This window comes from Enoplosus armatus, chromosome 16 (assembly GCF_043641665.1).
Source record: "Enoplosus armatus isolate fEnoArm2 chromosome 16, fEnoArm2.hap1, whole genome shotgun sequence".
NCBI classification, from domain to species: domain Eukaryota; kingdom Metazoa; phylum Chordata; class Actinopteri; order Centrarchiformes; family Enoplosidae; genus Enoplosus; species Enoplosus armatus.
The window spans coordinates 2,896,202-3,184,559 of NC_092195.1; the positions used below are offsets into that span (position 1 = coordinate 2,896,202).

Below are 288,358 nucleotides of genomic sequence, written 5' to 3' on the forward strand. Positions count from 1 at the left end.
CCCGGTCCCGCACCAGGCCGGTAATAACCATGAACTTGCTGAAGCTACTGATCTTGAGCTTTTAATGTAATCAGTCAGGCGTCGCCTAATTACTGCTTGTTTACGACCTGTCTGACGGTCTGCTCGTGTTCCGCGCTCCGTCCGACCTCATGAAAGAGATGCCGCCGTGTTCCCGGATCGCAGCGGTGGCCGCGGCCAGTACAGTGTTTGATAAGAAACAGAAACGCTGGCCAAAACTACAAAAATAATACCTGAGCTGTAATTGCGTGGAATTGTCCTCCAGGCCTCCGTGAACAACCTTGAGTATAAGAGAAATGCACTGTAACTGTGGAGCAGGGCTCTAATGGTGCCGACGGTTCGTCAGTTCACGCCCTCCCGCGCTGACCGAGTAGCAGCAGGCTGCAAGTCCCCGGCCCTCTACTGTTGATCAGCCTTGTTACCAGGAACAGTGTTGGCGTCACTCGAGGCTTGGGACTATTTGCACTCTGTTTGTGTCCTAGTGTCGCATCCAAGCTATATTGTTTTTGCACTGTGCGTCGTCCTTTTAGGACTACAGGAAGATGTTTGCAACAAAGCCTGCTCTCCGAACATTTCTTTAGGATCCGGCCCTGCTGTGGGGTGTGCAAAGTGTTATTTTGTTTGTTCTGTGCGTAGTTAAATGGAAACGGACTGAACGCCTCACTGGAATTGCATTGCTTGTGCACTTACTCTCCCGGTGGTTTCTCAGCCTGATTTCATTCACACTCATTTACTTTCTTTATCGCGACCATCTATTGCTTTATCTCAGTATGATAGGTAGTGTGAGCTACTGGGCTGATTGTTTAAGTCAATATATAGAAAAGAAATATATATATACTTAATGTCAAACTTGGTATGCCTGTATTTTACACTTGTGAAGTAGTGTCATATTTATTAGTTTACAAACTGAAGAGATGGGCCTCCCTGTTTAAGGTGCAAACATGGATTAATTTATGCTCTTGGCTGTAGTTCACATCAACAAAGACTTGTTCAAGACTTGTGCATTTCCAATAATTTAATTTAATAAATGAGGGTATTTGCATACTGACTTTGTAATGTGTTTTAATATCAGATTAAAACTGGAAAAAAAAAAAAACAACAACAAAAAAACAAGTGCCAGTGGTTGTGTCAGTGTTTCACCACCAGAGAGCGCTGTGTGCTCACTCCACTACGGGCTGAAACTGGAGCTGAGGGTTCCAGCTGCATTAATAGATGGTGAAAATAGTCTGCAGCCGTAATCTCTGACTTGCGACGTGTCAGGTTTACTGCAGTGTGCGGTGTAATCTGCACCATCGCCGCCGCTGTCCGTGATGGGCAGGCCTCTCTGGAGGCTGAGCCGTGCTGACGGGGCACCAGGGCTCGCTGGTTATTACGTTTCCCTCTTGCTGTAGCCCCTAATTCTCCCAGACAGGCTGCGTGAGGGGATAGGCATGAGGATTTGCGTTGTACAAGCACAAAAACGGGCACATACGCGAACCAGAGAGGGGGCTGAAACAGAGACCTGGTTGTAGGTGTGGGTGTGGAGGACAAAAGGGGGAAAACGTCCCGACATCCGCAGCTGAATGCGAAGCCGCTGGGGGTCCAGGTGAGGGCTAAGAGGTTGAGAAACTGAACCGCAGGGGTCATTGTGTGGTGTGGGAGGAGAGGCTATTCTGTCTGAGGAAATTACAGAGGTGTGCCGTAGGCTGTGGATTGGGTTTCCTCACACGATGTGCACAAGACAAAAAAAAACAGGTGGCGACAGAAGCATCGGTTACATGTCGGAAATGTCTCAAAAGACTCCCGAGGCTGTTAAAAGAGAGGCCAACGCGGCTGACATTTTGTCGGTACCACTCCGGCTGTAGCAGGTTCAGCTGAGAATAGACACACAAGCGTGACATCTTGTAGTCGGTGTATCTTAAAGGCAGGACAGCTTGGAGCTCCATCTATAGCATCGGAGGAGGGAAACAGGCTCATAAAGAACTCTATCACCACATCCCAGCAGATTGAAACAAAAATGTGCTTGGCAGGCACAGCGTCAAACCATGTGTTAAGTTCAGGGTGGTTTATCATTCATTATCAGTGGAACGACACCCTCAAGTCTGCACATTTATTCCATACATGCCGACTCTCGGATACTTTATAATGATTTATTTCCGACGTTCAAGCGAAGACTGAGAATTAGAGCTTTTGAAATCCAGCACCAATATGTGTTGGTTGATGATTGTAAGGATGGAAGTCTATGAAACTGCATAAACTAGTAAATTAGTCAAGAAAGAAAGAAAGAAAGAAAATGATTCCACAATTTTGATAATTTGTTATTTATTTAAAGCTACATTTATACATTTTTTGTCCACTTGGGGGCAGCAGAACTAGCTGAAAAAAACACGACATATCTTCATACATTTATTAACACGTTAGCAAACAGTTGCTTATTTACCCTGGCCCCATTTTCCCCAACATGCAGCGCTAACACACTGATGTTTAGCAGGCATACCATGCTCACTATCTTACTTTAGCCCTTTAGCATGCTAACATCCGCTAACTGGCACTAAAGTACAGCTGAGGCTGATGGGAACGTCAGAAACATCTTTCTTGGCGAAGCATGTTGGCATACCGGACGCCAGAGGAAAAGTTAAGGTGTCAACACAGGTATTGATTTGACTCGTGTTATGTTACGAACGAGATTGATGAAAGCAGAGTTTGTGGGGCCGAAAACTGAAACAATGAGCCAAAATAAGCTCGAAAGAGACGCCGTGGCTCCGCAGAGCCTTCAGAGGGGAACGGCAGAGTTTGATCATAATTCTCTGCGGGGTTTGCTACGAGTGACATCTCTCACATTACACACAGTCATTTGATCCATAGTTAATACCCCCCCCCCCAAAAAAAAATGATTAATGCAGTTTGAAGTTTCGTGCAAAAACGTCATGTCAAACATTCTCTTGTTCTGGCTTCTCAGATGAGGAGACTCGATGCTTTTCTTTGTTTTATATCCTTGAAATCTCGACTGTTGGCCAGACAAAACAAGCTGTCAGAAGGCATCACCTTGGGCTCTGGGAGCTACAGCTATTTTTTGTTTTTTATTTTCTTACATTTCACAGATGAAACAATCCATTGATTTGTTGAAAAGTAATCTTCAAACAAACAATGATAATTATTAGCTGCCGCGCTCATTTAAACTATCTGAAACAAGGACTGTGGATTGTAACCCAGGCCCCTTTTTTTTTGTGAGCTCTTTAAAAGTCAACTAAGCAGGATTTAAACCTTTCTTATCTGCCTTAAGTGCCAATTACAGAGGAGCCGTGATGGCTGGAGCTGCTGCCAATAGATTTTATAGACCATCTTCACCCCTACTTCCCTGTAGTATACAGTTTACTGATGCAACACTACACAATTTCTGGGTAACAATAAAGAAAAACATGTAGACAGCAGTTCCTCACTGCCTCTTGGGGTTGCCAGATCACAAGGTTGCCAGGTGCAGCTGTAGGGCAGGGTGTCGAGTGAAAAAACACAAACCCCCGCTCGTGGCCCTAAGAGGATAAAATGTTCCTTACACACCGCAGTTCAAAAATATACTGTAGACTCAGCTCGAGCCTTACAAGTAGTGGGTCTAAATGGAAATGTTAAAGGTTAATTCCAGTTAATTCCAATTTAGGATTCTAGGTTTGTAGTTTTGAGCAAAATGGAAAAGGGTCCGTCCTCTGGGGATCATGAATGCGCTCAGTTTGACATTTCGTGGATGTTTTGACCCGATGGTTGTGCTAGAGGGCGTTCACGGCGCCTTGCCCATTATGTTTTTAGATTCCTTGAGAAGAAGTGCAAATTCAGACTTTAGACTAGCCATTCAAAGTCCAAAAAACGTGCGAATGATTTCTCTGGAGACCAGGAATATCCACAGCGAGGTGCCGGCCAGTGCCGGCCTGCATGTTTTCGTAGTTTGCCCCGGCCTCTTGTCTAATCCCCAGCGGATCGTAGATTGGTTTAGTCCATAAAATCTGTCGGGAACACTGATGCAACGTCATCTGCACTTGCCTTGTCAGAGATGTTCAAGTGCACGCTTTTGGTAACGAGGTAATGAGATGTTGACCAAAGTCAAAATATGTATTAACAAAAAAGACATGAAAAACTAATGAAAACAAGTAAGACTTTGAAATCAAATGCTAATATAGATTTGAAAAAGGACCTCCAGTATCAGTCTGACACTACTAAAACTCCTGACACAAGGAGCTGAGCTGTTGGTGAGCTGTTAATCCAAGCTACTGTATCATCCCAAACACTCCACTCAGTCTTGCTTGAAGGGATTTCTGGCTCTGAGGACCGCGGTGTTTACAGTGCAGACAAAGAGGATTGTCGACCTTTCCCTTTCCCTTTTTCTTTTTTTTTCCTTTTTTTTTGGGCAACCGAGGCTGTGAAGAGAACTAATAAAATTCTGGCAGCCCGTGCCGCCATGTGCCACCCCGTCTCCACCCTCTGCCAGCCATGTTGGCGCACGCCAGCGGCAGAAGGCGCGGCCTCCCTTCTCCCGGGCCGTGACGAGCGGACGGAGAGAGAGGGGAGGGGAGGCAACGATGACGGGAGCCAGGCTGATGGACAGAGGCGTTAACCCCATCATCGGGCGGGGAGAGATAGCGCCGTTCTTGTTTACACACACTGAGGCCCGATTGTCACCTTGTCTGTCAGGGAAACATCCTATCTGCCGCCTCTTATCTCGCCGCGAGACAGCCAGCTACTCTGTTGGAGAGACCTGCTGCAGCTCCAAATCGCCATAAATCATTTTCCCTCAGCCATACCATTGTTGCTTTTCACGTTATTTTCCCCTTCGCTCCCCCAGATACTACAAACTCCTCCTCCGTCCTCAAATAACTTCCTCTCATTCGCACTTTCCAAACTCTCCGGTATTGGTTGTCAATGACCCTGTGCCCTGGTACGCCCGTGAGGCACTGAAGTGTATAAATTTCCATAAAAACTACTCCGTGAGATGAAATCTTACCATGACAACAGTGGGGTCATAAGCCTTTTTGTCCTTTGTTCAGAAGTGTGCAGGCAATTCATTAAACAATGCTGTCAGTGTCATCTTTGCTATCCCCCTTCTGCAGATTGGTAATCTTTAAGAAGCATTTAGACAGTTTAAATGTTGCGTCCTTGCACATGAGAGCGTTTAACAGACGTTCAAAAGGACCCTGAACACCACAATTTGAAATATTTGCCTTTGCATTTGTAAGCTTCAACGTGAGCACTTGCAGTGGGGGAGGGGGGGGGGGGCATCAGGCTCCAAAAATACACCAGGCAGGTTAAATTGAGTTAAAATAAAGCTCAGCAGGAAGGAGGCACACCGGAGTAAATGAAGCTCACACCGCACAAGAAGAAGAGTTTAAAGGGCCGGGGGGACATGAAGAGGCAGTGTGGATGTGCTGTTGTGGTGATGGACAGTTATTCTGGATATAGATTTCAAGGACTGAGGGGGCGAGAGCAGCAGAGAGACCGGGGAGAGAGGAGTCCCAGGAGCTGAACATTTTCATAAATTGATGACTGCTATTGTGGGAAGCCTGAGTGGAGAAACAAATTGATGAGAGGAGAAGATGAGGATTTCGGGGGGGGAAAATGTCATTCTCTCGTTAAAAAAACGCAGGAGATAAAATGTTATCAACTGCAGAGTGGGGCTTCCCATTGGAAATTAAATAAGACCAATTTGTGTGTGTGTGTGTGTGTGTGTGTGGCGCGTGTGTCAGACAGATAAGGCGGAGGCAGCGCGTAGAGAGCAGAGGTGGAGACGAGCTGACACCACCGTGCTGCGGCCAGTAGGAGGAGCTGCAGGAGGAAGTTTCTGTTCCCGTGGGCGCGAATGCCCGAGTGTATTTTTGTGGTTTTTCGGTATTTTTGCAATCGCTTCTCAGTCACAAAGAAGCTGCTCGAGCACAGAAGCACAATATAGGTGTGGTCCGTCGCTGGAAGAATATTTGGAAGCGCGGACAAAGTGATGGCCAGGTGGGCAGTACATCCTGCCTAAACCTCGACTACACCTCAGTAAGAGTCCATGTGGGGAAAAGTGGCCCATTGAAACAGCAGCAGAGTAAATACTAGAAGGAGAGATGCGCCATAATGCTAGGTATTTAAACACAAGTGACAATCATAGGCACGGTGGTGCTTTGAGCAATTTTATCAGTATTGATGGTGGTTCTAGATGAAAAGTTAGGGGACAATCAAAGTTAGGATTTAATCCTGAGGGGATTGTAGTTGTTTATGTTTATTGTTGGCATGCCATATTATTTTGTTTCAATGATCCTGCAGTATTATTTTGGACACTGGGTGGCGGCCATTAGATACACTGGGTTGTGTACTTAAGGGCAAAGGTGACAGGAAATGACAGGCACAGGCACAGACCAGATCAACGCACCACCACCTGCAGAAATGGAAAAACCGGTACGTTCAACTTTGTTCAACTACTTCCACAAACAAGCAAACAGAACTGCGGATAACAGCTCAGAAGTCTGCTGTATTGGGTCTGCGCAACATCACTCCACTCCCACCTGTGCAATGCTATTATAGGGGTGATGACTGTAAGGTCAAAGGTTGTGGAGGACTTTTCACACAAAACTACAAATGGCATCGACTTAGTCACCAAAGTCGGAAGTCTTGAAAGCATGAATGTCTGGACAATATTTTGTGGCAACCCATCTAGCATCCAACTTTGACCTGAGTCAGCATTATCACAGGTTGATAAAGACAATTGGCATTAAAAACACTGGATTGTTTCACTGTCGCAATAAGACGCCAACGCTAAACGGGCCACAAAATTTGAAATCGTCTTAAGTTTAAAATTGCAGTTATCTTAACTAAAAACGAACTAAAATCTCTGATCACAAATCTGGAATCCAAAATCCGCTAGCATTTAGGACCAGACTGAGCCAGCGCGTGCCGCTAGCGAGGCTGAAAATACTCAGTAACATGCAGGTACGTGTCCGTGAGGCCGTTAGTAAAAGGTCAGAGACCCACTCCTCTTTCACGTCTCGTCAACTGCTCAAGTAAGACGCAAAGAGCAGCAGCTGTTGCAGATGCAGCCCCACACCTGGGTTTTTTTCTCCTTTTTGTAGAAAAGACAAGAGTTGAGGTTCTCACAGGTGGGATGTTTCTCTACATCATAATTCTCTCTTCATCCATGCTTTCATACCCCCCCCGCCCGCCCCCCCCCGACTTTCTAGCATGCCCACGTCCAGGGTGGATCCGTCAAGCAAGCGTCAACGTCAGTGGCTTGACGGAGGCGAGAGGTGTGAAACGACGGTGCTGCTTCAAGTGGAAAAGATATGATTTACTGCCCGACGCCCCCGACGTGACGTGTGATGCCTGAGCACGATGAGTGCCGATCACAAACGCAATAGCTTTGCTTTGTCATTTCGGTTTAGAAAAGGCATTTAAAAGTTTGTAGTGAACGGTTTTGTTCCTTTTTTTTTCTCCCCTTTTCTTTGTCCAACAATATATAGAACACCTTAAATTATATATATATATATAATCTGAAGTGGTGGCGAGGTTTTCCACTTATTTCTACATGTTGAGCTAAGAGTGATTGCGTAGGTATCATTTTGAATAGTTATTCAGGTCAGTGACTTCCGATGGTGAATACAAAAGAAAAACGAATGCGAATACATTTGTATTATATAAAAAATACCCCCACCACACACGCACACACTGCCACGAGGGGCTGATATTTTTAGTAATGCTATTCGATCAACCTGGCTGGCCACTGTAATGAGGCGAGGGAGATGGATGCTGGTTCCTTTCACAGGTCAGCAGACTGACAAAGCCCAGTGTCCCGGTCTGGAACCAGGGAGCTGTCTGATTGCTGGGGTCTGTCTGGGCCGTGTGTGCCTGCATGGGGGAGTGATCTGTATTCACCTCCACCAGCGCTGTGGCCCTCTTCTGTTTAATATGGGCCTGCTGTAGCCTCCCCGCCATCACCTGGCACTGCAGAGTTCATTCTCACCGTGTGTTTTTATCAGCACCCCTAGGGGCATATGTAATTGCTCGGTGCTGATGAGAACAGCCCCAGCTCAAAGTACCATCTCATACCGCAATTACTCCCATGGAAGTGCAGGCAAAAAAACAGTGAAAATAAAGAAACTACCCAGCGCGGCGTCGCAGGTGAAAGACTACGGCCTTCCCTCCTCCTGCTGAGCCGAGCCGGGGCTGATAAAGGACTAAAAGTCAGCCATCTCCTTGGGGATAAAGAGTTTTTAAGCTGTTAATCCTCCGTCTGTGGATGATTGAGGTGAACATCTGACATTTGAAGCCTTTTATGTTAAAGTTTCCCAAGCTTGTGGCTGTGTGTGTGTGTGTGTGTGTGTGTGTGTGTGGCAGTGTAGCTGTGCCAAGACAATAAAGGTGGTAAACTTTCAGAGGAACTTCCCGTGTCCTGTGTGCGGGGTTGTACGCACGAAAAGGGGGAAATCTGAGTGGTGCTCTCGCCCAGACTATGACAGCCCGCCGCTCCCCCGCTTATGAAAATAAATGCTGACGAGTGTTGAACCGGCTGGGGCGCTTGGGTGTCAGCCAGGGAAGAGAGACGGCTCGGCGGGCTGACAGGCCGACGCGCCTGGTTTGCATTGAGATGCATGACGCAGCCCTTCGCCTCGGCCCCCCCTTATCCAGCCTCTGTGGAGAGGGAGGGGGGGGGGGGGTGAATGGCGGTTGGAGCAGAGCTGAGGCCAGGGCTCACGGCCAAGGCAACATGCCCCCCCCCCCCCCCCCCCCCCCCGCCGTATTCCACTGTGACGAGTGCTGATGCTGCCCTGATGCCACAAGACTTCAGCCTGCCTTTGTTTTGCTCTGTCACTGCACTTTTCTTCTGACATCCACAACTTTTGCTTCGAGGCTGTCTTTGCATGTGTGTAAATGATTATTTATTTATTTATTTATTTATTTATTTATTCCCCCCCCCTCTGTGACTCTCGGTATCTGAACGCTGCTGAATATTCAAGGTGGCCCGCTGCCAGCTGCTTCTGTCCACGCGCCCTTAAAATGTAATAACTTGACCCTTGCTTACATTAGGAGATTTCCGGCGAACAAAACCTATTATACAACCAATTCATAACACGCCAACAACATTTCACGTCAGTGTCGAGGCAGTGATGAATAACCAGTAATGGGAGAATCAAGACTCAAGAGGCCACAGCCACGCTAGCGGCTCTGTGAGGCTGCGCTTAGGCAGAAGAAAATGCTAGAAGAGAGAATTTTAACTTGCAAGAAGCGTAAGAACAGCCTGTTATGTTGAATTAGAGGCCACGTGAATTGTTGGAGCTAGCTAGCTAGCTAGCCTCGCAGCCTACCGCCACGTCACGCGTTTCTTTGCTCTGATTGGTTGTAGCGTCCGGAGGTATTCTGGTCTGCGCCCAGACTAATTTACTAATGTATGTAAATGAGTGAAAAGTGAACAGGACTAAGAGTCTACGCCCGCGCTAGCGCCTCTGAGGCTACACCGAGGCACAGCCGCGCTCTGAGCTCACTGCTGACATTAGCATGCTAACTTGCTCACAGTGACAACGCTAACATGTCCGCCATCCTAGGTCAGCGTGTTACCATGCTAACATTTGATCAGTAAGAGTGAACGCAATGTACAGCTGAGGCTGATGGGAATGTCCGTAGCGTAGCGTAGCATAGTTTGGTCATAAAGCATCGGTGATATTAAAAATTGGACCTGATGATGGCGCTAGATGAAAAGCTAAGGGATCACCAAAGAGATTACAATCCATCCTGTGGACACATGAATGTTTGCACCAAACTGAATCGCAATCCATTCAATGGTTGAAAGTTCTCTCAAAACCGCAAATGTCAACCTCGTGGTGTAAAAATCAGGGGTTCACAAAAGTCTGCAGGATTCAATGCTCAGAGGAACATGAATGCATCAAATAGTTGTGGAAATATACGTGAAATATTTCTAAGTAAACATAAAAAGTAAATTATTATTATTATTCATCCTGTGCAGTCCTTCCAATCCTTGGTAGCCGAGGATAACAATACTACGATTCTAGGACAGCTTTTACTTCAGAAAAACAGTATGTGTATGCAATTTGATATTATTATTATTATTATTATTATCATTTTGCCTGTATATTCACAGGTTTCAGCACACCACAAATATCTGTATTGTGAATAGAGGAGAGTGCCAGTGTTCCAGGCATTCTGAGCCTCAGTTCTGTCAAAACTGTACTGATTGTGTAAAACAAACAAAATAGCACATATTTTTGTACTTCTGTCACTCCTGTACCTCTCTTTCCTGTTCATATTTCCATTTGGGATGAATATGATTTGAGTGTCTTTGCCACCACGGTTGCCATCATGCTGTGGCTGATGAAAGAAAATGACCAAAGAAAAACTTCTATCTCCGCCTATTTAAAACCAAGAGTCCTAAATGCCAGCAGGTAGGCTGCAGTGACGGAGCTCCGCTCTGCCTCTGGTGCGAGACTGTGTGACCTGAATCTGGCTCCCAATGAACACATCGTGTGCCGTAGGAAAGATAACTCTCCGTCTTATAAATTTGTTTAGTCTGCATTATGGCAACTTCATGTGACCTTTTTTTTTTTCTTTTTTTCCCCCTACATTTGCCCTCTCCCCACAGTGGGAGGCATTATTATTGAGCTGCAGGGGCGGAGACCCACTGTCACTACAATTTTAGACGAACCCTGATATATAGTAGAAACTTTTTTTTTATGCAGAATGTTCCATTTCAGAATAATGTGTGCAATAATATTGGATTGTAATTATGGATGTGTTAATGTGCACATCTCGTTAGTGTCAAAGGTGGAGCTTATTTTAATTGCTTTATGTACTGCTGGGTAGCTTGTGCATTTGCCTCCAGGGATGAACAGAGCCTTATTTTATCTGATCATGACCTCTAATACTATGCCACAATTTATTAGTTGATTGTATTTTGTATTATTAATCTGAATAAAAGTACGTTATTTGCCTCTGGATTGTAGTTGGTTGGTTTTACGGTAATTTCTTTACTCTTGAGTTGACTCTGTAGCTCCCTGGACCTTGCCATTAGTTTCTTGTAGCGTTTGCTTATTTAAAGGCCCCGGAACACTTGGTTTCAAATCTGAAGTGTTGCTGTATAACGTATAACAAATATACACGACTTAACAGGCAACAATCAACGTCAAAGAGTAATAACTAAGTAACTTAATACCCTCCTGAAAATTGTTTTTGCTGACCTCCAGTGGTTCAGCTCTCACCTTGCGGCAGTGACATACAGGTGTACTATAGGACGCTGTGACATCACTCTTGAGTGTGGTGCTTATAGGTGCAGCGAAACACACTCGTGACTTTTACGGCTTAAAAACGTTTATTCAAACAGCCATTTGAACCACTTTCACATTTGGAAATTTGTATTCATCCAGAATTACTTTACCACCCTCAATAAAATCTCCACTGAATCTGCTCTTTAATTACTCATCTGTTTGCTTTTTTTCCCCCAGCAGGTACTTCACTTTCTTTTATCTTTAATTTATCCAATTTGACCTATTTGCTTTTAAATCACGTCTGCCTGCAATCAGTGGCGAGCCAGCGTGCCTCGCCTCAAGTGTGAACTTCACTTTTCTAATCTTATTTCACGGGGAAATCTCCAGAGGTTTTCAAACCGAGTCGACGGGGCAAGACACTGCGTCAGGTGAAAGGGACGCTGTGTACAGACTAAAACATAAGGGCTGGACCTAGACCCGGGCTGGACAAACTGGTTTCGCCTGACAGATGTACATTTGCCACATGTGACATATATTAGCCTGATCCTTGCCTGTCCGTTTACCTGCATTCGAAGGTTGCCACTCCCTCCTGACCTGCAGTAACCCATCACCTGACTGCCCCGCCCACCTGCTCCCCTGTTCCCACTCCCCTCATTATGCCTGCTTATAAATACCGGCCCATTCCCATCCGTTCATATGAGGCAGCCCCTTCGTCTGCCTGCTTGTTAGCCGTTTGCATGATCTTCTGCCTGTACCTCGGACTTGTTTGCCTGCCTGGATTCCTGGCCCCTGCCTGCCTTTTGACTCCAAGTAAAGCCTTTTTATTTTTATTTCTTTATCTTCTCTTTTTTATCCCCATCCACTTGGTTTTTGAGTCGTGTTTTTGGGTCCAACTGCCATAATGCTGCCTTATCTAATGAAATCAATTTCAAATAACATATGTAGGCTTATATGGTTTCTGGTTTACTGCCATAACTTTACAGGCCCTTTAAAACAAAATGTATTCTGTAAAAAATTTCCGACATGTCCCCAGCCAGATGTTTCCCCCCCAGTCTGCTTCTCTTCACTGCCACCAGAAGAGTGTACTCTGCTGAGTAGGCCTAATGTCATTAAACTCCATTAAAAGTGATAAGTAGCCGTGTGATACTGCTATGTTAGGACAAACTGCAATCCACATGCTGTTCTGCTTGATATTTATGGGCCGAAGCCAGTGTCTCTGTATCCATTACACGCACACGCACCCCAGCTAAGATGGCCCTTGATGTGGCCAATATTTTCAGGTGAAGTGTTCTTTGAGGACATTGTGCATGGACATTCATCATAAGAGCTGGCTTGTACTTGATGTGGGTATGCATGCCGCAGAGAGCACACTGTTGGAAAGATGCGGCCCAAACAACAGGGTGTATTTAATATGTACAACACTGTCTGAAAATTGGGGGAATAACCAAAAAAAGCACAGGTGGTGCGTCTGCACTACATTTCAGGACTGGCTGAGCAACGAGGACCCAGAGACACTATTTGCATGAGAATATGTCAGTGGTAAACAAACTGGTAATGTCATTTAAATGTATGCCATCACTTAGTGTGTTTGCACGCATGCTAGTTTCTCGGTTATGGTTGGGGTTTTTGAGTGTTTGGTCGTGTTAACGCCTCGTCTCGTCCTGGATAAATACTAATCCCGGTGTTTGCGGCACCTACACATGCCAGCTGGAGGTTTACTGTGGCATGTACGTTTATCCAGGTTTCCTGATCACCTTCTGCCATGTGTGCAGGTGGGTTACGCTGTAAATAGTCAGTACAGCAAAACACACGTTGATGCGCAATGTAGATAACAGGAGGTTAGCGGAGGAGAAGCTAGCTGCTCTTGCACAGTGACAAAACAACAAAAGATACACAAGTCACATATTAAAAGTCTATGTGGAAAAAGTTAAAAGTATAAAGCCAGAGCGTCTGGGGGGGTGTGGTGTGAGAAAGAAGCAGACCTCTGTAGCCCGCTCCTCACCTCTGCAGGAGGCTACATTAACCGCTACTAGCATAACGCGCCCGAATCGCCGACCAAACCCGTCTGCGATCGAGGTGCATTGTGGGTAATGTAGTCGCCAGGTTAGGAGAACAGGTTTGTCTTTTGTTTTTGTATCTGTCATACGACAAATTCTTATATTGTCCATGAGTGTCATCGGTCTGACAAATGGGTAATTTGAAAGTACTCCGAGTTGCTGTGACTAAAGTAACTAGTTACTATGTAGTTTGGGTCTGCTAGTGTCTAATGTTGGTTCCTATCCAAATATCCACTGGTTTTATTATGTTACTCACTAATCCTTCCTATCTAATAAGGCGTGCTGCGTGTAGCGTTTCCCTGTTGCCTCCCCACCTCAGCACCCGTAAGCGTCAGCACACTTATTAGAATCTCTGTCTGTAACACTTGATTACCGCCCTCGTGTTTCTTTCCCTAGCACATCAGTTTTATTTTTCCTTTTCACACTGATTAAATTCCCCCGCATATCTAACCCAGGTTTTATTGGAAAATTAATGTGGGGGGATGAAAACATTGTCCGCAAAATGCTCCATAATTACAGTGAGTGGGCTTCTTTTTTTTTTTGCCACACTAAGTGAGCTACAAAATGCATGTAAGCTCGCTCGCTCGCTCGGGGGAAAATGTACCGTTTGTGTTTTTTAAATTCACGTTTCACTTGATCTGAATAGGACGTGTGAAAGGTCAGCTCAGAAATGTCTGCCGCGTTTGGAGCTCTTTGTGTATAGTTTGAGAAAAACATAAATTGATTGTCATTCCTGGATGCCACATGTGATTTTGGTCTGCTGTGGGTGGAAATGTTCAACATATTTTATGCAGTCTGGCAACTGAGCTGCTCACATATTGTGCTGTTTTAGTATTGAAATAACAAGGCATTCAGCAAAAGCATCAAAATCATTTTGTTAAATCATTACATTCCACTTACCTCCTATTGAATATGAAATGTTTTTATCTTGTTTTTACTGGCAACAACTGAAAACAACCACTTTTAATGTACTTTCACAAATGGCCTTACTTGCTCTTTATTCCCACAACAAACTTCAAACTGGTGACAAGCTCACCGTTACAATCGAAGCTCATCAACCATAAAAAGCTACATATTTTTACTACTACTACTCCTTCAATTCTTAAGTGGAATATTGCTGCACACATAGAATTGGATTATATAACAGGCTTAAAGCTTTATAGCCGGCTCCTACACATTGACTTTTGACTTGTGTCCTGTTGATGTTACAGCCAACTTACCTGGACATTTGGACACAAGGGGCTATGTGGGACGATATTCTGAGCTGCAATGTGAAACTTTTTATCCACGCATGCAATGAATAGAACATTTGATGTCCCTCTGACCCTGTGCTGTGGCGCCCAAACTGGCTTTTCGGTGATATTAAAACTTTTTTGGGGCGTGCTGTGGTATGTCTATGGGCAGTTTTGAAGTCTGTTTTCTGAATTAAGAGAATTACATTTTTAGCCAGTTTTTGACCAGTCGCTAGTGATTGATGAACAAGCTAGCACTAGCGTTAGCAAGCTAGACTGTAGTCCATAGACCGTTGGCCATTAGCTAATACTGTTATCACCAATGTGGGTTGGACTCGATGTTGTTATGAGTTTTAATGAACTGGTTAAAATGGTCAAGTTGTTATGTACCCTTACATTTGTCTTTTGTGTTCTTCGTTGTCGTGAGGCTTTCAAAACCCGGACTAAATAAGGTTATGTTGGCATAAAAGCTCATGAAGGTTTAGGGTTGTCACCAGCCTTTATTCAGCTCCAGTTCGTTTCTCTCACGGTCGTTAGAAATGTCAAATTTAACATTTTCCATTTCTTGAATCACAGAAATAAGGTAGCACTGTGTGGGAGCAGGGCTAGCCATAGTTAGCGACATTAGCCATTGCAGACGTTAGCAGGCAGGCAATTTGACTTTTCAAAGCACGAAAAGCACCGGTATAACTTACAGCACGAACAATGGTCCTGCTGCATTTGAATATCCCAGTGAGCCATCCAAGGCAGCAAGCCTGAATAATAGCAGGGCCCTGCAACAGCCATTATTAATGCTGTTAAGTACACCTGTGCTTAGTCCGCTGTAAAAAATAAAAAAACCTTTTATATCTTAAATGATCTCTTGGCTTCATTAACACAGCCTTCTTTTGTCTTTCTGTTGAGTGTGTGTGTGATGCAAGCCTTGATGAAGGAGCTCTTGCATCATGGGACTCTTTAACTCTGCCTCGTCTATTTCTTTATTATGACGCATGTTCATACATAGTAGCTTAGATAACAAGCACATTGTCTTTGTATGAACAACTTTTACTGTGGTTCTCTGTGCGCACGTTAAGTTGTGCCGACTGTAAATGAGCAGAGCATATTTGTCGCGCTTAAATGTTTCAGATCATCAAACAAATTTTAATATTAGACAAAGATAACCCGAGTAAATACAAAATGCAGTTTTTAAATGATGATTTCATTTATTAAGGGGAAAAAAGCTATCCAAACCTACCTGGTCCTATGTGAAAAAGTAATTGCCCCCCCCCTTGTTACATCATGAATTAACTGTGATTAACCACATTTTTTGGAAAGCTGAGTTCAATTTCACTAGCCACACCCAGGCCTGATTACTGCCAGACCTGTTGAATCAAGGAATCACTCAAATAGAACCTATCTGACAAAATGAAGCAGGCTGAAAGATCTCAAAAAGCAAAACATCATGCCGAGGTCTAAAGAAATTCAAGAACAGATGAGAAACAAAGTCACTGACATCTATCAGTCTAGAAAGGGTTACAAAGCCATTTCTAAGGCTTTGGGACTCCAGCGAACCACGGTGAGAGCCATTATCCACAAATGGAGAAAACTTGGAACAGTGGTGAACCTTCCCAGGGGGGGCCAGCCTACCAAAATTACTCCAAGAGCGCATCGACGACTCATCCAGGAGGTCACAAAAGAACCAAGAACAACATCTGAAGAACTGCAGGCCTCACTTGCCTCAGTTAAGGTCAGTGTCCATGATTCAACAATAAGAAAGAGACTGGGCAAAAATGGCGTCCATGGGAGAGTTCCAAGGCGAAAACCACTGCTGACCAAAAAGAACACAAAGGCTCGTCTCACATTTGCCAAAAAAGCATCTTGATGATCCCAGAGGCTTTTGGGAAAATATTCTGTGGACTGACGAGGCAAAAGTTGAACTTTTTGGAAGGCGTGCGTCCCGTTACATCTGGCGTAAAACTAACACAGCATTTCATAAAAAGAACATCATACCAACAGTCAAACGTGGTGGTGGTAGTGTGATGGTCTGGGGCTGCTTTGCTGCTTCAGGACCTGGACGACTTGCCGTAATTGATGGAACCATGAATTCTGCTCTCTACCAGAAAATCCCGAAGGAGAATGTCCGGCCATCAGTTCGAGACCTCGAGCTCAAGCGCACTTGGGTTATGCAGCAGGACAATGATCCAAAACACACCAGCAAGTCCACCTCTGAATGGCTTAAGAAAAGCCAAAATGAAAGTTTTGGAGTGGCCTAGTCAAAGTCCAGACTTAAATCCAATTGAGATGCTGTAGCACGACCTTAAACAGGCCGTTCATGCTCGAAAACCCTCCAACGTGGCTGAAATAAAACAATTCTGCAAAGAAGAGCGGGCCAAAATTCCTCCACAGCGATGAAAAAGACCCGCCGAGGGTGGCACAGCCAGTTATTAGGTCTAGGGGGCAATTATTTTTTCACATAGGCGCAGGTAGGTTTGGATAGCTTTTTTCCCTTTTTAATAAAATGAAATCCTCATTTAAAAACTGCATTTTGTATTTACTCGGGTTATCTTTGTCTAATATTAAAATTTGTTTGATGATCTGAAACATTTAAGCGTGACAAATATGCAAAAAAAAAAAAAAAAGAAATCAGGAAGGGGGCAAATGCTTTTTCACAGCACTGCATGTGGAGTGACAGCAAAATGGACATTCAGATGAATATTAGATGCTGTTTACCTCATCCTCAGGCTGAATGGTGATTCAAGGACAACTCCAGATGAGTGACAAAGACAGTTTGGAAATGTGAAGCTCAGAACCCCACATAAGAGATTTCACATTACGTATCTCTTATTGTCATCTGTCTCGTCTCTTTCAGACACCGAAGGCCGATGCCCGCTACAGGTGAAGGCCACATGTGAAAAAAGAATCAACACCGCACCCTTGACCAGCACTGGAAGCGCTGCTCAAGCCGGAGACCATGCGCGCCTTTTTGACCAGCCGAGGGGAAAGAAGTTGCAGAATAGAAATGTGGGTGAAGCTGTGACCGTGAAAACTGATGAGCGGTTCGCGCATTTTCAAGAGGAAACCTGAGGTGAGCAACGCTGCAGCTTGACAGTGTTATCCAAGACTCCGACCGACTCAGTTGTCTGTGTGTGCTTGTGATTGGTAAGCGCTGCATAAAAAATTGATGAGCGATGCATTGTTTATTACTGCATGAATCAACATAATCGCCATGTGTGTGTGTCAGTCCAGTGGGTCTACTTTCTTCACTGTAGGTCTCAACTCTCACTGGTGATTGACGGTGTCCAATCTGAAGTTCAACTTGGTGGCTGGATCGCATAGGTAGGCATCTTTTTAAAGCTGCACTCATCAGTACTTTTTCTTTTAACAATGGATCAGCCGACTTTGTGTAATGTTCGCGGGGTTGCTCGTAGCGGACGAAAGCGGAGATAATTATCGTCCAACTCTGCAGTTCCCCTCAGGTCCAAGGAGCGTTTTAGCGTCTTTCAGCTCATTGTTTTGGTTCAATCTCACGGCTCTCATCCACCTTGTTTCCAGCAGCAGCAGCCTTCAGATGATAAAACCCCTGTGCACTGTTCAGCGCCAAACATTGGACTGACAAAGTTAACGACTAGCTGATGAACATAGTGGAGCATTTAGCAGCTAAACAGCCAGATATTTTTCCCAGGATTTGGTGGAGACCAAGTTAAAAGGAGTGCATTCATCAGGTAGCCATATAAACAGCTCCAAATGAATGCTAATGTTGCTCCGTGTCTCTGTTGTTTGCCAACGTATTGACCATAACATCTTTATTAGGTGATAATATATCAGTGTTGTTTTGCTTTGAAAGTGGCCAAAAAAAAAATCTAAAGTAATACTGCGTACACAACACACGTCTCCTTTATCATTATGAAAGTGCAATAATAAATTGTTTGAGTACCCCTTTAATGCCCACTCTGGCCCCCCGGAGGCACCACATATTTAGTCCCAGTTGTGCGTTATAGCTGTGCATTACCTGGATTTATTTTTGTGGCAGGGCTTTATTCAAAATGACCACAATGGCTGAAAATGCCTGAGTCAAATCTATCAATACATACAGTATTTTACATAGTTTCACAGTTCTGGCAGCCTGTTAAACTTGCATGGTGCTGACGTCCCGCTGGGAGAGCAGTGGGCGGTGAAAGGTCAAAATCTCCATCAGCCTGTGAATGTTTTGTCCCATCATCATAAGCAGGGCAGAGATATTCCATGTAGCTGCGATATAAAAACGCTGCTGTTGGAGTGACCACAGTTCATTTTCTAAAAACCCCAGGCATTTGCAATATTTCAACCCACCCACACTACCCCCCTGAAAACAGCCTATAATGGCTGTGAAAAATGGGCACCCAAAAGCAAATAAATGCACGAGAAGGGCTCCGTGCATGTGGAGTTCTCGGTGCCAGTTCAGGTTTGTCAGGACAAAATCTTTGCCGACTCTTCTTAAATAAAAATCTCTGGTGTGTGTGTGTGTGTGTGTGTGGAGGAAAGCACAATCCGGTGTGATTGTTTTAGCTCATGGCGGCTTGAAGCGAGGCCGCCTTAACGTGGAAAACAGGGTTTATACAAGAATACCAGCAGATCCGGTCTATGCATCATCAGCGGCGAGGGAAAACCGAGGCTAGCTGCGCTGCTGCCCTGACATGACTTATGAAGCAGCCTGGACCTTAAGTTGACCTGTGACTTATATCGACTGAGCTGCTTGTATACGGAACATATTGTGGATAATAAAGCCCCTGCTAAAGGCCTGACTCAAGCACTGCATGGCACAGAAAAGAAAAGTGCCTCTGCAGCAGCTCGGCGTCCGCTTGCTCAAAACCTTCCTCTGCAACCCTTCATTTACCTTTCAACTCCTATTAAATCACTCCAAATGTAACACATACACCACAACAGCTGCAGCAGTGGACTTCTGTTAGGTTGACCTCAGCTGTGCGCATTCGAGTGGGAAGACTGCACCGAAACCAGAGCGCAATACTCTCCGCAGTGCACCAATCTGTGATATAGTACTGTGTGTGCTCACTTATCTGGCTTTTTATTACTACTCTAGCTTGGGCTAATATTAAAGTAAAATATTTCATGTAAATTGTCATTATGATTATAGCTGCCTTAAATTCCAAGGAGCTCGGGGGCCGGGGTTGCTAGCCGTTGGTTCGTCACGTCATGCGATTTGAGTACTTATTGTGTTACTCCTTCTGTAATAAGGTGCTGAGGTCACAGGACTAGCTATTAAGGTCTTGTCATTGCCCATCACCCGTTAAAGGGTGACAGCTAAAGGCAGTGGCGTGCTGGAAAAGAACTGCGTCCTGCGACGTGATGTCCGACCACGCTAGAAGGCAGAAGAACCTTTCCACATTCCACGTGCCACATTCGAAGGTGGGGGCAACCTACATGAATCTTAAATATGGGGATTTTGACGCATGCTTTTTGGACAACCTTCAATGGAAGATGTTCATACTGACAGAAGTGCACACCCTGCTTGCTTTCGTACCTTGCTGCTTGATGCTTGTCGCACTGGCGGTATAGGAAGGTTACAGGAATTGGCAAACACAGCCCCACCCTTAATTCCAACAATGGAAAGGTGTGTGTGGAGAGAGGGTTTTAAGACGATTGACCATCCGACAAGCATACTGGCGCCTTAAAGGGAAAGTGCAGTATTTTTAAATGTTGGTGTCTAAGTGAGTAATAGTTACCAAAAGTTTTGGAATCAGTCCAGGTGCAAATCCTTACGGACAACTGCGCCCGTCTAAAGTACGCCCACTTAAAGTGCTTGTTTTTTGCCAGTGACAGGCTCGGATTGTTATTCTAAGTGTCTGACAACACGATGGAAAGGATCCCTGCAGAGAGAGAGAAAGAGACCTTTTTGTTAAAGAGTAAGATCCGTTTTTTTTGTCTGACTCCAGGAGAAGGGTTGAGTTGTCGCAGGAAGACGACGGTGGAAACGTGAGTCAGCATGTCATCTTACCCTTTAACAAAAAGGTCTCTCTCTCTCTCTGCAGGGATCCTTTCCATCGTGTTGTCAGACACTTAGAAGAACAATCTGAGCCTGTCACTGGCAAAAAACAAGCACTTTAAGTGTTTGGTTTTGTTTGACTAGCGCGGTTGCCCGCAGTTGGCTTGAATCAGCGTTCACAGTCTATACGGTATGAGGTTCTCCAGTCTGTAGCGCTCCACAGAAGTTGACAGTGCACCTCTGAGCAACTCCTGCTCTCAGTTGTCTGTCAACCGATGCCATGGGAAACGGCAACTCAGAGGCTTGAGCCTGTTTTAGAAGCTGTTTCCACAAATATTTCCAAGAATGGTTCCATCCTATTCTGAAAAAATGGAAAGCGATGCCAAAATAGATGCCGTATGATGTTCGTTTACAGTTCTTTACACAAAAGGTGTTTCTCATTTCAGTAGTTACAGGCTAGTAGGTAGAATCAAACTGATACAAAACCCTAAAAATAGAGTATTTCAAGCCTGGAAAATAATAATTGATGCTTCCCTGCAGATGTAATTGATTTCTGTGTCTACTGGTGGGTGTTTGCCTGATGATGATCACCAGCTGGAGGCTGGAGTTTACCACCTTTTTCTAGTTTCCTGCTATATTACTGGTGACACGGCTGACATGAAATACAGCAGAATTAATACAGGCAAATTAACTGGTTATATAACATGTAATATAAGCACTTTTATGAGCAAGCTGTTAACGTAAGCGCTGAGGAAGTTATTAGATTTGAAGGGCATGTGGACCACTATATCACTGACACCAATATATCAACCTCTCCCAATAGTTTAGAAATTCACATTGCATTATTACAGCCTGGCAAATGAAGCAAGCTCACAGTATGCCCCCCCCGCTACCATCCTCTGAGAAATAAATATCTCCCAGACACAAGTTAAAAGCCCTGAGGCTACAGAATCAATATTTCATAGGGAGGAGGTGATAAAGGGTCTTGATCCAGCTCTTCCTGTCTTTGAAACAGCCAGTAGTCCAGTATTGAGCACCAGGATGGCTCGATGACATCTGAAGCCACGGCCAAGTGGATCTGGGCCACTGCACAAATTGAACAGGTATAGGAAAGAGTTGGCCACTCCTCGCCCTTTTTTTTTTTTTTTTTTGGGAAATAAAAGCCTGGGTGACCATCACAGGGTGCATGTGGAGCTATTTATCCACCGACTACCAAAATTGTGGCCCTGACACTTTGGAATGAACCTGCCGAGAATGGAAGGCCAGGGGATGAAAGTACCCTGCACAGGCTGGGTCATTACATTGCTGTTCAGCCATTCCAACTGCCGAGGCTCGGGACCAGTTTATTGGAGTCCAAATCAATAGCGAGATCAGGCAGTTCAAGTTCCAGATCTAAAGAGGAGTTGAAACCAAAAATCATGATCCTGTATGTTGCATACTGTCATACACGTGTCGCTACAAACCAGATAATCGCAGCGGTTTGTTTATTCCTGTTTTGTGTAGTTGTGTTACATCTCCATGTTGAGCAGGATTTATGGTCCATGCACGGGGTTAACGGGAGTCCAGGTGTAGATACCGACGGTGTAGGTTTGGATTTATAGTTGAGCTTAATCATATGGCCAACAGTACTGACTAGAACTGGCGTTACATCCATGTAACTTACAATGTCATTTTGCCACGTGTCCTTACTGAATAGGAAGAGGAGGTAGGAGACTACCCTCAGGTCGTTTATGTTGCGTTCCCCTGATGGTGCATCTGTAGCAGGCCATTTAACCACCAAACCCTGCACAGACTTCCTTCAGGGCTCCCCGGAAGTCGTACAGTCCGTCCCTTTTCGACTTGTTAGACCGTTCCTTCCCGAACGGGGCTGGTTTAAGTTTAAATTCATTTTCACTCATAGGGTCATATTTTATTTGATTCCTTCGATTTAGTAAGGAGCTGTACCTAACTGAATAGAAAGATTGTGGATGCATACAAGTGAGAATAATGATGACCTATCATATCATATTTTCTCTGTAATATTTCCTTTTCATCATCCAGCCCCTGATTGATAATAATAGTATAAAAGTATTGAAACATGCATTTGGATCTTTGTGTTTGTCTGGCATGGAGTGCACATTTTATTCTATGAGCCAACGCCATCGCCATCATTGCAGTATCTTTTTAGCTTGATTACCAGCTAGGCAAATTTTGCAGCCGCCCCAGGCCCCCGAAGATTCCAGGTTCTGGCAATTAGTTTGTGACAGTGCGATCGATTGTTGTTTCTGCATATGCACATGTAATGATAAGGGCCTTTTTTTAAAGACGCTCCTGCGTATTTACTCAATCTTGCGGAGCGGCCCTGTCTCAAAATGTTTTTAATACCTTTATCAGTCTACGGGATATTATGTTTACATCACTGGTTCTCAGGCTTTTTGGCTTGTGGACCATAAAAATGAAGCAATAGCTGCTTTTGACCCCTCATGACAGGACTTGTGGGTAAACACGGATTACAACAACAGCCCAGCGTCCCGTGACCCCACTAACATGACGAGAGCCTAAAACGCAACACCTGCATTGTGTTGCTTTATCTTGAGTTAGACTGTAGTTTTAAGGACTTTTCCTTATTTTAATTTATCTTGTGCGTACATGGTGTACTTCACTGATTGATTTTGAGCTGAATGTATACAGAACACACACACACACACACATACACACACTGTGCACAGAGAGGGATGAGGAGGTGAGGGTCAATAAGAGCCCACAGCACATTTTAGCCCAGGGGCACCTCGGTGAGTTAATCTGGCCCAGGTTGTTGGGAGTTCAACTGAAGAGTCTTTTTTTTTTTTTCTTCTTCTCTTCTTCTATTGTTTTGTTTCCTCGTTCAATAGGAGCGCTGGCTGCATGTGGCCATAAGCGTGAACTCGAACCTGAACTCGAGACCGGGTCGAATTGAATCCAAGTCGAGACCAGATCAATAAGCACAAAATCAGGGCTTACGAGTAGCGCGAAATATAGATCAAACGTTTCATTTTTGAACTCGTGTGGAATATTAAGCGAGGTGACACCTGCTGAATGAACGTTAATTAAAGCAAACCCCGTGGGCGAGGTCAGAGGTCAGGGTCAGCTGCGGAACAGCACCGCTGGAGCTGGGGGGGGGTTTCGGCAGCCAACTTTGCTACAGGCGCTTCCATCTGTGGCTTGAAACCAAGCTGTCCAGGTAAAAGTGTCCGTGTCATTTTATCACACCACGCCACCCTGCTGTCACAAACCATCGGGCTCCATCAGCTTCTCCTCTGTCATATTAACACGAAAAAATAAACCGCCGTCAAGGATGGACTGTGGTAGCCGCTGGCAAGGCGTCACACCCCCCCCCAATACCCCAGCATGAGTGAGTCACAATTTAATCAGGAGCGGGTTGGGGGTTCAATCCCCGGCTACCCCTGTCGTGCCGAAGATGCCCTTGAGCAACACACTGAACCCTAAATTGCTCCGGATGGAGAGCGGCGCCTTGCATGGCAGCTCTGTCGCCATCGGTGTGTGACTGTGTGAGTGGCTGTGTGAGCGAATGGGTGAGTGAGACTTTGGCTGTGAGGCGCTTTGGGAACCGAGAAGGTTTGCAAAGCGTCATGCAAGTGAGATCATGCGTGCAAGCAGCAGAAAGGAGTCTGTTCGGAAGCCAGAAATGCACTTAAAGGGAACGTTGAGGAGAAACGTCCCCTCTAATGTGACAGCGCGGTGACCTGCTGTATGTCTCATAATCCATTTAGCCTCTTTGATAATACCACATGCAAGGGGGGGCTGCGGGGAGTGTATGGGTGTGCGATACACCTCCTGGCCACATGGGGGCGCCGCAGACCCGCATTCCCGCGCCCCACTCGCTCACTTGACTGTGCAAAAAAAAAGAAAAAAAAAAAAAAAGAAAAGAGAAAAAAAAAGTAGCGGAGCCGTTACAGGAAAAAGAAGAGAGAGAGGAGTGTGTGTGTGTGGGGGGGGTCCTCTTTTTTTTTTTTTGAACCGCTTTAGCTCGAGATCAGATGCTCCCTGTGCGGGCTGTGGAGGGAGCAGGCGGGCAGCGCTTCTGCAGGTGGTGGTGGTGATGGGGGAGAGGGGGGTGTGGGGGGAGGTGGAGAGATTCAGCGATGAATGAGGCAGAGCGCACAACTTCTCTCCAGTCCTGCTGCCGCCGCCGCTGCTGCTGCTGCTGCCGCCGGAGTTTCTTCCCGTAGGATTTTCTTCTTCTTCTTCTTCTTCTTCTTCTTGCGACAAAAACGAGCTGGACTTTACTTTTCCTACACCACACCCCCCCCCCCACCCCGTGCCAACATGTATTCGGCGGCATTGCTACTGGTGCTGGCCGTCAGGATCTCCGCGGACAGCATGGAGGGACCAACAGGTAACGGGGGGAAAAACTCAAAGAAACGCGCACCTGTGACGGAGAGAGCCGCGGCTGCAAAGTTCATTGTCGGGGTTTAAAGTGGCATGTTGTGCTCTTTTGGGGGTGCTTTCGCGACTTAAAAAAGTTGCCCCAGAGTGTGTGTTCAGCCGTTAAAACCAGACCCCCCTCCCCTCCCTCCTCCTCCCCCCCTCCTGGCTGCAGCCAGTGGCGTGAACTTTCTCCGGAGGGCACGCTGCCTCGGAGGACAACCGGGGCGTCATCTCGTCACACGACTCGCTGGCGTTGGTGCTTTAAGTTAAAAGTTAAAAATGACAGTTATTTGCGCCCTGAACACACTCTCTCTCTCTCTCTCTCTGTCCCTCCACTCTCCCTCTACGTCTCTCTCCCCCTGTCCGGTGCGTTCAGCAAGCACGACGTTTGCTGCCATGTTGCGGTTGCAGCCGCAGCAGTGTGGCGCCAACACCGCTCTCTTCTGCAGTGTGTCGTCCCGGGGACTGTAAACTGCACCCCAGTGATTAAGGCATCCCTCATTTGTTTTTTGTTTTTTTTAAATTAATTGATTAATTAATACATTTTTCTGGCTGATGTATCTGGAATGGGCTGCTAACTTGCCCGCATGTTAATGGCACAAGTATGTTGCTGATGCAGGGCATCATTCGGTTGGCTGGTTCAGAGGCTTTTAGGAGGAAGGCTTGGAGTGAGCAAATCAGCAATGTGTGTGTGTGTGTGTGTGTGTGTGTGTTTTTTTGTTTTGTTTTTTCTCGGTTGCCACAAAGCAATACAGTGGAGATGAATAAGTGATGTCAGTGTTGTGGCCCACATAATAAAAGCACTGGCAGCTGATCCAAATGTTCTGTGTGTGTGTGTGTGTGTGTGTCAGTCAAACTCTGATAGACAGATGTAGGCAGTTTTAAAGGGTCCTCGCGGAGGGAAACTGAGATTTTAAGCCACATCACCGGAAATCTGAGACAAGGAGTCCAGGTCCTTCTCAAGTTGCCTGCGGCGAGTTGAAGCCGGCTTTTAGAAGGTTTTCTCTGAGGCCTCCGGACCTCGCCTTTGTGTGTAAGGTTGCGGGGATGCGGTAGAAAGAAATGCCTCTGGTCGCATGTGTCGTGCCGTGGCTTCGTTATAAATACTCATGGTGCATGGGTGTCAGTTACACGGCTACCAAAAACCAGTTGCTGAACAGACGTGCACTGAGCCCCCCCCCCACTTTCCCTCCCTCCCTCTCCCTGCTCTTCAGGATCAAGTTGGTTCTGTAGGCAAGACTCAATGCAACAAGCCAACTGTCTTATGAGATTACATACAACAACAGAGAAGCTTGTCTCATCACCAGCTGGCATACATTCAGATTGTTTGTTTGTTTGTTTGTTTGGGAATGAATTCTGTTGTCAAGGGCACCGGTTTCCACATGGGAAGCAATGGGTCAGGACAAAGCTTGGTCTCAACTGACGAAGCTTAGCACTTTTGCACGTGGTTTATCCAGGAAGTACAGAAAGTTCGAAGGTCCGCTCAGAGGCGCAAATCTTGTTTACTTATCCTCCCACTTTAAGTCAAACTCTTGCCAGTTGTCGACTATTTCATTTTCACGAAGTTCGTGCAAGGCTGCAACTAGTGATTATTGTCACGATCAATTGATCTGTCGAATACTTCTTCTGTCGATGAATCGATTCATGCGAAAAAAATTATGAAAAACGGTTGCAATTTCCCAAAGCCCAAGGTGATTAAAACTATTACCAAAACAGTTGCAGACTGATCTCCCGCCCTTCGACTAATCAATGATCGACTCATCGTTGCAATTCTGCAACTGGTAGTAAAAACACCCAGGCCTGCCTATGTTTGTCTTCAATATCGGTACCAATACGATATCTTTGGTCCAATCTTTTAGTTTCGTTTGGGGTTACTCATTCTTTTGGGATTGACTCGTTTTTTTTTTTTCATTTTAAAGAAATATGCAACTCATCAGAAATAAAGAGCTTTGCCTAAATAAAATATACCCTAAAGTTAGAAAAGTGCTTGATTTCGAGAATATTTGATAAAAGAATAAGCTAACAAGTCCACAGTGCCTCGCACATCGGCTGCGTTGCGGACGGTTGCATCATTTGATGCACGTCAATTGTTGCGGCGATCCTTGGAGCAAATGTGATAAAATGCTGATTTGCTTTTTGAAAGGTGATCTTTTGGCAAATTGTATGCCTTTTTATTAGACAGATGACAGGGAATACGGACAGAGAGAGACTACTGTAGAATAACATAAAACCAAGGTCTCCCGGCCGGGCGCAAATTGGGGACGTTACAGTTCATGGTCAGCGCCTTAACCCCTTGGCCTTGCCTGGGTCCAGACCTTTGAATTGGTCCACCACTGCTTGTGGTCTGGCATCATGACATGAAACAATGGTTTCGAGTGAAAAGCGATTAATCCAATGAGTGCTGTGGGGGGGGGGCTAACAATTAGCCAATCAGTGCCACAGGCAGGACTAATGCTGTTGTCAAGCGGCTACGTTGGTCTCTAGTGATTGGTTTGAGAAAATCGAATCCCCCTCCCCCACATAAATCTGTAAGAGTGGAGGCAATGTCAGGCTGAAGATGGAAATGGAGTGTCAGGCAACCTTAGGCCAGCAGTGCATCCCAAAATGCCGCTTTTGATGGGTTGACATGCGTGGATGCTATAGAAATAGGACCGTGGTGTATCCTGAGGTGCGTGCTGCATGTAAGAACCTGACCAAGCGTCCGTTGCAAGCTTTCAACAGTACTTTTTTGATAGTCGCTATTCGATGATATGGACACATTTTGGTTGGTACTTAAAAAAGTATTGAGGCTGTGTACACAGCTCTAGGTATAAACCTTCAAAGACCGAGGCTTGCAGTTTGTTGACGTCGTGTGGCAGGACCTAGAGTATGGGTATTGAAGATGAAAGATTTCCCTTTGCTGCCTTTTGGGGCTACCAACAAGTTGTGTCATGCAGCTTTAATGCTGGGGGGAAAAAAGAGAAGATGTGGTGCCACCCTCACTTTGTATTCCGTTGTATTCAGGCAAATGCTCCAGCATCAAAGTGGGGTGTCAGTGTTTGGCTGCACTTGGAGGTCTCTTACCCTTTAGCTCCTTAGTTTCACCTGCAGAATGGGTGATTGTTGAGGTGAGGTGAATCCAGCCGTGTTGTTTAAGTGCACCCGGCCCCTGTTAGTGGGGGCTCAGAGGAGTAAGAGCAAGAAGGTAATTCAGTCGTAGAATGAAACCACGTGAGCGAACCACAACACTGACATGCAACCCCAAACGCTGTGAGATCGGAGGTCAGAGGGAGGTTAACTTGAAAAGACCACACTGAAAGGGGCGCTGACACGAGAAGGTGGGGCTTTCACAGGCCGCTGGGAGGATGTAGAGAGGGTCCTCGGTGTATAGCGGTGTGGATCCGGCTCAGTGTTAATCCAACAGAAAATAGCCCGACGCACACAGCTCTCCTGGGGCAAATGTTGAGGCTGTAAATGGAGAAAATGGGACGTATGCTCGCACAAAAGGCAGTGATGAAATGTGGTTGTACTGGAGGAAATAACAGAAGATTCTTTAATAGAACAATGGTGAATTGTATAATGGCTCCGCGTTCAAGAAAATGAGTAGGCTCTGTAATTAGAGTTCATGATAATGAGACGGCAAATGAACAAGGGATCCACACCCATCCTATAAAGGAATAAAAAAAATCACAGAAATCTCTCAATATAACCCCGTCCACAACGTGTACCAGACAGTTACAAGCCTTCAGAGCCGGGGGACTAAATTTCGGAAGCAACGGACTAAATAACCCGGCTTTAATTGTCTGTTTAGCTGAAGAAAAATGGACGCAGTTAAGCTCGAAATGGATAAAAAGCTCCAAAACTGAATTCCTCATCTTTATGATGCAGCATTAGATGGATTGCATATAACAAGCAGTCGACATGCACCTGTTTTTCTTCAGTTTAAAAGGATGGGTCAAGCATGACGTGCATGGACATATTCAATTAGCCAAAGCATTCGGCCTTTCAGGCTTTCCTCCCCAGTATTCTACCGCTTTGATGACTTTTGGGAAATTCTAATTGCCTCTGCTGTTAGTCGCCAGTCATTCTGCTCATCTCAGAGAGTTTCATTGGCAAAAAGCAAACGTATAAAGGTGTTCGGCAGAATTAGAAGTTTACTTTTAATCATCACAGCTGAAGACTTGGTGGGATTTTGAAGTTCTGAGGCCTGTGAATAGCTGAGAGACTTGGCCAACTTAAATGCCTTCATATATATGCTGCTCCTTCTGCTCCATCTCTCATTCCAAGTCTTGCATCTTCAGTACTCATCAGTTGTCAACAGTATTGGACAACAATGCGCGATGTGTTACATAATTGGGATTCCAATTTGAAATTTGCCGTCACTGTGCGCTCAGTGGACAGATTGGTCCGGGACTTTGCTAGCTTGAGTTGGGGAGTCCGTTAGGCCACGTTCACATCGTATAGTTCAATTTGTAATAATGAGCAGCCAAGTTGGAAAAGCCACCCTCGCTGGCAGTTAACATCGAATGTAATAATAAAATCCAATCCTAACACTCGTGACGGTTTCTGCTAATGTATAAGGAGCTATTTGGTTTGTCTGCATATGGCTTCCGCAAAGTAAGCTAATTTAGGCTATCTGAATGATGTGATACAAGGCTAGCAGCGGGGGTGCTAACGGGAGGTTTTCCCCATGCTTCCAACTACCATCCACCAACAGCGATTGAATGTAGCGTTAGCCTCGACCAAAAGGTGGTGGTTTGCTGGCTTGCTAATGTCAGCCACTGGTAAACCCACATCCAGAGTCAGTTGGCCTTGTTCTTCTCCATAATGTCTGTCGTTGTTCCATTTCCACACATTGAAACAGGAGGTTTCGCACTTGACTCATTCATTCAGGTAATTGTTCAGCAGGGCCTGCGTTGGAAACCAGATGTTGGTCATTCGTGGTGCATTCCCCACCACTATCGCCTCGTGCAGTATGTTTACGGCGTTAATGTACTGCTGCTGCTCGCGCGTGCCTGTCGCCACCAATGCGTTGTTAATGGAGCTGCCAGTGCTGCCAGACTGCCTTGGCCTGTACCCACGAGGCGTCTTTGTGGGGAGAACCGGAGCCGGCTTCTTCTCTCCAGGTGTTTTTCTCTCTCTTTCTTTTTTTTTCCCCCCCATCAACGACAAATCATTATTGAGCAGATGGAGGAGTGCCAGCAGGCGCCGCACTGCCTGTCAAGCTGATCGCTAAACATGTTTAGACGATAAAGCAAATTATTTTTTTTTTCATCACTTTTAGACCTCCTCTGGTGTTGGTGTGCGCGTTGGTATTCAGTGATTGTTTTCAAGCTATATCCTGCCATATTTGTGATTGCCTCCGTGACTCATCTCATTGCTTACACAGCTTTTATTTCAACAAGCTGGATAATGATCTGCCTCATGGCATGCTTCATGAAATCAGTGAAATAGCTGAGGAGAATAAAGTCAGGTGAGTCATGAATGCATCAGCCGCTGGTGGAATTTGGATGTCGGAATCTGCTGTCTGTCGCAGGTATGCAGAGTGCTGCTAATTGTATGATCATGGCGTCTCAGAAGACTGACCCGCCACCAAGACAACAGAAGCCGGGGAGTTTAAAGCATCCAGACGTTTCGGCTACAGATGATCCTCAGGCATCAAATTTTTACAAATGATCCAAGTGCCTGAGATCCCTCTCTGCATTCCTCCAACCCCTCTCTCCCTCAGCAAGAGCTCACCGTCTGCCACAGATCATGTCGCAAATTGTCCACAGAGTGCGAGGATTGTGCTTTTGAAAGCAGCCGCATAGGCAGCTTACCCGATTTGGGGTGAAGTAATTGCACTGACAACAGTATCTGTCTCTGAAAAGTTGACTACAGTTCATGTCAGGGAAATGTCTCTTAATTCCTCTAACAGCCTCAAGAAAGGGAATATCATCAAGCCGGGCGGGAACACTTACCTCGTCAAATCTCTCGGAATGAAACCTCAGAAACAATTTCACCTTAAAACACCTGAACGCCGTCGGGTAACAGTTGGTGGTGATGCGCCTTCATTTTGTTGCTTTGGTGGTGTATATTGAGGTTTCTTAAGTGAGAACACCGGAGCTGTGTCTCAATTATAAAAACAACGCACGCATATTAAATCTGCTCGATTCTTTTTGTGTGCCTTTGATGGACGCTATTGTCCCACAATGAGACAAGGGCAAGGAAGATTTCACTCTCTGTGAATTCATTCAAGTTAATTACGTTTCATTCACAAGTAATTTTGGCCGTGTGGAGTATTGGAAAAGGATAGGAATGTGCAATATTTGTCGTCTTGACCTCTAAACAGTAGAAATTACAAACATGTGGAAACAATGTATTATAAATTATGAAGAAAAATGCCAATACAACATAAGTTTAAGACAAGGGTAGGAAGATAAGTGGCCTAGCAAAGTAAAAAAAAAAAAAAAAAGAGATAAAATAAAGGGATATATGCCGTATACAATTTAGAAATACTATAAATGGAGGGGTTAAGTTCAAAATTTCCAGTTTTGCATAGAATGTTTCTAAACATTTTAAACATTCTGAACTAATCAATATTGAAAATCAGCTATCATATCAGCATTAAGTTTCAAGTGATACCCTACTTAGCCCTATGTAGAAGAAGTAGACAAAGCAGGTTGAGGGAAAGTGGGTAACTGCAAAGTAAATTAGAGCACTTCATCAAAATTTAAGCCCTGGAATGCACTCAACATCACAGATTGATGATAGATAACGGTGTGGAGTGTTTGAGGGCGGATTTTTCCTTTCAAGGATAATTTACCCTGTGGTACTGAAATCATTGCTCTCAGCGCACAGACATGGCCAACTTGTTGGGAACGGCAGGTCAGATTGATGGTGTCGAATCCTGTTGGTCTGTAGCTACGACTGAGGACGAGTTGGACGCAGGGATGAGATATGCAGGAGCATGGCCGTTCGGCAGTGATGGCTGCCTGTCCATTTAGGCCAGTCCTGCTCCCCATCAGATTTGGCTGCTGGTGCCATTACCTCCCGGATTTGTCAGCGGCGCTGACAGCCAGCCATGAATAATCTTTATGAATATTCCTCTGTCGCTTGTGCTGCCCGGGCCGACGGTTATGTGTTTTCACTCTGCGGCTGAACCAATTGTCCAAGCCAATCCCCGGCCATGAAACCTTGTGGTCGGACCTGTCACGACTGATGACAGGTTGATGCGAGTCGTGACGCCGGCAGCGTACAGGGAACTGTCGCTCGGTTATCGCTGCAGCGTGAGATGACCGAGCAGCAGATTCAGCAGACGGGGTCAGAGTTCAGCCACAGGATGATTTTTGTGGCGGCGCTGTCAGCAAATGTCGCTTTAGATTGAGATGACAGTTGGGGCCAAACTGCGGGAATGGCATTCCTCTCGCTTCCTTTCCTCTCTGCAGCTTCTGCAAAATAACTGCATGATGCCAAAAGCTATTTCTTTTCAGCTCTGCTACCTCCTCCTCAACTCTTTATCTCCTGGAGTTTTCCCTCTCGGGCTCACATGCTTAGTCCCCCGTGTCATTAATGTAGAAGGCCACAGTGCTGATAAACTCAAGTTAGATTCACCGCCAAAGTACTAACTACTAACTCGCTCCTTCTTATATCTTACCCTTCATTTTCTTAAAATACAAAAAAAAAGAAAAAAAATCAGTGATATGGAGCAAGACCCGGGGTGTGTAGGTCCCAAGGTAGCTGTAGATATTACACTTTTAAAAGTAGGCGTTTAAAGTTATCAAACCTGTGGGCCTCCGAGTGTCCCTGTGGCGCACAAGAGATATTAAAAGTTGAAGGGAAACTTCGAAGAAAAAAAAAGTCCAATTATTAAATAAATAATATGACATGTCCCTCAACGGAGCGAGCAAGGGCACTGCGGCAGTGGCGGTTCACCCCTGTCAAGGTTAGCGGTGACCCTCCTGTGCACAGCAGGGGAGGTTATGCAGCATGAGCAGCAACACCTGTGCGTCTGCTATCACTGCGGGACATCTTCATCACCGGCTTCCTCCTTCTGTAAGGAAATTTGGATGGATGCCAGGTTTTGTGGCTCAAAGTTTCCCTTTTCCGGAGCATCTTACTTTGTAATTTCCACATGAAGTGTCAGAGCTCCAGATAACGATTCCAGTACCCCAAGTCAGGGTATCTGCCGGTGCCGATGTACTGATCCGGTACCAGTGCTCAATTTTTCCCAAATTTAAAATCTCTACACCTCACCTCGCCTCAGCAGGAAGTCATTGGAATCATTTTAATGTAAGGTAACATGAGGTCGAAAGGTGTTGGCTGGAGAGGGGTTGCACAATCTGTCCTCGAGCCTCTGCTGAAGCAGAAGTTTGCACCAAGCAGTCCCCACTGTGTTTGGGAGAGAACTGTGTCAATTTGCAGCAGGATGTGTGAAAGAAGCTGCCTTTTCCAGGATAAATATGTCTGAAAGTGGAATTAATAAACACTTCCAGCCCAGGCGTTCCTGCTGGGAATCCAACCCTTTAACCCCGGCAGTGTTAATGCCTTGCTCCCCCACCTTGGCCCTCTTGCGTATCAACCCATCTGTCCTTGCTCCGCGTCTTTTTTGGAAATGACTTGCCGTGCACATCTTTGTTAGTTGCATCTCTTTCGTCTTTCTACCTTCCCTCTTGGCTTCTGTGTGGAGGGGGCCGCCTTGGCAGTGATTCAGACTATGGCGGCATTTTGGCAGTCGTAAGACTTCAGTAGCACCTGGGCCTGCATCTGCTGTGTTTGCCTTCCAAACGCCATCTGCATCAGTAGCGAGTACGGGGGTTGTGGCCTCTGAACTCGGACAGATAAACGTAAAGGATTACATTCATGAGCAAGGAGCTGAGGGATCATGCCCTGCATTGGAATGAGCGAGCTGTAGCGTATTTGCATTCACAGAGGAACGCGTTAGCCTAGCCAAGAATGATTGGAGGCATATACCTCTAAAATCCTCTTTCAGTTTCATGTAGGGCCGCCGGTGCCCGGAGCGCGAGGTTGTGGTTTTGTATAAGGTTGCCGTTACAGGAGGCATAGACTCATTGATTCAAATGTAGATGCAGCCTTTCAGGTGGAGGCGAAGAAAAAGAGGCATAGAGTGAAGTGACGGACGTGGGTGAAAAGAGGAGTGTGTGGAGTACAGGAGGGGGTAGGGGGATTATTGATTACATTGGTGGAAGCTGTTGGGAAACAGCACGGAAATCAGCTGGCGGTCAGCTTTCTGTCTGTCTTGCAACTCTGAGCACCACCTCTCTCGTCTTCCCTCTGCCGTCTGATCTAGCAGGCTGGCCCGAGGAGGAAGTGACTCCAGGGGAGGCGTCTCCAGATCGGCCACCGAACATGTGTGTCCCCGTGCCCTCCTGGCCTACACCCCTAATCTCAGCATCAATAGAGTCTGAGCAGATGGCACTGTGGCCGGGGTCACCGAGCCCATACACAATAATAATAGGGCATGAGAGGATGATGAGGCTGGCCCAGACACTGGAGGGATGATGCCGGGATGACCTGAGTAGACACTGAAAACAGATCTACTTTGTTTGCCCTTGCATGAGGCATCGGTTGACATATGTTGTTTGTGAGTTGGTTTCAACACAGACTCCTGCATATTGACCTAGAAAAGTGATGAGAGCAGCAGACGGCTGCATGGTTGATCTCTTTCTTCCACTCTGTGTTTCAAGCGGACACTTCTTGCTGGTGTTAATGTATTATGAAACTAAAGAAAATGTCTCTGGCTCTGGACTTTTGAAGATGGCACCCATATTTTAGGATCGATGTTAGTTTATTATGAATTTGTTCAACGTTCATTTCCCTTACAGTTCATTTTTAGGTTTGATGAGTCCCCAAAACAATTTGGGGTTTAAAGTAGGGTTTAGCCACTGCGGATTCTCGAGGGGAGGTGCAAATATGATGAAAGCACTGATCATTTTAATGCCAAAACTGTTCCCACAACATTGAGTATTGAGTTTTATTCCAGAATGGGAAGAAAAGCCTCTGAAACAGCATTTAGGCCCATCAAAACTCTAAAGCCAGGTGAAAATCACAGGCAGGTTGTCGGGCCATCACTCCCAAAGCTGCCATGGCCTATAGCATGTGTTTCGAGAAAAGGGAAACATCTGCAAACTGATGCCATTTCCAGAGATGGAGACGAGCAACACCTGTAGGAAAAGACAGTTGTTGGTTATAAATGACATTTGTATTATGTAGGTATGTATTTATGTATTTCCTCATACAAATCCTACATATAGGCTTGCTGTAGGTGCCATGGACTGTGTTAACAAAACTTTAGAGTTATTCTCATTGAGTTGGCGAAAGTTCTGAACCATTCAGGTAATGATGTCCCGGAGGCAGTTATTCGGGTCTGTTAATTTATTGTGGTTGCAGGGCTGTGAGGACGGGCAAAGCTAGGTGTTGTCAGCATAATTGTATAAAGAAATATTGTATGGCTATGGATAATGTGGCCTAAAGGGAACATATGAATGTAGAGTAGACTGGGACGGAGTATCAAACCTCGGGGACATGGCAGGAAAAGGCTGCGCTTCGGCGACATTTTCCTGACTCAGCTGCCAGAGGAAGGTCACTTTTCATTTTTTCCGCGTTTAGTTATGGAAATCTGCTACCTGACGCCCCGATTCTCTGCCATTCGTATGACATATCACGTACTTAACAACCAGCTAACTTTAACTTGTCAGTGGTGCGGCGTCTAAGCGCAGGGAGGGGTTGCAGTGGCCCTGGTGTGGTTAGCGGAGGAGAGGAATGCCTATGTAGAACAATGTATGACATGTTTGTCATCGTCTCTCCTAAGGGACGGTCTGCACATAAATTGCTTCTGCCTGAATCCGTGCGGCCACGCCCACGCAGTCCTGTAGCGAGTGCCAGACATCTCTAATTATATGCACACAAAAGTAGGCTATGTATTGTTTTCATATCTCCACATTCACCCCACCCCTCCCTCCACTCTCATCCCCCTACCACTCGCCAACTCTGTCACCCACTTTCTGCCAGGCCTGAAGACCTGTTGTTAATTAAACCTGCCAATCATAGAGAGAGAATGAGGGGAGGGAGCGGAGGTGGGAGGGGGAGAGAGAGGGGGGGGGGTTTCTTCACTTTCCAGAAAGTGATTTACGGCAGTGCTTACTTTATGGTAATAGAGTCCGTCACGTCTTCATTTCAGAGGCTGCAGCCAAGGACAGTAACAGTTGACTTACACAGTGTTTGTGTGTGTGTGTGTGTGTGTGTGTGTGTGTGCCTTGTCTTCAATCTGTATACGCACGAGTGCATTTAGGGAGGGCGGAGCAATAAACAGGGGGGCGCAGATTAGGAATCCTGTCAAAACTGACGGCTCTTTTTTTTTAAAATTCTGTCTTCAGAGAAAGGAAGAGGGGTTGAGTAACACCGACCGCCAGCCTCCGCTTGCCTGGGCGTCCTTGCAGCCTGGGTGACGTCTTTGACCCCATGTGTTGTCCATGTTTAATTAAGAATCCGCTGGAGAGGGATTACAGTACAAGGCAGCGTGAATCTGTGGAGGCAAAGAAGTGAGAGCATAAGTAGAATCACTAATAGAAGGTTTAGTGTGGCTGGTTGGCTGGGCACAGTATGGGCCAGGGGTGAGCCCGGGGGGGGGGGGGGCTCTGAAAACGCCGGCCGCCGTGTGTGAGTGAAGGCTAACGAGTTTGTCATATCCAGGGATTGCCAGCATGTTTTCGGGGATGGTTTACTGTAAATCCTTAGCCAAGCCGGTCTCCTGCCCAATTAAGTTGATTTGTTTGCGCTTAATTGGGCCAGAGGCGCGCTTGAATTGCTCACCTACTGGACTGCTTACTGCGGCACAGATGTAAGAATGCCCCGCAACGAAACGTACCTTTGCAGCCGTGCGAGGACGTGCACACTGACACACAAACAGTGATGGACTGTTAAGGGGGGGGGGGGGGCTAATGCCGTACAACTACAAGTAATTCTACTAATACTACTAATAAGTGCTAATGCTGCTACTGCTATTGCTGATCTTCCTCTAAAGCTACTACTACAAGTGCTACTTCCATTATTCTGAGTAGAACTGATGCCATCACTGCTGTTGCTATTGCTGCTAACACTGCTGCTGATACCACTGCTGCTAGTAATCATTTAAGGATAAGGGCTTCACATAAACAACCTTTTCAGTATTGATAAAGTCTACAATGACTTCATCACGTACGTGTATGTATCTGTCTAACCGCAGTTTGCAGACATAAATGACATGAACAGTATGTGCTGCTGACAGGACCACTAGACCCTTGACTCAGGACTGACCCCTAACATTTGCTAGTGCAAGACAAGACCCCGAGGGCTGGTGGGGATTTTGGAGGCAAGGTTCGCCAGAGGGCACCAGGGCTGTTTTTGCTCAGCCCAAACTCTGACTCGGCGTCTGCTGGGGGGCGGGGAGGCAGAGAAGGAAAGGGACTCAGCGAGCATGTGGGTGTGCAGGTTTTTGACCTAGCCTGGGGCATGAATAAAAATGTCCAGTAATTGCCTGATTCTGTCACTGAGATCATTACCACAGGTGTTTGAGCCCTTGCGGGTGCAGGCGGGGATGTAAGCCTGTAGAGCTTTGACAGAAAAACAACCTTTTTCCCCCAGATTTTTAAAGACTTGGCATGAGGTTATAATGATTAGGTAGGTAGGGGCCCTTTCAATGTCACTAAATCTGACAGTTGGTCTTAATGATGTTGACATTTCAAATATGCTTTGGAAAAAATGTTGTTTGGAGCAATCGCCCTCTCCCTTCATGTTATGAAAAACAGAATCACTGGCATGTGAAATTTGTGTGGTGGTGGAGGAGGAGGAGGAGGAGGGGAAGCGGTTGTAGCAGGAACTGGGAGGAGGGCACAAGTTTTTTTTCTAGTTGATTAGGCAGCTGAAATCATCCTTTGTGAAGGCAGTGCAGGCAAGGGAGGGAGGGAAGCTAAACCTCCCAAAGGAAGGCCTTTTGGGTTCATTGCTGCTGGATTGATGCGGGGGGTGGGGGGGGTGGAGGTGGAGGGGGATTGTTCTGGGCTCGCTTTCAGGGGCGTGGGCCCATTCAGAGGCGAGACTGGAGGCTCCTGGATTTATTCCGGCCCAGTGGGTAGCTGCAGTGGTGCTGGCGGGCCGCGCTGGAGGATTTAAACCCCTATCGCAACGGCAAAGCAGCATGCTACTCGCAAAGAAAACGAGAGCAGGGAAGCAAAACCGTATACTCTCATTATCAGAGTCTGCAGGAGACTGAAGCGAAGGGATGGACGGAGAAAGACTGCCGCGGAAAGAGAAGCAGAATGAGCTGACGGAACAAAGAGTGGAACAGTGGAAAACAAAAAAGTATACGATGGAGGAAGAAATAACAGAGCAGAAAGTTTGGAATGCCCCAATAACGATGTGTCCGTCTTCGGCTGCAGAATGAAGGAAGAGCGAGGAAGAGGCAGGGATTAGGAGGGGAGGAAGATGACAGGGCTGCTTAGTGACTGTGTGAGGGATAGAGAGCCTGTTGTCCACTGTTCACGAACACAGCAGAGACACTGTCTGCAGCTGCACGGTCCCCGTGGCGGAGCTCCGCCAGTGGGACTATGCGTATTAGAACAAACACACACAGACGGAGCTCGCGCTAAAGCGAGGCTCCTCATTAATGTGCGCTACAGCACAAGGCTCGTTTTAGAGGCCATTACGTCCTGGTAAGAGCTGCTCGTTTGTCAAGATAGTGACGGAATCACGTCTGATTTGTCTTCTTTATTGTGGCGCTGCAGTTAATGCAAAGTCAAACCAGTCCACAGATACTTTAAAACTGGGACTACATGATTCCCCATGTGGAAAATATCCATGCTCAGTCCCTTTTTACATGCAGAGAGAAAGAGAGCGCCATCTATTTATTCTCCTGGCTCTCTGCCGTCTCGGCCTTCTTTCAAGACTTCGAAACACCCAAGGGAGGCACTTCAGTTTTTTGTAAACTAGGTGCGGGACACAGGAAGCAGTTTGTGTGCTCACTGTAACTGTGTCTGTCTATATATACAGTAAGAGTTCAGTTAATGATGCCCCTTTCGACTTGGGGATGAGCTCGGCGAGTTTTCTGGGGCACCCTCCCTAAAAGTGTTGCCTTCCAAGCAGCACGGTGTACCAAAAGTCCTTCTTAAACGTGGACCTGATGCGGCTGTGGGGCTCTTTCATGCGGGACCGGCCGAACTGGCCTGTCTTGCTGGCTTGCTCCAGGGTTACCGATGATGAATGGACAAACCCGAGGACTGTGTCCCGGAGTGAAGAGTTGTCCGTGTGACCTTGGAGTAAACGTGACGAAGATTCACAGTTCTGGTCTGATTGATGATCTGTGGACCTGATCTCTCACCTCCAGGCTCCTCGGCCGCAGAGTAGCGCGACTATTAGGCTGATGTATTGGTCTGCTTATACGGACCTTTTATTAAAAATGAAAATATCAGACGGGTGGTGTCGTCCGCCTGCGGTATGCTGGATATGATGCAAATGTATTGTAGCAGTCATCTACTGCGCCTGCTCCCTGAGGGATGTCCTTAATCTGTTTTGAGTTTTGATGCAAGCTTTTTGTAACATGCTGTTCAATTATGCATCAATATGATTTGTTATTATTGTTGTTACCACAGTATCAGATCTTATGAAACCTCAGTCCTTTTCGAATAGGCTCAATTAATTCAAGTAATTAAAGGTATTGATAACTAAACCTAAACCAAAAATGTTGATAGAATATGTACGGAACACATTGGCACGTCTTAATTTTAAACCTTTTTGAAAAGCTACTTTCTCCAAATACCCATTTGGCGTGTCCTGGAACTGATGTGACGGCGAGTCACCACTCTGCTGGCCTCGCTGAACTCTTTTACCCCGCCAGCGATGCCTTTTCATTTCAACCAGCAGAAGCGACAGTCGGCACCAGCTAAAATAGAGAGGTCCGCTGCCTAAATGCTGTCTACATTGTGTTTTGCTAATACATGAGGAAGCGAGATTTGTTAGCGTCAGAGCTTAATGAACCCACTGTAGGTATTCGGCCAAACGGGAACAGGATCCAAAATGGAACTGGCCATGGAACCTGACCCGAACCCTACCCCTAGTTACTATCAGGGTGTCACTGAAGAGGGAGGCTGGGTATGGAACCAGTACTAGAATCAATACTTTTTGTGGTACCGACTGAAGTGTGTGTGTAACACCAGCTTTCCAAATATATAGTCAGATTTGTAATCTCCTTTTACTTCTGTTTCAATAAGATAGCTCCTGATTTAAATCACAATTTTGCTATTCTATTTAGGCAAGGTTCTTGTACTTGTTTCCCAAAGTAAGGTATAAAAAAGTATTGCTTTACTGCCATTCCCCAGCCCTTGTGGAGTTCGTAGAGTTTCACCCTCTCATGATTCGAGCTAGGCCAATATTGTCTCATTGCAGATGAAGACGTCAGTGCTTCAGTGTCTCCATTACAGTTTGTCCACCAGAGGGGAGTGATAAGTATGTATGTTGGTCACAGTTCTTTCAGAAAAAAAATACATAAAAAAAATCAAAGGGGTCCATGTCAAGATTGCTGTGTTTGTGTCAAAGAAAAAACACAAGATCGGATCATCGGCTGATAGATTGTTTTCGGGATTTTTAAACTCATTACCTTTTTCATCCTGGTGCGAATACAATTGAGCAGAAATGGAAACACTAAATGAACAAGGACGCGTATAAATCAATAGGCGTACAGTAGCATACCAGCATTACATATCAGCACATGGCAGATTATTTGAAGAAATACTTCACCGCATTTCCCGAAAAAAAATCCATATCAAATCAAATCCTGCCTCAATTTTGTCTTTGGTGTCGTTCGGTGTGTCCATAGGGATGAATGTTAACTGTCATCACTGACAGACTCTTCACAAACGAGAGTGGTGCATCTGTTGCGAGCGGGAGGCTGTAAATATATCAGTCAGGTTTACGCTGCATTCATGTCAGATTGGATTTACCGTAAATACAGTACGAGCTGCCAAGCGGGATGCTGGCGCTTTTGTGACAATCTATGTTGCCGGAACGCTTCAGATGACAGGGACAAGATCCCAAATATCCCACTCTCCGTTATCACCTGAACTCGTACCAAAAGTTTTGGTCCACTTTTGTGTTTTTTTGTGTTTTTGTTCTACTTCTCTTGGCCACCAATACACTTCCCAGCGCACCGGCACCTCTCCAAAGCTGACTGCAGATCACACTGGAACGGCCGTGATTGCTTCAGCCAGTGACACAAGTGGATCTGATTGCAAAGAACCTCAGCCATGAATAGGGGTGATTATCAAAAATGCATTTAACGTGGGACGCCACGCTATATAATCTATGGCTGTAGTGTTTCACGTTACGTAGTGCTGATTGCCAAGTTCCTAGATTATTGTTAAAATGGATGATAATTGCAGTCCTGCTCTGACAGATCGTAGACTCCACTTTATTGAGTGGTGAGTGGAAAATGAGAAAATTGGTGGTATTTTGTCCCCAACAGCCGCTTTTCTACCCCTGAAAATGTAGAAAGAACCAAAAAATGCACCTGCAATCACTGACGCTTCATTAGCGAACCGACGATCAGTGCTTCTATTAAAGGAGGACGGCGGAAAAGGAGCGGCTGGCCGATAGTTGGCATATCATCCCTCTTGCAAATAAATTACCCACTTTCTCAATGACTCATAAACAATAGACTCTAATTATAATCATTCTCAACGGTTGGGGGGAATGTGTTATATCGCTAAGTAGGCTGCCCGAGCTGCTAGAGATCCCAAGCCTGCAACAGCGCACGCTGCCTGTTGCTTTTGAGGCACCGTGGGTTTATTCTAGTCAATACTCTAAAGTAAAGACAGGTTTATGAGGGTGGTTAGTGCTCCCCGTCTTCCCCTTCCCTCTGATGTTCGAGTAAATTCGACTGAATATCTTTAGAGAAGTGTCTTCTCTGAGGGATGTGCTCCTCCACAGGGGACCGGGTGTATTTGTAGAAGCGATCTGTCTACTTGAGGAATGTGTCTCCTGAGTGTCTTAACTCTCATTTCTTCTCTTACTGCCAAAATGAAAGAAGACACACAGCGCTGTCTGCCCATTATCCTCAGGGCTTAGTCTCTCCTGTCTTCTTAGATGAGACTTAGAGGATGTGTGTGTGTGTGTGTGTGTGTACATGTCTGCATCTGTTTGTCTGCATTCAGTGCATGATTCTGCCACAGAGATGACATTCGCACCTTGTGTGGCTCTCATTGAAACCTACCCCAGATTCAGACATTCAGTGGAAATGTGATCCATTGGGTGACATTGAAAACATTTAACATGTACACTTTAAAAAAAAAATCCCCCATTTCTTTTAAATGAAAGTGTTTTGTCCTGCTGTACGCCATTTTCCTGTAGTGTAAGCATGAAATAGTAATACTGGACGCCTTGTGTTGTAGTTGCTAACAGGACCATTATAGGGAAGTGTAAATGCAGTCATGTAAAACGCCTAAACAGACTTCTGCTTGGCCCAGGCAGCAGTGGCAAAGTGAGAAAAGGGGAGTAATTATATGCACATTAGCTATAGGTACAAGGCAGTTAGAAATACCACACGGTCAATCAACAAAATGATTCAGCTAAAGAGGAAAGCAATCTTTTCCGCTCGTTTTCTGTGCTGTTCTGTTGGCATGCATTTGGAGAGAAGCAGGGTTTGAAATCGCCGGACAAGACAAGGCCACCACAGTGACGCCTACGATCTCTCTGTGATCTCTGCTCGGAGCCTCCAGTTCACTCGTCGTAACGCTGGACTGTGGGAGGTGACGTGAGGTGACAGTGCCGACAACCGAGGCGGCCCAGTAGAGTATGGATTTCTATCATGTTAAGATATATATATATATATATATATATATATATATATATATATATAAAAAGAGCATGAAAAGAATGTTAACGCCCTCTACAGCTATGGCCATGTACTGCCACACAGGAGCACACAGCGGTGAGCCTCTCGTAGCAGAGCCACTAGCTGAGCTACAACACAGGTTGCCCACACAGCAGCGTTCTCAAAGGGCCATAAATGCTCTGCTAGTGGCTGTCAGAGCTCCGGCAGGCTCCCTCTCTTTCCAGCGGACGAGAGGAGAGCCTTGACAGTAGGCAGTCTCCCCTGAGCCCCCTGACCCTCCGCCTCATATGCTACGTAGCCTCACTCCTCTGTTGCATTTTTTTTTTTTTTTTAAATACGCTTGGAGGAAGGGTTGTAAGCCTGAATTTGAGGGTGTAGTCTACCACTTATTTTACCAGTCCAAAAAAAACAGGGGCACAAGGCCACACCGAAAATCGTAATTTTTAAAGTATCATAATATGAAACCTGCATGATTTGAAAGGGTTGTTAATTAACAGCGGTGACTCAACTCAGCCTGTGGCGAGCTTTCGGACTCTCAGGACTCACTTTGGGTCGTGGAACAGTCCCGCCCCTGGTCCCCCCTCCACTGCCCCCAGCAGCTGGCATTTTCAGCTCAACTGATGGATGGCGCAGTGAGCGAGTTTCAGCCGCGAAAGCTAAAGCGCCTTGTTCTCAAGCCAGAAAACGACAGTGACAAAGCAGCATTTTATCGCAGTATTTATCACAGTAGTTAGCATGGTGACATATTACCTCTCAAGCTCACATTTTTCTCTGGTCTCAGCTACATGTAGTCAATGACGTTATTGTTTCTATACGATCTACAGTATATACAACTTCTATCAGCATTGCCTCAGGTCTCACTTTTTGTGCCAATAGAGGTCAATATAGGAGAGACTGCTTAATGCAGCTTCAAAGCCTGATGTATACAGTGGGCTTGGTAAGTTTTGGAAAGCACAAAGTTGGCAGCCCTGCAGTGCCAGTGCCCTGTCTATATGAATAACACATGAAGCCAGAGATGGCTGGTAGCTGCGCTGTTTCCCACGCAAAGCCTTCCGCCGCCGGCTTTCCTCAAGGATCAGCTGCTCATTAAAAGTGTGTTGCTGCTAATTGATCAGCCGAGTTGGGGCCTGGATGACCACCCCCACACCTCAAACGTTGGCCATGTCAGAGAGGAGATTTCTTCTTCTTTTTTTCTCTCTCTCTCTCTCTCTCTCTCTCTCTCGATCTCTTTTGGAAAAAAAACTGGCTGAAGCACCAGCATGATCCAAGCAGCACGAAGCCTTAGAACTACAAACCGTAGAAGCAGACAAACAGGAACAGCTGAAGGCGTCTCTTTCATGCGTGCAGATCCACATTCACATTCACCTCCCCACAGTCGCACATTTATTTTTTTCTCCCTCCCTATGCTTTCTAATGCACACAAAGACAAACACACACATGCTTTTTTTTTTGCTTTTTTTTTTTTTTGTACTTTGCCGCTACCCACCCACCAGCCGGCACCTCTTGCCTGTCCTGGCCATCAGTCAGCCTTCCCGCTGTGCTGCCGATGTGACAGAGGAGCCGTCAGAGCATTTCAGTCAGACGCTCTGATGCTGAGCCAGAGTGACAGAGCGACGGGGGGAAACGTGCCAAACAAACAGCCAGTAATATTGCCCTGTCCTTTCACTTACTGCTCTCTGTCAAACCAGAGTGCTGACAGAGTGGGAAAAAGTACAGACACCCTTAAACATGCATACACCCATACAACATGTACTCGCACACATACGTAAATACCGCAAACACACAGCTGTTTGCATTGTGATTGGATCATTTCAAAGAAGCTTTCATGCTGATGCACATTGAGTGATTTCCAGCAGCTCTTTGCTGAAAAGCTCCGTCAGCCGAACGCAAGGATTCATGAATGCCAAAAACTGCATCCCTCATATTCGGTATGTGACTTTGCCATCGTAACCCCCCTCTGAGCCGCACCGAGTTATTTACACAGCTTCGGGTGAGGATTATGTCCGCGGGCCCTGATTGTTTCCCATGCATGGCTGGCATTAATGTGTCTGGGTAGCTAAACAGGATGGGCGATGCGCAGAGATGCACAGGCTCTTACCTCAATCAGGGCCTGGATGATCCGGGATTACTGGAGATCGCATCCATTCATTCCCCATGGGCTGCAGCTTGGCCTGTCTCCAAGACGCCCGCCTAGTACTACATGCTAATCACTGCTGAGACACAGCATCTGCAAAAGACTGTACGAGGAGATTGTGGGAATGCCTACGAATGTAGAGTAGTCACATATAGTTTCCATTTGGGGTGGTAACATTGAGAAAAGATACGTATGCTCCCATTCGACATTACCTGCCGTTCACGCTGCGGGAAGAATCCAAAAGCCTTGGCCACGTTTAAATGGTAGATTAAAGAATCAACAACACATAAGTGCCTACTTACATTCTAACTTACGGTTTTATAAGTATACACTGCAGGAACTGGGAAAACTTTCCTCACTATGTGCTTCTACGCCATGAGATGTTCCCAGCTTTGACAGTGGCTGATTTTTCTGTTATTTAGGGTACAAAATAATTAAACCATGAAGAGCCATTATTGAATTTAGTGTGGAAAATCAGTCCCTTTCCTTTCTGAAATAGTCATTGTCTCCTGGCTGAGTTCTGTGGAACAGTGACAAAAGAGATTAAGAGGCCCTAATTCTCCTCAGAAATCCACTTCAGCCCTTCTAGAGAATCTAGCCTGAGGGTTGGAGAAAGCTTTATATCCCTATCGCCCGACTGAGCTCCTCTTAGCTTTATGTGTCCCCAGTCTCACTCCTATTCTGCAATGACAGGTGCATCTGATAGTGTTCACCTGGGGCAAATGACTGAGATTACTTCCTGGACGCCAAATCGGAAGACCTTCTGACCTCCAGACGGACTCAACGGATTCTAAGACATCCGATTGCCAATGAAGGATACCATTTCCATACTAATGTGGGATGTAACTGCATAATTCAAGAGACTACACTCCTCTTGGTCCACTGTTAGGTGACCTTTGACCTGGGCACCCAAGCTGATCTAGCCTCCCACACTGTAGCAACATATTTAGGCCCTAAGCACTGACTCAGCACTCGTCATCTCCCAACCCATCTTTTTTGGTTCGTTTGTTTCTGTGAGCGCAAGTATCCTCGGCCTTGATTGCGCTCGAGCACAAACAAAGACGTGTCCAGCAGCCTGACTGCAGGACACAAAGATTCCGCTGGCCCCCGAACGCTGAGATCTGCCTGCTTTCAAAGGTGACACCCATGTTCGTTGAGTCTGCGATGAATTATTCTCCCCTTAATCAGGACAGAAAAGACACTGTCCATCTTCAAACGGGCTGCAGGGCCCGTGTCACCAGCATCAGGAAGTGTCATCAATCACCTTCAGACTTGCAAGTATGAATCGTGTAGGTGGCTTGCACAGTGCACAACTCCATGGATCTCCTTACCTTTTGGGCTTGTGGCCAGATGAAGCAGTTAGCAGGAAGGTAATTTACCCTTTGGCTATGACAGACCTCCACTGGAGGTGAAGCAACTACTGGGCAACCTGCACCTAAATCCATCTCCCTTCATTCCTCCCTTATCGCGGCACCTATGGATCTCAAGCTTGTGACCAAAGAGAGTAATCCCATTTCAAGCACCCCATTTGGTCCAGATGTATGTATGTGTTTCATCTCTCTGAGAGTGAGTGATTCATTTTTTTGTGTTGGGGCGCTCTGTCTGAATAAAGCATTAGCTGGTAGGTTAGCCTAATGCAATGCTCCCTTCTGGAACTTCACTCTGCGATAGCCTAAGGGTGCAAACATAAGTGGATTAGAAAACACACACAGAGAATCCACTGTCTGTTTTATAAAACTTGCACGTCCCGGCATCACCAGCTCACTCTCCCCTCCGTCTCTCTCCTTAATACACACCAAAGCACTTGCAAACAAACACATGCATAAGCATGAAAAGCCCCACATGCTAGAACATTGTTCCGGGGCAATGCGTTGACGGTGGCTTTGCGCCGAGCATCTCAACCTCTTGCTCGAATCTAGCTGTGATGCTAACACGAAGTGAAGTGTTATCCGGCACGGCGCGGTCATGAGGCTTGCCGTCTGCGGGGTGGCACAGCACCAACTGTGGAACCGCGGATAGCGGGTACAACCTCGAGCAAGGCAGCAGGAGAGAGAGCGAGACCCAGAGATAATGATGCAGTGCATGTTGCTTCCACTTTTTTTTATTTATTTTTTGACATCATTATGCTGCCTGCCCCATGGCCTTTTCCACAGGCAGGCCATTAGTGGGACGTGATGGTGTCCAAAGCCTTCTTCAAGTGACAAACATGATTTAATTCCGCTGCGTGTTGTATCTCCATTTGAAGAAAGGATGTGGTCTTGTGCCCGGCACAGGGATACATCATTACCGAGCGAAATGTCCTGTTTCTCCTTCACAGAGTTTCCAGTGAGGGCCCGGGGGTCCTCGTGTTGTCTGCATTAGATAACAGATACAGTTTGCCTTTCACACACACAAAGAAAAACATTCATTACTTCACTATCGACACTGTGTACTGTAAGGCCGGTGTGTGTATTAATGTGAGGGGGTGGGGTGGCTTGTTTTTGTTCAGGCATGGCCTGAGTTGACTTGTCTTCAGACAGCATTAGACAATGTGGGCATGACAGGGGCTTCACTTAATTCATTGACCCCATTCCTTGATCTTGTTTATTTGTGTTCTTCTGGCTGCTTAGCGGGCCCGTCTAATGACAGCAGGCAGCTAGTGCCGCACAGCGGCTCAAACTAATGCCGCTCAGAAGGTGCATGTGCCTGCTTTGAGACGCAGAGAGATGAAGAGAAGGAAGTGTCGGGTTATTCAATTATTTCAAACATCATTTCAGCTCTCCTTCTCATCCTTGGCGGGGGCTACGCACAAAAGCATGGAAGTAATAGACTTTTAAAATAACTCGGTGAATGGCTGATTTAATGCCTGTATTTCGGAGCACTAAATCAATGCTTCGCCCCACCTTCAGGCTCAGCACAGTAGCTCCTATAGGATATCCATAAATTGAGTGGATGGTTGCAAAGAAGTCAAAGCCACCTACTCCCATTAAACCCCATCATGAGGAGGGACAGGTATAGGTCACATTGTCCAAGGGCTGACAGAGATTAATTGAGGCCGGGTGACTTTGTGCACCCGCAGGGCCTCGGGGGGCATCGCCGTCCCTGCCCTGAAATAACCTCGCGGTGCCCAGCCACCTTGCCGACAGTAACAGGTGAATATTTTATGAACCGCAGGGATTTGAAAGAAACCGCTAACGATTTCTTTAGGTAGCAGCTAATGGCCTCAGATGTCAGATGGGAGAAGGATTGGAGTTTACTTTCTCTCAACTCGATTTGAAGATTTGGCAATCTATTCCGCAGACAGAGGCTGTCTCAATTGGTTGGGCAAACTAAGTGTCGTGTTAGCCTGCCCTGGCACTAGCTTGGGAAGGCCAAACGTATGAGAGAGCAACGACAGTAAACTGAGGGGTGGATTCTAAGAAAGGCACACGTGGCTACCCTGGAATGAAATGCAACGACAAACTGTAATGGAGACATTTGTTTTTTTTGAATCCTCAGCTGCCTGGGACGCTGTCTGCTAATGTCAGCCTGTCTTGCTGCGACAAATGCTTGAGTCAAACCGCTTTTTATGTTTGTGGGTACAAAGCATGCAGGACTTTCATAATACGCCTGGTAATTTTCAGTCATCAGCTCGGTTCTGAATAGCTTCCCTCCCCCTACAAGCACAAACACTGCGTGGTTACACTTTTGAAGATCATGTTGTTTTTGACTGCATTTCTTAGAGATCACCTGTCGGATAAAGTAATGATTTCTTCTTCTTCCTAAGATTGTCCCTCTTGGACTGTCTGTAGGTGGCACTTTAAAGGATTATTGTGGTTTATTCCAACTTGGGCGTTGAGTTTTGTAGTTTTGGCTGAGATCTTTGAACCCGGACGGAAAGGTTTTTGGCCTTCTGCACACCGACACACAGACCATAAACGATACCTCAAACTATCACATCCGCACTATGCTGAGGTCAACAACGGCATTTTAAATGCTGTTGTTTTAGTAAAGTAAGAAAGTAAATAAATAGGAAATCAAAATTTTCAAATATTCATTATTTCTGCAAATGTTTGTGCTCACTGATTTTTGAAAACGTGTTGGTCTTGACTGGGGAATTGACTTGGGACTTAACAGTCCTGATGTGGGACTTGACGTGAAACTTGACTTGAGACCTGCTGATCTTGTTGGTCTTGACTTGGCGGTGTTACGACGCTAGATTCAGGACTTGTTGATCTTAACCGGGGGCCTTGCAGGTCTTGACTCGTAACTTGACGCAGGACTTAGTAACGAAAACTTCCGACTTACTTGTGACTTGCAAAACAACGACTTTGTCCCACCTCTTGAGGTCATCAGGCTAAACTATAAAAATAAGACCAGAATTGGGATAAACCAGAATTATCCCTTAATCTCGGTGCGCTTTATCACCGCTCAGGCAAATTACACTGTTCTATTTATTTCAAACAAAGCAAAAACCTCAAATGCATCACTTTCTCTTGAGATTTATTCTCAAGAAATAGGAACCAGATGCCGAGTTTTTAGAGAGCAGCCTTGTTACCTTAATGAACCCACTGTGAGCCATCTAAGCCTCTCCTTGATTTGGCTCACACGGCTTTTATTGAGCTCCATAAATGTTTGGACAGAGGCTGCTCTTTTCCGTTTTTTTTCCGCCTCTGTGCCGTTATTAGTCCAGAAATGAAATGACACAATAACTTGAGCTATGGGTTGTTTGCTTCACTTAGAAGCCCTATTGAGCCTCATCACATCAATAGTTACACAGTCTGAACTCCAGCCTGCCTGTTGTAACATTTGCCATTGCAAAGGGAAACGTATGCATGAGGAAGAAACTGTGGATTATCACTTGTATTTGTGTGTCAGGGTGCGTCTTTGCTGCTGACTTGTTTTCACCTCTCTCTGATGAAGCTTTGGGTGTATGCGCACTCTTGTCTAGGTGAGGAATGCGCGCATACGTGCCACCAAACAGTGTGTGTTCTCACACTCTTGCATGTGTGTGATCCCATCTGTCTCCGTGTTGGAATAAACGCGTGCTTTTTTTCAAATTGCTCTCCATAAACGTCAGAGCAGAGTACATCAAAAGGCCCATAGCCCCCCCCCCCCCCCCCCCCCCCCCCCCCGAGGCCATTTCACCTACCTGGTGAAATTGCGTACCCCCTAAATCTCAGCGCCCGCTGCTCCATTCAGAGTAAATTACCTTTTGTACACAAAGATGTGACACGTCGTTGCATGAAAAACATCTCAGGTTTCATCACTCCTCCCGACATCTCAGGCGCTCGTCCCCGCTTCTCACTTTTCCTGTTTTTTCAGCTCTCATTTCCGATCTGATGAACTGCGGGGTGACGAAACCCGGCAGAGAGGGAGGGTGGCTGTCGTCTAGACGCACTGGTTTGCAGCTGAGATGGGAGAGGGTGGAGTTGGGATAATTCTTGCACAGTGTGGGGGGGGGCTCTGGTAGGTTTGTGGGGGGTAAATGGAGATAATTAGAGACATTTTAGAGTCGCAGAGGGGGGCTGAATCATCGGAGGCCGCTCCTCCTCTCCTCCATCCTTCCATCCCTTGGCACATATGATGAGATGGGGTGTTTGCTGCAGAGAATTACAGTTTAAATGACAGCAATGCAAATGCAAATCACCCTGTGAAGCAAACACCTGCATCTTCGTGTGGCTGCTGCTGTTGTTGCTGTTTTTCTTCCCCCTCTCCACTTCACGTATGACTAATCACCACTTTTGACTGAGAAGAATGCTGCAGTGATGATAAGGAGTTGGCAAGGACGCCTCTCCTCCACTAGGGGCAGTGCGCACTCCGGGGAAATTACAGAGCGAGACCGCTTTTGGAAAGATGAACGCAGGAAGGCGCCGATGCTGCATTCACTTGTAAAAACCGGCGGTGCAAATTACTTTTGAGTACTGTTTTACTTTCTGTTTGTTGTCCCCAACAAGAGTAGTCAGGCGTCAGGGAAGATATATTTCCAATCATTTCCTAATTAAACCAACCTGAGCACTGATTGCTGCGCGTTAAAGCACCGTGTTTAGGGCTCCCATGTGAAACCGATTCATCCAACTGTATTTCTGCTCTTGGCTGCAACTAATGGTTATTTTCATTAGTGATTGAATTTGCCAAAAATGTTCTCGTTTTTTTCCAGTAAAATGTCATTATTTTGCATTACTTTTGCTTGACGATTAATCGATGATCAAAATACTTAGACTGATCAGCTCATTTTTGCAGCTCTAGTTATGGTCCCGGTGGCTGCGCCCTTGCCCTCGCCAGATATATTCTGTTGATGGACTAATCGTTCCGGCGCGACCTAAAACTATGTTAGAAGTTTCAGTTTTATGTGGCAACGTGTGTGTTTCTGTGTGTGCTTTCTGTGCACACGTGACAATCTGCTTCCACTGTCCCAGTGAAAGAGGCATTTACATGCAAATAAGCAACATGGCGCGCCCTCGCTAACCACAGGGGGGTTGCGTTGCATGTGACAGAGCTGCTCTAAAACCCGCACTTGTACTCAGACGCGTCACCTCAGAAGTTCGTGTGGTGTAAATGTTAAGGACTGGGAAACCCGAACTCTACAGATCCCTTCTCTCGCGGCGGCGGCTACAGAGCGCTCCAAACATGCTTAAACACTCCTGTGTTGTTGTTTTAAACGATCAAGCCTTTCCGACAGATATTCCCACATGACTCGAATGCAGCTTAACTGCGTTCCTCTCTTTCTTCTTCACTTCCCCTCTTCTCCCGTGTCTTGTTTCTCTCTTTAGACTTTCTTGACTCTTAAGCTCAGTTGAGTCTTCCTGTCGCAGCTCTCTTGAGCACACACCCAGCCTGTGTGTGTGTGTGTGTGTGTGTGTGTGTGTGTGTGTGTGATGGCCTGAGGTAGTGTTTATCATCAGATGATAAATCCAGTCATCTGTTTGTCCTCCAAGGTGTTTTGCATCGCACAGCCTCACATATTGACACACTTGCATATTGTCAACTTCCTGTACACGAGCGTCCTCCATCTGGGGTTTGGATCATGTGAGCAACCTCATGTACAAATCTGCATTTCCTTAAATTAAACATTAAACCAACGTGATCTCAAGTGAATTTCTGAGACGGTTCGCCCGCATTTGATAGGACGAATGGTGGGGTTTTTGTTTTTTTGATCGGGTGTAAGCGGATGTATAATTACATAATTTCTTAGGAACGTTCCGACAAAAAAAGAATTTGTAATTTCTTAATAATTGTGGGGAAAATGGAGACACTGTTTGCACAGCAGGTCAGATAAATGTAAGATACACTCACAAATATGTATGTATATTCATATAATTTGACTTTTTGTGCGGTTTTAAATTTGAGCCGAGATGATGGGTTGATTAACCAATTAGTCCGTCATCATACATTTAACTCATGAACAACTACTGTGGTAATCAATCAATTGGGTGATTCTTTTTTTCAAGCAACAGTGCCTGCTGGTTCACTGATTAGAGCTTCTCCAACACGAGGTTTCGCTGCCTTTTCTCTCTCTCTCTCTCTCTCTCTCTCTCTTTTATATCATTTTGGATTCCTGAAATCTTTTTGAGGATATTTGAGGATGTTTCCCTGCGCTCTGGGAAATAGTGATGGGCATTTTCTCACAGTCTATATACCAATTAATTCAACAGATGTGTCCAGTCGTTAAGATTTTAGCAGTTCTTTGAAGGAAATGGCTCTGGAGATCAAAACCACTTCTAGACTTTATAATTATCACGATTCATTAATCAGTGAATGAGTCCTTATTATGTACAGCATTGTCTTTATTTCCCTATAATTAGCACCACATTGTACAATTCTTTCAAAGAAACTTCATAAAATGATGGGATCTGTAAAATAAAGGCAAAGATATTTCAATTATTTTTAAGCTAGGTCTGCATATCTTTCACAATCTCACCCTCATAATGTTTTTTTCATAATGGAGTCCTATCTTCTCATATGGTTTGGTCATACCTTTCCCAACTTAACTCGAAATACACTGGGATTCTTGGCTGCATTATGGTTAAATCTCCCCTACGTGCGTCCCATCCTTACTCTGCATCTATTCCGTTTCACTCCACTCTGTTTTGTGCTTTATTCCCCTGGTATGGTGTTACCGCAACAGTTCAATTTCCTCGGGGCGATCATCAATGTTTCATTTGATCTCATCTCATCCTCCTCTCTCTCTTTTTTTCTTCTTCCTCAAAGTATCTGCTGCATGCTTTTACTCTCCAAAGGACTGAGCAGCACTACAATGCTGCTCGCTTCAGAGCCGCCACCCGCTGTGCTCTCAGATCATCACATGATGCTGGGTTTCTGCCTGACAAAGCAAGGGTTTTGGGCTGGAAGACCCAGTGATCCTCAGGGGGAAAGAGTTTCAGAGCTAAATAGAAACAGCAAAGCAAAAACTGCATTTCTGTGTAAGGCTGTAGCGTATCAAAACAATCTATTATGTCAGATAGCATCAGTAACATCAGCAGCAGCCTATTAAGAGTATTTGTATGTCATGAAACATTAAACCTTTACGCACAAAGACCAGTTTGCTTGTCATGTTACTGCTACTGAGCCGGCGAAAGCAGCTGTGTAATGTCTTCTTTGGCTCTGGGGGGGGCTCTGAGAAGAGACTGAGAAAATAACCCTGGTGATGTCACAGTGATGTCATCACGGTGAGCTCAACTTGGGCTTGAGACTTCCCATTCATTACGACAAGGCGGCGTTATAAACTGGGGGTTGGAGAGACACGGCCGTTTACCAGGAGCAGATGGTCCAATGAGAGAAACTGTTGAGTTGCATGATGGGAATTGTAGTATCCAGTGTCTTTGGAGCTTGACACATACTAGAAAATCAAAATCAGTATATCTTGGCCTCTGCTGCACCAGTTCTTGTTTTAATGTGTCTCTTGTGAGACCCGCAACTCCATTGAAGTGCAATACTGAATATACCCCTTTTAAAATACACAAAGGCAGTATATTGTGACAATTGGCAGTAAAATAAAAGATGTGCAAAAAACGTAATACCAATATCAATAATTGAGAGTATAAAAATTTGATTACACAACACAGAGTACAAACAAACATTTTTTTTTTTTTTTTGCTTTTCAGATGAAAAATAAATGTCAGTGCTCTCTGGTGGACAAACTCTGTACTGCAGCGTCGACATCATTTCTAAACCACCCGAAACATACAGCGTCTTTGCCATTTCTGTTTTCAAATTCCTTGTAATGTATCTGACATAATACGTAATGTAGCTGACATATGAACCGATAAGCTAATATTGGCCGATATATTGGCCTTGACCGAATGATCAGGCTAGCTCTAGTCCACAGGGGGCGATAGGCTGTATGTCAATTACATGATTAGCTATTTACTAGATAAGTAAAGTAAAGTAAATGGCAGTCCGCCCTCAAACACTTCCAGTCAAAACAACCACTTCATTTTGGCATGGAGGAGCAGAGAGCAGCAGTCCACAAATCGCATCGTTTGACATTTGATCCTCAAGTGAGAAATGCAACGTTTGGTTGGGGGGGGGGGGGGGGGGCTGATGTTTGCTCTTACACAAAGACTGCTGAGATGAAAGGAACAAGATTGGATTATCATTAGAATACTATTGAAAATATACTTTGCCTTTAATGTGAACTAGTGAACGGATACATGTATTGAAACAATCACCAATATCACGAGAGGGCATCAACTTAAGTTAATGATTCCCAAGGAATGTGTTTTACTGGGAAACGCTCAGTAACGTATGGAAGGTCGAAATCCATTTATGTGTATTTATATTTGTAGCAGGAATTCTCTCTCTCTCTCTCTCTTTCTCTCTGTTGTACTCATTAGATTTGCCATTTCATGTCATTTAATAAGAGCCCAGGGAGAAGAACACCTCATGATTGTTGCAAAACAATTTACAAAAGACAGATTGTCCTGATATGAGAAAGAATATGTAAAGAACAGCCCCCGAGGCTCATGTTTATCTCGCTCTGTGCATTATGTTACCCGCAAAATGAAAGTACAAAGTATTTCCACCTGCACGCTGTCAGATGTGAGAGGTGTGAAGGAAGCCTGATAAAGTAAAACTCTTCCTTGTTCTCCTTTCATGCTCATTTGTACAGACCCCAGCTTTACGAAACCACCTTTTCTTCCCCCAATCCATTTGCTTTTGAATGAAGCCAAGAAAGCGGTCAGTGGCTTCGGTAGAACCAGTGCTGGGGTGGGGGGGGGGGGTGGCTCATTAGCCCCTGGTAGACTTTGTGCTAATGCTCTTTTTCATCGCGCTCCAAGATTATCAGGAGCCACTCTCGCTTGTTTCTTCTCCGTCGTGTCTCGTGTTCACTTCACAAATAGTGCCCTTGCTTCACGGGGTGGGCACAAACACGCGCACGTGCGCACGCTCGGGCTTGACTTTGCTTTTTGCAGTTAGCGCTCTGTCGCAGAGATGAGAGAAGAGGCCCAGGCAGAGGGAGAGCTTGGCTGATAAGGCAGATGAAAGCCTCGGAAGAAAAGACAGAAAGGAAGGAATAAACTGCTCTTGAAGGAAAATGTTAAGATCAGTAATGTGCCGCCGTGTGGTGATTAAGAGGACCCAGGGGTGGACGGAGTGGTGGGAGGCCCCGGGGTTAGTTTTGCGGGAGCCAGGATCAAGGCCCGATTGACAGCTCCCCAATTCCCCTTCACCCAGGCTAATTTCCTCAATGGTTCAGCACTCCTGGCTCCCTCTCCCCTCCCTGTGATACGCTCTTGCAGACACACTCTGCTACACACAGAGCCCATGGTCATTATCCCCCATGAGCGCTCTGCAGGGTTTCAAGGGTCCTTTCTAGCTGTCTCCATGCACCAGTGTCTGAGTGAAGCCATCTGCTCATGGCTCCTCCGACTCTGTAGCTCCCAGCGGGGGGGGGGGGGGGGGACTTCTCTGATGCTGTTCAGCTCTTACTGGTGGCAAGGGAAAAATGGCATGACATCCTGTTGCTGCAACTCATACGTGTTCTTGTGTTTAGATAGACGGGGACAATAGGATGTGACTCAAGTTCATAATATGAACTGACACTGTTGAAGCAAAAGGAATATAGCCTCATCATCTTTCTCAGTTACAGTCATTATGTGTGCCCAAAATGTTATCACAGTAGGAAGTCAAGGCAGGGGCATACTGTGGATCGGGCATACCTCAGATCAGGCATACCTCAGATCGGGCATACCTCAGATCAGGCATACCTTAGATCGGGCATACCTTAGATCCGGCATACCTTAGATCAGGCATGCTGTGGATCGGGTGCCACAAGTGGAGGGGTAACTAGTCCCTGGTCCACATTTGTTTGAAGTCGCGAATCATTGTATCCCAGTATGTCAACATAGTCTTCAATGTATCAAGAATTAAGATCAAGAGTCTTGCGAGGGTCATTTCACCCGAATTGGTAGTTTCTTGCCTCCACCGCAATACGAAGTAGGCAAATTGAATTCTGTTTCTGCTGCTCAAAGCATTGAAACGTTAAATAACAAAAATCAACAGCAAGGTCTTTTTCCAGAAACAATGTCCGGATCAACGAAGACCTCCGTTTTTTAACGTTCTTATTGGGACAATTTCTTTGGTTGGAAGTAGTTTAATAAAAAATTGCCCACGAGGACTAGGTCCACATCTAATTAATGCCCCCAGCATCCCCCCCGGACACTTAATCCGACCCTGGCGTTATCAACTCAGGACGTCCATACAAAAACCCTCTTTGCTCCGTACTTGTAATTACCGCTACAAGGCTAATGTGTTTCTCCCATTCTGTAGCCTGATATAATGTTAACACTGCATGAGGTGGAAGAGCCAGTCTGATCCCCCGTTAAGAGGGCGGATGTTTAATGGGAGGTCACTCTCTGCGCTCTGCCCACTGACACAGGCAACCTGAGCAATGGAAGACATATTTTCTTGCTCTGCCTGCAAAGGGCTCGGTGCTGGCGAGATGCCCACTACCTCACCTTGAAAGGACACAGTGTCTCCAAATACGCGCAGATACACATCAGGGTTAGCTCGGATAAAACCGTGTAGTGCCAGTGTGGGACTATTTTAACAGTTTATTTTGTCTTAATGTAATTTATAATGTTTTACTGGGAATATGCTACCTTTAAAAAAAAAAAAAGTCGTGCTGCCAGCTGCTAACTTCAGCAGGGAGTTTAACTGTCCCTTGATAGTCCAAAAACACCATACTTGTATTGTCCTTCGGAAGCCTGGATATACGCCGTATGGCGCACTTAGAAAACGGATAATTGCTCACGCTCAACCCAAAGGTTATGCGGTTTGACTTGGTGAGCGTGTCCCGATTGAAGATCAGTCTAAGGTTGCACTTGTTTGCCCACCTTGTTACACGGGCGTGTCCTGCGTTAAAAAGGCCAGATGCCAAGTGGTGCTAAATGAAGAACAAACCGATGTGTGTTGCTCTGTGGACCCAGCCCCGATGCTGCTCCTTGTAAAATATTGGCAGCTGTTTGAGAGTGCGAATGTTGAATGAGGATGGGATCCGGGCTGCCAGGAGGGGGAGGGGGAGGGGGGGGGGGGGGGCTCAGTGGTCCAGCGCCAGTGATGGATAGAGAGCTTTAAAATATTATCTGAACAGCGGCGTAAAGTGTCATAATGGATATTACCATGTCATAAACTTTCATTCCTTGCTTAATGCTCCGAAGACACATAAGCTTCTGCGCATGCCTGCACACGGGTGCCGCTTGCACACACACACACACACACACACACACACACACACACACACACACAGGCTCTGGTTAACCTCTGCAGAGTCCCAGTTGCTCTCTAACTCAGCCCAGATGGCCATGTGCGCTGTGGGCACAGGCCTCTATATTGGCCACAATTAATATGCAGCACAAATTCCCAGCCCTTGTAATTCTTTACCGTTGCTCCCCAGTCTTTTAACTCCTCCCCGGTGACTCGACAGGCCCGCATATCAGATCAGGGCTCCTGTATAACCACGGCTCAGCACCTAATTATCAGCTTATACTGCCCCGCGAAGGAGGTTATCGTCCATCGTCAGGGCGGCCGGGGGGTGGGGGGGGGGGGTGGTGGGCAGTGCTGACATTGTCGTTAGCATTGTGGTTTCTGGGGGCCCTTGTGAAGGTGTCAAGGCCGGCCCACTGACCACGCGAGTGCGAGTCGAGCAGGCCCCTGGCTGTGGTAATTACAGGCCCCGCCACAGAGCCTATATCTCGGGCGCACTCGTCTCGCCCCCCCCCCCCTGCTCACAGTTGTTTTTGGTACGATATCTCATCAGCCGCCGTCCACGCCGGGCTCAGTTGCTCCACATTTTGTGCGGCTGTTGCCTGGTGAAGGGCTGTAATCTGTGAAGCGCCAAAAAGGGGCTTACAATGCTGTCTGGGAGGGAACAAGAGAGTTGAAAATATTGAGCAATTCAGCTAAAACGAGTGGCTCTTTTGTGAGATCCCGATAAATCTGCCTCTAATTAACACGTTGGTTAATTTGGAACTTTTACACGTGGCCACGCTGAGTGTTGGCAGGCTTTTTGTGAATCTTGAGTCCTCAATACCCAGAGATACTGCATCATGAGGTCATTAAACTACACAACAACAACAACATAATGGGATGTGTTGCTTTTCATGAAAGGATACCGGAGGGATCGGAAAGCCTTGTGTTTTTCTTTTTCTTCCAAACGTGATGCAAATAATAATTTTTCAATTTCACTTTCTGTGCACTGTGAAGAATTCATTGTGCCTGCATGGGTTTGAATGGGCAAACATCTTGTGTATTGCTCTTGCGTGTGTTTCTTTCTTGTTCTAGCCAAAATCGTGAATTGAAAACAATATTTCCCCTGAGATGTTCACATATTGGATGCAAAATAGCAACACTGGAGCCTGCTTTCTACAAATGTTACGGTGTATTTAACAGTGAAATTAGCCGCGAAGGCTCTGCGTGTGCCCCGGCGTCTCGCACCGTCCTTGGTGGACTGGATGAATCCCGTGAGCCGAATACCTGAAAAGGGTTTTTTTTTATGGCAATCTGCGGAAAAGGTTCAAAATAGATGCATTTCCAAAATCAACATGCGCCACAGCTGTGGAGAGGACGAGGCTCATTTAAAGTCTCATTTGGCAAAGCTAGAATGAAGCCAACTTGCACTAGCTTCTGCTAGATATCTTAGCAACTGTTACAAGATTTGTTTACGAGACAGTGGTGGTAAGATGGGCTGATGGTTGATGGTGCTCTGTGTCAGACACGGCGGAGGGATGTGTGGAGACCAACGCCTGGAAGCCTTTATACTGAGCTGCATGTACGCTGTATCACATTCTGATGAAATATCGTGTTATCTGGCAGTTATTACATCAGTTGCTACAATCCAGTTAGAGTGGATTGGATTTTTCTTTTTTTTCCCAGTTGCAGAAATTGCATTAGGTTGTTCAACCGTCACACCTACGACAGTGGGGTGTTGTGGTTTTACTTTGAGTGGATCCCTGTCCACGTGGATCCCGGCCCTGGCCGTATTTCATTCGGCTAATAGGGGGCTGTTTTCGTTTGGCACACCTCCTCACTCTCATTCAAGTGTTTAAATTTAATTTGAATCTCGAGGAATCATTGACCTCATTCTCAATGATGTCGAGAGCACAATTAAAACAGGATAAATACACACACACACACACACACACACTCACACACACACAAATAATGAAAACCAACAGAACACAGTTAAAAACAGTTGCATTCAAGAGCGGAGGAGTTTGTAGTCACGTTTTGAAATTGACCTATAGGTAGTTTTAATGTGTGTTGTACTGAAAGCAGTTTTGCACGCAGGACTTTGAGCACTAGCCAATCACTTTGGCTAACAAGTCAAATAATGACTTTAGGACCAATTTAATAAGGAAGTGCTATGTGAGGGCAAGTTGCCATTAGGGGCCTTTTATAAAAAAAAAAAATAGGAACCAATGCATGTCACGTCTCCCTCGACTGTGGCCACAGTCTCCTCTGTTCAGCAAAAGTAACGCGAGTGCTTAACCAGACTGAAAGATCCGCATTATGGTCCCGCAGCAGCTTGACTGAGCGACATTTGCTTCTCATTTCGCTCAACAGTCGCAGGTGTTAAGATAGGAAGGAGCACCGAGAGGCCCACCTACCTTTCTGCCTCCTGCTCCCTTCCTCTTCCCTTCCAGAAATGGAGGCCGCTCTTAAGTAACTGCAGACATTATTTCCCCGCGTGCTGGAATTAAGCAGCTCAAAAAAGTCCACTAAAGAGCAATTATGTCTGCATCCCGGACGTTTGGGTAATATTTCTTTGTCATAATAATGGACAGCGCTCTCACAGCTAAGCCTCTTATTACGAGAGCTCATTTAAATGTATATGGTTGCCGACGGAAGTGCCGTTCATAATGTGATGTAAAGCCCCTTGTTAACGAATGCCTGCCCTGCGTTAGCGTGTCTTAACAGTTCTCACATGTTGCAGCTGAACGGTAGGACCTCACGCTGCTTCTAGAAAGACGCCTGGCGCATTCCTCGGCACAAGTGGGGTGACAAAAAAAAAAAAAAAGTAAGAGCAGAAGACAGAGCGGCTTAGAAAAAGGGAGTAAACGATGGCACCGGAAAGGAAAGGATCAAGTGTTCCACAGGGCATCCGAATCAAAGCCCCCTCTTCTCTCCTCTGCAGAGTGCGCAGGGGAGGTGGGAGCTGTAATTAAGTCGAGGCAAAAGACTGTGTGACTCTCTCAGAGGAGCGCTGATCTCTTTCAAAAAAAAAAAAAAAGGGAGGGAGGGGGGGGTGGGTATATCTTTGCTGTGGTTACAGGGCCCTGTTGTGCGGGTTTAGCATATTGTTTGTGCAAACGCGAGTCGGCGCGCGTGCAGATTTTTGGCACGAGTGCCACTGTGGCAGCAGCTGCCTTTGGGCCCGCGCATTTCGCTGCACTTTTTGTCGACAGTGAGTGGCGGCGTTCCTGCATGCGCCGGGTGGTGCTTCCGCTCCGCCTGCAGAGGGGAGGCCGCATTGTTTTGGCCGCGATGCGACAAGGTGCTCCACGCGCAAAATCGACCGAACCCCCGAGCTTCAGTACGGAGCGGGCTGATGTATCGGCTGATATTAGCTCGTCCAAGCTGTACCGCTATCGCCATGACGCTGTCCGATGCGGTTTGTTTTTTTCGACTGTAAAATGCACAGCACACAGTAACGTGCAGCGTCGCGGTCGTAATCGCTTAGTAAGTGCATTTTGAGGGATTCTTGTGAAAACGTTTTTTTAAATGCTACGCACTCGTGTTGCCGCTGAATATTTGCTGACATATCGTTGCCTCAAAAGGTTCAGTATCACTTGGGCTCTAGTGCACATACCAAAAAATATTGACTTATATGTATGTTGTTTAACAAAAGAAGCTTAAGTTGTCAAAGGTTAAACGTTGTCTGAACCCAAGCAACTGAGCCACAACTTAATAGCATAAATAGAATTTCTAATAATTCCTACAATTGTGAACAACTGTGATTTGAATCAGGGGACCAGGGTTAGAATCACCCCAGGAAGTGCTGAAGTTCCACGCCCAGCCCTTTCTGTGCAGTGGTATCATGTTCAATGGTGAAAAGTACTGTACAGATCTGAGGTGCTGGTACGTCTTACTCCACTACATGTGCAGGCGATCAGAGAGCTTAAGTTAGTTTACAGATTAAGGTCTTTCATTCAAGACATATCACGAGTTTGTCAGATATGATTAGTCGACGGTGGAAATGGAAAAATCATATCTTCGATAGTAATGAGCTGAGTATCTCGGACAACGCATCTGAAGACATCACCTCGGACTGTAGGTGCGATGGTCATCTTTCACTGCTTAGTGATGTTTATGGAATAAAATGGAGAACATAATTAGCAGATTGATCCGTTGTGGCAATGAAAACGTCCTTCACTGGTCATCTTAAAGAGCCGTCGAGGTGTAAAATAAAATCGCTATCAGAACAAAAATCACTGGCGCAGGGTCCTCGCAGGAAATTGAGAAGTCTTTGGACCTGCTCCGGGAGATGACTTGCGGGGGGGGGGGCGTGCTGAAGTGTAGTGTCTCGCTGTGGGCCTGCTGGGATGGGGACGTCAGGGAGGCCGTGCCGTCGGAAAAAACCTGTCTCAGTAATGGAGGTCAGGGCCCTGCAGCAGCCTGGAGCACCCAAGGGACGAGCTGCAGCAGCGGTGTTGGGGCCTGCAGAGCCCTGAGGACAGAGGAGGTGGGGGCGGGCGACCCCTGCATCTCATTGCTTGGTATTCTGGGCACGTTCCCGTCCCCTAGTCCATTTTGTGTGTGTGTGTGTGTGTGTGTGTGTGTGTATACAGTATGTAAAGATAAATAATAAAAAACTTCCGAATGGCCCACTGAGCGTGCCGTGCTTGTGGCCGACCACCCGCGGTGAATGCCAGGGCGGAGTGCGTAAAATATTCTGCACCCAACACGAGCCAATAAATAAGCATCACAATCAGCCCCGCTGCAGCCGAGAGTTGTTTCCTCATTTGCGGTTCCACATGAGCGAGTTCAGTCTGCTCGGAGCGATCCCAAGCTTTTCTTCATTTATTTGATTTATTTCTTTATTTCTCCATTCTAGCCATTTGACTGTACGGACATCGACGTCGGGGGGGGGGTGGGGGGTGGCGGCTCGGTCGTCGTGACATCACGCAATCACGCATGTTGTGTAAATCTATGCACGCCATTAACATAACTGCAAATAACATTCGGCAGGCCATCTTTTTTTTCTTTTTCTTTTTTTTCTGTTACGTCTTCACCCCCCCAGAAAATGTAAAGGCCGTTCATTAACATATGGCATCTAATTGGCAGGGGAAAATAAGTAAGCGCGGAGACAGTAATAATTTCCAATATGAATACATCACCACCAAACAGAGACATAAAGCTTTCAACTAATGCATTTAGGTCAGTCCTGAAATGAATATTTCTCTGTTGCAGGAGACAAAAAAGACTTGACATAACCACTTAAAGCAGCTTTCCACATGAAGGGGGAAAGTGTCTCCTCCAGCGCTCTTGATTAAATTTTAAATGCAACAGTAGTTGAGTGTATCTGTCATTTTCCTTCCTTCCTCCATCAGAGAGAGAGAGAGAGAGAGAGAGAGAGAGAGAGGCCCACTGCTGTAATGCAGGTGCCGGGGAGGAACCCCCCCCCCCCCCCACCGTCTTCTTAATTAGCGTGGTTTGAGCCTCATCGGACAAGGTCTGTTTTTATTCATCAGCCCCCATTCATGCTCGCCCCTCTCCTCGTGACATCTCCGACAATAGCATTAACTGGCTAAGCAGCTCCGATAGGTTTGAGCGCGCGGCTCCAGATTGCGGGAGATGGAGCCCTGTAATTGATGTCTCTGTGGAGGGGTGCGGCGAAGGGGTTGGGGGTGGGAGGGGTGGAAAGATGAAATGAGAAATGAAAGGAGAGCGTGCCTGCCCTAATGAAAAGTATCTGCTCTGTCCTGTGACTGTCTTTTTCTACTTAAATAAACTGCTGCCAGAGAATTTAAAGGGTGAGGTGTATCTCTTAGCGAGAACCCCCCCCCCTCGCCCCCCCGCCGGTGTCTATCTGTTTTTCTATCTCGCTGGCTGGTGTATCATGCAGCCATCCCCCCTTTAATCTTGCTGTACACGGACCAGCTCGTCTGTGCTGCAGTGTCGGGTCGGGTTAGACTGATACTTCAGGAGCAAAACTGTGGAAACGCTGGGGTTATCTCAACCCCCCCCCTCCTTTTTCCAAACGGGAAACTGGTTCGATTTGAAGCACATTAGGTAATCAATGAACTTTATCAACCTCAAACAGGAACTCTTCTCCAGTGCTTTGGTGCTGTGTGTATCAGCAACCCCCGTCAGCCCCTGCAGGTAGACCGTGGTGACTTTCAACATGTTGTGGAGATTCACAAGATGTTAAAGAGCCTCGGAAGGTACTGGCCTCGGCCGCACCCGGCTACTGGGATTTTCCCCGAGTGGCAGCTAGGGACTGGAACCGTGGTGGACCAGTAATGAAACAATTTCACACAACAGCCTCTGCCCTGCGGTGCCAATGTTGCCCACCCGCTCCCGACCCAAGCGGGGAAAAAGCGCAGTTAGAGGGAAATTAGATTTTAGATGGATAGGGTTTCACCTCTCGCCGCCCTGTGTCTTCATATTGGGAATCAGAATGTGGCAGGTTTGACCAAGATGGCGCTAGAAAGCGGGGTGTGTGCGTGAGAAGCGTGGGTGCAGCTCTGAGGAGACACAGTTCATCCTTGTTTTAATGGAGACTTATGGCCAGGTTTGTCTCAGGTTGGACAGCCACATCGCCATCACCAGACCAATTACTCTACGTTTACTGTCTTGTAAAGGTCACAAGAGCTCAGCGGTTGAGTCCATCAGTCATAACATGCTTGGACATCTCCAGTCAAATCCCCATATCATGGTAAACGATGACGAACGGCCGCAGCCGCAGCTCCGCCGAGTGCATTTTGATCGATCTCCCCTCCCGCACGCGGTCTGTTTACTCTCGCAGGTTATCTCGGTTGGCAGTCGACAATAAAATCAACCACTGCGTTCTGCCACATGTATAGTGTTTTCATTTGGTCACAGTCGGGTCGGGACCTGTGATTGAGTTTTACTTCCTCTGATGTACTAAGCCAACATCTGGGGCCAGATGCACAAAGCTTTGTAGGTTCTCAAATCAAACGGCGTGCCTGCCGAAAAAAAGTCTGACTTACTTACTGGCTGCTACTTGTAGCACTCGTATTGTCACTAATCCAGCACGTGCACCTACAGGCCGTCATCGGTAACCAATGATTCGGTTGATGTTTGACCTTTGCATTTATTTTGTTTGATTAATGTTGAATTAATATTACATAAAACAAAGTGGTTAAAGGCAACGAAATGACATCGAATGAGTAAGCACACGAGAAAACTGCCAAAATCATCAGCTTTGCTTTGAATTTTGTAAAAAAAAAAAAAAAAAGAAATGTGTATGTTGTGTTAGACTGTGTTTTCAGGAAATCCACGCCTGAACCCCACATCTTCTCAAAGTCCTTGAGTTTTCCCTCTATTGCTAAAAGTAAATTTTTCCATGGACAGCGAGCTTGACAGTCCTTCACATTAAATGCACTGGTCTTGGACACATGTAGCGAAGGATCTCATTATCCACTTTTCTTTTTTTTTTTTTTTATAAAAATCTGTTTATAGCAGTCACGTGGAAATAGTCTTCACAAGCTGCTTGTACAATTTAAGGATGAAACGAAAAGACACAATCTGTTACGTTGGCAAGTGACCGAATTAAACAGCGTCTTATTCCATCGCTCACACACATTGTGCGTGCATGAAGTGTGCGTGAGGTGCACGTACTCCCACAGCACTTTCTGCCTTTAAAAATATTAGTTAAAGGCACGACGTGGAGCTTTTGACCACTAGCAGCGCTATGGAGCAGCGTTTTGGATGAACGAGTCCCTGTTTTGTTTGCACACGCGCGCGACGCAGTCCCCCCCCCCCCCCCCTTCAGTCTGCTTCATGCTATTCGGCTCATCGACAGTTGGCGGCGGTAACGTAGCAATGACGTGCTAACGAGGGGCAGGGAAGAAGAAGACTTCTGAAGGGTAGATGATGTAAAAGATGTCTGAAATATTCCAAACATTCGGCTTATGTTTAACGACGGGGCGCTCAACAGGTTTGTGAGACCTTGCGGGATATACACAGTGCGAGCAACGCCGGGCGTAAACACGACTTTTGTTAGTTTACAAGAAACCCCTGCCCCCGCCACATTAAAGTTGCCCTGTAGGGGGGGGGCCTACAGGGCAACTTTAATGTGGCGTGTTTGTCTTGTGTGTGTGCGCATCATTTTACACATCTGGCCTTTGTGTGTGTGTGTGTTTCAGCTCTCGTCTGAGTAATGACGGTCTCAGTGCAGTTTCAGGTTGGAAAGAATGAAATTCGCTGAATATTTTCATGGCATGAAAGAAGTCCAGTTCGCAGGCGTCCCAATATTGGCTCTCTGGGTCTGAATACTGCATATTGCTTTCGGTACCCTATATTAGCTGAACCCTACAGTCTACCAAGAGTGTTGTTTCTCTTTAATAAAACCAACGTACTCTACTCCTTTCCCTATTCTTCTTCTTCTCCTTCACTTCCTGTCTCGCGCTGCTGTCCCGTCCCCCTCCTCGGCGAGGTGTCTGAAAATGCGGCGGCTGTTATTAATGGTCTGTGAAGAAGCGGTGTACGGATTATTCTTCTGCCGGCTCACTATTGATGAGCTATACAGCTGCGTCTCTCTCTCTACCCCAGCACCCTCCCTTCCTCCCTCCCCCCGTGTAAGTAAACTTGTCAGGCCTGATGCATTGCCTGCACACGCTCAAATGCAAATCACGCAGCAGCGGAGCTTTATCTCAAACCAAACAAGAGAAGCGGCAGAACATCCTGGATCCTCAGTCCCAGCAGAGCCTGCTGTATCCGAGAGGCTCTGATTAAAGGAGTGCCAGCCGAGCTCTGCTGCTGGTTACCCAATGTGAGGTGGTGTGCCTGCGGAATTTGCTTTCACGCAATGGGAAATGAGCTTAACCGATAGAGCTGCCTTATCAGCACAGGGTGAGATTTTTTTTTGGTCAGGTTTCACCCGGTCAAGTTTAAGTCCAATTTTTAGTGACAAGAATGGCGCCTCCGTGTCTGAAGAAGAAAGTCTGCATAAAAAAACAAAAAATAGGAACTCACACGCAGGGCAAGTGGTATTCCTGCACTTAAATTGATCTTTTTCCTTGAGACGTTTAAAAAAAAAGAAAGAAAAAAAAGAGCAGCAAGCAACTTGATCTGCCCAAGGATATCTTTTTAATGGAGATTTCAGTAGCATTTACAGTTCATGTTCTTCAATTGAGCAGCGAAAGGCAATCTCTCAGACTGGCAGCCATCCATACCAGCTGGGATTTATATCCGCGAGAATCAGTCGCCGCTCTGCCCCGCACTGCTGTGTAATCACTGTTATCCCTGTAAGAGTAATTGCAAATGAGTGTCCTTGTTAAATCTGTATATAGATGATTTAAGCCCGTCTGAGAACGGCACTGGATCAGTGTGATCAATAGAAACCCATCGTCATCCCAGACTTCTTTGATTACCTCTTGGTGTTTTAATGCTGTCTAGCTTTTGGAAGGCGACGAAAACAATGTTTTGTTGTCATGTTTCCCCCCCTCGAATCCTCTTGTTACACGCTCGGCGCTATCTGTGATTTGTTTTCATCATCCCCGCCCCTCTTTGGCTTTGCTCTCTCTCTTTCCTTCTTCTGTTTGAGGGCTCTTCACCCAGCCCACGGTTTCTGTCGCGCCCCTCTAATTTATTTCTCCCTCTCCGGGATAAATGCTACGTAAGAGGCTTGTGTTTTCCTCCCTCTCCATCACAACGTGTTTATGATGCGCTTGCTCCTAGTCGGGGTCGTGGTATTCACTGTACAAGCGGGCTAGGCTGGACAGTGGCACCGCGGGTCCATCACAAGCACTTCAGGCCGGCCTGCACCGTCTCCCATTAATCTCCCTCCAGGGCCTCTTCTGGCTGCCTCACAGCCACTTTGTGCAGCAGAGTTATACTCTCCCCGCTACTTCCTGACTTTGATCTTACACAAACACTGCTAATGGGATTCAATTAACTCCTTCTGTGGACAAGGTATTAGACTCCTGACTGGTTTCTAAAGGCCTATCTTAAAAGGTTGGTGCACCCAAATTACAAAAGCAAAACATGTTTTCTCTTTCACATCCAGTGGTATCTAGATGTTTTGGCCTCCACCACAATACAATGGAGGTCAATGGAATTTGTAGGGCTAACTGTTTTGAAAAAAATGACATCTAAATTCAACAGTATTGTCAGGAGTATTGTTTTTACACATTTACCTTCATTGTACTAGAGGTAAATGAAATAAAGTAAATTACAAAAAAGTAATTAAGAAAGACAATTCTTGTAATTTGGTGTACCGACCCTCTAAGGGCAAAACTGGCATTTTAAGCATCTGTTGAAACATATGTTGCTGCTTTTGGCTAAGGCTAATGTAAGGTAAGGTAAAGCCGCTGAAAATGCTGATTATCAGTGTGCTTCAATCATAAAGCTGGTGATACTTTATATTTAAAAAGCACTGTGTGTATCACAGCCTGATATATCTTCTCCCTCTGTGCCATAGAGCTCCATTGTTGAAAAACAATTGAAATCACATCACTGAGCCACACTGTTGCACTGAGGGACATGTTCCGTCATCACCATGAACACACACACACACACACACACACTGTGGATTTATTTTGACCCTGTCCTGCTGCCCCTAACACGTGAATTAATCCGCAGCTGAAAATAGTCCCCAACAAATGCACTCCCGCCTCCTGTTTGACAAAAAGTTTGCTAAAACTACAGTGACCCGCTGTTTTAGGATGTTAGTGGGGGTTTTTTTAATTAAAAATGTACGTCTTCAGTTAGAAAGAATGGGCTTAAGATTTGTTGAGAAAGAGGAAAAATATAGAATAACACCTACTTTGTCATCGAAGTCTGACCATTTGAAAGAAAAAAAAAAGAGCCAGAAGAATGACTAATATTGGGTTTTCCCCCTCAGAATTCTTCATAAGCCTCTGAAACATTATTTAGAGCATCACTGAAAGCCGTTTTATTGAGATTCTCAGCTGCCTCTAGCAGGCTTTGCCGGCTGTGGAGCAAAATCCCCCCACACCACACAGCGGAGTCCTCTGATCATATAAAATTAGTGATAAGAAAATCATTTTATCGCTCGCTTATGTGGAATGTGATGAAACACAGATTTCGGATCGGAGCAGTAAAGGGACTCGGATATGAAGCTCTGGAATTTGATGCGGATAGCGCAGGTTAGCGTCTGGGTTTGACTGGGTTAGAACCGGGGGAAGGTGCAAGTAAGGTGGGACTCTGCCTGCTGAGGGACAGAGAAAGTCTCACTGCAACTTCTCACTAAATCATTTTTCTGTGCCAGGTAGAAAAAAAAAAAAAGAGAGCTGAGAATGTGCTGGAGCCGAGACAGGAGGACAAGCTAAACATAGATAACACATTCCAGGCATGGTGTCTAACGACAAGCTCGGGCCTTGTTTGGCAAATTACGTCTCCTACCTTTCAAAGAGGAGGCTGCCTCGTTCGCGCACATTTATTTACCCCCCCCCCCCCCCCTTCTTTGTTCTCTTCCCGAGGAACTTGTCAGCTGTGACAGTGGCTCACCAAATCTATCTCGAGGGCCCCGCCGTCCACGTCTCCAGGTGTTATTGCTGCTCTGCGCGGCGGCGCATTGCTCGGGGACTGTGCCGCACGGCGCCACGCTATCGCCTCTGATAAGCAATTAGCCTCCTCGACGCCGAAACCCTCTCACGCTCGCGCCGTTGTTATGTGGAAATTTGAGCAATCTTAGTCACGCGTGGGCCGGATTCCCTGTTGCTGTGATGAACACAAATAATTCATCCTCGCAGTCGTTACAGCTTTAGCCTGTGTGACATTGACAGATTCATTATAATTTCATTTGTTTTTTTAAGTAAACATCAAAACAGCAAACGGCATCAGCTAACCACGCACACACTGAATTTGAAGAAATGTACACAACACACACACACACACACACACACGTCAGTTAGAATCCAGCAGAACGCACGTGGCTTTTCTAATTACATGGGCTTGCCCCCCTGCTGCCAGGGAAGCTCATTTGGGCACTGAGAGGAACGTGTGCACTAAAAGCAAAGGAGGCTGGGAAGGATGAGTCTTAATGAGGGGAATCAGTGGAACGTGTCTGATGGTGACATTTCTTCCTGGAACTGGAGGGCTCTCGATGAAAGGCAGGCCTTCGCCGCGGGGCCCGCTCCACCACTCAGCCCCTCTCATCCGCAGATAACCGGGCACGGCGCAGCACAACAAGCAGCCCTCACACAGGAGGCAATTAAAACTCTGATCTGCTTACGCACCGGAAACACTTGGGTGGCTGCAGGCGGAGGGGAAGAGGGCCGGGGTGGGGGGATAGGGGAGGGGGGGGGGGGGGGGGGGCGTTCACTGGTGGTGGGGGTCGGTGATATTTGTTTGTCAGCAGGAACGGCGAAAGCGCTGGTCCAAAATTAGTAGTCTTATTGCGACATACAATATTTCTTCAGACTCCAAACTTATACATTAATAAAGAAAACAGATGGAGCCTCTAAACAAAACACAACAATTGGGCGAGAAGGCCAAATGGGATACTAATAAGCAGAAGCTGGCACTGAGTCAGAGTAGCTCTTTAACACCAGCAGCACTGCTGCCAAGCCTTAATACGATCAGTTAGTGAAGAGGGTCCTGGGAGCGCGGTGGGCTCCGGGCGATTGGAGTTAGACAGGAGTTAGTTTGGAGTTTGACTGGACGTATAGTCTGATTTATTACGACTTGGATTTTACTTTTGTTGCTCCAGCCATCAGGTCTATGGACTGTGATGGTTTTGGGATGTTGGAATGTGGTGACAATGCTTTAAATAGGTCCAAACTGGGCGAGAAGCACGGGCTATCAGACAGGCTGCAACCAATGAAGCCCCAGGAGCTACCACTCTACTTGGAGGTAAAACCGAAAGCGATCCCACCTGCGAGTGTTGCTAGAAATCACTCATACTGTAGCACAGGAAAACTCCCGGTGCGCACAACTAGGGCAAGCAAAGCAGGTCGGGGCTGAACCAGGAAGTCAGGCTGTAGTAAGAGAGTTTGGGCTGCAATTTTACCTTAAGCCGTCGACCTGGAGATTTGCTCAAAAACCTGACAAAAAAGACTTTTTTCTGCTGGGCCCCCTTTGGAAGCCGAAACGTTTCAAGCGACTTGTTCGTATGTTCGATCGATGAGCTTCGCCTGTTTTTCCTTCGGTCCCGGTCTGAACTCCATCTTGAATAGTTTTAAGCGATGTTGTGCTTTCTAAATAGCTCCAGCTAACCTGAATCTTGATATCGCTGAGCGCTCCTGGTCCTTCCTATATCATTCCCAAGTGAAGCAAGACTCGCAGAGGTTTTTCAAAGCTGACACTTTGACTTGCATCAGCAGGAAAATCACAGAGGGAAGTAATTAGCAGGAATGATGCTCTGGTCCAGCAATGATTGCAGTGCAGCAGTCAGGGGTGTCATGGGTTACACCTGTGTTTGACATGTCAGAATATCTGCTGTGTTATAAGTTTCTGGCCCCGCTGTTTGGGAACCACTGTTCCAAGATCTGAGCAATAACTCGTCTTTGTTTTAGTGGTTCGCCAATTTGTCGACCCACAGAAACGTAGCCGACAATTTTGATGATTGGTTCATTACTTTTCAGGCAAACAGTCCCTGGCTCCAGCTTTCTGCTCTCCCCTGTTTGATATCATTGGGAAATAAACAGCTTGTGGTTCGGACTGTTGACGGGGGCTCCGGGAAATTGTGATGGGTACTCTTCACTATTTTCTGACATTTCACGGAGCAATTGATAGATTAATTCATGAATGTGATCAAAATGATAACCATTGAAGGAAATGATCTTTAGCTCCAGCTCTCAAAGGCATATTGTGTCTGAACCAATCAGTGGGAACCCTCGCTCTATGGATGAAGCCATATGGCACACACCCATGCATGGCCGCAAATTGGTCCTACCATGTCCAGGCTATTCGTTTTTAAATGTATATGATTTGTTTTTTAAAGTGCACGTGTTTTCTGACCAATTAAACAAGATCAACAACCCCCCCCCACCACACACACACACACACACACACACACACTTTGACAACGCCAGGCTTTAAAAGCCTGCATTTTGTGTGTGATAATGGCAGAATAGTGAATGGAACCATTAGAGGCCAGACAGGGTTGGGTCAGCTTCACAGGCTAAGAGCCAGGCTGTTGTTGTCCTCCATCAGCTGAAGAACCCCCTTCACCGCTTCGGCACTGCTGCCCATTATTTCTGGCTATCCGGGTGACCTGTGGCTGCTGTGTCATTTTCACAGCACAGGGCTAATTGCGCCAAATGGCGGTAGATTTTGAGGGAATAGATGAGATAGGCAGTCCGTGCTGACCGCCCGGCACCAGCCATTAGCTGTAATTTCGCTTGCAGCTGCAGAGATTCTCCAGCCGTTGACGTATTAACACATTTACAGTGAGCCTGTGGTGCTAGGATGCGTTTTTCTCTTGATAGCATGCAGCTAAGTAAGTTTACTGGTAGCTCGGAGTTTCATGTTATCCCCCCTTTTTCACAACATATCTTTCTCTTTCCTCGCTGCAGCCGGCTGTACCTTCGATGAGGACTCCGACCCTGGCTTGTGCGAGTACCGGCAGGGCCAAGAGGACGACTTTGACTGGCAGCTGATCAGGACCTACAACTGGCCACACCCGACCCCGGATCTTCTACGAGGTAGAATTCAACATTTTGTCACGGTTAAGGCCTCTAATGAGCCAAAACGCAGTCCGAAGACTGAGTCCGAATTCACTGGACAGGGCTCTACGCTAACCTTTTTTTTTTTTTTTCAAGTACAAAGAAGAGAAAGAAATTTAGCAGCACAGTGAAAAATATCCACACTGCACTTTATGTAAACAAGATGTTATTTATAACCATAACTTCAGTAAAATAGGGGGAGGCTGGCAAGAAGGAGCACACAGCCAGCATTCTGGCTCTGGCTAAATCTACGGCTGTAATATTACAACATTAATGTTAATATAATAGTGTAATGTCAGTACAATATCAATATGTGAATTATATAATGTTAGTATGTTCATTATAATTTCATATGATTATGCTATATGCCTATAGCCTCTCACCAGTATGATATTAATTCCAGTTGGACATACAGCAGCTAGTCTCTAATTTGTTAACGCCAAGTACTAACTTAACAACGAAACAATAATCGTAACCGTTCATGCATAACAATGAGTTCAGCATTTTGGAAGTTCGCTGCAGCACGTCAACCCTTTTTTTAATGTCCCGTCCCACCCAGGCTGTGATTGGTCGGTTCAGTGCCACTGACGAGCGCATCGACCTGACCTGACGTTTCAACAAAGAAACAGATACTGTCAGCAAAATAGCCAGCTAGCCAAACCCGCACCTTGCTTACCTTATCCCTGTTGCCTTCCGTCTTGCGACAGTTGAACTGGTGTTGAGGATCTTGAGAAGGAGGGGGGGGGGGGGGGGGTAACGGTAACGGTAGAGCCCTGCTGGAGTCATCAGCGTGATGTAAATGCACAGCACTTATTACTTTACACTTTCCCACAATTGTCGGTTCCTGCGGCTCTCCGAAGCCGCTCATCAGGCAAGCATGCCACCTTTCCGCAGTGATTGGCCAGGTGTGTGGTAGGTATGTTTTTTTTTTGTTTTTGTTTTTTTATTTCCTCACAGAATTGCTTCCAATCAAAGTCTGTGTATACACGGAAGTTCGACACGACACCGAGGAGAGTGCAGCGTTTCCTGCGTCTCCCTCCTCTCTGTCACAGCAGGCCTTTGAGTGCGGCAGCTATTAACTTTTCTTTTTTGCCTTCATGGTCGGAAAGACGTGTCGTGCAAACTTACCTGTGCGTCAGGTAAATGGCACTCACACGAGCACACAAATATAGAGCCCTTCGACTTGTGATTGAGGAGTATGTGCTAATGGAGCTGGAGGTGTCGCCAAGGAAACAGGCGGAAGTAGAGTAACCACCGAGATGTAATTTCCAAGAGAAAGTTTGCTTGTATTTAATTGAAGTCAGCCTGATCGGCCAGACAGTCATCAACCCACGGTCTCAGTTTTGCAGTCAGGTTCCTGCAGCGGGCATTTTGGATTATATATTTTGTAAAGACAAACATGAACCAGAGAAGCTCCGAGTGTTACTATCTAGTCCAGAGATAGAGTTATAAACAATGCTGTTTTTGGTACAAAAACAAAAAAAACATCACAACAACTATAAAGCGGGCTCGCCGCCGCTTTTATGTGCTGTGCTGTTTTCCAGACGGTTCATTATGAGAGCCACTGCCAATGGTCAGAATAAGATAATGACACATTTAATGAAAGCAAATTCACAGCAAACTGAATGGGACTCTGGTCCGTGCAGCATTCTGTCAATTACCAGGGGGGGGGGGCCGCGAGTCCAAACATCAAGTCTGAAATCATTTCATTTAAAATGAGGAGGGTCAACAGGAGAGGAGCTTCAGCACTTTATTATCACTGTGGAAGTTACTTCCGAAAGGTCGATGTTTTTGGCTGCATTCTGGTGACACTGACTGAACCTCTTCAGTGTGGGTAATCTTTAATGGGAGTGTAGTCCTTGGTAATAATTTATACCTCACAGACACGCGCTGTTGTCAGTTGCAGAAGATGTGTTCCCATGTCCACACAATTACCACCTTTGACGTGTTTGATATTAACAGACAGCAAGAAGATAGAGAAGACCGACACCGTCGCACATATCACAGGAGAAGTGATCAGGAGAGGACAGGGTTCTGCGCAGATTTGGATCTGTCCATTAGACCCCGTTCAGATTTAGGAGCTTGATATGTCCAGACTCGACCCAGCTGAGACTGATTGCAGTCCGCCTCCCCCTCACCGAGCATCAGAATGCATCTCAGGTGCATCTCGAGAGGTGCATTTGCGATCGGATTTTGCCTCCCGACTCACTTTTGATTTATAAGCAGTAAACTCTGACTGCTGCCAGACAGAAAAAGGAAAGCACACACACACACACACACACACACACACACACACACACGCATTTGCTTGGCTGTGCAGCCAGAGAAGAGAGTCATGGTGGCTTGTTGGATGTGTTGCCTCAGGGAGGCTGCGAACTTCATCACCTTGTGCAGAGTTGTTTTGGATAAATAAACAGTGTTTTGGGGGGTTTGTCTTTCTGTATGCGCAATACCAAGTGGACTGTGTGGTCCTTCAGTACAGACAGGGATGCATTTTGCATTTGCTATATGCCCTCCAAATGTGTGCCGCGAGCAATGGAGACACAATTGATTCCTGTATTTTGGCTGCTTCCGCACTTTTATTGTGAAAGAATCACCCAAGATGCACTTTGGTTACTGAGAGGATGGAGCCATCCGATATCACCTCTTAAAGCTGCACTAAACAATATTTTCACATTAACAATTGATCTCGAAATGTCTCTGGTAGTGATGATCCCATGAAAAATTTATTATTATTATTATTATTATTATTTTTTACTACTTTATGAGGTGATAATATGTCCGCGTTTGTGTTGACGGGTAGGTCCGCTGCCCCCAAGTGGCCATAAAAATCAATTAACACTGCTTTAGGACTGGTTTAGTTACATAACCCCAATAGATTTCTTTGTTTCTTTCTTTATATTCTTGTGAATGCAGGACTTACACAAGGATGCCGATGTTGCTCTGGGTCTACTCGATGTGTTAATACACACCTGTTCGCCATGACAGCTTTATAAGATGATGATACTTCAGATGAGTTTTCAGCTTGGCTTTTGTCTACTTGGTTTAAAGTCACTGTTAGTTCAGCGAATTACTCAGTTTAGGGCTGCAGGTAAAGGTTATTTTCATTATTCATCAATCAGGTGAACGTTTTGTTTATGAAATGTCAGAATAGGTCTATTCCTTCCAGAGATGTTCAGTGTTGTATCATACATGGCAAAGAAAAGCCCAAAGTCCTCATATTTGAGAGGCTGAAATCAGGGAATGGCTAAAACAATAATTCATTATCAAAACAGCTGCTGATTCGTTTCCTGCCAACCAACTTATCGCTCCACCGTTTGAACTTCATTGTGCCATGCTTCTGAGCTCCTGAAAAGAAACCAGAAACTACATCCACCCCTCCCCACCCCCATTTCCAGCGCCTCTAGTAACTGTAGTGCGTTTAGAAGATGATGCAACACACGCTAAAAACAAGATCACCCCAGTATGATAAAAAAAAATCAAGAGGAAGCTGACGAACAACGATTACACAGGCTCACAGCGGCGTCCTCACTCGCGCGTCTTGGAGAAAGTGTGAACATGCTTTATTTGCACTCTGGTTGAATCTTAATGGATGTTGAAATGGGCTTGCGGCCCGCGTCAGCGTGCTCACCGGGTTCCCTCAGTGATTTATGCCAAACAATCTCATTACCCTGGACGCTGTTCCAATCATCAACCGACTGACAGCTTGTTTTCCGCAGTCACTCCCTTGCTGCTTTCCTATTTAAGTTTGTCATGCATCTACGCAGGTGGCCCGACATCCAAAATCCGCGCTGACATTCTGCATACATGTTCACTTAAAGAGGTCTGTTTTTCTCGGGAAATGAGAGAGGAAGGCGCCCCGAGAGTGAACGGCGCCGGCCGTAGGCCCGGGTCGTGGCAATACGTGGAAGGAGCCGGCAGATGTTCAGGATTCCATAATCCATCCGCTTGTCGCTGAGCGCTTGTTCCGCTAGGCTCGGCTCCCCCGAGGCAGGCCCCGGTATGTTAAGGAACTCCCTGGGACTGGTGGAGTCTAGCACGGGTCATTGCTGATTACACTTCCCGGTGTTCCTCAAGGGGGACGGCAGCGCCGCAAAAGCTGCTTTTCATCTCCTTTTCATCCATTAGAGGAGGTCAATTTCAGCCGGGATGAGCGCATGCCCGGGTGACTTGAACGTTCCCCTCAGATGCTGCTGGATAAGAGATGAAGCTTTGATATATAGCTGTGTGAGATCTCATCATCAGAGGAACCTGTTGTGAGCCCATCAGCGGGTGTCGTACATTAACCATAGGCTGTGCACTAGGGACTAGCAGCAAGTGCGATATTGGCATTATCCTCCTCATATTATTAATTCTAATAATCTTCAACTCAGTTTGGTCTTTGATCTTCCAAATATTAATTCTATGAATCCTGGAAAATGAGGACGCTGTGAATTACAGTTAAAAGTGTTAGGGCTGGGCTGTAGGAACGATATGAACACTGATGGTGACAGAAACCTTTTCAGAATTGTCTTTTTCCAGTTTGAGTTGAATTTTGAGTCAACGGAAACAAAGCTTATTTGTAACCAATCACAGGGCAGCTGCTTTAAGAACGGACAGCCTACTTGTTTGAGTTGGCTAAACACGCCGCATGCTATGGTTTTTTGGTATTGGAATAAACAAAAAAAGAGCTGTTGTGGATAAATATGATGCAACAAGGCACTCGGCGGCGTGGCGACACTTTGGCTTCTTAGCGCAGCTCCGCTAACATAATGTTGAAATTCAACAGGAGACGGATTGCTGATCGTTTTGTTACCGTTAGCGCTGCCGAAAACATTTGCCAACAAAGACGGAATGCCACAAATGAATCCAACACAGCACATGTACACGTACTTTACTTAAGTATCTTCATTTCATGTTATTTTGTACTTCTACTCCATTTATGTCTATGTGCTTTCCATACAGAACAAATGATGACCTTAAAATTAGTTCCAACTCAACTACAACATTGAAAGGCTGCATGATAATACAATATATAATAGTATATCACTCATGGGAGCAATATTTCCACAACATTTTGATAGTAATACTTCAGTACTTACTTTTACTTAAGTTACGTTTTCAATGCAGGGCTTTCACTTGTCATTGAGTATTTTTGCAGTGTGGTATTTCAAGTGATATTATGTACTCGATATGTATATCGATTTGCTGTCAAGTTGTAGGTGAACAAGCTGTGGAAATATGACTTTACCTGTTCGTCTCAAGTGTGAAGGCAGCTTTGTTATGTTTGTATACATGAAGTCTGTCTGTCCAACCCTCTGGTTTATCCTGCAGCTCAGGAAGAATATGCAAGGTCAGAGATTTCCAAGAGAACCTCTGAAGTAACTTGCAAACACACGCTCCACGTCGAGTTTTTCCAAGGGCTTTAAATTCTCTCTGAGACGCTAAAGAGACTGCAATTGAGACAACAACTTAGTTTATTGGGCGGCAGGCAGCTCAATAGTATTGATCTGCGCCCACCAGCCAGTGGAATACCAATGACATGAAACATTGCAGCTAAAAAGGAACATGTTACGCCCTTCAGCGTTGCAGGTTTTATTCTTTTTTTTTTGTTCAGCATTGTTGTCAGCATTGTTATGTGGGATGTGAGATGCCAAGGCTCAGTGTCTGGAGCTATGTGGGGAAAGCAAACATGATTGCTGTGCATACTGGACAGTGTTTCTGCTGTTCTTTTAATAGTAAAATTGAACAGGTCTCTGCTGTGCTGGACCCGACGAATGAGATTCAGAGGTCCTTGAGGGAGATTTTATTGGAGTTGAATTGAATTGAACCCACAGAGGACACCTCAAAAGATGGACTGGAAGTCAATATCACCACAGGGTCCCTCTTTGAGAACTGGGAACATCTAGGAAGGTTTGTCTCGATGTTGATTCTCAAATGTTGTCCTGCGTGAAAATATATATTTTTAAATATTCCTCGATCCCATTTACAGTTGATGGATTTTGTGCACTTTCTGTATAGCGTTTGCATTTTGTTTTATAAATAAGAAGCGGTTATCAGTTAATTTAATCACCGTTTAATTAAGCACACACAGTCAATAGCTGGTCTTTGGTTAATAGCAATATGTATAATTACCTCCTTTTGTTTGGACAATCATTTCCAGCTTGAGAAAATGTAGCCACACCTGTAAATCAAAGTGAAGCACGCCCCGCTGCTGCACATGAACTTCATGAGAGAGGCCAATCTGGGAAATGAGGGTAATTATCACTGCAGTGGAAGAATCCTTTAAAAGGCAGTACGTTAATTGAGTGTTGGTGTTGTTGCAGCTCAATAGTTATATGCTAATCAGCTGTCGAATCAAACATGAAAAAGGGTATGTTTATGTGTTTTCCATATGCAGCTACTTCAAGGTATAGGTGGAGGCCCATATTCTGGTGTTGAGGAGAATAGACCTTTTCACATTTAGAAAAACGCAGCGGCAGCAGCAGCAGCAGCAGCTGCACCATCGTCTATGCAAAGAGATGATGTCTGCTTTTAGATTTCCTCAAACACTCCAGCCCTGCCATTTCAAACAGAGACAGAATGCAAATATCATGTGGCTCGTGTCTCGCGGAAAAAAAAAAAGTCACCATTAATGGCAGCTTTGGTTCCGCATAGATCACCTTTGAGCCATGAATGCTATTGCAGAAGTGCTCCAACATGCACAGAGCTCGGCGAAGTTCAGCAAAGCCGAGCAGACTTCTGAGGCTCTTCTCCCTTCAAACTTCCCTCTTGGGGTTTGAACATGATGCTCATTTGCTGAGCAGAACTTCAAACCGTTTATGGTTTCTTGCCTGCACCCTGTGCCCTCTCGCCTGTGCCCGCTCTGCTGGGGTTTTTTTTTTTTTTTTTTTGCCTGAACACTGCTGGCTTTGATGATCCAGGGCCCAGAGTAGAAAAAAAACTAACTAGAGGAGGCAGAATGGCTCTTTGCATTTAAATGGCACATTAACAGAGTGCAGTTTCTTTTGATCGTGCGACTTGTTTGAATTTGTCTGCACTGGAGAGTCTATTGTTGAGGGGGTACAGTGGGTCTATGTACTGCTGAAGGGCCTATTCATGAATACTGGTACCAATCATGTGGGTATACATTATCTCATCTTAAAAGATGGACGTTAGCATCAGTGAGACAGCACCGCTAAACCTTTTTGGCGGGAGATGGAGCAGGATGGAAAGTGTGTGACTTGGTGTACTTACTGTGTACATAATTGCTTACTTGCCCAGTGTTCGATGAGAAAATGGATACCAAGCTCATGTTGTCATGTCGAAGTCCGCTTCCCCGTCGAATAACCTTCCCCTTCTGTTAGAACTGTGCTTCCTGTAGTGCCACCTCCGCGGTATGGGGTTAGGTGTAGCAGAGATAACTGGTTGGGGTTGGGGTCAGATTAAGCATCTCAGAGGACGACTGCTTGGGGTTCGGGATGAGGCCGGGTACAGGTTACGGTCAGGGGAAACGCACAACAGGTATGTGCTAAGTACAGATCAAAAAAAAAAGCAGGAAACACCTGCTTCCAGCCTATGCTAAGCTAAGCTAATCTAATCACTGCCTGGCTCCAGCTCCATACCAAACGCACAGACATGTGGTGGCTCCCCATCTTACTCTCTGCAAAGACGGCAAATAAGCATGTTTTCCGAGATGCTAACCAAGTCGTTTTCTGAGCAGAGGCCTAACTAAACCAAGACAATAATGAATAACATTTTGTCATTTTCGTTTTGAGAATTGGTGGCCTGCAATTTGAAAATCTAGTCATGAAGATGGAGCTCGGGTAGAGCTAAGGCGGGACCAGCAGCTAGCCATCTTAGAATAAGGGACATTGTAAGACACGTTTGATTTGAGCATTCGGGCGCAGTGGTTAAAAGAATCTGCAGAACCCGTGGTTTATGGACTTTGGCAACAACTCAGGTTGGGTTTTTAACTCAACACAGGCTGTAACATTACACAGTGACTGTAGTGGGATTTTCTTTTCTTATACTTGCTTTTACTGAGTCAATACAAATGTGCTGCTGCTTCTTTGATAGAACATTTCATCGCGCTAATTATGAACTGGGTGGTCGCATTCGATTTTTGGCTGGAATTAATTGGTGTCACAGACGGCTGCAGAATGGACTGGCTGGAATTTTTTCTGCTGTAAAATGTCGCTGACTATTCAGTGTAACAGTAGGAATCTGGACCCAGAAACAGTGACACTTGTTATTGCTATTGCTGGTTCCTTCTGAGTTCACTTTCTTTTATCAGACTGAGGAGAAAGCTAAGGGGAGGACGTAAGCCGCGAGTGTTTGTGTATCTTGGGCGAGGCTGAGCCCACTAAATACCACAAGCAGACCGTAGACAGACTCAAGAAATGAAAACTGGATGGAAAAAATATATACTGGAGAAAGGAGAAAGGGCGATGTGTTTCCAGAGTGATAGGCTGAAGGGGAGAGATTGAGCTTCTTTCTTTTTTTTTTTTTTTTTTTTATCAAAGTAGCTAGAATTTTCCATGTGGAACTTTTACCTTCCTGTTGCTTTTTATCCTCCTGTGGCAACGATAAAGGCTCAGGACAAACAGTGAAATTGCACTTTGCGGTAGAAGAAAACTGATGATAACAAAGCCATCGAAAACTCCTGTCCTCTGTTCCCAAGGCTTGACCCTGAGCACCACACATTGTGTGCATCGTCTGCCATCAAGGAGGAAATGCACCTTTTTTTTTTTTTTTTCATCCTTGTGAATCAGCCACACCAGTGTGATGCTATAGAAATGATGTTGACAGCGCACGTTGATTGGCTTATTATGCAGCTAGACAGAGATGTGATTAGGCGGGCTCCATCTGATTCACCATTGTCTTTGGAGAACTGCTGCTGACCACTGTAATCAGTAGACTCAATAGGCGAGATTTTTCAATGGCGCGTGTCATAATACGGCTACGCTGTTGAAATAGATTAAAATGCAAGTGGAGAAAGTAATCATTTGTGAGCTTTGACAAGGGAATTATCAGCAGCTGAATCTTCTTCCCGAGTGTGCCGTCTTCTCTAAATATATACACCTAATGGGGAAGAACACGCTGTAATGCCGGAATAACAGAGGTTCATTTTATTCTAAATCTGAAATAAATGTGCCATGTCTGACAACTCCTAACTGTGTGCCCCCCCCACACACATACACACACACACACACACACACACTTTTTCATACAACACCATGTCGTGCTCAATCACAGGCATGGGCTGGCATTTTAAATTAAGGTGCCCATTTTGTCCTCACATCTACAGGGGATTCCTCCATCTCAGCAGCAGGCAGGACAATAATGTGACCGTCCCTCTGTAATTAACATGGCTTTAATGACAGGCCTGTGAATAGAGGACGGTGTGAAGCCGGGCACGTCGTTAGAGCGAGACGCGGCAATATTTTCGCCAGTGGCAGGCAGCTTTCACCCGTCTGACTCACCCTGTTACGATGGACCCCGGTGTCACGTCTGTGCCATTTTTGTTGTTGGTGTACATTGGAAAAAATATCAACGTCAATCACGCTTAGCCGACAGTACCGTCAGCGGTTCACAAACAGGTGTCCACGAGCAAAATGGCTGCCAAGCGCGTACGTTGATGCGACCCGAAACCCGTCGTGTCCTCAAAAGAACCCTCGCTCTCGCTTCAGCTTTCTGTGCCTGCAGACGTGGCTCTTGGGCCCTACGTTAACAAGGGGGTCAATCGAAGCGCCCCTCTCTAAGCTCTCTCCACTTTATGAAAGGCGTTCAGAGTGGATTTGCATTATTTATTAGCTTTGCCCGTGCCCTTCAATGTTTGCTTGAGCTTTTAATACCTGGTATTAAGAGCACGTTGCACCGCAAGTGACTCTTCCTACGAACAGGTCCCACTGCTCCAAAACGGCCCCCGCTCCCTGTTACTACTCCCTGTTTTACTTCTCCCTCTGACTACTTCACCTCTCTCCTCGCACGTCAGTTCACCCGCTGCGCACACAACCCCGCCGACACATAACAAATCCACCACGGACTATTTGCGGTTTCCGTCACTGTTTTACAAATGTAAACAGCCTAGAGAGCCACGCATAAAAGACATTTAAAACAGTAGTACAGGATGAGAAAAGTTTAAAATAGATGTGTGTGTGTGTGTGTGTGTGTGTGAATACGAATACACAAACTCGATACCTTGTGTTTGCCGTTGATCTAAATATACGCGGCTTGAGCGGGAACGTAGGAGCAGGGGTTGATTGTAGCCCACTCCACAGCCGTGCTTTCACAGTCTGCATCGCTCCAGGCGTATTCGTGGTCACCCTGTTCTGGAGTGAGGTGTCCTGAGCGGTTTTGGGTGAGGACTGTGAGTGCCTCCCTCTACTTATGTTAAGTGTACAGCACGGTGTTGTGGCTAATGGCTCATATTCCGATTAAGGTCTTACTCAGGTTAAGCTGCTTACTCGCATGCATTTTCATATCCTCACCACAAATACCCCCGGCGTGCCTGAATTGATTAAATAATTCAAACAACACTTTAGATATACGACTTATAAAGACAGCAAAAAAAAAACAAAAAAAAAAACATGATACGGCGTCTAAGTATTTGAGCTCTTATATTTAGGTTTGTAATAACTGGGATTGGGGCAACGCTGAGAGTACATATTTCCATATTTTGAGCTCCTACATTTGACTTTTCTATTTATTAAACGTTATTTTTATTTTCTCATGTACTTCTCGTTGGGAGTTGGCGGGTAGTTATGACCATGAGCTGCTTCGTGAGATGAGGTAATGCTGCCCGTCCATCTCTCTGCCCCACTTTGACCATAATAAGTGGATTTTTTTTTAAATGCTAAATATGACACTTAAATGTCGTTAATAATGATAGAATATGAATATGCATTCAAATACACGTTTTGTTTTGGGTCAAGTTGCACTGAGAAAGGATTGGGTTTGTTTGGGGTCATATTATGGCTGTATTATATCTGATGGCTGTCCTCTACACCTGACCTGACCGCTGTGTCTCCCAATCGTCCCGCACCTCTTCTCCTTCCTCCTGCCTTTGTCTGTCCATTGCTTCTAATACCTCTTTGTCTTATCCTTTTTTTTTTTTTTTACCCCCTTTCTTCATTCCCTTCCGCCCTCGTCTCCCTTCCCTCAGGTGCTGACAGGCTATCTTTAGGAAATATTTCCATATCCCCTCGCTGCCTCACTGTCACTGTAATTGATATATTATATATTATAGGTTCCAGAGCTGGGATGAGTCATTTGCATATAATGGGCTGATAACTGATGTAATAATGAAAGCCTAGAGCCGTGCGCAGGAAGGATGAGGCTTGCGAGACTAATGACCATTTAAATAATGCACAATAAGTGATATTTTCCAGCCAGATCAAAACCTCCGGAGCTCTGTAGTGAGCAAAAGGAGACTACACAGGAAATCTACAGTTTGACTGAACTCCAGAACAAAGTCAAAATCCTTCAAAGAACTTTGTCGACTCCTGAACTCCTTTAACCGGCACCTGCTGAGACCACAGGATCTCTGACCTCTGAACCCGAAAAAAGACCCAACGCAGACATTTTAAAACTGAAAGAGTAACTTTTTATGCCCAAAGGTTTCGGGGGGGGGGGGGGGGGAAATCAGCCACTAGCGGAAATAAACAACTGTGTGAACCTTATGAACCTACACGCGACTGAAGCTGCTGCAAGTAATTTGATGACAGAGGCAACCCCTCGAGTGCTTTACTGGTAGTATCTCTGGCCGACATGAGCGGTCACAGATGTGCCTCTTGAGACTATGTTTGTGTGTTCGCTGCCGGTTTATGTTTTTACTTAACAGCTACAATGAATCGGAACAGGTTTTGAATTCAATAAGTTTGCCAGATCCCGACAAAACCGCGGCGTCTCCCGCTCAGTCGCCCGCTGCTCATATCACACTGGGTGCCTGCGACTGAGATTTAATTAGACAAAACAAATGCGGCGAGCACTTCCACAGTTACTGCATTGAGGTACTATGGCGTTTAAAGCGCTGCGAACGTGGCGTTTCAGCACTGCCGGCGTGATTTTCGGTGACATTGCACATGGGGTAATAAGGGTCTGGAGGGTGGGAGTGTGCGTGATGTCAATGTTGATACTCCCTGTCTGGTAATTAAACCCCCCCCCCCCCCCCCCCTCAACCCTGACTCAGTCCTGCTCAGCTGTTCCCTCCGTGTGAACCAGCCACCTCCGGACCTGTCGGCATGGCTTCATTTCACCTAAGCAGCACATTCCTCTCACGTCACTCAGGTTTTGGGTATTATATCAAGAGAGCGTCCTTAACATGTCTCCAATGTCTGACTGTGAGACTGTGGTCTCTTCCTATATCCCTGTGGGAAGCTTTGCCACTTTCCCTCGCCCTTGTGAGTGTGCAGGGTTGTCCCACCCTCTTCCTCAAACTCCAGCCGTTCTGACGCTGCTGACATCATCCCTTGCCATTTATACCGTCTCCATGGAAACGCTCAGTTGTCTGATCCAACTTTTGTTTTGCCTTGCTCCTCCTTGCTGCCTGTCCTTTCATTCTGGCCCCCGCCCCCCCAGCAGAAAAAATGCCCTGGTTCATGCTGCCGAGGTGAATGCAGAGGCTGAGGAGGCCATCTCAAGGCTCTCAGGCAGACACACCAGGAGAGTGTGAACGCTCCAAACGTTAGCTTTTGTTCAGACTGACAATAGCTCTCTGGCAGAATAATGCAAGGCGCTGCGCGTTGGTCAGGACTGTGAACCTCTGACCCCCCCCCCCTCCACCACCACCAAACTCTGAAATATATAATATATAATACAATATATTGTTTGTTTTTGTTTCTACAGGGCATCTGCAGGTCTTGAAAAGTCTCAAAGTCCTCAAAAAAAAAAGTCCTTAAACGTTTTTTAAAAGTCCTAAATTTCTTTCCCGAAGGTATTGAATATCTTTTTCTCTTACGCACCCGTAATCATCATACCACGATGTGCAAGTGTCGATTTTAGCGAAAACTTCAACTGATTTACATGACTTAATGATTTTTCTTTGGTTTCTTTGGATCCATTTTCTTCCACTGATCCAAGTCCACGTTGTGTTCATTATATGAACATTATTGTGATATAATAATAAAGAATTCTAGGCCATTTCGTCCCTACCGGTTTTCCTTTCATTCTTCAACTTTGTGCTAAGAGAAGGAAGCCACTCGCCTTTGCTACATTATGCGGCAGACAATGTTCCAAACTCAGACTCTTGTGTTTGTATGTGGGAATCTCTAATTGAGGTAAACACTCAACACGTCAGGGGTTTAATTACTGTGGAGCTGTTCATATTGTTGAGCCCCCCCCCCCCTCCTTGCAGCAAACAGAGAGAGAAAAGCACAATTGGTTAGTACACTTTGTCCAGAAATACATCAGGGGCAGACATGAGGTGTTGTGTTATCCCACTCCGAACATGGGGGCTGCAGCTTTTTAACTGGGTTTGACTGTGAGTGTCCGTGAGTTTCTGCGCTGATCGCCTCTGATTCACGCTGCCATTGGCTGATATTTTGAATGTCATCCCATTCGGAATCAGGTGACCGCGAAGTGGTGCCAGCAGCAGCAGCAGCAGCAGCAGCAGCAGCAGCAGCAGCAGCAGGCCCACGTGCCGTTTCGGAAATGGATTACAAAAAGAAAAGGAAGAGCAGTATTGGCAGACACTTAACCAAACTAATGCCTGTAACGTTTTTTTTTTCCCTCCTCACTCCTCCTGTGTGATGAATCCCTCTGTGTGTATTAGTATTTCCCACTACTCCATTCCCTTTCAGCTGGAGTGCTGCGTATCAGTTGCCCCTGTGGTTGCCTGACTGTCCTAATTCTCGTCTCCGTCTGTGGCTTGCGGCTCTCTTTGGCTGCAGGTTGTTGTTGTTGTTGTTGCCTATGCGGCGGCTGTCTCTTCCCTCCGAGCGGCAGATAAAATTCTGGTTGACACTGAGGGATGACACGGGGGGGGTTATCGGGCTCGGAACAGGCAGCCCCGGTGCGCCACTTCCCCACGGTCGGCCTCCCCACATGGGTAATTGGCTTCTTCTTCCCCGTCTTCCTTGCCTGCTGCCCCACTGACGAGTGCTTGTCGCTATCTCTCTTTTCCTTTTCATTCTCACTAGCTCTTTTCTTGGTCACCGCAACGACGGTGAAATTGAAAGTTCGTGGGATTAAAATTGGAAATGGCGCCGCTTAACATCTCCTACACCCCGCATGGTGGTGTGAAAAAGCTGAGGCAACGTGGGAAATAAGGCTGCCAGTGAAGATGATGATGTCAAAAGGAAATATTTCCACTCTCAGCCGCTCGCATCCAAATGCGAAAAGCTCTTTGTGGGGATGGAAAGACATCATTTGGCTTCCTTTTTAAACCTGTTGAAGTACTGCTTAAGTGTTGGCTTTACTCTGCCCGACTGGTGACCTTTTACTTTTCTCTGCTGAGTTTACTGTAAACTGTCAAACGGCGGCCAGCTATTTTATTCACCTCCACTTCTATTTTGACGTTGACACGTCGTTCATCTTGATGAACGCTCTCATGTCGTAAATTTCATATTAATGAACATTTTCACGGCACTAATTCCAACTGTACAACGGAGTCGCGTCATACTTACCGACCGTTTGCTGCAAGTTCCTCTACTCTAACAGCCATATTGTTTTTATTCACTATATTATCTCCTGTCGCCTCCATTTTGCAGCTTTTGGGGCGCTGCTGATAAGCTACCGCTAATGAAACTCGACACTTCCAGCACGTTTAAAAGGCTTTCCCGCAGCTCAAAGGGCATAATCCTTCCGCACCATCCTTTGATGGGTGATTTAAAATGGGTAAACCCAGTTGAAGCGAGCATGTCCGCCCTCCTTGGAAAAACTCCTGGGTTATTTTCGACCCAAACATGGAGAATAACTCACAAATTGAATGATTTACTGCGGAGTGGAAATGTTATTCGCACGAACCAATAACAAGGATAAAACACATGCCGCTAAATGAGGAAAAACTGGCGGAGGGGTGGTGATAAACTGATGGAATCGTCTGAAATAGTTACTCGACATACTTGGTACATACTTTGGTGGGGGCTTGCCCTTCTTTTCGTCATTATTACTCAAGCTTTACTTTTTTTTAAATTAGTGTTAGGAATGGAGTAGTGCGGAGAGGAAAATCATTTCTAAAACAATAAATGTCACGAAGAATAAAGATATTTGTCCTCCGATGGGGGGATTGGAGGTGGGTAAAGGCAGTCGATAATGAAATGGAATAAAATGCCGCGGCTTGCGTTTTGTAGCTGTGGGATAGCTGTTGAGCTGCCGTCAATGAAAGCCTTCACTTCCTGCACAGATGTTCCACGTTGAGAAGCCTTCCAGCGGCTCTACGAACAAACCTCTGCAGGAAGTGTTGAGCTTTACTGATGGTGACTTCACATCGCGTTAACACAAAGGGAAACTCGGAGCATCAGACTGGTGAGTGTGCCCACGGGTGTCATGAATGAATGGCCAATATTTGAATATGGACCTTTAGAGCTTTTGGCATATATCCATGCTGCAGCTAAAATCCTTATTATTACTTCCAGGAACTTCTTTTGGCTTTTTTTCGTCGCGCTTTTATAGACGGACGTCAACAAGCCTTTCCTTATAAATCCAGATCTTGTGACAAGTTGGCAATTACTTCTGGTTTCTGTCTTTGCACTTGTTTGCCTGCTTGTCTTTGATTCACTACATAGTTCCCACACTGCCTGTTAAAGTCAAGCAGCTGAGAGGCTGCCGACCACTCGGAGCGATGCTGGGTGGTGCACCCGTGGGTACACCTCGTGGTTCCTATGCTGCGCTTCAAGAGTGGATGGGGGTTGTCTCGGCTTTCCCCCCGGCGCATCTTTATGCTGAGACGAACTGACATGCTCCTCTGGAGCAGCCGTCGGAGGAAGAGAGAGAGAGAGAGAGAGAAAGCGAGGGGAATCTTCTCTTGGCAGGGCTAATCCAGACTTCAGGATGTGCTGTTCCAGGCTGCTATCTTTAACCGGGGGCTGCAGCTCCCACAGAGAAGAATGCAAGACTTTGATTGGGCCGCCCACACTGGTGCAATGTTTTGGCCAGAGCTGGAGGCCCCGCTTGTATCATAGTTGTTTCTGTGCACTTTTTTACTTCGGGCCAGAGTGAAACAACGAATGGAGGGTTGCGACCTTGAGAATTGCCCTCGGCTTAGATAAGCACAGGCTTTTGCTTTCCTGCATTCACTCTGCTCCACAAGGAGGACAAAAAAACCTCAAAGATGAAAAGAAAAACCCCCCCGGAAAAACAGTGGACTGGCGCACCACTTTGCTATATTGTAGAGATGGTCAAGAAAAATCTTTGAAAGTCCTCACAAAGCCAATTAAATCTGTGTTTTAGTGGCTTAGATGAATATGAGCTGGGCAATTTATTCTGTCAAGTTTTTAATTGGATGTGGAACAATCTTCCTGATTAGACCAAGTTGGAGTTGGTGGATGGGGTGTTCAGTTTGCTCTCCAATATTCTCCAGAGTTGGACGCTAAACCCCCCCTACCATCAGGAAGGAGGGTAAAGACTTGCGATGGCACAGGGAGATAAGGAGAGTTCCCCAAGCGGGCGGATAATTAATTGGACAAGAGAGGGTTGTGTAATCCTGTTTTCCACGGTCCGTAACCACCCTTGTCCTGGGACTGCGGACCCAGCCACTTCAAAGCCCGGGGCGAAGAGAGACCTGACTGAGACTGAGCGAAGTCCACATCTCCACAGCACATCGCCCTCCCTCTCTTTCTCTTTCGAGCTCTCGCTCGATCTCCCTTCCTTTTCTCTGGTTCACGCTAAAATACTGTAAAGATAGAGGAAATGAGAGCGATAAAGTAATTAAAAGTCAGGAAAGTTTCTCTCTGCGCGGCACATCGAATTAGTTTTTTGAGTAATTTTTTTGCCTTCAAGTGATCTTTGAATGCTGCATTAGCCGTATCTCTAAAGGAGCTGTAATGAATTAGTATTAAATTTGTGCAGGTCCTCATTTTCTTTTGTTCCCCCTTTCTTCTAAATGGGGCGAGGGCCCTAAAAGAGCATTAAACTATGAAGGGCAAGGTAAAAAGTTCCACCTGCACCAGCAAGTGTTGTTTTTATTTTCCGAGGGGGGGGGGGGGTTGTTCTCATCTCAAAACATAATGTAAGCCCTCCGCCTGCAGGTACATCACTACAGCTGTGACAACAGAGCTTATGTGTCTCACACCTGTCAGCTAGAAGCACAGATGAGGACGGGGGGGGGGGGGGGGGTTATCATGCCTCAAGAGGGAACATGTCCAAAAAAGAACAACAAAAAAAAGGGAGAGCAGTCTGTTACAGGTACTGTTCAGAGAAGTAATCATCAGGTGTGTGTGTGTGTGTGTGTGTGCAGGATCAGTGTGTCCCATGAAAAAGTTGAATATTGTTCAGATGGTCGTCCTCGTCTCGTATAATAGATGTGAAGCGTTTTAATAATAATAATAATAATAAGTAATAGTGCTGGAATGAAAATGGCACTGGGACATGGCGGCCACTGGTGTCTTCAGCGGAAGATTATTAGCGTCGCTTAGCTTATTCGTACCACACGTCGTCCAAACACGCGTTGATACGCGCTCCAAATGGCCACCCCTTGAAGGCGGGGCCAAATAACCTGCCCTTATGGCGTGGCCCTTGGAGTCCCAAGCACCGAAAGGTTGCCATTGACTGTCCGCTGTTTTATTTTGGCGGTTCTTGTACGCTTGCTTTAGACAACCTTTAAACATTTCAACACTGTGGCTGCTTTTGTTGAATGAAAATGGAAACTGGAAGAAAAAGTAGCGGCACTCGAGCGATACCCGGCCCTAGTTTGTGGTAGATACTGTGGTCAGCTATCAATCTAAAGCCTCTTGAAGATCAAAATCAGCCGGCTTTTGTTTTCCGCCTCAGCTGAGCTGTGGCAGCGGGTTTTCATCTCAACATTCTGAGCTTTGTCACTGATCAGAGTGCAGAACGTGGTCTATAATAATAATAATAATAATAATAATGATGGGTCATAAGACAGGATTTCAAAGCAGAAACAGTGTCAGCGGAGCGAATGCTAATTGGAAGAGTGCTCCGAAGCTGAGGTTGCCGGCCCTTTGACCTTTACCCGGAGTCTGGATCCGCGTGTGCACCCGGCGTGTATATTTACCGCCCCTCCGTCAGCACACACTGTCACGGACGCAAAGGAAGAGAAACAGAATACATGTAAACAGCAGGTGGATGGATAGGTTTCATCCCGAGGAAAAATAAAACAAGACGCAGCTTCCCTGGATTAAGCCGCTGCAAATGTCAAACTAAAACAAACAGACGAATCAATACACAGAGTAAACGCACAGCGGACTTCAAAATGCAAGTCTTTTCCCCCTGTCAGTGTCGGTGCACTGAACGCCGCATAACTGACTTCCTCCAGGAATGTGCTGCTTGAACATTCACTCATAAACTAGAGAAGGAAAATAATACGTTGAGAACTGCACCGGGCGCGCAGGCGGGAGACTTTCCCAACTTGACGATGGCGCAGTAAGCATTAGAAAGTCCACCTGCACGCGTTTACGGGCTTAATGAGTGGATGCGGGATCTTTATTTACATCTCTAAGACGCCTGCTGTGCCTCAGCCTCACACTGTCACTGAACCCTTTTACCAGTTATGCAGACTAATGTCAGACTTGTGGCATTAGGACGTGTCAAATGTTTGCTCCGTTGGCGGCCCTCCCTAGCTGGCTACTGTTTCCCACTGGCTGGCTACTCCACCAACTTGTGGAAAGCCCAGCCAAAATGTAAACCTCGAGGAAACATCTGGGGATTCATACAAAATGTCTTCCACCCAGAAGCGGCGGACTGGCCAACATTGCCACCCGGGGGCCCTTGGGGCCCTTGGGGCCCTTGAGGGTCTGCTGCTTGGGTTGGCGATGCCCTTGTTTGACCTTGGTTTTGGGCAGCAAGGACAGAAATACAAAGACTTCACGGAATGTGCCTCCACGAGTTGGTACGAATATTAAGCACGTACCACTTTTCAGTTGCTGTGTTATGTATTAACCCCCCCCACACACACACACACACACACACACACACACTCGCTCTGCTGTCGAGGAGTTGTGCCTGTTTTTAGACCTTGTCGGGTGTCAACAAAACTCGAGTGGGATGTTATGAGCGAGTGTCTTCTCACCAACAGGATCTCATTATTTTCAAGGTGCCCCGGTTCCTCAGCGAGGGAACAGCGGTGCTTTTTTTTCTCCCCCCCCCCGCTTCGGAGGGGACAAAGGGAAATACCATAGCAAGAGTTTTCCCAGAAACCACCGAAGGCGCGTTCCTTATTTTTTTTTCATGTTCGAGTCGAAGTTAAATAGTGTCCTGTCACGTCAAACTGAGGTGCGTTCAGTTTTCCCATATTTACCCACATAAAGTTCCATTTTCTAACGTTTGTAAAGGACAGATGGAAACTGAAGCTTTTTTCAAAGGGTTCAGGTGCGTCTGGGCGACCCTGAGGTTGACATAAGGTGAAAGAAGAGAGAAGTGAAGTCAGGGGGGAGAAAAGAGGGGGGGGGGGAAACAAAGTGAGATGAGATCATGCGACAGTTTATTATGCAGATGAGGAGAGTCAGCGACTCCTAAACTGTCTGAGCGTTTCCTAATTCATCACTGTCGCTTTCGGTGTGTGTGTGTGTGCGTGTGTGTGTGTGTGTGTGTGTGTGTGTGTGCGTGTGTGTGTGTGTGTTAGTTACGGCACAGCAGAGCGTCTGCGTGGCGGCCACCGGCTCTGATTGATCACCCTGCTGCAAACTACGGGAGCACATTCCGGGGGCCATGCTGCGCCCGCGGGGGGGGGGGGTGGGGGCTCAGAGCCTTGATTAAGGCAGAGACGACCCCGGGAATGAATGGGTTCACCCTCTCACGCGTTGTTCTGTCTCAGATGAATCTGTCCTCCTCGTCCGCCTCATGTCTTTCTTTCTCTTCCCCCACTCCCCCCTCTCCTGTCCAGCCACTTGTTTTGAAAAGTGCCGTACAATTAAAGGTTATATATTATTATATTATTGTCTTATATCCAGTCAGGTCTTCTTCTGTTCTGCGTTCCTTCAAGGGACAGAGTTCCCTTTGTTTGAGGGATTAATGTTTTTTGTTTTTTTTTATTTACTACATCTGCTAGTTGTCATGTACAAATGTTCCCTACGTTGTAGTTTCAAGTTTAACTAAGCATTAGTCTGAGTATCTTGGCTCCTATATAACACCCTCAAACCAGCTGTCTATTTGCTAAAATAGAGCATTCTAGACGGTGGTAGTCGTAGCAGACAATTCAAACTTACTGGCACCAAGTCATGAATAAAAGACATTCAGTCACACTGTGTTCATTCTTTGTCCAGAGACAGAACGGAGAGACCTGGAGGCCAAGCTGACTCAGAAATGTGACCCTTTTCAGCTTCGGTCATCGGCAACAAACAAAAAAAAAAAAAAAAAAACATACTTTGGAAAAGATTTGATGTCTGTTAAACCTTCCAAACCATCAGCGTTTTCAATCGAATCAAGGCCTTAGTTCCGCAGAAAGGCTTTGCAGATCATTTCACCATTCAAAGCACAGTAAAAAGGCAAAAAGGGCAAACACCGAACAGTGGTTAAACAACACATGGGGTTTCGTAATTAGGCCGGGTCGGCTTCTAGTTCGCCGTAGCCCGACTCATCTACTGTTCTGCTCCGAGCCAAGGTATGTTAGACAGCTCATTCTCTGCAAACCCACAGACAAATACAGATGCGAAGAACCTACGGTTCTGTGCAGTGCTGAAATAATCACGGTGGCTATTTCGGCCTAAAGGCTTTTCAGATTTGCCAGACATAAAAAAAAAAAGTTCCACGGTTATTCCAAAAAGAAAAGAAGCGCTCTTCTTGGTTTGGCTGTGTCCCCCTGACAGCGAGCGTCTGAGCATCCCTCAGCGGCAGGTGCCAGACTGCAAGTGGACCGAGCGGCTGACGTTGACCGGGGAGCTTCTTTGTGACAGCTGCTGTAGTAAGCGACGGCGCTACGGGGTCCTCGAATTTGAAATCGGAGCGGTCCCAGGTTCTGAGGGTGGATCCATACTGAATGAGAAGCTGCAGATATTTTGGACTCTGACAGCTGACGGGCGGCACCTGCTGCGACAAAACTGACTGGGGAGTGACCAGAAATACTTTCAAGCCAAGCAGCAGGGAGTTGTCTTGTGTGCGTGTGTCTGTGGGCAACTTAACAGAGCAATCTACTTGATCTTGGTGTGTTGCTTTAGTTTTTTTGTTTTTTTTTACCCCCCCCCCCCCACCCCCCTCCTCCTTTTTTCCCCCTGTTTCCTTTCCCCTCCTTCATTTCCGTCTCTGGTGGGCTGCCGACTCTGGAAGCCGTGGCTGCTGTCTGTGAATTTGTCTTCCATTAGAACAGAGCGCTCCCCGGCAGTGTCACCGGCTCCAGTCATACGGCTGCTATTACATCCCAAAGGCATTACATTATTTATCTTCCCAGCTGACACCTATCACCCGTAGCGACTGCTCCGCAGCCCCGCTGACATCCCCGCTGTCACCCCGCTGCCGCAGCCCATTCGCCCCACGTGAACATCTCCGGATTCCCGGGGTACCCGAACATGCACTTTCCCCAGTTTCACTCAGTGGGAAGAGCCTCCAAACTTCCCCAGCCTTGACCCCCCCCCCCCCTCCCGTACCCTCTGGTAAAACACTGAAAGTCAGAGCTGCTATGTTCAATGTGGGGGAAGTTGATCACAAAGCAGTCCAAGTACTAGAACGAGCACTTAGTTCTGCATAACCAACACAGCCTGACCTTGATCCAATGCACTCACCACAGAACCACACACACACACACACACACACACCTCTCTCTCTCTCTCTGTCACACACACACACACACACACACACACACACACACACACAGGTCAAGGGGCAGCGGTGTATTGTTTCCTATCTCTTGTGGTTTTCCTGCACCGTCTTCCAAACCCTCTCTCCTGTCATGGATTAATTGGATTTTTGACCCAGTTCCAGTTTGCTCCCCTCCTTCTCCTCGCGCTCCGCTCGGGAGCTGTCATGAGATTGTGTACAATGCTTGTGTGTGTGTGTGTGTGTGTGTGTGTGTGTGTGTGTGTGTGTGTGTGTGTGTGTGTGTGTGGGTGCGGGCCATCAGATGTGAGGATTTAGAGTGTCGTTGGCTACCTCGTTTCCAGTCTGTTGGGACCCTTTGTCTCCCTGCCACCCCCCCCCCCACCATTTCACTCCCCCAATAGGAGGGCAACAGCCGGTGCACAAAGCCGGACTCCCTCTTTGAACCCCTCCACACACACACACACACACACACACAAAGATATATCCCCCCCTCCTTCCCCTCTCAATTCCAGCCACTTGCTGCCTTGTCACAACTATAACAGCCACTGCTATTGTTCTCCTGGCATTTTGGGACCGCGCTAGGGGGGCTGTTGCCGTTAAGTTCATCCGTAGTGCACTGCACAGAGAGCCAGTAAAGGAGAAGAGACAAGGAATTACCCTGACTGCATGGCTGAAAAACTCGTGTCCCTCTCTTTTATTTGTTGTTCTACCCCTGTCGCCCTAAATCAAGCCCCCCCCCGCTCCGGGTAATAAAACTGATGAGAAGGCCGTCGCGGGGATGGCTTCCGCTGCTTCCCCGGTGCCTGATCATGCATTATTGAGGAAAGGTTCCTCTCATCTGCCGTCAGTCGTCCGCTCTGAAGCACATGCCGCGATAGAGAGCGCGCGACCTTGCGCCCGGAAAAAACATCTTTGCGGGGATTGAAATAAAAAGAAATAAGAGAAATAAATAATGAATGTGATTGCTGCAACTTTGTGTGGATATTTCCCTGCTGGCTCTCATCAGGATTTCTCATTTCTGTGTTTGCTTGTAATTACAGCCCCGAGGCTGCTGCGGGTGTAGGGTCAGCTCTCTCGCAGCCCCTTTGTGGACATTCGTCTGCTCTCCTGCCATGATTTGTAGTCAGCCGGGCCGGCTCCGCTCCCACCGTTAGCGGATCCGAGGATTAAGAGTTCCGCTCATAAATGTCAAATGATAGATTTGAGAACAGCGTGCATTTTCCCTCCAACTTCAGCCGAGACGCTTATTATGCTGATTTATTGCTATTGATTTCAATTTCCAAGGCTTTATTTGCTGGAAGCTGTACCATTAAAACTGCAGCCACACAGGATATGAATTAAGATCCCGGGGATTACAAACGCCTTTCAATTGTGTCTGGCAGAGCAATGACTTTTGAATGAGCAACACTGTGTGTGTGTGTGTGTGTGTGCATCTGTGCAAGTAAATGAACTCTGAAGTAATGCACTGCTTTTTGTTTGGCCCGTTTGAATCCCGCAGCCGGCCTTATTGGCTGGGTTTTGTGTCTCCTCGCAGCCAATCGGGTTGAAGCGTGGGCGATTTTGAATAACTCACAGCCGCAGCGCTGTGTGCGGCGCGTTAAGCCGTTGGTCCGTTGCTTTGGTCCCAAAAGGGATTTGAAAGGCCCCCTGTCAGTTAACGGTCCGCCTTTCAATGACACATTTAAAATTTAAACCACCCTGCTTTTTCCTTTTTCTTTTTTTTTCTTTTTTATTCAACAGGGTGCCATGTGTTCTGGCTTGAGATTAGGAACACATACAGGTTCATTGTTATTTAGGGGGGCCTCAGTAAATAATGCAGGGCAGCATTAGTGTGCCCCCTGCTGCCAGACCGAAGCCCCCAGCCATGCCTACTCACAGACTGAGGGGCTATTTTTTCGATATTTTTAATCCGAAAATGCATCTTGTCATATTAACCTTTTGTCTCTCGATGATTTGGAATTAAGGCCCCCCCGCAAGGTGGCTTAAACTGATAATGTGGTTCGTACTGACATCTAAAAGGAACTGCCCTGTTTGTCTCGATTGAAGACTTCAATATGAAATAAAATGGTCCAATGTGACATTGTGACATAAAAGCCGGAAAAAAGGGACAAACCATAATGCCGCAATAAAAAGAAAACACCTGCAGGAATTAATGTTAAAAGCAGGATGAAATAATAACCACATTGAGCTGGAGTTTATTGGATTACTTCACAATTTTTGTGTTTATTTTCTGTATTTCTTCATATGACTATTTGCTTCATAATGTCTCATTTATTTATTTCAATTTCGAGCTCTTTGTGTCTCCGTATTGATGCCGATCCGGAGGCTTGTCAAGTGAATGAGATTCTTGCGGAAACACTATATTTTCATGAGGAGGCTTTTGGGAAGTGAAAGGATTTGGCGTTTGGCACGAGCCCACAGCTGTCAGCGGCTTCAATCAGACAATATTTGTATCTGTGCACCAGGCGCACGCCGACCGCTGCTGTCAGACTCGCAGGCGTCGCTGCTGTTGTTTCAGATTCCACGTTCAGCGTTTCGGCTTTCTCCTGCCCACGCTAACCCAGGGCCGACAATATGTTCCTGGGGTCGGGGCTTCGCGGCTGGGCTGAGGAAGGAACAGGTGGAGGGGAGGAAGTGCAGGTCTTTGCAGCTTGAAGGTGATCTGGACCAGATGGTTGCCTCTCTCCTCCAGATGCACTTTACCTTTCCATATCTGCCACTGGCACACAGTGGGACTGTAACAGATAGGGCCTTATCGCAGCCACTCTGTGTGTAGGTGGGAGTGGGACCTGCAGTGGGCCTTGATCCATCCTGGCAGATCCAATACCCCCCCCCATCCCTCCTCCTCCTCCTCTCCCACACAGATGCTGCAGCTCTGCACTGCACCAACTGATGAAAATCTGATCTTAGGCTATTGGCCTCAAACTTCCCACCCACTTCTCACGGCCCCCATCAGGGGAGGGCAAATACAGCCAAGAAACCGGCTTATCTTTAGAGGAGATGGGTTTGGGGAATGGAAGACTTTGTTTGTCTTTGCCAAGCAGCACGGGAGCCAGGGACTCAGGACGGCTCCTCTGCAGGACCCGGTTTTATCGATCAGCCTCTTCCTCCTCTTACCTCAGGTTACTCTACCTGAGCACTTGCTCTCGGGTTGCACTGTGGAACGGGCCTTGCACTTACAGGATGTTGCGAGTCTCCTCTTTCCCCCGCCTCTTTGTACGACCTGATGTCTGAGAGGTTTCAGGGTCCCGACTGTGATGGAGTCTGTTACATTGCGGCCGCTCAAGCGGTTTCTGTTCACAGCACGAGGGGCGCACCCGTTAGGAGTTATCACGTTAAAATGATATCTGTCTGAAATAGGTGCATTCCTTCGTCAGGATGTGGTTTCTCTCACCCTGAAGGAAGCCTCAGTCACATCCATTACTCGTTATCAAAAAGCAGTTATGTGTTTTTTTTCTATTTTTCACTTTTTATTCTCATTAATGGACAGTTTGGTGGTGAGAGAGGTAGCGCGTCGAGCGTATTTACTGTTTCCATCACTGTTGGTGAATCCTAAGCAAAACACCCACTTTTTCAATCTGTGCATTGCAATGTCAAGGAAAAGTCTCACCAACTCATCTCAGCAAAGAATTGTATTTTACATGAGATGGAAAACCATGCCTTCATTTGCACAGATTAAAAACAGAAACATTTTACTTGAATAAATAGGGCAAGTCTAGAGGGGGGAAGCTTTTTGCATATTTCTGTTTTTCTATTTTTGCACAAAAAGTCATCTTATGGAAAATGTCGCGCCTAAACAGTCAAAAGCACACAATACAAACATCATAACAACAGCACAACGTTTACCAGTACTTTTCCTCAAACCATTAATTCCTGATTTATTTGGCCACTAGGGGGCAGCACAACAAGCTCTTAGCACAACAATAACATGTTATCACCTTATGAAGTTGATATGCCGAACACAACCGTCGCCTATTTACACAATGCAGCGGACACAGCTACGTTAGCATTCATTTGGAGTTGGGTTTCAGGCCACCTGTCGAATCGAAGTCCAGTACTTACTCTTCTTTTTAGCTCTGGTTTTGTCCCCACCATCGCCCGAGACAATCGCCTCGGTCCATTTGCAGTGAGACTGAACCGAAAAACAAAGCGATGATGCTAAAAGTCTCTGTAGAACTGAGGGGGAATACAGAGTCGGGCGATGATTCTCGGTGGGTTCATCATTTGATCCATTGTTAATATGAAAATATTCATTAGTGCAGCACATTCGTGTGATGATACCTTTGAACTCTTACTCTGGAAGCGTGGGACTTCTAATGGAATATTTCTACATTGTCATCACTTGAAGTCCAAAATAACGATATCTAGGTTTTGTGCATTTACTTTCTAGATCACTGGTTACCCACCACCTTCGTGTGAGACCCTTCATGGACATATTGGCGAACCCTCGTCACAGGTTGCATAATGTCTTTAACCTGTTAGCAGATCGACCAAAGACTTGTCGAGTCCTCAGACGTAAAACTCTCAAGTGTTGTATAAGAAAAAGGCACAGACATGATAAGAAATAAATAGAACATATTTTGTCCCCCAGAAAAGTTTTCTCTTCATATCTTACTCTTACATAACTGTGTTACTCATCTCATAATCCCTCGGTTTTATCTTGCGACCCCTTGGTCCCCCTAGATGAATGAAAAAAAAAGAACATGTTGTCTTAAACTGTCTGAGAACACTGTTCTGTAAGTGCTGGTATAAGGTCTCTGTAATGGACTACTTTGCCCTTTGTGTTATCATACACTTGCATAGAGTCTGGAAGAGGCATAATGGTTGTGGTCTAAAATTGTGATAGTCTCAAGTTGCAAGAAAAACGATATGATTCTACTTATTCCAGAGACTCCTGCCTTTTCAAGCACCATGTACGCTGAGCGATGTGCTCGAAAACTACTTTATTTCTAATGGCCCCCATGCATCGTTCCCTTCAGGGAGAGCTCCCTGCTACTGCACCTGTTAGTCCAGGATGTCCCCGCACGGGCCCTGATCCTCTACAACAAGCGAGAGCAAAGGAAAAGTATCAGGGCCTGGGAAATGACATGCTCTGTTTACCAAATGACCAGAGAAACCTAGAAGAAATAGGGCAGAGAGAGCGAGGAATACTGGCATGAAGAGCAGAGAGAGCACCAGCTCCCCAAACGGCCTCCGGGATGGCGAGATGAAACAAACAGTAGATCACAGGAGTTAGATGAAGAGGCTGAGGGCGGGTGGTATATATCAAGATGCAGCAAAAGGGAGGAGAGCTGCTAGTAGTATGAGGGAGGATAGTCAGCCCACACGTTGTCGCTGGGCAGCTGCTAATGCACTATTGATTTCTGCCACTGAAAAGATTCCTGCATCCTGAGTCCACTTCCACCCACTCACGCCTGTCAGCTGGCCTGGACTCTGACTTAGGACCAGTGCTGGGTTGAGGTTAGGATCAGGATTAGATTTATTTTTGGGGAACCCTGAATCCATGCTGCGAGCAAGAGCAAAAAGTCCATCTTTTCTTACTAGGCGCCGCTTCTAGGTAGGCTGTGCTGAATCGAATGTCTCGGCTCTCTTTTTCCCCTACCGAAGCAGTTCTATGATTGTGTTTTTTTACGAAACAATAATCGAGGCTGGCAAGTACAAAATGAGCAAAATGTATACGACAGCCATTCATATTTCCTATTCTCTGTACAAATTTTATTTACTTGGAAAATAACGGGCCGAATTTTCTTATTTTATTTGAAAAAGTGGTAAACCTGCTGTATGTCTGTTAAAACACCTGCAACATTTTCTCCACCAAAGGTTGTTTGGCCTCAGTTTTTTTGGGGGGGTTCACACACCCATTCCACGCTGTTGTAATGCCTTTTTTTTTTTAGTGGCCATCAGAAGTAATAGTGTAGACAAATCTAAGCCAAGACTCGACAAATTGTGTTTTCTGTTCTCAGGCTTTAATTGAAGCTGCTTGATGGCAAACCAAAGTTTATGACAACTTGGCTTTTATTTTTCTCAACATCAACAAACATTAGCTGCAGGTATTTCCAAGGAAGTGTTCGAGAGTATTTCTGGCAAATGTCTTGGAAAGCTGTAGGAGGCTCTGCACCTGCTGGAATCTGGCTTCCCCAAACTCTCTACATCAATGATGACGAATGAAACAAGTCCCACAAATTAAATGACGAAATAGGTCCAACAGTAGCTCCAGTATCGCCAATCGTTCATATGATGCAGCATTTGCATAGACAATGAAAGTGCGCTTTGTTGCCACATTTCACTCAGTGTGCGGTTCTAATCAGTGCATCTTGGAGGCGTCAGTGTAGAAACACAGTAATAATGTTGTTGTCAGCGGTCTCCAGGTTGTCTGCTGGGCTCTGGAGTCTCACCTGGGGAATTCATTAGCTGGAGTTGTCAGCTGCAGTCAGACTTGTATTGTTTGCGGGGCGTTTAGGCTCTGTCAGTGTCGCATTCATGACCAGCTGCTGTTGGTTTGCAGATTTCCCATTTGCACGGTGTAAGCATTGTGTCACTGTGTAAATGGCAAAATCTGCATTGCCTTTTTGGCTCCAGTAAACAAGCCCCGGCCCCAGTGTTCCTGCCAGCCGAGCAGATCACACACTACGGCCAGAGAAACAAAGAGGAGCAATAAGCGGGACCAATCTGTGCCCTCCCAATCATCTACGCTCGCCACACTTCACTTCTCTTGTACGTGCAATATCATCTGAGGTCAGTATGGCTCCGGGTTGCAATATCAGACGGAAAAAAAAAAAAAACAGACAGAAAGCGAATGAAGATCTGAAAGACCAAATTCAGAGACCAAATTGAAAATCTTGGATGACCTTCTCCAGATGCCCTGGAGGAGGAGGGTCGAGGAAAATGGTCTCGCTCGCTCTCGCCGATCACGCAATCTCGATCAACATCACCCCGAAACCAGACTGTTAACTGTTATTCACGGCGAGCAGAGGTGGAGGCGGTGGTGGGAGGCAGAGAATGTTAGATAAAAATGTGATTAAAATGCATCAGGTTTTGCCTGGCATTTCCCAAGGAAAGACGGCGTTATCATCGTGTAGAATAGTGCCGCCCGAGTTAAACAAAGCATTATTGATGGCGGAGGAGGAAAGCTAACGAAAAATGACGGCGACAAACATAAAGATAAAAGCCCCACTATCTCCCCCTCTTTTCTTGCTGCACTTCCCCGCCCCTCCTTTCCACTTTGGGCTCCTCTCCGGGTTTTTTTTTTTCTTCCTGTAAGTGTGATAAAAATGGGCCGACCTATGACTCAGGTTCCCACCCCGCATTCTGATATGAAATTCAGGGAGCCGAGGCCGTCCCCTAATCTCTTAATGCATGTTCCCTCGCCCTTGGCAGGGTCACGGGAGAAATAGATGGAGCCTTATCAGCTTTTATGGATTCATGGAGAATTTCTCTGCATTGGGTGTTTATTTATTTCTTTTTTTTTCGTATACCAACCTGTGTGTGAATATATATATATATATATATATATATATATATAGTTTGTGTCTCCGCGCATGTCCTCGAGGATGTTGAGTGAGGTTATCAGAGCCGGTAATATCTTTATGAACTTGATAAAGTTTCTAATGACTGCGTCAATCATGTTGACTTACTCCATCGAGCTAAAATGAAAAGAGACGCTGGGCCTGTTTTGACAAATTTGTGCCCATCTCGTCTCTTACACTCGCGTCCTTGTCGGGGGGAAAAAAGCTACTTCAGGGCTTAAAGCTGCACTAATCCACATGTTTGCATGAACAATGGGTCAAATGACTATGTGCACAACGGTGGTGTACTTAAATTAATCTAATTTCAAACCCACAGAGAATTGTCAGCTCAGCTCTGCGGCTCCCCTCAGCTTTACAGAGACTTTTTTTTTAGCGTCTTTCAGCTCATTGTTTTGGTTTTCCGGCACCTCGGCTTTGCTGTTTTTGATTCGGTCTCTTTGCCTTCATCACGCTCTTCTCCGGGACCACCTCGAGTATTGTTTTTACTGACCAAACTAGTCGCCTGATTGATTGAGAAAATAATCGGCAGATTAAACAAACACTTGTTAGTTGCAGCCCTAGAATGGATTTCTCCAGCTTCTCTGGGCAAACAAAACTTGCTCTTCTCTCTTCCAACCACTAGGTGGCTTCAGCTGAATCAAAAGAAGACTGGAGCTTGCAATAACAAAGACCCTGTCGAGGCTATGTCTATATCTGGTTTACCAAACAGGATGAGCTGCTTAAAGACATTTGAATATAAGGAGAAAACCGGTATCACTGTAGCGGCGGCTATGTCCCTGCACTGTCTCCCCCTCACTCTTCCCAATGCCATCCTGTCATGAGGACAGTTGGAGACTTGCCCTCCAACAACGAGGGGGTCCAGCTCTCATCTCTGAAGAAAAAGCAATTTAGCCACAGAGCCCTACACACCCCCCCCCCCCCCCCCCCCCTCCCGTCCCCCGAGAACTTGCACATCAAAGCAGCAGCGGTGGTGGCGGTGGGGGGAGCGGGGGCTAAGCCAGAGCCTGCCCGGCTTCGCCTGCGAGAAGGTGAGGGAGAGGAAAAATATCAGCGTTGTCCAAGAATACAGCAAGATCTCAAAGGACAGCAGCTGCTTGTTATCACTGGGCATTTCTGGCAGTTTGACGTCTCATCTGTGCTTTCGGGGCCGGGAAGATGGAGCCGAGGGAGGGGACGGACAGTGGTCAGGGAGGCTTTGTGACATGCATTTTAAATCTCTTCATATCCAGGTTGTCCATGGATCTGACCCAGCTTTTGGAACTGTCTCTCTGTCATTTTTTAAATTTCTTTTCTCGATTTCTTTAAACGCCGGGACTGATGAAAGAAATAGTCCCTCTGTAATTCTGGCAGAGCAAACGAGGCACACCAAACCAGACAAATGATGCAACCGTATCACATGTGAGAGACGTGGAAGATGACTTGATAACGCAAACTACGCCTCACATTTGCCTTTGCCTGAATAGATAGTTGCACTCAGTCATTAAAGAGAAAAAAGACTGTCTGCAGTTTGTTGCCGCAATTACTTCCTGGAACATTTCTTACATTTGAAGAAAATGGGTCCACACGTCACCTGTTAAAGAAATATCTTATCAGCTTATCTGTTATTTGGGTGAGAAGGAGCAGGCGGGGGTGGAGGATTAGGGGGTAGAGGAAGTGGAGGCGAAAGAGGAGGTAGAGGAAATGAGGACAAAAAGAAAGTAAGATGATAGAGGAGGAGGACCGATGGGAGAGAGATGAGAGAGGAAGCCCCTCCTCCCTCCCGGGAAGGTCAGCAGGATCTGCGTCTGCTTTTGGGCCTGTGAACTGTGTGTGTGTGTGTGTGTGTGTGTGTGTGTGTGTGAGGGAGGAGAGAGAGTGTGTGTGTGTGTGTGTGCTGATATGTGTCCTGCATGTCAGTGCGCGAGTATTACAGCCATCTCTCTGGTTTAAGCATTCCCTCGGTTGCCATTATGGCCTAATAACCGTGTCAGTATGATTAATGGCAGGAGGCAGGGCCCTGATTGCCCCCCCCCTCGCTCAACTACAGCGCCTAGGCGACTGCACTACCCGCGATCCCGCTGTCTGCGCTCGTCCACCGCGGACATGTCGAGCGGCGGCGCCCACCGCACCGGATGTGAAGGTTATACGTGCAATTAGCATGCGTTGTCTCTCCCGCCGGCGGCATCAAAGAGCCGATCGGATGACGATGATGATGATTGGAAGATTGGAAGTTAGGGAGGGAACCATGTGATCCCCAGGGCCACTTTAACCAGTCCGAGGTAATAAACACAGACAGCTCACTGGCAGTCCTGCTGCCTCCTCGTGTTTCTCTTCACTGTTCAACATTTGTTTGCGTGAAGTTGCAGTGAAAGGGCTTATTACCTGAAGTTGATGTGTATCGCTAAATGGGCGACTCAAAAGGGCGATTACAAAGTGACAACCAGTCAGGGCAGCCGATTTCACTAAAACCCCAAGTTAAAGACGGGTCACATGAATAATCTCTCCTTTCTGGAGCTTTATTCCAACTTTTAGGCTTTTCCAGTAAAATTAAAATGTCATTACATGACATTAAAATTTCTGAAATTTGGGCCAAATAAAATCTGATTCAGTGCGTGTCCATCTTTGTACAGATATAACAGGATGTGACAAGGTTGCATAATTAATCATGAGCAAGTGAAGACGTATAATGGCATTTCATTGCCTGCTTTCCGTCTAAGATGGATAATAAATGAATTGAATCCACTTTTAGCAGCTGCTATGATGATAGAGAGGGGCTTCTAGTTTTCAATACATCAACTTTTGCCACACCAGCCAAGCGTAAAAGCGTTTTTATTTCTGGCGTTGCTGGTCTTGTGTCAAAGTGTGTTCCCCCAAGTGCGGGCCTGTACTGGGTATGATTGGCCTGACATCTCCTTGGGTGACCACATAGTGACCATCTCAAAATGTAAAATGCTGTGTATTCGGATCCCTACGTTAGTTGTGAATGTTTAGTTCATGATTTTTAAAAACAGGTTGGAAGAAAGATTCTTTTTATTTTACTTTGTTGAATTGGATTGTTTTAAAATCCTCAAGGGTTTTATTGTTGGAACTGGTTTTCCAGGATGTAGAAGAATTAGCATTTTACCTTGAAATAAAACGTGTTGTTTTTAATGTTGAATAGGCATCTAGTTAAGGCATACCACCCAAGTTTTCCAGTACGTTTTTCACTTTTAAATTGAGCTTCTTACTGCCGTGAAGGCCAAAGGCAAAGCTCCCCCTTTATTTCCCCTCCCTCTCATTGTGGCACTTTCCTCGTGGCCAGGGGATCTCCGCTGGGCTGCCGGGATGAGAGAGCCAGCGGTGACTCTGTGAACCTCAGTCCAAAATGAAAGCCCAATCAGACACCCGGCGGTGCGGTGCAGCTTTGAACACACTAGATCTGAGGCAGTGCTGCGAAAACCGACGGAAGCCCTGTGAAAGCTGGGGAGCAGGGAGAGGCACGGACCAAATACAGACAAATAGCCAGAGAGGATCACACAGATATTCTGGGTAACAGCACTGAGCCTGTCAACTTTGGCTCTCGGACTCTTTTTCAGGAGTTTAAAAAAAAAAAACAGCCAGACCTTCTTCAGTGGTTGAAAACTAACATGACATATCTATCCTGGGCTGAGGTGTTACGGGTGAAGCCTAGAGAGTCGGATCTTGTTATTTTCTATATTTCAGGTCACTCAGCGCTGTCTGGCGGGTGGAAATGCTGAAATGGCTGCTATTTGTGAAGTGTATGTAGGTGTAGCAGCTGCTGTTCAGAAGAAGGGTCCTTGCTTGGCAAGGTCGTTCTGTTTTATGAGGACTTCACTGTCAAACTGCTCTTTGTCTGTTCTAGTCGCCTCAGAAAGCGGCCTGCGAGAGCCTGCCAGCAATAATTTTAACTGTAAAATGAGCAGTAATTGATACTTGATAAAAGAAAGTACTTCTTGTGCTCTAACGTGTGTCCTTATTTTCGCCTTTCCATTCCAGGGTCCTTCATGATGGTCAATTCCTCGCAGCATTTCGGGGGCCAGCGGGCTCAGCTACTCCTGCTCCCGCTCAGCGAAAATGACACCCACTGCATCCAGTTCAGCTACTTCCTGTACAGCCGCGACGGCCACAGCCCCGGGGACCTGCAGGTCTACATCCGGGTCAACGGAGGCCCCAAGGGCAGCGCTGTGTGGAATATCTCGGGCTCCCAGGGGCGCCAGTGGCACCAGGTGGAGCTCGCTGTCAGCACTTTCTGGCCAAGTGAATACCAGGTGAGAGCCTCTACACAAATAACCCACCGACACCAACACCAAGGTGGAAGGAGATAGGTGTTCATGCATGTGCAGCACAGCTGGGCTTAAAGGCCCTGAAAACCTGTTTTCTCCATCACCTTCTTCCAATGAGCGATGCACACAAAACAATCCTCCAGAGTTAAAACAGTTGTTTTTATTTCACGTGAGAGATTTCTGTATTTGTGTTTCTTGTCTTTTCACTGGTTTAATGTGGGCGGGGCCCAATTGGAAAAATGTGATGTCACACAGAAGCATCCGAGTTTTTAGTGTCAAACTCTTGATGTATAAATCTTAAAAATGTTTTTTCAAACTTTGATTTGAGAATAATAAAACACTGAAGTCACCGTGTTTCCAGGGGCTTTACGATCAGTTGATTTCTGCCATTACACCGCTACCCTCTCCGTAACCAGCACTCTTCTTCTGCCCTCATTCCGGCTGCTGCATTCATGCACCATTTTGTCAGCCACGAAAACCTGGTAGATGATTACAGCACAGAAACCCGCACACTACCCCTACATTTTGTCCAAAAACGGTAAACTGCATCTCTCGAAACAAGTCAAATGCCCCCATTATTTCAGATAGATTTTTATTCCATGGAAGAGGAAGAACATTTGTAGCTCCAAGCCAGTTTGATCTTGCAATGTTGTTCTTCTTCAGCGTAATAAATATGAATTTAACATAAACACAGGGGCATCTAATAATGCAGTGAGGCACTTTTAGTTAAAGGGGCACGTGAAGGTCAGTGTGCTCTTCACGGGGACTACTACTCAGCCTCTTGTTTCCTGTGGCTGGGGAGGGAACTTTCTAACGTGATGTCATCGGGGTGTATTGGGATGAAAGTTTTAACAGAAAGCCTTGGGGGTGTCAGTTTTGAAAAACATAGGCATTAACCAGGCAGGACGGGTCTATGCAAAGACGCTGTAGGGTTGAATTATAGGAAATGTAGAACGTGGTGTTTTTGGAGTTCGACCTATACCGGGGACTAAAAGTCAGGACATCGCAGCCTCTGCTGCATTGATGTTGACCACTCTTATTATTATTTTTTTTTTTCCCGTCTCTTGTGAAAGGACCCTTCAAAAATCCAATACTGCCCTATCAGGAGTGCTGGCATCATTAGCGAACTGATAGCTAAGTAATACGTTGACTGACAGAAAATTGATTGTAATTTTAATAACTTTTCTGTCACTTCAGTCGTTTATCAGGTAAGTTAATCGCACATACTGGTCACACAGGGTGCATACATTTTGTTGACCTTCTTGTGATCTTTTATAGAGCGAATGAAGGTCGTCCAAAAGTGATGATTAATAAATAAACATGTGGATAATTAACGTAATTGCAAGTTGAATCCACCTGTGATGATGATATTGTGATGAAATCCTCACGTCATGTTACTGTTTTGTAGCATGACCAAACGAACGATATGATAATGATGTTAGCTTAGCATCAGCATGTCAGCATTGTCATTTTGAGAACGTTAGCATTTAGCTGTGCCGACGCACAGCCTCACAAAGCCATTAACGGGTCTTGTCCTGTAACCCTGATTTTGCATATATGTGGCATACGTATCACTATTGGAAAATGTTTTTGCAGTATCATGATGGTGTTTTTCGGCCGTATTGCTCAGCACTTTCATTAAAAACTTCAGGTGTCACTTAGCAAAGCACTAAACTGCCAGCTGCTCAGTGCACCTCAGTGGTCACCGAAGGCTGAATCGTGGCTACTGTCAGCTTCAGCAGCTTTATTGTCCTCCACCCTATCATTCAAACCACGTGCAAGAATTAGCAAATTGCAGCTGTGCCATATATCACCGTGGCTCAATAGGTGTATAATTACAGTGGGCGTGTGTTTGCTTTGTATCTTTATTTATTGGTCAATTTACCTGCGTGCTGCAGTGTAATCAATAGCTCCCGGTGTTGCCTGTATTGTCTGTGCTGCATTATTAGAGCTGTTGTGCAGCTTGTAAGATTCTGATGACTGGATGCAGCCCTGCTTCACCTCATTACGGCCGATAATTTATCCCCTAATGCTCTCTTTCTTCCCACCAAAGCCCTCACCCTCCCACCCCCGCCCCACCCCAAAACAGGCGTTAATGAGAAGGCAATGGCTGGCGTAAGGGATTGTGGGAGCGTGGGTCCACCAACCAGTCAATTGACCTCAATTCCATGTGACTGGGTGCGGGGGAGCGCGCCGGGTGTTTGCTTCCACAACCTTGGCGCACTCTGGGCCCCATCTCAATAAATCAAGAGCCAGTTAATGAGATTAGAGGGCTGCACAGATCAATGAGGACAGCCTGCGCTTTACCATCCTCAGCTCTCCTGTACTGAGCAACTCTCGCAAGCAGCCAAACTGATTTAAAGTAATGATTTTCTTGCCTTCTGTGCGGACGTTAGAAGTTTGTCTGCCGCGCACCGTAGCAGAGGAGGAGGCGGAGGCAGGGGGGCGGGCGCTCCCGCGGGGAGGAAGCTGAGGTGTACAATCAGGCCAAGTCGGCCCAGACGGGGAGTTTGCTTTTGCGCCGCAGTGTTTACCATTTTGAATAGGCGTGCATAAGCAATGTAATCTACTACTCTGGTGATGTATGTCCAGGTTGCCTGAGTGACGAGAAGGCGGTGTTCTCTAAAGTCCTCCCGCCAGGCATGTAGACACAGGACAGATTGCTTTATTTGTCCTATAAACCCGGATGATCCGAGCACGTAATGAAGCAGGTAAAGCTGTGCAGATGAGTGAAGAGGCTTAAACATAGGCCTGAAGGAACAAAGTGCGTCTATCTGCTGTGTGAAGAGGGACAGGAGTGAGCCCGGAGTGGTGCTCGGTGCCTCTTTTCAGTGCCCCCCCCCCCCACACACACCCTCTCCTCATCAGCCCCCACCGCCGTGGCTCAAAGCTCAGCGCAGGCCCCACAGGGCTCCACTCATCCATCCAGTCCTATTGATAAAGATCACTGTCCAGCACTCCCAGCCAACAGATCAGCCCCTGCAGGCCGCCGAGGAGCAGCTCCACAGAGGGAGAGGAGGACAAAGTGTGTGTGTGTGTGTGTGTGTGGGCGGCTGCTGCTGGTGGTAGTGGTGGTTGAGATTAAATTTGAAAAAAATAAAAATAAAAATCTAGTAATCAGCGAGCATCAACGCCCCCCTCAGGGAAGACAGACTGCCACAGAGATATGCTGGACTGTAATCAGAGGTGTTGTTGGTCTTTTGCATTGAGGCTCTCGCCGACATGAGATTTCAAAATCCAATGCCAATGTTTCTGGGTCCATTGTTGATGGCGCGTTTTGTGCTATAAATTATATTTCTGTAATTTCTGGTCATCTGTTTTCGTCGTCATCCAATATTTTGGTGGTGGTGTTTAGTGGAAAGGCCTCTCTCTCGTACGGAGACGCGTTTAGAGGCGGTAGAATTCTTCGTTACTGTTGGGACTGCGCGGACGAGCTTGAATTTGGTGAGCAGACTTTTTTCTAATCGGAGATTGGGGGCTGTGGGCTGTCGCGGCCTTGAAGGACAGCAGAGAGACTGGATCGGCCTGCTTCACTCCCTCCCTGTCAGCTTGGTTTAGGGGAGTACAGTATGTGTTAAAGAGGGTTGCTCTTCTGGCTTTTCTCCTTTAGATTTATTTATTTTTTTTACTCCTCCTGGGTTCTTCTTTACTCCCTCACGGCTTTGTCCTCCTTATCTCACCATCTTAATTCCCAGTGCATCTCACTATTTAGTCCCCTTCTCTCTTATCTTTCCGCCCTCTCTCTCTTTTTTGCTTACCTATTTCATTGCTCTTTTCTCCTAACCCAGCACCTTATTTCACCCAGGCAGCGAAGCAGTGTAGCAAAAATAAGGTTGGGTAAAGTAATACCTTTCACTCTTCGTAAGGGAACCAGTCCAAAAAAAGCAGTCCAGACCACCAGTGAGGGTTGAGGCTACAGAGGTCAGGTCCTCTGTTGTTGTCCCGGAAATCTTGCTGACTTTAAAGTTGCAATTCTTAAGATTTTCACCAAATCAAACCCCCTTTTTTTTTTTACACTATTCAAGTTGAGCATTGTGTTCTTCAATAGCCATTCGCTTCGTTTACATTCACTAATGACCTCTCTATTGAGTAGTTTTTATTTGTTGTGGCGGAGTCCGCCATTCCTAACCTGACGCACCATATTCATGTGATTCAAGATATTTAAAAAAGTACCCTTATGTCAATCTTGAGAAAATGAGACATGAGTGCATTGGATTGAATGGGTAGGGATGAGGGGAGGATGGAAGAGAGGATGAAGGGATGTGGGAGGGGACGAGCAGGTGGTGGGGGGGGGGGGTGGTAGGGATGAGAGGGAACGGGTTATTAGAGGTGTGGCTGAGGCGTGGCCCTGCTGCCGAAACCTTAAGTAGCTTCATTTAAAAGTGTTACATTTTTACATTTAGTAAATTAACTTTTTTTTTTAGATAGATAAATAGAAGGTCAGGAGTTTTTCTTCGGTGGGGGGGGGTAACATTTTTAAAGGTCTAGTTGGGCCTTTTATCATTTTTTTTGGCGGCAGTGCTGAGCATGAACTTTAACACTCACACACCTGCAGGTTGAAATAGCCCAAAAAACAATATGGTGGACACCGCCTCTGAAATGTCCCCTGTTCGCCCACCGGCCTGCTGTTGCATTGGTGGCCACACACACTCTGTGGAACCGCTTCTTCTCTCCCCCCCCCCCCCCCCCCCCCCCCCTCAGCCTGCCGGGAGGCCGAAGACGGCAGGCGCGATGGAAACGTCATACATCCCAATGTTTTACCGCCGCGCTGCCAATACGGATCGATAGCGTCGGGGGCCCCACTCCCGCCGAGGAGATCGATTAACAGAACGTTGTTCCAGGTTTTTGTGCACCGCGTTCCTCCGAGGCGGCGGCTTGTGCGTCGTTAAGTGAATCAAAGTCCCCGCGAAGATTGATGGCGTCAGCTGAGCGCTTTATCATTCGCGCGCACACACACACACGCACACACACACACACACACACGCACATAATTAACCGAGTTAAATATGAATTACTGTGCAAATCTTGTTTTTAATGGCAGCCCTTCCCCTGTTATGTATTCACCGCGAGGCCTCCTGGGACGCAGTATGGATTCACTTCCTAAACCAAACCTCGGTTCGCGCCTCACACAGATTGTGCCTCTGCAGTGTTGCACGGCCTCCATTATTTTTTTATATTATTTATTTATTTATTCCCCCCCCCCCCCCCCCCCCCCCAACAACAAAAGCCCGAGAGAGAGGCTGCGAGAATGACATCACCTTGAGCTGGATAGTCTCAATTGAACGAATCCATCTCTTGTATTGTTTGCAGAAATAGATTTTCCACCGCGCCTACTCCTGTAAGTATTGGGGGGGGGGGAAAGGGTGAAACTTTGCCATCAAATATTAAAGGCGCTATCAGGCCCCAGTCATGACAAGTAATGTCAGTGCGGCTTAAGCTCCCGCCCTCCTCTTTCTACCTCCTCCTCCTCCTCCTCCTATACAACATGTTCCTCCGCTTCCTCCTCCAGCACTGTTTTTTTTCCCTCTCCACGCATCTTTTTATTTCTCCTTCCTATGGTGACCCTGACAGCTCAGCACACTGCAGCGTAAAGACAACACCTGCAAACAGACAAAACACTTGACACATGACTACACTTCTGTGGGCATGAGCTGTTGGTTTTTTATTTCTTTCAGTGTGTGTGTGTGTGTGTGTGTGTGTGTGTGTGTGTGTGTGCGTATGTTTCCTTATTCACCTCTATGATGCATGTGTGCAACATGTATGCTGGAACATATGAGGGAAACGGGCTGCAAACACTGAAAATAACCAAAATATAACCCAGTCAGGCCTCGTAGGTGGTCAGGCGGAGGTCTTTTAGCTGTACCCAGAATGAGGTCCAGGTTCCGGTGAGGGTGCCTTCAGTTGCTGCGGCTCTCATGTATGGTTAATTACTGTGTGTGTGTGTGTGTGTGTGTGTGCACTCGCATTGGCTTGTACAGTTGGTTACACGTGTGGCTATGTGATAGGGTTAGGGGTTTCTATTTGATTGTGTCGCTGTGTGGCACGTTCAAGTATTGATGTTGCTCCCGTGTTTGTGTCTGTGTTTTGTCCAAAGCACACTGCGCTTGCTTGTGATGAAATGTGCCACGTAAATAGAATTGCCATTGCCAAATACGTAAACAAGGCTGCACAATTAGACAACACAACCAAACACACACACACACACACACATCCAAATACAGACAACACAACCAAATACTGGAAAAATCATTTCAGAATTGAAGCGCGTTTCAACATTCTCATTGCGTGATTCCGAAATAATAATTGCAGACAATTTGGACATCGAGCGCAAGCGTCTCAGTTGCGGCGATGCAATGGGGATTCCACTGCGGCCACTTGTGTCGTAGCTTGCGTTCGCGTGCGCGCGGCTATTGGACGCCAAGGTTATTCCTCGTTGCCGTGGCCCAGTCATACTCAGAAACACTTTTCTGTAAGTGAGGGCAGACGCGGAGGAGCTTAATGATGGCTCGAAGCGCGCAGCGGAGTGAATCGATGGTGGCGGGTGCGTTGACGCGTGATGAATTGAAGAGTTAATCGGTCAGACGTCTCTAATGGCCCGACATAGGAATGAAAAATAAAAATAAATTAGTGGGAAGAAAGCCTTAGTCGGTATCCATCTGCCAAGGCCTTTTGTGGTATTGATTGGCCCCGGGCACTTAAAGCCTGATGTATTGTCAACATCGCAATCTATTGCCCGTCTGAGTGCACGGTCACAGTCTGACTTCCACTGGGCTTTGGCATAGATAACTAGAGGTAGTAAGACTGGCTGAAAACACTTTGGCTGCCACACACACACACACACACACACACACACACACACACACGTAGTATATAGTTGCAACTTTCATCTTGCCGGCTGTTAATGCACTCGTCCAGAGTTTGTCGTGCTGCAGTAAAAAGTGAATAGTTGCTTGTAGAGGGAATGATTTGGCCTCTGCTGACTGTAATTACTGCTCAGAAACCCAGAATGACTTTGTTGCACTCTGGGAGGCCTCCCGGTTCACTTTGAGGCTCTGCATGCGCCCCGGCTCATTTGGATGAGTGAGTGAATATTTAGGCTGTGTTTAAGGACTCCTGCGGCTGCCGTACGGATTGATAAAAGGGGACAGCGGAGGCGGAGAGAGGGATTTGTGCATGTGGCTTGATAAGGTGAATTCTCCAATCTCCAAAAAGCAATCTGGAGGTGTGTGTGACAAAATATACTCTACTTTTTTTTTTTTTTTTTCTCGAGCTTTCAACCACGTCTTTGTCAGCGATAAACCTTTGAGTTGAGATTTATTTTGTCGCGCCAAGTGTTCCTCGAGGTCAAGAATGGTCTTGCGTGGGTCAAACCCGGAGGTAGTTGGTTAAGCAGGTTTCAACGTCAGTGCAGGCTCCCAAACTCGGTCCAGCACGGCAGGTTGTCCACGATTAGACCAAAATAAGAGAAAGAAGCGATTTGATCGTAATCAAAGTTATGAGCCCTGAAGCTAATACTGTGGAAAAGGCCTTGGCTGTGTCTGAAATACTACTACTCACGATGCAGTCCACTGTGCATCATTTTGTAGAGTCAAAAAGTCTAATAAGAGTTTGTAAAGTATTGCAGTAAGCCCAATATAGCACTCGAATTACCCCTGAAGGCATCGTAACAAGTAGTGTACAGTCAATACTCCCTGGGAGCTAACTAACGCCACGCAAAATGCAAATTTAGGCGTCTGCCGAACAAACGAGATGAGTTTTAATTTTGCCATCTGGCACACTCTGTAGTCTTCTACATACAGTTCCCTATACAGTATGCGTCGTGAATGGCTCTCAGATGTTTGTTGTGTTCTGTTGAGAAATGGTTCCATCTGTGGCTTTGATCATACATTTCGTTCCCCCGCCGGAAAACCGATTTTTAATACATAATCTTGTATGTTTATGTGTTAGGTCATACAGAAGGTTAGAATGAGTGTGCTTAGGCATTAGGCGAGAGATGGTTGAGATGAGCCAAATTCATTGAAACAGCCCAACATCACAAATTCGCCTCAAGGGGCTTTGCAATCTCTGCAGCATATTCGGAGAAGGAAGAGCTCTTAAAGGGGGAAAGAAGTGGAAGAGGCATCAGGATAAGTTTGGGGTTTAGTCGAGTTAAGGTCTGGTTAATGATCGGGGCAGGCCGGCGGCTGAGATTTGCATTTCAGAATCAGAATCAGAATCAGAATCAGAAATACTTTATTGATCCCCGGGGGGAACAGCACCGGTGCTCCCATTCGAGAGGAGCATGTACAAAATATAGAAAATAAGAAATAGAAAATAAAAATATACACATTTACAATATTTAAGTGAAAAATAAAAGTAAAAAATATATACAATAGCAATGTGTATATATATATATATATATATATATATACAGTGCTTAACAAATGTATTAGACCCCCACCCAGTGTAAGGTGTTTGCCCCCGCTGCCCTAAATGAACAGTATTGCTGATGACCAAAATATGTGATGTGTCTGTAATGGTTAATCCACCAGTATGTGCAAGCCGAGCTCTTTAATCCAAATGATCTCTTTAATGCTGAAATATAATTATTGTTGTTATCCATGAATTCTCAAATTTACTGTTTTACAAAAAAGCAGAATAAAATTGTAAAGCACATTATTATTTTTTGATTGAGATGCCAAATCACAGTTATTTACTTGCATTCCTGAACAGAAACATTTGTTTTGTGGTTACAAAAAATGCAAGCTGTTATCAGAGCCAAAGGAGGTCGTACAGAATATTAAGATGTTTTGGTTAATATATGTGAATAAGGACTATTTAGTTGTTCCAGTTTGTTATTTGCCTAATAAATAACAATACACTTTTTAGTTTGAAACAAGTTTTTGACAGATTTCTAAAATATTTGTGTTTTCTCATTTCAGACAGGTGGTCTAATAAATGTGTTAAGCACTGTATGTATTGCACTATTGTGTCTGACTATATATGTATTGCACTGACATTTAAGAGTAAGTAATAGTGAAGTAGCATGTGTAGAAGCAGGTCCAGATTTCCTCCAGATATCTGTTTATTCTGAGTGTCAGTGACACTCAGAGGGAGGACAAGCGACATGTTTTATTGACAGAAAACTGGACTGCAAATGTGTCTCCGATCTACGCTGGGAATGAGGGTCTAAGCGCACAATATATCTAGCAATCCAAGCTGTTTATGAACATTAAGAAACCACTGCTGCCATCACCACGCGACACCTGAAACCCCCTGCCATGTGGTGTCGGTGCGGAAGTTGGTGTTTGTGCCCCCTCTATGATAGCTTTCCCCTCTATGATCCATGTCTTTTTAGTATAAAATAGTGGCTCTAGAGAGCATGCGCTTGTGTTTTTGATTCTGAGGGGGCTTATACCAAATGTCCCTGGTGTTTGGTGTTTTTAATGTTCTGCTAATAAATTCTGTTATAGCTGTGATTAAAATACTTCGTTTGATAAGATGCCACAAAACAAAACTGGACCAGAGATGCACGAAACATGCCTGATTACCATTTTAAAGGCAATATCAAGCCTCTCCCAAATGTACCGCGCAACCAATGAAAAACATGCGCGTGTCTGTTCTCGACAGGCCTTTGGACCCCATCCCGCTAATTTCCTACTTTGTCAGTCTACTTGCCACTCAAGATGTAATGGTCTGTAGTCATTTAATTTATCCATTGTCTCCACAGGTCATCTTCGAAGCGACCATTTCCGAGGAGCGACAGGGCTACATCGCCTTGGACGACATTGTGCTGCTCAATTACCCCTGTTGTAAGTACCCGTTCTGCACTGCTCTTAGCCTCGCTGCTGACCTTTGCCGAGCCCGGGGAGAGTGTCCGGCTGAGCAAACGAACGGCGGAAACTGTTGAGCTCCGAGACGCTCGACAGTTTCCCAGAGGGGAACTGAAGACTCTGAGGCAATCCCGCTGATACAGTACCTGGTACCTGTCCCGAGTGTCACAGCCAAAATAACACCGCGGGAAGAGTCTTCTGTCCTGGCAGAACGCCTGACATTTTCCTCTGATCACTGTGCTCCCAGCCAGGTGCTTTTAAAGCTAATGTGATGTTACAGGCAGGAGAAGGACAGCTCGTGGTTGTACTTTGATCCTTTCTGGGATTTTCTTTTTTTTTTTTACTCCTTTGTCATCACTGGGATATCAGGGGCTTGGAGCTGTACGAGTGCTGGTAATGTCACATTATGTTCTGTTCTGTTCCGTTACATTATGCCCCCCCGCTGTCCTTTGGTACACAGGCTCTGTGTAGATGTCGTACCCATCACAAGAGAGCCCTTTTTCTTTCACTGCGGTGCTGTTTCCAAGGTAATCAGCTCTATTGGACGCCAGAGACAAAAGCTAAATCTGATCTGATTGGTCCGCCTAGAAGTAGTCGTCATTGGACTGACCCATGCTGATAACGTGGTGCCAGGGCAGAAAATGATGTTTCAGTTGAAAATGCGGTCATTATTGGCTTTTTATTAAATAATAAGTTCATCCATCTAACAGTTATCAGTTTGACCAATTATTGTGATATAATGCAGTAGTGTTAGATTACATAATTGCTGTATAATTGGTCAGTTCTACACTGGGTGTTGATTGAATGTCATTAACCTAAATCGAGCGTAATCCAGGGTTGTAATTAGATTCCACACATACATAGATGATTATGTTTTTGTTATTATTATTATTATTAGTTGATGTGATGTTTGCGTGCTGAGTTGAAATGGTTTCAGTGAGGGTTGTATGGCGTCATGGTGGTCTAATTTCAGTTTCAGAGGAAATGAAGTGGAAAGCCGAAATCTTGCCATGTTGTGAATTACAGCTGCAGTATTTTTATATTACACAACAGTCGATGAGATGACTGGGTACATTTGAAAGATGTCTGGAAATCTGGAGAAAATAGTTGAGCGTTTAGCAGCAAGAGACCAAGATATTCTTCTCAGGAGTCGATGGAGACCGAAATGACGTATAAAGTATTAGACTTAAGTTAATCACATTGCTGGACGCTTGACTCCAAATGAATGCTGACGTTGTTCCAGCTCTGCTGTAATAAAAAGGCATTTGTTTGCTTACACAGTGGCCCATAACAACTTTTCCAAATGTCATAATGCTGTGTTATTCATGCAGCTTTAAACATGGCTGTCATATGTCATCCAACAACACTGACAGCGGTACTGCTGTTGTTCAGAAACCTCGTATTTCTGTCCAACCTTGCAGCTTAAATCCACACCGGCCTTCTGCGAGTACGCTAATATTGTTTTTTTTAGCTGCAGAAATGTGGGGAAATGTTAATGAATGATAATGTAGGGTATTTATGAGCTCATGAAATTCAGATATCCTTTTCTGGCTCTGCTGAACCCCCCCCCCCCCAAAAAAAAAAAAATCAGGCAGGCTGCACGTTATAAATCATTGAATCCTCACAGGGGAAACAGACAGAGGAACTGAAACAACCCTCTCTAAAACCAGCGAGGATCTATTATTTCTTTATTTATTTCTCTAGCCCAAGCTCATCTCAAGGTTTGCCCTCTGTCACCCTGTAATCAGCGTAGCAGGAATGTGTTTCCATGGTGATTTTGGATGGGGCTGTTGCTTTTGGGTAGGTAGCGTTGCCAGGGCCCCTTGGTATGTGACTCAGAGTTTAGCCTTGGTGCAGATGGCGGCGTTTGGACCCTCACCATGCCTATTAGCTCACATTAGGGAGCAGCGTCGCTTTATATATGTGTACCATAAATACACGGCACATAAATCACAACTGATGTGTACTCAAGCACGCATATACACACGCTCAGCGGCTCATGCACAAACAAATGCCAAGTACAAAGAAATGTGCGCCGTCGCGTATCCTTTTTTGTACCAGCTGGCGTGGCTGCCGGAGCAGTCACCCTTAAAAACACACACGGTCACACAGAGATGTGAGTAAACATTAGTACGCTGGCATATATTTCCCCGCGGGCAGCAGGAATAATGGCGTGCCCCCTTAGGACAGATTCAAGTCAAAGGCAACCGCTTCTCAGTTTGCATTGCCGCTCATTTGACGTTCATGTTGTTTTCCTCTTGAGTCCGTGTCTTTATTCGAAACACGTGTTTCAGTCAGGACCAATCCCTCCTGCATCGAGAGTGAGAGGCGGCATTAGTAATTTAGAGACCTAACGTCTCAGACAGTCGGAATGCATCAAATTACCTTGCCTCTATTTATGTTTGGCCGTATTAATTAAGGCTAAACAGGTCACACATCCACACTACCGAGCTTTTTAGATTTGAAATAGAATTTTTCTCAGTAACTATTAATGCAGCTGCCTCATCCTCAAATGGCTTCTCCTATAATTGGGAGATGGCTTGAAAGTTAATGCTCGTTTCCTCCAGACAAAACACCTTGACTGGCACGAACAGAAAAAAAAAAACGTCTACAGGGTGTGAATAATCTGCTAGTTTTCGCTCTTCACTGCGTCTTTACTTTTGGTCTGCAGAGTTTGTAATGCACACAAGGTTTATACATGTGAAATGAGTAAGGTGTTGTTAGAGGTACGCTCCTGAGGGAATGTGCTGCTGCAGAGCCCCTCTCACTCCGCTTATTGGATGGATAGAGGATGGAAAAGGACAGGCGGAGAGGATAGAGAGAGAGAGGAGAAAAAAAAGAAAAGAAAAAAAAAAGAACCAATAGGTAAGATGTGAGATGCAATTTCTATCATCCCATCCTCAGCCAGATGTTGCTGTTGGTTACTGTGGAAACCGAGCATGAAAGTGTGTGTTGTGTGAACAGCGCCGGCCTCTGCATCAGAATTTAATTTTGTCCATCACATTGGTGTCCAGTAGAAACAATTTGCCCAGAACATGTGCTGTGTACACTGCAGCAGGATTTGGTCCGTCTCTTCCGTGATGGAGGTTATTATTTTCTCATTATATTGTTATCTCTTCTTTCATGGCCTCAGAAGTCTTTCCAGTGTGATGTGGGGGGGGGGGGGGGGGTTTGACTGACCATGGAAAATAAAACCAGAGTGTTGTCAGCTCACTAATACGGTAGAATCAGAGTCAGAATCAGAAATACTTTAATGATCCCGGGGGGGGGGGTGTTGTACAGTACTGATGCTCCCATTCAAGAGTAGAAAGCAGCATAAATTAGAAATAAAAGTATGTACAAAATATAAAAAATAAGAAATAGAAATAAAAATGTACACATTTACAATAATGTGTATATAATTATGTGTATAAAGACATTATTGTGCATAATAACACATAATAATGTGTATGTGTATGTTTTTCAGATGAATTCATTATATAGGGTGGCCATGTTCTCATTGTTTAAATGCTGGTCAGGAGATTCAGGTTCAAGGGGATACAAAGTAAAACATGCAGTGAAATAAAGGCGGGGGGGGGGGGTGCTAAGACAGTTAATGTTCAAGAAAATAACATAAGATAACATAGGATTACATAAAATAAATTAGGTCAAAACTATATGTACATAAGATCTTAACAGTTACCAGATTCTACCAGTATTTACAGCTATAGTGACAGAAGCAAACAGTGTGTGGAGTGTTGCAAAGTGTGTGTGTTGAGGATCCAGGTGGACTAGGATAGAAACTGCTCCATGTGACTGCAGAGGCGTCGGCCTGACCTCAGCACTCTAAACCGTCCATTGTCGTGGTGTGAAGTGACTCTCATGATGTTTTGGGTTCTCCTCACCCTCCTGGTGTAGGTGTCCTGCAGGGTGGTGGTGCGTTCGCCTGAGCGTACCCCTCTCTGCAGGGCGCAGGTGGTGATGCTGCCTGTCAGGACGCTATTTGAAGCTGGAGACCCTCTTCACACGTTCTCCGTTGATCTTTAGCTGGGCGTGTTTGCCCACCACCATTTCCTTCGTCTTTCTGGCGTTCAGGGTCAAGTTGGTGGACTGGCACCACTGTGCCAGGTCGTCTACCTGGTTCAGGTAGGCCTGTTCGTTGTTGTTATGTGATCAGGCCTACCACCACTGTGTCGTCCGTGAATTTGATTATTGAGGTGGAGCTATGCAGGCGTTGGTATGGATGTTATACAGCAGGGGGCTCAGGACACAGCCTTGAAGAGCACCTGTGCTGAGGGTTTGCGAGCCGGAGGTGAGTCCGCCCACCCTAACCACCTGACGCCGGCTGGCGAGGAAGATGAGGACCTCGTTGCACAGTATGATGTTCAGTCCACATTGTTCCCCCTTCCCCCATCCAGGTGGCTCAAGGAGGTCAGAGATGGCATCATCACTGCACCTGTTGGCTCTGTAGGCAAACTGGAAGGGGTCGAATGAGCTGGGCAAGGATGAGCAGATGAAGTCCTTCACCAGCCTCTCGAAGCACTTCATCACCGCTGATGTCAGGGCCACCGGGGGATAGTCATTTAGGCACGATGGGCCGCTGTTCTTCGGCACAGGGATGATGATGAACTGCTCGAAGCATGAGGGGATGATGGCTTGAGCCAAGGATGTGATGTGGGGGAAAAAAATGCTTACGAACACAGGGGCTAGCAGGTTAGCGCAGGATTTCAGGACCCAGCCAGAGATGCCTTATTTCTGCAGCACAGGCCTATTCATGGCACGCTTCTAAATGACTGAGGGTGGAAAGGTAAGTCAGCTAGCTATCCACTATTTGATATTCATTATGAAGCTAACTTTCTTGGTTTTTAGCTACATTTGTTGAAAAATATCAGCCAGTTGAGAAAAGGAGGTACTTTCAACAAACACTTTCACATTATGTGGGAAGCATTATCACAAAATGTACATTTTGTGCTTCCTCATAGCAAACGTTAGTTGGTGCGTGTATGCTAGTTAGCGTTAGCATGAAATGACGTTAGCTGGTAACTAAATATCTGTTAGAAAATAGAAAAAAGACTAATTAGTGGACAGCAGTATTGCTGTACTCTTTGTTTAGAGCTTCAGTTGTAGTTTTGCAGTTCTGCTCATATATGGTTATCGTAAATATGTAAATAGAGTTAATGTGAGGTTATGCTATTGTACAGGGCTAATGCTGGTACCGGCATTTTTTTCTGCCTGCCAAAAATGCAACTAATTGTGGTGAGGAAACAGGGACTGTGTGCAGTTTTTTGGCATGAAATGTCAAATTTAGTTATATTATATATTAGCACAAAATATAATTACTGTCAGCTGTGGTCCAAAAGTAACAGCATTATATTCTCAGTTAAAACTTTTGTCTCGATGAACATGTGAAGAGAATGAGAGTACCATTTTAGTGACGTGGGCGTTGCTGATGATCTACTATGTGCCAACTTTTCACTTAATGCAAATGTTGGAGGGTTAGATATGATGTGATTTAATATCCCAAAGGTAATTGTTACATAGAGTGAAGACCACAATACATTTCGGGTTAAAGTAATGAATTTTGGAGCTTGACATATAGCCAAGCAAGGCATTATTGAAATTGCTAAGTCCCACTTCAAAAATAGGTGCCCAGTAATGAGGGGGGAAACAAGGCGGCACTTTCTCCACAGGAAATACATTTTGACATGTCACGCTAGAGGAAGCACTGGTGTGAATAATGAAATGAATGATGGCTTAACTCCATTTAGCTGCTTCAGTTTCAGGGTCCTGGCATTGTGCATGCTTGCTCGCTGTCACACTGTCATGGCAGAGTCGTCGTTAATGTTATTAGCAGTTTTTTATTACTTTGGGAAGTCAAAATGTCTGCTTTTAAAAGGGTCTGTTGTTATCCATATGAGCTGCTTTTACTAAAAAAAAAAAAACGTTTGTTATGATATCACATTATTTGCCACCCACAGATGTTTTTGAGGACTTTATGGGGAGCTGGATCCAAAAGCTGTCAAGTTATTATCATTGGTGTTGCTGCTTGTCAGAGGCAGTGAAATGTTGTTTGTCTGCATTGCAGTAGCACAAATCATAATGTCAGAGTGATGTATTAATGATAAATACACATGCTATATATATATATATATGTGTATATGTATATATATATATTGCATCTCGCTCTGCTATTTGCTTCTTGATCAGAGCTGAAAATAACAACATGTCAATGAAAATTATCCCCTGCTACTTTGATTGGCAACAAAGCAACTAAACCAGAAACCAGAATCAATGGAACTGAGAGGAGAGAAACAGACTCCAAGACAAGAGAAGAAACAAATGGTACTTCCTGCATGTGAGATTTTGAAAAAGGAGCGCAGGAGCGGGTCCCAGTTTTGTTTATATCTCATGTTCTGCGAGCATGGGCCTGAACTTGTGCCACCTGCTTCTTCCTGTTCCGTGCCATTCCCCCCTTCATAAGTTGGTGGTGGTAATTCTCCAATAAATGTAGCAATGTGCCAGCAAAAGGCAGGGAAGAAGAAGAAGACTGCTGGCTAGCAAACATGGACGTAAACAACGCAGGCTTTATACCATTCAAAAGATGATTTTTGTTGATTTTTTTTGTGAGGAAGGAAACACGTTCAACCTGTTTGTTAGACCTTGTGGGAGGGAAAAAAAAAAAACCCCAATGTGTTTTGGTGAGAAAAAACAAATTTAAATGTGTTTGCTTACAAGAAAACTCCACAGGACACCTTAAGGAAATGACCTGAAAATATGGTTCACTCCAGTAAATGGCAACAATGTGGATGTATTATGACTCTGTGGGCTAACAGTTGGAGTTGCACACATTACAGTAAACAAATGCAATTCTGCTTTTGTGTACTGGCAAACAGTGGTGACTGATAGTGGGCCATATCATTTGATAAACACAATACACATGCATTTCAACAGCCACGTTCTTAGTGCGTGTCTTTACCTCAGACAGCAGTGTTCAGTGGAGTCATTTGGTAGAATTTTCCCCCGTTTTGCATCTCAGCTTTAGCTATTTCAGATTTTATTGAAATGTATTATAGATTAATAACAAACAGTGCTCTTTAGCTGCCACACAAACTGAACAACTGTTCCACAAGCACGACTCAGACTCTAGGTTCCTGTTAATTGCCAGGAGAGTACAGTATGTGATGCTGCCGAAAAATAATGTCTCTCTCTGTGATCGTAAGGCAACTGTGCCTCTGTCAAACTGAATGGAGGATGCGTGTATGCCTGGGCGGCTGTAAGCTTCAGAAAATGTGTGTCTTAATAAGTTATTTAGTCTCATACGCGGCGCTATGATCTGTGTTTTCTTAATACAAGTGGAAACTTCTGCTAACGGGGCTGTGATGATTCAACTTGGTTCCATAAATGACTTAAGTTGATATTTTGAAATTGATAAAGTAAGGCAAGTATGTATGTATGTGTATATATATATATATACACATATATTGTGTGTTCATATGTTCATTATACATGAATGTGTGTTATATGCATGCAGTCATGTTTGTGAGGCTGTATCTTACCCCCTGGGTGTGTAGTTATTGTAACAGCTCTGAATAAATTACCATTCACATCTGTGTGTTTAATATATTTAGACAGTGAAGCTCAGCTCCAGATGTGCCGCTTTCATCACCGTGTGTGTGTGTGTGTGTGTGTGTGTGTGTGTGTGTGTGTGTGTGTGTGTGCGTGTGTGTGTGTGTGTGTCTCGTGTGTCCTCCTTTCACAGACAAGGTGCCTCATTTCTCTCGGCTGGGTGACGTAGAGGTGAATGCTGGGCAGAATGCCTCGTTCCAGTGCGTCGCCACAGGCAAAGTTTCTGAGACTGAGCCCTTCCTCCTGGAGGTGAGAACAAGTTGTGTTTTTTTTTTGTTTTTTTTATTATCTGTGCTCAAACAGTCAAGCCGACATCTCGACACCTGGTTGAGAGGCTGGGATTGGAGATTGTGGGAAGAAGGAGCAACACAAAGGATTAAGACAAAAGACGTCTTACATGTTTGGCATTTAGCCGACCGTCTTACCCAGAACAGCTCGCAGTACTTAACGTTTGCATGCACGACTGCTGGCCATGCTCTCATTAAAATCTTCTTCGGGCTGCTGTTTACAGGGGTCTAAACCAGTTGAGAGAATATTCCTGTCTGCAGATAACATGTTCCATCATCCATACAGTCTGATAAAAGCCAAAGCTAAAAAGGTTCCAGTAGATATTGCATAAGTAAGTACTTTTTTTGCTGCACTGCTTTTGGACAAAAATATGTCTGTAATGCCAAGCACACTTTAAATGAGTGCATACATAATCTGTTTCAGGAAATTAGGTAGTTAAGTGTGTCCTTACCTTTTCCAATGTCCACATGTTTGCGTCCTCCATGCATAGACTGTATATAAGAAGTGAATGGAGCCATGTGAGTTTGGCATTTTGGCTGACACCATCTTGTTTTTTTGGACTGCACCTGGCTCCTGGCTACGCCGCACGAAGTCGCTGCTAACACAAGTTAGCTTGTAAATGTACTACAACTTACACTATCCTGATTGGTGGTAGCGACTTGTCAATCGCAAAGTAGCCACGCCCTAAACTGGCTTCATCGTTTATTTTACTTTAAATGTGACCATAATTTTAAAAAGAAAATGAACATCATGCTGTATTGAAGACCTGAAACATAAACTCATGAGGAAAATGTTTACTGAGGTAATAAATCAAGTGAGAAGTAGGGTCATTTTCTCATAGACTTCTATACAATCGAACTTCTTTTTGCAACCAGTGGAGTCACCCCCAGCTGGCCATTAGCGCTTGGTTCCACGTCATGCTCAGTGATGCTTGGTTGCTGCTGAGATTGAATTTGAGCTCCTCGGCCTCAGAATGGCATATTCAGCTGAGTGAAATTCTGGCCAGTTGGCTGCCACTCCAGGGGGTGTCTCTTTTGAGGGACAGTCGAGGAAGAAGGTGTGACCTTTGGAAGACTGAAGGTCGGTCAAACTCATGCCTCCTCCTCAAACTGGACGCCCAAAGAGGCCTCCTGACGCCCTCCCTCCCGACTAAAAACATCAAGATCAATCGCTATTTTTTTTTAATCTGTCCCTGCGTGTCCCCCAACACTAAATCTCTGTTAATAATTGCCTGATTACAAGCTGGAGTTACCTCCTCTCACCTTGTGATGTACTGTATAGTGGTGGCTAAAGGAAACGGGAGCCAATATCTTAACCGTCAGCAGTAATAATAATGTAATTTGATAATGTTGAATAATGCAGTAAGTTTTTTGATTCGGAGTTTGTCTTGGAGTGGTTGCGTTGTTGCGGGGAAATGAGTCATTTGAGGGTTTGGAAGATTATTAAGTTTGCGCCTCTGCTTTTGTAGCTTTTTGATTGTCATGGCATTTAGTTTACTAAAGCCCCTAAAGTCATTTCTCTCATGCACCGACTGAAAATAGTTCCAATTTTCTTAGTTTGAATATGAGCTAATATTAGTCTTCAAAAATCCATCCCTGAATGCCTCCACTCTTCCTCTGGCCTTGAAGCCTGCACATCTAAGTGCTTTTGAAATGATGGCAGCAGGGAGAAGGCGCTTTGCAAATGAGATCTCAGTATACTTGGTGATCCATCCCTTGTGTTTCCGCCTGATTTTATTTCACCCCCCCCCCCCCCTTCTCTCTCGTCTCTGAATTGAAGCCTTTGAAGATCATCGGCATGTGAAAGAGCCATTTTTTGACGAGAATTTGTTGACAGAGCTACACACACACACACAAACACGCTCGCGCACAGGAAGATGCAAACAAACAATACGAGGCTTGTCTTTCATAATTTGACAGTGTGCTGCAGTGAACCCCTCTCCCTAAGTCGCTTCAGCTCCTCCCTACTTTTCTCATTAAGAAAAAAAAACAAAACAACACCCTGTAACTGCTGAAAATAGAGATATATCACAAACCATTACTGCCTTCTGTTCCTCCATTTGTTGTTCGGGGGGCCGTTTGATCATCAACACCGAGCCTGCTAATTGCTGCTTTCACTTTGATCTCCCTGGCACCGCGGAGGTCCTCTCTGGACCAGTCTGGAGCCGCTCTCCTCCACTCTTTCTTCTATTTAGGTAGTCCAAACAAATTGTTAGCATAATGTTTCTTCGTCAATTAGCATCATATTTCCTCCGCTGTCCTCTGGCCCCCGATTGCAGACGGCTGTCTCAGAAGCTCTCCGCGTCTTTAACATCAACGTGTTCTGAGTCCAAAACCGGGGCCCGCTGCCAGGAATGGCGTCAGACTTGACAAATGGGAGCATTTATTTGCTTTAAAAAGCCTGCAGCCCGGACTTTAAAGTTGGATACAGTTTTTAGGTGACTGATGTTCAAAATTCTGAAATGCGCATGCGGCACTCTGAAGAGTCGCTTCAAACCGAGAGTTGAAAATAAAACAAGTAGCAGACAAATTTAAAAAGTCCTTGGAGCTTGTATAAAAGAAGAGACAGATTATACTGATATCAGAGCTGAAGTTCAAATGAGTTATAATCTGTAGCTTTCGGCAGCATTGCCCAGCCACTGTACATCTAATTCCGTACCCCCCCCCCCCCCCCCCCCCCCCATCCTCCTAAACCAATTCAAACATGCGGTTGTCAAGCTCACTTACTTGTGAAAAGCGTCAGCAGGCCACAGTTTACATAACAATCTGCTTATTCTGCGAGAGCGCTGCATGTATTGCAGCTCGCACCTGGAACAGCTCAGTGCAGGGGTGTCGTCCTCTGATTTGTGCCCTGAGCGCCGACACATTAGCATGGCGTGAGATGAGGGGATGTCAGTTCGAGCCCCAGTGCTGGAAACAACAACCCGGGAGGCCCGTGTCACCAGCCTCGCGGGCGACAGCGCTGTTGTTACCGCTGACATTTATCACGTATTTATTATCTCACCCTCCCATGAAGCTAATTCCAACCCTCCTTTGTCTTCCTGTCTGCCTCTCAGCCTGTCGCCCATTTTTAATCACATGAATAGACTTCAGGTAAACATGTGTGCCTGTGCTGCTGCGCCCGTGGCTGATTTCTCTCTCCGTGTGGTCTTTGTCTGGCTGTCAGCGGAGAAACGGCATGGTGCTGGACACTCCCTTGCTGTCTCGGCTGAGCCATAAACGGCTGATGGCGACTTTCCAGGTGGAGGCGCAGCGTGGGGAGCAGGACCTCTACCGCTGCGTCACCCTGTCCCCCAGGGGTGGCACCGTCTCCAACTTCGGAGAACTCATTGTCAGAGGTAAGCCAGATTTAGGATGTGATTGTGACTAATTTAACCAGCATTAACTGGAGTTACTCCAGTGGCTTCACACACCCTCCAGTTTTGAACAAAACCAGCCGACTCTCTAGTACCTAGCCATCCCAGCTAAGAAGACACATGTAAATAAGACATATGGTGGAGGCTAGCTCTCTGCTAAACACACAAAACACTATCTAAACTCTATCAACCCTCTATCCAACCACAACAGTAACAAACTGGAATTAGTAACTGTAATATAATCACTGAATATTGAATTGTAATCCCTCACAATCATTACTGAAAAAAGTAATCGCATTATGTTACTCAGTAATGCGTGAACACTGAGTTTAACACACATTCAGCACAGAGCTGGAGTCAGGATGCGGTTAGCCTAGCTTAGCGTTAAGACTGGAGGCAGAAACGGCTAGCCTGGCTCCATCCAAAGTGAAAATGTGCCTGCCAACACCTCTGCCTCTCAAGAGGGTGCATGTCATTTGTTCAACCCATACATAAATGAAAAGGTAATGATGACATTTTGCGGTTTCAGGCGGAGTTACACGAGTCTTGTTTTTGATGAACAACAGCCAGGGCAGTACAGTTGCCAGGTTCGGTACCATCATGGCCAGGCCAGCTGGGGACGCTGCACAGAAGTGCTGGGCATGTGGATCAACAGTTTCATGAAATATGTCCATGCGTAACTCCCCCGAAAACCACAAATTGTCATTTTTGTACTTCTCTTTCTGTACATGTGAAACACGTAAGAAGCGACTTGTTAATCGGTCAACTTTAGAGGTGTCGGTAGGTGTATTTTTGAAATTTGGACAGAGCTAGCTCTTTTTCCCTACTTTCAGTCCCCATGCTAAGCTAGGCTAACCATATCCTGGTTCCAGCTCAATACTTGCAGTAACATACGGGCATTAGATTGATGTTGATCTTCCCACCTCACTCTCAGAAGGAAGACACACACATACACACAATATACACACATTTCAAAAAGTGCTGAACTACTCCTTTAAGTAAACCAGCAAGCATTCACAATGCCTCATATTTTAACGAGTATTGCCGTTAAACGATCTGTAGGCAGGTGGAGTCGCTGTGTGTTGTATCAGTCAACAGCCCCCCCTTCGTCCGCACACACACATTTCCTCACACACGTCATGTGATGAATTAATGTGGTGTTCGCTGGGTTGATAAGGGTCATATTATCCATCAAGGCTGGCTTTTTTTTATGTGCCGAGAGGACAGAATTAGTTATACAATTATTCATGCAAATACGCTCTTATTCAGCATCATTAGAGTGAAAATGAAGAATTTACAGCGTTCAAGAGCCTCTCTCACCCCCTCTCGCTGTCTCTCTCTCTCATAGTCCTGGTGTGATTAAAAGATTTTTATGACTCAATGCTCTAGCAGAGCAGAAATAATGTTATTGAAACTGTAAAACAAAAAAAAAGAGAAAATCAATGACAGAAATCCTTGACTTCTTCTTTGCTAGCATGACTTGGCTCTGTCTTTCATTGGATAATTTCATCTACATTTTTCAGCAGTTTCTAAGAAATATCAAACATAAACAACACAGAAAAGTGTATTCTAATTGGATCACATATTCAGATATACAGAATAATGACAAGACATTCTTTCTTGCAGTGCCCCCGACACCGATTGCCCCTCCCCAGCTCCTGCGGGCAGGCCCCACCTATCTGATCATCCAGCTCAACACCAACTCCATTGTCGGGGATGGGCCGGTCATTCGGCGGGAAATCCAGTACCGGGCCAGCCAGTCCATGTGGACAGAAACTCATGGCGTGGGCTCACTTACCTATAAGGTTTGGCATCTGGAGCCAGACACGGAGTACCGCATCAGTGTCCTGCTCACCCGGCCCGGAGAGGGGGGCACCGGAGCGCCTGGACCCCCTCTGATCAGCAGGACAAAGTGTGCAGGTGAGTCAGATCAAGCATTGAATCGTCCTCCAAAATTCTACATAGCATCCACGGCAATGAAGCAAATTAGAGTTCTAGTCACAAACGCGGAGGTACTCTGGCACCAGGAATAATCTCATTGGTTGGGATAAACCTGAGTGGGCGGGGCTTACGTAGCAAGAGAGGCTAACAGTAAGAAGCCTGCAGTTATATTTTTAGCCATACTAAGCTGCACCTCTGCACTGAGGTTTACATCAATCACTGAGGGCATTTCTGCCTCTAGACAGCCCTGCCACCAAGAAATACCGGGAACACCTCATTAGAGCTGAAGCTAATGATCACTTTCACAAATGATTGATCTGTTGATTATGTTTTTCGATTAATCAATTCTCTGTTTAGCCTATAAAATGTCAGAAAGTAGAGAAAAATCGGCATTGCAAGTTCTCAAAGGCCAAGGTGACATCTTTAAACTGCTTGTTTTCGTCCAAAACCCAATTCAAAGAAATTCAATTTACAATAATATGAAACAGAGAAAAGCAACAAATCCTCACATTAGAGAAGCTGGAAAGCCTTTTTGGATTTTTTGCTTAATAAATGATGTAAACCTTTGAACCCAATCAACACATTTTGCATCAGAACTCTTTTTCTCATAACTCAGTCCAAACTAAGCATACAGACATCACTCAGACACCACTCGAATCAGAATATAAAGACGTAAAGGCTAAACAAACAGGGCAAAAGGTGGAGCCCACACCACTTACTGTCTCCATGGCAACATTTGCATCACTCAGAGCAACTGTAGTGTTGGGAATTAGATCATGTTTATCCCAAATAAGAACAGGAAAAAACAATAGTGGAGACAAAGTCCATGCGTTTTAGCTTTATTTTTGGCCAGCAGCATGGCTCTAGGGATGGAAATGTTGGTCGGTCTTTGGTCCAAACTGAAATTTTGAATCCTACTCACTTTGATCCTTTGACTCTTCCTCTAGCGCCACCAGCAGCTCCAAGTTTTCACTTGTTTTGTGAAATATCTCAACATCTACTAGATGAATTGGCACAGGCATTAATGGTCCCCAGAGGATGAATCCTAATGACTTCGGTCACCCACCCAGCATGCAGTTAACTTGTGGTTTTGCCATAACATTTGGTTCTGACATTCATGTCCTCGTGTCTATATATTTCTGTTCATGACTAAATACCTGCAAAAGGAATGATGTTCTCATCAGCCTCAGCTGTACGTTATGTTCACACACTAAACTGAGATGGTGGTCATGGTAAACACACTTGGCATGTTGCAATACAAACAATACAACTTTTTTATGATATACAAGTAATAAAACTCCAGAGGATGTGTCTTAGCCCTAAATAGAAAGTGTAATTGGATGTGTGACTTTTGACGCGTTGCCATGGCGCCACTAGTGCACACTGCAAACTGAGGACTCAAAGCATCAACACAAAACAACAAACAGAAGACCATCTGGTTACCCCTGCAGTTCATAGATAGAGAAAACACAGTTTCCAGAGTCTGTTCCTGCTCTGATGCTCTGAGATTCACCCGAGTTCTGAGCTGCAGCTGGGAGCTGCATCAAACAGTTTTGACGCATCACTTAACAACTGGGAGTTTGCCTGCAGCCACTGAGAACAAAAGGTGTGTTTGTTGTCACTGCAGCATGGAAGGTGTCTGATGCTTTTTATTTATCCTGAGAATCAAGGAATGCTTTGGTCTGCAGTCAATTACGTGCAGGATTGTGTGAAAACCAACGGATAATGTGCGAACATTCATAGTGGAAGCACCGTACCCGTGGATTAATGACTGGTCTGAGCTCGGCTGGAGAAGAAAGTTTAGTTCAAGAGCTTGCGTAGTATTAAGGCTCTCATGTCATGCGAGCCAGGGACAGGGTCTTCTCGCCACCTCTCATCTGTGTTTTAGCTGAAGTGCTGCTCATCTGGGTGAAAAAGGCACCCCACCGCTCTGTCAAGTAGACGGCATGACGCCTCTGTCACCTGCCACACTCTTTGATCCACTCTCGTCAGTGTCTTCCACTCGCCCACCTCCTGTCAGCTCCCATTGCTCAGATCTGAAGCTTTATCCCCGGGGAGAAAGCAGCAGACAGCAGAGGCCCTGTGACACAAAACTCTGGATGAATTTGTCTTCCTAATGTGTCACAGGGAGCCGTTTCTTTTAGCACAGTGCCTCCTCTTTTTGGACAGTCGTTGAGTGTGACATTTCATACTTGCTGGTGCAGAGCATTGCAATCCCATGGGGCCATTGTCGAGGGTGGCCAGCCGCACACAGGCCCAGTTCAGATGCTAAACGCCCAGTGTTCATGCTTTTTGTGTGGGCTGCAAATAAGCCACCTTGGCATGAGGGATGTGGATGTGCCATTCAAGCACCTTTCTTGATGAAACTATATGCAGAAGTTTTATAAGTAACAATAGCATAGTTTGGCATATTAAAACCATGCCTGAACGCTGTGGGGAGAAGGACTCCCCTTCCAGTCTGGTTCAGCACATTCGACACATTCAGTAAATGTTATGTTTGAGGTGTTTCCACAGACAGACCCGACTTCAGTTGGACGATGTCGACATACAGTTTGGCGCTAATCGTTGTCCGTTTTCGCTGTTGCTAACCAGGAAACCGTAATGTACCCTTACAGTGGATCTTAATGTCAGGGGGGGATCCTCCGGCTCTGGTCTGTCATTTGCGTTGGCCTTTCGGAGGCAGCGACACTACATCTGATTGACTAGCCTGGCTAACCAGCCGAAGCCGATTAGCATGCCACAGCTGGTAGAACAACAACTGGTGCACCGCCGAAACTATGCACTCTAGAATTTATGTTCTGCACGTGCGAGTGGTCAAGATAAATAAACAATTTTGACAAAAGGATTGGTGACTCGAGACCGTGGACATTTGTATCGGTTCCAGAACCGTTACTTGGTTTGCGTTCATCAAACTTGAATTTGAACTTTTACCATCAATTAACTGTAAAATCACTGCAGGCTGCATCTAAACTTTTATTTGTCTTGTTAAGACATTCAAGTGTGCGTTTGGCTTCATTTAGGTCAGTATTAACGACCACCTCCACCTGCTCCGCCCTGAACTGCTCTACCCACCGCTCGCTTTCTACTAAATGATGGTAAAACTGAACTAATGACATGCTGGCTGGTACCTACACCGACCTATAACAAGAATGTTGCACTTTTTTACTACTCCAAAAGTATAATCTTCCCTGTAGGTTAAAGACTCTGTCCTGCTTGTTCTTGTTGACATGTCCAGGATAGATCCATGTCCAAATAGCAATAAACACACACAGCTATTGAAAGTTCTATTGTTTGTGCTAGGCCAACCTCTGCTCGAACTAGAATGCCCAGGTATCTGATTAAACTGTCATGAAGTTGCAGAACATGAACATAATTTAAATATTGGAGGTTTTTCAAGGTACTGATACCTGCAGAAACCCTTTCAAAATATGCATGTCAGTAGTCCAAACCCCATGTGGTTTCAGTGGTAAGTATCAGGGTGTGCACTGATAGTCCATCATAATTCCAACATAGCTCCTGGCAGGAGGGACAGGCCTCAGTGGCAGCTCACTGAGGCAGCTGTTAAGGATGAGGAGGATGAGATGAAATGTGCAGACCCATAGGGACTCTGCCTCATTCATCTTTTTCTCTCCCTTCCCCTGCTCAACTCTTGTGCGGCCTCCCCACTCCTCCCTCCCTCTGCCTCTGGCTAATCCCTCTGATTAGGCTAATCAAGCTGAATGTCAGTTTGGGGCAGGACTGGTGGAGGACTGGCGGGTGGAGAGGACAGGACAGAGCCTGCTGTGGTGGTGCTGCTGTAATGATGAGTAATGGTGTCTTGTGCAAGAACGTTCAGTCAGTGGGCCTCTGGTGGCAGACCTGGTTTTAGCAGGATTGGGCTGCTATACGGAGCTGGTACCGTTAATAAAATCTGACATCAATGCATAGAATTTTTTTCAAAGTTACATTTTTACTGTGATTGATTGATACTATTCCATTGGTTTGGGTTTGTATCAGGGTCGGCTGCGACCCAAATCCGCCAAACTTCAGTTTCACCCCTTTGGGAAAGAGCAAACGTCTTTCAATTCGGCAAGGACTCTAAGGACATTTCCTTCTCTGTCTCGTCTTTGTCCCCTCGGAACCGATGTCTCCTCAGTGACATTGCTTCGCTTGTTTACGCGGCAGCTTCTGATCTATGTTTAGTGAAGCGGCGGGGCTATTGCTTCCCCCCAGTCCCTCCCAGCAGTCCTGCGCTGCCATGTCCGTGCCATGCTGAAGGCGTTGCCCTCCTCTAGGGTTTATCTGATGTCTTGGCAGTACACTTGAAGATCCGGGCCAGGCTGCACGACCGAAATAACGCCCCGTGTGCTTGTTACTGGACATTTTGCATGACAGGGACACGCAGATCTGCAGCCACAGCTTTCACACATGACAGCAGTAATTAGGCTTCAGCCATTCACGTGATGATTCCCTGCCAAGGCCGTGCACTAGTCTCCCACTGAACCTCATTGATGTGAGCAGAGATGGGAATGTGGAATGTTGTATGCTACATCTTCAGGCGGTTTTATGTTTTTTTTCATTGATTCACCCCTCCGTAACCTCGGAGTGCAACTCTGTAAAGTCAGCTGCGACTGTTGCTGCCTCCTTTCCCCCCCATCAGTGTTCCTCTTTTAAGCTGTAAGGTTTTTAGGTAAAAATACACATGTCTTGTCAGCATAAATCACAAAATTGTGCTGCAAAAGAGAGCAGCATCTCACCGCCTCTAACTAGAAAATAAACTGATCATGGTTTTCCATCCACCCACCCGTCCACTTTCTGTTGTATCAACGTCCAGTGGCAGCAAAGTAGCCAGACATCCAATTCGGAGTGAAGGGACATTGCTTCTACTCCATAATCCTTCTGGATATGTGGAAATCCTCATGCTCAGCCTGCCCCTCAGGATGACAGTGAGGCACCCTGAAAAGGATACTAGTTCCGACCGCTTGTATCTGTGAACCTCGTTCTTTTCGTCAAAGCTCATGTCTGTAGGAGAGAGGCCAACGGGCGACGCTAGCATATATGCAGACACCGCCCCAATCCGCCGATCGATCTCGTGCTCCATCTTCCTTAACTTGTCGACATCACCCCAAGACACCCCACCTCCATCTGCCACCACATGGCAGATGAAATTAGCGGACTAGCTGGTGAACGTACTGAAGCGTTTAAGCCGTTGAGTCTTTTCAAAGGCATTGGTGGAGACCAAAACAGAGATACAAGGCGAAAAGAATATTGGGCTTATTTTGGTCAGGTGGCCAGAAACACAACTCCAAATGTAGGCTAATGCTAATGAATGCAACGTTACCCATTGTAACATGACAATGTGTTTGCAGCTCGGTCTAAAAATCATTAATATTTTGTGTCATAATGCTTTTTCTGATCTTTTAATCACATCTCAAAGTCTTCATTAACGAATGGAATATGTATAATCTGGTATAACTTAGTAATGAGTATCAAATAGAGCTTTAGAAAATACATTTTGTTCAGTTTTACTCCCAGTGTTGCTTAAACTATCTTCACAATGTTCAAAATGAAAGAAAATTCCTAATTAAATGTAAAAGATAAACTTATAATACACATCAGCAGATATATGTCAATTCTAAAAAAATCTTTATTTCTTGACCTGCAACCTCATAGATTCACAGATTGACACTTCTTTACTTGAAGACCTGAGAAACAAAATGCTTCTTCCTCAGTGTTTGAAAGGTTTTCTTTTCTTATCCCTGGCTGGTGAATATGAGCCCACTGTTTGCACTTTTATTGATATTCATTTCTGCTTCCTGTCCCTCTCAGAGCCCATGCGTGCCTTGCGGGGTCTGACGGCTACGGAGATCCAGCCCCGGCAGCTGGCCCTCCAGTGGGAGCCGCTGGGCTACAACCTCACCCGCTGTCACACCTACTCCTTGTCCCTGTGCTACCGCTACTCCATGCCAACAGGGGGCAGCGGAGGGAACAACGCCACCGTCAGAGAGTGCCTGTCCGTGGAGCGCAACACGTCGCACTTCACCCTGAGGGACCTGCCACCCTTCCGCTCGGTCCACGTCCGACTGGCGCTGGCCAACCCCGAAGGCAAGAAGGAGGGCAGAGAGGTCACCTTCCAGACTGAGGAAGACAGTGAGTGGCTGGTTTAACTTTCATTTTACCCAGTGAACAGATGAAAAAGATGAAATAAAGCGTGCACGTTTTTACCTCTGTGCGACTGCAGCATCGTTATGGAGAACAGGGATGTTTTTCTTTTTTTTTATGCGTGCACTGGAGCTCTTTAATGCCAGCTCTGGCTTCAGAACTTCTTGAAGTTTCCTGTGCATGCTCCTTCATGCTCAGATAATTATTGTGCACTGCTTACACAAATCCGTGCCTTTAGTCATCCACTGAAGAAAAGAAAAAAAAAAAAACGCACAAATATTGACTCACAAAATAAGCTGGATCAGCGTAACTAAATGGAAGATCAGCCTTTTAAATGGAGACCAGTGGAACATTAATCAGCCCGGGCCATGGCCGGTGGCAAAATGGTAAAATGATTTTGCTTATCTTTGTATTAATGTTTTTCCTGTGTACATCAGCAGATTAGGCACATTCTAATGCAAATTCCCATAGAGTGGAAGTACAGAAGGTCAAACACTTATTGTTATGTTGAATAAGCAAGACTTTTCAATGTAATTGAATGCCACTCGGGGATATTCTTGACCCAGCGGAGAGAGTGAGATGGAGTGACGGCTATGATATGAAATTGGCAGCATTTTTTATATTATTTTCATTCAAGTATCTGCTAAAAAAAAAAAGAAAAAAAAAAGCAATATTGGTGAACGTTCAATTTGACAGCAATACTTGAAAATACCAAACAGTGGAGGAGATATGGAAAAACAGCCAGCGCTTAATTATCTACACCTACACATTGCTGTCATGTAGGCAGGAGGAAAAGAATTTACATAAACGGAATAACATACAGATTGTAGCATGGTGTTGTAATTTTATTCATTAGATTTGACTGGTTGGGAAGTGACAAGTTAAAACACACGTGTCAAAAAAACAAAAAACAAGCCGTGATTGTTTTTCCCCCCCCCTCTGTTTTGCTTGATATTTTGAATGTCAGCCCCCGTGGAAAGTTTTGCTTTTGAGCCACTGAATGCCAGTCTGACAGTCTGACAGTCCCCAATCCCCCTGTCACAAGGAGAGCCGCCATCGCCCTCACAACCGCAGTAATTGAGCCGCAGCCGGTGACAGTTCCTCCTGCCTGTTTCCTATTGGGCTCCACAATCAAACACCGGCGGAGCGCTTTGCTTACGCTGTGACTCTGCCGCTCAGAGGAAGGCAGGATTCTCCGCTTGTGTGCTCTGCCGACCTCGGCTTCAGCTTCTGAGGCAAACAGACAGCGAGAGTGGCGTGCAGCAACAGCTGAAACACAAACATAGAGTCTTTTTTTTTTTTTTTTTTTTTTTTTACTTGAGTAGACGTTCGAATTGCATAATTTAGCTTCCTCACCAGAAAATCATCATCATTGTGCAAAGGAGACAGTAACGTCTTATTCTGCTCGGGCTTTCTCTCCCCGAATGTTCGGACAATTCGCAATGGGAACAGGTTCACTTTGGAGGCCTTTTCAGGTGAGCGGCTGTGTTTTAATCTACGCTCTCTCATGATCTGCCTGAACTTCCGTCACTTACCATGGAAACAGGGAACACTGTCGCTGCTACTTCAAAGCCTATTTGATTAACTTTTTTTTTTACTCCCTGCACAAAACTACCAGACTTGGTAACATATTATTTAAGATTACTCTCTCAGCTTTAGAGCTCTCTTTGTTCTCAGTTTGGCACATGTGAATGCTGAAAGGCTATTATCACCGCGTGTTTTACCGCAGAGCCAACCATCCACTGTGAATGATTGTTCATTCTCCAAACTTAGTAAACTGTCCAGTACTTCAGGCGCCCACAAGAAGTAGGTGTACTGCTTTAAGGAGATGCATCTCATTAAGCCAAAATAGGCAGAGAAGTACTCAGGCAGTTCACAGGTTGGATTACTTTGCTGTTTTTCCGTCACTGAGGTGCTAAAGAAGAAAAATCGACTGTCATCCTCCAAGACACGGTGCTCTGTTATCAGACAGTAGAAGCCAGAGTCTCAATTCATCCTGAGGGCTGGGAGCAAGCCAGTCCACACTTTTCCTTTCATCACCTCGCTTCTGCTGTGTCTCTCTCTGTTCCCCCATTTTTTCCTCCTCCTCCGTCCACTCCCGGGGCCCTGTGCCTGTTCGCTCTGTCAAAGGTGTTTTTTTTTTTACCCCCCCTGGTATGCCCGCGCGAGAGTCCATTAACTCGAGACCCGAGCCGAGTGTTTGTTTCAGAGAAGGTTGTTGTTGTTTTTTCTCTCCTGCTGCAGTTCCTGGCGGCATCGCTCCGGAGTCCCTGACCTTCACCCCGCTCGACGACATGATCTTCCTCAAGTGGGAGGAGCCCGTGGAGCCCAACGGTCTGATCACGCAGTACGAGGTAGGATAGTCATGCCAAAGAAAAAAAAGAAAAGGAAATCCACAATCCAAACGATACGGCTGCCTCCACATCACACACTAATCCTCTTCAGGTGTAGGATGTTATTTTCCCCTTGCCAATATCTATTTTATTCATCCTCCTTCAGTGTAATGACTCAAATCAAGGAACAGTCTCCTCTGCTCACTTTAAAGACTGTACTGCTCCCCCTCTCTGATTTCCCCCAGGCTTGTTTTTTCTGTTTCTTGCCCAAATGCCGGTAGCACACATGAGCCTGAGCCACTAGAGTGGGGAGGACCCACTTTTCACAGTTCACGGGATTTACTGTACACGTTCATATGGTAATGAGGCTGAGGCGCAGACTTCAGGCTGTAATTACATGGGGGACAACCACTCTAATTACTTATTTGCCTAAGAGATGCCTCCACAAGGGGGCAACTTTAAATGTTTCTAATTAATTATTGATGGCCCCATATCAACCCGTAGACCTTTGTAGTATGGGCTATGGAGCTATGCAAGTAGATGTGAAGATCGACCCACTGTGGCTGAACACATGGTCGCCTGATGGGGGGAGAAACTAGTTTCCATTCACAAGCAGAAGCTTGGAAAGTCAGGAACTAGCAGGGAATTGGGTGGTGATGTAACCTCGCTCCGCATACAGATGAGGTGCCCTTGCCTCTAACCTCCAAACTGCTCTGGATGTACAACACTGGATTTCTGAGGCCAATACCATTATCAGTGTTTGAGTGCGAAAAACTCTGATGACCAAAAACATCAGCCAATGTCTGTTTGTTACCTGGTGGGGTTTGATCCTCACACAACCTTGACAACCATGCATCGCTTGTAAAAGGAAAGTTGCTTATTTGTGTAATTGGAGTGCAAAGAAAACACAACAGTACCTCCTTACCTGTTCCATTGTGTGACATGGCCTGCTTGAGAAAAATGCATAAAACCTCCAGTATTAACTTTTACATCCTCGCCAGCCATCTTTTGCCGCGTGGGTATTGTTGTCGCAGGAATACCGAATACCCTGAAAAAACTAGCCTGCATGCTAGCACCTGCCGCCACTGTATGGCCTGTCACCCAGTCAGTAAAGCTGAGCAGCAGCTTGACACGGACGTTCTCCTATATATATATATAGCTATAAACTCAGCACTTCAGTTTCATGCTCTGTATTGTTAAACTGCATTGTCCCTATCAAATAGAATTCAAATATCAGTATGAAATATCAATATTCAAAATTTAAAACAGTATACATTAGAAGAGAAAAAAACCACGTCCATGCTTCCGTACATCTGCCTCAGCATCATATACCCCACTACGATATACTGTATATATATGTGTATAAGCTAAAATCAGTCGATAATATTGACCATGCTGATATGTCGGTCTGGCTGTAATGTACAAAATGAACAGTCAGATACTAAACAAGGCAAATCATCTTGTCCTCCATAAATCATGTCCCGTAGTCTCTCTCTGGATTAATAACAAATATGTCACACTGTTCTGACCTGTTATTTTATTGCCACCCACGGATCGCCTCCTTTAAGGTCACAATGCTAAGTGGCCACCCTAAAAGTAAAGTGTTAACATTAAAACGGCTGAGAAGAATGAGCCCGTTCACAAGCAGCCTGGCTGATTTCCTCAGTTTTTATGAATCTTGATTTACAGGCTTAGACACATCCATCAAATTGCAACAAAAAGCAATAACATCATGCTGGCCTTCATTAATACTTGTCATCTTCAGTACTTAGCTATTTGCTCTCTGGCTTTGCTTTATCAACCAATCCAGAAAACTGCGTAAAAAAAAAATCAGGCCAGCAGTGCTGTAGGACGAGGATATGACACGGGATGGGATTATCAGTGGCTAACTGCGGCATAAGATTTATTAGATCTGCGCTGTGAGGCGGCTGCTTTTTGCAGGAGTCCTGAGATTAATTGAGAGGCATTTCTCATGAGAGAGCCTTTAAATAAAATGCCACCTAAATTCAATCTTTCAGGTAGTGTGAATAATAAGCCACAGGCTGCGTGAAGCATATTACAGATATTCTACAGGCTTATACAGTAAGATTTCTTCTGACCTAAGAGTGGTATAAATTGGGGGAACACTTACCATGACCTAATTTGAACTCAGGCTAAGGTGAAAACCAAAAATCTAACTTTGTCGTTTTTAAAAGTTTGGTCATTTCCGTAAACCCAAGAGCTCGTAATGGGACGAGCCACGGGGATGGCAATGTTGGTGTGTCGGTCAGTCCGCCACTTTAGTCCAGAACGAAATATCTCAACAACCATTGGATGGCTTGCCATGAAATGTGATGCAGAGACTCATGTTGCCCTCAGGATGAATTATAATAACTTTGTTGATTCCCCTCAATATTCATCTAGGTCATAATTCATATATGCCCAGCACTTCAGTTTATGGACTAATGACCGCAATGACATTCCCATCAGCCTCAGCTGTACTTTGTGTTTAGTGCTAATGAGCAAACGTTAGCATACTAACATGTTCAACTGAGATGGTGAACATGGTGAACATCAGCATGTTAGCGTTGTCACTTTGCGCATGTTAGCATGCAGACATTAGCATTTAGCACAAAGCATCATTGTGCATCAAGTAAAACCTCACAGAGCTGCTAGCAGGGCTGTAAACTCTTGTTGTAACCCAGTGGCATCTTTTCCCTGTTTCCAGATCAGCTACCAGAGTATCGAGTCGTCCGACCCAGGCATTAACGTGCCAGGTCCTCGCCGTACAGTGTCCAAGCTGAGGAACGAGACCTACCACATGTTCTCCGGCCTGCATCCTGGAACCACCTACCTGGTGTCTGTCCGGGCCCGAACCACCAAGGGGTTTGGCCAGACGGCGCTCACCGAGATCACCACCAACATCTCTGGTGAGGCTTTGTGCGGACTGCCCTACCTTTTGTGGTTGGTTCAGTTGTAGTATTGTGGTGTTATATGTGTGCGTGTTTGTGTGTTTCTGACTTAGGCCACCGTTGGGGACACATTTCAGACTAAAGACCAGTTAATTGGGGATGGCTTGTCCAATTGGGGGCAAGAGCCGTGTCCCCAATTGGGAAAAAGCTGATTTTTGGGTCAGTGGTTAAGGTTAGGGTTAGGTATGGGTTAGGGATAGGTTGAGGTTAGGGTAAGGGTTAACGTTCGTCTTAGGCAAGTAGTGGTTATAGTTATGGCTAGGGAAAGTCTCTAGGAAATGAATGTGAGTCTATGTACTGTCCCCAAACGTTACCTAAGTCAACGTGTGTGTGTGTGTGTGTGTGTGTGTGTGTGTGTGTGTGTGTGTGTGAGATTGGGTCAGAGTATGGTATGGTAAAATCCAATAATGACACAATGCACTCACATGCTGGCGATAATGCAGAGCTCAGTCATCGTGACAATGCCACTTAAAAGACAAAAAAAAAAAAACTAATTTGTTCCCAACAAAAAGTGTGTTTTTACTCAAAGCATCTGCAGACGACAGCAAAGAAGACTTTAAGTAATGACTTGTAATTGCCCTCTTTTGAGGAGCTTTTCATTCAATTACGCATATACTTTTAAATTGTACAAATTATCTTCATTTTCCCTCAGCCAAACTACTTCCAGACGTGCGCTGCCTTCGTTTGATGGAAGAACAGCAGACCTGAATTATAGTGAGCCACAAATGTTCAGCTTGAATGGCTCGGGTGAAAACTGCTTTGTTCAGCCAACAACACCTCAAACAGAGTCTGTGTTTATCATTCAAAGGCGACGCGGTAGCTGAGAAATTAGAGAAGCGGCGTGTCTGCGGGGGGAAAAAAAAGGATGCTGGTATGGATCTCGAGTCTGTGTCTGTGGGGAATGTGAAACACTCTCTTCTACAAATGGGTATCTGCGAGCTGTTTCACTAATTGTGTTTACTCAGATGAAACATCACATGCTATTGTGATGTTTTCACATAAATATATACTGGGAGGAAGAAGAGTGTGTGGATGATTTGGCTTCTCCCAGGAATCCATACAGAAACAGGTAAACAGGTAGACTTCTTTTTATATTTATTTTTTATATTTATATAGATTATATTTTTTATTTTCCATTTCTTATTTTTTTTTTACATCTTATTTTTGTACATACTCTTATTTCTAAATTTTTGCTACTTTCTACTCTTGAATGGGAGCACCGGCACTGTATCCCCCGGGGATCAATAAAGTGTTTCTGATTCTGATTCTGATTCAACTGGATTCAGCTTCCTCCTTTTGACTTATTTCTGGAGATACATCCGTATAAACCTCTTGATGCTGCCTGAGCAAGAGTGCCAAGCTTAAAACGTTGCAACCTGAGTTTGCTGCTCTTCCGAGCCGTTTCTGTGTTGTTAAAATGCCTAAAACAACCGCTGTTTGCGTTAATCTGTCAAGAATCTCGAGTAGCCATGTGAATTTTCAGCCTCGTGTCTCAGAAGCTAAGGCTGAAGTAGCGAGCCATTCTTCTTTTAATCATGAACCAACGCAAATATTGTTTTCGCGAGAAAGCTCTTCAAATGACTGATTCGTGTGCACAAATGAACAGAAAACAGAATTAAACAATGTTGTTGACATTTTAGCATTTTTTTTTTCACCAGCGTTTGCTTTACTTTTTGCAGACTGTCAGGTGGATGTTTGACTGTCAAACAATATTGTCTTTTCCCCAATTACGACCCTAAGTACATCCACGGATCTCTGTTCCAAAGTCAGAGCAAAAGTGCTTTGCAGTAAATCAAAGCTAACACTTTGGGCTCAACCCAGAGTGTCAGCTTCCCTGTTTTGTTAACTTTGCAAAACTGCAATGCAGTCTGGTGTTGCATGCGGTGCAGTGGTGATGCTACATTGGAGCAAAGTGGTTAAAGTTGTCAGACCACAGACAATGTAATCTAAATGAGCCGCTTCAGTTTTGGCCAGAGACGTGTGGATATACAGATTTAGCCTGATTGCCCATTGTCTTTGGCAGCCCTTAAAGATCTGATAAAATGTCAACTATTGTAAGTCAAGTTCTGTTAATTAGTGAACGAAATGTATTCATTTGAGTGCCGAAATTGTTTTGATTTTAAGAGCATGATTTATTCATTTTGTAGGGAGCCCTCAAAAGGCCATGGAGGGAATCTGCGTCATTGCAGCTGGATAGATAACTAGCAGAATGGCTGACTGAGACGGGCTGTAGCTGTGGGATGGCAGAGCTGAGGCTGTTGTTGCTGTGATTGGAGCTGCTGCGACGTCTGTTCTTTGGTTGTTGATGATTGTGGCTGCGACACATTAGTTTAGAATGGGTGTGACGCTACCGACTGTAGCCATACGGTAGCTGCAGTGTGTCTGTGGATCAGGGGGAAATGCAAAAGAATAATGCGGCTGAACGCAAAAACTTAAAGCAAAACGTATATATATATAACCCTTTCTTACACCCTCAGCTGCTGTTGTTGTAGGGTATTAAAGCATGACCACCTCCAGCAGCTAGCGTAGAGCTGCACAGGTGCAACAGAAGTGGCATAATACTGCTGATGCAAAACATGGAGCTCAGTTGACTTTTGCTGGACAAGCAAAGGTTAATATTTGAAAACGACCAATAAAAATTCTAAAAAAAAAAAAAATATTGCTGTGCCTCACTGAACACCATGAATTTTGCCAGACAGATTTTTTTTATTTTTGACATTGATTTTGTATCCGATCGACCTCCTGCTTTCTCTTATCTGTCCTCTGCAACGGGAGTTTTAAAGAGAGCTACATTAAAAAGCTTATTATTACTATTATTAATTCAACCTACAGCATGCGCCTTCAGAAAAGCCCAGTGGGAAGCCAGCTCCTACACCGGTCTTGGTAGCAAGCATGAAAGTGTAATGTTGCACTATTACTCTTTTCATAATTCATGCCGGATTTAACCACCTAACATGCACCGGCTCAAACACTCCCCAACTCCCACCATGCATAATGCAGACCTCAGCTTTTGTGAGTGTGTGTGTGTGTGTGTGTGTGTTTTTCGGATGACAGGTTACACAAGCAGATTTCTACAACGAGCATTAATGCGCTGCCTCAGAAGCAGGAACATTTCCACTTCCATTCTGGAGCTTTTTTCCCTTTTTTTTTTTTTTGTTTCAGCTTATCTGTTGTACCAGGGTAGCCATTTGCTTCACTACATACTCCAGTTAATTCACTCCCTGTAGTAAACAGAGATGGGAACACTCAACCTCATTGTCCCCCGAGCGTTTGCTGAGGTTATGCAGCTTTGAGATCTGTCCTAATTATATTCTAAGGGCCTCTTGTTTTCTCTGTAGTTGGCTGCTGTTTCTAGTCATCATCAGTCAATGGCACTGTGTGGGAGGCCTCCACACACTACAGCACGCAGGGGACGTGATGAATAAAGATAGCACGCTCTGTCTTTTCATGCCGGGGAGGAAAAAAATGACTAAAAGAAATCCAACAGTAGTGCAGCTACATGTCTCTTTAAACTCTCATATCTAAACAAAACATATTTGATCTTTCTCAGGAAATGCCAAAAAGAAATGAGTTCTGGTTTTCTTCAACTTTCTTAACAGTTCTGTGTGGTTCTCCTGCTTCATTTCTTCCCTCAGCCCCGGTGTTTGACTATGAAGACATCCCCTCTCCTCTGAGTGAGTCTGAGAACACCATCACTGTGCTGCTGCGCCCTGCGCTGGCGAGAGGGGCTCCTGTCAGGTACAACTAATACGCCACTCACTCCTACGCCAGCATTCATTCAGTGCTCTTCCGCACTGTGATATTTATAGCGGCAGTCAAAAAGAGCCCCGGAAAATAGTTTCTCAGGGCTTGTGGCAACCATTTTAAGTACAACATGTAAAGAACCAGAGAGGTTTTCTTCAGAATTATTCAAACGCTTTTGCCAGGGCTCTGTTCCTCAGTCTGGTCTGGATCACATCAGGATGCAAAAAATCACTCTCTCCATCCTGAAACCTCCTCATGTCAAGATGAGGGACAGCACATGTCAACCAATCACGCTGGGTGCTTTGACCGGCTGGCGCTGTAACGAGCGACGCACTCCCAATTTCAGTCAGCAATCAGGGTCGAGAAAAATAGAAGCACCGGGCTGAAAAAAAAGCCTTGTGATCCTTCATGGGAGGGTCGAGCATAACAATGCAAATAGAGCTATATATTGTGTGGCGTGTGAGGAGAGGCTCCGTCGGGGGAGACAAAACAGGATCTACTCCTTAAAGGCGGCCACGAGTCTTGAGGGCCTGTGGAGAGCTGTTGACATTGACAGACAAACACAGTTGCAGTTTTGTTTTTAATACATATTTAGCATATTTATATTTATTTTGGAGCTTTGATTTATCATGTTTGGTGCCACAGTAGTACATTACAGAACATGAAAATGAACACACCCATTTAAATTGTCTAGGGGGCTTTAGTTTAAAAAAGGCACATTTAGATTTCCATCTAGACACACAGTGTAGCGTATATTTATATGACTGTACTGGCTGACGACAGTAGTTTTGCTTCAGTGTTACTTTGTACTGTTTTGTACTAAGCTCCACCCTGTCCTCCCTCAGTGCCTACCAGGTGGTGGTGGTGGAGGAGGATGGTTCCCGCCAGGTGAGGAGGAGGGAGTTGGGCACCGTCGACTGTTTCCCCACGCCAAACTCCCACAATGAGGCGCAGGCCAAGGGGACCCCTCATTACTACACCGCCGAGCTGGCCCCCAGCAGTCTGCCCGAGGCCACACCCTTCACCGTGGGCGACAACCACACCTACAACGGCTACTGGAACAGCCCTTTAGACCCCACCAAGAACTACCTCATCTACTTCCAGGCCACCAGCAACTTCAGAGGGGTAAGACGTGTTAGGAATGCCCGGCGAGGCCTTTGTTTTCTGGTGCTCAGACACGCCGCTTTCATGTTTTAGCAACCTCGATAGTCAATTTAGATTTGTGTCGAGCGAGTCAGGAGGCAGCATGCTGGAGGCGCTACGAGAGAGAGAGGAAGCAGCCCTCTGCGTAAACCAGGCTTTATTTATGACTAAATGGGCCGACGTGTGTAATGCATTTTCAGAATGGCTTTGGGTCGATTGGTTCCCTCCGGTAAATCTTTGACTTTTTAATGTTGCATCATTTCTCAAGGAATTACAAATGTGCGAATCTTAACACCTTTCAGGAGATAATTCCACGCAGAATACAACATGGAGGCCAGCGTCCAGTTGTCAGATCCCCTCAGAATCCTTTTCAATTGAAAGAGTGACTGAAGCATGAATAAGGGACGTGCTGGCCGGCGTGCACGGAAGCAGCGGAAGTAAACGTCGTTTAAGTCATTAGGCCCATACGGAGCTTACGCGCACCTGCCTGGCTGCAGCTTCTCGTCTCGATGCCGGTGTCTGACTCCTCAGAGGAGGCGGCCAGTCAAAGACCCAATCAAAAGCTCTGTCGGCCCAGCAGCTCTGAGACAGACAGAGAACAAACTCAATATTATAATTCATGTCGATGATTTTTCTGCCAACATTTTCATCACCAATCTACTGTCCAAATCATAGTTGTGTTTCAGGAGAGGTGGGCTGCTCGGGGAGAATGAAAGAGAAAATTATTTTGACAATTACCCCGGATAAATTAAGTGTACGGGCTTACTGTGGACCATGAGCTGCCATTGGATTGAAACGGTAATTGCTTTGGCAGACCGGCCTTCAGTGGGGCTTGAAAGGTGCACGATTGTTGCTGCCAGTTTCTTTGGAAGCACACAAGCAAGGAAACAAACACACACATTTCCAAGTATTTACTGCTATCTATTACACAAAAAAAAAAACACGCAGATATTTTCCCTTTCAACCCTCTGTTGCGTTTATCATCACTCATCATCTCGGGTTACCTGTCACTCATCCCAGTCTGTCACTCACTGGATACACTGGGCAGGGTTGGGTTCTCGTCTGTTTTTGATCCAGCTCCAGATCGAATCTTTTATCTGTCCTTGTCCTCTTTTATCAGCAAAGAGTTATGTACAAAAATAAACCACCACCAAATGTAGCTGCTGGCAGTTTATATCAGCCATAGCTAATTAGCATTAATTCACTGTGTATTGTTAGCAAGCCAGTGATTCCTCCAAGTCGCTTCAGTTTGGGTGGTCGAAGTCTCCCAGTTAAAGGTGCGCTGGTCAATATTTTTGCATCAACAATGGACAAAATGACCACGTGTAGTGCGGAAGGTGTCGCTCGCAGGATCGTCACCCGACTCTGCGGTTCCACAAAGCGTTCTAGCATCTTTAAGATCCCTGTGTTTTCAGCTTGTTCCACTGCCCCCAAGTGGCCACAAGACCAACGAATGCCGCTTTAAACTACCCTCACGCATGTCATATTGATATTTTAAGCTAATCAACAATGGAAGAACAAGGAGGCTGTTATTTCAATGTGGTTGATACTTTTAATCAACGGTGGCTCTCACTCGTTCTTTGGACGCAGACCATTAAATTAGCCAAATAAAATGACAACGATGGCCCCGCCAATCGCCCATATATATATATATTTGTCCAATGGCCCAGTCCTATTTAAGATTGTGGAAATGTATTTGGCTACCTCTCAAATCTGTAGTGTTTATGTGCTCTCAGACAGCAAAACGTGATTACATCTCAACTGAATCTGTGAGTGTTTTTTTTGTCATTTCTAACTTTATTTACTTACAACCGTTGAACCCCAGTGTTCAAGGGATTAGAGAGGTTTGAGATTTAATAAGCAGATCCGACACTGAAATCAAATTTTTGGAGGAAGTCTACCCCAAAGGATGGGTGATCTTCAATATATACAGTATATATACAGTATATCCCTCTCCTTAACAAGATTGGAGGCACATTGAATTGCTGTTTTGACAAGCACTGGTGTTTCTGTTGCAGAAGGCCAGAAGCCCACCTTGACAGAGGACAGGGTGACACATGGCATACTACCTGCCGCTGCTTTAATAACCCCTGGGTGGGAGTAAATATGACTTATCTGTCACTGCTAGAGATGAGAGGAGATGAGAAGCCACTTGAAACAGATTTCCAATTAAAAAAGGTAATTTGGCAAACGTTTTAGGTGAAAGGGTTTTGACTCCAATCTCAGAGCACAGATTAGCATAATTGGCCATACAGGCTGATTTAACTTCCTTAAATCTTAATTTGGTAACATGCCCCTCTATCTCCGGGATAGAGGCGGAGCCAATCACTGGGCCGGGGTGACGGACCTCACATGGTGAACGGGAGCAGAGGTCTCTCGTATCACAAGGAGATGTCATCCGCTTGGAAATTTCAATTATTTCCTCCACACAGCAAAGGTCTGGATGACTTTGACACACACGGGGCCGCCTGTTTTAGACAAGGTTGGGGATTTTGACAGACTGACTCATAATTAACATGGTGTGGGTTTTTTTCCCCCCCTGCAGATCACTGTGTCTTCATGGTACCAAGCCAAAAGGATTAACTCAGCCTTTTCTTTTACTCACAGGAGACCAGAATAAACTGCATTCGGATTGCTCGCAAAGGTAACACTTACTTTCCTTTCCAACTTTGTCCCGTCATATGAATTAGTTTCAGTTTACCTTGAACATTGCTATCATGAAGGCTATCTTCTGGCCTCTCAGTGTGCCTTTACATTTGTACCTAATTGGATTGCTTTACACAGAGAGGCGGTTTACACAGCACAAGACAAGGTGATGGTGCTCGTCTTTTAGTGCAGGCGGAGCCTCAGCTTTATGGCAATTGCAAGTATGAGCGGAGGTTAAAGTTATAGGGAGCCAAACCGGAACGTCCAGGTTCTGAAAACCTAAATAACTAAAGATTCAGCCCTGAAACAGAGCTTTACTCAAGTTATTGAAGCCCTCCACCACTGCTGGTTAAACTTTACCAACTCAACAGAATGGGGCGCGTAGAGTGGCCACGGCTAGTTCAGACATGGCTGCGATAACAGCACATTGCAGGTGTTTCTGCCAGGAGAGATCACAGCTAAAAATGTGGGGGAAGTAGGAGAGCGCTGGTAGATATCATGGATATAGAAGAAACCACATTACGTTGACCCGCGCACAACATCACTGGAGATGTAGTTTATTTTGTATGCTAGCAAATGATTCTTTATTTGACTTTGTTAAGATCAAAACGTTTTGAACTTAGCGGATACCGATATATCTTGGAATATGGATTGTAATCCCAGGAACAAGCTTCCTGTTCAGAGAGTTCGATGAAAGTGATGGATGAGTTACAGAGGCTAGCTAGCCCGGAGGTGACCTAAGAAGGAAGACTTTCAATTTGTCAGACCCCATATCTGATACTATTATGCGCGGCATTTAGTGTCGAAAAATCCCTGGAAAACTCCAAGGCGCTCTCTTTTTAAACAATTAAAAATGCCTTTATTGTCGTGTCATGGTCACGTTAAACCTCCAAACAAACACACGGAACAAACGGTCCTCTTATAGTGATACTCCACCAGTAGGAATCTTCCACTTGGACATGATGTTGTGACCTGGGGAGGGAGTAGACCTATGAAAACTCCAGCAGATGGCATTGTTTGGCCCACAATGTAGTGTTATTTCGTGTGTATTTGCATTCTTGCTTTTCTTTCCCACGCAGCATTTACGGTGCACGCGCATACTGTAGGTGTAATGTGTGTTGTTGTGTTAAGGACTTCATTATTCGTGTGCTGGATAACATTGTTGAGCCCACGGTTTGTTTGCGAGCGATGCAAACTGGTCCCGGGTGTATTATAGGAACTGGATACCAGAATTCCAAGACAGTGCTCCAGTCGCTTGAATGAAAATTGCCGGTTGAGCTGCATGAGCCTGGAACAAATCAGCGAGGCTGAGTGGCAGCGCCGCCGCACCCTGCTCTCTTAATGCGTCCCTGAAACTGATACTCAAGGCGCGTTCGCTGCCCCCCAGGTGTCGCCCAAACCAACCCGGGATTATAACTTTAAAGGTTGATAAATATTAATATTTCACTCATCAGCCTCATTGTGGAGATATGGGATCGCAGAGTTCTTCGTGACAGCTTTAAAACTGGGGTCCTGGGGCAACTACATTTGCAATCTGACAGCTTTTTAACGAGTCCCTTTTATCTGAACCACTTACTCTGAGGTGGAAGTGTATTTGAACTTTACAGTTGTCATCTCAACTCAGTTGGAATTGCAAGACTTGTGTCATATTTTGCAGAGCTACTTTGTGGTTACAGTGCGTTCTGTTTGTATTTGCTGTAGGTGATGCGCACCTGCAGGGCTGCGGGGACGTGGATCGGAAGGTTAGAATGGATCATGGTGATTATAGCTGCTAGTAAAGATCAGGTTATATTGGAGACTTGTTTATGGTCTGTCTGCTCATGTGGTTGCCCCCGTGGACTCCATTGTAAAACTGTGTCTCAGCAATTAAGCTGCTGAATAAAACGTTAGCACTATCTGTTGGTATGAAAATAAGGAGCTGGGATTCTGAAAATGATACCACAATAGCAGTAGCACCGGGGGGGGGGGGACAGGGGTTGTCGTTTCCTGGCTAACATAATGTTGAATAAGTGAAATTGCGATTCTCGAGGTTGATCATGAACAACGTGGGATCTTTTTTTGCGGTTCCAGTGGTTTCGACTATGTGGTGCATTGTGCGTGTCAGAGACTCCGCCAGATATCCTGGATCAGGCCGCCTTTAGGGGATGTGACACGGACTTGTTTTGGGGTGCTGCAGGAAGGAAGCCCCGCGCCCGTGTCCCCTCGACGGAGACGCCGGGGGGGGGGGAAAGGTGAAAGCAAACACGCATCCGTGTTCCCACTCTGCTCCTCTTGAATCACTGACACTGACATTTTGGCAAACCCCTCTTGGGCTCTGATGGCTTTGAAATCCAGATATTTTTTTCTTTTGTTCTCCCTGAGAGAGGAAGCGACCAGGAGTGTTTGCTTGAGAGACAGAACACAGATAGAAGGCTCTCAGTTCAAACAACAGGGGAGAGGGAGCCAGACAGAGGGTGAAATGGAGTTGCCCCCCCCCCCCCCACCCCCCCCACACACTTCCTCTCCACTGAATTATGTCTGAAGTTTGTTGTACTCTTGAGAAAGGTGGCAGTTAAATTGGATTCCTCTCCCTGAACGCTTTCTTATCTGAAGTGCGATGACATCAGAGAACCCTGCCTCACTCTTGTCTGCCGGTGTGTCGCATAAGTGGAAGAAGTGGGTTGCAGGCAAACGTATAGCGGGTTTTTTTGTACTGTAGGCATACTGGCTGTGGCAGGCAGGCCCAGAGGATATGCTGATGTCACTCCATTTCCCTCGGAGGTGGCACGGAGGGTCCTGTTTCGACCGATGCTGGCTGCTTTTCATTTCCTCTCACCAACCTTCCCACACACAGATGCTGCCAGCTGTGTTCACCGGAGCGCCTGGCCAAGCCACCGCAGTGGTGGGCGAGAGTTGTTTTCTCTCTCTCTCTCTCTCTCTGTGTCTCTCTCTTCGCCGCCCTGGCCCCTCTCTTTGTTTTTTTGTTTTCCGTGTCGTCAGAAGGAATATGGCCAACATTAGCTGACACTAAAGAACAGTGGGAACATGTTCATTACAAATCGAATCGCCTTGAAATATTCACCATTCTGCTACAAGAGGAGGCTTTTCATTCACGTCAGCCAGCAGAAAAGCATCAAATTCACATTTAGCCTTTGCAGCATTTGAACATTTTCGCTTAAAATCGCCGTGACAGCTGAATGGAATGGCATCATACTGTAGATTCTCAAATACTTTATTTATACTTCATTTACCTCGAGTGTAGCACAACAAGGCCTTTATTCGGAACCGGTTTAGATTAGATAACTGGGTTTCAATTACTTAAATGTGATCAGTATATTTGATCAATTTTCCTTTTGATGCTGTTTGCTCCTCCATATTTACCTGTTGTCTTGATGAATTCAGAAATAATGTACATTTCCACAGCACTGATTTGGAACATACTTGCCATGCCACACTCACCGTTCTGCTACCTACTGCTTTTTATTCACTAATTGATTGCAGTTGGCTCTGTTAAGGTACTGCTAGTCTGACTCACCGGATGTAGGCTGCTGGGATAAGTCTGGCGACTATTTCAGTCGCCATTCTCCTTCCCTTCCGCTATCTGCACGTTACTGTTTTCAAAGTCCGTGGTTTTAACGGGCCCAGTGAGCTCCTCCAGAACTAAAGTATAGGTAGGCTTCACCTCCAGGACGCTGAGGATCAAGTTATGTTCGTCTTTTTTAACAGTAAAAGTTTACATGCGTTGTTTACTATTTTATGTGGCTTTGTCTTTAGCAGGGATTTAAACATTTTAATGCCGGGGCTCCCCCCACGACACTATTTTGCAACGGCACCGTCGCTGCATTCCTGGGCTTAGTGCCGCCAAGGACGATTGTGATTGGTTTAAAGAAAAACAAACAAGCCGGAGCGTTTCCCCCCCCCCCCTCAATCCCAGAACGACGATGGGTTGAGCCAGACCTGTCTCCAAAGTGTGGAGACGGGTCTGGCTGTGCTGGACTAAGGTACTGCCAATGAAACATTCAAAGCTTTCCAGCAGCTCAGAGGGCCTTTCCTGGTAGGCTTTTAATGTGAAACATTTGTAGGAAATGTTGGGGGTCATTGATATCAGCCAACACTGATCGAAAAAACTGCAAAGTAAGATGCAGTAAATTGCTGATAAATTAGCAGACACTTGGCATTAGTGCTATGGAAATGTACATTATGCTAAATTTACCTTTATCAGACGTTGTATAACAGGTCATTCCAACGCTGTCAATGAGGACAGACCTTTATTTGTGCATGCGGGACACACGTTTGAATGCCAGCTTTTATTTTAGAATTCCCAGTACATGTATGTGTATGTCTTCTTTCCTTAGTGACAAGAACAATATGAAGTGTCTCGGCTGATAAATCGCAGGCCAGCGCAAGGACATGACGAACAAAATGTTGAATTTTGTGCCTTAATACGGATCAAAACGATGGCAAAGTAGAGGCGATTGGAATTAAAAAGAGAAAGTCAGCGCAGCAGAGTGCTGAGCGTGACATCACAAAATACCACAGTGCGCCCTGCCTGATAAATTGCAGACAAGGAAATGGCAAATTTGTTTCCCCTCTCCTATGCCTGTGGATTTCCCTGCATGGCCACCGCTGGATATTTTTTTCTTCTTCTCGGTGCAATGAAATATACCGTGATAGCCAATTTCTAAATATGGCTCTAAAAGCAGAATGACTCAGACCCAGAATGATTTGTGTGATTATGGCAAGTCTGTCAGGCTGTATTGTCTGCCAGGAGCTATAGTCACCACCAATCCACAGCTTATCAAGCCAAACTCAGCATTCTGCCTCACTGTATTTATTTATTTTTTTTCTCTCTCCCTCTCTCTTTTCAGTCACAGACAAAAGGCAATAACTCCCCCGTGAGGCTTCACTGCTTTGTTAAAATACAGAGATGTTGTCCAATATAGTTGTCCTGCCAAACTCGCAGAGACAGGCCTGAGACCCCTAAATGATTCCATCTTCCCGCGCATTGTTTTATTCCCCCGCCTTATTTGTTTTCTCATCAGCGAGACGGCTGGTTAATGAAGAGCTCGCCGCCAGAAGTGTAATAACGTGCCGTCAATTCGCTCGTACTTAACAGCAATCGTTCACCTTTTGGATAAAACACAACAGGGAGCCCAGATGATTCACAGAGAGGGAGATTTCATGCTCTTGGCTAGCTGAGACAGAAAATGCACTGCGACTGTGACGTATGGGTAGGAGGGGAAATAGCTGCCTGAACAAGAGCGTGCATCAGTGGGGCGAGATAACCAGAGCGTCGTCTCACCCAAGCCAAACATGTTTAGCTCCCCTTTTGTGGACGCTCACGTCGCTGATATCGCCGCGCTGAAATGGTGTTCAAGCCCTCTCTGATACTGTCTTCTGAGCTCTTTATTGCATTGCAGCCTCTGGCGATCATTTTCAGCGCCGCTTTTGCATGCTAATACGCTGGCTCGCCGACTACTTCAGCCGGAGACGCTCTGCTGTTAAAAGCTCCCGGCTGGATCCGCGGTGACCTCTCACACGCCTCCCTCCCTCCCTCCCCGGCTTGTTGGAATCAGCCCGGTGGATGTAACACCGCAGAGTGAGGATCCTTATCCTGCCGGTGCCCTACAAGAACCGTGCCAGGATTACTGTAGGAGGCTCCATCAGGGTCTGCAACAGCGGCAACCTGTTTGTATCCATAACTGATGGCGCATATATGTATATAAATTAGACTTGAAAGTGAGCTGCAGTCTTGCAGAAGCGTTGTGGTGATATGTACTATGAAGATATGATCACCGGGCTGTTGAATGATGATGATGATAATCTGGACTAGGCCCTATGGTGGTGCCCTCAAAGAAATCCCACCATGGAACATATTTACTCGCTTCCCTTTAGCGGCATCTTGCCATGCAGATGCTACTAAAGGGCTCCAGAAAGGGTGGTATAGGTTTTCATGGGAGGGGTGTGTGATTGCAACACGAATAGCACCCAGAATATTTACACCACATAGGCCCACGTGTGAGAATGGTGAGCAAGCAGCTCCGTTATTCAAAAGAGTAGAGCAGAGACATTAGCCAACACAATACACAACTATGAAACCGCCAAAGGATTGTTAGCTGCAGCTCTAAATGGTTCACAATGAAATGAATGAGCAGATTTGAGTAGATGAACACTGCAGTGCCATCACAATATCGTAATTTTCCTTGTAAAGAGTATTAAGGTTTTTTCAAGAAGTCATTTGTTTCGATATTACCTTTATGGATATATGCATTTATGTGCATAGCTAGACCGAAACCTCCTCTTAGGGTGAGTGAGGTTTGGACGGACTCACCTTTTAGGCTCCGTCTGCGGTGAAAGAACAGCACACTTTTCTTGTTTTGTGCCATAAATCAGTCAAGATTTCCCGACAAAGCAGCCCTGCAGTATCGGGACCAGCAGAGGCTGCCAGTTCTCTTGGCAATACGTGTGTTTGTTTATGGTAATTATGCTAAAATGAATGTGACAAAGATTTATTGGCATCAAACTGCTACATGTAGCATCTTGGGTTTTTTTTTTTGCAATTAGAACTGAATCACCGTTCACAGTGGCTGTCTCTGTAAGATGCAGATGAGTCTTTCTTCCTCCTCCTCCTCCTCCTCCTCCTCCTCCTCCTCCTCCTCCTCTCCCCCCTCACCTCTCTGTCACACTGTGCAGCTGCCTGTAAGGACTCCAAGCGGGCTCTGGAGGTGTCCCAGCACGCCGAAGACATGGGGCTGATCCTTGGGGCCTGCGCCGGCGGCCTGGTGGTCCTCATTCTGCTTCTCGGGGCCATCGTCGTCATCGTCAAGAAGGGGTGAGCGGCCGTGAAAACGCTGGTGTGTCTGCCGGCCAGCCGATGTGATCCGGGTTAGACCTTTTCAGAGTCAAACATTTACAGTCTCACTGTTCCCGACTGTGTAGCCTATCCAAAGGAGTGAATTTATCTCCATCCCACTTGGCTGCTGCGGTCTATCGAGGAAAGCATTTGGCAATGAGAGTGAATTACAACCAGAGTTAGTGGAATGGTAGAGCATTAATCCTAAACTCTCCCACTGCTGCCTCAGCCAAGCCTTTGTGTTTCATCTCATCTTTTAATTTCAAGGTCTGCGTGTTGGCTGAGCACATTCAAACGCAGCCCGCTCGCACTGGAAGCACTGGCCGCTTTCCACCTGCAAATTACCTCTGTCGTCAAGCGCACCTGCAGTGTATTCTTCCTCCGCTCACCGGGCAACGGTGGAACACTCATCTGAGTGTGAAATATTTCATCAAGGGGCATGTTATTCCATTGCCCACTCAATTACATGAGGCGAGCAGCTGTGAGGTGCCAGTGGATGGGCTAGTAATTGGTTAGGAGGGTTGTTTTGGCTTCTTTTTTTTTTTTTTTTTTTTTTTTGAGAGGGAACTTCTCCACCCCCCGAGGAATTTTCTCACAGAGAATAGAGGAGGGGAAGAATGAATGGGATGTCTGGAAGAAGGCAGTGACTGATAAGATTCAGTGGGCCAGTCTCCCAGGCACAATATGAGCCAGACAGCCACACTGGGGGCAGGGGGGGTGGGGGGTGGGCGGTGGGCGCCACAGGAGCAGACGCATTTTATATTTAGCCACAAGATACTGTCACTCTGCATGCACAAAGTTAGACCGTGTGTGTAAATATGGGAGGGATTCCTTAAACTAAGCACAAGTCAGATGCCTCCTGCCCTTTAAGGCAAAAGCTAAACAATGGCTGCTGCGTAGTCGTCCCTAAGACTTCCCCACTTTCTAAATGAATTAACATTTACATATTGTACTATATGTCATACAACCATTGTCTTTTATTGTGTGATTTCATTTTTGTCCACGTGCTGAAAAAACAAAAACAATTTCTAATATTTTTCTTTCTAATATACTGGGTCTTACTGTCATGGTCGGTGGACACCGTCAGCGCCGGGTCCAGGACTTCATCGCTCTGTCCCTGACAAGCTCTGAAATGCTATATTTTATAAATGTGTTAGAAGGCTGTCAATAAACCAAACCACACTAAAGGTATAAATACCACCTTAAGCCACCTTAAGGCTCTTCAGTCATTGCCACACAATTTCATGTGTGATCTGTGCCATGAAGGAACCATGAAACCCCGCACAACGTCGATCGCTTGTCGTTTTATTTACCGCCCGGTGAAACTCACGGACTTCATGGTGAATTCAATTGATGAAATAAAGTTTTACTGATGAAGGTCTGAGGACCCAAATTAGTACATTATAAATAAATAAATCAGGTGATTTAAAAAGGGATCGTGTGCCGGACTTTGTGGCTCTTTCACCGTCAAGAGTTTTTGATCCAACACCCCTGTTGGGATCTATGCTTGAAAATTCCAGATTCTTTTACATGATACAAATACATGTGCAATCCAATATGAACCTGAACATTTGAATTCCAAAGTCAGGAAGATACCACATGTAGAAATGCAACAATACATTTCAAAAATCCAAAGCAGGCCTACATTTGGGATAGATTTATGGAGACAGACATTTCCACCCCTCCACCTGCTGTACCAAATTGGAATCCCCTCATTTTGGGGTTGTCAGCTCTATAAATATGCTTGTCATGAGCCCTGAAGGGATTCTCTGTTCAAATAAAACAAATATTATTCCTTGAAATACTTAGAAGCTTGTTTTAGCCATTTCGGAGAGGTTTCATACAAAAAAGGATGCCCAGATACACTGCTCACTAATTGTCTTGTAAAGCCTTAGCGCTTATCAACCTGAAATGTCACATTTTCGTTCCAATTTCACATTTTGGTCGGTCAAAAATGAATTTTTTTTTACTTTTGTCCTACATTTTCATTCATTGATTCATTGAATAATTTAAGTTTGTACATTTAATGGCACAAGTGTATCCTTCAGTTGAAGCCACTAGCCGTGGTCCTGCGATGTTGGCATGAGGAGGGATTAAGTGTTAAATAGAGGGATGTAAAATCAGGAGGACAATGACAATAACATCCTCAATACAGCAGCATAGATACAGCGAGACGATGTAAAAAAAAAAAAAGGAAAAGCTTTCGTTGGTCCAGCAGGCCCTTTCTTCATCCGTTATGCTTCGATCCTGCTTCACGATTGCTTGCTTGGAACATTCCAACGCACTGAGCATCTTCATTTATCTTTCTGATGCCCATCTTGATAAACCATAGTCACTCTCCTTCTTTTTTTTCTTTTTTTTTCCTTCTCCTCACTCTCTGTCTCTCTCCTTTCCTCCTCCGTCATGCTAATCAGAAGGGACTTCTATTCTTACCCTTACTACCCGTAAGTTACTCCTTTCTCCATCTTCCAACCTGACACCCTGACGCCATCTTCCCCTTGCTTGCCCTTCGTTTGCCCCAGGATTACTAGAGTGGAAATCTCCACCCCATCCTCCAGTGTAGACACCACCCCCCTCCCACCACCCCCCACTTCCCTTCCTCCTCCTCCTTCACCTCCACCACAACCCCACCGCCACCCCCAACACTCTCTTGCTATCACCAAATCGCACTTTCCCCCTCGTCCAGTTTCAATCTCGCAGCCCTTGTATTTCCCCCTCAGTCCAATTTCTCATCTCCTCCGCCGCCCTCCCTTCCTTTCTTCCTTATCTCTTTGCCTGTCTTTCTCTCATTCTGCCCCTTCTCTGCTGTCCTCTGTCTATTATTACCCCCCCCCCCCCCCCCCCCCTCCCCTCCCTACCCTCTTTACAGTAGGAAGAAGGTGGCCATAAACAAGGCGGCCATGTCCTACAGGCAGGAGAAGAGTCGGAAGCTGAGCTCTTTGGACTGCAGCATGACAGAGCAGAGCACACTCCAGCAGGATGAGAGGATGGCCCACTCCTTCATGGACGCCCACGGCTGCAACGCTCGAAGTAAGACAGCGAGCAACATATGGGTACTCCTCAGAGAGTGTCTAGAGAGATGAAGCCCCCCCCCCCCCCCCCTTCCCTGACCTTCAGCCATGTTTACCTCCAAGCATGTATCCAATCAGCTCTGCCAGACCGTAAGGTGCTCTCGATAGAGAAATCTCCTGCAAGTCTCTTGTCTGTTTGAATATTCTGCAGTGCCAGTCACGTCCCGGCAGAAACGCTGACTTTTTTTTTTTTTATTTCCTTGAGCTGCCCCCCAGACTTTTCAGCCGAGTTTACATTAATAAAGAAGACCAGGGTCCGTGTCGCGGAGTACATAGTGTCAGCGGTGTGCCTTGAACTGTATGTGTTCATGTTCCCAGATGAGCAGCGTAGCTCCGTCAACGAGTCCAGCAGCTTATTGGGAGGCTCGCCCCACCGTCACTGTCGGAGGAAGAGCTCGCCCTATCACACGGGTCAGCTGCACCCTGCTGTAAGGGTGGCTGACCTCCTCCAGCACATCAACCAGATGAAGACAGCTGAGGGATACGGCTTCAAACAAGAGTATGAGGTAAGAAAGATATACTTGAGTGTTGTGCTTAGGTGAACTTTTGGTCTCGGGATGTTGATGATGAACTGGAACGGCGCCTGCAAGCCAGACCCTAACACCCAGGCATCAGTGTTGGGTTTGCTCTCGCGTGGCTGAATGGGAGCTAATCCCTGCAGCCAGGTTCCAACATCTGGCCGAGAGCCTGAAACCAGAAGAGCGGGGCCGTGTCAAACCACCGTGGAGTCTTTTTGCTTTTCCCAGCTGCACATTGTGATCTTTTATCTCTCTATTATCTTGTTTCATCTTTTTACATTTACCCTGCGCTGTTCGGCTCTCTGTTACAGCCCCACTTCTGCAAGAGCCATCATGTTTGTGGTAGTGGTCCTTGTTGTGATGTGTGACCACACATCTGCTTGACCAGTCACCATTGATGGCACTGTTGGAAACCCTAAAAAGTACATTGGCGATACTTGCGTTGCGTTGTGTGTTTTTACAGTCAGACACATGACAGCTTAGGGGCTCAAACCTGTGAGATTTGTATTGACAGGACGTTTTCTCTAACGCCTAGACCACCCTTTCTCCAGCTGGGAAAGAAAAAGGAGTGAAAACAATACTACAGATGGCATCGCTTGGAATTTCCTTTTTTTAGGTGCAGTTAATGTACAGTTAGCGTGCTGTGTGTTACTGCAGACAACTACTGTCTCCTTTGAAAAGGCTCAAATGAAGTGTTTCACATTCATGAGCAAGCAGTTAAAATGCTGTTTTACTTCATCTGCATCACAGAGGTAATGCAGATATACAGAACTTTCTGGTGCTCTGTGGGCTAATTGTGCTTTTCCAAGCTACTTTCATTTGACTTTAATATGAAGGCCCCCACATCAAGCAGTGGTAAGTCTTTTTTTTTGCACATCCACCTGCAGGAAGCCAGATGCACTTTTTCGATTCATTAAGATCCCTGAGGGTCCAACAAATTTCCCCCCTCCAAAATCAATATATGGGTCGCTTTTTCACTCCTCAGTCTGGCTCCCAATCGCCTGGAGAAATAAACAAGATGAAGGGGATCAGCGTGCACACTGCTGTCAGACTTCATAACCCTTATTTCCCACAGGGTCGTGCCGCTGCCATTGATCAGACATGTTGCAAGGCATTGTGGGGGGTTGTGAATGAGTCAGGCCCTCGGTGTGGATGCGTTGTGCTCGGAAGCCAACATCTGGAACCAGAGCAGGCGAATAAACACAGCGACAGGCATCACCCTCCATGACTTATGTGGCCCTCGAAGAGTAAAGCTATCTCATTAGGTTTTCACCTGGAACTGTGGCGCCTCCTCAACACTACAGCACAGTGATATGATGTAGGGCCCAAATGATATTGGATTTTTAAGATTTTTAAGGCCAGTAGCAATATTGAATTTGATCGTTTCAAAAATCTGACATCTTATTTCTGCCAATATCTGTTTTTCAACATAGATTTGAATGAGAAACCCTTAAATTTGGTCATTTAAGCTGCGCTAATCAATCATTTTTGGATTATCAGTTGATCAAATGAGTATGTTTTTAGTAGTGAGAGACCCAAAGAAAACAATCCCCATATATATATATATATATATATATATATATATATATATATATATATGTGATGTAGGCTGAAATCAGTTCTAGTATGATGTTTTTCCCCCCAGCATTTTGTCAAAATCATCAGTGGTGATCAGCTGTGAGAATTTATACATGATGGACAAGTAAACTAACCCATAAATAGCCCCTGTGGATTGTGGTTTTTAGAATCTGTTTGGAACAAAGCTTAAACAGTTTTGGTTACCTCACATGCAAGATTTCTGTATTTTCTCACTGGTTCTAAGTGGGGGCGGGGCTCGGTTGGAAAAGGATGATGTCGCAGGCTTCCGTGCACCAATGAGGATTTGGCCATATTTCATAATTTCAGTCAAAATTGATGACACTTGTGGGATTGTTTGTTGCCAGGCCACAGTCATTCAAGTCTGGTATCATCACACCTGAACGCTCCCGAAATATTGCATATTTATTCATGCATATTCAATTTGACTGAGAAATCACTTGAAATATTGAACATGTTTAATGTGGCTGATGAGCTCATAGAGAAGAAAGAAATAAAGTAAAGCTCTGCGAAGGTGAACAGAATGTTGTTGAGGCTCCAAAAACACAAAAACACAGGGCGCTGGACAAAGGCAGGTCTGTTAGGCAGGATCAGCTCAGGCATTACCTGCACAGGATCCAGTAGCAGATGTAATCCCCTGATCAGCTTGCTTTGGGCGGCTCGGCCAAGGTCTCAGGTGGTCCCAATTTGCCCCCCCACCCACCTTGCCCAGGGGGGATTGGTCGGCTGCAGATGAGAGACGGTGTGCCTCAGTACGAGAGCCTGGATATAATTACCGATACAGCAAGGAGATCAGACTGGGACTTCAAATTCAACAGAATATGACACGACTCAAGCCAGGCCCATCCATGCTTATATTTGTTTGCCCCCCCCCCTTCACTTGTAGTATTGATTTAGATTCAGTGACTCGTCCCACCGCGCCAGCAGATTTAATAGGTGGGTGTCATAAACAGCTGTCACAAATTTAGCAGTTTAACACTGAGGTATTATAGAGCAAAGGCTTCTTCAAGCAGCAAGCTCCACACTGTGTCTGGAATGAGAATGACTGCAGTGGGCCCCCGCCCCCCCCCAACCCTCCTTCCCAAGGCCGCAGCCATCTCTCAGTGTGGCGTGTCATCTCGCAGCCTCCGTCTCTCCCCGCTATGTTGTGGCAGATGTCTGTTGATGACTTGGCAAAATGCTATAATCGCGAAGTTACTCAGATAACCTTAGGGTAGCGCTTGCATTAGCAAAGTCATTTTCTGTGGTGAGTCGAGATGTATCAAAGACACATTGGCCCCTGTTTTTGCAATATCTTTTTTTTTTTTAAGCCTAACTTGTGATCTCTAACTTTACTTTGCAGAGTTTCTTTGATGGCTGGGACGTCACGAAAAAGAAGGACAAGACCAAAGGAAGGCACGATAGCTTGCTTAGCCGTAAGTACTTTGTAGTTATTACTTGGCTCTGTTTCAGTCTCTGTCTTACTGTGGGTTACAGCACACCTTAACATTCATAGCTCTTCATACACACACTGTAAAGTAGATTAGCATTCAACGATGCCACGGCCGTGTCCTACAAGTCTGCCAAAGCTGCCCAATCATTATTTTTACTCCCAGCTGAATGGTTGTTAATTCTTTCTTAAAAAAAACAACAACTCTTGTTGTAATGTAAGTAAGGTTAGGTTAATTTAAAATGTTGGTGTCGATTTCCAAATCTGAAATTGTTGGCTTGATGTTACAGTGTGTACAGGCTAAACAGGGGTTTTGTAAAACGATGATGTGAGCCAGCCCAGTGAGGGTCTGGGGGAGGGGTTAAGGGGAGTAAAGTTAAAAAGAACTTTGTGTCTCTGTCATCATTCATTTTAAGTGCCTATATATTCATGAACCTGGACTTACTTTTGTCAGGCGACGTTGTGATTATAAAACAATGCCTGCTGGTTAACATGTAGTGTTTATGAACCGCGATCGAATCACTAGTTCATACCCATTCAGTATGGTGACCACAGAGAACAGGGGAGGACTGAACGGAGGTGTAGCGCCCCGTCAGTAACCGGCTGTGTGCCGGCAAAGTTAGGAAGACAGCTTTCCTCCCTCGAACTTTTTCTGCCATTTAAAAAGTCGACACAGCCGATCATCCGGCCCAGCTGTTGTCATTAAACTGTATTTAAGGTGATTTTCGTCAGACAACGTTCCCAACCATGAAATCCCGATTTGGTCAGCTGGCTGTCGGTCTCCGCTCCTCACCAGATGTTGGCTGTGATGAGCAGCTTTTGTTTGCCAACTGAAAAGATGACAAAGAAGAAGAAGAAGAAGATTCAGTTGTTTTTGTGTTGCTCTGGCGTTTCACCGTGGACAGCGGCCTCTACAAAAACGACCTGGAAATGCCAGTTATTTTCACGCCATTTTAAGATTTAGACTGGCCCTTAAAGGGTCATTCCGTATTATTAACACTTGGGCCCTAATGTCATGTCAGCTTTGGCAATCATTTCTATTGGTTGAAATTGTCCTCACCAGTATTTGCTGAGATGTGGGAACACTGTGACATTGTCTAGCCAGATTAGCTAAACCCCTTTATTTGGAGGTAAATCCTACTCATGCCGGTAGGATGCACCGACACAATAACACAGGCGGGTACTCATTAAGCCGAATTGGTGCGTTGATGAAGAATGATGTGTACAACTTCTACAAGTTTCTACGCCAATCTCTCGGTGCTCAGTATTGCCGATTCGGCGGGACTCGGGATTGGGTGGACCGGTGCATCTCTATTTGTAATAATCTGTGTGATTATCTGACTTCGTTTTTACCAATCACATTGCATTCCCCCGATCTCAGCAGAAATGATGGTCAGAACTGTTCTAGTGAACCTGAATCATCCTTTAAATTGATGTGGAAATTAGAAAAGAGTCATCAGCGGGGCATCCGCTTACCTAGCTGCAACGTCCCTGGTTCGATTGCGGTCATGGACCTTTGTTGCATGGCACATCGCTCTCATCCACATCCAAACCTCCATTTCATTTGGATTTGCTGAGATGGACGACCGGAGATCTGCTTTGTTTTAATAAAAGGCAACAACTAAATCCTTTTTTGTGCATTTCAGATGATCGCCATCGAGTCAAGCTCCACTCTCTGCTTGCGGACCCCAGCTCCGATTATGTCAACGCCAACTACATAGACGTAAGTCACCTTCAGCCTTGTTTTCCCTCCTCCCTCGCCTCCTACTCCTTCATCTCTGTCTTTGCTGATCCCGCAGCTCTGCCTTAACAGCTCGTACCAGTCGTCTTTCATTGCTGCGGTTGACCCAGTGCTTAACCGGCAGACACCTTCTCACCCTGTCTGATGTTGTGTGAGCTGGTTTAGTGACTACACCCACAACATAGCGTTATATCTGTGCGCGCTAGGACATGCTGGCTTTGAGGCGAGATTTTATCCAAGCAACTCCAGAGATCCTACAAGAAGCCCGTAAGCTCGGAGCACTGGACCTCATGACTCACCCAAATGCTTTCGTAAGGCGACATTGCACCGCAATTGGACCCAATATAACGCGGCTGATCCTTTCATCTACTTTCAGATATTTTCATCTCACATACAGTTCAGCTCGAGTGAGTAACTCGGGGAGCCTCTCCAGTCCCCGGCGGGAGTACCCGCTCCTGCCAGATCCTATCTCGGCAGCTTTGCGTTAGATGGACCAACGCTGTCTGAAGGACAGTGGCTTTTTGCTTCAGCACAGGCCAGGATGCGAGCCCCGCTGCTCACTCATGATGGGAGGGTAACTGGAGGGCGACCGCGAAAAGCTCTCGACAGTCTTGCCTCTGTTTTTGGCCCCTCCTACTGACGCACTCGTTGCAGGGTTTAATGTGGTCTCTGTATTACGCACTTTGTTTCTGCTTTTGTTTGCGAAACAAAAGGCAGTGTAAAGTGGACAGAAGGGGGCCAGATCACGAGTGGATGCCTGACTCAGCGTGTGTGGGTGGCGCTGGTTAAAGCGGAACGTCAAAGCTCACAGTGCTTTGTGCGGCCGCATTATCCCCTTTAGTGCTCCGAGAGGGCTCCATTAGGAAGAAGGATCCAAGGACCTTTGTGTCATTAGCTGTGCCGTCTACAGCGCCGCCCGCATGTCATGCCAAGACCCCTGGCTCCCAACACTGCAGCGAAGTGATTCCAGATGATTCATGGGAGACGCCAAGGTTGGATAAATGGAACATTGCCTTTTTTAAAGGTTAAACTGAAAAGTTCCGCCGCCTTCTCATCTCATTCACATGCTGGTTTACATCATGTTTTCTTTGGCATGGGTTACGTGACACTGTTGTGTCAAACCTTTAGATGCTCCTTTTGTTTGCCGTGTGTTGCTGACAGATGCGACACAAAAGAGACACCATCCACAGTCTGTTTTCGAGCAATCGAAAAGCTTAATGTCTTTGATTGACGGACAAATTCTGCTTTGGCTTGTGTGGTTGTCTGTCTTTGTGTATCATCTGGTTAAGGCAAGTTCAAGTATCCTTGAACAAGAATTTGGTTTCATACAACTTTCAACTACTTCTTATTTGAGTAGTTTTGGCCGTCCTTCCCATATGTAATAATAACACTTACTCACCAAGTACATTTCTGAGATCAGAGACAGATTTTAAACACACTGCCAGGTTAGCCAAACGTATTTGACCGAGAGAGCAAAGGTGAACAGCAAACCTTGACCTTGTGCGCTCACGTTATTTTTTTACATGGAGGGCTTATTGTCAAACTTTAAGGCGTGCTCATTTTTGGTTTTACATCCAAGTAAAGTGGTCTAGATAATCTGGATAAACTGCTGGCTCGTTTACAGCCTGTCTTATCGTCTTTTTAGCAATGTAGACGTAGAAATGACCAACCACGAAAATAAGACCCGAGTTGTGTGAAACCGGAATCTTTCTTTAAGTAAGTTAGTTTCCTTAGTTACCACAGATTACATTCAATACCAACGTTTGTTTGTGCTCAATGCCAACATTTTAAAAATGTTTCGGCTGCTAAAATCGATGGCAACTATGGTATGGTTGAGGTTGGGGAAAGATCGTTGGTGTGGTTAATAAAAAGGCATTTTTATTGAACGTGAACTCGGCCACCATCCCGACCGACACCCTCACTTTCCGCCTCGCTCCACCAAATGCGCGCTACCTGACGTACATTTGCGAGATGCGGAGTCATCGTCATCAAATACGGACGCAAATTCCAAAGGATACTGGGGCTGGTCACCTGCTGCCGAACACCCTGCAACTTTTGAAAGACCTCTGAAAATGTTCACCTTGAGCAATTCATGGAATGTATTAAATGACTGTTATTTCCTGAGGCATTGTCCCTATCATGCCCTTTTATTGCAGAACTTACTAAAGTGTCATCTGTGCTATTAACACCAAGGACAACTCTGTGTAATCATTGGCCTCGTATCAAAACCTGCCACAGCACTCTTTTCTCCCTCCCTGCCTCTTTACTTTGAATGATCTAAATAAAGATGGAGCGCGCTAATGGTGAGCGGGTTAAGAGGAAATGAGTACGAGAAGAAAGACTGTGGTTGCTATAAAACACAAGCCGGCCTTTTGGAATTTGGAGTATTGTTCTCTCCACAGGTCCTCAAGGCAAGCTGCTCTCTAACCATTTCATCACCCTCTTTTCCTGGTCTTAATCACAATAACTAGCTCTTGTTTCCTCCCCTACTTTCCTTCTTTCTCTCTCTCTCTGTTTTCCGCCCCCCCCCCCCCCCCCCCCACCTTCCTCGTTTTCAACCTTTTGGCATCTCTTAGATTCGGATAAACAGGGAAGTAAGTACCTTGCTTCTCTTCTCTTTCCATCTCCTCCTCCTTTTCACGCCCCCCCCCCCCCCCCCCCTCCCCAGTGTCCATGCCAGCCCTCCGTGGCTCCCCTCCAACAGCAGATCTTCCTTTCCTTTTCCGCTCTGTGCTGCTGAGCCTGTCCACCTTCAGCCATCACTTTTTTTCCCCTGAGTTCATTTTTTTTCTTCTTCTTCCCCAAACGGAGTGCAGCAGTCTCTCTGTCCTCTTTCATCCGTAGTCAGATGCTCACCTGGAGTTCTTGCTCGACATCAGGCTGTCCTATGAAAGGCCTGATAGTATGCCACAGAGGAGAGTAGACCTGGTTCAGTATAGACCTGGGTATAGAGCGGTGCAAAGAAGTACAGGAATTATTTTCGACACCTACAAGAGTTTAGGCTAATATCAGATCCAGATCCATGTGTATATAAGATTAGATGGTGCGACACAGTTAATACGCCGCTCTCTGTTCCCTCGACGGTCAGCGCTGTTAAGGTGGTTTGCAGTTGACAGCACAAAGTCTCGTATCAAAATCCACCGAACTTTGCCTCCATGAGCGAATCCGCTAATTGTTGGGGTTCCATTGAAATGAACTGCGATTTGGTCCAAAGTGTTGCTGTCGTAAATACTGGCGGATACAGGTCCCAAAGGTAAAAGTAGAAATCGGTTCTAACTGGCCACAAAATGAGTCATACACGCTGGTCACTGCTTTTATGATTTAAAGTAAGTCTCAATCAAGGAAACCCTGTCTCTGCTGGCATTTATTAGTGCTATATTAGTGCTTAACACTATCCTGACCTGAGCCTGTGAGGAGGACTTACAGTAGGAGTGCCAGCAGATGTGAACATACTAAAAGTCTTCATTTGAAAGAACAAAACGCTCCGTCAAAGATATCGAGTGGATGAAAAACATTTTTTTTGTGACCGCTTTTGCTTGGGATGTACAGTAATTGCTACACCCACACAAATAACCCCACAGGCAGCAAGCTACAACAGCGGTAATTTGGGTCCCTTGAAATCTAAAATACGGTGGTGGGTAGTTTTTTTTTTGTTTTGTTTTGTTTCTTTAAAAAACACATGGACTACCATTTGTGCATTTTGAAAGTGATGTCAGATTTGTCAAAATGCTGAATATTTTTTGCCTTAACTCGTGCTTAAGAAGCTCTTTGTACACCCACAAGTGGTGATAGTCTTTCTCCTATTTCCCTTTTCAAATGCAGGCTGTAAGCCGTTTGAGTTTGTTGATCCCACAGTTTGACTAGGAAAAACACGACAGGTCGCTAGGTGTCGCAGAACCCGATGGCCTCATCAGAGGAAGCCTCAGAACTCCCTTTAAATACTCTCGGGAGGCGGAGGAGGGTGTCTGAGGTTCAGCAGGATCCCTACCGGTCGTTCTGAGATGCATGATACATTTGAGCACTGATCGTGGTGTGTCAACAAAAAAAACAAAAAAAAAACACATTGAAAGTTGTTTTTCTCTCTTTTTGATGGGATTGATGAGCTTTCCACCTCTCAAACGACTCTGCATGTTTTTATTTATTTATTTATTTATTATTTCTTTCCAATCCATTGTGAGTTCACATTGCTTGATGTTTTTCTGCTTGCCTGCTGTTGGAAAATGTGGTTGCCAAGGTGACAGACAGGAAACTGGCCGGCCCCAGAGAAACTCGGCAGCGGACGCTCATGGGGAATGAGGGTCGCCACACTCTTTCACAGGGATGGCCATCCATCTCAACTTCCCTCTGTGGCATGACAGTTATGGAATGTAATATGTGTGTCTGCCTGGCTGAGTAGTGCGTACATGTATTTCGGTGCGTGTGTGTGTATGTGGGGGGGGGGGGGGGGGGGGGGGTGTTTGTGTGTCTGTACAGTATTTGTACAAATGTTTACCGTACGCAGCACTTGGAATCAGTTTACCCATGAGCAGTAAGCGGGGGGACGCACTTATCTTAATTCTCGGGATCTGTCATGCTTGGCTGCTTTGCATTCAGCACACAGGGTCAGCCTGGTGGAGGGCTGGAGGGCCGGCAGCCCTCCACACTGTATCATAATTGCACTAATGCCAAGCCGAGCAGAAAGGAGACAGCCCGATCAGTCACTGTCACTCAGGTAGAATTACTCCCCGAGCTGAAGATCCCTCACTCGTCAATCTACCTTTGATCAGCGGCCCGGGCTGCATGCAAAGCATCGGGCCGCACGCCGGGCCGCCTTTGAAATGCAGCTCCCCCACTCTGCATGTAATGACCTGGCTCAGAGACAGGCCGGGGGAAAAACTTGAATTAATGCCACTCCTCTGCGCAGTATGATTCAAGTGCGGTCCCTCGCCCAAACTGGGAGTCTAAACATAAAACAAGTTCAAAACGCTCAAGATTTCTTTTTGCCGGTCAAACATGTATTTTAGGCACGTCGTATCGGCGTACATTAATTTTTTCTCGGCCGCTGAAAGATCTCCCGTCAAAAGCAGAGCAGGATTTTAGCAGAGCGCTGACATCAAAAAAAAAAACCTAGCTCTGAGATGAATAAGAGATGACTCGATGCTGAAAATGGAGAAAGAGAATGGATGGGAGGGGTGAAATGAGAGTTAGAGGTCCCTGAGTCTCACTTCATCATGTGCTCTGGTAATTATTAACTCTCTCCCATCTCTTTTTCCTCCCTTTTTCCCCGCTACATCTGTCTGTCACACAGGGTTACCAGCGATCAAACCACTTCATCGCCACTCAAGGTGAGTGCAAAGCGCCGAGCAACAGTGTTTGACTGCTAATAATCGCGTTTGTTTGTGGCGTCCTTTGCGCAGCAGCCCAGCTGACAATGTTGAAGTGGCTTTAATGAATTATTAATTTGCAACCGACAAGGAAGCCTGTGTTGCCTCATGCTCACATCTGGATTTCCACCATAAAGCGTCACTTTCCGAACGTCTGTGAGAAACACTCCCCTAACAATTTGACTGTAACCGTCAGTCACTCCGCACTGTAACACTACTGACTGTCGCTCTCTCTGAAGCTCCGCTTTTGTGTCTCTCCTCCCCGCCATCTGCATGTGTGGTGCACCATCCCTCTGATGTCGGTTTGATGCACTATATAGGCTGCATTCCCCTAGTGGCACACACACACACACACACACACACACACACATACACACACACAGAAAGAGAGACAGAAAGAAGGAGAGAAAGAGAGCAAGACATTCTCTTTATTCTCTGCCGGCTCTGATCCTATTTATTCAGTGAATATGTTTTTTCGCTTCGTAATCCCCCTCTGATTTCTCTCCATCTTTCACTTTGGTCTCACTTCTATCGCCTCACAAAAGTAACCTCCCAAAATGTCTCTCTCTCCCTCTCATATTTTCCTCACGAAGCCTCTCTGCATACAAGGGGAGGCAGACAAAGGTGGAAGGAGTGCCGCAGCGTGCCATTCCAAAAGTTAACAAACAAAATCTTAAAATTGCTTTGATTCATAAAGTGTAATGCTGCTAATTATTTTAATTAAAACTGCCAGAATACTGCTTAAAAATGCCTGAAAGTTTGATTTTGTTATAAAATAGAATACATACATTACCATGCACAACCTGCAGGAGCATATAGGTACAGCATATAGTTTATAGAGGAATATATAGTGGACAGTAGAATTATATGAACACACAAAATTGGAAAATAGCATCACATGTTGTGCATAATATTTCCATAGTTCTCCAGGCCTGTCAACAGTGGATACTGCTGTTAGCTATGCTACTCTGTACAGTTGAAAATGAAAGATGTGACACACTCGCCACAGTGACTGCAAGCTGTCACAGAAACGGCATATTACTATGTTGTACATGAATACAATGTTTCCACGCGTGCTGCTAAAAAGTCTGCGGTGAGTTTCAGCAGTCTGTCAGCAGCAGCAGCAGCAGCAGCAGCTTCAGTGCTGTGTCTGGGTCAGGATGCATTCAGGTACAGTGCTGAGTGTGGGTGACCCCTGTTTTAACAGCACTCAGAGCCCAACACGCAAAGGCCGCGGCTGTGTGCGTGCAAAACGGAAGAAAGCGGACGTGAAGCACAGAAATACCCATTGGGACACGTCAGAAGCATAGTGTGACCTACACTCAGAATCCCGCACCTGAACGCATCCTGTGTAGACTGAGCTCTCTGAAGCATGATGTGTACATTCTGATGTCCATCCTTAGGGTAGATCAAAATGGCCCCCTAGTGGCTCAGTCTCACACCAATAGCTGCTTGAATCGCTTATATTGTGTGGAAGCGTTTTGCTGCCATAGAGCTCCGTTTGGACCCTGAATCGATGTGTTGCACATCATTTATGTATTTCTCCTCTGGTAGTTGGTTAGTTAGCAGACTTGGTCACTAACAGACAACAAACAAAAGGATTCGTGATGTGAGGTAATTTACTGAATTTACAATTTAATGAGGGATTCTGTCTTTACTGATTATGGGCTGATGTCGATATTTTGGTGGAGAATGATGCGCTCGTGAGCTTGGGAACTCGATAACCTTCAGTTTCTGGTCCCAAGACGAAAAAAGTCTAAGCTCCAGCCGGACATGACGGACTCTGGACAGGAGACCCAGGCTGTGCAACAGAAACCAAAGTACAGTCTGTTATAGCTGCCAAAGTAATTGCAAGTCATCAGTGTCTCCACGCACACTGGCTTACACACACCGCATCATTAAAGCTGCCCCTTGCCCCTCCCGACATGCTCTGCATGCCGATGTGCTCGTGGGGAGCCCTGGGTGGTCAGGCTGTCGTGGCAGGTAGAGGTTGATTTGTTGCATCTTATACGAGCCTTAAGGCAGCTGTGCATGTGCAGCAGGCAGCAGGTGCTCCGGGCTAACTCTCTATTATGTCCAGAGATGGAGGGAGAGGCGGTTGAGTGGGGGAGGGGGCGGGGCGACGTACAGGGAGGAGAAATGCCAAGCGCACTCTGAAAGCCCAGAGGCCAAAGCGGCGGCATGTTGCACTATGCATACAGATGCACCCAGCCTCCGGGATCACACATCATCTGTCTCTGAACTCGCTGCCCCGTCCCTCTGGCGATGCATTCGTGGGCTTCTCCTGCTGCTGCTGCTGCTGCTGCTGCTGTTGCTGCTGAAAAATTTACATCGCATATCAGCAACACACATAGAAACCAGTGCAGCGATTGCCAACAGGGGAGGGAGCTGTAGGAGGGGAAACGGTGGTTAAAGCAGCCGCCCCCACTTGTGCGTATTAAATCGTACACAGGCCAGCGTCGGCTCACCTCGGGGTCAGCTCCAGTAAAGACCAGTATCCTGCTGTTATGAGAGGGGAAGCCGTTGTCAGGCTCCGCACATGCCTTGGTTTTTTTTAACAGGCAGGCAGGGTTGTTCCTCCTCCTCCTCCTCCTCCTCCTCCTCCTCCTCCTCCTATTGTATTTCTCAGCCTTCAGAAGTCCTTGCATGTTTGCCCTGGGGCGTGTAGTCAAATGCACGCCTATTGATTCCTCTTGTTAAGACGACTGTGGAAGAAGAAGCTGTGAAAACAAGCCCGACTGTATACCTCGTTGTATTTGTTCATCTGTGGAGACAAAAAATACCTCGACAGGCCTCTGTGTGGCTTCCTGTACCCTTTGTGACTTCATTCAGGGATAATGCTTCCCATCTCCGTCACATTCTGAAACATTTGTCCGTGGCTTTGTCATCCCCAGAATGGATTACAGTAATGCCCCTTTGGCTAGCCTCCCTGTGAAAGCCATTCAGCAGTTTCAGCTTTTTCCAATTATATCTTCAGTAGGACCCAACGATTCAAGCGTATCACTCTGATTCTCAAACAACTGAGTTGACTCTGAAGGATGAGGCTGGTGTTACTCTCTGTATTGACTGTCAAAACAATCCTTTGAAAGGTACTTGGTAAAACACTTGAATTTGTTCATCGCCCAGGCTTCAATTGAAGTGATGGGAGATGGAGTAAGTATCAGTTAGATGGTAGTGTAATTGCCCTGCACTCAGTCCGACAAAGGGTGTTTTGAGGACAGTTTTAATGTGCATCAACATGAATAGAACACGGACAGAATAATGGACACAAAGCGTCCTTGTTTCTATTGGTCGATCGCGTGAATGTGTGCGGGTCAAAGTTGACGAAATGTGAACTGGCATCAATACAGGACGCCCGCGCTTGAATTTGTCCGTCGCGTGGGCTCCAGTTGAAGTGAATGGGAGACGGAGTGAAATATTTGTTGCGCTTATTGCACATTTTAGTCCTGGCTGTCAGCGCTTTGCAAAGTTTTCTGTCCCGTCCGTGGCAACCAGCGCCAAGCCCATTTGGCCTTACAACATCTTTAAAAATGGCTCTCAAGTGTGAAAGATATTCCTTGTAGTTTTCAGCGAACGTTACTCAGACTGGAGGAAAAAGTGCGTTTGTTGGGGACTATTGGCAGCTGCAGATTAAAGCACTTTTGGTGCTCTAGTGTTCCAGAACTAGGAAAGAAAACCTCATTCGAAATCCCTTCGACATTTGTAGCTATGCTAACTATAAATCCAGCCTTGGAACAGTGTGTCATGTTGCTCGCATCGTATGTTTCGAGAAGGACGGTGTTAATAACAGAATACCACCGGCCTTATGACTCAAGAATCTACTGCTGGTCTGTAAAGCTTTTAATGGTCTGGCACCATATTTATATATAACCCTCATGAAGAAAAGCTAGTGCGTGGATGTTGGATTATTTTGTTACGCATGCTGAAGTCCAAAGGTCAAGGATGAGCTTCAGTGCTGAAAGATTTACTGTAAAGTTTCCACTTCTTATCACTCTGTGCAGCACTTTGACTTGCTTCTGCATGAGATTGTGCTTGACACATAAACCTGAAATAAGTATACTATGAAATACAAACAAACAAACAAACAAAAAAAAAATATATATATATACACATAATAAAGAGTAAAAAGACATACTACTCTGCCGGCACACAAACATATGAGAGATGATAAGGTGCAACCTTCTCTTACAAAAAGCCACCTAGGTCAGTTACAGGAGACAAGAAAATATTCCTATTAAACAAACTGAGGGGGAAGGAATGAATAGACGTCTTGTTCTCTCAGAGGGGGTGCAGTGTGTTTGTGCAGGGGAGGCAGCGTGAAGGAGGACCTTGTGATATTATCAACGCCACGCTGTAATGAAATCAATGAAAGTGTCATCTTTTTCAGGGGGCTGCGATTTGTGTCAGCCACTGGTGCACGGGAAAGGCAGTGCAGGAGCTTGTTTGCACAAAGGCTGAGGATTTGTGGGTGTATTGAAATGACATTTCTCTGTAGTATTAGGAGAACACAGAGCGGGCAATAGTTCATGAATGACACATTGTTACTCTATTCCCTGGCATGGATTACACAGCGCCTCTACGTTGATGGTTATTGCTGCTATTTTCTATGACTTATGGCTCATCTCTCCGCCCTCCTCATCCTCTCTTTCTCTTTCTCTTCCTCCACCTTCTCCCCCCTCCCTTTTTTTTTCTCTCTCTCTCCCACTCCTCCACCTATACCTCTACTGTATATCTCCTCCTCCGCAGGCCCCAAGCAGGAGATGATCTATGACTTCTGGCGGATGGTTTGGCAGGAGAACTGCTTCAGTATTGTCATGATCACCAAGCTGGTGGAAGTGGGCAGGGTAGGTTCCCCTTCCCTTTTGTCCTGTGACCTCTCCAGCCGCCTGTGAAGATGGATGGAGGGAATGTATTTCTGGAGCTCCCTTTATCATCCACTATATATCAGAAGAGCGGCTGCGCTCTTTGTTGTGGGAGGAAATGGCTGCCGCTGTCTGATCATGAGTGATCACCTTTTGCTTTGGTGTCTGTGCTCCAAGGTCAAAACTTTGATGTATATGAAGGCCCGTGGAGGAACATGGTGGCCTCTGTTCCACGCACTATTCCTGCCTCTGTTGAATACAGTCGGCTACTTTCATAATATTCAAAATGATTATATATGAGGTTTGAACGTAGCGTTGTGATCAGTCTGTCTGGAAAAATGTCGATAAAACGTCCTCAATTGCGCAAACATGTTTTTACGCCTACGTGAGGTTGTTTTTGCCCTTGTGGAAAAATGGGACACGGAGCCGCCTTTACGAAGTTCTGACGTCGCAAACATTTACCCCACGTGACTGATCAGCTGTTTCCGCTGTCTGCACCAAACATGGCCAATACTAGTGACCGAACAATTTAAGCTTGCCCAATAGAATTTATCCCGTAGATGGGTTAAATGACCAAGGCGATTTTGTTTCCGGGTTTGCAACCTCTGCTTCTTCTACTCTGTTTACTTGTCGGATTACAGCCATGCGTAAATTGTAGCCTATACCAGCAACTTCTGACGAAACTAACTTGTTTATTGGCTCCAAACTAGTTGATTGACCTAACTTGCAATTTCTTTATTTGCAGCATTTCAAAAGTTTGCTTGACAGTTGAATGGAAACATGACAACAGTCAGCCAGAAAAACGTTATTAGTATTGAGCACAAAAAAGCTGACTGTTTACATGACAAATTTTACACGTCAAACTGAGTTAACTCGTCAGATTAGTTGTATAACGTCTTCTGTGGCTCTGGATAGGGCTGTACCAGCTATTTGTAAACTGCAAAGTTTGTGCGTAAAGTCCCTGCTAAGCTCTCAGTAACTGCTAGCTAGTTTCAGAGTAGTGATTTACTAAATCAAGTTGCACCATTAAAACCTAAAGAATGTCTAAACAAGATTTTAGTGATGCGTAAATTGTTTGCTAGGAAACAGCAGTCAATCATGTGAACAGGAAGTCACAGTAGCAGCACAAGCTGTTGCATAAAATAACAGTTTTAGGGGCCCAAGCGATATCTTAAACATAGCTGCCAATACTTTGTAAATGTTGGTATGACTGTTTCGTTTATACAAAGTTCAGTTCAGCTGAATTAAACTGGCCCCTCCCGTCACAAAATTTGGTACCACCACCTGGTACGACCCATAGACTGTATATAAAGATGGCCGACGCATCTCCACGTCCTCCCACTGTGCAAAAATGAAGCTAAACTCTCCCGGATACGGCCGCTGCCATCTTGTGCTGGTGACGTCATTTGGAGCCAGTGGTGATTGAGTGTGTGTTGCGAGCATGCCACAGTCAATCAACAGCTGTCAATCATGACGTCTCACCCCGTTTTTATAGCATCAAATAACTAATTAAAACCAAACAGATCAGAAAAACGAACACTTGAACAAACATCAGCGTGATAAGAACTACCTGTAATGACAGAAACCTTTTTTTAGTTTGGCCCATGTCCCATCCGCTAACATGGTGGGGGCGTGGCTTATGACCTATACTGCAGCCAGCCACCAGGGGGCAATCGAGATGCTTTGGCTTCACTTTCAGGGCCATGTCGTCCATCTTTATATACTGTCTGTATGGTACGACCAGCCCCAGGGGGCCAAAAGATAGTTAAAGTTGAACTTTAATGCAATATCACTGGACTTCTGCAGCCAAAAGCTTTAGTTTTACAGCTGTTGCCATTACAAAAACATCCAATACACAAAAATGCTAATGGAGTGACAATCTCATTCAGTGTAACTGACATAACAGACAAACAAAGCAGCCAAATCAGTGTCAGCCAGGGTCATGAAGGATGTAGGAAATGTTCAAACAGTTCAATAAAGAATAAGGGGCCAAAAAAATGAAGAGTGCCCTTTTAGCCTTTCATCCATCCACATAGGCTGCTATAGTCCTCCCCAGGCTTTGAAGGTGAGAGAAATATAGCGTTTTTTTGGATCTGAAAATGAGTACACAGCCCGGAGCGGTAGAAAATGTTGACACCACGCAGCCAGCAGTAGAAGGAAATGTTGACGCCATAAAAAACACTGCATCAACGGAAAAATAAAACAGCAATTCACTTAAAAGCTTAACAGCGGATGTTTTGGGGGCTGTCTGGTTGGGCACAGGGAGAGGGAAAAATACACCATCACCGACAGCGAGTTCTGTTTCAGCGAGTGGGAAATGCCCCCAGAAATTGTATCAAAACGTGCCTTATCTAACCTTGGCGTCAACACTATTTATGCCTCAAATCTGATGGAGGACACGATCGGAGCAACTGCAGCAAAGTCCAAAATATTTAGCAAAGGTCACAACAGGATTAGAGCATTGCAATTTGTCCGCTTGTTGAAATCTCAGGGCCCGATGGTGTGGATGTTTGTTGTCTTGTGTCGAGATGAATCAGCTGTACGTGTGTGTGTGTGTGTGTGTGTGTGTGTGTGTGTGAACCTCTCTGAACTTTCGCTGTTTGTTGTTTGTCCAGATGAAGTGCTGTAAGTATTGGCCTGATGACACTGAGCTCTACGGTGACATTAAGATAACACTACTGAAGACCGAAACACTGGCAGAGTACACCGTGCGCACCTTCGCCATGGAGAGGGTGAGTCATACTCTCGCATTATTCCTGTCTCAACTCTCTGTGCCACGTATAGCCGGCGTTTCGTCTCTCATTCAGACTCAGGCTTGTGTAGTTGGTTTCTATTTGCGAGCCCCTCTAAACATCTCCGCCCTCATAATAACAGCGTCTCATTAAATCTGCCGGATTCTGCCCCCCAGAGAGGCTACCCTGCCAAACATGAGGTGTGCCAGTTCCACTTCACCTCCTGGCCTGAGCATGGGGTGCCGTACCACGCCACCGGCCTGCTGGCTTTCCTGCGCCGGGTCAAGGCCTCGACACCTCCCGACGGTGGGCCTGTGGTGGTCCACTGCAGGTAACGCATCACCCTCCAACCTAACTCTGACCTACACACCTAACAGGTGTCGGTGTTTGAAATAAATCTCCTGCTTTTTAATATCATATTTCTTAGATGTTCAACACATTCCAACACACTTGCTCATAAGGTACATTTCCATCCACCTGCCCACATGTGCATTGTAGGTTTAACGTAAAGAAGGAACCTGAGTTGAAACGGCAGAAAATACAGAAAATCATGAAATATGGTGAACTCATTTTGCCTGGCTGAGGTGGAAAATGTGTCATATCAAAAAAAAGAAAATGGAAACCGAGTTTTCTGTCACATCTTAACATCTGTGTGTAATTTCAGCATGAATGAATGAACTAAAGCACTATTGCATCCATCTGCCGATTGTAAACCGCTCAGGCGGCGATCTTATAATGAGCTACCTCTGCTGGCTTATATTCATGCAAACCATTTGGTAACCATGGTGACGCATGTACGCGTCGGCATGTGACTGCTGGGGTTTTCCCAGATCAGTCAGGCAGTCAAATGCAGTTAAAACTGCCTTGTGTTGTGCTTGTATCCTTCTGCAGTTCATTAAGTCCGTTAAAAAGAGCGTGTCTCTCAGTAATCTTTTTTCGCCCTGTCTCACTTTGTAATTATCCATAACATTCGGCCGATTTCCAGTCTAATAAGACGGATGATGCTCATGTTAAAGTGGGGCGTGACCTGCTGTCTGTCACCATAATTTGGATTCTCCACGTGGGTCCATGTAGCGCTGATGATGCCGGACAGTTCAAAATTGTCATATCAGTAAGTTACCTGTCCGTGTGTATAACGTCATGCATACTGCTCAGTTCGGGACTAAAAAGGCAACAGGTTCACTTTTTTCTTTTCTCACCTTTGGTCCGGACCGAAGGAACCAGACCACAGGTGTAAAAGTTCCCCCAATTCAATCATAATGCAAAAAAAAAAAACCAAGAGAAAACACAAATGATTTATGTGAGAAGCAGCAGTGACATGCTGAAGAAACTGGACCACGGTGAGTTTACCAACTGATCGACTCATTCAGACCAGAGCAAACGAGCTGTGGGTTTGAAAACGCCCTGGGGGCCCTCCTCTTTCGGTGCCGTTGTTTAGTCTGACAGCTTTCACAACAGCCTAGGTGCAGTGTGAAAGCACCCTTAGTCACATTCGAATTTTTTGGGACATTTTCTTAAAACACGCCCAGCATCTCATAGAAACACAGCGTGGGATAAGAAATGTGTTTGTTGTGCACTGTTCTTCCTATGCGTGGCTGGATTATAGATTTCTTGCAGCTCGTGAGTCACCCACTTAATTAGTTTTTTTGTACATTCTACCTTTCATAGGCGTTTTACATTGTGCATGATGTGCCCCTACAATAAGTGAACCCAATAAATGAATATAGCGCTGTCGAAAAAACATTACAAGTCAGGCAAGCATGAGCAATGTCAACATGGGCAAATATCACTAAGATGCTGAGATCCATTTCTTGTGAGAGCTCTCTGACTATGGCTTCTAAGTCTGATTAAGCACCAGTCCTTTTTGCAGCTTTATCATAAATAATGTGCTTGTTTAACAACATTGATGCCCTGCAGGGGGATTTTTATGTTCAGTGGAAATTCTATGAAGACCGATGTGTTCTCGAGGCGTAAAACATCCCGGTGCAGACAGTAGCCGAGCCTCACCTGGAGAGGGCAGAGGCTTTCAAGAGCACTCACGCATGCCTTTATCACGGAGTTCGACAAGGCATAGGCCGATACATAGGGCGCTTTTAAATGTCTTAGCACTCTCTAACTAAAAGGTTTTTCACTTTCAAACTCCAACCTCGATTTATTTTTTGATGCTGGAACGTAATGGTCACTGTATTCCCTTTCTTCCTCCCCAGAACAAAGCCTCTTATTTTACTTGACTTTTGGGCCGAGTATCTCGATCATTACCAAAGGCTCCCCGCCGAGGCTTTTCTTTCATTCCACCGGTGTATTCAGGCTTGTCGATCCTTCTCCTTTCTCCTCTGCACCAGCATGGGGGCGGGCAGGACCGGCTGCTACATCGTGCTGGATGTCATGCTGGATATGGCCGAGTGCGAAGGAGTGGTGGACATCTACAACTGTGTCAAGACCCTCTGCTCGCGACGCATCAACATGATCCAGACTGAAGTGAGTGGGAGGGCCTGACACTGTTAGCCAGGAGCTCACGGGTGCGACCTTCACAATGCGAAGCGTGCTGTTGGCCCAGACACTTTCCATCACTCTGAAACAACCATGGGCAGGGGTGGAGGAAGTGTCCAGACAAGTAGCAATATCATGATATGAAAATACTCCACTGCAAGTTAAACTTCTACATTCAAAATCCAATACAAACTACAAATACTAACAGCAAAAGTACTTAAAGCTTACTTAGTGAGGTGTATACATTATTTCCTCCAGCAATGTCGTGGAATAAAAGTGTAAAGTAGCACACAGGGAAATGCTACATTTTCACCGTTACGTTTTCAAGGTTAGGAATCTGCTTGAATTCGAATACACTCCTTGAAAAATGCTCGTTTTTCAACGTAATCTGGTGTTTCAGGGACACAGTCACTCATGTAAACCTAAAAAATCGTTTCAATATTTGCAATGAAAAACAATCCCGTCGTCATATGTGTTTGTTTGCCTCGTGGCGCCTCAGCTAGCATGAAATAATCATGATCAAAACATTCAATCAAAGTTAATACGGACAGCTGGCAAAATAAACAAAGTGATGATATACTTTGATCGCTGCGGGTATAAAGGAATCCTGCAAACTTAATTTCTGGACAAGGGCTTGAATTTTACTCTTAAAAAGATGCACGAACCCTGAGCATAAAATACCAGGATATTAGCATACTAGCATGGAAATACTTAAAATTGTGCAGTGTAACTGAAGGTACGTAGTTACTTGCTCGTTGTTACATTGCTTGCATTTAGTTTAATCGTTATTCTGCACTCGTTTAAAAATGTTAGTCACGTTAAAACATTCACTTTTAAAGAATAAGTCATGTTGGAGCGGGACAACACAGTCAAGTTGATACTTATTAAGACAAGTATCAACGTGTCATATGCTAAGAAACTCGCTTTAATCGAGTAAATAGACACACAATTGCTGTTATGTGTTATTCTATTTAAAGTGTATTTGGGGTGAACTCCCAATCTTCAAATAAACAGACAGAAATGCATTAATTACTCAAGTTAATCAAACTATTAAAAATTTTTAAAATGTTCTCTTATTAACAAGTCTGGAATCGGAGAGACGGTGCGGTAAATACCACAACAATGGTATTTATCTCCCTTTTAATTTCATCTTTTCACCTTTCAGCTGGAGCTGGTGTACCAGTTGAATGCACATTTCTGCAATTACAGAACACATTAAATGATAAATAAGTTGGAAGAGGGACAGTTTTATCCTGTAATTTTGAATGTATCCACGCCTCTTTGATCTTTTGTTTGGTTGGATGTCAAAACAAATTTCCTAGTTCCCTCGTTAATTGCACAGCTCATGACGGTATTCAAATGTTGTGTGTGGGCAGTGTTTTCCTCCTCTGATGTGTGATTTCTGCACTTTTTACCCCATTTCGAGACAATTTTCTGGATGAAAACAATGCCTAAGAGTGGGCATGGCAATGCGAAGAATGTTTGACAGTTGTGACTATTAGTCAACATTCAACGGCAGTAATTAAATTCTGCATTGTTCCCTCAAGTGGGTAATTAACAGTCAGGAGGCTCATAAGTGCAGCGAGGCTTTTGTGTGACTTTGTACATTTGCTGTCTGTCTTTCAGGAGCAGTACGTGTTCATCCACGATGCCATCCTGGAGGCGTGTCTGTGCGGAGAGACCGCCATCCCTGTCAATGAGTTTGCTCTCACCTATAAGGAGATGCTGAAGGTGGACTCTCAGAGCAACACCTCGCAGCTCAGAGAGGAGTTCCAGGTAATGCACACAACAACACGCCACTTGTTTTGTAAGTTCGTATCAGCGTCTACACGCTGGGTTTTTTTTTGTTTTGTTTTGGATGTATAGCGGCTGTAAGGTGTTAGCAGGAGTCGCACTGTAGATTGCCTGTGGCGTAGGTTTTGCTTCATCGTTCAGCATCAGACGTATCGTGCATGATCCGGCTGCATCGTGCTTTCCATCCTCAACAATCTCCACGTGCAGTCACGCTTTTGAGGAGGTGCACACCGGCTAGCAGTCGTAGCCTACAGCATAGCTATGGCTGACGATGCAGATGATATTTGACATTTGAACAGCTCAGACGTGTGTGCTTTTACTACTGTAGGCTGTGAAACTGGACCCTCAAAAGTCAAACGACAAATAATGAAACGTCCTAGACCTCACTCTAAGTCTGTCATTGTATCCTGCGCAAGCCTTGCCACCTCTTGACTGTCTATTTCGCTACAGCTCTTTCACTGCTCTGACACAACTGTGATTCAGTCTATAACCTCTTTGTGAGAGTTTCAACGTTTGCCCTCCTAAAGACACTGTGTCTAGTGCTGCGTGAGAAAAATCCTCCATCCTCGCCTTAAAAAAAAAAAAAAAAAAAGGCTAGTTAGCTAAGAACATGTATTTGTCTTTCACGTAATGCTGTTCCCTTGATCAATTAATGCCAGTCATAATGATGTTATTGACTGGTGACCTTTGGCCAGATAATTAGAATGTTTTTCTTCTCGTGTGAGTCATCCTACAGGACAGCCTCTCATAATTGCGACTTGTGGCCCAGACGCTATATCGCAGTTACGGGCTGCAATGTTCTATTAATTTTGTCTAAACCAATAGGGAGTCTTTCACAATATGAAGCAAGTTAGATAATCAGTTCATTTCTATTTCCATTGCTTGGTAATATGCTTATTCATAATGTATGAGATTGTGCTAAATGTGTTTTTATCCATTCAGCCTTGTGGGGGTTTGGACTGATAATTAATGTGTTTTAAAGTTTCCCGGAGATGATTGGAGATAGTTGTGCTTGTCAAGTATTGACAGTCGGGCTGTTTGAGTGGGGAATATTTTCATTGCCTCTGTCCATCTCTCTTTGATCCCATTTCTGTTCCGCTGCGTCTGCCTCCTCTTATCACAATCTTCATTCTCAGTCTTTCACTTTATCTCTGCATCTCAAATGTGAACACATTCTCAAAGCACACATGGCAACCTTTTAATTATCTTCCCCGCGCACACTTCCTTCTCCTCCTCCTCCTCCTTCCTCCTCCCTCAGACCCTGAACTCGGTGACTCCTCACCTGGACGTGGAGGAGTGCAGCATTTCTCTGATGCCGCGGAACCGCGAGAAGAACCGCAGCATGGACGTCCTGCCGCCGGACCGCTCCCTGGCCTTCCTCGTCACCACCGAGGGCGAGAGCAGCAACTACATCAATGCGGCACTCGCCGACAGCTTCCTGCGGCCCGCCGCCTTCGTGGTGACGCCGCACCCGCTGCCCGGCACCACCACGGACTTCTGGAGGCTTGTGTACGACTACGGCTGCACCTCGGTGGTGATGCTCAACCAGCTCAACCAGTCCAACTCCGCCTGGGTAAGAGGAGAGGAGGCTAATAAACCAGCTGGAGATTATATTGTCTACACACATCTTGGAAGTGGAAGTCATTTTATTGCTAATCTCATTAGGTTGAGCTCTAACGTCTAACTTATCAGCTTGCCACTTGTAATTTAGCCGCGGGTGACTTTAAAACCCTCTGTGTGACAGCATCTGCATCACAGCAGGATTTTGATTAGTGCCATTCAGTGCATTTACACACACTCTAATAATACACATATTACCACAGTACAATATTATGGCAAAGTTTCCTAACAATTTCTGGCCTGTGACCCCATTTTTTGGGGGCACAAAATTCTCAAGACCCAGTGGAGAGCTGTCATATTATAAATGATGCATTTCAAGTTGATTCCATTTATTCTTTCTCTTTCTCATGTATTCAGCGCACTGAAGTTTTAACTTCTACCTCCAGAGCAGCGTTTCCTCCCGAGAAATATACAGTACATGTATTACCTAAAGAAGATACGGGGAGTGCAGAGTGTCAGGGCCAGGCAGTGAGTTGAAGACCAGAGCAAAAGCTGTCAGTCCTGTCCCCCTTAGCCGGCAGACTCTCCTACAAAGAGCGATTCCTCCTCGAAGATGCAGACTTACACAGCAGACCTTCCTGTGCAAAGGCAAAACAAGACTCAAAACACCTCCACCTCCGCCTGGCGGTCTTACTGAGCTTTAGTTTTCTCACTCCAATGAGTACGGAATAAAACATTCATTTCAGTGTCAATAAATATTAATTAAGGTTCTGCGCTAACATAAGACGGCCATATTCACAAAGGATCACCAGCACGTCTGGCCTTTAACTGGAGCTCTGCCGCCGCAAAAACCTTCAACCCTGCTCCGTCTTAATTTGCACGGGCACGCTGTCACGGCATTAGCGCGCTCTTATCGCTTCGCCCCATGTTTGCTCATGCGTGGGTTTGTTCTGCCGTCTCCCTATCGCCGCTCTGTCACCGTGTCATGTTGGATTCCCGCTCGACATTTCCACCGCGCCTGTCAGCTGCAGCCTGTCCTTCTTCCTCTGTCGCTCTCCTCTTCCTCTTCTTCTCCTTCCTTGTCTCTCACTGCCAGTGGATTAACAGGCCCTGCTGGAGTTGGAGCTGCCTGTCTCCTGTCTGAATGTATAAATATTTATCTCCCCTCCTGCCCAATGTCACCTGTAAATACCCTCCTGTCACCGTGAAATGCCATTATCACTTCCTACTCCAGGGGTCCCCTCAACCCCAAAGTCACCGCGGAACACGTCAGCGTGTCAACACCGCTCCCCTGTGTTTTTTTTTTTTACCCCCCCCCCCCCCCTTCTATTGGCCGGGGGGTATGTGTCTTTGAAGCAGCAGTGATGGGAGACCTTGGCTTTTCTTTTCTTTTTTTTTCGCGTGCGCCAACCTCTCGGTTACATTCCTGTTTATCTCTTCCAGGCATAGCCAAGGTCTCCCAACTCCATTAATTTATAATGTGCTAATGGTAATGATTTAGACTCATGAATAATCCATGCTAGGTGACCGCGGTTTATGTGAAGGATTGTGGGGGGGGGGGGTTGTTTTTTTTTTGCTCATTTAATTTGTGGTAGCTATTTGTAGATAATCATTGTCATTTAGGCTAATTGTCTCCGCTGTCAATACTCAGGTGTCTTGTTAGCGGGCTCCACCGTCACTGGCTGCTGACATAATGATTGGCCCTGCCTCAAGCAAGTGTGGGCTAATGACCTGTTCCCTCCCTCTCCACTCCTCTCCTCAGCCTTGTCTGCAGTATTGGCCCGAGCCGGGGTTGCAGCAGTTCGGGCCGATGACGGTGGAGCTTCTGTCCAGGACTGCCGACGATGACGTTATCATCCGCCTCTTCCGGGTTCAGAACATCACTCGGGTAGGTGGTGGTAGTCCCGTGGTCCTATTTGTGAAGACGATGTAGAGGCCCGATTAGAGATATTTTAATTAGATCTGGTAAGATCAGGAGCCACATCTGGTCAAAATACATGCAAATAGATACTTTTTTACAATCCAAAAAACGAAATCCAAACACCCCCACCCAACACTTAGAGGCTCTTAATGACAGCAGTGCACGGTCTGAGGCGGCACTTGCGTCAAGTTTTCTTAGTTTCCCTCATGAAACCTATTTATTTTCTCCACATTGTCTACCCTTTTTAAGGCCGTGCCATTTAATGAAAGGATGTAATTGCCATCTTCAGGGTAAAGAAACAAACATAAAGATCTAAGTGTAAACGCTCAGTCACGATACAATAAGGTGCCTTGATGTGTCAGTTTGACAGCGTTAATGGCAAAATTGCTGTTTGAATTTTCTCGTCAAACGACATGTTAATGTTGGCTTTGGACAAAAACACTCGCTGGAGTTCCTGCCTCCGCAGAGAACCGCTCCAGCTCCAGCGCTGCTGTGGGAGGCTTTTCCTGGCGCTGCATCAATTCATTTATTTTTAAGAGGGTTAATGAAGCCTGATACTAATATAATGATTCTGAATGGTGACCCAGGTCCCTGCTGGCGTTTGTTGTTCCCAGCGGTCGGAGTGATTTGCAGCATAATAACCTGCTCTCTGTATCAACAGCGTTAGCTACATATAGTCCCAAGACCTGTTTAATAAGCAGATGTGGTCCTGTTTGAGCAATTATGTGATAATGAAACAAACAAATACTGTTATAAAAGGCCTTGTTTTTTTGTTTTTTTTACTGCAGCTACTGAAAGAACTTTCTTGATTTTGACCATGTCCAAAATTACTTTTGTGTTACTGAATGTGTTTCTGGTTTGTGAGTCTGTCGTCCGCGTTATTTAGCTTAGCCCCAGCTCCCACTTCCAGCAGCCTTCAGTAACCTCAGTAGCCTCAGTTAGTGCTCGGTAGTCCCCTCTAGATGCCACCCACTCCCCTACCCAGCCCCTCAAACATCTTGACACCATGTCAGAAACCGTTCCCACATGGCCTCTCTTGCAGGACCCGGAGGAGACAGACGTCGCAGAGCAAGACACTGATAGCCTCTGTCCCAAGAAGGTACTCCATTGTCCAGTAGACGCAGCAAAGCAAATAAACTGTGATAACATTGAAGAGATGATTGACAGGTTCCGCCTCACACCAGCGGTATTGTTAGCGCTCCAAAGTAAAGGTACCCTGTGGAGTTTTTGACCCCGAGTAGCGCAGGGAGGAAGTGCTCTGGAGCCGTGTTTTTATGGGTGGGTCCCTGTTTAGTTTGTATCTTGTGCGCATGCACCAGGACACACATGTGCGCTGCCCAGGAAAGTAGTAATATGCCACCTAAGGTAGGGATTACAGGCAATAGTGGCTGGCTGTCTTTGGCCTTATTCAGACTCCATCCCCATCCCCAGACTGCAGAAAAAGACACTTTAGAGAAACAGGCATGTCTCAACAGTTTCCTGGGACATTTTTGAATCATGCGTATGGGTTAACCGCTCAGAAAGCTCAGAAATGTCAAAGTGTAATTTGGACAAAGAGGACAAAGCCTTGCCGAGCTGTGGCAAGCAGCACGGCCGACTCCGACAGGCTGACGTACTTGTCGATGAAGAAAACACGGCACAAAATATTTGCCTTTAAAGCTGCTCTAATCGACATGTGAATATTAACGATGGACCAAGCGAGCAGGTGGAATATGAACGAGGTTGGTCGTAGTTACTCATCGAGCTTGTTTCCGGCCGCAGCAGACGGCTGTGTTCAGCAAGATGCTGTGATACAGCCACTGCACGCTACCTGCCCCGAACAACACAGTGTGTACACTCACAGCGGAGCATTTAGCGTGGCTGAGAAAAAAATAAATAAATACGGGAAAATGGTTCTCAAAATCACCTGAAACGAATGACATGAAGAAGAACAATGAAGAGAAGTGACCAAAAATGTAACTAGAAGATTTTAAGATGATGTTTAAAATGTATTTGTGATGTATTTTAAAAGATCACGGGAGATGATGCTGTGAAGACTGAAACATAGAAAGGATGTTCTTGCTGCGAGAGGCGTTTCTGCTTTGGCTTCACCTCGCTGACACTGAAAAGCCTAAAATCGCAGCGCTGCTACTATCGGTTTCGTTGACATGGTGGTCTCTGTTTATGCTCATTTCAACAATTTCTCCCTTTTAATGTGGCGAGTTACAGCACGCTGCTACACACTGCAACTTGTGTGGAGCATTAAACAGTGGCTTTAATGGCCTATTTGATGGGTTATGTTGAAACAAAATAAATCTCTTCTCACTGTCCCCCCCCCCCCCCCCCCTCCATGACCCGATGCCCTCTGCAGCTTCAGGAAGGCCAGCTGGTGGTGCGCCACTTCCAGTTCCTGCGCTGGTCCCCGTACCGCGACGTGCCCGACTCCAAGAAAGCCTTCCTCAGCCTCCTGGCTCAGGTTCACAACTGGCAGATGGAGTGCGGCGAGGGGCGCACCATCGTCCACTGCCTGTGAGTCCGCTCGCACACACCTGCACCAGACGCATGTGTGTTTGCACCGTTTTTACCTGCCACATCAGCCTGTTTAGACTCAAGCTGCCGTCTATGTTCAAGTGATGTATCCAACTGTTATGATTTCGATGTCTCCTCGTGAATTTTATTCACGTCTGAGCACAGCTTTCGGCCTGTCCATTGAAGGCCGGACTTTTGAATGTATGTGTACTAATAAGATGCCACGCTGCCTTCACATTATTCACCTCACTCCCTCACTTGCCACGGTCACACTCAAGAAAGTTTATATACTTTTCCCGAGTTATTAAATCTCATTAACTCTGAGTTACAGAGGAAAAATGAGTCATTAAGTGTTTGCATCTTTACATTACCTGCTCGAGTGGAGGTGCCTGCCTTACATCAGATCTGCCCCCCCCCCATTTCCATGCCAGGGCCCCTTTTGATCTTGGAGGTCAGGCTGTGCGTTAAGACATCTCATATCGGATTAAGTCCCCGCTCCCGTATTTTAATGAGAACTTTACTCAGATATTCATCTTGAAAGTCTGCCAGTTGGCCTTTTTCTGACAGCGTGCTTGATCTGTGCTCAGTCAAACTGTGACATTTCACTCTGTAGCTCCCCCTCCGAGAGGCTGTCTGAGCTGCTGTACCACATCTTTATTAGGTCACTCCTGTCTTTGTGCTTCAATTCTGTGTGTTTGTCTCTGTTTCGGTCTTCCCGGAGCAGGAACGGCGGCGGTCGAAGCGGTACTTTCTGTGCCAGCACCATGATCCTGGAAATGATTCGTCACCACAGCATGGTGGACGTCTTCTTTGCTGCCAAAACGCTTCGCAACTCCAAGCCAAACATGGTGGAGACGATGGTGAGCGGGCAGGGCCCTTTTTATCTCTCTTCACTGCAACATGTTGCATGATCCCATGCTGCTGCCTCAGACAGGGGATGTCAGGGAGGTGGAAGGAAATCGAATGAGCCACTTTCCAGAAATAAATCAAAACTTGTTTCACTTATTGAAGATATAATTCAATTTTAGATTTAAATTTCATATTGCATGCAAAGTCAAAGGAAAACAGCAAGTGGGTGCAAATTGATACAAATGCTCTGTAGGTAGCGCGAATCGAGACGAACACGTGTTGAAAATGTGTCCACCTGAGCGATAAATTTGCAACGGTGGGGCTCACTGATGTGTTTTTAATCGATTTTTGGACAACAGTGGAGCTCCATGGCACAGAGGAATGAGATACATCAGACTTTGGATGCACGTGCAGTACTTGTTACAGGGTATCTGCCGTTCTTGAAAAGTCTTGAAAAGCTTTGGATTCAGTTCCCCTCAACAAAAAAGGCCTCGGAAGTCTTGAATTGAATTCGCAAAAGTCTTAAATATCTTCTCTTGTCTGTCGCAGGCGGTAATGTTACTCGGCAGATGTCACTGATGAAGTGTCGAGCAAAATCAAAGAAAAGCAAGGAATGAATGCTTTTTAGTTGGTTCCATCCATTTTCTGCCCCTTATCTGAGTCCAGGTCATATTAATTTAATGAATCCTGTCATTGAGAAGTATTGTTGTAAGTTGCATAATAATGAATGATTCTCGGCCTGAATGGGTCCCTTCTGGTTTTCCATCATACTTTCATACTTCGGCTGCAACAACAGATGGTTTCTGACAGCATAGGAACATCCAAGGACTGCTGATGTGGAAACTGATCTTGGGTCAATATCTTCTGCTTGTTCTAGGAGCAGTACCGGTTCTGCTATGACCTGGCCCAGGAGTACCTGGACTGCTTGGAAGTCAGATAGCACCAATCCCCCACTCCTCGTCCCTCCGCAAGGAGACAGTCTGCATCCTGCCTCCTTAGTCCATGTATACAGCTCTGGTTGTCTTCTTCGCCATGCCCGGATGAAACGCTGTCTGCCATAAAGACTGACTGAGAAAGCTCGCTGGACAACTTGTAACATACTACTTGACACCCTTTTTTTTGCTTTTCCTCTGCGCTCTGAATCCAACCTGTACTCAACCTGTGCCACTTTACATCTGCCAAACAAAACCAGAGGGCACTTAACAGGAGGGGAGTTCATTTTGTATACGACCACTGTCAAGGCAGCCGGACTACCTGTTCCTCTGCGACAGGATTCAAAGAGCTCAGCTGTGTCCTGCCTTACTATGAACAAACACTGAAAGGGAACTACAGTTGATGCCAACCACTGGGTGATATTTTGTGTTTGTTTGTAACACTGTAAATGGTGCAATCTGCTGTTGGTGAACATCCCATGTCGTACTGTACTATATTTGAACTTTACCGCGGGTGAGGCTGACGGTTGAAGGTGAAGGGTGAAGTCGGTCGCGTCCGATGGACATATCTGTACAGTAGAGTTGTCTTGGACCTAATTTCTCTTTATTTATTTTTCCGTGTATATAGATGTTTTTTTCTCCCCCCCGCCCCCGCCCCCCCTCCCATTTCCCTAGGGTGTTTCTAGATGTTCTCAACGTCTTATCAATGTGCCAATCCATTCTCTCTGTGTCAGTGAACGGGGACCACGTCAGCATCTGCATGCCCAGTCTTAAGTGTTCCATTGCAGTGTGTGGCCCCAAGTCTGCTTTAGGGCGGATTCTGCGACGCGAATCCCCTCCGCTAGTCCCCGAGAGAGCTCCGTAAGAATAACCACGTGTTGCTGTGAGAATGCGGCGAAACATCTGTCGCTTTCTAAATTTGTATTTATTCAATGTGTTTTATTTTCTAAATAGTGTATAAAACAGGAAAAGAAATAAAATATGTTGTTGCTTAACAGCTGCGCTTTTTTGAGAATTTTTTTTTTTTTTTTTACACTTCACAGACAGGGTTGGGCCAGAGGGATGGTGCCCCCCTCCCCTACCCCCCCCCCATCCTACCAGAGTAGAAGGTGATAGGTAATTGGCTTGTTGTACCCCACTGTTTTGAAGCCTCGAGTTTGGCATTTTGGCCGTCGCCATCTTGTTTTTTTGGAATCCGAAGTGACCATGTTTGGACAAGAGGGTGGAGCCGAGGATCTGAGAACCAGAAGACACTATACACGCACACCTGTACCAGCAACCTGACTGCACCTGGCTGTAAATTTAGCTTGTAAATGTACTTACCAGAAAGAATTAACAGCTGACTCCTCAGAGTGTGTTTTAGTACAACGGAACGCCTCTATCCTGGTTGACAGATTGCCGTAGTAGCAACCTGTCAATCACAATGTAGCCCCCTCCCTAATGCCCACCCTGCTTTATCGTCTATTTGACTCTAAATGGGACCATAAACTCATGAGGAAAATGTTCACTGAGGTAATAAATCAAGTGAGAAGTAGGGTCATTTTCTCATAGACTTCTACACAATCAGATTTATTTCTGCAAACCAGTGGAGTCACCCCCCCCTGCGGGCCATTAGAAAGAATGCAGGTTTAAGGCACTTTCGCATTGGCTTCACTCTTCAGACCCGGAGGTTGGTGCTTGGTACAGGCCCAGGGCCCCTGGACCAGAACCTCTGTTAACAAAGGCCATAAAGAGACTAAAAACAACCACAAAGAGACACAAAATGAATAAAAACAGACGCGAAGCGAGGTGTCTGGCTCCCTTTGTAGGACTGACCTTTTATCCGTCTGTGTCCTGGAGCCCTTTGTCTCATGGCTGTAGGCTATTTGGAGTTACAAATAGCAGCTATTAGTTCACATCAGAATATTTCAAGTTCAACACTGAATAAATAATGGAACTATTAATAATGTACAGTTTATTAGAGTCAAGAACCCAAGCTTTGGAATGGAGGCTTGACACACTAACTCATTTTTACAGATGTTAGAACTGTTTCTAAACCCGCCCCCATGTGTGGCCCGCGCAGCGCTCCGCAAAAGGTACTTTCAAGCACTCATGAGTTTGTGACGGGGGAGTTGTCGATCCCCCTCCATCACCAACCAGCAGCACATCGCTGCTTTAAGAATCCCACAGTTCATTCGCCTGACCTGTGTTTTAATTTACGCTTATCATTTAATTAGCAACTTTAATGGACTTTTTGTTTTATCATGACCACCAAACAGAGCCTCTAGGATTCAGCCACCTCTTTAATTTGGGAGCCTTGATGATCCATTGATCGATTGGGCCCCCCCGATGCACTTAATCTGCACGTGGCGCTTCACAAACCTGTGTGTCTCATCTAGTTACTGTGTTTTATGAGTGGCTGATAAGCTCTGGTGACTCTCTGCTTGACCCCTTTCTGCACTCTGCGTCTCTTATCAATATACTGTACTCCCTCTGCTGCCGGTGCACTTTTTAAATGGGAGACCGGACACTGACAGATGATTCTCTTAACATATGCGAGAGGAGAGTTGCGTAGGCAGCAGAACAAATGAACTCCAGAAATAGTCGAACAACATGATGAAGGTCAAAGGTCGCGCTAAGGCTGTATTGTTTGGCTGTCAAGTGTTGTCTCCCAGGCTCAATTACACACTCTGTCTTTGTATTTCTGAGGCAATAGATCTCCGTTTACTGCATTTAAGAGATGATGAAAAGCTGCATAATGCGTGTTGGATAAAAAAAAACCTCACACAATTGCTATTATGCGCGTTGCACAAAAGGAGACGGGGACGGCACTCTCCTCAAAGCGTCTGTTTATGCCAGATTACACAATCCTGGAGCCGTGTGTGTGTGTGTGTGTGTATTTTTTTTTTTCTTTCTTCACATGTTGCTGGAAACAAAACACAGGTCTTCAGATTTGCCGCCGCCACCGCCTCTTTTATTTGGCTGATCTGAATGCTTAAAGAGTATACAGTGCGAATGTCATTGTCGCAGCGGCGGCGTTTGTAATTACTGTAGGAGCCATTGTTTCACATTGAAAGGCTGCGTTCAAGCGCCGGAGACTTTCTAGAAGACTGACACGTGGCGGAGGACAGAAAGAGGGGCTTGTGGGTGTCTGGGGACGCTTAACTTGATGATTTCATTAATCACAGGACGTTTCCAGCACACACTCGCAGGGAAACTGTATTCATTCCAGGCAATCCACAGAAACATAGAGATTACCTAATTAGTGTATTAAGGTGGTAATAAAGCTCGGTAATCTTAAAAGTGGTGGCGGCGCTTCAATCCCAGACTACCTGCAGTCACTACAGCCCTGCACATGAATAGTTCATTATTGGCTCTTTTGTTTCATTTTTCATTGTCACACCCTCCTACTAGGAGAGCAATCACAACAGACTTATGCATGCCTTTTGATTGTTCAAATTCTCACTCATAAGTTATTAATACCCACATAAAAGAGGAGGCACGCTGAGCTGTTTGAGCAGACAATGAGCCAACGGCAAACAACGCCGGGCTGGTTTCCATGACGGACCTGCTGGCAGCGGTTACAGTTTCTCTTAAGTCGAGTCCAGCCGGCTTATCGCTGTCGTGTTAAGTCCGCAGCTTTTTAAAGGTCCCATATTATGCTCATTTCCAGAGCAGCTTTGCATGATCCACAGTTGAAAAAAGTCCTTATTTATCTTCTCCTGGCCCTTTCTGCAGCCCCTCAGTTCACCGCCTGTCTGAAACGAGCCGTTTTAGACAAACTGAACAACCTCCAAACACTTGAAGAGCAGTTCCTGAGCAGAGCGCTCCAATAACTCACACAGACTGAGCGGGTGGGTGAGCGTCCCTGTACTTGGTGGGTGGTGCTGTGCCTGGAGCAGATGACCTGCTGGGGGGCGTGGCTGAGGGCGGTGACTGTATAGTTGTGACATCACAACCTTACGGAAGTCCTGACGGCTCGTTTTTAAAGGCACAGTTTCTGAAGACGGGCTGTGTTTCATTTCTCTGCGTTTTGATCCTTTCACAGTATTTATACAGCACCTAGACCTGCTTTATAATCAAACAAGACGTGGAGATCTCACTGTCTACTATGTAGGACCTTTAATTTCGGGCCCAACTACACAAACACAGATTCATGTCTTCCCCCTGCTGGCTTTGTGTTAAGGCTCCGGCCCTGCAGTGGGGCAGCCACATGAATCAATTAAAATCTCCTTCATTCTGACACGAATTCGCAGTGGGAGGTGGACCGCTGCCCGGCCCGGTGAGTGGAGATGCATCTGTGCGTCTCCCCCGACTGATGGCAGATTCAATTTGAGCTCACTTTATCTCCGCGCGGATTCATCTTTTCTCTGACATGACTTTACATTGCATTAAATTAGATTGCCCTTAACGGTTATGCGGACTGGAAACTTCTCTCATCTCTTTTACACGGTCAAACCGAATAACATCGCGCAAGGTCTGCAAAGCCTATCTGAAGATGGTAGGGCTGCAGACGATAAAAGCTGCCTGTTTTTTCTCTTTTAAGAAGATGTCTCGTTCAGCGTGGCAATCATCATTGATTATGTCAGGCCCAGCTGATAGAACGTTCTCGAAAGGCGGCAGTTAATGGCAAATATGTCGTTTGGTAAGAAGGCAGCACATCAGTCGGAGGGTCGCCCCCTGGGCAGTGCTGAAAAACGTGGGACAGGAAGAGACTGATGAGACTGTTCTCCCACCCACAGCACAATCTACTGAGGTGGGCGGGGGGGCGCGAGGCGACGGCCGAGGGCGAGTCAATAATGACCCTGTTTTATCCCACTGGCTTGCAGTTCACCGGGCCCGCGTCTCCATCTCCCACCTCTCCGTGTGACAATAAGCTCGGGGGGAGGCCGTGGGTAGTCCCGAGGTGGCGTGACCTGCATGGACCTGACCGATATGAGTGATGCTGTGCACAATCACTGACACACACACACACACACACACCCTCACTTTTGATAAATTCACAGCTGGTGGGACTCTGTGAGTTTACTCTTTTGAAAATGCAACGAAAGGGGGTTTAAAGAAATAGTTTTGTTTAATTTATATACATACAGCACTTAAAATGACATAAAAGTCGTAAAGTGTTTTACTGGATAGTAGATAGTATAGACAGGAGGGCAGACATGCCACAAAGGTTCCCAGCCAGAAGTGAATCATGGACACTGCCCCCTAACCATTCAACTACCTAAAGAAATACATTTTTGCAGGTAGTTTGGCATGGTGGTCAGTATACACTGAGATTATACAGAATAACTGTTTCGCATGGAGTTCTCTCATGGAAATTCCTCTGGAACTCAACAATTGCACCAAACTGAACTCTGCCTATAATTTGTACCAAATGACATTGTTCCTTCCTGAAACTTTTGTCCCTCTCCCGTTTTATTGTTTCTGGTTTCTTTTTTTTCTGACAGAGGTCTGTTCTGATCTGAACATTGTCCCTTTTACTGGCCAGCCACCACAGTCCAGATGAGCTTAGTTAGATAAAAATGTTACTACACTCATGTGAGTCGCAGCAGCGAGTGCTTTGCAAACTCGATTTGCCCTCCGTCCTTCCTGGTTGGGCTGTATGCAGCCTGAAAGGAATACCTGCAGACACTACTCAGGGCAAAAAACTAACACTCCCCCCAAAAAAACAAAAAACGTCAGACAGAAAGAAAAAAGAAAATTTGTTATTTCTGGTGAATGCCCTCTAAAAAGACACTGGAATAAACATCAGTCAAAGATAAGTCAGGGCAGAGCTCTTTGTAGTAAAGATGCAAATACAACGTTATTATAGTATTATATGAATCTACAGTATACTATGGAAGCTTCTCTCATTTATCCATCACAAAGTAGGAGACGAATTAAATGGTTTGAACTAGGATATAGAACAGAATATAGAATAGAAAATACTTTTTTGTCAGGCAGAGATTTGTCTTGCTGAAATGCATATACTGTATATATATACTGTCCCAATTGTCTGCAGTAGCCTATCAAATTCTCCTTATAATCTGGGATCCTCCAGGAATGTGGAATTTAGACTGTTACCCCAATAATCGACCTTTCTCACAGTAGACGTTTTAACTTGTCATAGCAGGATGACACTAACGATCCCTCCATTCCATTAGCTGGTCGGTGGGAGCGAGAGCTGATGCTGGAGTACAGCCACTATTAATTAGCGTCGGGGCCGCCTCCCCGAAACAGCCAGTCGAAGTAGACTTTACCTATTTATTTCTGACTTTTTTTTAGCTCAAGAAAGTGAACATAACGGTGCCATTTGATGTGTACAATACAAATAATGGCAAGTGGATAAGTGTGTTTGGCGCCAAGTGTTTTGATTGGCGGCTGAGTGCAGCTGCGTCTGGGAAAGAAAAAGTGCGGCCGACGGAGAGAGAGCGACGTTTGGCTGTGGCTAATAGTTTAGCTTTAGCTCATGTGCTAAGTACGGACGTTTCCACCGTCAAAGTGAGGAGTGGCTGCGGTGTGACTTAAGTTGACTCATTTATTCCTTTAAAAAAAACGAGCGAGGGCGGAAGAAGGACGGGACCGGACATCGTCAAAGGCCGGCGGATGGGCGTTCTTCAGGGCGGGTGAGTCGACATTTCTTTACAGTCATTATCGACTGGCTGTTAGCTGTTAGCGAAGTTAAATGAACTTGCTGACAAGTTGTTGCTGCTTGGACCAAAGTTGTCATTCAACGTTATTATTATTATTATTATTATTATAATTTAGACCCTGTGTTTTCTTTTTGTGGAACATAAGCCATCACTGTGCTGGTGTGAACGTTGCTGCTGGGGTGTCACTTCATTACTGGGAGGAATTACGAGATTAATGACGAGAGGAAAATGGTTGCCCATTAATGTAGTTAGGGTAAAGTATCTTTAGCATTTATATGTTGTTGGTTGGCGGGTCTGGCCTTCAGAAGAAAAACACCTTTTATGACAGTATAAGTGGCATCATAGTGTAAACACACTTTGACATTATTCTTATTACCTTATTTTAGTTATTTGTTTCTTATCATTTTTAGCCCCTGTCCTTACCAGTTAAGCTCCCCCATAGACTGGGCTGGATGAACTGGAGAGTGAGCTGCTGGGCTCCTCCCTCCATCTTTTCTGGTACAATAATACCTGGCCCACAACAGGGTCTCAAGATCAGGCATTTAAGCAGGACTCACCTCATGGCCCTTGTCATGTCAGTTAATAGTATGCTTTAATGTTGCGTACACTCAAACTAAATGTTGTATTCATTCAGCACAAACCAGTTGGCTCACACAGTAAGCCTGGGGCTTTCAAGGCAACCTGAGTTTCTGGTCCCCCTGGGCTGTTGCCTGCTCTGCCCAGTTGGTAATCGTGCCTTGCCCCATAGCCCCCCCCCCCACAATTGCTTGCTGATCTACTTCCTGTGTCTGCTGTAAGAGCGGATTATTTGATGCTCCTGTTAGCCTCTTTTGTTTGAATGAAGCGTTTGCACAGTTTTCACAGCATGTGCATCTATTATAATGCCATTACCTGATCCTTGATGCATCCATGAAACCGTACCAAACACCTTAATCTACATTTACATTTAGTGTAAATTGTAATTAGTCAATTTTTTAAAAAACAACTTCTTTGAGCATTTATGTTTTTTGTGCATCTTGGATATCTTTTTAATTGTAGTCATACGATTTTATTTTACTAAAACGCCCATTTTTGCCAAAAATCTGTTAAATTGTCCTTGCATTTGAAAAGTAATAATAATATGCAATGTGCAACATTTTGACATGTCACAGTAGGAAAAGCACAGGTGTAAATAATAATACCAGTGACGGCTCAACCGGAGTCTAATTTGGGAGAAACCCTGGAAAACAGCGTCATTTAGAGTGGTGCCATATTACTGCACTTGTCGTGTAGTGTTAATGTATATTGCTTTTTGTCTTTCACTATGAAACACGGATCCCTCACAATGACATGTTGTCAGTTGTACACAGAGCAATACCGAATAACAGCATCAGAATCAGAAACTGTTTATTGCCAAGTACATATACACATACATTACAAGGAATTTGCTGTGGTCTGATGGTGCTATTGTTTTGACAACAAACGTGTAAAAATATAAAGGTAAAAAAAAAAAAAAAGATAAGATAAATAGCAAACAGTGCCAAATAAAGTGTCCAGTAAGCATGGCAGGTTGTAGGCTTTTAGGGTCTTGTCTCAAAATTACCCAGCAACAAAACTATCAGTGATGGAAACAGAGAGGGGTGACTGCAGCAAGGCTAAAACTACTTCTGAACCAGACGCTGGTACAACCACCTCTGCTGCCATCCAGTGTGACTGTTCGGCTATGATCTATGACCAGGACGCACACCTTTTACTTCTCTGTGTGGAAAAGTGTTTTCACGTCACAGATGATGAACAACAACGTGAGTGTTACTCATGTGGCCTGTTGTAGGAGTTAAGTCTGGGGTGGTGGTGTGCTGGACTCTACTGTAAGTGAGTGGAGGAGTGATTCATATATTTCTCGCAATTGCAGCAATGGTGTATTGAAGGAAAAATAGTATCGTAATATGTGGTATAATACAATGTGATAATGTTAATTCATATCCTGATCCGGTGTGTTTCCTTGAGGCCTCACAAACACACGTTGAATGCATTTTCTTCCTCAAAAAGCATTTGCAAAGGGCCACTTTAGAGATTTTCCCTGCCTTTTGCTGGCTCGATTTGCTTTGTTTCTTGGCGTGGGGGTACATGTAGGGTTGGGTAGTTATCTCCAACAACAACTTATCCGACTAGCTAATTAACTACCTGAAGATGTTGATGAAGTTGGCAATGCCTCACTTGAATTTTTGTCGTCCACGGGTTGTACTTCTTCAACGCTGCCTGCAGGCGTGTTAACTTTAGCTGTGGCTGCTGCACAGTTCGCTCTTCAGCTTTTAGGCATATTTTATGTTTGACCGACGTGTTACTCTGGCCAGCTGTGCATTTCGCAATACACATATTGCAGCGAGTGTTGTCTGCGTCAAGTTTTGAAAACTGCAACCACACTTGCGGCCGCTTTCCCTGACCCACTGTGACTTGAACAAGCTGCAGGGGTGACCTAGTCTCGCGCTCTCTCTCTGTGCTCTCAGGTACTCGGGTATTTAGCACCAATTGATTTAGCTTGAATTGGTACCCGGTGTTACCGGCGCAATTCGGTCGGTACCCTTAAAAGTACAGAGTTCGGTACCCAACCCTAGGTACATGTTTTATTTAAACGTCCTACATCCTACTATTTGAAATACTCATTATAGTTTAAGGCATCGAAAGCCCCAAATTAAACCCCTTAAAAATTACTTAATGAAAAAAACATTGACAAACAAGTTAAATACATGTGGCTTTCCCTTAAATGATGAAATAGATTATAAATGTGGCTCATATTCATATGTAAAATATAAGTCTAAATTCAGATGGGTATCGTTCACCTCTGGAGACGGTCCATCCATTGTTTGTGTGAGCAGCTAGCGGTGGATGGCCACAGCCAGAAAATAAAGACAGAAGTCAGAGAGGACGTCTGGATGGCATGCAGAGCAAAAAGAGATAATCTACAGAGGAAGCAGCGACTCAGTTCCTCTCTAACTCTCTGCCCCGTTCTTTCACTTACTTTTGCTTGGTGGCAGATGAAAGGCCTCTGCGCCTCTCTCGCGCTCTTTTGATTCCTCTGTGTCATTCAAATGGAAAGGAAAGAGAGTCTGCAAAGCACCCAGTTTGTGTGCACACAGTGAATACTAATACCACATCACTATTCATTAAACATATTGGGCTCCAGCCGTACCTTGCTTTATACTACTGAATCGCCAAGTTAGCCGTGTACAGCAGGGGCAGTGTCACTGTGCGTAATAGGAAAGCTGGACTAGCATATCACTGGCAATACTGGAGAGTGATTCCAGTCAATACCTGCTACATACCATTACACCTCTGAATTGATTATTGAACTGGAGCTATTTCATGGACTTCACACAATGAAGCAGTGTCATGTTTGAACATGACGGACAGTCCCAACAGCTGACGAGTTCTCCAGAGCTAATGGCCCCAGAAATGAGGACCATAGTTCTCTCCTATGTCTCTGCTGGGCAAAAGTCACAGACCAATCCACTACACAGATGGAAAATCAATAGCCAATCATCTAGCAAAGACATGAATTAGTGTACTTACGTAGTAAACCCCCAGGACAAATGTTTCCTTTCAGATGAAGTTTCCAAAAATATAGAGATGTTTTTATTATCATCTACATTAAGGGTCGACCATGTGTGTGTGTGTGTGTGTGTGTTGTCTTACCCAATTTCAAAGAAATTGCAGTGCCCACGAGATGGACCTGAGGGAATGGCAGTGAATAACAGCAAGGCAGTGTGAGCACACAGGACTGCGATCAATGGTTTCTCTTACTTTTATGCTCCTTACCGCTGTAGGCCTCACTTTGAAACGTTGGAGTTGGGTTAGCATGGAGATAAAAGGAGGTTAGAAGGAAGAACTATTATTACTCTCTCCCAGCATGTTAACACACTGCACCTGTCTGTCTGTATCATGCGGAACAAGTGTTATATAGGATTATTATTATCCATCTATTGTGCCAATTAGAAAGAGGAAAAATCTTGTGAGCTTACTGGCTGTAGAAGCTGTAGAAACTCAGAATTAGGTATCCAGGGCTACTTGGCAAACAAAAACAGAACCTGATGGCTACTTAGATTAAAAGAATGATGGTGTTATGTTGTTTTTTTTTACTATTATAAATACATTCCGTGAATGAAATATTTTTCTGTGTTGCCAAAGCATCTTACAGGATGACTGAAGTTTGTTAGTGTTACATAAAGCGTTTATATGACTGTACTCTGATCAGTCATCTGGATGGTTAAGGTTTAGTGAGGTTTAGGTCATGGTAAGTTTGCGTTTGAGAGACAGACGTCTAGTTCATTTCAGTAAGTTTGAAGAAATGGCCAATGCTGTTGTTTTAATGGCGAGGTCAGTCTTGAATGAATGACACTGGCCATGTTTATTGAATTGAAGGCGTATGCTACCCAGTGCAACAGTACGAGTATATTCTGTGTTTTTGTGGTTTCTGTATAACATTGGCAGTAGCAGGATAAATCCCTCATTGATTTTGTGCTATCCTTATCTTTTTAATAAAGCAAGGCTGCATTCAGAAACCACAACCTGCATTACCTGATGTAAGGAGGCTCAAAGCATTTCCCTTTCCCTGCAGGGGAACAGATAGATAGATAAGACAGACAGCGAGTCAGAGAGATAGAGAGATGGAGATGAAGAGGTTTACTCATCAGGAGGCTTGTGAATCTTCACCTTGAACACTGAACATGAGTTGATCCTGGGATGCCATTGGCGGTCTGTTTTAGCCAGTGTTCTCAGCAATCTTCTCCAGCGCTGCACGTCTGAGTGCTTTAATTTGCCTGGATGAGCTTTCGGTGTGGAACCACTAATGAAAGTGCCTTCAGGATGCAGAGACAGAGCTCTGGGGGATCAGTCCCGCTATATGTGTTAAGAGATCTGTAAGGTTAACATTGCATTCAGTAATTAAAGTACATTTGGGAGGAAAATCAAAGCCAACATGTTCATTTCAAACTAATTTCCAGTAGAGCTTGGTTTTCTTATTGGGATCAAAGCCCCCGTCGCTGTGCCTCAGCTATCGCACCGCAGCAACCAGTTAGTAAAATGTTGATGCGCACAAGTGAGTGAGTGAAACCATGCATGTCTGTCACTCTAATGATAGCAGAGCACACCGAGCATACAGCTCCGGGACATAAACCAGCACGGCATGATAAAAGATGGCTGTTAGAGTCGCAGCATATTGGTTGATGAATAATGCTCCAGTATTTTTTTTTAACCCCACTCTGAAGTTTTTCCACTGGTGTTTGCTATAAATCCTACATAAACTGCATCATTATTTGGTTACCCTCAGCTGTTGATGCATTTGAAGCGGAGTGGGCTTTTGAGTTTGTCGCTTGGCTCGGATGCCGTCATCATAACCTAAGTAAAAGTTCCCTTCTCGTCACTTTGAAAGATTCAATGCCGATTCTCCAAAAATAAATGCGTGGCATCAGAAAGCACTTGCCAACTCCTGCGACTCCCCAAGACCCATCAGACTATAAAGCACACTAATGTGCCAGGGCATAGGGTCTTTGTCCTGCACTCCTAATCATGCACTACACTGCTTCATTAAAACCAAACTTAATGAGTCATACACTGCAGACTTGCCCTCAGCAACACCAATTAGTTTCTGTTTTGGCTAGTTACAGTCTTCCTGAAGGGCCCGAGGCTGTTAGCAAAGATCTGAGGTTTAGTCACACAATAGAGCATTAAACAGAAGTTAAACAGAGGGACAAGTGTAACACTGTTCCCTATTCTTCTAATCTTAATACAGAAGGTATTGTTTCTTCTCTTACCGTAAGCATCTTCAAGGATCAGACACCTAAGCCCCCGTCACACCCAGAATTAACATAGCCTACATTTTAGATCTGGATTATTGTTAACACATTCATCGCTAGTCCACCTGATCTCACAAGGCATATGTGATAATAAGAAAATGAATCATTTATTGTTTTTTTAATCTAACATCGAAAAGGAGCAGGCTGTGTGAACTCAATCAGTGCAGTTATGACAATAAACTGATACCATAACCAATCATAATTATTGTACCATGCACCCTAAAACTTACTATATATGTTTTTTTTTTCCCTGTTTGAAGTTTCACTTGGATGCAAGTGGCAGCAAAAGCTACTGTATGTTCATGCCACACAGTGCAGCCTTGAGCTACAGTGGCTAATGCGTGTAGCATGCCTGTGTGCTCTCAAACAGCTTGAAAAAAAGTAAACAGCTTCCAGAAATGATGCCAGCATGCCTGTAGTATCCTGTTGGCATGCGGCAGAATGTGTCTTATTTTTATTTATTAATGCGTAGTTTAGTTGTGTCTTCCTAAATTACAAAAAGTTGTTTTCAAGTATGAATGACCCTAGCCAACTTTCCACAAAGCTTTCTTACAAAATACACTGCAAATTATTATTCTGTTCATGTAAGACAATACTTCATGGACTGTTGTTTTTGCAAATAAACAACAGTCCATGTCTGCAGACATTCCTTTTAAAATGAATCCTGCTGGACTGCAGGACATTTTACCGCTGCCACATACATTACATGAGATGATCCAAATACAAACATTTAAAGGAAATAAAACATCAGTGCACAAAGGATCTTGTCTTACCATGTCCTTGCTAATGCTGGCCAGACTATTACTAGTCAGATTTTATCCCAGAATTTAGTTGTCGATTCACATGCAGTTTGAGGGGGTCACAATACCCGACTACCTGCCTGAACAATCAGCGATCTGGCATCTGGACGATGGGATGGATTTCTGGCGGGTCAGAACTTTTGGTAGGTTCTTGCAGTTTATGCAGTTAGAGCAGTTCCACGGTCTGATTTCCCACATGGTCGCTGTCAAAAGATCTGTTATGAACTGTCCTGAGCTTTTAAAATATTATTGGAGTATTGGTGGTAATTCACCACCAATGTTAATCCAGCCAACTTCCCTTTTTTCTTTATTTATTGCAGTTGATGATTATTTAATGTTTACTTAGTGGACTGTCAAACAAATTGGTTTCTGAGTGCATTTTTGGTTTGATGAATAATTCTAACAGACAGCTGAGATAGTTCATCAGCACTGCAAGCTGCAACACTTGATCAGGTCTAAGTAGTGGAGAGAGCAGTGCAAACCGTCATCTCCAGTGGATTATTTTGATTTGTTTTTGAGCTGCTTGGTTTCTTATTAACCTTCCATCAAAAGTTTAATATTGTGGGGTTTTTTTCTTTTAAAAATGCTGTCTTGTGTAAGGCTCTGTTCCCGTAGCAGCCCACTGATTGTGAGTAGGTCTGAGTGACTTAGGAGGCCTCTGGAGCTAGGTCTAGTGCTAAAATGCTTCTGAAATTACTCTCGTAAAAACGTAAGACTCGAAGTTAGGATGGACACAGTCCTATTTTTTTTGTAGTTTCACCTAACTTAGCCAGTTAGAGCTACTTTTAGCTTTAGGATGTTTCCAAATCCTGCAGGCTGTTGCACAAGCCATGTGTGAGAGTGGGGGATTTAGGCTGTAACTAGTAGTTAAATGTACAGTTAAGATAACTTACAATTCACATCAGCTTTAACAGAAACTTTCAACAATTTAGGTTTTGACTTTGCCAGAATCGTGGGCTTCCATAGACTTTGTATTGACTGTGTTTATAATTTAGGACCATACGGATGAGTGCTACATGTACAACAGAAGCGTTGATAAATGATTGTTGAATTATTAATGAGATGGTGATGTGTCAGCTTCTCTTCCATTTTACCTCGTGGTAACGGCAATCTCTGTGATGATGACAGTTGAGTAAAGTAAGTTGAGATGGTGCAACTGAACAAAGTGCAGAGTTTAGTCTGAAAGTAACTAGTTACAACGTAGCAGTTAGTGTTGACTTCACACTCCCATAGAAGATCAAATGTCCATTGAGCCGGTGCAACAGGCTGCAGATCCCCCGCGGAGACACTATAGATTTTGGGGCAATAGTTGCTGGTTATCTGTGTTGATGTGACATGTAGACTACAGGCACACTGTCAATGTATGTGCTAGAAATATTGCATTTACAATTTGCTGGAACTGTATCTCTGGCCAAAGATCAAGTGGTTTGGATCTCATTTTGAAAACAAACAAACAGGCCTCATTTCACTGTTAAGCTTTGTTACTTTCCACTTCTTTCCATTGAACTTCTGGCCTTCTGCTCACAAACCCAACGGGATATCTCCTCTTGATCGTAAAGCTAAGTGTCCATGCAGAGCAGCAGCTCTCTCAGCTAACTAGTTTTCAGTCCTAGTTGGGGCCATTGAGCAGTCCTCCTGTCCTGTGATCTACCTAGCCAGAGAAGCCGACCTCTCTTTAATGTGGTGTACAGTGAAAAGAAGTCAAGGAGGATAGAAGCCCTGGCTTCAGTGACTGTCAAATGAAAATCTCTCTCTACGCAGCCTTTTGACATCTCACAATGGTGCTATAGGCAACTCTCCAGCCTCATTCTGTCAAACAGCGTTTGGCAATTTGGTCACATTGAATTGATGGAGGAGTTAAGTGAATATTTTTTCACTGAAACACCAGCGGCTCATCTCATTGTGTTGAGATATGATATGGTCGAGTGTGAGGAAAGCAGAGCTCATATCATACTGTGTTATATACACTGAGAAGCATAGATGATAGATAAATGTTGTATCTGTTTCTGTGGAAACCAACGTTGAGGTAGAAGTGTGCAATATTAAGTAGCCCACTGTTACAGACTTCTCTCAGGTTTTCCATCTGTGGCCAGGTGGAATGAGCCAGCGGACATCCAACCCAAACAAACCAGCTTCAGAACCAGACATCACCACTGGGCAGTGAACCGAGCTGAACTCTTTAATATTTATCAGATCGTCGGACCCATATCTGCAGACATCCCTCCACTCTGCATCGCTGTATCAAAGCGCTGACTCTCGGCTGGAGCAGCCGGTAGTCATCTGGCAAGACTGGGTTTGAGTTAGTACATGAAAGCTCGCCTTGAGGCACGATTTCAGACTCATCTGTTGTACCGATTCTGCCGGGCTCATGTTTGTCTGAGCCCGCAGTGACAGCGAGGCATCTCTGCGGAAATACTGGGCTGCAGCGAGCGCTCTGAGAGGGAGCCAGTGGTGCCTCTGCCTTTTTGACTCCCGAGAGTGAAGCCCGGGCCGACTGCCAGCATATCAAGGGAGGGTGTAAAATTGCTCTGAAACATTAGGACTGAGAGTGACCAAGGAGTGAATTAGGCCATGGTGAATCATTTTATGCCACCCCCAGTCCTACCCACTCATCTGTCCCTTATCATTTCATTCTGCTGAGGGTGTCTTGTGTTCTTCTGAGGAGTTAAAAAAAAAAAACTCCCTGGGGCCTATCAACATGTATTTCATGTGCTTCCATCAGCACTCTTTTTAACTTGTAGGCTCAATGTGAATGGTTTTGATAATGTGACATTGAGGCCAAAAAAGACTAAATATGACAGCAAACGCCGACTATGCATTTGGCTTTTGTTCCTGGTTTTGTGTGTCTGTGTGCACATTCTGCAAGTCAGGTGAACAGTCAATATTGCTGTAATATTTGCTCTTAATCTGCTGCCTTGTAGTAGAGCATTGTATCACACCAAGGTTATCAGTCATTTACAGTAATAATGTGACATTTGCATATAAATATATTGCTGTTTCCTCTTTATCTCCAACTGATACATGGCAACAGTGCCAGCCCAACAAACTATAGTCAGAGCTTATTCTTCTTTCCTGAGCTAAACCTCTGCTACACAGGACATGAGGTCTAATGTTGTAAATAGAAGAAGACCTACTGCAGGTAGTTAGCAAGACCATCCTACCTAAAGATATCTATGGGAGTTTACAAATCCAGCTGTATTTGTGAGATAAAGCACATATAATATGACAAGAAATCAAAGCAACAATTATTAACACACCTGAGGTGACACAAGGCAATACAATATTACAAGTACTCGTACTCTAGTTTTTTCCCATTATCACACAAACCTGTGTGTGAGCCTTTGTGGCATAATTTCATATTAAACATTTTTATAGATAATTGATGACTCCTGCTCTGCTGGAAGGAAACTACTTGTTCCGTGTGTGTTTTGCATGTCTCCTTTTGTGACGAAGGTCTGTTTGACCAAAAGCGAAGACAATAAATTGGGCATGTACAATGGAGACAAGTGTGATTTTTATTATTTACTTATTCACATGAATAGACAAACATATAAAACAATGTTAAGTTGAATGGCAAACATCTGCAAGAAGAAACTGCCAAAATTGCTGCCAATACTAATAGAAAAATGGGGATTGTAACTGATTTGCAACTTCGCGGGTACAAATACAGTAATCTTACCAACAAAATCTGTCCACGTTTGCTCATAACACGTGATACATAGTCATGAATTTTGTGCTGCAACAACACGATAGTAACATTGAAATGAATTGATTTTTGCCATTTTCAATGCTGGTATGACAGGGCCAGGGGTGTTGTTTCAGCAAAAGGTTATCAATGTGACATGTTGTCAAGGACCTATGCTATTTTAACTGTTTTAACAGACAATATAGCTCTCTCTCACACATTGACAACACCTAGTGTTTGCATGTAACGCGCGACTTAGGCTGCAGTGAGAACGCCTTTCATTGTATCTATTTTGGCAACATATTTTAGCACCATGGACAGAGTGTGCCATCATTAGTCATTTTGCAAGGGGTGTTCAAAACACAGCAAAACAAAAAGGCAAATTTGCCACAAAATAGGTGAATTTATTTTCAGAGTACTAAGACTGATTTCAGTCTTAAACAACATGTTTGAATTTGTTACCGGATAAAATGCTTCCATAACACACTGTCGACAATCATGGAGCAGCGAACAAAGTTCACTTTCTGACACTCTTATTCACTGATGGGCATATGGACCTATCAGAGGTCTATTTTCTTCTCATAGACAAATATGCCTGAATGAGTGCATAGTAGATTGTAATAATACATGCATACAATGATCTTACAGTGCAATACTTTCATTTTCAATAAGTGCTGCCTAAAGCCCAAGTTGCCTCTCAAAAAGGCACCGCGACCACCCAGGTTAACAGGTCTGACAGCGCACAATGAAAACAGGCAGTCCGTGCTAAGCTTCAGGATCAACAAACTATTAAGAATCATCCTCTGGGAACCATGAGCAGCCACGCTAGATTTGACTGGAAATCTGTCTAGTTTCAGATGTCTTGCTCTGGATCAAAGTGTTGGACTGATGGACAAACCAGCTGATCGACAGACAGACTGACATCACCTTGGCCTGGCGGCTGCAGTTTCCTGTTCCTATCCATGTCCTTTATAATCCATGTTAGCCCCTTGTACCCGAGGCAGACTGATTTCCAGAGTCTCAGTTTGTGCATATTTACATTTATATTTCCTCATCAGTTGCTTTTTGTGTCTCGCAAACTATAAATGGAAGGAAGCTAGAACCAGTGTTGGCTGTGTTTACTGAGGTGGTGTGAGGAGATGCTGGAATGAAACTCTAAAACTTTCTGAAGTGTGACGACTGGCCTCAGACACTGCTCAGTGACACAGAAGATGAGCCACCAGTCAGACATGTCGCGGTGGTAGCCAACTGTTGTAAGTGAGATTTCTTGAAATGGAAAGTGCTCTGTTGCTGCTAAAAAGAGGTCAATTGGAAGGGAATCATTTAGCAGCATTGACCTCTTCTAACAGAGGTGGGGTAAATTGCTCCAGTTTAATACTTCATGACACAGTGGACAAAGACAGAAAACTATTGGATACTAATCTTGAGAAAAGCCGCTTGTTGAAACACGTTAGGGAATTTTGTGCTTAAGGATTTGACAGCAAAATCTAAAAGGAACAATTACGTGTCTTTAATGAAACATCTCTACAGTGGGCTATCAAGTCATGGTCACGTCCCTTCTGCCCTGTCATAACTGTTATCCTCCCCTCTCTTCAGATCGTTAGCCAGCGCTCCCTTTTCTCTGCAGGACCCTCTCGACAATCTAATGTAATGACTTACATCTCCCGGTTGGCAGGGGAAAGATTAACATAAACATTTTGAGCCTGACACACCGAGGTCTTTCTTTCAATTGACCCCCTGCCTTCACAGACATGCATTATCAGTCAAATCACAGAGCCTACACTGTTCACACCAATAAGCATTTCTTTCCCAAATGCAGCCACTTGCTTCAAAACACTGCACATGCTCCAATCTTCTTTGTGACAAATCTTAAAGCGCTGCATTTGGATTGCAGAAATGTGCTCCGCATTGTGAAGGTGAGACAGGAGGTAATATGTCAAGTGATTTACATACAATTCCCTTCACGAGTCAAGAAGTGCCACGAGTGCCCCGCATCGCCGATTTCCCCTGCTGACTGGAGGAATTAAGGATTCAGACAATGTTCAGCAACGAGAGTAAGAAAGAAAACTCATAAAAGAAGTGATGGGGAAATAATTTAGAGGGTCAGATAGTGTTTCGCTTTCTCAGGCAGTGACTTTCGGGCTGAAATGGCCACACAACCTATATAGATTAACAAGATTTTAAGGGCCCTATTGAAACTATCTAAAGTGCATGGCGCAAGTGCATTTAGGGCGTATCCTGCTCCCCCTTAGTTAACCGGCGCATAATCTGGGCGCAGTGTAAGGCGCAAAGCGATTGTATGTCTCTTATCCGATATTTAACTGAGGAGAGTGCGTCTCTGTGAGTGTAACAAGCGTTGGTTAAATTGTGCCGGGCTGTCCGGAGCTCGGGTCTCGGTCTTAATTATTCAAACAGTAAAACATGTCTTGTTCGTAGCTGTAGAGATCATAGAAATGACGTGATGTAAGAATTTGAACATCAGAGCCTCTGAGTGACTGATATCGGCAGATTGGTTTATGCTCTCTCCCTCCTGCCTGTCAGCGCATGGAGTGCTGCCTTTTTGCTGGACTGTTACAGTGTGTAACCTTGTCTAACCTCCATGTCTCCTCTATCTCACGTCAGTAGACTTTATTTTGGTCTCAGCCTTCATCCCCTCAATGCGCTTATCCGTACCTCATTTTAAGACCAACACGATGTGCTTCTTACACAACGTGGGTGCTGGGCGTGAAAATGACAACTGCGTCGGTTTCGAAACTAGCAATGACACTTGCGCTGTGCTGCGCTGTGCACTGGGTGTAAGATAGAGCCCTTATTTCACCAGCTGGTTCCTAACTTTGAAAACCAAAACAATGAGCTGAAAGTGAGCTGAGAGGAGCTGCAGACTGGTGATACGTCTCTGGTTTTGACACTATGAGCGACGTCTTTCATCTACAAGTCGTCATGTGATCCATAGGTGATATAAAAATACTGATTATAGCAGCTTTAAAGTCAAACTGAAATTTGCGTTCTCACTTTCTGTGTAAGGAAATATAACCTACAATGATACTGCAATTATTATGCATATTTTTCCATTTTTTTCAAAGGGACAAAAAACAGTTTTGCCCACAGTTGTGGAAATATTGGCTATTAAAGTTTGTTTTGTCCCAGGCAAGCATCTTTTCCACTCCAGGCAGAAGAAGACATCTGACATGACCTTTTGATGTTTTACTTTTCCTCTTAGGTTTGCATAGGGTAACAGCTAACCGCATTGGCCCTCTAGCTGCTGAGGGCCCGTTGGACTGAAGTGATATTACTCGCACAGACAATAACACCAGTGCCTGCCACTGCAGAAAAATGAATAAAACTTAAATGTCGTTGTTTTAGCAATTACAATTTTGACCAAATAAGTACACAAGTCAAAACAAAAAGGGATATATATATACAGATTTCTTAGCAAAAAAGTATTTTATTTTCATTTCAGTTTTTTTAAGTCAAACACAGTATCTCTTGAACAGCAGTCAGCAGTGGTGGGACTCACCGACCTTACAGTTTTACTTGCTGTTATCCTTTTGGTATCTGATTTTTTTACTTTAGTTAAATAGGACCTATTATACTTTTTTCTTACTTTCTGTCATACACATAGTGTTACAATGTTGGATATTCATATTAAATGTTGCTAAAGAAATACATCTCCTTTTTAATGCCTTTTTTAGCTTTTTGTACTATAAACCTTCTGAAATCATATTTACTCATATTTGCAGTCTGGTAGTGACTTTGATTTTGCTCTGAACATTATTTGCATTATTTTATAATATACCAGATCATTGAATTTCCTAACATGAGAATGTATAAATAGTGGGTTTGTGAGATCATGACAGCCAACCTTATTAATAATACGTATGGCTCGCTTTTGTTGTAGTTGTTTCAAAAGTCGAAGTAAGATATGTAAGGAAGTATAAGTGTGCAATACATTATGTGCAAGGCCGTATAATTGAATATATCCCTAGATTTACACTTAATGTTCCATGTTCATTTACGATCAATCACTACCAATCGGAATTTAATCTCTTTCAATTTCAACATCACAGATGGAAACTAAATGATAAAGCTAGACACATTATTGAAGGAACAACAACATTTTACATTTAATACATTTTTGTATTAACCCGTTGACAGCAGCTTAATGAGCTCCTCGACTTTGGCTCGGGCTCCTCTTGAACGGGGTTCCTTTGCCTCTGCGCTGAGGTTGGAAGCGACATCCGGCTGCCGTGGCAGTTATCACTTGTCTGTCTGTTCCCTCGTTGTTGAACAGGTCGTTGACCTGTGTGACACCGTCATTTATTTCCGCACATTAGGGAAGCCGAAACATTAAAAGGTGAAGTGTTTGAGTGACAAACAGCTACTTGATGATCAAAACCAAACCTCAGCCTGAAAACAGCAGATTGTCAGAGGAGAAACCTACCTCCTTCTGCCAGCACCTCGTCTATGCCTCCACTTCTTTTTTTTTTTCTTCTGTCCTCTCTGTGTCCTCCTCTTGACTTGGACAGTGCCGTGCTCCGGGTGTCTGCGTGCAATAAAGCTTGTTTGAATCTCTTACATTTTAACAGTAAGGTAACCCTACCAGCTCCAAATATGTAGGTGTGTGCGTTGCCATTAGAGCACCTACCTGTATTTGTGTGCACGGCATCTTTTTCTCCCTCTCCCAGTCCTTCCTCTTCCTCTGTCTGTCTTGCAGTGGGCGAAAGTTCGACCCTCTGAGAGTCAGAGACGCAGAGCACACCCCTTTGTCGGCCTCCGGGTTGAGCCTTCTCCTCTTCCTCTCTGGGTGCAGAAGAGAAATGTTTTGAATGTTTAAAATCTCTGAAATCTTAAATCCTCAGTGGGAATCTGCAACAGGGAATGGATGTAGCACCCACCTGCTGCCTTGCACTGCAGCAACAGCGTCCAACTTCCTTTTGTTGGGACGCTGCCTTTGGGCCTCCGGTGGATTCACAGCTGACTCACCATCAACGGCCCTGGGGCGTTTGAAGAGGGGGTGCGTTTAGGAGCGAGAGTTTCTCCATGACGACGCCGTCTGCGTCTGTTTGCCAGTCGAGGCACCGTTTTTGTCCTCTGATGGTCTACATGCAAACATTTACAGAACAAAGCTCAAAGGAGTTAAATGTACATTTCCTTGTTTTTTCTCCTCTGTATAAAGTAGCTGGAGTTACTGTACAGTGTAGGAAATCAAGTTTGAAATGTTTAATATTTCATACATTACTGGTGCACAGGCAGTGGTAAGAACATATCATCAGCAGGTTGTAAAGCAAAAAAAAAAGAATTTGAATGAAAATACACTTTATATAATACGTTGACATGAGCAACATAAGCTTTAGCCTGCTCACCTTCAGTTTATCATTTCCTAGCTGAAGTAAAGGATGCTTATATATGCCTAACCTGTATACCTACGATTTAAGTTACCATACCGACATAAAGAAAGAAAAATAATCATTCACACTAATAACCCTCAAAAATACCTTTGTATACCATTCTTTTAAAGAGTACCTATTATGTTTTTCCTTACTTTCTGTCACATACATAGTGTTACAATGTTAGATATTCATATTGAACGTTGCCAAAGTTGCCAAATAATGAGGAAAACGTATGTAAAAGTAATCCCTGTGAGCCAAAAACTCAGTCTTCAGACTGCTCAGAACTCTCTCTTTCCTTTTCCAAGTCTACTTGCGTTTCTGTCTGACATAAGACAGAACAGATGGTCATCTGCTCAGGGCACAGCAGCACCCACGAGGCACCCACAAAAGTGGAGGGACGCACCTGCTCAGTCTGTCTTGAGTTATTGGGCTGCTCTGCTCAGGACTGCTCTTTACTGTTCAGTATGTCTCACAGAAAGTGCTTTTTCTGTTGTGATGGAAAGTAGGTAGGTAGGAGGTCATTTCTTGATGGACAGATGGCTTTACTTGTCGCTGAAGTCATCGTTAACTACTGCTAACTGTAGCTGCCATTTGCTAGTTAGCTATGCAGCTAGCAGTCCTCTTAGCCATAGATATATGTCTATATCTATGCTCTCATGCTCTCAGCTGACTCTAACCATCTGACTGACGGTGTAAACACCAACACTCCCCTGGTGCTCGGAGCAAGCTGAGCTAACGGCAGCTACAGTTAGCAGCAGTTAGCAGTTACTTTATAAAGTTTTCTGACCATCAGGAAAATTACAGAGAGTTGAAGCAGAGCAGCCGGAGGACATCAGAGGGAAAACCAGAAAACATTTTCTCCATAAAATGATCGAGTTTCACCAAAATCAGTGAATAAAGTTGTGTGTTTTTTGTACAGTAATCAGTGAGGCCCAGTCCCCAGAAACACTTCAACCTACCTATCTCCAACCTACTTCTTGTCTCATTTGTGGTCTGATAAACAGTAAGTTCCTCACATGCAGTGCCCCATATCTCTATTTTCCAAGCTAAGTTACTGTTGCTGTCATACAGTCGAGCACAGCGGCTCGAGTATGACGCGGTGCCGCTGTGTTCAGGGCTCAGAGGTGTCTCCCTGCCCCTTGCGGGCTGCAGCGAGCCGGCCAATCAGAAGAAAGTGGACTTTTAGGGAGGCGAGCCTTGAAGAGACAGGAACTCAAATGGCTTGTGTCAGACAGAGGGTGAACTGAGGGGCTGCATGAAGGGCCAGAATAAGACGAATAAGGTCTTCTTCGAACTGTGAATCATGCAAAGCTACTCTAGTGGTGTCCCAGAATGAAGACATAGAGCTGGAAATGAGCATAATAGGTCCTCTTTAAAAGCTTTCAGTTTCCACTTGCTGCCATGTGGAGCAGACACCTATTCCATTGCAAGAGACAAAAACATAAACCACCTAGGTCAACGTGATGGTATCCAAGGAGATGCCGTATGCTTGCCAGCAATACCAACACAGCTGCTTTAGGGTGAAATTGGCCAATTTGCCTCCATTTCAGCAACAGTTTGCTGTTGTACCACACCTCCTAAAGTGCTGCCATTGCTTGAAAACTGCCTCTCAGCTTCTATATTTTGTTCATGCTGGGGATGATGAGATGCTGTCCAAATTCTGCCTAAACTGTCCTGCCACAATAATTCTAGACTGACTTGTTTCTATTTTATGGCCCCTATAGAAAATACAATTGGTTAGGCAACATGGAACTCTTGAAACTCTTCTCTAAGGAAGAAACTGACACCTATAGAAATAGAAGTTTTTGTACCTATGTAGAAGATAACCAGTCTTGCCTAAGCTACTCATTTTCGAAGAGGAAAGACACAAAAGCTCCTCCTTTTGGCATTTGACAATTTACAGTATATCATCACAGTTTATTACAGTTCTTGCCTTGAGTTTGTTCACTTGCTGTATCTTTGGCACCCATGTAATGCAGCCCTAAAGGGAAATTAATCACTATCTATAGTCTGACAGGAGAAACGGGCGCAGTCAGACTATCAGACATACTGTAAACAAACCGCATGTTGGTCAAATCTATATCGAAGAGAAAACGAAGGCGAATGGTAAAATTATCACCCAAACTGTCCATTGTAGACATCTATCACAGTTGGGAGACTTGCAAGGGACCACTACAGCCTGCAAGGAGAGGGTCATATGGAGACAGCCAAAGATGTCAGTAGACTTTCGCAGCCTTGCTTGTCTACATAAAAGGGTAATCTGTGCTTGTAAAACTGTTAAACACAGTAAAACTTGTTAATCAACCTGCCATGGCTCTTTCGTAGTTTCACCTTTTATTCTTTTCTATGTATTGAAAACATAAAAATACAAAATCCATGTTGAACATTCATGCAAACAGGTTTTATATTACAGTTTTATTGATGTGGGTCTTCCACCAGCTCCACTCAGGGTGTCTGTCTCAATCAATTACAATGAGGGCACCCCTCAAAGCCACTGAAGTAACAAGACAACAGACGTCCTTTTCATAATCAGTTCCTTCTGAAATGTATCCACAGTAAATCAAAAGCCCTGCGTGCAATGTGTGCGTAAAAAAGAGCCTGAGTGGAAACACTGAAAATTGTAAAAATGCTTATAATACCACAAAAGGTTTTTACGCTTGACTGATGTGGAAAGGTCAGTGTATCAATAATATCAAAATGTGATAAAGTGCAATATATAATTTCATAGTATATAATATATATATATATTTTTTCCACATAGTTTTCCACTGTTGGAATGTTTGACTGGCGCTCTTTTAATTCCGGTTGCGCCCTCTTCTTTGTATCTATGCCCGAAGTAGATGGAACGCCCCTCCCTGAGGACCAGAGAGACCAACAGTGAACACTTTTAAAAGCAGATTTCAAAACCTTACTTTTCACTGCAGTCTATGGCTAGGTTCTTAGTGTGTGTGTGTGTGTGTGTGTGTGTGTGTGTTTCTATATTTTGCAGTGATTCTTTGTATAATTGCACAAACACCTGTTGACATGCATATTTATATTCTGCACTTGCATGTCTATGATTGTATCGTCCTAATGTAACGTGCATTGTGTTGCCCTGTGTATGAAATGTAACAGCTGCGGATAGAAACGCGCTTTCATTCACATTTTTTTTCGCCAATTTTCTAAAAATGATGTTCAGATGTCCACTAAATATGTGTGGAAACCTATTGTCAAAGCCACCATGCACGCTGCCAATAGTTCTTGCCCCATCTGACTTTGTTGTTGCAGTGGGCTGGGTGTCATTTACGGGCGCACTGCTTCTGTCCTCTGCTGTCTGTGTTGGAGCTTCACACACACTTCCATTTGCATCAAAACAGTGCGGGACATCAGCTACTCTGCTAAACTATCATTTGCTGCCAGTCTGCTGCTAGCTACCGTTAATTAAATAGCTATTATGTGGTGATATTTACAAGGAGGGTGATTGCGGTAGTGAGTGAGGAGTCTGATGGAGGTTTAAGTTGATTAAAATGATTAAGTATCTAATTTTATTTCATGTTTGACCGTCCCCTTGGCCGGTGAGTGAAAAGTACATTTTGGACACTGCTCGGTGTTCTCATGACTAAGAATAAAGTCTTTCAGGCTCTCTTAAGTTGACACCGTTGTCTCATGTGGACAACTTGGGGTAGCAAAATATTATTTCCGGCCATAAAACCCCTTAAAAATCTCTTCTCGTTTTTGCAACAGCAGATACTTATTGTCATGGCAACCAGGGGAATGTAGGCAATCAGCTACTCATATTGTCAAACTGGTCAACAAAATAGTAATCGCATCAGAGAAGTGAAATAATCTCAGCCATCAGGCAGCTGTGGGGCGAACGGCTCTGCAGGTATGGACCATTTGACGGATCCCACACCCGACATGATGAGGAAACGGAGTGAAATGGCAAAAGGATCAACCAATAACTCCAAACGGGGCACGTGCGGTGCCTCCTCATTTTCCTTAGATCTCCACAGACTGCGGCTGCAAATGGGACATTATATCATCATATCATCCTAAGTGAGATTGATTTGGCAAGAGAACTAATAGCACATTGCAGCACTTGAGCTGTAGGTATGTTATTGTCTGCCATCACAGCATATTCAGAAAAGATGACAGACTATTTTGCTGGTAATTTAAGAGTCTGTCATTGGCCTTTGTACTTTATTCTTTAGAAAAGCGATTTCAGAGCGGAGCCCCAGCTATAGGGAACATTAAAGGTCAGGAGCATTTTTAAAAATCGGAGTTACATGCGAGTGGCCACAAAGGTGCAAGGTGAACTCTTTGAGGCAAAGAAAAGTCTAGTCAAAAAACCAGCAGGCAAAAACTAGAAATGATACACTTTATCACAGAGCTGCAGCAAGGCAGCGTTACATGCACTCTTTAGATGATGTGTGACGCTGCCTGTGAGGGCCTCTGAGGTTTCTTTTGGCTCTGCTGGGCTGCGATGGGGAGTGTGATGTGGCACCGCACTATCTCTATTGACAGCACATTTATCACACTTTGTCTCTGATAGCATTCATTTGCATGGGCCCATCTCCAGTCATGTTGCTGGAGGTTGGTGTGACAGTATGTTCATTTTTGTCCTAAAGCCACGCAAATATACAAACATTTGTTCAATGCCAAACAGGGAGGCTGTGTGCTATTATACACCGCTGAAAAAATGCCATCCCTTTATTGCATATTCTCTCGTTTATTCTGGGCAAATGTTTACCATGCACTGTCACATCAGCCTCATATCATGCCTCACAGCACATGACAGAACAACACTTGACTACTTTGGTTTTGCTAATGGAATCATAATTTGTATAAAACAATTTTTTTTTTTAAATCATCTTTATTAAAATAAGTCATTGATGCAAACAAATGTTATTGTTCAGTGGAAATATGGTTGCCCAAGGGTGAAAACATAATAAATACACATGAGAAAATAAATATTATAGAAATGAAACAATCAATAAATACAGAAAAAACACATGTAGTTATTTAGAATGTAGTTTCATGTATTTATATTCATTTAAAATATACATATATTCATGTCTTGTTAGAATTAAATGAAATAAAATGTTTGTCTGGTCGACCAAATGATCTATTAATCGAGACATTCATATGTGATGCATCACATATGTGTCGTGACTTGGCTCAGTAGCTGCACGTTGGACAGAAGGTCAGAATAAGCAGTCTGTCACGTAGACAACACGATGACAAAACAAAAAAAGTTGCAATTACGCGTACATGCATGTGTGTGTGTGTGTGTGTGTGTGTGTGTGTACTATCCAGTGTACCATAGATCCATAGATGCCATAGTGAGTGCTCGCATGGCTACAGCTAACCATTCCTTCCTTTCTAGCTGTCCCGGTGGGCTAGCGCCACTCTGTCACAATATTTCGGTCACCATTGCAGCCATTTCCTTCAATAAAAGGTTGATGATGACGGAAAAAAATGTATGTCAAAGTCTTTGCTGAACGTTGGCCTTGATTGCGCGTTCTTGTGCGTGTGCATAAGATACAAACGAAACGGGGGCCCACTCCTGTGTTGAGTGTACAGTGCTCGTGGTCAAAAAGCACAAGGCGCCTCTAACCTTTTTTTATTCCTGATGGAGTCAGCTACAACACTAGTTATTATTTGACTATGAAAAGTCATCTCGTAGAGCTTTCATCTTGTGACTTTTGGGCCAAAACATGAGTATGTACAAGAAGTGTTCTCCCTTCGGCTTACTGAAAAGCCTTTGAAACACAATTTAAACTGTTTGTTGAATGTGGTCACGAGTCACGATTACACACTCACTCAAACAAACGCATAAACAAAGCAAATTCAAAGCAAAAGAGGGACGAGACAAAAGTGTGAAAAGATGCAAGTGTTGAATGATTAAAGCATTGTTGTCTCTTTGTACCTCGTGAGATGAAGTTCTTGATTAGACCGTCCTCTGGATTCTGTCTCCATTATTACAATAGAAAAGCTAAACCAGAGTATGCAATCTATAGACATTTCAATCTGTCTTTTCTGTCACAGCTGCACTGGAATAATAAAAGCAAACAAAGGCACAGAAATACATGCTGAAGGGACCATGAACTCAGTACAGAGGAGTGGCTGTACATGATACCGTGATATCTTTTCTTATTAAGGGAGTTTTTCCTCGCCACTGTCACCACGTGCTTGCTCATGGTGGGAATTGCTGGGTCTCTGTAAATGTTATAATGAGTGCAGCCTAGACCTGCTCTATCTGATAAGTGCCTTGAGATAACTTGAGGTGGATGGGTGGAACTATGTCCCACAGGTGGTGATCATGATCAGGCAATTATCAATGCAGAGTAACTTCTCACTATATGTAAATTAAAAGGACTGTGCATGAAATTCTGGTTTGTTCCCAAATAAACATTCACATTTAGCTGGGTTAAGACGGCAAAATAATTAGTTTTATGTCAGTTGGTCATTCGGTGCACCACTAAAAAAACTAAAGGCGTGGGAGAAGAAGAAGAACATCAAGGCCAGTTAGATGATTTCCTAAAGAGAGTGGAGAATGTTTGCCTGATGTGATCATCCATCTAGAAAGAGAAGAAAATGTTCTCTAACTCCGACTTTTCTTAACTTAGCCAATTACGGACAGCCGTGTTGTTGTTTACATTTTCAGACAGAATTGTCATTTTAGCCGCAATCACAGCACTTTAACTGTGGAAACTCCATTATGTCTATTTCAAAATGAGGCGTGCCTATGCTCCAACTCACTATTGTGTGCAGTGTTCTCCAAGCAGGACATCCGCCACAAACAGAAACACTCTTGAATAATTGGTCAAAGTGGGCGCTCCCGTGGACCATGAAACAAATACTGTTTCCTTCGCCCTAACATTCACTTGAGATTACTAAGGCCTCTGCAAATGGCTGACATCCCTATCTTGCTCTTTTCATTCGCTGTGTGACCACTTTACCGATAGGGGCTCTGAAAGCACCCACCGACAGCTCTGTGATGTTAGTGATAGCGCTGCGTGTATGTTTTCTGTCTACTTCTTTCAATAGATAATTGTGCTCGACTCCAATTATTGATAAAGAAAGCAGCGAAAAGGCCTGAAATGCTGCAGCTGAATGTAAAGCTAGCACTGTATGCTGGAGAATGGAAATATCCCACCAAAGGGAAATATCGTTTTAAGTGCTGCTAGGCTGGGAGTCCAAGTGCAAACGCCCTCAGAATGCGAGAGTGCGTGTGTGCGTGTGTGTGTGCGTGTGTGTGTGTGTGTGTATTTGTATGTATGCTCGTCTGCAGAATCCACAGGGAGTCTTTACTCATCTAATCACTTCACTCCCCTGAGTTGGCGTGCTAATTAGGTCTAAAATATACATCATAGTTTCCCTCGTCTCTTTAATTAAAAGTTGATGGTAGTTATTCAGCCATCAAGTGATATGCTTGGAAAAGTGTCCAAAAAGTGTGGATTAAGTGCCAGTTTCAGGACAGAAAAACACCCAATTTTATGTGGAGATGGGATGCTATATGCTCCTTTTATGTTCTCAGAAAACGTGCATCATTGCCTTTTTAACCGAGCATGTGAATAAAAAGGAATAGCTATAAAACTCAAAATGATGAAATCATTCACAGAAGAAAAGAGATCTGGCATCGGCCGCGGGGTAATTATTTCAGGCACTGAGTGCCGGAGTACATTTTTAGCATTCTGCTTTGCATTCAAATAAGCATTTGCAAGGTGCAGAGGTTTTCCCTGTATGACTTTCACTAAAGCAGGTAATGAGAAGGATGTGAAGGGGAGCTCAGGAATATGTTGAGCTGAGCATGCGACCACTCATGATGCGATAAATGAAAAGGTGGGTGAACCGAATTCATCATCATCCTCTTCTTAAGGTTAAGATAATTTTTCAGGTGTCACACCTATAAAGTAATGAGCATAAAAATCATAACTTTTAAAGCGCCTATGTGTGGAATTGTCTCATGATTTGAGTCTTTCAATTATTCTGATGGCTTAGTTACACTCCTGAAGATTTTCATATATCTCCCCCATTTTTGATACTATTTATGGCTGGCTTGGTTTCAGCAGTGGCCTCTCAGTGTGTTTGCATCCTCAAATTGGCCCCTTTTCATTGCGGAGTCCGCCTTTCCCTCGAGTGAGATTCAGATTACGTACCAACACAAGGAAGTTCCCAGGCAGTTACACATGCATGTACTAGACGTCATGTGGAAGACAAAAGCAGGTGCACGTGCACATGTCAGCAACTGTGGAAGACAGCTGGTGTCAGGCACTTGGAAGAGGAAGCATAGTTACAGTTGACTGTTTAACAAAACAATGTGACATGATGAATCCTGTCAGCCCACAGTTTGTTCGGCTCTGCTGTGATACCGCGGTTTCTCTTTTTCTTTTGCATTTCTGCCTAGTTGCTGCCCCCAGTGGTCGATACATGTGTCAGATTTGAGCTATTAATAGTCTGTGTTATTAAGACACCACCAGTCACCACAAATGTTGACAAATCAACCAGGAAGGATTGTTTTTGTTTTTTGTTTTTTTGGCCACTTGGGAGCAGCGCAACAAGCTATAGACACAATGTCTGACATGTTGTGAAGTTGTGGTGGTGATCGTGTTAGCAAACAACTGCAGCAGTGATAGTAATTGCCTTTGCGGGGCTCCTCTATTATGCATTTCTTGAATCCATAATAAAATGTAAATGCTGATTGTTTAACGCTGCGATACAAAAATAATCTCCAGTTATTTAGCATTCCAGCATGTGCACCATCTGCTCCATGGTGTTTAGCTTAATATTTCCCAGAAACAGCAGTCAAACCACTTACTTGAAACAGATGTATGTGCGTCGACATTTCAGATGTGCTGCTGTAAACACTGCCGCACGAAATCAAGTCATCATCATATCAAACGTCACGTGTATGTGGTTTTAATGGTTTGCTTTGTGTCAAACTCGAATCTCAGTCCAATAATGTGGACAGTTATTGTTCCAGGCCTCCAAACCTCCTCCTATTCTTCATGCCCTACCGGGTGACTGATGTGAGGTGACAGGTCAAATATGAAGGTACTAGAGAGGTTGCTGACGGCACATCACATCTGACCACACCAGAATGGGTCACTGTGGGTACACAAACATAAAGAGGGTCATGTTGATGTGACAAACCTGGGTCATAGAGCAACAATCTCAACGTGTGTCACGGCTGAACTCAACTAAGAACTTTCATTTTTCAGCATGAGACTAGTGACTCTGGTGACCTTCCATTTATTCCCATTCTGGTCAGAACTTAAAAAAAATGGCCCGCGGCAGATTTCATTTTCTTTTTCTTTTTCTTTTTTTTTTACATTTTAGGAAGCTGTGAGAAAAAAAAGGGGGGGGGGGGGTACATCACAAACAAACACAGGTGTTAGCTCAGGCTGCGAGGTCAAATAAAGACAGTCCACGGGGCGCTGGCAGTGACAGTAGCTCGGAGGGGGAAAGGAGGCTCTCTCTGTGCTTGGTATGCCCAAATTCCATCAGAGCCTCGCCTGTTTCACATTAACACCCCCAGAGACCCTCTCAGGTTCACACTGTGCAGCCTCAAACACTTGACCCAGTCTTGATTGATGGGGCAACATCGCACAGGGCAACCAATCACTTTACACTTCGTCAGATGCATGCACAGGACGTATGGGATTACAGTAGGACGCCCAAATCCTGCCTACACCCGGTGTTGTGTGCAGTTTGGGCCCAGGACGGTGATCAATTCATTACCAGCATCATTTATCACAGCAGGGACAGTTCCAATCAACTTTAAATCACTTAGTGGTACTTGACGCATTTGTCCCTCATGAATCTGTGGAGCCCTGTATGCAGGCAATTTAAAATCTCATTTTCTGCACGCTATTAGTTGACAACTTTTTCACTCATTTATCCAGCGCATGTTTTTCTAATCAGTCCGCGGTTTGTGCAAATGTTGGGATTGCCGTTACAGCAGCTCATATGAACAATGCACAAAATAATCTCGTCCACTGGGCTAACAAATTAAGTGGCACTGATTGCTTGCATGCAGCCATCATTTTCTGTGATATGCCTCGCAGATATGATTATAGAAAACAGTTCTGGACTGAATATAATGCTCTGACTTCAGGCAAAACGTTCAATGTGCGCAGCGTGGGTGGAATCAATAAGTCCGTCATGCACAGGCATGATCTACAACAGGGTGATCCTGCAGTAACCAAATAATAATTAGTCATTTTAACATCATGGATTGGAAGGATTGTAATTATATATGTGCATCACATGTTGGTGCAGGAAATCATAGATGAGAAGAGTGACGACTGCAGCGCACACTGACTCCAAAGCAGACATTTATGAAAATAAACTTTCCTGGTCAGAATGTTTAAAGCAGCAATCTTTTGTGTTTTTGGCCCCCTGGGGGCGACAGAGCTGAAAAGCTGAAAACACAACATTTAACATATTACCCCGAAGCCGAAACATGCAGTCGACTACTTTCACATCCAGCAGACACATATATAAACCTAGTAGTATGTAATGAAATTCAGTTGGTAGAGTACATATAATGCATCCAGTATATATCAAGAAGGCCTACCAAATATACAGTTGTCGTGTACATGAAAGGAAAAAACATTAAGGGCCCCCTTTTTGTGGCAGCACAACCACCAGAGCAAGCAGTGCTGCTACAGTTTGGTGTTTTCCCTGACCTTAAAGATTCTCGGCTGTGGGATATTTTGGTGCACAGGTAGGAGGAGAGGAACAAACAGGTGGGAGGTTCATTCGAGTGAGGCAGTGCAAAGCAAGTTGTTGGTATTTTGGGGGAAATTTGGTCTCAGACTTTGCACCGAGAATAGACGTCTTAGAACCACAATCTGTTTCGGGTGCATTGTGGACGCCCTGCCACTTTTGCAATTTCATCAAGCAAAACAAACACTATGGGGCAAATGCACAGCAATAACACAATATGCATGAAATGTAAATAAAGTAATTAAACACTGCCCAACCAGTAGATGAATTTAAATCAGCATTAAAAAAAAACTGTAGTCAAAGCAGAAACATTAATAAAGCGGCCTTCTTTACAAATGAATGATTGAATGATTCTTACAGTATCCGTTATCCACAGCTGCTTTATACTGTATGGAGAACTTCTCCTTCAGCTCATTAAATCCCTGCAGCAATAAACGTGCGTACATTTGATTTCAAATATTGCAAAGCTATCAACAAGGAGCAATAGTTAATAGTTTTTATTGTTGAATAAAAATGAATTGTCATTTCTTTTGAGATGTTTATTGCCGTGGTTGATGAGAGAATGAACATGTCACTACAGACACAATCAGCTTGTTGTTATGTACACTCGGTGGCCATTTTATTAGGTACAACTGTTCAAGGTAATGCAGTCCAATGCAACTGTTGTGCCATAAAGTCGACTTTTATGATGCCTGTAATGCTCAGTGTTTGATGACACTGTCATTGAGGTTTTAGTAACATAGTTAGTGATGGTGCTGTCCTGGACCGCATTATATTCAGAGGCGTTACTAATATTAAGCTCCCGTCGTGTATGTAAATAGGGAATACAATAGATTTGAATCAGAATCAGGCTTATTGCCAAGTAGGTTTACACATACAAGGAATTTGCTTTGGTCTTTTGGTGCATAGCAAGAAACATGGTCAATAACAGGACCGCTAGCTGCATGGCTAACTGTGCTAACTAGCAAACGGCTACAGTTAGGGCAGTCCTTCAATGTGGCCCAGGACACATTTGCGTACACACTGCTAAAAGAATGTGGCCATATGTGGCCCCGACCACCTAAGAATGTGGTCTGAGTGGTCGGATTTCAATGCGTCCTCAATGCATCTTGGGTGCATTCACACCTGTACTTAGAGCTGTCCTCTTGTGATTGGATCACCCAGGACGCATGTTGATGCCAGGCCCTTTGACTCTCTAAACCTGGTGATGGGTTTTTGCTGTGAACCATGATTTGTCATTGTTATAACTCACCCTGGTGTATGTTGAAACACAGCAGTCCTCACAGAAGCTGATGTAGAACGTCACAGAACTCAGTCCTGAAAACATCCAAGCACGCAGGTCCACCATAGCTTCGGTGGTCCACTGCTTTTGATGTCCTCACAACACGTTTACAGAGCTTTAATTTCTGCCTGTATGCAGGACTCAGGTGGACCATGACGTGGTCAGAGTGTCCCAGTGCAGCACGGGGGGACGGCTTGATAGGCACTGTTGATTGTTGTGTAATGGTGATACTGAATGTTCTCCTCTCTGGCCGGGCATTTAATTAACTGTCTGTGTTTGGGGAGTTCACGGCTGAGATTTCTTTTGTTGAAGTCACCGAGGACAATGAGTAAGGAGTCCGGGTTTGTCCCCTCCGCACTGTATCTGGTCACTCAGTGAATATACTGTATATGTTTGTGTGCTCAAACATTCAGTTTGAAGTTGAAACAACTAGTGTTTGCAAGCTGTGGCAAAGTTGTACTGCAGGTGAATCCTCCCTCATAAGAAGCTGAAAGAGGATTTTAGGCAGAGCAGCAAGATTTTTATGGGATAGAAAAAGACATCCATTTCCAATAGAAATGTATTATCATCACTGTGTGGAAAAACTTAATAGTTTTCTGCCTCCAGGCCTCCCCTGATAATTAACTGAACGAAACAATCTATAAAGGGAAAATCTCCTTTGATTGAACTTCACCATTATGCACGCCTCGATGGGGGACTGCGAGAAAGCATTGCTTCATTTAAAGAGTTCACAAGCCATAAAGTTTGAGAAGCATTGCCTTATGCCACTCCAATCACTTCACAATAAAACTCATCCAGGGCTGTAGTACTTGCTTTCAGAGCGTTTTTTTGTGACGTCTTCGCCTCCTCTCATGTCATGTGTTTTAAGATGGGCATTAAAGCAGAGAGAGGAGCAGGTGTCAGGTGTGTGAAGTGCAATACACTGATTTGAGGGTGGAGATGCTGTAATCAGTTGGAAAGCGACAGATTCTCCTTTTAATCTAGCAGAGTGGTTTTCAGCTGTTTGTCAAAGAGATGCTGAGGAGCCTCCGATGAACCTTGCAACAGAGTTTTAGACAGACTGCCAGATATTCACCAGAAAAGCTTACTGACACCACAGAAACACTAGCTAACAAGTCCAAACACTTTCACAGTGACACGAGAGACTAGGCGTACACCCACTGAGTGCTATGAAATATTATTAAAATGATATGAGAACTGATATTATACATTATACTAGATGTATACCTCGTTTTGTTTTGATTACACTAAAGAAATAAGAATTTTAGGGCTATTATAAAATCAACTCAACTTCAAAGAATTCACCGGTAGAAAACCAGACCAATTTACTACTGTTACACAGTGTTAACAGCTACATGACTTAAGATGACAGCCGAAGGTATCAGATATCATTCACAGGCTGACAGGACAAGCTGTTGCTCAGCCCTGAATGTGTGGAGATCCTGATGCCTGATACCTGATGATATGACTGGTCAAACCTGTTTACTGTCTTCAAGCATTAGCTGCTGGTCAGTACTCCGTGTGTAGTCAATTGGTTGAAATGCTAATGCTAGTGTTGTTCTGAGTGCAACAAACAAACAGGGCATTGAACAGGTCAGAACAGTAGCCAAAACCACCTAGCTGGCTGCATTCAGTGATTTTCTCCTTCCACGCCAATCAGCAGTAAAATAAACCCATATGTTGCCAACACATCAGTATAAATAGTTGTATTGTCTTCAGTTTTTATTAATTCAATTCAGAAATGTGACCAAATACTCTTTATGAAAGAATGGCGACCCCAAAAATGTCGGTTAATGATACGTGGTTCCGTGTTGTAAAATCACATTTGTACCATAGTGAGAAATGCCTGTTTGATGTGATCCCAGCAAGCAATAACTGTAGATCTGCAAGAAAACACTCAAGTCCGACCCAAAGGAGCGAGGCTGCTGCAGCTGAGGCACATGATGTGAAGGTCATGCTTATGAGAAAGCTTAATGAGAGAATATACATCCAATGTAATCATGTCCCGCGGGGCTGTCCACAGAGGGAAGCTCTGCATTGTTGTGATTGCACTGCTGCTAAGTATCGATTTACCATGTCATTATATGTTCGTAGAAACGTTCCTAGAAGGATTCAGCTTTTGCAGCAAGTTCTTCCAAATGTAATAAAGCATGTTTTGTCCGTTGGTATGTGTTTTTTTAAGCTGCAGTATGTTGACTGTTCAGGGCCACCGTACACGATGCTGTGGGATTATTGGAGCTGCAGAGTGTTCATAATGTCGGCTGAATCTCAAAGAGAAAATTGACCGTTTCAGTTGTGCTCAGTAGTTTCCTGTATAATGAGTAGTTAATTGATTTTTGCCATCACTGACGGGTAGAGTTGTACACCTTACCTTACCTTTATACCTTGTATACCCATCCATACTGTATATATCCATGCTTGTAATGTGTAATAGTATGACTACACAGGAACTGCTTACTGGATCGACACAATCAGTTAATCATTTCATTCCCATTTTCACAATGCCAAATGTCATTCACAGTTTCCAGCCTCTCAAATGTGAAGATTTGCCGTTTTTTTCTTTGCCATACATGAGAGTAAATTGATAATACGTTTCTTGTTTTTGACTGCTGATCAGACAAACTAAGCAATTTAAAGATGTCAACCTGGGCTCGGGGAAATTATAAAGAGCATTTCTCACAGCAGACTAATTGATATTAAAAATGATTCCCTGAGGATGAATAAAATCTCATAATAAAATAAGAAGATAAGAAAAACTAGCACTGCTCTGTGGTGTTTTTCTGCCAAGGACACAACCTTTTTTCTTCCATTGGGGGGAGTTTTTGAGACCAAAATATAGGACATACATTTCACAATGAGAATTCAGATACTCAATTAAAATGGTGCAAGGTAAATACAGTAGCAAATAACGAGTGCTTTTGGACATGCCATTTTAAGTTTTTCCCAAGAGACACTGTTTTTCACACTTACAGTAGCACATCTAAGGAGGTAAAACAACAACAGCAGCATGTTATGTCTTTCCTCAATGGCATTGTGGGAACAAAATCCAGTTGTTGCTCATCCTCCTCTTCATGTCAGCATGTAAAAACAGTGGAAAATGTTTCAAATGCCTCAGTGCTTAACGCTCAACAGTGCGGTCACAAGTGTGGTTTGACAAAATATCTACGTGCAGTAATTCATTTATGCTCCAGACTTCATCCAGTGTTCTGTGTGTTTTTGCCGAGCAGATATCAGCAGTGTTACACGTGTCTATGGTGGTACTTCATCTTTAAGTAGCTCATCTTTCTTATTCATTGAGGCTTTGTGTATTCTTTGACAGTGTCTCCCATACATTTGCATTATGTCTCCAACCCTGGGCTGCTTTTCCTTTGTTCTCCCCTGGCAAATGGAGTATATTCAAATTGGACAAATAAAAGGTAGTTGCTGTACAAAATCTGCTTATTGTTTATGCAGAGTTTAAACTTGGCCTCTTTTACAGTTGTGACTCTTTTACAACTGAGGCCACATCTATCTTGCTATCATAGTTGGCCTTTTATGCTAGTTGTAAAGCAAACATTATTAGCTACATGCTAGCATCAAAAGCATAGGCAGCACAGGGCCTACTTGTGGACTTCATTTTTTATTGGTGAGAAACAACACAGCTCATGTAGGAAATGCCCACAAAAAGTATTTTCTTTTAATGAAATATTCCCTTTCTCTCTGGCTGCCGTCTGGCTAACATTGCTAACATCACAGCCAGGATGGAGCATCTCTGGAGGAGCTGACCGCTCCCTGCTGCAGATAATACTCTGTAGGTTCATCAAGCTTACACACATTGTTTACACATTGTTTACACATTGCCATTTCATTCATTGTTGAAAAAATTTGTTAGAGCCACCAAGTAAATACATTGCCCATGATGAGAGCACCGTGACCTCGCCCAGCTGATTCCTGTCCACAGAAGGTTTTTCATGGCAATTGGTGGCGCCAGCAGAATAATAATAATAATAGAATCGGACTGGATTTTATACGTCGAACATCTGGTAATCTGTTGGCGGGTGTACGGTCTAGCGCTGCCTATGACCTTTTACTTTTTATAGAAAATGTATCACTTTTTAGAACCTTTCCTGTTCTGTATATAATGCAGTTTCATGTGTAATACCAATTGAAAAAGCCAGCAATATCAGAATCAGAATCGGAGATACTTGATTGATCCCCGGGGGGAAATTACACAATAGACCACAGCTGATCCACAGGAAGACCGTAAAAGGTCATACCAGTGTTTTTGCATGCTTTAGTCGCATCGATATATGTAGCATTTTGAGAATAAATAGTCATCTGACACCAGAAAAGACGAAAGCAAACAAAATGGCATAACCACATGAATCCATGTTTTTAATTCAGTAAAATAATGCTAGGCTATATGCTATACTAAGTAGAGAACTAGGGATGCTAATGTAGATTTTTTTTTCTGGCCGACAGCCCGACAAGATTAAAATGTATATTTAGAATGGACCAATGTCTCTGACCCATTAATAAATCACCAATAGGCCTACAACAAATGTTTTTTTACATTTAGGGGGGACTGTCGCTCATACAGGTGTCCACCTGTGCCTCTGGGTCATTAGCTTGACGAGGGCTGCCGTAGTCGTCTCTCAAGAGCAACATCGTGGCTATTAGTAATATTTTTTTTAACTGTTTAACTGATAGTCGGTTAACGGTTAAACGGTTAATTATAAACATCCCTATAGAGAACATATCACGAACTCCAAAAAAAGTCCCTGATAACGGCTGTAATGTGTCACACACGGATGAAGCAGGGCTGTTACTGATCCATAGACATCCAGTAATTGAGCTAATGTCACCCCACCAGTCAGCATACTTTCACAATGCACGCAGAGGCACAGAATAGACTTTGATGATTGTGTCTGACTGTGTGGTAAGACCCCCCGAAAACGTACCTGTCCCTATAATTACAGTCCTGTTCCAAACCATAAGAAATAATGACACATCAGACAGTCTGCCGTCGCTCAATAGATCCACAGACTTCCATTAAATGTGCCTCTGTCTGTCCACTGAAGCTTTACAGCTCCTCGAAGCGTATTTAAATTCAGAGCAGCCCGTACAGCTAGCCTGATGTGATGGCTGGGTAAACAGAGCGACAATAAACAATTACTGTTTATTAACTTTATTGAAGGTGTCCTGGACGGCAGCTGAGAGGACAGTGAGGAGATGGGCACTGTTTGCAGACTGCTGTTATTTGAACGGTGGCACGACAGATACAGAGAAACCTGTCATCTTTAGACGCGGCTCTGTTTTTTTTCCCCCCTTTCACACTTTAAACTACAATTATAAGAAAAGTGGGATTTTGTTTTGGGCAAATTTCGGCACCGTGCATTTATGCTTGTCTGAGGTCTGTCTCTTGTCTGCAGGTTTGTGCAAGGACATGAAAGAATGTCCCTTGAGAGAAAGCAACAAAAATTGCATGTCATTGAAAAATGGGGATCGCGCAACAAAACAATGGATGAATGAAACGGAGAGCTCTCATGTCTCAAATGTCAGACCAAAGACATTTCTTTGACATTTATTCAAACTCCAAATCCACTTGCTTTCATGGGATTTCAATGGAATGGAAGTGCTCTCGCTTTTTTCATACCATTATAACATTTGTATATCTCCTTTTTAACTAACCTAAACACCCATGGAGTTTCCTCAGATCAAGCTGTTAAATGCTATAGATTAAATTAAGATCACACTCTGCCAAGAACACAGAGGGAAAAAAAACATGAAGAAAAATCTATTTTCCATGAGCTTTTTTATGGCTGCTGCACAATGTCAGTAAGAGCTCTGAAATAATTTTCCACATGCACGCCCAACACGCACACACACGCGCACATCTCGTATATGAAGCACAGATGATAACAATACAACCCCACATTTCCTGACAGCCGTAGCAAATATATCAATTTTCCACTTGGCTTTTTTTCTGGGGCATTTTCATGAATTAATTTTAGAACTCCAGGCATTAACAGGACAATACACACTGTATACATTCTCCTACAAAGGGCTTGTTTGATCCTTATCTCCATCTTCATAGCTTGTTTATAGACTTATACTCTGTCTGTTTTCGTGTTCATAATTGCAGGGCTTCATTAACGTTTACAGCTCGGGAGGACGGCGTTTGATGGATGTCTCCTCTGTTAATTGACGCGATGGGATTTAGCGCGAGAGGGAATCTGCCCCCCGGGCTCCACAGGTCAAAAATTGAACTTCCTTTTCAGGCTGGAAACCTAATTGCTCTTGCAAATGATCTTTGGACTTCTTATACCCTCAGACGTTAAATAAATTGGATGCAGCGCAACGAGCGTGGTTAACCCGCTTTAAATAACACTTCAAAAGAGTGAATGTAAGCTTTACGAAGGATGATGTCCTCGTGGAGTCGACGGAGGGAGGTGATTCGGCCAGGAGAGGACTCCAGCTGCGGCTGAACCAAGTGGCTGTTATTGCTCAGTGATTTGCTTGTCATTCCTCTGTTACAATGACCTTAATGCCAAGAGCATACTTAATATTCATTCCTTACTTTGTTATACAGATTCTGTATATAGTAGGCGTATCTGTATTTCACGGTTACACGCTCTACGACCACAGCTCAGATATATGACCTTCATAAATATTCATCGTTCTTTACAAGGCACAAAATAGAGACTTAGTAGAATATTCAGTTATAGACTAAATCAGAAAAAGCATAGAGAGAAAATTTTTTTTTAACTCTAACACCCATACATACTGATCAAAGAACACCCAGCGGCACAACAATCAATATTTTATCTCCTGAATTGCTGTTTGATCAGACACCCTCTTTAAAGCAACTACAAGAAGTTTTTAACTGGTTATGAAACTGTCTCAATTTAATACTGATAACTCTGTATGACGTACATAACCAAACGAGACCATCAGCGAGTCGATTGGCTATTTCTATAAAGGAATTCTTTATTAATATAATATAACAATTTATGGGCACGCAGACTGGAGGAGCCTATCTTTACATTTTCCCAGGCAAAGTGTTGCAGTGAGTAGTACGTTAGTCAGTCAAAAGGAAGCAGGAGGAGGTTTCTCTTTCGAGAATTAATATTCATAGGATTTGTTGATAATCGGAGAACTACAGAATAACACAAGCCTTGTCCTTCAACAAATGGCAAGAGAAAATGCTGCATAGATGGGTGAATTCAACAACAGGTGTTTTATAATTGGCTCAAATACATGGGAATGTAGTGAAGAAAAATTGATTGGGGTCAGAGGTAAGAAAAGTCATTTATTTTACCTGGTTTACAGTGGGGCAAAAAAGTATTTATTCAGCCACCAATTGTGCAAGTTCTCCCACTTAAAAAGATGAGAGAGGCCTGTAATTTTCATCATAGGTACACTTCAACTATGAGAGACAGAATGGGGGGAAAGAATCCAGGAAATCACATTGTAGGATTTTTAATGAATTAATTGGTAAATTCCTCGGTAAAATAAGTATTTGGTCACCTACAAACAAGCAAGATTTCTGGCTCTCACAGACCTGTAACTTCTTCTTTAAGAGGCTCCTCTGTCCTCCACTCGTTACCTGTATTAATGGCACCTGTTTGAACTCTTTATCAGTATAAAAGACACCTGTCCACAACCTCAAACAGTCAGACTCCAAACTCCACTATGGCCAAGACCAAAGAGCTGTCAAAGGACACCAGAAACAAAATTGTAGACCTGCACCAGGCTGGGAAGACTGAATCTGCAATAGGTAAGCAGCTTGGTGTGAAGAAATCAACTATGGGAGCAATTATTAGAAAATGGAAGACATACAAGACCACTGATAATCTCCCTCGATCTGGGGCTCCACGCAAGATCTCACACCGTGGGGTCAAAATGATCACGAGAACGGTGAGCAAAAATCCCAGAACCACACGGGGGGACCTAGTGAATGACCTGCAGAGAGCTGGGACCAAAGTAACAAAGGCTACCATCAGTAACACACTACGCCGCCAGGGACTCAAATCCTGCAGTGCCAGACGTGTCCCCCTGCTTAAGCCAGTACATGTCCAGGCCCGTCTGAAGTTTGCTAGAGAGCATTTGGATGATCCAGAAGAGGATTGGGAGAATGTCATATGGTCAGATGAAACCAAAATAGAACTTTTTGGTAAAAACTCAACTTGTCGTGTTTGGAGGAGAAAGAATGCTGAGTTGCATCCAAAGAACACCATACCTACTGTGAAGCATGGGGGTGGAAACATCATGCTTTGGGGCTGTTTTTCTGCAAAGGGACCAGGACGACTGATCCGTGTAAAGGAAAGAATGAATGGGGCCATGTATCGTGAGATTTTGAGTGAAAACCTCCTTCCATCAGCAAGGGCATTGAAGATGAAACGTGGCTGGGTCTTTCAGCATGACAATGATCCCAAACACACCGCCCGGGCAACGAAGGAGTGGCTTCGTAAGAAGCATTTCAAGGTCCTGGAGTGGCCTAGCCAGTCTCCAGATCTCAACCCCATAGAAAATCTTTGGAGGGAGTTGAAAGTCCGTGTTGCCCAGCGACAGCCCCAAAACATCACTGCTCTAGAGGGGGTCTGCGTGGAGGAATGGGCCAAAATACCAGCAACAGTGTGTGAAAACCTTGTGAAGACTTACAGAAAACGTTTGACCTGTCATTGCCAACAAAGGGTATATAACAAAGTATTGAGATGAACTTTTGTTATTGACCAAATACTTATTTTCCACCATAATTTGCAAATAAATTCTTTAAAAATCAGACAATGTGGTTTTCTGGATTTTTTTTCTCATTTGGTCTCATAGTTGAGGTATACCTATGATGAAAATTGGAGACCTCTCTCATCTTTTAAGTGGGAGAACTTGCACAATTGGTGGCTGACTAAATACTTTTTTGCCCCACTGTATATACTGGCTGAGAGGATGTTATGCTATATTAGGAGTTATGAGAGGCCAGCGCAATTTCATATAATGCAGCTGACGTCTAAACTTTTGTTCTCAGGGTGACACTAGTTGAAAGTTAAATCTGCAGCAAATGTCAGATTTATGTCCAATTCCAATATCCAAGCCAGGAATATATGGTCAATTTTTGTTTTTTGACAAGATTTGTCACCAAAAACACTGAACTCATTTTCTGAGAACAATTAAAGCCACAGATCATTTCATGGCTATTGGTTTCATTGACCAGTAGCTGTCAAGACATATTGTTTTGGATCATACTGGATGGACAGCCCAACCAACCGATTATAGCGTCATACCTAAATGAGCATGAATGTAAATCATCAGTCATCGAAAACCGAGCATTGCTCTCTGCCACAGTGCCTTTATTGATACTACCACTGGGGGGGCCCCAACGTAGGATATTTTTGAATTCTGCACATTGTTTTCCCCATATATCTCAGATTTTAATCCTAACCCTAACCCATCCACCCTCCCAACCCCTCCCTTAGACTTTTAGTGGTGGTGTAAAGCATCAAACTCCTTTCACCTCTGCTACTGAATGTAAGCGTGCTGTTTTTCCGTCAGATCAGACAACGCTTCTACGTGTTGTTCCAGATGGCACGGACGAGCAGTGTATTTTGTCGTTTAATTTGGAGTACAAGCGAAGTGATGAATTCACTTTCATCCTTTATCCACTGATCGTTATGTGTTTGGTCTCCTTCTCTTAAAATAGACAAACAGCAGCTACACCAAGAGTTCATTAAGTCGTGTTAATTGTAGTGGATTTATCACGTTTTCAGCTGACAGTTTGGTATCTTATCAAATGATAATAGAGTGTGGTACTTTATGTGTCGCTGCAAGCCTCGACATTCCTGGCTTGCTTTTGTAAAAGAGTCTAATTTCCTTGGCTCTGCAGTATCTCACGACTCCAGAGTGGCTCCAACACAACTTCTTAGTGCAATTAACAGCTGATAACAGATAATTAAAGTTGTTTGTGTGAAACGTCGCGGCAAATTTGCCTGGGCTGTGGAGGAATATCCATGTGTCTATATTTATCTGCAAGCAAACAGTGGATGATTCCATCATTTGTTAGACGCAAAACAAATTCACATTTGTAGATAAAAATTTGTTTGGCCCTTTGTTTCCTGACGCACACAATATTACAGCAGCTCTTTCCAGTAATGCGCTGATATTTTGTTGTTTTTACTTTGGAATACTTTAGTGAGAGACAAAGAGATAACTGAATGTCTAATTGAAGATAAGCAGGTTAATGCTGAAGTCCATTAGTAGCGGCAGACAAACAAAGAAATAAAACCACAGTGGCTCCAAATTCACAGGGTTCTCATTGTTAAACCTGGATCTGAAGGCTTGATGTGATGCACCGTTTGTTCTCACTTTTGTTCATGTTGAATGTTTAATGTGGGAACACTTCAGGGACAGAGGTCGGATGAGTAAGTGCTACAAAGCTGACATCACAGGTGACAGTATATTTCTGGATGCACACAGGGCTCGTACAGTAATTTACATTCGAATCAACACAGCAGCTCGTGAGAAATGTGTTTTGCTTTGCAGCAGATTCATAATCCTTCTGTGCACCAACAATTCCCCAACTTCCCCCGTCAGAGCCAAGAAAGAGCTGGAAAAAAAGCAGAGGCACTTCCTCTCCTTTGAAAGGCAGAATAACCACCCTCTGCCTCCCTCACTTGCCTCAGCTAAGCACACATCCGAGCATGCGTTAGATCCCATCTGTTCATTTACGCGCACGATAGTCATGCTATATAATTCATACAGGTCTTGTCCCTGTAAACTGTCCCATTATTGGTCCCTTTATTTTAGTTTTGCTCAGATTGTGTAATGAAGCAGCAAAGGTTTCCATTACGATTCAGTTGACATGCCTGCAGGCTGACTGTCTCTGGATACTCTCTCTCTCTTGAACGCTTAGACTCTTAGCAAATTGTGTTTTTCTTTCAAGAGAAATGATGTATCGATCCGCAACAAATACTGCAGAATTCAAGGCTAACGAAAATGTAAACTGGTGCAGTGACAATGGCCAGTTCCTCCAATCTTAGGGTGCATGATGTCCGTGTGAATGACCGCCTGTGTTGTTGAACTCGATAAACACACCCTTTGAGAAAGCAGTTTTCAAAAGACTGGAATGAATTAACATGTGGTGTGCGGCTCTGGCTAATGCTCATGTTGAATAACATATGCCGTCTAAAAGCCCTAAAGTGTTCAATATGAAATAAATAGACATTATGAAGTAATCATGAATAAATTATGTAAAATATAAATGTCATTTTAAGCCTCCCCCCCACCCTTAAAAATGTGAATTCATTTGACTTAACTGAACTGAAGTTGAATAATCAGTCGCGCTGCCGCCATATGTTACAGATTTACATTTTGTCAGTTTGAACAGTCAGTTCTTCGTTCGTCACAAAGAACTTCCAGCTGTGGCTGCTGCATCAGAGCAGCATGCGAGGCGGCCCCAGTGGTCCATCTGTCCCCTCAGATCCTGGTGAACTTCCAGAGCATCATTACCAACTGCTTCTCAGGGTGGTGCGCCAACCGCAGAGGGCGGTGACAACTGCCCGACGCACCACCGGTTCCCCACTCCACTCTGTGTGTCTGCAGAGGGGGTGCAGCGTCGTCAGGGACACCTCTCACCCTGGCCACAGACTGTTTGCCCTCCTCCCCTCTGGGAGGCGCTACAGGACTCTTCGTTCTGGGGTCAGCAGGCTCAGGAACAGCATCTTCACTGTCACCTTGCTGAACTCTACTCCGTGCAACGACAACAATCTCAAACAATGCATGCTGGGAAGCTTATATACAGATCATGTTTCTTCAGACACTTGATTTGTCGTTCAGCTGATCATTTCAAGTCAAGACACTTCAAGTCAGAAGAACACATGTTTATAAGTTCTGTGGTGGTCTGAAGCAAAAAAGAAGAAGTTTTAGGTTGTATTAAAGGCACACTATGCAGGATTTGTCGGGTGCTGTTTGTAAACACACCATTCAGAGTTGGGCCCTCCTACCCGGCTCAACGAGCAAGAGAGGGCGCAGTGTTTGCGAGAAAGAAGCGAATCAGAGAAATAGAAACTATCTGATTGTTTCACGGCGGTTACAAAGCACAAACAAACTCTGCGACACCTCCGCTCAGCCCGGCGGGAAGGTGCCGCATTGCTGGATTTTGTGTGAATGCAGCCGAAGCGCACGCTTCATCCCGTCGGCTGTGGCCTCTCTGCTCTGTGTGAGCGTGGCCTGCAGCTCTTTACACATCCATGACACAGACAGAGAGGCGGAGGCAGCCATGTGACATGGTCGCTACATTTTTGTAGAGTCCCGCCCTCACACCCTGAGCGCCGCCACACACCCACTGCCCAAAGGTTGATGCCCAGAAACGGCCCGAACACAGCAAAGTAATAAGAAAATCCAGGCAGGGGTCAGGGTCTCTGCCGATACAGACACCAAGACGCATTCTTATTTTCATAGTAGTTTATTGGACCTTATTTTTCTTGCAATGTTTTTTAATTCATAATGGCATTTTTCCAGCGACACTTTACTTTCATGTCACCTTTCATTTTACTGTGTAGTTTTTCATACTGTCACTTTTCACGACAGTGGAGTTGTCGGCAGTCACCGCCCCCTCACCTTCATTCACTTATTTATTTAATATTGAACACTTTGGGACTCTATAGTTTGGCTAGCTGCTTGCTGGAATAATCAAATTGACAAAGCCTTCATTGTGTTTTGTTCATGCTACAGATCCAGCATAGGCAAGGCAACTTTGTTTCTGTAGCATTTTAAACATGGGGTAAATCAATCAGAATCAGAATCAGAAATACTTTATTGATCCCCGGGGGGAAATTCAAAGGGTTTCGCCTACTGTTTTTTGCTAACTAAGCAAAACAGACAGCCCACTATCCAAGTGTGTAATAGACCCGCCGATCCACGAGAGGATAGCGTGTCAGTGTCACGTTTTGCCTCTCCAAGATGTGAAAAGTACATTCACCTCGGTGTGTGTGTGTGTCTGTGTGTGTGTGGGGGGGGGGGGGGGCGATAATGCCAGGATTCCAGCAGGGGCCGATAATGCCAGGATTCTCACACAGGAGTCACACACAGGGTTTGATTCCTGTGTGAAACCAAAAGTCATCATTGACTAATTTTATCAACGTACTCAAGTTACGTCACGTATGTAACTTAACTTGTGTAACTAACGCACTTATTTTAACCCAAACCTTGATATTTTCCTTTATGTGCCTAAACCTAAGCAAGTCATTTTGCAAGCTTTATTTTGAAAATCTAACCGGACGTTATTGCTAATTTGACCACAGAATGAGAATGTGTTCACACTGACACGTTGGCCTGATATCGGGCCAAAGTGGAAGAGACTAGGAAATAAAATGGTAAGAAGGCTGACACAATAGATACAGATCTAGAAATAACTAAATAACCAAAACATTTCCCCCTTGGAAAATGTTGGAGGGAACAAACAAGATTGTGTTGAACAATTAACATTCTTGTTCCTCTTTATTTGTTTGAGGTGCGCATGCAGGTGTCAGACATGTCAACTAAATGTAGCTCGGGATCAAGGCTTTGTGGGAGAATAAAGAAGTAGGTTTCTTTAGTGCAATTCTGCACTAAAACGTTTTCTTCCATGTCCCTTCTGTGGCTCTGTAGAAGTTTAGGGGGTCACCAAAATGATCAGGAACCATCCTCTGAGGACCATGAATACACATCAGAATTAGTTCCGTTTGATGTCTAATGCAGGCTTGGGATTGGTAGAAAAGTTTGCTCGTTCATAGTAACATCACAGACTATTGATATCTCAAAATATTACTGGAGGCGATGAGTGGCGGCTCATGAAAATGTGTAAACAGCTCATTTAAAATCGCCATACTCTTTGAAAGGGCTAGGTGAGGCCTGTAACGATATACTCTCCTGCTTCCAAAGAGAAATGGGATCTTTGAAATGATATCCTTTTGCACGCCCGCAACACATCAGCAGACGGAGGAGGGCGAGAGAGGCTCGGAGCACCTCAGAGAGAGAGAGAGAGAGAGAGAGAGAGAGAGACGGACGGACAGACGGGGAGAGTGCTGTCACCACCATTATAGTGAGACCGACCAAACCTGCCTTCCCTGCAGTGCGGCAGTGAAGGGTGCAGTCACCGACATGCTCTCGCAACCCCACCCCCCCCAACCAAAAGCTCCCACAGGCCGTATCCTAATACTATGTTGTGCCTTTTATCCCCCCCCCCCCCAACACTCTCCCATTCCCATTCTGTTGACTGCGACCTCCTCCCTCTTCCGCCTGCTTCTTACTGTGAAATAGAGCCTTTCTCAATCACACAGCGCTGTTGGCCTGCTCTTTATTTCACTCATCTTTTTTTTTTGTTCCCTCTCTTTCTCTCTGGCTGGGAGCTTATCTGAGAGGCTCAGCTGCTGGTTGACTGTCCACAGAGAACCCCAGGGCCACAACAGAAAAAAAGAAAAAAAAGAAAAAGAAACTGGCAAATATAGCTACTCTTTGGCGTGGCTTTATTTATGTTAAGTACTGAGACACTTCAACTATTTACCGTAACCTCAACTTGAAATGTGGAAAACGATAAGCCCCCCCCAGCTGAAATTGAGTCAACGGAGAGGGGTGATTTTTAATTTTTTTTTATTTTATCTGTGCTGTCCAATGAAAACCACATATCTCCTTAACGTCTCAAAAAAGCCTTGTTTTTAAGCGTGTGCAGACAGTTTTTGAGACCTTTTAAAAGGTTTTATTAACCTAATATGTAGGAGGGGTTTCTCAACTCTTAAACTAGCATCCAAACCTAACAAATGACCAAATATGAGATGCATGTTTTTCACTGGACAGTGATGAACGACGCCAGAAATACCAGAAACGTACTCACGAACATAAGGAGCTTGCATGGCTACGGGATCAACAACAGCTGCGAACATGTTTCTGTCATTAACCTCACTGTGCCCGCACTCACGACAGCCTGACGTAATCCTTCCTTCTCTGCTGCTTGTATTATTTCGCCGTGCAGGAATAATAATAAAACAGGAATACAAATATCAATATCCTGAAACTTGAATGAGACTTCGCCAGAAGTAAAAAGCTAACGTTAGGCTATAAACAAACTACACAACGGTTGCATTACTTCAACGTCACCACCACTAAGCTGAACTTTTAAGAGAATTTTGATATAGTTATATAGACAGATAGATATAGAGGATAAACACAACGAGGCTGTAAAGGTGGACTAGTGAGTAGATGACTTTCTGTGTTGGGCGTGAGCATTTCTACTTGAATGGGTGTAAATGGAGTCAGTCATTCATACCTTCTTCTCAATCCACCTCCATGTATAGGCAAGGTTTCCCCACTAACAAAGAACTGAAAAGGTCAACACACTCTCACCACACTGTTGCAATACCTGAGAAGCATCACAGATGGCATTTTTTTTCCTTCAGAATCCTTTTACACATCTGCACCGTTTCTCAATACCACAATTACATTTTCAGTATTGAAAACACATTTGCAGCTCTAATGAGGAAGATGTATTTTATATACTGTAGACGTCCTCCCTAATAGCTTTGACCTTGCGAACTCATTTATCTTTAATACAACACTCGATGACGCTCAACACAATTTATTGTCGAAGATCCACGCTGAAGGAGAGAAGAACACAGGCACAATGCCCTTAGATGATTTCCTCCTCCTGAGCCACCTTCCATGTGAATCAATCTCATTGAGGGCCCCTTCGATGCCCGTGGGGGAACGGTGGTGGTGGTAGCGGGGGGGGGGGGGGGTGGCTGACATCAATACTGCTTCATTCCCTGGCGTCCAGTGTGTCAGCAGGAACAAATACTTTTTTTCCAGGAGGTGATCCAGCCAACGTGTCTGCCTCTGTTTGGTGTTTGGTGGAGGCGTGCTCCTCCATGCAGTCTACTTAATGTAGTGATATGGTTATTAAAACGTGGTTGTGCTTTGGGGTTCAGTGTCTTGCTCAAGGAGACTCGGAACATGTAGGCAGGAACTGAACCAGCAATCTCCTTACTAACCTGCAGCTGCAAACACAGAACTGAACATACCATATTCAAGCATTACTGTCCCCTTAAGGCTGCATTATTTCTTTATTTTTGACCCCTTTATTATGCACAGTCATTTGTCTATATTGCACAAAGTCATTTGATCCATTGTTCATTTAAAACTATTGATTAGAGCAGCTTCACAGGAGTAACACAAGTCACATGAAAGTACTGAATGAAAGACAAAAGACAAAATAAACAGCAAACGGCAGTCACCGCTCCTGATATCTGCCAATTAAACTCGTATTTAAGCATTAATATCCCCTTAATGGAAGAATAGCTTTCAAAACCTCTATGCAGACTGACATCAAATGAAGGTATGTTTTGAGAACATAACGTCTTGTGGATTAATTATAGACCCTTTGAATGCCAAGAAAGAAGGTGTTGGTTTTTCCATTCACTCGGAGCCAGCGTGTAGTGGCATTTAATGCTCAACTGTAGCGGTTGACACACCCACACACACTTTACCAACCCAGTTCATATCTAAATAATTGTTATAAAAATAATATTTATGTTACTGTAATTATGTTTCACGTGTCACTGCTTTTGCTTGGTCGCTGTCTTCTCTATTTCTGTTGTGACATTTTTCATATTACTTTTCACTAATCATAATGGTAAAACACGTTTTTTTTACCCCCATAAAGTGTATTTTCTTCTATTTGCGTGGATTTTATTCTTGTGTCTCGTGAGGGAAAAGAAAGTGCTTTTTCTTTTTTTCTCTTTCAAGCACAAAAACACCCCCAAACTTGTGGAGTGCACCCCTCTGATGTTGATGCACTCTGCATCTCTTTCATCTGCATGCTGTTTGAGAGCATCTGCAATAGCATCTCCTTCCTCTCTTTTTTTTTTTATCCCATTCTTCACCTTGGAGTGCGAAATGAGATCGATATAGGTGAAATCTTTATGTAAAAAAAAAAAGAAAAAAGCAATCGGAGTGCTTTCAAATGCAAAGTTTTTCTTGCTTTTCGGGACAGTATATGTCCACATGCTGATAAAAAAACGGAGATCTGGCTGAATTTGGGATTTGCAGTCTGTTATGAGCCGGCATTGACTCGGGCGTTTAGTATTCCACAGGGTCCTCCCGTTCGACTCCTGTTTGTCGTCCAGGCTTCGTCACGGCCTCTCAGGGACGACCAACAGCACTTTGAGGTTCACGTCTGCTGCGCGTCGCCATGAAGCAGAATCAGTCAGTCATTTAGTGTAACTCCTCTTATCGCTCCTCGCAATTCATTTGCCGTCACTATTTCGGAATGACTTATTCTACGGCTCTGTGATTTTAAAACCCACTTGTGAAGCTGTGGGCGTCCCGTGAATACAGAGCATACACTTTTCATACTTTTCATGAAGTAAACTGATGAGGTGAATCCAGGTGGAAACCAGATTCCCCTCCACTAAAATTAAGCTGAGCACAAAGGAGGAGGAAGAAAGAGAAGTAGATGACGTGGCGTTGAGATGTGGATTATGCTTTTGTAAATTCAGCGCGTATTTATGGTTTTTATAGGGACAGAAATCAGCACGGTCGCGCGCACACACACACACTGCTGCCGGGCCCTGAGGAGAGTGTGACACGGCATGGGAGGATCCACAGGTACACATTAAAATTAGATCTCTGTGACGGCCTCTCCTGTGTGGAGCAGGTGGTGCTGCGAGTGTCGCCACATCAAATGAGGAAAACAAAAAAACAGGAGTTCACGAAATCGCTTGCTGACCTCAGTGGCATTCACTAGGCGCTTCCAATAAAAAAACAAAAACAGAACACACTCTCCCTTTTTCTGTTCCAGCCTCATTGCTGTAATGGACTTTAATTAAATGGAGGAAGTGAAGTGCAGTAGTAGATGCAATTGTTTATTCTACATCCTATTTGGTAAAGATGAAGGCCATGCAGGGATAACAGTCTGGGCCCTCCCTCTTGGTATTAAGAGTTTAATTTCAAAATAGTCCCCTTTTACGAAAGTTGCGAGTCAGCTAATGAAGAAAAAAGAAGGCACAAATCACAAAACAGCAAATAACGAGTGAGGCCTCAGCTTGTAGCTTTGTATTCCCCTCAGAGGCGGACCATTAGACGGGAAGCAGTGGGTATTGACTGTTGTGCCTGAAGCTGGATAGAAAGGGCTTTTTAAAAGCTCACTGATTTCATTTAAAGAATAAAAAAAAAGAAAAGAAGAAGAAACGCAAAACACATACTTGTTTGTGCTGCATTTTATTATCCGCATAATGCCAGATGAATACAAACAAACAACCACCCCTCACAGCCATGTATCATTTAATCCAGGGGATCGCCCGATGATGGTGTCGGTAAATGAGACTAATTCCAACAGGCGGCGCGAAGAAGGAGATGAAGGAAAGGGCCTAATACCAATCTGAAGGAATGTTACGAGCTGATGTTGCAACAAAGTTGGACTTGCACAAAAGTAAACTAAACTGATGCGTGGCGCAAGAGAGAAACACTCTCGTGGTAATGAATAAAGGCCCAGGCAATAAGCATTAAAGAGAAAGACTTAGTGCAGCCATGGGAATCATTTTGTCTTGGTATTTACTTTTATGCCTTCAGAAGCGCCTCCTCTAAGCTCCACTTGCATCCATCTCTTCCAATTAGTCTAAGTCCTGCCGAAATATGACTTTCTGCAGCCTCCCCTCTGTAGCGGTGGTTGATGTCGGGACTCGGTTTAAGCACGGAGATTTTAATGAGTTAGTTTGTCATTAAATTAGCCGACCGAAATGCATTCATCCGTGTCATTTGCCATTCGCTGCATGGCTGGGATTCTGGCAGCGAGTGTCCACAGGTCGATAGGGAATGGTTGCGCAGAGACTTTGTGAATGGAGGGTATTTGAATGACTCGTTCACAGCCGTATACCTTTGCTGTGTTATTATAGATCATATGTTGCCTTCTGTGAAGCGCTTTGTAATCAGTGGTTTTGATCGGCGTTGAATAGATTAGCATTCTTATCTTGATCTCGACCTTTTGATTTTGGTCTTTGGAGTTCAGTAAGATAATAATTAAATGTCACAACTGCTGATGATGATTGTGCTCATTGCGACACAGCCTACCGATGAGCTACAACACAATCAGTTCATTGTTTTGTTTTTTTCAGTTATACCCCCCACAGCAATTCAAAGGCTCAGTCATATGACTAAAAGACTGGATCTTTATGTGCGCAAAAGCTACAATAATTCTCTTAAAACCCATTTTGTTGAGGTGTCTTAAACGCTGCAATATCCTGGAAATCTGATCTCCCTTCCCTGTCTGTGAACGGGAAGATGTAAATCTTTACAAACGACTCAAAAATATATAGTTTGACTTCCTAAAAAGCCATTTTCGTGAAACAGCTGGACACTGTAGTTTTTAACAAACAGGAGGAAATAGAGCATTTGTTGGGGACTAACTAAATCCGCATGGTGCACTTGTGAATATATCTAGCAGCAGGACGTGTGTGTGTGTGTGTGTGTGTGTGTGTGTGTGTGTGTGTGTGTGTGTGTGTGTGTGTGTGTATGTGTGGGACTAAATAAACCACAGTGTGTGTGTGTTCATGGTAATGAAGGAACATGTCACCCAGTGCAACAGTGTGGCTCATTGATGTGGTTTTTTTTGGACAACAATGGAGCTCTATGGCACAGAGGAAGAAGATATCTCTTTGGATACACACAGTTGTTAGTAGGATACGTTCACTGTTGGTTTGGGTGTTTTCATTAAAAAATTAATCAAAAATCATAGAATATTGGTTATCCTTTAAAGGTCCCATATTATGTTCATTTCAGCTCTGTATGTTTATTCTGGGACTCCACCAGAGCAGCTTTGCATGATCCACAGTCGGAAGAAGTCCTTATTTATCTTCTCCTGGCCCTTTCTGCAGCCCCTCAGCTCACCGTCTGTCTGAAACAAGCCGTTTTAGACAAACTGAACAACCTGCAAACACTTGAAGAGTAGTTCCTGAGCAGAGCGCTCCAATAACTCACACAGACTGAGCGGGTGGATGAGCGTCCCTGTACTTGGTGGGTGGTGCTGTGCCTGGAGCAGATGACCTGCTGGGGGCATGGCTGAGGTGACTGTATAGTTGTGACATCACAGCCTTACGGGAGTCCCAACGGCTCGTTTGTAAAGGCACAGTGTCTGAAAATGGGCTGTGTGCGTTTCTCCATGGACCGAGCGCTTTGATGCTTTCACAGTATTTATACAGCACCCAGACCTGCTTTATAATCAAACAAGACATGGAGATCTCACTGTCTACAACATGGGACCTTTAACATGCAGTACTAAGAGCTAGTTAATTTGTTGTACCTGCTATTTCTCAAAAAATAATAATAAAAAAATTTGACCTGCACTTGAATGTCAAGTAGAGATTCATGTTAATTTTGTGCAGAAATGAAGCAAATAAGGTACAGTATAGCTATTTTAGGTTCATGGGAATCTGTCATCCACACAAACGACTTGGCACAGCGAGCTCAGGTTTGTCAGTTCGGTTTAACTCAGCTCGAGTCAGATTTATCCACGCCGAAGAATGTTTTACAGTTATCCAATTGTTGACGGAACCATAGCAGTACCTGACACACAAACCAAAAAACACCCCACAGAATTGCACAGTGTGTTTATACATTTAATTGTTTATAATTTATTTGTTGGAAATGATTTATCTGTACATGATGGTCTAAATGTTGCTTTAAAGCCCTTTCTACACAAGCAGATATGTAGTTCTGGGGGGAAATACTCAATCCCTTTTTGCTGTAATGTATTTAGTTTTTTTTGCCTCTGCAAATGTCAAGATATTTAGTGGCATTAGCATGTAGCATGTGTGTAATCATAGAATATGAATGAAAAGCCTGCATCTGATAGTTCTCCTTGTTAAAGCATCCCACCAAACCCTGTGAAAAATGTCCTGTATTTTTTGATTGTTCAGTTACATTGTGAAGTTTATGGGTGCATATAAATATATAAAGCTTAAATCATCACTTCACTGTGTGAGCTGCCCACAGAGAATCATTAACATACCAGGTTATGTATATACTTCCTCCGACAGCAGCAGCAGCAGCAGCAGTCTGTCATAAAACAGCAGTCGGTGAGACGTCCCCGGCCAGTAAATGATTCTGGGAAGATGGCCTCAGAAAACAACACCAATAAGGAACAGGAATCGTATGAGTGTGCTGTGGACCATTTCAAACGAGATCAGCTTCTGTGAGTGAGAGATGTTTTTAACACAGACGTTACTCTGCTGCCACAGCTGGAGGAAACCGTAAAATGGTCCGGCTGCTTTGAAGGAAGAAAAGCTGAATTAGGGAGAATGTGCGTGGTGGCTTTGTTGTCGCCGGTGTGCCGTCCAGTCTGGTGGCAATGTGCCGTTCGGTCTCAAAGATAGAAAGAGACACTGGAGTGTAATCTGTGCTGGCTCACAGCCCGCAGCTGCTCCTAAGAATGGGATGCTGATAGTGTGGCTTCAGTGTTAATATTAGCCTCATTTTATAGTAATGCCCAAAAATATCTTTAACACGATATCTCATCAGCTTTCATAGTGATTACACATATTTCATATAATGGATCTCATTACAAGTTGGAGGCTCGAACAGTGTTTTCAGGCAGTAGGAGGTATTAACACCTCAGCCTGGTGAGGATGGGAGGACTGTTTTTTTTCTGTTATTTCTCTTCAGGAGTTCAGGAAATGTAATTTTCTCCAGCATAATTTCTTGTAGAAGTTCGAGCCCGTCGGCGCGGATTCACGCTGTTGTTGCACCAACTTATTATTTCCCTTCTTTTCGAGCGTTTTTTTTTTTACGTGGTTGCGGCGGCCCTCTGGCTCTGTCACGCCCTGAGGTGCAGCTTGTGTCGTGTGCCTCCCCCTTCAGCCCCTGGTAGGAGGAGTTTGTGTTGCAGAGCATCCAGAATGCATTTAGGATCGGCCGTCCCCCTTTCTTCCTCTCTGTCACTCCATCGCTGGCTCTCCCCCCGTACCACACTAACACTACTCATCTGCCGATTGACCATTTCATACATTTAGTTGATATATTCTGTTGCTGTCTCTGTAAATAATGTTTAAAAAAAAAAAGTGAAGTTGGTCATGACACATAACATTTGATGAAAGGAAAGGAGAGGACACGGTATTGGCCCAGTGCACCAGATAGTGGTGCCTAAAGTAAAAGTCAAACATTTCAAGCTTCAAAAGACAATAATTCCCACACCACAAAGGGGATTATCAGGCAGGGGTATTAATGCCGTACTGCTGCAGCTGCAGTCAGGACATATTGTGGACTAGACCATCAGCACACTCAGCCAGTCAGCCAGTTTCCATAATGTGCCAGGGGGCCACACGAGTGCACCTGGAAGAATTTGTTTGACCTTATTTGAAAGAAAAGTCACAAAAACTTACAATCTCTCCACACCAAACAGTCCAAGCTAACTCTATCTCAATATTTCACATTTAATTAATTCATTCAATTATGTTTTCTCAACATTTTGTCTCCGTACGTTATGGGCTTAATATAGTTTCAAAGCTTTACACTGCAAGATATGTAATTATGTCAGAGACTACCATACCATAATCCCTTTTATTTTGACATTTAGTGTCTTGCCTAAAAGCCTTCACATTTTAAAGCTGCACTCATCAATAATTCTACATTCATAATGAATCAAATGAATATCTGTAATGTTAAAAGTCACTTGCAGTGAGAAACACATTTACCATCCAACTCTGCAGTTCCTCTCCTCCGTGCACCATTTTAGCAGCTTTCAGCTCATTGCGTTGGCTTTACGACCCACAACTTCACCGTTCCGGCTCACTCTCAGCGGGCAGCTACGCCACCTGACCGGCAGGCAACGGCAGACAGGTCATCAGGTCATCAGGTCACCAGATTCATGACTCCAAATGCTAAATGAATGCTAAAGCTGAAATCAAATATTGCTCAGTGTCTGCAGTATGTGTAGAGAGGCAACTGTTTGCTAACATGTTAGCCATAACAAAGTTATAACATGTCGGTGTTGTGTTTGCTGCCCCTGAGATGCAATAATAAGTTAATGATGATTTAAGATATGTCGTCTAAAACATATTGGAATCACGCATTAAAAAAAATCCAACATGTGAAAGATTCCCAGAAATATTACAAAGGACATAATGTCCTCGAAGTCCTTGATGGTAGCTACGGCCCAACTTCCAAATGACCAAAAATGTTAATGAAAATTTTAATTAGCCAATTAATAGGAAGACCATTAAGTATGAATAATTTGGTGTGGCAGATTTTGAACTATTGAACTATTCTCAGGAGCACTTGAACGCTGAGACCCTTGTATTCTGTATTTATGATATACATATTTGTAATGTGACAGGCTAATGAAAGGTTATCGAGGAAAAGCTATTTTAATTAAGGCAGGATGAAGTTTGGGCTTTCAGTTCTTCTCAGACCTTGACTCGCAGTAGACCACCTTTTTCCTGGGTGGTTGAAGTCGGAGGAACTGTACTTCCCACGTGTTTCATTTAAATGGAAACTGTTGCCATAATCCTGTCATGGTTGGGAAGCATTCCTCTCACTTTTTAGGCACTGAGCACCTTATTTGCATTTTAAGATAGTGCTCTCATTGCAGGAACATTTCAGGGACCAGGCTGTGCACAAAGAGTGCATGTGTGCAGAGTGAGTCACAATCAGTGGATGAAAATCAGAGGGCAGTTCCCGAACCTCGGGGTTATTGGTGTGACGTCCGACCTCATTTCCAGTACTGTGAGCATGTGCATTTGTACCCAGGCCTGCACAATATGTGTAATGAGTGGACATTGTAGGGGAGCTCCAGATTGGACATCTGAACATTTTCTCTGGCGGGATGTAGATTGTGCTTTACAGTATGGCCACCGCCAGTCCAAATCACCTCCGCTGTCACTTGAAGACCTCTAATCAGTGAGGGCAGAGCCCGTCCAGGAAAGGAAAGTTCAATGGCCCGTGCTCAAGGAAAAGAAAATGTACAAACCAGACTTTTTACGCTTAATTGCAGAACTACAATTATAACCCTTTGTTCTGTGTGCTCTCCCATAGAGACTTTAAACGCAGCCGCCTTGTTCAAATTCTGGGCTGCCTTTATTAATGCCTGGCCATCTCTGCAAGGATGAGACCTATTGCAAAAGCACTGCATTAAATACATCACTGCAACTGTAATTGGTTGTATAGCTTGATGATTTTAGTAGCATAACTTGCACTTGCAAAGTCCTTATACCTAAATGAATGACCCAGTTACTGAATCTTCAGTCAAATTAGATCTATAAGGCCTCATTTAAAAGTTTGTTCCGACCTTCATAAGTTAACCTGCGTGATTGTTACTTCTTGCTAAGCCTGGCCGTGCACTCTGCAAAACAAATTGATTTGACAGTTTCATACTGCATGAAAAGCAGTATGCTGTGTGTGCTGCATACTGCATTTGTTGGTAGCATGTAGTAGAGGTGTCCTTGTGAGGTATGAATGTTGCACTTATTTTGCTTTTGTGATCCAACTATGAATTGTTGATCCTTGACTCGCTGAAATATAGTTTAAAACAGTAGGACAGGAAGGGACTAACAGAAGCCAGAATTGACCGTAGGGAGGAGCTGAGCGTCTGATCAGAACGTGTTGATATTTGTGTTTTTTATTATGTGTATATAACATCCAACAACAAGGTCGAGGTAAAAGCCTTGCTGTATATTAAACCAAGTGCAGCCATATGCATAAACCCGTGTGCTCTCACTGCAGCTCTGTAAGTGAGAGACAATTTCGGGTGAGTCAGAAGAGGCACTTCACATTCATCTATGTGAATGCTATCAAATGGAGTACCCAAGCTCATTTACTGCAAACCATGTTTGTTCTAGCGCTGTTCCCTTGGAAATAAAAGTTTGTGTTATTTTTAAAGTTCAACTATGAATCTTCGCATCTTGGCCGCACTTTTTTTAAGCGATTCCCATGGATTTTAAGACACCACGCTGGAAAAAATGTATTTGTGTGCTGATTTCATGTGCTATAATAATAAACTATAGATATCTCCCTTATATACCTCCGCAGAGACATCCGATCAAAGGCCGGACCCTCTGAGGGTTAAAAGACCACATTGGCACTGCAGCTCAGAGTGTCTCAGGCCATTTTTAACCTTTTTAAGCCGGCCTTTTTTGTAAGGTATATAAAGTCAGGGTTTGCAGTAACTAAAGAAAACTGGTGAGGAAACCACACAGGATTTTTTTCAGCAACAGAACCTTTGCTCAGAAAATAAGTGCTTCAAGCTGCTCTGCCTTCTTGAGCTATATTTTTCACACAATCAGGTGAAAAACATGTTTCATGTTTGTTTTAGAGGGACAGCAGGGTATTTAGAACCTTCAAGATCAAATCCAAGAAAAGGGATCTAATGTAGTGAGAGCCCCATCTGTGCTACATTGTTACGTGTGCCATCACTATGTTGGCAAGACAAGAAGACACTGGAAATATGCTTTTTGATGAGAGCAGTACAGGGACCTTAGATTTCTGACATTCCTATCCTGGTGATGGCACGGTGATCACTGTGGTGGCTGTGTGTGCAGATGCGGTGGCCAGTAGCTCCTTCAAACTTTGCTTGCAGTGAGGTGTACTTGAGAAATCAGCATCATTTTTTTTTTATCATTTTTAATATTTATACTCACAAAATTCAAGTAGAGCAGTTTCTCTTCCCAAAAATAAAAGCCCATTGGCATTGCTTCTTAGTAGTAGCATTATAACATTCAAAACAATGTTTAGAACCTTGATTTATACATTTCCTTGCCATAAAGCCCCCTCAATTTCAGCCAATCTTATTTTCACGGCTTTCTTCACAAGGTGTTCTTTACACATAGGGGAGAAAAAAAGTTGGGGACAAGCTTGGCAGGGTGAAGTACGTAGAAGTTAAAAGATTATATCACTTTTTTCCTGATATAGTAGCTTGTCCAGATAAGAATTCCTCTCATTCTTGTTATTTTCAGTTTTTTTTTTTTTATGCCAAATGAACTGTTTTCCCCCCCAATATCTTGTCTGAGAGGTGCCTTTGAGCATAGTGTGCATTTAGTTTTTTACAGTTCCACCTTTTGCTACCATAACAGGTGTGCCAGCCACCAGCTGATAGCTGCAGCAGGAACACAGGAGAAGTTTCAAACAAACAAAAAAAGATCATAGTGCTTTAGAAACCGTTTATTAAGTATGTATATACTGATTAGAAATGCTAGCAGAGGTTAACGTAAAGTGGTGCAGCAAAACACCCACAGCTGATGGCACGCATCAACGCTGGAGAAATAGGACAGTGGCGAATCCTGGCACCCCAGCACTCACGCCTGGACTGGCGCATGAACACCATCAGCTCGCGGCTGTGCTGTGTTATGGATGGTTATTCGCTAGGAAAGCACCTTAGGGAGAACTTTTAACAGTGCTTTAAGCATCTGATGAAGATTTGGAGATGGTGTTCTTTGTGGATTTACAGCACAGATAAAGTTTGAAAGTTAAAATACTTGCGGTAGTGTTATTGATAGTAATTCTACAGCAGAATACTTAACTTCAGAAGCTGTTTGTGAAATGTTGGGGGAGATTATCACTGATGTATTTAACGCTGGCGACGTTTTGGAGAGCCATCGTGCTTTTGGTCTTTTGATCAGCACAGACTTCGTTTCCTTGGATGTGACTGTTCCAAGGTCGTTATTATTCAAACACGTATGTGGCATGCCTCTTAACATCATGGTCTCATTGGTCTCATCGTTTGCTGACGGTCATCTCAACATGCTATCAGTCCAATTGATGATATTTTCACTTGGCTAGGAACTTAGCAAACCTTTTTGGCATTGCAACATAGCTGCATGTAGCTGAAGGAAGTGGGCTCAGTCTGGTATCTCTTTGGCATCTGACACTTTCTTTATCCTCAGCTGACGCGGTGATAGCCGGCTATCAGCCTATCATTATGATGTTGTAGCCGAGATTAGACTATCACTGTCTCTGATACATACCCCCATGCCGCCATTCTCCATATACTCCAACGCCGAGAAGGGTCTCCTATCACAAAGGGAATCACTGAACCAGGAGTAAGGCTTTAACAATGGAGAATGCAGGATTCATGTCCAGCTTCCTCCCCGGTTTCACTGTTCTGTTTTACTACCGCAGGCTAATGTCTTGACCTTCTTTAATTACACCAATTACTCGGCCATCAAGCTTTACTTTCAGCCCCAAAACAACCACCTCCATCCTTCACTTTATAATTACCAAGAAACAGCTCCAGACAGAAACACAATGCCTCAGCCGTCTGAAAAGCACTCAGCTCAATCGACAACAGCTGTGGTCAAACTTCTTTCACAGTTTAACACACAAAAAAATCTGGGAATATCACAAGGACTACTTGTCATTCTTACTTTAAATGTTTACATCAGTTATTGCTTCAACAACAGGGCTGTCAGTTAAGTGGCGCTGGATGTGTACACCGACATTTTGTGTTGCTCTACTCAAAAGTGGTCCCCAATCCTCATTTTGATGTTGGCACTATATAAGGAATAAAGGCAAACCATGAAAAATAAAATGAATAATAGTTAATAAAGAGAACTAAACTGTCATATAGCCTTCGTTTCAGGGAAAACTACAAACCAAGCACACTGCTGAGTATATCACCTTGTGTTAATTCATGCACAAAGAGACAGCACACAAAACGTGCAGTGTTTCCGTCACTGGAAGAAAGGAAAGCAGACAACGTAGGCAGTTATCAATAGGTTTTAACACAAAACTGATTGTAAAAATAACAACAGCAGCAAAACACGATATTACTAAACAGGAATCGTACAACCATTATGTATCTATTTGGGCCAGAAAGGCAGTTTATCTAAAATGCATTTTTAACCACACAGTGCTCACTTTTGTCCAGACTAAAACATCTCACCAACTATTGGATGGATTGCCGTGCAGTTTGGTACAGACATTCGTGGTCTCCAGAGTCCTAGTGACGGCGCTGATCCTCCATTTTCAGCTCAAACGTATCACTTATTCAGTGGAATGTGTCCACAACAGATGGATTTGCACAAATTCACTCGGATGAATTGTCATGACTTTGGTTATCCACTGGCTTTTCATCAAATGCCATCATCATCATCATCATCATGTCAAAAATGTATCCAATACTTTGGTTTATGACCAAATACCTGCAAATCTGATGACATTCTCATGAGCCTACCGTGTGTTTAGTGCTAATTAGCAAATGTCAGCATGCACTAAACGGTAACCATGGTAAACATTACACCTGCTTAACATCAGCATGTGCAAACTGTTTGTCTTGTTTATAAAAAGTGAGTACAGTACTTCCTAAAGAGTTCTCCAACACACGTTCTTTGACACTATGAAAAGATCTACCTTATTTAGGCAGTATGTTTCTCAGTGTAAGGAAGCGCTGGGGTAAAGACGTGCACAGAACCCCTGAGCAAGTTCCCCCTCTACCACAGTCGAGACGGCTCTCAGGGTCAATCCAGCTACTTTGTTTGTCCAACATAATGGTCCCAAAGTAACGCTCAGTATGATGTTAATATTAGCAATTATTTTCATATACAGTGATCATTTCAAGGAGTTAAAGAGATCTTTATCAACTCTGCAAAACTGCACTGAACGTCTATGTTGAACCCTTCACCACACAGGATATTTGACCGATGGAAGTTATTGAAATGCTGGAACTTTCACATGTTTTAATGATCGCATGCCCTTGATTGTATAATTGCTATCCAGCACACGCACACGCCCACGCCCACCCGCTCATTCCCCCTTTTGACTCTGGTCTAGACCTGCTGATGCTGATCGTGGAACACAACCCTGAATCGACTCGCGAGTATCAATAATCCAAACTGAGCCACTGCTGAGACGCCCTATTGCGCCGTGCTAATAGCTTCAGGGTTTCGGTGCAGTGTCACGAAACAATCAATTAGTTATTTAACTTTCTTTGATAAGATGAAAATGAGGGAGGGGAGGGGGAGGCAAGCAAACGATCTCAGTAATGTCTTTGAACATTCTCACGGGCGTATTTTTGATTCTCCTTCTGTCTGAATTTCTTCAGTTCCACCTGGTTCCTCTGAAGAATCCTTTTATTCTCCAAGGTTTTGAATAAGAATAAGAAAATGAATTTGGTTGGTCAAAGATGCAGCTGTTCTGCCTTTGTTCTTTGTGTCCTACTTTTTTACGCAAGAACATGTCTGTCAAAATATCACCTGGAGTGACTTTGAGATAAGACACTTTTATTTTCTTTTTCAAAAGTGATTAGATGTGCTGACACAAGTTTGCATATCTCATCTGCTGCTTATTGGTCAAAGCTGAGGCTATTACTTAAATTGATTGATGTCATAAACTCTAAGAGGAGCAATCTATCACTCGCAGGAGTTTTCAAAGTATTATTAATTGCAAATAACGAAGTCCGAAAGATTATTTGACAACTTGGCTGGCTGATAAATTAAAAATATGATATGATTTGGTGTAGACGTACAACTCTCATGACAGGCTCTATAAAATTTGACTGAGATTGGAAAATCGCTGTCACAGACTGAATGTAATGTTTTCGAAGCATGAAGCTCTTAAAGCATTCACTTACATTCACAAAGGGCTCCAGGTCTCCTACAGTATTTCAGTGTGTTTCCTGTCATGGGTAATTAAGTCTGTCACCTAATCAGCTCTGCCACATTGATCGCTGCACTATTTTAACAAAGTACAGGTTCCCCACCTTGCCTTTTAAAGCACACACTCATTTAGACTCATGTGCCCTTTAAGTTATTTGCTTCCCCCGGGGACTGACTGTTAACAGCTGGAGAGAAAAAACACACTATGTTCATAAAGTAATATTACCACTCGTAAAAATCTGTTTGCATCTATAATGGGAATCTCTAACTAATGCTTCTAAATGTCCTTGGTGTGTGTGGTCTGTGAGCCAGACTGACTTTAATGTTTGCTGGAGCTGGACTTGTAGGTGATTCAAGAAAAGATTTGGCCTGAGACTTAAAGCCTGGGATTGAATAACAGGATCAACATATTCTTGACTGTTGACCTGAATGAAATCCCATGCGCCTCCCACCTTTTATGTTCTTAAGAAGTTCCTCTATCTTGCCTTTCAGGACTCACAAAGACAGCAGGTTGCCTTTTGGACTACTCCATGTCCACAGCTTGGTTGCCAGGTACCCCCATCCACAGGTAGGCCAGTGCATGTTCCCTTTAACAGTATGGTGGCAAATGATTTGTGACTGACATACTGGATGCCCCGCACAAAGTGACATTCGCTTCACCAGGTCGCCAGTCAGTCAAAGGGCTGACACATAGACAGTGGCTGTATTCTGACTCGTCTACTACATACTACCGAAAAATGCAGCATGCAGTACTGCTTTTCATAGTAGTATCCAGTTTTAAACTGTCCAATTGATTTATTGACATACTAACAATATCTAACAATATAATAATTTTAAGAATAAGAATAAGAATGCTATACTAGCATACTGTATTTCCAATACAGCCACTGCCAACCTACTCACATTCATACCTATGTGCATTTTAAAGCTGCCAATTTACCTAAGCTGTATGTTTTTGAACCGCTTTGTTAAATACAAAGTTACTCATGAGGGAAAAGCTATCATGAGCTTGCTAACGATCAGTTGAGTTGGTGTTATTGTACATTCATCTGAACGAACCACTTCTTGGTGGTGAACAAACCAGTCGTTAGTCACTAAAGAAGGGTCTAAAAGTGTTATTGTTACAATTTGTGTTCTTCAAAATTGTGACACCAAGATATTTATTGTCACTGAAAATTTATATCGGTTCCTGAAAATCCCGTATTGGTCGACCCCTAATGCGCAACATTCGTGCAGATGAATTTGCGCTCTTCTAGCCGATCCTCTGACAGAGGCATTTCCGTTGGAATGAATTGATTTAGCTGCATAACGCTGGTGTTTTAAATCCTGGTGTGACCACGCTGTTAGTCTTGGGCTGTTTGTTGTTGTTGTTGTTGGGCTAACATCGGGCCTGTTTTTAGGGCGTGAAGCTAGCTGAGGGGGTTTCATGAAGACGGCGCAGGAAAGCAAGGCTTGTTGTGTAAAGTTTGTTTTTAAATGAGTCTAACAAACTTCAAGTAGTGAAATCTGGTTTATTTCATGACTTTGGCTTTGACACCGACCCAAGACATGAAGCACCGATCACGTTCATTCACAGTACTGTGAACTTTCTTTGTATCGTTAACATGCTGAATATGAATGCACAAAATGTATAAGGCGCAACATGACATTAAACTTTAAGATAGAAACCCAGTCATTAATCATCACCCAATCTTTTCCCTTTTGTTGACTTGGTTTGTACAAGTGACATAACAGCATATGGTGAAAATACTTTCTGAATAACTTCAGATTGGCTGTGTCCGTCTAGTATTTCTGGTTTCTGGGTGTCTGCTGCTCTAATTTTATTTAGGTGACATTTACAGGGACAAATGGTGAAAATGTTTGTACCTATGAGGCTACAGTCAAGGGTCAAAGTTGTTTATTGGCTTTATTTTAATTGTGATGCATTTAAAAGCAGATATGTTGACTGGAACACTGTGCAGTGATGAAAAATATATGAGCCTAGATTTTAAATGCAGCCCATGTCAAAATCAATTTGACATCTACTGCAAATTGACTCATGTTCACAGTGCAGCAGTACAGAGGGAGACACTGTTTCAGTCTGACAGACTGGTTGTAATACTGGTTATCCTGAGCAGAACCAGGTTAGTCTGGAGGGATATGTTTGCTCACATTTTTCAATTGCAATATACAGTATTATGCCACAATACAATGTTACACACATCACATGTTTAGTGATGTAAATACTGTATGTCTCTCTCCTGAACCACGTTAAGCACTTGGAAGAAGCAGGCCACCACCTGTGGCTCAGCAGCTACTTCTACTTCCTGTTAGTTGGCCTGAAAACAATGTGAACATATGTCATAATACCTCCTCTATGGCCACAGGTGGAGTTTTCTAACAAGCTTCCTTGCCACTCCAGTAGTTACTGAAAACATGTGGAGAAGATTGGAGTCATCGTAACAGGCTGACAACGCGCAGACAAATGTTTTGTGCATAGTCCTTTGTTTGCAGTCTGGAAACTGTACGCCATCATTCATCGGACAAAATTAAAATCAAACACTTTGAATTTTCGGCTCTCGGTTCGTCCAGTGTGTGAATAAGTACAAGGCAGCCGATTCTGTCTGTGTGTTCCTCTTTCTTATTTGTTCTGGGATGAAGGAGGGGAGAGAGATTGTTGTGGGCACTTATTATAGTTATCTGAGGTGAACAAATCTTTAATATAGCCTTGTTATGCTGACATACATAACAACTTGATTTGATCGTACACATATGAAGAATACAAGCTCACTCATTTCTCCCCAAATGTCTTCGAAGTGCTCTCGAGGACACAGTACTCCTGGAGAAAACGCAGTGTTCACTGACCTCCGTCACTTTTCTGCATCCTTACCTGACTGTGGTTCCTGATGAATACATGTTCACACTGGTGTCAGAAAGACCTTCGCATTGGCACCTTGAAAACTCAAGAGCTGCTGTCTGCTGGGTCGCCTTGGGCCGGTGCAACAATGTAGAAGTTACTGTAGAATTAATGTTGTCCATTTCTGAAGAAAAGTGAAAGTTTGACCCAACACCTTTTTATTAAGCTGGGTAATAACATGGAGGAAAAACGACCTCTTTCAGCAGCAACGCACACCTCTCCCTTTGTGTCACACTGTGGTATGTGACTTGTACTTGCACATGGTTACCTTCAACTTTACTGTGTAGAACATGTCACTGAGGTTCGTTATAAACATACAGTAGTCATACTGCTTTGTCAGAATAATAGGAAAACATTCTAACAGTAATAATCCAGCACCATGATTTATCATTTTGTGACACACACACACACACACACATATATATATATATATATATATAAATTCCATTAAAGAAACATGCGCATCACTGAAAAGTATGAGGATGAGGATTTTAGAAACATGGGAGCACTTCTATGCCCTCTCACCACCCCATTTACTAACAAGAACCTCTACATATCTAATGCATAATAAAGTACCTGAACCTGTTTCTAGAAATGTACTGAATTCTACACATATGGCAACAGTTTCTTCTGACTGAAATACAACATTCAAACAAAATTGAACTCAACATTTCCTGCTGCTGGCAGCAAAAAAAAAAAAAAGGCATGTGACTGAAACGCACCTCGTTACTGAGTAGCGTTGCAGACAAAAAACATCAGATGTTTAGATGATGATAGATTGTGGAGCACTGAATGTAGCGTCCAACTCCTAATATTTGCAAAACGCTAGTTACTTTTGTGCAACATTTGGTTGGAAAGTTGCCTATAAAGCAGAGTGATTTCAGTGATCCCTGGACTTTTCATCTTTTGGTAATCACTTTTCATGCAATGCCATCGTCAGATCAAATTCAAATTTGTCCAGTAATTTGGTTTATAACCAAATACCTGAAAAATTGATGAGTTTCCCATCAGCCTCAGCGGTACTTTGTTCTAATTAGCAAATATTGGCATGCTAACATGCTAAACTAAGATAGTGAATATGGTAAACATTAGCATCGTATTTGTGTGCCTGTTAGCATGCTGATGTTAGCATTAAGCTCAAAGCACCCTCGTGCTTACTTACGGCCTCACAGAGATGCTTGCCCGGCTGTAGTCTTGTTTTGCTTTGTCTTGTTTTTTGACTGATGAAGACTCAATAAAGACATTATGGCATGACAGGTAGTCCAACGAGTAGTGATGGCAATCCAGAGAGTGGAATCTCTGAAGGAATGCTCGGCCTACATTACACTGGATAAAGAACACCAGTCTTTCAACTTTTATTTTGTAAATTTCATTCTCATTTGGTCTCCAGTGATATCTACTCTGTACTGAGCACTTTGGACGACCAACACACATTTGCTTGTTAAACCACCTCTTTGTTTCAGACAACAAAGAGCTGGAGGAATTTCCATTAGAAAACACGGTATAATAATAAGACAGTACAGGGCCGAAGGCAGCACTGATTGGCTCTGTGCATGAATCAGGATTCCTCTCAAGCTCCCAGAAACATCCCCTGTTCTTCATTTTTCTACATTCACCTCTATCTCACTGACACTTTGATGCCGTTCATTAAAAGAAACGTAAACTTGGTTTCTTGGAGACAAGGACAACGAAATTGTGAAATAACTCCTTGATATTGATGCACAAAACCTAGATATTGTATGAAATCGCACTTCAAAACTCAGGCTGCTGTCGTCTCATCTAAAGGGATTTCCTCTCCGTGACTTTGCAAAGTAAAATTTCCACCTTGTTATTAGTGCAATTAACATATTTCATGTAAATATGAAATTTACATTTTGCAGTCCATGCCCTAATGAACACTTAACTCAGTGTACTGTTGATGTATGATACAGTATATACTGCTCTCTCTGATTGTCCCCCTCCTGTAATTTGAAAAAGAAAAAAGAAAAACACATCCTTGTTTTAGTATTCAGCTGTGACATAAGGTTCCGGTTACATATTGATCTCATAGTTTAACTGTGCGCAAATTCAGTAGCTGAAAACCAGTATTATCACTCACCTCATGCATAATTTAAGGATGAAAGCAGGCCAGGTTATTACCAGGAGAAACAAAGACGTCTGGGACTCTGTATGATGCAATGACATGATTTCAGCTCCCGTATTTATTGTTACTGGCTTTTTCCATCATCGTCACCGGAGATATATTAAAATTGCTGGTGTACAACAGAATCTCATTATCACATTCACGCAAGCTCTAAACAAATTAGAATGTGATTCCTTTTCATCTCGACACAAACTCATTTTCATACTATAAACAAGAGAAATTGCAATCTTGGGGAAATAAATTGACTTTCGACACTCCTATTCAGAGGGGGTGAAATGTGGGCGATGAGCCACAAAGTGATTCACAGACGAGACAAACCGCTTTTCACGATCAATTGCTGAGGAAAGCCAGCTGCTACTGTTGAAACAGGGAAAGAAAAGCGACGATAAAAACCTCTGTTGATCAACTGAAATATCCTTTAGAGAGCAAGTTCACACATACCCACGCCTCCTTGACTTTGACTGAGTTTCATTCGTCTTTCTGAGCACTGGATGCGCTGCATCTATATATCCTTGGTGTGTCTCTACTTCAGCTACTTCGGGGTAATCATATTCCCAGATGACACCGATCACTGCCATTTTATCAAATCTAAGAAAGTTCGCTAACACAAAGTCACTTTTGTTGCTATAAATTACACAGAGTCCCTGTTTGTTTTACAATAGGCAGTATTGTCATTGTGTTGTTCCTCTCTCAAGGAATTCAAAGCACTTTTGAGGCAGGAATAAGGAGTCTCTGATGGACTGACTGACATCCACTTTGATAGATTCATTTCGCATCAATAGGTTAGATGTCAGTGAACAGTTACGGATCTCCTGCTGCCTTCAAAACACAGAAAGATAACATTTGAAACCAATTTCCTGCTTGGCTATCAGGAAAAGGAAAACGTTTGCATTTTACAGATGTATTATGTTAACTTATTTTCTCATTTGAAGTTCTGTTTAAACTCAGAAGTGCGTGACTTTACATTATCTACCATACCTTATTTCTGAATGTACGCTTACTAGCTTTTGTCACGTCATGTGGTCTTCACCGGCAACTGATTGAAGTTGGGTTTTTATGATTTACATTCTGAAAATTGCTGTGTAGACACACAATCACACAATCGGGGAAAATAGCTAACAACCCAAACGATGTTTTATTACTTCGATTAAGTCTCCTTCCTTATTTTCCTTCTTCATATTACCTGCGGCTGGCTCACACATGGTCTGAAGTATGGATGAGGTGCACACGTATCATTTGCATATTCTTCTTTTATAAATATAATGTTACGTGTAGGAAATGTATGCATAGTTTGTGTGTGTATGCGTCTTTTATACATCTGACCTTTGACCCCTTCCCACTTGATACTGTGACTGACTTTGGTCTGGTGTTCACAGGCAGCTGGGGCCAGATGTGCAAACCTGCGTGTACTCACAAAGACAGAAATGTGCACGCGCATTCTTTTCATCAGACTTACGAAGCCGCATATACGCCTGGTTCTGTTGCGTCAATCTCAGTCATCGTGGACCCAGGGCACACTTGTTGTAGACTCCCACAGTATGACATAAGTAAACGTGGAAACTGGTTCTCCAACAGCACCACTACTTCATCACATGTACCTGTAAACCGCCAGCGCGGTGATATCTCAGTCAATATTATTAAATGTCAGAAGGATGGTCGATGATTCATTTATAGAGGTCATATTGAAACAGACTTCATCCCTCATAATTAAAGATGAAGTTTAGAAATGCGCCTTTGATTGACATTTTACAGATTCGAGGTTCATTTATCATTATGCAATATGGGGTTTTACAACGAGATGCAAGCTGTAGTCCCTTCATGCTACACACAAAACTACAAATATTATAATATACTATTATTTATGGTGGAGTGCAGAGTCTCACAGCCTGAGGAAAGAAGCTGCTCTGTAGTCTGGTGGTCGGGCAGCAGACACTTCTTTATTGCTCTCCAGACGGCAGCAGGGTGAACAGGCCGCACACATCCCATGCTAGTTTGTAATGTTTCCAGTCAGGATGCTCTCTATAGCTCCTCTGTAAAGATGAAGAAGGACTTGGCAGAAGTACAGATGTTTCTGAGCTGTCTTTACCAGCATGGAGATGTGTGATGACCATGACAGCTTCTCTTGAGGTTGAGCAGTAGAGATTGTTGATGTCCTCCTGATGTGAAGTCACGCGGTCGATGACGGTGCTGCTGTCCGCAAACTTCACAACAGAGTTCTCGTCGTGGGGTTGCAGTTGTGGGTGTACAGTGTGAACAGGGAGGGGCTGAGTATACAGCCCTAGGGGGGCTCCGGTGTCGAGCACTAGAGTGGATGAGGTGTGACCGCCAATCTGAACTGCCTGGGGTCTGTTTGCAACTGGATATTGGGACTTCCTTCACAGAGTGTAGTACTCACGCCAAGAGTGCCAAGTTTGCAAACAGCATTCTGATGTAGGTGTTTCATAATATCATACTGCCATATAGCCTGCAAAAACTACGACCTAAATAAACAATGTTTTACTGAAGGGTCACGTCTGTCACCTTATATTTAATCTCCTCCGTATCATATCACCCGCAGCTATCTCGGTAGTGTTACCGATGTCCGTGTGGGGAAATGGCGTATGCATGTTTTTTTTGTGTGTACGTATTGTTTGTCCATCTGGCCCCTGATGTTGTCTGTTACAGGTCTAAAAATGTATTATGGCAACTTTCCATACTTTGGCCTCGTGATGGCAACTTGGCTCCGTGACAACCACAAGATGCAGTTCAAAGCTCCGGATTCTTTTATCTGATTTCTGACATGACCATTTGAAAACACTACCAACATACCTCTACTGTAAAGTCTGTTCATGCGTCATCCATACATCATGAATTTATCTAACTCTTTACTCCATTCTTCACTTTTCACTTTTGTCTCGAAAATAAACGGTGAAGGACATTTCTTTTCTGTGAGACTCTTTCATTTCAATAGCACTTTAGGGTTGCATGGACCTAATTGGTGTAAAACTGAGAAGCACTAAGTGTACCTTTTTTAAAGCATTCCTTTTTCTTTAGTATCTTCTCAACACATGATATCTGTCCAATGGTACAAGTATAATATTATGGGGAATGTCTAGATAGGATAATGCATCTTATTGTGCAGGAGTTTTTCAGTGGCACAGACAGGTCCTTGACTTCCGACAGAAGTAAACAAAACTGGCTTCTCATTTCAGGCCGATGATCATATTATGTCGGTTGAAATGGCCACCACTGTTGCCAGCTAGTGAAATTAGTTAATTTTGAACGCTAACTCTGTGAGTTGGCTGAAAATTTCCAGCTGACTTTTAAATGTTAAAACAACAACAGTAGGTGTGTTGGCCCCTTTTGGGGCCTTTTCTAATGTGACCCCTCACACTAATATACTTAGCTAGGCTATGACTGTAGGTCCTTAGCTCGTTAGCCCAGCATGCTAACGTTTGCAGCTTGCACACTGTTCATTCCAAAAAAGACACCAACCTCCAAACTCTTTAGATAACTCCCAACATGTGGAGAAATTCAAAGCTTGACAGGCCAGCCGTGCCTAGCTACGATTGCTAGCTGTGAGGGAGGGGTTTAGTAAACAGTCAGTTGCACCTGTTTACGCAGCATTTTCGTTACCGGGTACTTTACGAAGGACCTCGAGCTCTTTATAAAAGACAGACTTTCTCTTCGGCATGACAGCTAACTTAACTGTTAGCATACTGACTGAAGTTCTGTCATAACCGATGACCCTTGCCTATGACTCATTGCCTAGCAGCAGCCTTGACAACGACACTTTGATTGATTGACACACATACAGACACATCAGTGTTGAATTCTGACGCGTGGTGCATTGTTTATGTGTTTTAACAAGTGGAACAGAACATGATAAACGTTTATGTAAGCGCTGAAAACAAGTATAATGTAATTATTATTTTAGTTGTGGTGAAAACCGGGACATTTTAGTGTTTTACAGATATCTGTCAGGACACGCGACGGCCAGCTTGAACCCGGGACAATCCCGGACAAATCGGGACGCCTGGTCACCATATTCAAACTTGTAGCCCTAAAACTGATGACAGTAATATCTAAATGCCAACAGGACTTTGAATCATTGATCTGATTGTCGCAGTTTTTAGGTAAGATAACTTCCTGGGGGGAAAACAATATGTGTCTGTTCAACAATGGTTGAATTAGTAATAGATAATAAGGTAGTTTTGATTTCTGCCTTATAGTATCTGTACATTTGCTGAACCAACAAGGCAAGGATGATTAGCTGAATGCCATATGGTAATTATGGCACCTGAAAAACCTCACTGAAGGCTGTCAGTATGGAAATCCATGTCTGGGTTGTTTCACACCTGTCTTTTTTGTTAGATGAAGGTGTTTTAAGTTGAATCCCATAAGCTGCACATGGTTAACTGCATCATTAGTGTGCCTACTGGAATTGTTGTTCTTAACTGAATACATTCCGTCTATTCTTTCAGCAGTGAGCAGTGAGAGAATATATTGACGCCCTCTTTGTTACTGCAAAAACACTGCCAATCATTCTGAGTAAAGATGAGTCATAATTAGATGTAGACAGTACATTGCTTTGTAGATGCATTAGAAAATGCAAAAAGTTGTTCCAAGCATTAAAATGAGTTGGGCACACAGCTTCCAGATAATGATTTCAAACGTTTTTCTTTTTCTTTCTCTCCTTTGAGGCACAAACCTCCATCCTTGTTGACTCTCATCTATATAAATTGATTCCTGTCACATGGTATGAGTTATCTGGTGATTTGAAGGTCACCGGATTTCAGACAGATTCTTGCATGTCTCTTTTCCCTCATATTTTTTTTTTATGAGCTGTGGGGCGATATTGATTTGTTCCTAGTCAATTAATCATGACAAGAATGCTGTGCTCAGAAAGTGCGTCTCTAAAATGCGACCTCACAGGAGGAAGGGAAAGAGCAGAACTGTACTACACACCAACACAGTTTTAGAGGTGGATTATACCTCACAGGGGTTTAAAATAAAATGAAGAAAGTTTATCTTAACATATAGTTTCTGGCAGTAAGGAAAAAAGCGATTCTTTAAAAAGCTGCGGTGGATTCAAAGCAAGTCAAAGCTGAAATCCTGAAGAGATCAAAACCAGTAGTCTGTGTGTATAATAAGCGTAGTTTCGCCATGGTCAAATCTCCCTGCAGAAAGTTCTTTTTAAGGCTGGCCTCATACTTGAATTGAATAATTGAAAGAAGAAGAACATGGTTTGCATTCCTCGCCTCTTATTTTTCTCCTTTTTGCAGTGTAGTTTTAGATTGTACTAGCTCATCTTTGTCCGTTCACTGACCAAAGTAGGAAATACATAATTACACACAATTAGGTGGATGAGCTGGAATAGAGGGTGCATGGTGCCCAGTCATCCAGTGGGCATTTTATTTATGTATTTAAAGAAACAGTATTCTGTGAAGCAGCTCCTGATTTTAGATCTGGTTGAAACACCTCATCAATTCATTCATCCATCTTTCATCTTTTCGTTCACTTGTGCTTTAATGGACTTTCTCTCATGTGAATATGCTACGGGTCACTATCTCTGTTATTTGCTTTTTCTACTTGAGTTTTCTTGAGACCACAGCCTCATAAACCGAGATAACAAATCAGCGGCTTGTGTGGCATGTGTTTTCCGAATGAGTGGAAGGTCTTAAAAGCCCGGTGGTGGACAGATGCATCATGGTCAGAGTATAGCATGCAGGCAGAAATTGCAGCTGTTACTTGTTTAAATTGTGCTCTAAATTTCTGCTCTTGTCTTATGTTCTTTTTTTTAACAAAAAACAGTCCCATGGAGCTCTACAAAGTACACGCATAAAGATCCTGTACACACCTAGTAATAACATCTGTGTTTGGACATGTTAATACGATGTTTAAATGTCTGGAAAACGCATAGCAATCGGAATGCTATGACATTGGCCAGACCACATGTGGAGGTGGTCATTGTCCCTAAAAAAATCAGTCAGTGCGGGTTTAAGAAATTTGCCCAACAAGTTGAAAGGTCACCTAACTTCACCTCCTTCTGCAGTCCCAAGCTGCCCATCAAAATGCTACCGATGACCCCTTCCTCAGCAGGAAAAAGAAGCAGAGCCGTAGCTGATACCTGCTACCCTTTATTTAAAAGCTGTACACCTCGCTGCGTGGAACTCACTGGGATCATTTGTATGTAAGGTAGGATTTCTGTGGTCTGACCCGTCCTGACTGAATCAACGTGACTGATAGCTGAATCTCCGAATGTTTATAATGACAAGAAACACAGTATGTAATGTGGACCAGTCATGTCATGGCTGATACCTGATTTGCTTAGTAAGGTCGGTATGAGCGCTGACACTGATGCGATTTATCGGATCCTGAACCTGAATGTGCTGCATTTGTAGAGGCAGCCGGCAGTTAGCCAGCTATGCCTACCTATTTTGCATGCATGTCGGCAAATTCCAGATAATGACAACCCTATTAATACTGTGCGTGAATACAAAGGCCTCTGATCAGATATCACTATCCAGATAGACAGCTATCCAGATACCAGGTTTAAATGGAGTCTAAACGTCCATTTAGTGCAATCATGTTTGCGTCTGAACAATTATGAAGATTAGGCAAACTAAGATGATAAGGATTCAAAAGCAACAGCTTTATTTGAGACATACTTTTACATATTGTTCTTTGTAGTGTTGTGCTAGTGTGTGGTGTTTACATGGATGTTGAAAAGGAGATGGAAAAGAAGATTTGAAAATGCTAGACCTCTGTCTTGAAAGTAGAAAAACAATCCGCTGAGTGTTTTTCCTGGTTCTTTTTCTGCTTTTAGTATGTGTTGTTTGTGTTTTTGCCAAACAGAATATCTACCATGAAGGCCCTCTGTTATTATACTTTCTTCTCTCTCTCTGAAGAATGTATTTTGATTTCATGTTGCTTGAAATATCAGTCTTACGTTGGTGGTGGTGTTGGCGAGCCTCAAGCCGCTGATTCTGTTCACCTGATTCTTGTAAGGCATGCAGGAACAAACAGTGTAGAATGCAGACCAGCTGGCGACTGCTGTGCACCAATGATGGACTGTGCATTTAGTAATAAACCAAGGTGTTTCTGCCCAGTCTACGTCTGGGTCTGTTAGGAACTCTGAAAAAGGTTATTTTTTTTGTCCATGTGTGTAGCTGACTTTTCCATTGGCAGTGCAGCTGCGGGAGAATGTTCTGGACATTCACTGTGCAGACGCTTTGATCGAATGTACCAGCAAGCTATGTAAGCTGTCTGATGAAATCATACACTTAAAGATAGTTGCACTTCTGGCCAAGACAGCGGAGCTGTACAACACGACGAAGCTGGTGTTAGATGCCAGAGGCTAATTGGGAACACGTTGGTTGAACATGTTGGGCACAGATGCCCAAAAAGTCAAAAAAAGGTTTTTATCCAAACCAAACACAGCCACTCATTTCATGCTTCTTTTTCCGTTCACCTCTGGGTGAAGGTGTGATAATTAGTATAGGTACTGCATTTAGTGAGATGACCCTGGACGTGTTATCTCAGCTTCTGGCGCAGGTATATTTTGCATTTCAGTTGGATGAAAGCACCCCCTTCCCCAATCCCATCCAATCCTTCACAATTGTTTACACTTTGCTTTGTGAATGAGGAGAACTTTGTGGAGGAAGTGCTGTTTTGCAAAACACTCAGAGGTAGAGCCAGGGGAAGACGCATGTATTGAATTTTTAGATTAGTACCTTGAATTGAATGGGACAGAGCGGCCCTCGTGTTGTGTGGGTGTACAGTATGCACTGATGGAACCGTTGCCATGACCGGCGAACGCAGCAGACTGACAGAAAGCCCTTGGAGCAGTTGCCTCGCTATTTGTGGCAAAACAAATTGATGTTGAATTTGATCAGCAGCATGTTGTAACAAACTTTGTAAAACTCATTTGCCCCTGACTTGTTGTTCCAGATCAGTTTTAAAAGCTTGCACCTTCGCCATCATGTCTCCTGGCTTGTGAGGGGGTTGAGCGGAACAGATGCAAACCTGCCACGGGCAGTGCAAATTAAAGTGAAGCTGTGTCCACAGAAATATTTTTAATTTTAGATAAATGTTCCAACTCCATGCGTTATTATGCCGATTCATGAATGTATGGAGACAATAAAAAAGGAGAGGATTCCAGATAAAGGAATAACTGAAAGAACTGGAGCATGTGATACCTTTTTGCACGCACACACAGTTGTGCATACATTGCTAGTTAGCTACAGCTAACATCTGTACAGTTGTTTCTGGTTTCGGAGTCAAAAACCAACTATCAACATTTGTGTGCAAATAAAATGTTGCGAAATTTTGCTGTGTGTTCAATCTGAAAACACTGTAAGAGTTGAGTCAAAAGGCTCATTCGTAAACAGTATATATATCTCCACCATGGTGGAGACCAAAGCAGATATTAAAGCTGCACTAATCCATATTTTTAGATTAACAATAGGTAAAATTGTAAAAACAAACAACTGTGTGTAATGAAAGTTGACACTTCACCAACTCTTTTATTCTCCTCAGCTCTGCAAAGCCCCGTGTTTTGGTTTTACGGTGGACAACTGAGTGGACCATGGCGTTAAGGTGATACTGCCTATCAAGCCAGTGGGGCCAGCCACGGCTGTTTAGCCTGAGCAGACATAATGTGGATATGAGGCCGGGTCAAGCTGCAGAGTATCTACTCTTTGCTTGGGTGAGAGTGGGAGTTAAAATCAGCTTAAAAGCCAGTTAGGTCAGGACTATACTGGGTTCACCTGTCTTGGGGCCCAGTAGATGTATGACGCCACAGCCTGATACACACTGCAGAGCCTAACAGCGAATCAAAACGTCATTTAACATGAATACTGGGCTTCCAGAATGCTCATCAAAGTCTTGGTGCATTTTACTGCGTAGTGATAACTGTCTTTGTAGTTCTTCCTTGTGGAACTAGCAGCCACTGTATACATTCAAAGTTAAACCAAAAACAGCATCTCAGACTTTTGAATAAGCCCCCTCCACCCCATTCATCATCACAAAACACACAGGGACAGGGGCAACATGTTGAGGTAGTGAAGCACATCCTATGGAGAAGCTCAAGCTCTTTTTAAAGAGAGATGTGGCCATGACCAGTAGCAGCGAAAGAAAACAGAAGAAAAGGTTATGTTTACCTGAAACAACCTGTGTCTGCCTGAAGCTGTGCCTGTTACTCTGTCACTCTCACTTGAGTGTGTTTATTTACACAGAGGACATATACAGGACATCTCTCATGGCCCCAATCTGCATGAAGGTGTGATTGCATTAAAAAGACATTATAAATGTTTTTTTTTAAAAGCTGAAACAAATGGCTAAAGACATGTTGTTGCCCATCACAGCAAAGATGATGGATCATCTGGATTCTTTCTTCTTATTTTCACCTCATAGTTGTGGATATTGAGCGAAATAACTGGATGAAATGTCAGTGACCAACTAGGAAACTTGAACTTAACTGTACAGCCTGATCAACATTTTCCTAATGGCATTATGCAATATGGCAATTTTACTGTTTCACCACACCACACGCGTGATGTGAGGTAAATATTAGACTTACTGACGAATGCTAGTCTAATAGTCACTCTCTGTTAGCTCTGTTTTGGTCTCCACCTACTCCATCTGGCTCTTTAGCTGCTTAGGACTCCACACTACACTACAGTGGGTTTATCAGAGCTTTTCCATTGAAAACAGCTGCCTGCTGCAGCTGGAAACTGCTGTGTTGGTGAGAGTGATGTTCTCGGCCAGAGAACAAAAACAATGACCCAAAAGAGGCTAAAAAGCTCCATAGAACTAAGGGGAAGCGCAGAGTCTGGCGGTCATTTTCAGTGGGCTCGTCAGCACAGTCACGCAGCTTTAATGTACATTTATAGACGATGACAGCTATACACATAAACAGAAAAAAAAGTGTTTTATGTCCATATACCATATATTTTGCTTCCTGCAAAACTGTACATTGTAATGCTTAGCTCAGTGGCAGAAATGTATGCAGTGCAGCAACGTCTAACGCCTGTCTATCATTGTTACTATTACATTTCCAGTCTGTGTATGCAGATTTACTGTAGGTGGTTCAAGTCAGCTTTTCTAGCTAGTTAGGAATTGCTAATAAAATAAACACTATCTTTACCATAAAATATTACAATTCTGTTATAGTCTGGTTTGAACATTGACCTCAGCTCCCACATGGGAAACATAATGAACGACCCATCCCAATGTCATGTTCTGCTTAAATACCTTCATTCAACTGTCAATACAAAATTACAAAAGCAAAATGCTCACTTAGCGCTACTTCATTACAACTGTTACCCATAAAACCATGCAAATGCAAAGTGGTATTTTGCAAAGTACCTTGCAATTTGTGCTGCTGAAAAAGACGGCATTGATACGGTGCATGTTAAGGGTCCAGGATGAATCCCCTAATAACTGCTAGGCCTGAAAACCGAAAGGTCAACCTGATGAATCAGAACTTAAGTGACAGACATGGAGAGCAGGAGGAAATCCCCCAGGAAGATTGAGTGCCGTGATCACCTTTTCATTTGCCTGCATTATAGGAAAATAAGCCACTGCAGATCCACGAGCAGATGAGGGATTATCGTCCATGTGATAAAGAGGCCAGGATGGTCTGAGGGACCTTGAACGCTGGACGTTCTTTTAAAGGTGACGAATAATTTCAGTGTTATCCCGAGCAGGTCACTCCTCCTGTGCTGTGAGACAGATTGATTAGTATGCCTTGTCTGAGTTTTCTGAAGTGGAAATGGAGAGAGGGGAAAATACTCTCCAACGACTGCACCACTGTAACAACAGTCATCACCGCAGGCGTACGACCTTCTTTTGTGTTGTGTCTCCTTTTGGATTAATCTCACCTGGGACTGCATGGTTCATAAACAAACACAAAACAATTTCCTGACTAAATTACCAGCAAGAGTCGCCAAGGAGATGGAGGGGAAGCGTGAGTATCCGAGGGTGCCCTCAATTCATAACTCCACTCCCAGTCTGAAGTTTGAGTCGTCTAATTTCCATGTTGTGAGCGACTCAGTCAATATGAAATGGCATCTGATCACGATCAATGAGCAGAGTAACCTTGAAGAACAGCAAAGAGGACGGGAGGCTGTAGTCACTTTTTCATGTCATGTTTTAGCAAACCATATCCAAGGAGACATAGGGACTCTGCTCATATGGCTCATGAAAGAAGAGCAATTTTCTTAACAAATTACCAGTTTGCAGAGATGCATCCAAATGATGCGGCCTGAGAAAGACAATGTCAGATGAAGACAGATGAAGATGAAGTGAAGCAAAGTCCTAATTGCTATGACCTCATCTCATCCCAGGTAGCCATGTAAGACAGTTGGTTTGAAGTGCCAGAGCACTGGATGGCGTTCTGACACCGGAGGACCGAATATGAGCCATAAATGGCTGCCAAATGTAGCTGGGTTTTGGGGGTGCAGACTGGGTCTGATTTGGACTGCATATGAGCTCCAGTTAGAAGCACCTGGGCTAGATTTGAGCTGCTGTAGGCCCACGATTCTGGCAGGTCGTTCATCAGGACCTGGCATGAGCCAGGTGACCGGGCTTGCCAAAGTTAGGCTGTTGTTAGGCAGAGCTTTTTTTTGGAATTGAGGGGCTCACACATTTGAACTTGACTGGCAGCACGAGTGAAGCTTTCTCCTAATAATTCATTGACTCTATCAGAGTCAGGAACAGAATCAGCTTGGCCAAGCGTATGTGCACATACAAGGAGGTTGACTTTATGTTGCTCTCAATGTGCTAACACACACAACAATTCCACACAGCTGAACCAAAATGGGAAAAAGTAAACATAGAACTGTTATGTAAAGTACATACAAGTAGGTGAAACCAAGAAAATATGAGCCTCAGTATGAGTTTGAATAGTCCAAACTATATTTCCAACTTTCATACACAGTTATTTATTTTATTGAATCTCCAGCAAATAGAAGGTTAAAAGACTCCCCTGATTGGTGTGAGGGCTGTTACCTTTTCATTGTTATTTCACCGTTTTTTTGGCGTCTATCTACTTCTGTACTGTTGGAACTTAACGGGCCACAACTCTTCAATGCTAAACTGGATTGCAACCAAATTTGGGAATGTTGTGCATACAGCCACAAGTGTGTAACATTTCATACAATTCTACCCATCTCTACAAAATTTTTTTGACTGTAGTAAAAATGCAATTTGGTGAACAAGTTCTCCATGACATATTTAAGCATGACACCAATAGCCCCACATTGTGGCCATTAGTGAAACACCACCATACGTATTGACTGCCATGTCTCTTTGATGTAATATTCCATGGTAACCAAATTCAGCAAAGTTGTACAGATAGGGATGCTGAACAAGTCTGTAGCATTTGATACAATGTCACCTGTAGGTGGCGCTAAAACATTTGAAAAATAGCTGCAGCAGTAGCTAACAGCTCCCACGCATTTTCTTCAGGTAATGCATGTTCTAGTTAAACATCGCACACCCATAACACTGTCAGATCGATGCAGCAGAACCAGAAATATCGGCTTTTTTTTTTTATCCACTCATTCTTCCTCCTTGTCAAAACCTGGTGCCTGCCTTACCCACAATGCAACTTGATTGCTGGCAGTTCGGTAGGAGACCCTGGTGTGTCAGAGAGATTTGGGGAGCTCACTTCTTTCTCCACACCCCCAGATGCTTTTCATTTTCAAACTTGTCGAGGGTTGTCTTTATGGCAGAGTTGTATAGCTTCATGAAGCCAAACCAGCTTAAATCTCAGATGACGTTAATCGCCTCAGAGCGGAGGTGAACAATATTTTCTAAATCTGTCTCTCTACATGTGACATGAAGGTGAGCTCGAATGAACAAAAAGGTCTTTGAGGTTCAGGAAGCAGTATATAAAACACATACAATCAAACACAACAGTGAGGAATCGAGCTGTGTTGTTCTCAATCCGCTATATGTCGTGTAATGTTGCATATCAAAACTTTAGTATTAATCGAAAAACATGCACATTTGATAGTTTAGACTTATTGTATACTTTCCATAGGATGTTGTCTGTCTCAGTGCTGTAAGACTTCTTCCATTATGCTGCTGTTCACACATATCATGCTTCTCAGTCTTTTATCTCCACTTAATGCGTTCTGGTATCTGAGTTAATTTCCCGATGGGATCATTTAAGTTTCATATTATCTTTCATCTACGTCTTATCTTAATAGGTCTTGCCTTTTCCTTATTGCAATACCCAGAAATCCGTTCCCTGTAATGTCAGTCGCCTGAGCAGCACGTGTGGGAGCGTAATTCAGGCGCTCAAAGACGAGCAAATCACACTCCAGCTGACAAAAGGATTTATACACCTGATGGTGATCAAAGTGTGTACATTTATTGATGAAGATGTAAAATGGCGAGGCGGCAAAGAAAAAGAAGACCCGTTCTTGTCAGTTTGCCTTTACTTCATATTGATTACAGCACACTAGAAGCAAGAGTTTGATCTATTTTTAGACACTAGCTTTGCATTTTTGGAGAGCTCAGTGCATCATAAACCGTCTGAGTTGCATGGAAAATTGAGTTAAAATCAAAAATCCCATTGAAGGAGACTTACTGTAAGTTCTCCTGTGGTGAAAGTAAAACTGTAAATATATATATATATATATATAAAAAAGGACCTGTTTGTTGTGTAGACTGTGCCCTGCTTGCTATTCGGAGTGCCACTGTATTAAGGCACCTTTCCCAAGCAGTGTCACATTACTGATATGACAGGAGAAGGAAGGAGGAGTGTGTTTAACATATCTAACGGCCCAACGTGGGGACGTCATTTCACACACCTGTGTAGGTGAATTTCGCAGCGTCATGAGTGACGCTTCACTGGTTGAAAGGCGCATGGAGGACTCTGATGGAGGATGCTGAATATCGTTTCCTCTCCTCCTTCACTGTCACCTCCCCGGGAAGCAATTTGGAAGATGCGGAGGAGGATTTGGAGGATTTCAGCTGCAATTAAGATTTTTATTAAAGGACAAGGCTACAGATTTTACACATCAAGGTCAATTCACTTATCAAGGTGTTGTACTACTCGCCTACTATCAAAACAGTAGTAATAGTGTCTTCTGCGGTAGTTGCCATCAAGCGACGCCTTCAAGTGACATCACCAGGGTAATTTGACTGGAGACTACAACTTTTTAGCCCTGCTGCTGCCATGGCTTTGAGGATATTAAGTTTGTGTCTCATGACGTCTGTTTTTAATTTATTTAACACACTCTGGGCTTCCTTCCCTACAGTGTGTCTATTGTACCTCCATAGTGCTGCCTGTCTCCTCCTGACAGTGTCCTTCCGAGATGCACATCATCAACCAGTTGTGACTGATTTCCATGTTTACAAACTGGTACGATCAAGGTGAAATAGTACCTTTCCTCGACAGATGAATGAGGCAGCCTTGCCAACCCCCCCCCCCCCCCCCCTCCCAAACAAACAGAACGAGGCTGCTGCAGCTTTTTCATTTGCTTTCTGAAACAAATTGCACCCAAGATGAAACATAAAATACTCCATTCCGGCATTTGTTAATTCTCACCCTTGAACTGACAAACTGAATTGCCTGCATGTCAGATGTGCAACGAGGCAAATCAAGCAGATTCATTTTTTATGGCCGAGCCCTCTCGGTCAGTAGTTATCAGCAGGGAAAGCAGCTGTAGCCCTTCATTCAAATGCAGCTTTGAAATTATTTTTAAAGACAAATTCAAGGGCCTCATTGCATTGTAGTGGGAAGGAGGGGGGTGACATTTGAAGAAATGACTGTGGTGCCTCGGATAGATGAGGTCATGACTGGCGTGAACAGTTTTTTCCCGTCGTTATTCATTGATTTTTATCATGTTGGAAAGGAAATTGCTTTGCAGGAAAAGACACCCGTGAATGACAAGTATGTATCTGTTTGTGTGCTGTACACGAATCAACATCACTTCAGAGCCAATTAGTCATGACATTAACTCATCCTGCAGCCAGCATCGACCACGCGGGCAGGAGAGCTCTGTCGGTGGTTCCATGGCTTCAGCGTATTGTCTTTGTGTGGGAGACCTGATAACAGCAGCAGGGCCAGTGGAAAAATCTCTTTGCGTTGCCTCGGTGACACTGTCACAAAGTGTTTCATAATTTCTGGCTGTGCTCCGATTGTCGAATGTCCCCAAATGGGATTTGCAAATCCACCGTAAGTGAGATTCAAAAGGGAAAGAGATGCAAGAGAAAGTTGTGTTTTGAACCATGTTTGCAAAAATAATTATCCTCAGCCTGTGATGTGGGTAATTATGCAGGTAGGCTGACATTATTCAAATGAAAAGCAGTTTAGCAAAATAGTTTTGTTTATCTCTTTGTGTGTGTGTGTGTGTGTGTGTGGTACGCTCTAGCAAGGGAGTAAAACTAAGCAAAGAGGAAGGAGGAACAGCCACAGCTATGTGTGAAATAAGGGCACTTGAGAATAATGTGCTTTAAATGAGTTTGAGGAAAAGACGCTGTAGTCTCTTGGTGTGAGGTGAAAAGCAAGTTCTAATAACAATGTCCTAGATATTATGCCTGAGTAGATTTTTAGTAATATTGTTTTTAAAAAGAATCATTGTTCTTCTCATGAGCAGTTCTTACTTTAACTGAGACCCAGTTTTCTGTCTGTAGCCTGATGAAGGACTTTAAATGTGCTGAATGACACAAAGTGCTGCTACTGCCACTAAGCTTCAGCTAAAGTCATAATCCTTAACGCCGCTGTCGTCAATATTTTTATAATGTGTGAAATGATGCTGTATGGGGTCGCTCGTAGTGATGAACCTAAAGAGAAGTGATGACCCGCATCTGCGGCTCCCCTCAGTCCTCATTGTTTGTCTGTCCGTTAGTGATGTTTTCCGAGACGAGGCTCTAAAATCTCACTGTGCACGACCTGCTCAGCACCAAACAGCAGCCACACACAGTTAGCAATTAGCTGGTGAGCGTAGTGGAGCATTTAGCAGCTAAAGAGCCAGATATTCATAGGAGAGGGAATATTGGACTTACAATTGCCAGGTGGCCAAAAACACGACTCCAAATGAATGATAATGTTGCTGCGTAACTGGTAAATGTGTAAATAAACAGCTGTTTGCTAACAACAAGGATGAAAAGAGTGCTAGAATATTATACTCAAGTAAAATACATTTTATTCAAGTAAAAATGCACTTAGATAAACCAACAATAAGTTCCATTTCTATAGATGGCACTTTGCAGCCTGTGCATACAACTGATCACTTTACAGGTGTGTAGTTGAGATCAAAATTAAGGCCGAGTTCAAAGATGGGTGTGGTCCAAGCAAGGGCGCCGGAAGTAGGGAAAGGGGCCATTGAGACCCCACTTTAGGCCCCTGTCCTTTTAAGACACAGAACCATGAGAAAATGCAACAAGTTACAAACTTTTCAAGGTTTAAAAACGTCCTTCAAAGCACAGAGTTCTTTTTGAAATGAATCAAGTATCGACCTCTGGGGGCGGCTAGAACTGACTGAACTGTTACTGTCGAAAATGTAACAGAAGAGGAGCTACTGTTGTATCTTTTTACATCTGGTCATGTTGTTATAATAAGGAACGCTAAAGAAGACGTTTACACTGAGTCATGATCCAGTGTTGTCTTCTGCATCACATCCTTTCCTGTGAATTCCTTGTGCACATGCTCCCTCAGTAATGATGAAAACTACTTCAATTACAGAATAGCGTGATAGAAAGAATTTTCATAGTGGTTGCTAAGGGCAGCTCAATGTTTTCATGTTTTACATGAAAAAACCTGCAGACTTTCTGTAAGTTAGACTCACAACAGCCCGTACAGACGGGTCGAACTTCTGTCTCTGGCACAAGAAGATGACATTCGTAACCCCTCCTCCAAAGCTCTGATTGGCTCAGTCGATATTTTGATAACTGATTAATCGCCATGTTTCACACACTAAATACCAAACATGGCTTTTTTTTTGTGAGAATTTGCTGCTCTTTTATTTGATAGCAAACTGTATATGTTTGGGTTTCTGACGAAGCCAGCAATCTCAAGAGGTCACCTTCTGCTTTGGGAAATTGTGATCAGCATTTTTCAATATTTTGTTTTTGACATTTTCCCCCAAAAGATTAATAGAGAAACCGATCAGAAGATAAAGACCTAATTACAGGCGTATTACAGAATGCTTAATCTAAAGGATTATACCTTTTTAGAGGCAAAAAAAACCCCTCCTCTTTTAATTAAAACGGCAGCATGTCGATCCAGGACATCTTGTTATCCTGCTAGGATGAAACGTCAGTCTTTCCTTGGCAGCATTACCACGTGTTGAGGGCCCCTGACTGCAGGTGTGGACATTAAATGAACAGAAATTAATTATTTCCCTGCATAAGGAGAGAGCTCTCCGTTGCATATGAAGAGGGAAAAGTCCAGAGGGAACTGTTATTGATCACGCCAAGATCAGATAAACTCTGAGGCTGAAGGTTGGGGAAAACCTAAAGTAAGCACTTATAGACAACACCTCAGGGGCGAGTTTGTTTCGTTTTTATAATGGGGTTAATGTTGCAAGGTGAAAAGGGCCTTTTTTTGATCTACTCCAATGTTCACACAGGTTTGCCAGTTGCGTCAGGAATGGCAGAGCACACCAGCGAGTGGTTAAAGTTTACTCAAGGACACAAGGAGCCGGGGATATCTCCATCTCATGTTAAATGACGAGGACCACATGAACAAAACTCAAATACGGGATTGTAACTTTATCTGTCTTCCAGCATCTGTTGATGAGAGAAAACTATCATCTACCGGTCACTTCTTTTTGCTTGGTGCATTTATTTGAAATGTGCAGATGTTAATCATTTCACGCGGATCCCCAGAGAGTTCAGTAAATGAGCTGGAATTAAATGTTTGAAAAGAGAAATTAGAAGTGTGATCTAAGCGTACTGTACAACCTTAATTAATGTGTAATCCTGTAATCCTGCCTTTAATTTCTCTCCTATAATTTTCAATTAGTTCTCTGCTCTCTCCTCCTCCCAGGCAGCTGAATACATTACACGTTCGGGTCGGGGTAAGGCGAAATCATTTAGGTGAGATTACACCTGCGCTAGTGTTCCTAAATTGTCCCTTTCACCTTCTTGACGGAGGCAGTTCATGCAGTTATTACAGGCAGAATCCAAGGTGTGAAGTCACATCTGTCTACGGCTGTAAGGATATACAGAGCCTATTCATTTCTCTTTCATATCTTATTGAATCAAAGTAGATTCCAAAAAGATTAACGTCAACATGAAACAGATCTCTATAAAGCAACTTATTTACAACTACAAAATACATGTCCATATAAGTATTCACCGCCTTCATCATCACTGGTGTTAGAAGTCGCATCAGTAGTTAAATGGTGTAGTCAAGGGGTTTCAGTTGATACAGAATCAATAGTTCTGTATCTGGAAGGTCCAACTGTTGGTGAGTCAGCATCATGGCAAAACCCACCATGAAGACAAAGGAACTCTCCAAACAACTCGGAGGACAGCACAAGTCAGGCGGGGGCGGACGCAAGTCGGTGAAAATTCCTTGGAGTCCGGTTTAATAAATCATGAAGAAATGGAAAGAGTATGGCGCAGATGCATCTGCCTACAGCAGGCCGTCCTCAAAAACTGAGCGAGAGAATTCGATGAAGGAGACGAGTGAGAGAAGCCACCAACAGACCAGCGACAAACTCTGAAGGAGTTTCAAGCTTCAGAGGGTGAGTTGCTTCACAGACGCAGCTTTATGGGAGAGTGGCAAAGGAAGAAGATCTTTTTGGGGCATTTTTTTTCCTGTATTAAATAGTGCCAGCTTGGAGAGAGACAGGAAAGAGAGAGAGGGGATGACATGCAGCAGAGTAGAGTACTGCAGCAACGCCCAGGGAAGTCCTGGGGGAAAACCAGCGCAGTCTGCAAGAAATGTGACCGACTTGGGAGAAGATTTGCTTTCCAGCAAGACGAACAGCCCAGGAATAAAGCCACAGCCACACAGCGTCGATGTCTTGGACTGTTTGAGTCAGAGTCCAGATTTCAATCCAATCACAACTTTAACATTGTGGCTGGACACGAAAAAGGCCAGCGACTTCTGCAAAGAAGAATGAGACCTATTAACACAGACTCAAGGCTGGAATTGCTGCTACTGACTTGGAGGGGGTGAATACATATGCAAACTGTTATTTAGTGTTTAATTTAGTATTTGTAATTCATTTAGATCACTTTGCTGAAGTTTGTTTTCACTTCAGTGTTGTAAGACAACTCTGGTATTCCCTGCTCATTATGTGGTTTGCAGTTTAGCATAGTAGTAAAGTTGCTAAGGAAGAACACGTCCTGCAGTGTGGGCCTCATTGCAGTATAGTAAGACCAGACACAGAGGCAATTAATTTGTCTTTCAGTCTGTCTGATAGAACTACAGTGACCGGCTGCTGTGCAAATAACTCTGCTAGTTGAAGTTTGTGATAGGCAATTGAAACAACTCATTATTTGGATGTAATCTGTGTGAGAAGCCTCTCGTTCTCCATTCCTGATGTAATGAAGCGCCGGCGCTGGAAGCAGATGAAATCTCTTTCTTTCCCAGGTGCTTTGATGATTTCAAGCGAGGTGACCGGAAGAAGTACAAAAGAATATACATGACATGGTGTAATTGCCCTTTGTCTTCAGTCGGACATCCAGACGCTCGGTTAATGAAAACAGATCTGAGACACGGGGAGACAAAGCTGCTGTCGGAAAAAAAAGTTGAGACAGGTCCAGGAAAAGGCCTCGACAACCAGAATGATGAAACCGTGCGAGGTGGTTTGTTACAGCTGTACAGCTACATTCTGCCATGATGGGCCTGCAGTATTACTGGGAGTGACTTTACTGTATCTCCCGTTCTTCCTCGGTTTCGCTGAGAGCCCAGCTCTGAGGGGTTTGGGGATCCGGGGATCGAAACCCTCCGGTCACAAGCACGCTTCTCTAACCTTTAGGCCACACTGGGTAGATGGGAGCAACATTACACTTTGACAGTTAATATTATAGCTGCTAGTTACCTGCTGTAGTTGAAATGCTTTGTATTTTATTTTACATTATTCCCCAGTATAACAAATGACAGAATACACTATACGGTTTAGTTTATGAGTTTTGTCCCTATGGCTCCATAGGTCCTGGTTGAAAAGGGCTACTATCTTCAGCAGTTAGGCAGTAAACACTGGCAGTGGATGTAAAATTGTGTACTGCAGAATCACTTATATTAGCGTAATGTCACAGGAGACTAGGGTAAGCAATTACAGCTTCTCTGAAACATTTACAACATTAACACACAATATTGGCAAAGCTAACAATAAATAAATATAGTCAAACATGGCAAACAATTCAGTCAGAATCAGTATTTCTCAAGTATTTATTCAGGCCCTTCCTATCAGACGGTAACTATACTGATCCAAAACAAAACATTTCATGAGACGAATCTATTGTTTAGTGATTCAGAGTAAATGCAGATGATAAAACTACACATTGAAAGTTAGTATTAAAGCCTTTTTTGAAATGTCTTTTATGATGGTTTGTTATGGTAGTTGCATTTATTATATATGTAATACAAAGTATTGTTTTTCAGTAAGACATATCACTGAATACTGTATGGAGGGAAAATTGGAGTGCCGTTCTTCTTGGGTCGCTGCTTCAGCACCACTACTTTTAAGCATTTCATCACATTATATCAAAGCACTGTGTTTTTTTGTTTTTTTCCCCCCAGAAATTTCTAACTCCAGACTTCTCTCCTATGCAGTCCTTTGCTAAAGGTCAAGCAAAAACTAATTATTTGTCTGATGCTGCAGTAGATTGTACCGCTACGTTAACTCATTCTGACCTGGGATTTGTTTGAGACTGTCCTCGCCTGCTCGGCGGTCACGCTGGCGACCTCGGCGCGCTGAACAACGAGCGCCGCTAATGTCATCACAGCATCTTGAGAGATCCCCAGGCTTTTACAGACGGGAGGGTTCCATCCAACACTTCACTCTTGAATGTGGATAATGTCCTGCTCATCATAGTGAGTAATCCCACCAAATACATTCGTCAGTCAGGCTTTCTTTCCATTATCTCAATAAATCCAATGCGTCATATTCAGCATTCAATCAATGCCTTATTTCCTCCTTTCTTTGCAGACGGAGGCCCTTTGCCATTAAAAGTAATATAGGGTGTAATTTAGTGGAATTGAGTCGAAGTGGCAGTGTGAAATGTTGAAGCTGACTAAATTCTTCCGGGGACTTGATGGCAACTGCGTTGTTACCTACTGTGTAGTACAGATTTAAGATTGATTTTCCTTCTGCACCTTCAGCGTGAAGCACGAATGTGACATAGATTGCCCATAAGTGCACCAAAGTTACTCCAAAGAATGCAGTGAAAAGAGACTTTTCTTCTGATTCACTGATGAAAACTACTGGGAGGACAATGAAGACACTGTTCATGTTCACTGAAAGAAGAGGGTTACCAGCGTCAAATGAAATGAATAGTCTCATCTTGTTACCTGAATCCAAAGGTTAAAGTTTACCTTTGTGATAGTGTGTCAGACAAATGGAAGTGTTATTAAAATCCTCTTCATAAACAGCTTACATTTGAAGAGATCGTGATGCATTACAGAGCTTTACATAACACCAGAAGTTGCACGAATGGCTCCTCATACATTTATGCAGCCTGAAAATAAAACAGAACTGCGGAAGGATCACAGTCGGTGACAGTGTTTATTTTGCATGAAAACTCAACAACTGGCCCACATTTACAGAAGAAAGGAGGAAAACCGGCTTGCTTGTTTTTAACAGATTTCTGTTCAGAACATTTAATGAACACATTAAAATGCGTCTAATATTTTCGAATCATTAATAAGATATTCACCTGCTTTTTTTCAGTCGCAATAAACGGTAGCAGCACAGTCCATTCTTATCTAGTGCAGAACAACAATGCTGCATACAGAAAAGCAGGTTTGAGCAATGCTTTACCAGGAAGAATCTAAAGGTCAGTGTCTTTGTTGATGCTACACATGGGGCTTTTGTAGCATCAGCACAGAACAACAACAGGAAGACCCAATGTTTACGCCTGTTTCAACAACATGCAACTGTGCCATCAGTTTGATGACGGTTAAATAGTGTTTGGAAATACGCTTATTTGCATTCTTCCCGAGAGTTCGATGAGAAGATCAATACCACTCTTGTGTCGCTAAATGTTAATCAGGAGCCAGCTTGAGGGAAACTTTAGCTCAGCATAAAGACTAGAAACCATATCTTGTTTGCTTGATCTTTACAGAGTTTTGTTGTCACTCTGAGGTTCCAGGCAACCAGCAGAGACTCCAGTAATTCACTGCACTCGGCCAAGTACGTAACCCCTCTACAACCACAACTTGCCGTCTTTACAAAAGTACATTTTCATTTACGTGTTTACGCTTCAGTTTGTGTACGAATTAAACAAATGGGAAACAACATGAGCGAACTTTGGAGGGGAAGGTTCCACTGCCTCCAGCCTTTATGCTAAGGAAACCACTGTTACACATCATGCCAATCAGGCGACGGATCAGAACACGCTTTTGGAGAACATTTTGTTTGGAGGACTTGTTGGCCGATGTGCAGTCATGGTCTGTCTGGGAAAAAATATGTGTACAATATAGATGAATTAATGGTTATGCCAGAAAGGACGATTAGTCCCATGATTCCTGCCACAGGTTAGGTGGCTGACCTTCCTTTCTCACATGCTATTTGGAATAATATTTCCCAAAATTGTAAGCACAAATGCAAACCCTAATCCTACACAGCCTTGATTAAATTTCAAAGCAGGTGGAGGTGGGACATGAATGACCAGGGGAATGTGGAGTGGAACCAAGTTGAATGAACATTATTTATGTCGTGAAATAAAAAGAACAAGAACCAGCTGTGGATGCAGCGTGGGAAGAACAGCAATCTGGTGTGACCTAAGCTTCCCTCCATGTGTTTCTAATTGGTGTTTGGTCAGTTACTGTATGCTTGTCAACACTTTCAGGACTGTCTGTTAATTGCACCGAGTTAATAAGGGGGTTTCTTTCACTGGATGGCTTTGCTTTCTGTATGAAAACATGGAGGCAATTGCGCGTTATGAGCGAGACCCTTATGTGCTGGGTTTTGTTAAAATAGTTCAGTATGCCGTTTGAGTGAAGAAATGCGAATAAAGCCTGGAACGTTTGTAACGTTGAGAAATGTTTTGTTTACAGTAGCACAGTTTGGACATATTGGTACAACCTGTTCCTGGCTCAGTCTGTCATACGCACATGCTTCAAGAAGTCCCCTATCATTTCTGTGCCCAAGAAAACAAGACGAGCCTGCCTGAATGACTACCGCCCGGTGGCACTCGCCTCTGTAGTGACAAAATGCTTTGAACGGCTGGTCAAGGATTACATCTGCTCCTCACTACCCAGCACACTGGACCCACCACAGTTTGCCTACCCTCCCAACCGATCAACGGAAGACATGTGTGGAAGCTATGTGAGATTGCTGTTCATTAGGCGTTTTTGGACCGGAGGAACTTTTTCTTAGTTCCAAGAAGTCACTGCTTAAGCCTGTGTGTGATTGCGTAAGACAACAGGAGTGCATGGAGTAGAGATAGTAACCCTGCGTCTGTTCAAAGACGGTCTCTGACATCAGATGTGAATGTCCTTGTTGATCTTTCTCCAGGTTTTGATCTGGTGTTCACAGGCATCTTATGTTGTCTGTTTCCGGTGTTCAATTGGTCTCCTGTTCAGGGTCCTTGCTGTTTCACCAGTGTATTGTGACTTGGAAATTCTTACTAGATGTTTAGACAGCCCAGCAGTGATGGTCCGCAGTAATTGAGCAGAGTCTATTCTGGTCTTTCTTGTCTTGTTCTTCCTTATCTTTCATAGCACATTGCTGCATTTCTTTGGGCATTACCAGGGTACCCACTCTCAGAAACATTGCTCCATATTGCTTCTAGTCGTCAAAAACTCCACAGTGTACCTTTTAAAACATTGAGATACTATACATATATCTATGTGAGCAAGCATGGAGTGGCTAATCTTGAGAAATGGGAAGATTCTCAGTCAGCTGGGCTGGTTCAATCAATTTATAAATAGTTCATGTACGCTGCACTCTCAGAAGCCCAGAAGGAGGTTATGATTGGCCACCTGATTGATTATGTAATTACAAATCGGTAGAAGATTCGAGTAAGACATAAACAAAGACTAGATGGAGGATAGAAAGAGAAAAGCTTTACAACCAAATGAGCCAAACTCAGCACCTGGTATGCGATTAAAACAAACTTGAGGCTTGAGAGCGAAGGTCCTACAGAAAAAGTGGCAGAAGTTGATGGCGATGATGAGACCGGTATGCTAGCTCAGGCTAATAAGCGAATATGTGCTTTGTTATATGCAAAATGCTATGTTGCAACGCCACTTAAGTGTGAGACACTTTGATGCCTATTGTAGTTTCTAAGCAGCAGCAGCCAGTACACCAGTTTGCTGAAGGGGAGGCAGTAAAGCGCCAGCCATGAGCCCATAACTCCAGAGTGGGCAGGCGGGATTGATCAGTGTTAAAGACGATCAGAACTCTTTTGTTTTGTAGGGAGGGGGGCTGAAAATTATAACAGTTAATTTTTTTTAAATTTTATTTACTGTCAGTTACTAATGTGCCCAGAAGGATCCTTGCTGTGGAAGGCACAGGTGAGCTGTTGTACCACAGTGTGTGGTTCCGATAGCACCACTATTTAAACCCACATATTACTAGTGACCTATTATGCTTTTTATTTTATCAGTAATAGTAGAATAGTAAACATGTGAAGGCCACAATTGAAAGAGAATAGGATGAAACGAATATGAAAGAAGACTGCTAAAAACTAACCTAAATGAAAGTTGCGAAGCTACACTTGCTTGCACTGAATTGGCAATGATGGTGTTCGAGAAAAACACACTGTGAATAACACGGTTGTAGAGAATAGTGCACTATAGCAGACAAAGTAAAGCTATGATTATATATCTCCAGTATAATAGGTTGTGAACAAACGTGGGCTGGTCTGAGCCTTGAAACTCCCGGGCTGAAAATGACTCCCACTTTGGCCCCGTGTGTGAGTGGCTAATGCACCGTGGTCCTTAACGCTTGAACCAGTTCCATTTGTTGACAAAGCCTGCGGGATATGGTTGAAAGCTCTAAAAAAGCTAGTAGGTGGACGTCGAGTTGAGATTACTTTGTCGCACATACTGATTCCAGGGTCAAGATTGAACTGCCATGCTCAAATACTTTATTTGCCCTTCGAGTCTTTTGTCTTTTTTTTGTCGCTTTTGCTAATTAACCAGCACTAATTTGTGTATTCCAAACATTATTGATCAGATGGTCCCATTGTTCTGCCTAACATCTTGCGCTAGTGCTAGTTCAGTGTTTGCAATTTTTATTTGAAAATTAACAAGTGAAAATAACCATTAGAAAGTTGAAATATAAAAATGGCATTGTGTGTTGCATTTGTTACATTTGAAAAAAAAAAAAAACCCTACAAAAACTGTGACACTGCACAAAATTAACACCACCATATAAAACTGCAGACCCAGTGAGGTTTTTTGGGGAGGCTTAGAAAGGGAATAAAATAATGTTGTGCTTCTAGTTTCGCACTAAAAAGGAAGCTCACTCAGCCTGACATGTACTCTATCTGATACTACAAGTACAAGAACCAAAGGGCCTCTGTCTCGTCTTCACTGCTTTTCCCAACACGCAGTTTGACGCTGTGGTGACAATCTGTTAGTGAGGCTGAGAGCACACTCAAGCTTTTTCTCACCGACGATTTCCCCAGTCTTCCCTTGCCGCTTGTACTGTATTTCAGATTCATACTTATCTTCACTGCCTCTCTGTCTATGTTATACTTTACATTCCCACTCCACATTGTTAGCAAACTACGGCAGGCACTACTGTCAGTTTCAGGCTCTGGCACACTGTAATGAAGTCTGAAACAAATCGTGTTTTACGTAAACCATGGAAATCCCTCTGGAGACAACCTGAGCTGTCCTGTGAAGCCAGAAATTTACCAGGCTGAAGCCTCTGAAGTTGGATTCAATTATTACTCTCCTCCTCGTCCTCTACATTTTTAATATGTTCTGTGATGGGAGACAGTCCATTGCAAATAGAGGGTTTGTAAGTATGGCTGTGTAAGTTTCCACAGGGATGACATGCTACAGCAGGTGGATTAAAAGCACATGCCAAGAAATAAAAACTGCAGCTGTGGAAAAAGACTGTAAACCTATAAAAGACATTAATTGCAGTGCAGAACAGCGCCGCAGCATCATTAAACAATGGTATCATGCCTCAGCAGGCAGCGATTAAAATAGCCATTAATGCAAACTAATACCACTAATATCTCTCTTCTGTCGGAGTCCATTAGATGCCCAATGAAGTTAGCATGTTTCAGCTTCAGATCAATCTCAGTGAGTTAATGCTAACGAATTCCACCCCATTTTCCACTGAAAACTTCAGTGTGATAATCTCTCCAAACACAACGTTAATGGTCATTTTATCGGTACAGATGAGTGGTGGTTACTGTGACTTTATGCTATCGTTACAGTGAATTAAAGCTCATTTGGTTGGAAGAGCTAATACGAGCTGCTACTCTAGAGTTATACTCTACAAATGTATTGTTAATGGATTAGCTAAGGGGTATGCCTCTTGATAACAGGATGGCTCCAATTCCTCCTAAAATATTTTACAGCATGGGTTTTATTTTTTTACTGCTAGGTATTGCTAGAGTTAGCTCTGCCTAGACACAGTGTTATGTGACTGGCAGTTGCAGCACTTCCAAAGCTTGCATGGGCACAAAATTATCCAGGTTGAATCCTCTGTACAAAAGGCAAGCAAGCGTGTTGCTACAAATATATCTGGTTCTTTGATGAAAAATTTAAGGCTGTGAGAGAGAGGTCAAGGACTGGTACAAAACATCAGCACAGTATAAAGCAGTATTAATTCATTTTGGCTGCAGCAGAACTAGCTGTAAACATAACACTGGCATATTATCACCTTTTTAAAGTTGACCTGGGTGCTTCAGCTATATTACTCCAAACGTGACTGGGCGCGCAGGGGTTGATAAAGGCCCTCACGAGGGCATTGATGTCCAAAGTAATAATGAATAATTATTCAGTATTGCTAATTATTTCTCACAGCCTTCTCAAAGCATTCAATTCTTAGGTAAATAACAACAGTATGATTATTTATAATGTTTCCACGCGTTTCACACGAGAGTGCTATGCATGTCTGCTGCTCGACCGTTTCCAGCAGGCGCTAAAATGTCATTTTGTAGATCAAACGATTAATGAGAAGAAAATTGGTTGATCATTCAATAATGACAATAATCATCAGTTGCAGCCCTAGACTCTCTAAAATATTGCCCCCCTTAACCTTCAAAGAAATAGTTTTTCGTGAAAATACGTTTATTTGCTTTGTTGATGAGTTAGATAAGAAGATCAATATCACTTACTTGTCTGTCCGCTAAATATGAAGCTAAAGCCAGCTGACGATTAGCTTAGCTTAGCTTAGCTTAGCATAAATAATATTAGTAAGTGGGATGCTCCCCCAGCATGTACACTGGTTGAGCTGTGGCGTTAGCAGCGGCCATTTTATCTCTTTATAACAGGGGAGATTGAAACGAAGATAGGTTTGTGGAAAAACTCGCAATCCAATTTTGTCTTTGTTCAATATTGTCACTGCCTGTTAGAAAAGACTGCCAACAGGTGCCAGCTCTTCCGCCACAAGAGACAGAAAGGTTAAAATATTTTGAGTAAGACATCTCCCACATGGCGTCAAACAAGATTGATATACTTTTGATGAGTTTCCCATGGCATCAGTAATGTTACCCATTCATTTTACTGAGAATGAGGGAGACTGCTGGTGGTATTTGCCTCAGGGTGATCTTCCTCAAGCTTCCTTTTTAAGTATGATGACGTATGGAGCTAAGAATATATGCCTTTCTTTCTTTTGGAGCCCTGACAGGGACTTGGCTGGCCTTGACTTAGCTGTGGAGACATCACGCTTCAGACTGCCAGCCCATTGTAAATATGACACGCTGTCAGAGATATGCAGTCGTTTTTTTGTTCGATTAATTGGATTTGCAGTCTGAGTGTGCAGGGACAAGGCGACAGAGGAAAGCTAATACCAGACAAACATGCTGAGGAAGGTTACTTCATACCGTGTATTTAAAGTATACTGATATAGAGGACAAACACATTTCATGTTCATTATCTCTGTGTTCTGCACTGCGAAGAATAGATTAAGCAAGTTGTAAATTAAACAAACACACAAAAAACGTGTGTCCCGGCACGTCTTGTTATGCTAGTTTCCTCTAGCGTCCCAATTTTGTGTGCTCACCAGTCAATCAATTTTGCTGCATAGCAAAGAGTATTTACAGTTCATTAATGAGGCAGCTGGGGACGGGAATGCCGGGACAGAGAGCTCCCGGGACAAGGCAGACGTTTGAAGGAGAACAAGCGGAGTGACAGTGTTACAAAATGTACATCTGAGAGAGGACATGTTCGGGAGGCGGTTAGGGGTGGTGGAGTGAAAACTAAGAGGCTGAACTGAGCGAAAGCAATGTGCTTCATGCTCGAGGTTACAGCAGTGTCTTCATTATACATGTGTCTATATACGGGTGCAGGATACGTGCTTTACTGTGCTGACCCTTGGTAATTAGCACTGCTAAGCCTCAGTATAACTATAAACATTTGATTCCCAGATTTTTCTTCTCGCTGTGGCATCCTCTTAAATTCCTTTCATAACATATTTGTTTTCCATGCAAGGCAGCCAAAGCTTGAAATCTGCATCATTTGCTGAGAAAACGAGTAGCTTTGGTCGGAAGTCTGTCAAGAGTTGCTTGCTTTTCTGTCGGAGTCTGTGAAGTGCATTGGTCTCCCAGCAGGGAGGAAGCACATGGCGCCTGAAAAGAAATACCATTTCAGTGCGTCCCAGAACAACCTGCAGTCGATAAGGAGTTGTCATCTTGTCCCACCTAACAAAAGCCAAGTCTGTCAGAACCAATAAGAGTCCTCATCGATTTGAATATCCCCCCGTTTTCAGATGAGCCAACAGCAGGGGGGATTAGGAGCATGGTTGCGGCTATCGGAGCGATGGATATGGACACATCATCAGTTATTCAGAAGTAATTTGATTTAGCGACTGACAAGCAGGTCCAGGGAGGAGGTGGTGGTGGCAGGTGGGGTAGTGGGGGGGGTCAGATTAATGATTGTAATTGACAAGTGGCCAAGTTACTAGTGCAGGGAGCCGGGCCCCTTATGGTTGATGGATGTCATTTATCAGGGTAATAATGGAGGGGCCTTGGCTGGCTGGAGTTGGCTGAGGCGAAGTGAGGCAAGTTAGGGCCCCTGCAACTCTTTTGTTTGAGATTCTATGTCAAAGTGCAAGGGGAGGTCTCTCAGAGATGAAACTGCAGCTGCGCTAACATCCATCAGGAGGCTGTGGCTGTATCATTTGAAACCACTTGGCCAGTCAGTCACAGCAGGGGCTGTCCATCCATCTCCGACTGTTCCCAAGGTGTTAAGACCATCTCTCACACACATTGTGGTTTTATACTTGTGAGGACAGGCAGGAGACATGTCTGCCTTAGTAACCATGGATACCATCCTGCCTATATATCAGTTACTGATACATGAGGTGACAGAGGTCCAGCTAACAGGCCTGCTCTTGCCCATTATGAGCAGGACATGGGCTGAGGTGCTGGGCTCATTGGCGGTGGTCCGTCCCGCAGTTTTGGCCCTAATTCGACTGTGTTTGGGCTGCCCACCGCTGACCTTTCAAGCTGCCCCAAATGTTTTGTGCGTTGTCCCCATATGGACCCACCGTAGGCCAGTATTTACTCTGTTTATCTGACTGCTGCATTCAGCTCCTGTGTGGGTTTGCGTGAGCAAGCCTACACAATATTGCCCACAGTAAAGCAGCAGAGGCCCAGTGTTTGCTGGGAAACCTCAAAAACAAACCTGTTTAACTGGTCAGACTATAAATTACATTCATATGCAGCTAATTTCCATTGGCTAAGATGTTTTTGAGGAAATGTAATTTAGTATAGTTAACTTGCAAAATGTATCAGTTCTTTAGGCCATACAATAAGTCACAATATCCAAAGCCCTTAAACTAGCGTTTAATCTACAGAACCCAAGAATTAGATGGAACAAACAAATGTTGCCATTCTTAAAGGCTTGATTTAGCCTCTCTGGGCTAAAACGTGTAAAGTTAGTAAGTCAGAATGGACTTGGAGTCATCAGCGCAATGAGCATATTACATTAAACACACATTACAACAGTACAACTTGCAAGTTGAAAGTTAAGTGAAAGAAATTCCTTAGAGAAAAGAGATCATTCAAATTATTATGATTGATATGCACACCATGATTGTTCACAGCAAGTTTCATTGAAACCTGGCCTTTAGTTTTGGAGATAGATTGTCATGAACTTAAGAGATGGTCAAAGGGGGTTTTGACCAGATAGATCAGAGAGGTATGTCAAATTTCATGATAATCTGGCCAGTGGTCATCAGGATATCTTGGACCAAAGTATTGGGTCACCTGGGACAATGATACTCGCCTTCTGTCCTTTAACCCTTTAACACAGTGTGTCGTCGGCGACACGTTTGCACAAGCACACTTTGGATTACCATAATTACGTCACGATTTGCGCTATCCAACGGTTTCTGAAAGCTGAGACGTTGCGCTTTACAGCCAATATGGTGTTATTACGGTAATTGCACTCGCGCCCCTCAGTCAAAATAAGCAAGAAAGTCCAGGCGGACATTTTGAGGCTTAGGTTTTAACCCTTTAAAACCTAAACCTGGCTGTAAAGCGCAACGTCACACTCGGTGTTAAAGGGTTACACATTGTGTAACTGTCAGTGCTAGCACAGAACACCGATGTCAGCATTCTCTCTGTCTGGGGACAAATCAATAAATTGGTGTCTAGTTCTTCTTTTTGTCACTTAATGGCTGAGCTAATCTGCCAAAAAGCTTAAATATTCTTACATTTTAACCATTCTCACAATTAAACTTAATTCCAATGTTAACCCTAAATCTGTTTCTTCATCTTTCTACCGAATGGAGACTTTGGTCCTCAGAAGGATAGAAGTATAGGACATACACACACACTGACTCAGGCAGAGCATGAACAAAATGACAGCTCAGTAGAAAAAGTGATGAAAACCCTAATACAGACGGAAGCGGAGAAAATCTCCCTAAGATATGGGCTTAGGTGGGATGGAGGCTGCTGGAAATGAGAGCAGGCATTACACAACCGTGAGCTGATGGAGATGAAAATGTATCGATTGTTTTGCCTTTTTACCAGATTAAATCTAGGGGTTGTGCATCGAAATTATTAAAAGAGTCTGTACTTGTTTCACATGAGCATAAAATCAATAACCATTTCAGGCAAGCACTGTTAACACATCCTTTCTTTTAAAGCCACGCTTCCCCCTGGGGGATTTCTTTAACGCCTTATTGTCGGCTCTTTCAGGTGAAGTGTTTCTGCAGGCCTTGATGAATCAAAACATGCATCTCTTACTTCTATAGAGCATTC

The 288,358-nt window shown here is 44.4% G+C and overlaps 1 protein-coding gene across 1 annotated transcript; it reads left to right on the forward strand.

The window, feature by feature from the left end:
* The first annotated feature begins 24,781 nt into the window (after nt 1–24,781).
* On the forward strand, nt 24,782–187,915 carry ptprua (protein tyrosine phosphatase receptor type Ua). The gene is made up of 31 exons (XM_070922244.1): nt 24,782–24,851; nt 71,985–72,113; nt 105,464–105,735; nt 115,460–115,541; nt 123,301–123,416; nt 126,621–126,792; nt 128,437–128,730; nt 134,560–134,880; nt 137,137–137,246; nt 139,933–140,134; nt 143,812–143,914; nt 144,766–145,045; nt 147,671–147,707; nt 154,382–154,520; nt 156,956–156,985; nt 157,411–157,571; nt 157,931–158,118; nt 161,069–161,141; nt 162,802–162,878; nt 165,473–165,490; nt 168,184–168,220; nt 173,006–173,103; nt 175,737–175,853; nt 176,030–176,184; nt 178,196–178,331; nt 179,970–180,119; nt 181,396–181,710; nt 183,460–183,585; nt 185,969–186,126; nt 186,851–186,986; nt 187,853–187,915. Exons 1-31 carry the CDS (start codon nt 24,782–24,784, stop codon nt 187,913–187,915), a joined length of 4,365 nt encoding a protein of 1,454 aa, XP_070778345.1.
* The last annotated feature ends 100,443 nt before the right edge of the window (nt 187,916–288,358 follow it).

Bases quoted from the DNA above. Each gene is read 5' to 3' on its own strand.
- ptprua (XM_070922244.1), top strand. From the start codon at position 24,782: ATGTATTCGGCGGCATTGCTACTGGTGCTGGCCGTCAGGATCTCCGCG. The intron at 134,881-137,136 runs GTGAGTGGCTGG...CTCCTGCTGCAG, and splicing joins CTTCCAGACTGAGGAAGACA to TTCCTGGCGGCATCGCTCCG. The intron at 161,142-162,801 runs GTAAGTACTTTG...TGTGCATTTCAG, and splicing joins GCACGATAGCTTGCTTAGCC to ATGATCGCCATCGAGTCAAG.